This window comes from Dufourea novaeangliae, unplaced genomic scaffold (genome assembly GCF_001272555.1).
Source record: "Dufourea novaeangliae isolate 0120121106 unplaced genomic scaffold, ASM127255v1 scaffold89, whole genome shotgun sequence".
Lineage (NCBI taxonomy): Eukaryota > Metazoa > Arthropoda > Insecta > Hymenoptera > Halictidae > Dufourea > Dufourea novaeangliae.
Window position 1 is genome coordinate 4,176,483 of NW_015373988.1, and position 248,997 is coordinate 4,425,479.

Here is a 248,997-nt window from a genome sequence, read left to right on the forward strand (position 1 = left end):
GCCTTAATGTCATCGATGTACCTCATCTGACCTTTCAGCAGAATACTTCTAGCTCCCTGGCTCCCTCGTCTATCTAATCCCGAGCTTGTACTCGCGTTATTGTCTGAGCTCGATGATGCATTGTTATCGTTCGAACGGATCAGCTCTAGTTCAAACATCACCGAATGCAAGTACATTACCTGCACAGGAGTATGCAAATTATTACTCCGACGGGGGCTTTCATGAATACATCGATTGAGTAGATCATTAATTTATCGTGATGCTAGTTATAATTCAATTAACCGCGAGGATAATGTAAAATTAACGTCAGCATGATACGAACAATGAATATCGATATATTCAGAAAAGTAGGTACACAATCATTAATTTATCGAATCTAATTATCTTACTTGTAGCTGTAATGAAAAAATGAAACGTATTTTGTTACGTGTTTTTTTTTTAAATCGAAAATAATTGAGTATACAATATTTCACAGATTCCAATGTTTAATATTGCAAGAGAGAATATGAACATTATACAGATTGTCGTGTAATTACTCGTTTGAACCGGGTATGTGGTGATTCTACGTGAAAAAATAAATCGAAAATACAAAATAACATTTTTCTATTTAAGGCTTCGTTTTCGAGAAAATCGACTTTGAATATTAATCTGAAACGACTGTACTCGTTATGGTAGTAAGTAGAAACGGAATACAATGAACAGACGCGCTAGCCAAGTCCGATCATGTACAGGAGATCCTCAAAATCGATTTTCTCGAAAACAAAGTCTGGAACAAAAAAATGTTATTCTATATTTTTGACTTATTTTTTCACGTAGAATCACCCCTATCCATTTGTACCACTAATTTTCAAAACATTTTCTCGACTTTTTGGAAATTTTTACGAATACAAATAAAGTGATTTCGTGAAGAAATAGCGGATTACTTATTGATAGACCTAACAGAATGATTTGTTTTAAAATATTGAAGTAATTGACCATAACAACGGTAATTTTTTTGTATAAGATTCTGTGAAAACCTTTGCGATGTTTGATAATAATGTAAGAAAAATCGTGAAGTGCCAATGATTGAAGCAGAATAAGCTCCTGCTTATTTCGTGAACATTGATTAACGTGTACCAAAATCTGTGTGAAATAGTGAATTTTCCGTGTCTTTTATGAAACGTTCCCTTACATTTCCCCACGTGAAGGAAATCCCTTTAGGCCTGCGTAATTTAAAGACTTCCGTGATGTGCTTGTTCAGGATGGACGAGCTGCCGCCCCATGCTTGTAGCATCTTTTCACCGACTCCCAGTATTCGCATATCCTTGTTTATCACAACCCCGAACGGGAAAAGCCGCAACAGAAAGGTACACGAAACTGGTGCTAATTCTCGACCCAGAGGAGTTTTCATTCTGTTGGTTTTCGCGATCTAAAAATTTCGAATGTATCTTGCAATGATTATTTCTAATGAAATAGGAATTTCCAATGAAATAGAAATAAGAATTTATATTCACTTTCCTACATCTTGTAGAAAATAATAGTAGAATATTTTTCAATGGTAGTACAGTTAATCGATATCGTTAATTGTTCATTTTCTTTCGATGGTTTCGCTATAATAGTGTCTGTATGACTACTTACGTATTCATGATTGTCAAAATCAATTCGGAATTTAACCATCACACTCCTAGAGCCTGGGATATTGTTTGAACTCTCTAATACTCTAATGTTCAAATCGATTTTGTAAAGTTCTTTCGCTATTTGAAACAGTTGACCTGTCGAAGAATTTATTGTACGATCAGTTTTGCGTGGTCGAGAATGTTTATTAATTGAAAGAATACGAAATTTTGTGTATTTATTGTTATATTATAAAAGATGTTAAAATTACGAAATATTAATATTATGTAGTATGAAATTTGTATACGAAACGTTTCTTACCCATGAAATAATGTGTAAAACCTTTCCTAGTGCTTCGATATACTAATACCACGCCTTCCGTGTCGACGTGTGTCGTGTACATCGAAGGACTTTTCATTTTTGGGTACGTGAATCTCATTTGCATGTGAATATTGTCGACACTTTGCAGAAAGTCGCAGAAATAACGGCCAGTGGCCTTTACTGTACAGTCGTACCTACAAGAACGGAAATAATTCTGCATGTTTCAACGAAAAAGCTTTAATTTCCGTTTCTAATTTCCGTTTCTAATTGTATGCCTCGAAAAGTATGCACACGTTTGTGAGTTTACAAATTATTTCGAAAGATTCGTTATTAACATTTTGAATTCTATGTGAAGTTTTAACAGAATATTTTAAGAATGAAATGTTTAAGAATAGAATACTCTAAGAAACAAATATACTTCAGAATAGAATATTTTAAGAATTAAATATTTAAAAATAAAATATTTAAGAATGAAATATTTAAGAATAGAATATTTTAAGAATGAAATATTTAAGAATGAACTATTGAAGAATAGAATATTTTAAGAATAAAGTATTCCCTTACAGAAGTACAAAACTACAAAATTTTAATAGTATTTAACTCATCACATTCTCAACTATTTTATAATTTATCTTCAAATTTTACTAATAGATTCATTTTCTATAAACCAGATTGAGTAACGAAGCTTTTGTTTTTTACGCTAAAGAAATGTAATAAAATGTGAAAAATTATTGCGAATAATTTTATTATTGTAAAAAAGATTCAGTTGATTTCCTAAAGTTGTTACGAATTAATGAATCGCACGGACCCTGCTTAGCACTTTACGCTCGGATAATTGTCTCCCTCGAGGCAGTGGAAACTGATAAGATCGGATTACACCTGATCCTTATCGCTCCGCCTACACCAAGCACTAAGTAATTGAGATAATCGAACAAATCGGGTATAACAATCTGTCACACGCGAGGGAAATGAAAACGGGCCGTCACATTTAATCGTAACAATATGCATTGCTCGATAACCGAACAACTAGATAGAATATTTTAAGCGAATCTAGTGCAGTTAATAATTAATTAAAACGTTTAATATAACCATCGTCAATACTCTGTAAATAGTAATAATTAAACGATTTAATTAACAATTCAGAATGCACTCCCGTTCCACGAATTACGTTGAGTCATGTGTCCTCACGTATTCGAGAATGAAGAAATATTTTGCTCTCGTTTTTGCTACTTATTATTAGGTTGTTGCACATGAAATGATCGTGTTATTACGGGTACTTAATATTATATTCAACATTATATGAACTATATTAGACAAAATGTACATATATAATGTACAAATGTACATATATGACAGATTAAGTTAATTAATGTTGAAAAAAGATCAATATTAATGTTACATTTCTTACATATTTATTGTACTGAAGATAACTCATTAAATACACTTTTAACATCTTTATGGAGTTTATTCATGAATTTGGCATAAATTTCCATTTTTTAATGTACATTGAGGAAAGTCTTAATGGAACCTTAATTAACTTTAGTGTTTACCATAATTTATTTTATTATTATGTTAGATAGTACCTTGAAATGAGTAAAGTACACTGTAATTTTGCAATAAAGAAAGGACCTACGTCAATAATATTCATTTACAAAAGTAATATCAAATATACCTATCACGAGATCTCCCATTTCATCTGCAACGATCTAATATCATAAGATTCATTTAGACACTTTAATTAGTTCAGGTTATTAAAATTTAAGGTTATTAAGTTAACAGAGAGGTTTCAATGGCCAAGGGTGACTTACCCTAAGTTGCTAAAAAATCGAGCGAAACATCTCCCGAAGAATTCCATCACATTGTCCACCGAGTCACCGTTGACCGTGGCCAATGCAGCAGCCAAATTGGTCATAAGTTCGTCAGGGTATATTTGTCTGGTGTTGAAAACCATATGCCTGCAATCAGCTTTCTCTAGAAGCTGAACCCAAACGTCTTCGCCATACTCTAACTGCAAAGAGAAGTGTACTTTCAAGAGGAGAACCAAACCAAAATATATCATTCAGTTTTATTTATCTCGATTTTGCGAAATTTCGTAAACCAAAAGAGTAGTAAAGTTCGGGTTCATATGAACACGCAGACGTTATACGAGTAATATTGCGTTGCTCTGAAGAAGGCACTTTGAGGGGTGGATATAGCTACATTAAGGGAAGCAATCGAATCTACGTACTCATAAATCTTTTCTATAGGTATCATCTTCTCGTAGCGTGTATTTTTTACCTTCTACCAAATAGAGTTGATAAATATGTAGCAACGGGGAGATAGGTATACATAAAATGTCGTAAAATAAGTGCAAACTGAGAAATTCAATTTCGAAGTTGCAGAAGGCTCTTTGTACATTTATGAAGATACATAGTGTACTGAAGGTTTTTTCAATCATAGTTATGGAAAGTTCCTTTCTAATCAAATAGAATAATGAAAATTCAAATTTTATTTTGTCAATATAAAGTGTAAACAGTGACATTAGGTGCGGAATAAAATGGTCCCCGCAGTTTTTCGCAATCCCTATTGGAAGATTCCTTATAATTGGTATTAAATTTTCATATTTGTGCTTGGAGAAAAATTTAATGTTTTTATGAATGGAAAATTGCCCAAAAATAATAGTACGGCAGAGAAATGGTCTTCGGTATCGTTTTATTACGTTTCATTCAGATTTTCTCACCACAGAATCCGTCGATCGATTTCCAATAAAAGTAACTCAGAAACAGTGAGAAAAGAGGATATAAGGGGGATAGAAGATATAGCCGTTTCTATTGTACACGAGGGACTACTTTCTTCCTTCGTGCTTCCTATGCTTCCTGTTTTAAGAAAAACATGGGTGAGGTGTTATGCGTTATCCCGTAACACCGTTCGTACCAACCGTTAGTGAACTGAGTTTTGTATAACATTCAGCACTCTGAGAATTGCAAAATATATTTCATATAATAAAATTTATAGAATTCTTATTTCGGTTCTGATTTCTGAATACAATGTCAAAGTTTTGAGTCGAATTCAAATTAATTGGACTAGTTTCTTCGTTTTGTATCAACCTTAGTTAATTTATTTACGAGAGATAAAACAATGTGTTATACTTCTAACATTAATTATCGTGTTTACTTTTCTCAAATATTAAATTAATTAATTCTCATATACTAAATTAGCATTGACTTTTAATGACATGCAAAGTTTATAGCATTGTAATTTTATTTCTTGTTCTTCCGTAACTATGTTTATAAATGGATTGTAGTTTTTAAATGTATCTATAAATTCGGATATTGTTTATATACTGCGACTATAAAGACGCATATTCGCGCCTGGAAACGTGATTAATTAACATACTAGAACGTCGCAGCAGTAAGTATACGGAAAGCGATTTCTTCCACGTATTCACGAGAAATTGATTCCCACAATCAAGCCAGTTTCTGGCCCTCCGTAGGATAATCAATGCTTCGTCTGACATAATGACTTCGATCACGAAAATGAATACGATCTCTGTACTAATGTAGTCCCTTGAGATTCGATATACCAAATGGACACGCGAATTTCTCGAAGCAGATCGTTAATGTTTAATAACCGAATTTTGGTCGGCTTCCCAGACACGTGTGCGTGTCAGAGACCATACAGTGTGCTTGTTAACAAACGAGCCTTCCTCATTATTATGGTCATTTACGAGATGTCTTTCCTGAATGGACAATTTAGACGAGCTCAAATTATGTCTATTAAGTACTCACATTTCTGTTTTGTCATTCGAAGCCTATATTTCTTTTTAGTAATAAGCGTTCTGTCTCTGGGAAGTTCATTTCAAAGTAATGTTGAGTAATGTGGCCCACTAGTGAGCATTACTTGATTCAATCTTCTAAACAATTAGTCTGCTGGACGTTCATAATAATACCTGTGCGTCAGTAATGCATGAATACAGTATCGGAAAATAAAATCAACAGGTGTTTGTAAGTGCCGGAAGAACAATTCTATTTTTAAAACTTTGTACAATTAAGGCTGCGCCGAAAGGAAGTCTGTGTCCATCCATATTCAAATACCTCGATTATTGCGTACCTTCGAACCATATCCTTCGTGGGTTACGTGACAACTTTGTTAATCGATCGATTATTTGGAGACGTCATGATAAATCATGAGTCTGCGCGACGATTAATAAGCATTCTGTGTTGCCACACATTTAAACTATACAACCAGACTTTAACGCGTCTTCTCGACTTAATATGACAGCCATTTTACCAGCCACATAACTTTATGGTCGCTCGATTACTTTTCCGATGCGAGCTCAACGATTCGAGAAGAATTCGAGACATTTATTCCAGCCGACCGCGTTTAAATAATCTGAATTTATTATGGTGATCGAGAACTGATACGGAACTTCGACGTGAAACTCAAGTAGACAGGCTATTGGGGGGAAATTTTCACATCATGGTTTCAATGAGCTTCCCCTACGATTTTTGTTCATGATCCTTTCCAGTTGATTTCGTTTATCTACCTACCATTATGGATCGTTTTTTGTATGAATTCAATTTCACCAGGTTTGGAGTAAGATTTTCAAGATTAATTAATGGTTTCGTCGACGACAAATACCCTACAGTTTTTTGTCTTTGTATATATTTATTCGATGATAGAAAAGACGCGGATTTTTAGTATTTTCTTACGAGAAGAGACTTTTTGTTCTCCTTCCCAGGTTGTGTAATATATTGCAGAAATTAATAACCGTAGACATTATTCTTATCAGACAAGCTGACGTGAATTTAGTGTGACCATAAATCTTCTGAAACTTGAGTGAAATTGTCATTCGTTAAAAATTGTTTACTTGCAGCATAATAATTCGATTGTTTTTTTATAAACAGAATGAAACGGAAACCAATCGAATTTAACAAGAAAAAGAAAAGTGTCAATTGTATTCAAAGAAACTTTCATTACCAGTTTAATTGGCGCGAATTGGATTGATTAAGATTAACTACAGATATCGGTTGTGCACGTGCTTTCTATTTCGTCTATTCTCGTCGTCTTCTTTTTCTCTTGTTGCTGTTGTTAGGTTACTTCACTTGAGGTGAACGAAGTTTTTCATAAAATATTCAACTGTTTATCCCATCGAGCTGTAGGTAGTTGGTTAATAATTTTTACTTATCTCTTATGTTATTTGTTACAAATATTGACTCAAGAATTGCGTTCTGTAAAGTAGGTATAAGTGCCAATTTTCGTTACATGCCAGAAAGGTGAAAAAAGGATGTTATAATAAAACTTACTAGAAAATAAAATTTTGTGATTATAAGGGAGAATGTTAGGTTTTGGAGGATATTTTGAATCTAAGGATGTTCATGATTTTAGTACTTTCGGACAAACATTCTATTAAAAGTATGACTCTCCACTTTTATCCTTCGTATCAATCTCTCTACGGAAACTAAAAGTTACAATAGTACATTATATTAATAATATATCATCCGTAAATATTTATCAAACGGAGGGCAATATGAGCTACAGTCAGTCCGATTTATTATTTGTCAGATCTCTCCTCAAAGGTATGGATTACCTACATTAGCGCTCATAATTATTTATCTATCCAAATTAGGTTCACTGTATTAAAAAATGTGTCAAATTTCTCAAAAAATCTTGTTCCCTTCACAATAAAGCCCATAAGGCAGACATAATTCGTTATAATTTACTGAACATTTTCAAAGTAAAATGCAAACTGAATACGAAAAAACCTTTCTTCGATGGGAGGGCGAATAGTTATGATCGGTAGTGTGTGTCTTCACCCATATCAAACAACATATTATATTGTCCCATCAGTTATGCGATTCTTTCGTTACATACGTTAAAATAAACAGTTTTCCGTCAATAATTAATTAATTGTACACGTCCAACATTCGAGCCAAGTCTCCACTAGCACCATCGATTATCAGAAACACCAGAATACGGATTATTGGAGCACAGTACGAATGGAAAAAGATGATACTGTTTCATCTATTTTATTGACATATCAAATATTAGATCTCCCAAATCGAATTACCAGAAAAACCGTTTATCAGAATTGATTCTCTCCCTACCAGTTCAAACAATCCAAGTTCTATCATAATCCATAAAATATCCAACAACTTGTAGCTCCCCAGCGTTCGTCATCGAATCCCCTGGTTCCCAGTTCCAAATTTCCTGAATAATCTCCATGCTACGAGATGCATTTAAAACTCGGCTCTCGAAGGAGCCTCATAACTTATGGAACAATCAAACACAGTCAAACCAAACAACCGGTCAGACAGCAAAGAGGGGGGTCACAGGGGACACACGAAACGTTACCAAGGGAATCAGGCAAACAGTAAAAACATAATCACACACACACACAATTTCCTTCTGTTCCATTTACCTGCACGAAGTGCTGCACACTCTCCAACAGCATGCCGTACATTGTTCCTCTCTGTTTTCACGGTGTCGTTTCACCGAGTCAAGTGCGCATTCATCGAAACACGTACCGTGCCCGGAATCGGGAAAAATCGGTTCCTCGCGACGTTACCGACGCTGTTCGTACCAGGAATCGTATGAAATCGGTGTCCCGGCGACGTTACCGACACGGTCCGTCCCCGAAATCGAGAAAAATCGGTGTTTCGCGGGTGTTACTGCGGTGTTTCGTCGCGGGACGTATCGCATCGTCGCGTCGCGGCCGGCTGGTCGTGTCGCTTCGATGTTTTCGAGTCAAGTGTTTCGCGCCATTGTGCCGGCGTGCGTCGCGTGACGTCGTTTCGACGGCTTCTGCGTCCCTTCGCCGTGTTCAGAAGAGGAAGAGGACGGACACGCACGTGGCCACGTACACATACACCGTTCCAACTCGACGACCCGCTGAAGTTTGAGTTTCTCGGCTGCGTCGCGAGGGTTAACTCCCGTGGCTGGTGAAATAGGGTGGCTTTCGATGCCGCCCGCGGCGGACACACTCTGCGCAGGCCCCGGCCCGCTTGTCCGAGACTTTTTAACACCTAATTGGGTTCCGTGTACGTACACGGCGCGGCAAAACTGCCCGTTTACTCGGGGGAAACTTCGACGACGGTATTGTCGCCGGGTTTGATTAAAAGCGGGCGGGAGAACTCTGCGTCTTTTCTACACTTTGCGAGAGTGGGTGTATGTTTCAATGGGAACGCTTGTGTTCCGTGTTAGGTGGGTCGAAATTAGAGATTGTGGTTTCGAACGTGTGTTCACCCGTTAACTGCATTATAGTTACAGTTTATATGTAAACAGAATGAAACGGAAACTAATCAAATTTAACAAGAAAAAGAAAAGTGTGAATGGCATTCAAAGAAAGTTTCATTACAGGTTTAATTGGCGCGAATTCGATTGATTTACCGAAACTATAGTGGACGCCTATTTTAGTACTTTTGGAACAATATTCGGAATATTTACGTTCGGAAGTTTTACGTACACATACGTTTTCAGTACGTGTCGTTATTAGTACAGGGGTACATGTGTACTACTCCACGTACATTTAAATACACGTGTATGTAGTTACCGGTGCCTTAATGCATCCTTATTTTAATTCCTGTAATTTTTACAACATTGATATGAATTTATAGATCGATATTATTATTCGAAGAAAACTTTTTTCTTTTTCACACAATTTATATGATAGCTTATGAAAAAGAGGACTTAAAATTGATTAAATATAGTGATGTAAACCCTGCTTCTTGTGAAGAAATTTTGTTACCGCAGAGATATGCTATAAGTTCAAAATTACGCGTGATAATGTGTGTCACAAACAAGAGGTACAATTGGTCGTGGAAGATATACTGTTATCTCTGCTACATATACGTGCCAGCGTTCTTAACGTGTGTATGCGTATATTGCGTACACGTTCGTAGAAACACGCGAGGCATTATAATGCGTTGTCGAAGGATACAATTCATCAGGAGGGCTCTTTCTTCACTCTACTTCGCCTGGATAGTTAATTATTCACTAATTATCATTTAATTACTAATAATATATATACGAGAATATAATTCTTTCAGAACTAAGTATGATACCGAAATTATTTGATAAAAATTAGTGAAGACCCTTTAATTAGACTACGATGAATTGGTTCATGTGCTCGATATTGACGGATTACAGATAACAGGTGAAGGCCATTGCATTTATTATAAATTATGTTTGACGCGAGTCTTAATTTACATGCTACGTAATGGACCGCCATCGTCTTTGAAAGATGTTGAACGTGCGCTTGGGTATTTAACTGATATGACTGATATTTTTATCAAACCATGTTTGAATGTATAATATAGATTATTACTGGTATTAGTACGAATTCAAATAATTATATACTCCTTTCATGTTGTTTGGGTAGATTGTGTGTATTACGAAATAAGATTAGCGGATTAAGCACGGTCTGCAGATTGGTTTTTATTGTAGATAATAAGAGTTTTAAGGTTGATTCAAGACGATTGGGCAGGAAGCAAAAACGCATTTGTTTACTTCATGCAGGTGTGGTAATTTATTTTTTGGGACCATATAAATGGTTATTATAATGCACAGATGAGCACAGCTATTGTTTAGATAAACAATTTCGGATGGATAATGAAAGTTAAGGAACTACTGATTTGTTTTGAAAACCACTCTAAAATGTTCAATCCTTATGTGTTGTGGTTAAAATAAAACGAACTTTTTTCCATGGAATATAATCTATCCTTTTCTGAAGAAACATTTTTCAACACGATTTCAGACATAGCATACTTGGTTCGTTTTTATTTCAACCATAATACATAATAATTGAAAACTTTAGGGTGGTTTTATAGTTATGTCACTTAGTGTATGTCACTTAGTGTATATAAATGTATCGTATATTTAATAGTATTTGCCTCTTATGGAAAAAAAATATATAAAAGATTAGAACTTATCTAGATAACACATAACGCCTTGAAGACGCTCATATGACGGCTATTTTATGTCTGAGACGCGTTTAAGCCGTCTTCAAGGCGTCATGTGCTATCTGGGTAACAACTCCCATATCTAAACAAAGGATTTCAAGAACTTAGAAATTAGTAGTGTTCATCTCAAACAAAACACAAGGAACAATCAGGTTCCCATTTACAGACATTACATACCAGAGGGCAACGATGTCAAAGCACGAGCATCGTCTAACGGCCTCTAAAGGTGGAACATCCTATAACCCTTAAACCCATGAGTCTGCGTTTAAACGAAGTACGCCCTATATCTATTTCCCGTTTCATTCCCATTGTCTTCGACGTGCAACGTTCCACGAGCGTCTACTTCAGTAGCGCAACTCACAGACGCAAACGGCACGCATCTCTGACGCTTATAGAAAATTCCGTCTCAAAACCGCCTAGAAGAAACATAACACAACCGCCATACTCGTGTGTCGTTATGCAAATCAAATGACAGTCGGTATTTCCCATCTACACGAGAGAAATTCCGTGGGTCCGTTCAATGTTCCTTTCCATGGGATTTACAGGCGCACAATCGCCGCGGACGAGTCGTAATTTCCGTTACATAGCTATACATATAACGTCGGGCGTACGCGGCGATCACGCACGGCGTTGAACGCAGGCAGCACACTCCGGCGTCGGTAAGTGCGCGCGCGATACCGTGTATAGTGAAAACGTAAACATGGCCGCGGAGAGTAGCGAAGGTTTGCCGATATCTCCGTCCGAGAAATCGTTGTCAGGTAGCTTGGTGTCCGAGGAAAATGAGAAAACCGTGTCGCGATCGCCGTCGACGTACTCGATACGGGAGGACAAGTGGCCGGACCTGGTCGTCTCGAGGCCTAGGAAACTGGACGTCTGGTGGTTGCCGAGACGTGAGTACATAGGCCGATAGGTGCATGCCTACGAACCGTTTTCGGCGCGCTTTTCAAACGGGGTCCACGCGCGATTGTTTTTCGCGTTTATTAAGGCTACCCTGCGAATCGTGTATGCGCGCACAGTGTTGATTCTAGTTTTCGTTTTGTCGAGAAAACGCCTACGTGCCGTTCGTGTCATCGGTGGCAATGTTACGAACGGTTTTACGGCGACATCGTGCAGTCGGGTTGTTTACCTACGTTGCAGAAGATTATTGAACGATTACTGGGGGCTTCAGCCGGATATGAATTGAAATGATAAATGCCGTGTTCGATTTAATAAACCGTAATCGGTTCTGGAGAATTGTGCGATATTCGTAGATCGTTTAATACTAATTATGGAAATGGAAAGACGTTGCTTTTTGTGGAAGAACGATTGTTTAATACTTTGAGGACCGGCGCTCTCTGTGCGTGGCTTAAGGCTATGTCGCTCTGAGAATAAACGATTGAAGATTTAATGAAGTAACAGCAACAATATTTGGGAATTTTTGTAGATGAACATTTGGAGGAAAAGTGTACTAATTTCGTAATTCAATAGTTTTTTAAGGTGTTTCTTTTACGCTGAGATGCAAATTTGTGTTTCTAGTGTTTAAGGTATTAATTTAATTGTATTTCTAAAATTGCATTTGAATGCAAGTGATAAAACCAGAATTTTACAGAATGCAGCTATCACTTGTAATTTCGTAGGAAAAAATAATTCTATATTTTATATTTATATGAAATATTAACTGTATACTAAGACGATCATAATGAGTGCATAAAATTATGTACATAATATAAATTCGTTGTGCATGTACACTCCTGATCTATCGTTCTCTATATTACCGACATTGTTGGATCATCACAAGATGGCAGCACGCACCAGTCACCGCCTAGAGCGGGAATATTGATTAACGTAGGTGGAGGTATGGTCGACGGTTAGAGAATCAATATTACTTTTCGCCGGCGAGCTCGCCATTTTCGAGGTGATATTTTTCGTGAACGAACGACGCACAGAACCACGCGAGTTTTTTCGTCCGTGTGATCAAAGTCTGTAATGTCTCCGTGATTGGAATCCGAACGATGATACGTCGGGTAACGATGTAGTATCAGTCAATCGCGAAACGTTTTTCTCCGCTTAAGCCAGCCTTTCTTTTCGTCGCTTCTACCGCAGTGTCTATATTATCAATTCCTACGCACACGGATTAATGCTTCGACGGTTCACCAACGTCCGCATCGAGTAACACTCCACGATACCAACCGCTTGTGAAGGAATCATCATAAGTGCTTCGAAGCGATCTAATAACGGACAACAAGTAAAACGAGCCTGAAACATCAGTACACAATAGCTGAGTTATTGACGCGATCAACGTTCCATCAGCTGATCAACGTTGTTTAAAATAGACCGTAGGATATAAACGTTATCGTGACTTGGGGAAGAAAGGACAAAGAGCACTCGATAGAAGGCCAATTGACTTCCTGACCAGTAGTTCAGGAGAAAAAGGAGAAGGATAAACTATCCCATTATCAACAAAATATCAATTGTTCTTAAAAGAAAGGTTGAGATATCAAGGATTTTCTGCAAATATCACTGTATTATAGTGAGCTTATCGGTGTGGTCAATAGTACAGAATAAGCTTAGTAACCCCAGAGTAGAAGAGCTTCTGTGACGGATCAAGGGATTGTGATTATTACACACGGTCTTCTATGCGGCAAGAATCCCAAAACGGTTTCAGGATTAGGCCACCGGGCGACCACGGTGGTGTGCATCACGGCGGTATCATGCTTGAGGACGACATGGCTGGCGCTCAAGACACGATATACCTGTGCAATTTCCGGGTGTCGGTAGACGGCGAGTGGCTGTGCCTGAAAGAGCTTCAGGATGTCGAGTTCTCGTTGCAGGACTCGATGCAACGGTCACCGTCGCCCCCGCTCGCGCTCAGTGGTATAAATCATCATCATCATCATCACCATCATCATCATCATCACCACCGTCAGCAACAGCTTCCCGAACAGCGAGAGCTTCGCGATATAATGCCTCCAAGCCCGCCACCATTGCAGCACGTCTCCAGCTTGTGTCTGTACTCGATGTTCTTGCACTACTCGCTTCATTCTTACTTTCCACGACATCTCTCGCGGGACTTGGGCTGAAGCTTCGCACTAATCCGTTCGCGGTCTGATCGGCCTATTCTCGTTCTTGATTGTGTCATAGCTATCGATCCGATGCATCTCGAGGATTTCATTGACTTTTATTTTGTTGATAGTCGTCAGTTTTGGATAACAGTTGAATCTACGGGGAAAAGATAAAGATAATAGGTCAGTTTTGTTTGGACACTTTCAAGTTTAGAGATACCTTCTTTATTAAGGGTTCAATTGTACTTGGTTTATTTGGGTAACCCAGTTGGACTAACCTCGAATACCGAAAAGTCATTTCTATCAATGTAGATGAAGGATTGATAGTTTCTGTTGTTAATTGTTAATTGGCGAGCGTTATTTAATTATTTTTCTCCTAATTTCATTACTGTGATGACTCAGGTTACTTCATAAGCTACAGAAGTATTCTTCGTGAATTTACCATCTATCGAAATTACAATTTATTTCGCTCATTAACAGTGAAATTAATTTCCTCGTAGACAATTACTCTATACTCTGTTCGATGCTATTTTTCACTCTGAATCAATGTATCTTTCTAAAACTTCGTTCTCAAAATCTAAACACTCGAATCTGTCTTTTCTGTTTAATTATCGGACTGTTTCTGTTCCTTATTAGCACGGCCTTTCCGTTTCAATAATTTTACGTTGCGCTTCGTCAATATTCGCATTCACACGTGATCATCCTCATAATACCGGGAAGACCGATTTGTCCTGCAAATATTACCAACGAGGAATGAGAACGATAATAGGAAAAGAAAAAACACTACAGGTGTAACGCATAAAAAAGAAAAACAGACGTTTCATTTCTCTTGGTCCTCGAATGGGAAAAAGAACCTATTGTGTTTTGCAGCACGGGATCCGGTCATCATCGAGAGGAGTAATCTCGTTAATATCTCGAAGCTGATCGTCAAGGAGCTGATCGAAACGTCATTGAAATACAGTCGAATGCTCGACTCCGATCACATGCCCTTGCAACATTTCTTCATCGTCCTCGAGCACGTGCTTAGACACGGTTTGCGGCCAAAGAAGGTAAACCTTCAGACTATCCGCACGGTGATTTTCAATTGCTCAAGGGAACGGCACTAACCCGCCTTCGGTTTCAGGGTCTCCTCGGACCCAAGAAGGAGCTCTGGGATATACTTCAGCTAGTTGAGAAGTATTGTCCCGAAGCACAGGACATTACGTCCAGTATTCGTGATCTACCTACTGTTAGGTATAACATAATTTTATTCTTCCTCTCCAAATCCGATGTGTAGCATGATATGGAAGTTTTGAATGTTTCAATGTTACATGGTCTCTAATATGATCAGACGATGAATGGTGTGGATTTATAAATTTTTCATCAATTTTTGTAGATCGTTTCGAACAAGGTTGAATAGGAATATACTGGGTGTCTGGTTACGTATGCAAAAATTTTACGAACTACCAATTTTATTTTATAGACATGTAATCAAAATAAATTACCGGTAAACAAACAGCTCTTTTTTATACATTGAGACTGCTGTCTAAAATATACTGAATATATACAAAATTTATTCACAAAACAAAATTCTTTCTATTCAGGTCATTTGAAGGCCGAGTTTTAGTGCATTTCTGTGTCTTACTTGACGTGAATTGTGGCACAATATCAGGCAGAAAAATATATTTGATCGATTATCGTAAAAATAAAGGAATAATTCAAATAGTCACAGTAAATGGAACATTCTACACAGGATTGTAACTGAAGTAGATGGTGAAATTTTGAGAGTACACTCCATGTTCTTCCTATTTGAATTACGAAGATTTTACTTACAACAGACCTTGACGAGCCATCAGTAGAATTACGAGTCCCGAAAACAAAAGTCACTCATCGTTCGTAAAACCATAGCTTTCAAGATCCACTTTCGATCCATAAATCATCCACTGGTTGCAATAGAATGAGTGTCCCCAAGATTGTCGCGTTCCCATAACATTTTCAACGAAAAGTGTTCAGACGGTCGACAGGACGAAGTTACATGGTTGATCGCGTTGACATTTTCCAGGACCGCTATGGGTAGGGCGCGAGCGTGGTTACGCATGGCGTTGATGCAAAAAAAATTAGCGGATTATCTGAAAGTTCTGATCGATCACAAGGAGGATATATTGTCCGAGTACTTCGAGCCGGACGCATTGATGATGAGCGAAGAGGCGATCGTTATAATAGGTCTGCTGGTGGGTCTGAACGTGATCGACTGCAATTTCTGTGTGAAGGTCAGTTGGATCCTTCCAGTTTATCGCTAGGACGTCGATCCTCGAGCGAATCCGTTGGCTAAGAACCGATTGGAAACTTGTGTTGCGTACAGGAAGAAGATCTGGACTGCCAACAGGGCGTGATCGATTTCTCGCTGTATCTTCGCAACAGCAATCACATACCTGGCGAATCACCGGATGACGAGGTCGAGAACGACAACATGACCACGGTTCTCGACCAGAAGAACTACATCGAGGAATTGAACCGTCATCTAAAGTAATATTTTCTTTTCTGTCCACGGAGGACCACGGAAATAGTCGAATGGGTAGGGTCAGAACTACAGTTTACGTCGATTTCAGTGCAACCGTGACGAATCTACAAACAAAAGTGGAATCACTGACGACGACGAACGCTCTGATGAAGGAGGATCTTTCGATCGCTAAGAATAACATATTGTATCTTCACGAGGAGAACAAACAGCTGAAGAAAGAATTGGGCATCGAGGTGAAAGACACGAATGAGGTACGAGTTTCGGTGCTTAGGGGGATTCCGCGCGATGATCGAGATTCCCGACGTGTTTTTCGTTCCAGAACGGAAAAACGCCTATTAAGATCACCGAGACCACGCAGGAGATCGAGGAACTGAGAAGTCGACTGGAGAGTGAAAAGAAACAGCGACAGGACGTGGAAAAGGAATTGGAATTGCAGGTGGATAATCAACTTAATACGGTGCTCCGCGGATTAGTGGACATTTTATACATCGGATTACGAGTTTCTCTTCTTTATCCTATTTCAGAAATTGAATTATTGTATAGGTAATCCACGTATAACACAATTCCTCAAAATTCCCGTGTAATGCGAATTTGTGTTTTACGAAACGAAGACCTATCTACATATGTACATCCACGAGCAAACTCGGCTTCCACTAGGAGAAAAAGTGACGTAGGATAAGGGCCTCCTACCATTTGGTAAATTTATTTCAAGTACTGAAATAAATGTTAAAATGCATGGTAATTTGGCATAAATTTCAGAAACTTCCGAATTCAAATAGTAGAAGGCCTTTTCCCTCGTGGGTGTACATACAGAAAGTGGGGATTGTGTTCTAAAAATTAACAAAACTAAATTATTCCACACAATAATCGTGTTAGAGCGGAACCGTGTTATTCAAGGGTTTTCCCAATCCTCTAACAGTGTAAAGGTGCGTATCCACTTGTTGCGTATCCCTAATATCGTATCACCGTTGCGTATCATTGTATCGTATCGTTTTTTCATACGCAATGATGCAATACTTTCCCGTCCACATTGATACACAACGGTGATACGATACGAGGTACGCAACAGTGGATACGCACCTTTAGAGCGAAACCGTGTTATGGGAATGCCGTGTTATACGGGCTTTGCCAGTACAATTATTTGCCGAAATTTCGATCGTGTTTCAAAAAATTATTTTAATGTTCGATGGTAAATATCATCATTAAAAAAATCGAGTGTTTCCTGTACAACCAGTTAAATATCACGGATAAAATTATTAAGTTTTTTTTCTACAAATACCAGTGCAGATCTGCCTTCGAGTTAGAAATAGTGGAGCACCGTACAAAGTTGACAATATGTAACAACACAGTTCAGTGTCTGACGAACGAAATTTCCCCCCGAAACAGATCAGCATGAAATCGGAAATGGAAGTCGCCATGAAACTGCTGGAGAAAGACATCCACGAGAAACAGGACACGATCGTGTCGTTGCGGCAACAGCTCGACGATATTAAACTGATTAACTTGGAGATGTACAAAAAGCTACAGGTGATGTCTAATACTCCTATTCGTCAATTAATCGTAACGTGGTATGCTTCACTCTAAATCGATAACAATCGTTTCTCCGAACGTTCGGTATCAAAATCATTCCCCATGTTCGTAATTAAATAAACATTCAAAAACAAAATATGTTCCGAGCAAATCGATCGTCAATCATACCCTCGTTGCGATTAAAATCTCTTCATTGCACGATTCATACATTCTCACCCGTTGCACCACGAAGAAAACGTTTCCATATTCTCCCGTCTCCTACCAATTAACTTGGGCCCATATTCACAGATTTTACCCTCGATTAGCGAATCTTTTATTCCTTAGCGTTGTTCCCTACGACGCCAGGGGGCGCTCGCAGTAGGTTCTTGAAAAATTCCTTGTTTCTGGACGTGTTTCCGTTATAGGAGTGTGAGCACGAATTAACGCAGAAAGGGGAGATGGTGAGCCGTCTCCACGAGAGGACCAATCAGATCGGGAAGATTCTCCATAACCTCGAGAAGTACAACCACCTGAAGATGGACGGGGACTGTATTCGTAGCCCGACCACGCCCGGTGGTGTCGCTAAATCGTTTCTTAACCGAACCAGTCCCACGTCGCCGCGAGGCTGCCAGTCGGTAGTCCCCGATCAGCATCATTTGTCCTTTAGTCAGCAACGATTCGCTAATATCAAACCGAAATCCGTCGTCGGTCGACCCGCTAACAATCATCAGCCATCGAATAACAGTCAACAGGCCCCTAACAATCGACAGGATCCCCCTAACAATAGTGAACGAAAGAAAGCCGACGGCCAAGACGCTACTAACGATCACGGATCGTCGAAGCCCGACAAGAGTAAATGCAACGGCGAGGTTCCTGCGGCCGCGCAATCGTCGACCCAGGAACCGTCGAATGTGTAAAACAGTTTTTCTTTTTTCGCCTTTCGAGGACGGTTTTTATACTGTACACGTTGAAACCTTCGTTTAATAATCCTGACTAACGCCCTGTAAGCGACTGTTTTTTTTTTCCTTCTTTTATACATGGATGTGCTTCTGAAATGTCCAACGACATTCTTCGGCAGGTAGTTGACGATTCTGTATATAATTTTGTAAAATATCACTTTAGATTTTGCTCGATATTCCGCTTGGGTGTTCGTGGGTATCGTTTGTTAGCGCTTAGTCGTAGTCGAATGATTAACACGTTGAATATGCCGATTTTCGTACCGTGAAAGTGAAATCGCTTCGCCATGCACGGGGTGGATGAGAATAAAAGTGTTTGTATAGAATTACTGAATTTGAACTGTGTTGTCATACTTCGTGCAGTTACTTTACCTTTCTATATTAATAGTATCGAAAAGCATAGAAATATTAGAGGTTGCTTGATTGAAAGTGTTTTCATTAGTGTTGACAGTGTTGGTCATTGAAGGCCATCGACGGCAGTCAACGTGTTAATGAATTAATCTTCGTTGAATTGAGATACCGATGGAATTTATCGAAATTCAAATATAATGAGCCTAAAAAATGGTGGCAGTATCGACGATGCTCAGATATGGCGGTGTTCTTGGACCTTCCAGAAGCATCGTACGCCTGACACTAAACGAGTATATCAAGTAACTAAATTACATTTTAGAATTCTCTCATGGTACTTCGTATATCCGAAAACGTGTAGAAAATTTCCAGAAATCAATTTAAAATGTATATGACGGTTTGATTATTACGAACGATTCACGCATCAGTACGCTTCTAATAAAGTCTCCGTCGAGACGCTCTATATAAAATTAGCTGTGCTCTGTTATTGCATAATTGCGCTGTTAATGAAATTGCTATTATATATTAAACTATCGAAGACAATAACGTCAGTAGAAGTTTTTACTATATTACGCTCTTCGTAAGGTTCAGTTGCTAAGCATTTTGACCCTCATTAATATCTGATTACGTTCATTAATCCTGTATATACAGCTCTTTGAGTAATTTATTCTATTTACAAAGGTAATATTAATTACCGAGTCATTCCAGCGACAATCATTCTCTACTGTATTACGAAATTAAATGGATCATAGACATGCTGTTGAGTAGAGTGCGCAAGTTTGTTGTAAATTTGAATTTCTGTCGATTAATTTTTGTCCAACGAGAGTTAAAAATAATATAAATTCCAACGAGATTAAAAGTAACGTAAGATATTTAAGGAACACATTAAAGTCTCTATTTTACAGCATTTCATTGGTTCTTAGAAAATAAAATGGCCGATTTAACTTTATCTTCCGTGTTTTCTGTAACTCTTAAACCAATAAATGATATTTACAAATGAAACAGTGACGTTAAGAGCAGAACTCCTGATTTAGTGCTGCATCATGAAAAAGGTAGATCTATCCATTCGGTTGTCAAAGTTTTAATTAATTATTAGTCAATTAATTCTTTAAAGAAGGTATAAAAGATCATTGAACTTTATATACTTTGTAATTATAGTAATAGTAACAATACTTAATAGTGATAGAGGCACTAGAGTCCATAAGACAGGTTTAAATGGCCATTATTTCTCAATTTTCATCAAATCCGTAATCTGTTCACGAGAAATGCAAGAGAGAATGATGCTTGCTGATGTGTGATGTATTCTTCCTAAAGTTCAATTATATAAATTCATCTTGCACGCCTTTACGACTGATTTAACCCCCCGACACAATTTCTGACGTCGCTTCAAATCCTTTACATGGGCCGTTCTACACCGAACACCAAACTGAGTCGTATATCGTATGTACATGTATATGATATTTCTACGAATTGTGCGATTTCAGGGTTAGTTTGAGAAACGAAACGGTTCTTTTTCATTTTTCACTGAAACGGAATTTATTTCAGGAGTGCGAAGGCTCGCTTAAGCATAAGACAGAACTGATCACTAAATTGGAGGCTAAGACGCTATCGATGACTGAGACCATCCAAAAAATGGATGAGAAGTATGTTTATTTGTCTTTCATTAGTGTTAGTTATATCATAAGTACGACCGACACGTTGGTCCTTAGGTCATATTCGAAGCGATCGTTGCATTATTAATTGAATACTGCATCTTACATAATTATTCTGTACAGTTCTCGCTTGATTTCGTAACCGTATCATTTCATCATCGTTGTTAAACCTCTGATCGTTGCATCAGAATCATCACGCAAAGAACAAAAGGACTTCGGTGTACCCAAAAGCATCGATTCTGTCCAAATTTCATAGCCTCGAGGAATCAAAAGTAGCAAAGCAAAAATTGCGTTCATTTGTTAAGAATTTAACATTTAATGTTCCTTACTGAAGGGACAGCTCTATTTTCAAAAAAATTAACAACAAATACGTTTTTGGGTCGATGAAGTCCTCGGATCACCACTTCCTCAGAACCCAATCGAAAAGAAAGCAATCTTTCAATTTCTTCAGTTTCTGCCCCCCCAGGGAATATAGCCGCGCGTAAAACAGAAGAAAAAGAATTAACACCAAAAAATCTATTCGTTATCGTACTTTAGCATTTACGTACAAAACATAGTCGTTGTGATAAGAAAATTTTTCTATTAGCCCTCACCGACCGACGAACTTTTCCTGCGTCGACACCGAAAAAACGATAAGAAAAAAAAGACAAAAACAATTAACATACTCGCCAGACGGGGCCGTATCTAGCGGCGATTTATTTTTTAACGTAGGCGTCGCGAACGCGATTGGGTCCTTAGCGTAGTCGTAGCGACACAGTTCCGTGCTAGGAACACGCACTAAGAAACAGATCGAGTTATCGTTAACGGAGATGTTGGTAAACCTTCACTGAATCGCTACACACAGTTACGTCTATTTAGAAATATTAATGTTACCAGAGTTCTCCCACGCGGTTCACCGCGATAATTCGTAGATTTTTACCTCGTCGAACAAACTAGTCGGTGGAATGAAACGTGTATTCCGTGGCAAAACGCAGAAATCTTCGATCGGAATTTATTTTCGTTGCTCGGGCGTGAAATATATATATATATATATATATATATCTTCGCGTTAATTGTATATGTCAATTATGGGATGCCATTGGCGGCGTCTAAGCCGATCACGACGAGGATTCATGATCCACGTACACACACACAGTTACTGTATTTAAGGAGCTGACTTGCGATCATGTTCAACCATTCACGCCATTATGCCGAGATTTTTTTGTACGTTTCTTTCGACGTCGTTTTTACAAGTTATATACAATCGATGGTTGTCGTTTTCTTTTTTCTTTGTTGCTCCTAATTGTTATGTTTTAACGCTTGTACGGCACCGGCCATTCATGTTCACAACAGCAGACTTTACAGTGCCATACGAGTGTAATTTATATTCTCCCTTTATAAATATAAAATTATGTATAAGCATCGAGCAGTGGTCGTTATAATGCACCGATACACTACGTGTGCTTGTACCAATGCATCGGAAATAAATTTATGACAGAAGAATCGATTGCATTTGATTATCCCTTGGATCATCGTCGTTCGGCCCTATGGGTGGCGTTTTAGCTGCGTTCGGAGACTGAGCTGAGTCGCGTAAAAGTGGAATATTCTGTTAGCGTCAGACGCCTGTCTTTGCGTCTGAATTGCTACTGACGCAGACCTTACACGTTGAAAACAATGGAATGCGGAATTAGAAACAGATATACAGACTTTTCTTGATTATCGTCTGGCTTGTTCTACACGATTATTGTCCAGGCGTTAGCCCCACAACTGGGGAGGGGGTGGAACTTTTTAAGTGCATACTTTGTTGCACCTCTTCTTGCCGAGGCTCGGGTTTCAGGCCAAAAATAAATTTACGAGGGTCTGAAGCATTTCTCCCTATTCGATTATTGTCCTGGCGCGGACCCGAGTTTTGGACGATAATCGAGTGGAGTCTGTAGGCCAAACTTCGTTTAAATGGTTTTTCTGCTGTACAGAATTATACGTCTTTTGGAGGATTTATTTCTGTAGGAATCTGTAACAAGTTAAAGAAGTTATATTTATTAGATTTTTTTTGTATTTATCTATGATATATATTTTGTGTAGTACCTATAGAATCTTCAAATTGTCATTTGAACCCTTTTGGTACGACGGAGTCGGCCGCCAGTTTGCTTCCGCTGTGTACGGAACTGTCGAGTCGTGAGACTATACATATATTGCCGCGAACAGTGAAACGTCTGCTCAATTCATGCTTGTAATTAATTAAACTAACTAAGTGTAAGTAAATTCGGAACTAATGCGAAATTTTGACGGATGATTGTGGTTACCTTTAGTACACAGCGGGCGCTCAACGTGGGGTTAACAGTCACCCTCGGCGACGAAAGAGTTGAACACAGACGTGCGTCTGACGTTGAAAGGAAGTTCCACCGTTATGCCACATTTCCACTTGTGATATGGATAGATTTTGTCCTTTTTACCTGAGACATAACAAGTGACCAAGAAATTTTTTGTCGTTTCTAGATCTTGTCATTGTCAAACTCGAGTAATTGGCAGTAGGGAAATTAATTATTTAATATTTTGGAAAAGTGACCTCAGTATGATTGCTTATTTTATGAATTCAAATTGAGCATCAGCAACTAACTGAACCATCCCCAAAGATTCCTCAGATAATGGCACCTTCGGACTATAATCTTTTCTTGGCAATAGATAACCATTTACGAAATCGGCGATTCTAACATCGAAAAAACTTTGAAAGGGAGTTAAAGCAGTTTTTTATACCAGAGAGGAAAACTTTTATAAGAAAGGAATAGACAGGTTGTTAAATCGTTGGGAAAAGTTAATAGAAGTCAAAGGTGATTATTTTTTTAAAGTATTGTTTGATCCACCTTGTGTACCATTTTTATCTCTATTGATTAAAACAATAGTTTGTAAAAAAAGGAACTTTGATCAGATTAACGATACCTATATTTTATTTTTACTGAATTAATGATTATGTTTTACTCAACAATGAGTGCAAAAGATACTTCTAAAAGAATTACTAACTGGTACATCAATATTATAATTTGTAGATCTGCACAATTAGAAGCACAACAAATAAATTATTAAACTAAGAACAAATAAAATTCATGTATTACAATTCCTGGTTAACATACCTTTTTGCTTCTTAAAAGAACATTTTTGATTTTCTACGAGTTCTACCTGATGTAAGATAAAAAAACACAGAATAAACAACTTCGAAGGCTATATAAAAAGCACTAGTAATAAACGAAGTACAAATCATCATATTATTATTATTCTGTCCACCTTTCATAGAAAGACTAGCAAATCAAAGTGTGAACGTAGCTTTAGATAACTCAGCTCGGTTTCCGTCTGCAATCCTCACGCGACCCGAGACAAACACATTTTTTTCTCTCCCAATTCTCGTCGAATAACCGTACGAATCCCTTAATTTTTCGTGATCTTAATCCACATTGAAATTTTACCACGGAAATCGTGCTATTCCGTCGTCTCCCCGTCTCGTGGTGGTTCTCGTGAAATACCGAACTTATGATAATGCGCAAGGTAAGTCGGTGGGGTCTTCCGTCGCGTTAATCGTCGGGATTATGGGTTCAAGGAAAAATAAACGAGCGGCCGAAGATCGGGGGATCTCGTCCGAATTCACCGTAGGATATCCCGGGTAGCCGTCGGAGCCATTATAAAAACATCCCGGCCCGTTTCTTCGGCTGGATAATGATATTCGGTCATGAATAATCATGGGGAAAGACTTCCGGGCCGGGACTTCGTCCCGAGTTACAGATCTTCCCCTGTACCCCACGTAACTTCCTTCCGTTGCGAGAGGCTTAATATTTCTGCGAACTCAAGCAGAAAAACTGCAGCCACGGCGCGGGGGGTGTGGGAACCACCGAGGCGAATTTGTTTAAACGGATGACCCGCCACCGTCCGTTGAATTAGTTAAACGAATTTCGGCCGAACATCCGGTTTATGTTTGAATTGTTTACCATGATAGCGCCCGTTTCGTTCTTCGGCGACAGTAATTATAACGAGCTTCATTATGTTATCACGTATGAACGTTGCTATTAGAAGTTAATGGGGTCGTTCAATGGAATATATTGTCATCAAGTGATCGCAAGACAGTGCCTTAAGTATCATTTCGAAATTCGTGATTAATATTGAAACGCGATTAACGTTCGATGCAGGAGAAATGTCGCGTGTACCTATGTATACAGTAAATCCTCGATGAGTGTCCGAAAGCTCCTCGGTACTGGCAAGGAGGGCTGCCCAGGTCTAACGTTGATTTTTTAAGGAGGTTAGGAGAGCGATAGAGCTTGGAATTTCGAAGCCAATGATATTTGTTTCAACCGCATGTAGCTGTTAGTTTTTGAAATATTTAATATTCAATATCGGGGAGCATTCGAACACTCATCGAGGATTTACTGTAATTGATTGTACTCGATAATTCGTGTAAATTCAGCATCGTTACGGAAGGCAGAAACATTTCGTCGGGTTCTAATTCATAAATACTCTTCTCATCTATTCTTTTTCATTCTATTAGACTGCGGAGGTTTATGCAAATTCGCATTTTTATAGCGTACTTTATAAAAGCACGGATTAAACATTGACACTTACCGAACGAATTGATCTTTTACATGTTTATGTTTTGTTCCGTCGTTCAATCGTGCATCGTTTTAAATGCAGAAAGTCCGCAATCTATGAACTCTATAAATTCCTATTCGTTCTACTTTCTCAGCCTCCTGTGCTGAATTATTACGCAACGATCTCGTTATACCCGAACATTCATTTTTCATCTGCATTTTTCAATCAAGCGTCTGTCGTATGCGTTTCCCCCTTCTGTGAAATCGCCACGAAAAAGCAATTCGGTCACGGTTAAGGTGAGATCACGGTTACCGAATTATTTTTCGGGTGAACGCACCGAGAATCGTACACCGTGTACCATTGTTCACGAGGGTTAAGTACCAGCGATTTCGCTTAATCAGGTGCAAGGAAATGGACGGCGTGAGATCTGGAGCGGAGGAAAGGGTGAAGATTTTGGGAGCGGAGGCGGCCCAGAGGGAGGCGAAAGCGACCGGGGTCGAGAGGGAATTGCGACTCGAACGTGAATGGAGGACCTCCTTGCAGGAAGCATCGATTTCGAGCGCGGAGAAGATCTCTCAATTACATCAGGAGATTGATCAGTTGCGGCGGGTGTCCGAGGTAGGTCGAACCCCGGATAAATGTGCATACGAGATGCCTTCGGAGAGGAACGCCCGGATCCGATCTCGAAAACGGCTATTTCACCCATATTGAGGAGTTTATTCCTTTTTCCTTTATCCGTCGAACTGCGTATCGCCAGGCGGAGCTCAATCCTATCATTAAACTGAAGCAGTTTATGCAATCCGATTTAATTGAAATTTCGGATGTTTTGAAATTGCGGAATCATTTAGAGTGAAGGTACCTTATATCGTCTAGCAAAAGTTACATCGGTGTCAATGGAATAATAATTGATATTTTTGCAGGTGATATGTATAAAAACTATTAAAGTAAGTGAAGAATTGAAACCTACACATTTTTAATTGGTACTCAAACAATGTAAGACATGCGAAGTTTTACCTTTTTAGCCAATGGCCGATAAATTTTAGTGTCTGCTTTGCGATATATGTATAATGAGTGGCGATATTAGGTAGTTTCACCCTATATCACCTTCTTATCCTTGAGCCATTCGGAGACGCTAATCGGTTACAATTTGGAATTAATTAAAAAATTGTTGTTCATTCATAGATTCAGTCAACTACAAATAATACAAGTGATTGTATTAAATCTTCTTAGAGTCATATTTCATTGAATCTAATTTAGTCGCATAAAATCTACTTTCTACTATATGTTTGCCAATTTTTTATATGTGACATTAGAAGACTAAATTGAACTGTTTTTAGTACGCAGTAACTACAGTATTTCGTTTTGATCTTTCGATAACCAGACCTGGGAAAATTTGATTTGAAATAAAAATAAGAAATAACTAATAATAAATTATTTTTAATATTAATTTTTATTAATTTATTTGTGTATTTCCAATTTGGCAAAACAAATAATGCTCAAAATAATGTGCAACAAAAGGATTTTATTTTATGAAATCTTTACAGCAATTTGCTTTAAGCAGAACCCACTTTTTAAAAAGCTTTTTCCTCAGAGATTTTGTTTGGGTTCATCTAATATTATCGCTAAAGAAAATAATCGTTGCACTGGCACTGGTATAGAATGTCAATAAACCAAACTCAGACCTAGTGATCTGATATAATTTCGAAGAATAATTTCACAAACTATTTCTAAGAATTATTTCAAATGATGGGAAAATAAAATAACATGCTTTTTGAAATAATATTTCATATAATGTTATTTCAGACGTGATCACAGGCATGGAAATAATTATGAAATAAAATAACATGTTATTTAAAATAATATTTTAAACAACATCATTTCAGAACTGCCCAGGTCTGTCGATAACGAAGCAAGGAATGTTCTGTTCTGGAAAATAATGAAAACGTTAAATTATGTCTATAATACGTCAACGTATTTCTGGATTTAGACTCTCGCATCTGGTAGTCGAGCGCCATGTGGTCGAAATGGCAAGAATCATTGAAGCTCTGAATACAGTTCCCCTGACGTTATGCTTGGAATTCACAGTCTAATATCGTCTAATTAACCCTAGAATTTAGACACAGAATTACATGAACGTTTAGTGCACAACATCCAAGTAAAGCGTCACAATTCTATGAAGACAGGGTCGTAATCATGATCAATTGAATAGAGCGTCTGTTCCATAGTTTCCGAATTGAAATTAAAGCAGCAGGTTTCCGTGAAATGACGATGTTCTTCATCATCAAATATTAAAGATAGTTTTAAAAAGATATACCGTTCACAATAATTATAGGAATTCTGGAAATTGCTCTGATAATTCTTCTTTTACATGGCAGAAAGGTCGAAAATTTGAACATCACGAGTCATGAGTTTGACGCAACATTTTGATCCCAAAAGGTATTTCACAGTTTGATTATCCACCGTATTCGTTTAATTCGGCTACATCAAACGAAATCCTCTGATCCAAATTGGAAACGAAGACAAATAAACGACAATTTAAAATCATTTTGACATTCACAGGGTTTCGACGACTACTATCTCTGCCATCTTGAAAAAGAGTTACTAGAGCTATTTCCATTGTTTGTATAATTATTATAAACAATACATCATTTCAGAATGAAACTATTTTCAATAATTGCTGATAAAAAGCACAAATATCATACGAAAACTTACCGTTTGAACTTCATTTCGTAAACTCTCGGTACAAACCGCGTACAATTGCCAACTTTGTCGTGGCTCTAACAGAACAAGGACTACGTTAATTTCATGTCACATAACCAAACAACATGAATTCCCTACAAAATTACGAAGAACACTTGCAACAAGGAAATCGTTCCCACACAACACAATCCATTCGAACAAGTCTCTTCCTACAGCTCCAAAGAATCCCCAGTAGCAAGTTTGCACCGAGGGCAAAAGGTAACGCGTCTCCCTCAGCAACAAACATTCATCCCCCTTGAACATCGATTTTCCTCCACCGAAGAGGGACAGCCCTTTCACACCCACCACCCCACCCGCGAACTTTATCAATCTCGCCAAAGTTTCGTAGCAACTCGGAAAATCGGATCCGCTCGCTAATTGTCGCTGCATCGCGATTCGTAATCGTCCCTGGGGTCTAAGTACATATACTCCCGATAACAATTAGTATCGAAGTGCCAGCGGAAGAAGGGTCGGTTACTTCGGGACGCAAAGTTCCCAGGTGTGTAATTCCCTGGACCTGACACCCAGCCTCTATCCCCTATTGGTTTCTGCTCTCAGAAATACCTGGCGCTGCAGGAGGAACACTACGCGCTGAAGGAGATCTGCACCGAGCAGGAACGAACTCTGGAGGAACTTGGCGGACAATTGAGCACTGCGAAATTGGCGGCCGTCGAATTACGGGAGGCCGCTGACAACGCTCAGCAGCAGCAACGGCTAGAGGGTGCGGCAGCAACGACGACCTGGGCGAACGATCGGCTGGTCACCCATTGCAAAAGCTGCAACCGTGAGTTCAACATCACTCGTCGTAAGGTAATCAAACTTTTTAATTGCCCCCACGCTATGTCCGTCAGCCAACCAGCCATTCCCTCCACCCTCCACCCTTTCGTCCAGGTGCCCACGGTCCGGCGACTCGGCTGAAAGCCACGGCGTGGTGCGTTTAATCGTTCAATTATCCTTGCCGCCCTCGAAATTACTGGTTCCACGGTCCAGATTTCTCCTGTCCGGCCATATATGGAGGGTGGGATCTTGTACGGGAACTAGGCTGACCTGATGCGCCCATGGAACTACCGCCGACGGCGTTACCAAAGGTTTTATCGTGTCTGTGGGTTACGCCCGGTCTCGGACCCGTCCGACCAATCCGCCCTACGTAGATCGGAATCGCGTGCGCCTAGCACAGGGGCAGCTTTGATGCACGACAGTTCTGTTATTAGAGATAACCCGGTGTATCGCCCTGTTTAAGGCTTGCAATTACAACCGGCTAACCCCTGTTTCTCGTTTGTTCGTGAGGCCCTACTTGCCTGGCTAATTGAAAAGATCCATCGTGAAATGGGGGGATATGGTGGGGATTGTTGATTAGGCCTTATCGCGTACTTGAGACTTCCTGGGATACCTTAATGATGAGTCGGTGTGTTTACGTTTCTTGTGGATCTTGAGGGTACCTTACCCTCTGTAGTGGACTCTCGCGGCACTAGCGTAGCTTTGACGGTTGGCTGATGGTGCTTGAGTCCATTTTATCTGGGTTTTCAAAGAATTGTTAGCTCATGGGAAGTATTGGGTTGTTAAGTATCAAACTTGACAATTGTCAGAATGTAAGTTTTGACATTTATTACCTCTCTGTTGGCGCCAAATTTCAGTAGAAGGTTAGGTTAGTTTGAAAGATATCAAGTGTCTTTATTCTTACCATATCTGCGCTCTTTATAAGTCATTTGTTTGTTAAAATATACTTATTAGGTTTATCGTTGACCCAGTTTTGTAGAACTATGGAAAAGTCGAAAATTTCTGTTGTTTATGAGTATGAGTTTCGTCGTGGAATTACACCGTCATTATCAACGCTGTGGTTGATGAAGGATCCACTACTTAAACCACGGCGAGCAATTGGTACAGAAGATTCAGAAATGGGAATTTTGAACCTCATCAATGAGTCACGTGGGAGACGAGAGTCGAAGGTGGATAATGTTTACCTGGCAGCCGTAGTAGAGTCTGATTCATCTTAAAATATGTGTAAAGTGGTATCGATATTCAATATCTTCATACCCACCATATTGGCTCATTTGAGTAATAATTAAGAAACTACTCAATATTTAAAGTAGAATGTCTTTTACATTTTTATCCTTGTAGATAATTATCATCATTTCCATATGTAATAAAAAAACATTGTTTTATTCAATAAATTGGCTCATTTGGGTAATAATTAAAAAACTACTAAATATAAAGCAGTATTTTACAATTATATTCTTAAAGATAATTATCATCATTTCCATATATAATAAAAAAATATTGTTTTATTCAATATTCAACATTAAGAAACTATATTATTATTATTTTAGAGACGTATTATTCCAAAATATTCCAACAATTTGCCTTAGATTTAAAAACATTACCTTTGACCAGGATTTCGTTGAAACGGCGTGTTGATTTGTCAAGGGTTTATTTGAAACTAAGATTTACGGTTTTGTGTTCTGCGTATCGAACCAATGTAATCTCTATAATGATTACAAACCATAGATTCATAAAAAATTTCCTTAACAAAAACATTGAATATCCCCATTACTTATTTAACGTCGTTCATAAAACACTTTCAAGATTGTTCGTAAAACGATCGAACGATGTATTTTGAAAGTTTCGACGCCGCAATTACCAGGCACGGGATCCGCGTTATTTAAAAGTACACTCACGCGTGGCCACCGCGTCGAAGTAGCCAGGAAATTTAAGTGTCGAGAAGCAAAACGATGTCTTTACAGCACCAAGATCCATCGGTGTGTATGTATGTGCCTGATCGTGGGAGGGCAAGAAAAGTTGCGGAAAGCTTCGTTTTTTTTTCTTCTTCTTCTATTTCGTTCGCGCCCGTTGAACAACGCTCCGGCACGATATAAGCACTTAAAGTATTCAGCCAGATCAGATCGTTTCGAGGTGCAGTTGCGTGCATCGATAAGGAAAGGCGGCAAGACCGAGTGTATTCGTGCATTCGTCATACGGATATATTCCGCGGGGAAAATTTATGTTCACCGGGGCCTTATCGAAATTTCATGGACGTGCACGATAGACACGATTTACTGGAGCTTCTTGACGCCGCGCTAATGGCACTCCTAGGCCCTTCTCGCCTTCATAAACGTAGGAAAAGAGTCGATTTGTTACGCGCGATTCGTTGCTCACCCCCCCTAACCCCCACCCAACTTTACTCCATCATGGAACCGCGCGCGAGGAAAGTTGCAGGGGGTTGGGATCGATTCGATTACCATTTGAAAACGTTCAATCAGGCTGCTGATAATCACTTGAAGCTTTCCACGTAGAGAGGAAAAGTATTTTTCGACAGAGGGACAAACGAGCAATTTCCATTTAGTGTTAACCCTTCGGGGATGAGAATCTTTTTCTTTTTTTTCAATATCGTAGATATTTTTGATTACGTGTTGGGGACTAAAACAGTTACAATGGAGGAAAATGTGCATTGTTCTTTATTGCTTACTTCGCTTAATAAGGGAATTATATAATAATAATTGGAAAGGAATATGTTGTGCTGTTTAATTGGTGGTATTTACTCGCAGAGTTAATTTATAGGGGTTTGTTATGGATAATGGGTTGCACCGTGTGTTATTAAAATCAGTGGATAATGTTTTATTACTGCATATGGCGTCGCGGATATCATTATAGATTCATTGGTGATTTTGGAATTTTGTTACAAATTGGATGATTGATAGATTCGTGAAAAACGGTTTTTTTAATTTATGTTTGTGAACAGTTGTGTATTCCAAGAATGTGTAAACATTGTAATAAGCATTAATTTTTTTTTATGATTGTGAGTGTATTAAGTGATCAGTGATTCATAATGAAATTTGTTATTTCGGCTGCAAACGGGACAAAGCCGTGAAATTTCATTCTTCGAGGGGAATAAAAGCCAACGAATTCGTTCAAGTTTCGTTCATAATTGAGAAAATTAGTTGCAATATTATTTCCACGTTAATAACTTATTCATTCGATTTAATTTCAATTATTATTAAAATATTACCATGATATATCTGTCATTATTTCCTACCGTTCTGCACGAAATTACGTGTATGTTTTAAGCAGTTATATTTTATATACAATATAATTCAATATGGACCGTGAATTTGATACAGTTATCGCTGAAATTCTTTGAAAAGGTTCTATAAACTCCAATATGTATTATTAAGAGGAGAAATTTATTAAGAGAAAAAAAATACAAATTCGATATATGTTTTATACAAGCTTACGTACGATAAATTAATCGTAGAATGATTTTAGTGTAACTTTTAATCTGCCACAGATTAAACTAGTATTCCATGAAATTCGTTGCATGCATTCTTCTACCAATTCTAGAAGTACAATAATAACAATACTTTCTCAAATAAACTGTGAGAAGAGTGTCACAAGCTATAATTCTTTCATTTCCATTTGATTGCGTAAAATATTTCCCAACACGTAGTTCCACTGTCCAACTAAAAGTGTTATAAATTAAACTCCAATACTTCAAGCGTGATGGCACTAGTGTCACTTTGTATAATAAATGAAATACTATCTAATGAATCAGTTTCTTTTCGCTAACAATTACATGTTGTCGACTTGTGTCACTTTTTTTGCGGGGATGCGATATATTACTAGATTTATTCCCGTATAAATTAAAATTAACTCTTAGAATACATTCGAATCACACCTCACTGCAAGAAACTTACTTGAAAAACGGAAAAATGTACAGTTCTCATTGTCGAGGCTTTCGGGTGTAAGCTGTGTCCTTGTGGAATTATTTTACCAACGCTTCGCAAGCATTACAGCTAGTCTTCATCAGTTTTTTGTGCCTTGTAGTGCTCCACTAACCCATAAACAGTCGAATAAAATTATAACTTGTGGTAAAAAAATGTATATTTTAATATATAAAAATAAAATAGTATATAATATATATTTCTTTACTACAATAAAATCAAATTACTTCTATCTATAATAAAATATGTAAAAAAAACATGTCTTACACGTATCTTTTTAATAATTACGGCGTGTATAATAACTGTTAACGGGCTAATATACTAGAGCTTGTTTATGTTCCAGTTCATTGCTCACCAATAGAAAAAAATTTCTAACTAGTCAGCTGAACAATGAAAAAACAAGGATGAGGGAGTTTCTGATTAGGTTCAGATGATGGCCCGTACCCCTGTTGACGTTGTTAGGTTGTTTCATTATCTCCAATCATTATTGCACTTTTCTGGGAAAGTATCCTTTGGTCTTCGCTATAACATTAGCGGAAAAAACATACTAACCAATATCGTCCGTAAAACTTCGGAACTTCATTCGATCCCTGATTCACGCCCTATGGCCCATGAAAATCGTCCGTTCCGCCTCCGAAACATATTCCAATCGCATTATCGCGCCATCCGGCCGGTTCCGATGCAACGAATTATGTGCGGTGCATGCACGTCGGGCATGCATATTCAGCGTGGTGTCGTGATAGAGACGTTGCCCGGCCCATAAAACACATTCAGACCGTTGCGGTTCTCCTCGTTTTTTCGCCCCGTCGCCGGAGGTCCGAGGAAGACACGGGACATTACCGCGATGGCGGGCGCAGATCGGGGGTAGCAAGGCTGCGGCGGGGGTGGTAAGTTATTGCATAATAACAAGCCAGCCCAGGGCCGTTCTTGTCGCTCATTTTTCGCCGGTGTACGCGTATTACCATACTGTTTAATATAGAATAGGGCCGGGTTGGACGTGTGGCTGGAAATCGTGACGGTGGGCTAAGTCCCTGTCGGTCGATCGCTGATGCGCGTTCACCGTCACTGCGAAGGAAGTGCAAAGTCGACAGCAATCTGGTGAACCCCACGGGACTTCCTGGAAGAACCGAGGAGAATTCGAGCCTGCGTACACGCAAGGACATGCAGAACAAGAGCCCGATCTGTCCTGTACTGTTTAGGGTTTAGGGAGATGTCTAGTGGGGGATCCAATGGTAAAAGGACCTTTTTGATAGGTCCATCTTTTGACGTTCCTTATTTGTAGAATGGAAACGGTATTATCTGATAGAGAAAACTGTATAGACATGCAGAACAATACCCCTATTTGTTCTGCACTGTTCAGGGGCTAGGGAGATGTCTAGTAGGGGATCCATTGGTAAAAGGAGCTTTTTGATAGGTCCATATTTTGACGTTCCTTATTTGTAGAATGGAAACGATATTATCTGATAAAGAAAACAGTTTAGCCATGCAGAACAGTAACCTGTTCTGTACTGTTCAGGGGCTAGGTAGATGTCTAGCAGGGGATTCATGGATAAAGGGAGCATTTGGCTAGGTTCATCTTTCGACGTTCGTTCTTTGGCGTTAAGAAACGGTATTGTTTGATAGAGAAAGTTGCGTATACGCAAAGCCATTAAAGAACAGGAACCCTATCTGTTCTGCATTGTTGAGGGCTAGGAAGATGTCTAGCGTTGGATTCCTGAGCAAGAGGAGCATTTCCGTAAGTCTATCTTTCGACGTTCGGTATTTGTCGCTAGGAAACAGTATTATCCGACAGAGACAGTGAATGGAAGTATCAGAAGCGAAACATAGCAAATGGAGGTTTGTTGTCACTTGTCTTTGGTGTATTCTGTTTGCTATCTTCATCCAACGATGTTACCTGAAGTCTAAATTTGGGACGGCTAGAGTTGATATGCGTATTTGCTATCTCTCGACGGAGTCTAGCGCTGGGAATTGAACTACGCCTTCTGCTTCTCCTATAAATTAATAGAACCAAACGAAAACGCATTGCTTTGTAGGAGGAGTGACGTTTTCTCGATTAAGCAAAATATGATCGATCGAAGAAGGATGATGCCGTTACAGATAGCGATATATTTACTTTCCCTAGCGAATACAATGTTAGGGCATCGATGTGAATACTACGGGATGGAAGAGGGGCATGTGCGGTAGTTACTAAGGTGGAAGTAGAACAGATACTTATTATTCGAATATCCACTTTTTCTTCCTGAGTTTAGTCCTATTCGTGGATGTTCGTATTCCAGCTGTTAGTGGAAATACAGACGTCTTTGTTTTTGTAGTAGTGCGAAAAATAATGGGACTGATATTATGACTAGACAGCGGATTTTATGCATTTATAGCTTATGGAGTTCTGTGAAGTACAATAAACGACAAAAGTTTTAACAGATGCAACGAAGTTTCTATTTCATTCTGACCCCTGTAAGATGCTTTAGAGAAAAGAGATATTCCTACATTTGCTCTTGTTTTTATAACCACCTTATAAAATTCCATTTTGCATAAAAATCTGCAGTCTAATTATGACCATTCGAACCCGCATCGCTGCACTTGGCAACTTATTAGTTCTCAAGTATTGTATCTACTGGAAAGTTCTGTTCAGTCTCCGACGTAAACAGGAATTTCCAAACACAGAGGTATTAGAAGCAGGTAGCGAATGGGGTATTATGTTTTCGTCTACCTAACCTTTACTATATAAGATAACAGTTTTGCAAACTCAGTGATTAGTCTACCAGTAGCGACGGTACAGTGAACGTATCTGTGGGAAAAGTGTGTTTACAACATCGCGTCTTTTTCGAGTACCAACAAGGGAATAAAGCGGTTGTAGCCACTCAAACTTTGTGTCGTGTTTTCGGTGACCATGCTATATTAGAACATCCATGCTGGCTATGGGTGCCAAATGTTTCGTGATAGAGATTTAAATCTTCAATGTGGACGAACCTCCGTGTGTCCAACGTGCTTCGAAGGGTACTAGATGACGAGTCATTTCTAACCTGAAGAAACGATAGAAGAGAAGTTGGGTGTGTCGCAACAAACAATTTCGGAGCATATCCGTAGTTTAGAATTTGTATAATCGGACAGAACTCTCTGGTAGACTTAACAATTACTACCTGAAAGCGGCTAAAGGCACCAGCAGATGGTTTGGTGTCCACACGGTTGTTTTGCCGCACAACAGTTGCCATCCTTTTCACGCTACGTGTGGTTTACTGTGTTCCACTTATTGTCCTAGCGCTTGTTATACGTTCTTCACGCGGCAAAACGACCGCCAGTGTGAAATCGCTCTGTGATCCCGAATTTGGCCCTTTGTGCGTGGCCGTTGTTCCCGTGAATCCTGACGGATTTCACGTTGCACCGGGGGTCTTTTGGGTTCTGAGGTCGGAGACAATAATAGGCGACTGAATAGTGAATTGCCAGGTTATCGCGTTCGTCACCGGAGATTTGTCTTAATGACTTTGGTTTTTCATGCATTCAGGGCTGGAAACGTTGATTCGGTGTCTTTTGAATGTCTTTGTGCGGTGTTGTTGTCAAACTGAGGTTTGTGTGATGCGTCAACGAAGGACCAATTTAATAGTAAGTACTATGATCTTTACGAGGAAATATATTGCTTTGGTTCAACGAACATTTGTTGCTGATATTCTTAATATCCTAGATGGGTCGTTTTGTTGTTTCGATAAAGGGTTTTAATTGACAATTAGGGAACGCTGAAAATAAGCTGATTTTTAGGAATTTATAACAAACGACAGTATTAAATAAATCATTATGAAACTTTGAGTGCTCCATATTTATCGTTTGAATTTACAAAAAAATTTATTTTTATTGAAAATGTCGGCTGTAAGTGTAATAAATTTAAGGAAAATTCACCCGAAAAAACATACTTCCGTTTTATAAGCTCTGCAAGCTTCTAAAATTTCTACTTTTTATTACCATTTTTGGTTTATCGATGGTATATTTTCATAAATAATGAGAAATATTTTTGAGTTTTTCATTTGAGATAAATTTGAAAGGGCTAGAATGCTCACCAATTTATATTTCTGGCGGCGAGGCTGCAGCAACTTCCTTCAAAAATGACATTTACAGCCAACATTTTTAATAAAAAAATTGGTTTGTTACCTTCAACGATAAATATAGAGTACTAAAAGTATCATGATGATTTATTTAATAGTATTTTTGCAACAAATTCATAAAAATCTGGTTATTTTGAGCATTCTATTCGTAATTCCCCCCTTAATGGGATAATGAGTATTCTAACGAATCACTAAACACACAGGTGCTTTTTTTTAGGTCAGTTACGGTACTTTTAAGATCGTTAATTATGTCATTTGGTAATCGAATTCTATTGGATACGATTTCGGAGAAATTTCATTTCGTAAATGGACTTGACACGGAAGCACAATTTGTATAATTTCCTTGAACAATGGCTATTTCGCGTCGATTACACCGAACCGATTCATTGGCGAATGCACGATATCGCGTTTGTAATTAATTTCTTGATAATTTCATCCCCGATGAGTTCCCCGAAACCGGCATCGAATGTTTGTTTGTTTTGATATTTCGATTTCTCGAAAAATAGTGATTACGAAATCATCGAATCGATAATCGACTTTCCATGCCCTGTTGAATTTTGCATTTGGATGCGTCGAGATTATTCGAATCCGTCGATGTAATGGAATTCTTCGCGGGGACAGTAAATCAGCCCCATTGGAAATCGTTTCGGTCTAATAATCCATTTCGTGGAAAAAAATATCGTCGACGCACAACGGTGTCCGCCGCCAGATGCTGGAACGCATAAATTGCAAATCGGAATAAGGAGGCGGGCGCTATCGTTCGCGATGCCGAAGTGGCTTCATAACGTTGCGTTATGGTCGATATCGATTCCCGCGCAGATGTTAATAAGTGAAACGCCTCGGACGTCTTACATACCCGTCTGTAACAGAAAACGATATTACAAGGAACGCGTTCAAACGGATTTTCGATAATTACGTTCCGACCGTGTTGCCGTTCCCGGCCGATGTTTATGGCCTGGGCTGTTAAATTTGAGAAACAGCCCCCCGCGGAATCGCTCGACAGCGAAGGAATTGTCCTGGGAAGTGGTTGGCAGGAATATTTTCTTAAGGGGGTATTCTCATCCGGAAAGGGTCAAAAAGTCGTTTTTTTTAAATTTTATTTTCTTAAACTAAAGTAGTTAACTAAGTTAAATAACATATTGAAGATACGTTCCCAACGTGATATGCATTAATTCATTGAAACGATGAAATTATAATGATTTCAAGGGTAGCTCACGCGTACCATTTTACCAATTTAATTTGAATGATTAATATTTTATACTACTTCAAAATATTGAAATGGAAAAAAGAGATCTTCACTAGTATTTTGTTATCGTCTAAATTTAACGAATTTTACATGGCTGCCATTTTGTTAAAAATTTTTTCTATTTCATAGTAGTGTACATGATAGTCACTTTTATGTAGATTATCCTCGATTTTTTTTCCGATGAATACAACGAGAATCGTGGCAGTCATGCACAGCGATACGCTGCAAAAAACATGTAATAATTTTGTTAATATAAACGATAATTGTACAAAAATTTTACTGTGCTTTCTTGAAATGTGAACAAACATTTAGGGAAACCTACAAGTTCCTTAGTTCAATAATTCTTAGTTCTAAAAATCGCTTAAAAATGACGCCTCCGAGTGGGAATACCTCTTTAAGAGGTGGCCCCGCGATCAATCGAATTCAGAGCAGCGTTCTCCCTCCACTGAATAATACGTTCCATCTGTTTACTGTATTCGGGGAACACGGTTTCAAATGTTCAGAATTTAATCGAGATTTGATCGAGAGACACGTAGCAGCGACTGGAATAATTGCAGTAGCCTCTGATGATTAAAGTTATTTCGGGCCATTACGGTAGAGAGATTGGATTCCTAATATCTTGTCGGCGATGGTCCCAGTTCCATAAAGGGAACAGATTATATGCAATGAAATAGGAGTAATTAAGGTAACGATTCTTTTAGAAAAAAAAAGACAGAAAAAACGAACACTGGCTCACGCGATCGTGCAGAAAATGACTGAGATAATATTCATGGCGTGAAAGTGTTACAACAAACTGCATTGTTTGTGAAACTTCGCGGGGCAATCTGAGATCCGATTCAGAATTGTGCGTGATATGCACCCCCCGAAAGCTTTATTACACCTAATGATTACTGGGGTTTAATGAAATAGCGTAACTATAAATTAGGAATTAATGTTTCAAGGAAGTATCTATTAGAATCGAATTTTAAATGACAACAATATTAAATTAAATATTTTGCACATGAAAATCAGATTTGTTTATACCTATAACTTTTGCTAACAAATAGATTTCAATTTGAAAAATTGGAAAAATATATTGAATTAAAAAGAAAAAATACAGATTTCACCTATTATAAACAATATTACATAAATGAACATTTCTGAGCAATGGCGTGAAAGCTGTTTGAATATGAAACAAGGAATAGAAAGAAAATTAATATTTAATCATTTTCTTATTTTAATAACTTAATTTACTCTTCTTTATAACATCAGAATATGCTCCATTGATACTATTCAAGCCTTCGCTGAAACATTTTTTGCTACAAGTAACAATAGTGAGAAAATCAAGGTGTCAAAATCGGGTGAGACACCCTGTATACGTATAACTCTACACAATCAAACCATTGCTAAAAGTTTATCAGCTTATATCTTGAAAGCTATTTATTCGCGTCATATGGCTCCTTTTGAACTTTTCCTCCCCTTTACGAACAGAGTGTCGTTGCCCAAGTTCTTAACTGTTCTACCTCCATTTTTCAAACAAATTTAGTTAATCAATCTACGTGCGTCTCATTGGCCCAAAGAATACAAATTCACCATAATGAAAAGAAAATTCAACTTAGAAATTAACAAATATTCTTTTAAATCCTAACCACGAAACATTGCAAGTTTTCTTTTCTTAATGGTTGTATCTCCAAATACTAACAACAGTTAAAAATTGATATCGATGATAAGATAAAATTTTCTTAAATATTCTAAAACTATGTTTTACTATATCAGTACTTTCCTGCTTCTATAATAAACTCCGTGAACATTCAACTCAGTTTTCTCACTTCCGAAGCTAGTGGAGATAGACCACATACGAAGCAGAGCGACACGTTGACGTAAAATTTAACATTAATCTTCAATGTAATATACAATTTCACAGCAATTTTTCCTTTACAAATGTCCACCGATCCAGGTATCTAGATTCACCTCGCGAAGCCGTGACCATTAATTTTTGTACACCCTGTACATTGGGCACTCGAAACGTCGTAGATCGTGCACGTCAGGACAGTATCACTCTGGGATCGGGATCGTCGGGCTGCCTTATTCCGGGATCGAAAAGTATAAGTATCCATTTCCGTGAAGATAAGACGAGCTCGAGGCAGTAGCTCCCATTGGCGGGCGAAGTCCGGAGTCAACCGATTGTCCCCCCCCCCCGTCCTCCTCCGCGAACTCGGTCGTAAGTCATGTTGATGGGACGGTTCAATAATTAACTTCGCGCGGAAATCGGTTATCGGGATGATATTATTCGGGCTCTTTACCTTACCCGGTAATAACCGGCAACCACCCTCACCAATGACCGAAGGGTTCGCCATCTTACTTAGGGGGATTCAATTTAGATGTAAAATTTAGAGTGGTGGTCGTCGGCCCGGATCCCACGGCGTTGCGCGCGCGTCTCTCTTTTCCCCCTTTAGACGACGACGAATTCCGCATTATTATAATAGACCCGTCGGTAATGGCTCGAAAATAAAGACCGTCGGATAATGGAGAAATCGTGGATAGTCGAGGAGCTAGAGGAAACCAGAGGTGGGCCTGAGGGGACAGAGAGGAACCGGGACGTATAGACGCCGTAAAGTTCGTCGTAACCTCATCCCCTTCGTACACCCCATCTTTCGCAAGGTCCTTTTATCGCCTTTTATCCATGGCAGTTTGCAAATCTCCCAGTGTTTCTTTATTGTTCGAATTGTCCAGCAGCTTCTCGATCATGTTCGTTTCTCTTGTCTCCGGTGGGACGGAAGTTACTCGGAACAACTGTGTATGCAATGTATCCCTTTACTCGGAAACCCTTTTCTCAGGCGATACTGCGAGGCTTCCGCGTATCTGCATGCCTCGTGTGCCGAGCAGAAATGGTGGATTGAGCCGGATGTAGTTTTTTTGCTGGATATCTGCGGGCAGGTGATGTTTAGACCGTCGAAGTTTATGCGAATATGGAGTTGTTGTGGAAGTAATTTGTTGAAAACGAAGTCGAAGGGAATCACATTTATCTCATTAAGGATTCTATCAGGTTCAAAGTAATACAAAAATTTTGTTGAATTTATTGAACTTTTTAATGCATTGAGTTTCAAACAATTGTGTGTTTGTGTTAAGGTGGCAAGCATGGGCAAGGGTATGTAGAAAGTAACTTTTTACAGAAAGTCATTATTACCATATGAAAGTATATACATTTAACTAAAATTTCTTGCAGACATATTGTTCCTTTTTTTAGTTACATGGTCACAGCATGTGATGTCGTTAGGCGTCTCTACAACTTTTTTTTTAATGGGTTCGAATGAAATATGCATTGAAATGAAAAATTCGAATATTTTCTTAAAATATATCACACTAGCTTCAAAATGTTTGTCACAGTGGCTTCCACTTTTAATGGGTTTAGAGGGAAGACCTTTAGTGAAGCAAGTTTGGCGAGGATTTGTAAAATTAGACCAGGTTCAATTTTCTAGTACGATTTGTGAACTTTCATTCTGTGTCATTATTACCTACTCAATGTTTTTATATTGGACTGAAAACTAATTAAAGTTTTATTTTTGAGGATGCAGATTTCCTGTCGCAGAAGTTCATTAACATCGTGCTGTGATATGAAACAGAAGTTCGATTTGATGTTAGTATTTTTAGAAGAGGTGAACATTTGATACGTCCGGCGGAATGTTCTAAAAACGAAGCTAAAATTACATTTCAAATGGCGATGTCATATTGGACAGAGTAATTTCAGAAAGATTTTGTTCGGAAATACGTTCTCCAATGCATTATCATTGGAAAAACCCTATTTATTATCGTCGTCGAACCATATTTCCTCAAAATGCTTTATTGGCTTTTATACAATCTGAAAATTATTATTGAACGAAATATCGAATCGTATTATTAATAATATTTATACTCTCGAGCTGCGAATAACTACGACAGACAATTGTAGTTGCAATTTTAAATCTGTGGCGCGTAAAATCCGATACATCGTGTCAGGAAACGACATTTCAACTTTGGAATTTCATAAATTTACTTTATCCTCATTTTCCTGTTTAAGCTTAACATATTTAAAATCTACAAAGGCAGTTTACATTGACTTTATAATCCAAGAATTTCATTAAATAACGTTATGAATTTCTAATCTCTTCGATTACTGCTAATACTATTGTACAAAGACACGAATCGAGAAATACACAATAAATAGACAAAATGTATTAATTACGCATTGCAAAATCGTAATTAAACTATGAAAAATCGAGGAAATCCTTACATAGAGGTTAGGTTACCTATACGGAAAGCTTCAGCCATTTTCTTCACCCGTCACCAAGTCAAATTACATACAGGGTGCAGTCGAATAACATGTATAAGCGGGTACGAGGTGATTCCTTGTGGAAAAATGGGAACAAAATATGGAATAAAATTTGTTCATTCAAGGCTTAGTTTTCGGGAAAATCGACTTCGAAAATTAATCTGAAACACATTCACCACACTACTAAGTAGAAACAGAATGCAATGAACAGACGCGCCAGCCCAGTCTTATCCAATTGCCCCCGAATCTAACAGATTCTCAAAGTCGATTTTCTCGAAAACTAAGCCTTAAATGAAGAAATTTTATTCAACATTTTATTCTTATTTTTGCATAAACAATCACTTCGTACTCGCTTGTACATGTTATTCGGCCGCACCCTGTATAGTTCAATAAATATCGCAATATTCACGAACCCTAAAATATTCTAAAATATTCTAAACGGATGTTGCTCGATAAATTAAAAAGAAAATAACCTTTTCTCACAAGTAATCGTTCATTCGAATTCATTTTATATATTCAGATGTTTAGAAAACAATAGTTCCTCCGCTTGATATGTCCCAGTGTCCAACATGGCGGCTTAACCGGGCTGTTGAACTAATTCTTTGGACTTAATGGGCGGCGTCGGTCGGGGGTAAGGTCGAGGAAAAAGTGTATTAAACGCACTTTTACCTGAAGTTGACGCAGGAACAATGGAATCGCACGGCGTCGGCGGCGGCGAGCGAGAAAACCGTCGCGTCGTTGGACTGTTGTCCATGTGCCAGCTTCAGGTGCAGCGGCCTGGGTGAACACTTTTTTCCGCTTGCACGCCGCGAGCGTAATCCGTAACTGCCAGCCACGTTCCATACCGTTTCTCCTTCGCCGCGGAAGCACTCTATATACATGGTCGTTAAAAAAAGAACACAAAACAAAACAGAAGAGTCTCTTTTCTTTTTTTTTTTTTTTTTTTTTTTTTTTTTTTTCGTCGACTCCCCTGTCGATGGCCCCGACAAAATATTGCGATTGCCGGTGTGTAAATGAAAATGGGTTCGGACGACGACGCGATATATCACTTTGATCGAAAGCTTTATTCCCTGTCTGCGAGCAGACAGCCGCGAAACGATCGTTTTTGATGTCCCTGATAAAATTGAGGAACGCCGCCCGCTCGACCAAATCAACGGCGATAATGTGAATTGACAGTCCTTGAATTTTTGCCCGTACCCGCCCGTCGGCCGTTCTGATCGGCAATATCAACGTGTGCTATGCACGTACCTACAGTTCGGTCGAGTGTGTAATTTCAATTCGCGGCGTGTGGTTCGATGGAAATATTCATTTTGCGCTTAACCTATAAACAGTACCGTTGTGTTTGTTCGTTGCACATTGCGTGCCCCGAAAAAACTGCGGCAGCGTAATGAAACTCGGAAACATAGTTTTCTTCGGTATCGATGGAATATTGAGTGGATCTCGTGTAAACGAATCGACGTAACTTTTCGAAGTGATGAAAGTTGAAGTAATTGAATGGAGTGGGGCCGTTTTCATTTAACCGGACGGCGTGTGGAAGTGTTAAAAATGTTGGTTATTCGGGGGAAGCGATAATTGGAATGTTACACTGTTTTCTTATTTCTTCTTTTTTTTTTTTTGTATTCCGAGCATAATGTTCCGACCGGACGCGATTGTACCCCTCCACAACCGGCCTTTGCGTGTTGGATGTTCAACTTTCGTAATTACGCGCAATTAGAAAATAATTATTGTTTCCAGAAACTTGCTGAACACGAAACTTCCCCGGGCACACTCGTTTTAACGTATTTACCGCATCACCTCTGGTGCACTGTAACGCGAGGCAGAATTTTAATCGGAGTTTTGTAGACTTAAACGTCCGTTAGACAAAATGCACGGTGAATGAATTCAAGTCGCGGCAACGTTATGGTATATCTGTATTTTACACATCGAGAACATTTTCATTATACTGTCGACAGTTATAAAATGTTTGGTCTATATTTACGACGTGGGTATTGATTTTATGGGCAGTTCTGAATTTATGGATAGATGGATGATGGTGTGGTAGTTTATAAAAAAAAAAATAAGGCAGAGTACGATACCCAGATGGTATGAGAGAGAAACGAAGTGTACAGTGGGTGATCAAATTATTATGAACAGGTGGAGAAATTACAGATTTTATGAATTCGGTGTTATAGACTCCTTCCCATTATCGACTTATTCAATAATAATAGTTCGAAGATACCGATTGTTTTTCATTTAGTTCTTATCGAACGATTCCAAATTTATAAGGTTTTCGCATCTTTGATTTGCTCTCCTCTAAAGTTTGAAAAGTGTGATTTAATACAATCTGTCCCTGACGTTCAGATATATTTTTTGAGAGATTATAATCGTTGCTGTATGTCAATAAAAAGATAATATGTTTTGTAATGAAGAAGGTACCATTATGGGTATTTTCAATTTCGTTCTTGATAAAAATTAAAATGAGTGGTGCATCGAAATGGTCATAATAATTTGATCATCCACTGTAATTATTTCTTTGTATAATTAAATACAGATTGAGTCCAAGTTAGGCAGAGATAGGCGAGGTGAGTGCGCTAAGTAGGGTGTTTCTTTGAACCGGGGGTTACGGAGGATTTCTACAAAAATCTGGGTCAGAGTTGTCCGAAGTCAGCTTCGGGAGCCAAATCCTTTTCCCATTCTGTCTACGTTAGCATGATGTAGAAACTTTGGTCGATGCAACGCCGTTCCGCGTAAAAAGTGGCTAATGTTATTATTCTCGCGAAGATTTTAATAACTTTTTCATATTTCTCTTGTTTCACGAGGGAAGACCATTACGGTGTAAGAAGTTTCTCGTGTCCGCAGATCCGATCTGCATCGGATAACGACAATATTCGGTCATCGTTTTTTATTCAACGAGTTTTTTACACTTTACAGCGAACATAGTGTAAATACAAAATCGTGTCATACTATGTTACATTTACATGTCAACTTTATTAATATGGTTGAGCTGTTCGAAACATAAAAATATTTATAGTAAATAATGGTTAGTAGGCTAGATCCCACCAAAAATAAATAAAAGAGAAGAAAAATGGAAAGAATAGGTGTTTTCAATATCGATATTTCTGACTTCAAAATAACAAGACACAATATATGGGTCATTCCACGTCAACCAGGACAGAAACTTTTTGATCACCTCTCCGATTTTGTTGAAATTTTGTTACGTGTTCGGTATGTCGTAGAAACATGCCTGAGTTTTTTTAGATTTTTAAAATTGATATTTCAGAAAATATAAACAATTAAATATTGCACAAAATGCTGAAAACTGGAAATCCGCTTATATTCAAACATCAATATTTTCAGTTCCGTTCAGTTTACAGACTTTATCTTGAGCTCATTTGAAAGTTCTCGAAGCGCACTTTCATATGGTATACTCTATAACCGTTTATATTTTCTGAAATATTAATTTCAAAAATCTAAAAGAAAATCACGTCTATTTCTACGCCATATAGAATACGAAAAAGAAAAACTTCAATAAAATCGGAGAGATGATAAAAAATTTTCCCTTTAAATCGTCCCCGTTGAATGACCCATATACATCAGTCTCATAATTTTGAAATAACGATTCAAGGATTTGGGCGTCAACAGGTTAAAGGTCAAGACGACGATTTTAAATACTGCTACTTTTCGTTATGTATTTATTCGAATACAACTCTGCTATTTACATACAGTAGTGACCGCTTAGCTGCAACGATTTTTCCCCGTTTATCTGCAACTCCGTATCCCCACCAGTTCGTGTAGCTGACTTCACACTACGGTCTCTCACTCCGCGCCTCTGCGTTCTATTACTAAGGTAAATAACCCGAACCTAGGCCCTCTCACTCGCACCGAATGCTTCTCACTATTAACTCCCAACCCATTCAGAGTCGAGCGAGTCGGAGAAAGAAATTCTTAGAATACACCTCCCCGGATAGCTGCTACGATAAGGTCCCGAGCTGATGCAGCTAAGTGGGGACTACTGTACATACATTCTTCAGAAAATTCTTGAAAACTGTAGGTATAGTGGAAGAAAAATTCTAGTTCTGTAGTTGAACAGCACAAGAAAACAGAATGTGAATATAAAGTTTGATCAATAAGCCTGGGGAGTTTATGTATAAATCATTATATTAACAATAATTCCATAGGATTACCACGAAGGTAATTTCCTTCCTACTTTTGTCCTTGTACACCTTGGAAATCTTTTTTTCTCAATTTTCGAAAGTGAGAATGTGAAACCTGCTGGCACGATCGCTGTTTCGCCTCCACAATATATTCGTATAGTTAAGTTTCGTCCCCGGTTATGAATAATTTTAAGAAATTCACATCTTCCCCCGTTTTAAATATTAAGGGTGTTAAAAGGACGACGTTTCGGCACGTGAGAGACAATTCTTAAGGGCTTAGACCACCTTGGAGGTCCGAACATTATTTGTAAGTTTCAAAATTTTTTTCGCCGTAATTATAAAATAAATGGAAAAACTATTTAAAATTCTACATGCCTCAGGGTGTATAATAAAATTTTTTAACTATTTTTTTCTTGGTGCTCTTCCATTATTGTAATTTTTTAGAGGATTCTCTCCATGGTTTGTACCAGAAAGCCCGCACACTTTGACCTAGGACAAAAATCTGAAAATTTTCTGTATCTATACGTTGCTTACTACAGAAACATAGGGATTTGTCAAAATATTAATTTTTGTGAAAATGGTGGATATTTGAAAATGGAATATTAATTTCAGGCGAAACATTTTTCTCTAAAATTGTCTGTAGAAAAAAATTTTTCAATGAATCGTAAAATGTCTATATACTTCTGTAGTAAATATCACAAATAAAAAATCTTTTGGTTTCTTGTCCTAATTCAAAGCATACGGGACTCTTACTGCAAGTCGTGTAGAGGGTCCTTTCAAAAACTGCAAGAATGGAAGAGCACCAGCACCGTCATTTGTTAAAAAAAAATAGTCACAAAATTTATGTACACACTATAAGGCATCTAAAATAAAGCCCTTGAAACAGTTTTTTAATTAATTCCATAATATCGCCACCAAAATTCTACATATTAGTTTCAGGCCTCCAAGTAGCCAAACCCCTTAAGAAATCTCAGGAGGAGCTAGATTTACTTCCAGTGTCTGTTTACCACGCCTCTTTCGAAAACTGGAAGAAAAAATGTCATAGGTGTATAAGGGCAGAAGAAGATTATATTCACGATTATCCTATGGAATTATTCTTAAGATCGATAACAAATACATAAAGTCTTCGAACTTTCTCATCAGACCATGTATCTTCTGGTCACCCTTTCGAACGGCGCCTCGTTACTTCCAGTCTTTCACCGTCTGATCGCAATCGTCGATCAATTTCTGTTTCAGCACCACTGTCGGAACTGCGGTGAGATCTTCTGTCACGCGTGCAGCGACAACAACACGTCCCTGCCCACCTCGACGAAGCCTGTCCGCGTGTGCGACGAATGTTACGTATTCCTGCTTGGCCGATATTCGGCCGGTCGCTAACAACATCCCTTCGTCTCGATCGGTCCGACAGCGTGGAAAACGTTCCAGGCGGAAGCTACGACAAAAGGAGGAAAAAACAGAGATCTGATCCTCTTTCTCTATCACACGTACACACCGGGCATACACACACATACAGTGAGTGTCAAAAGTATTCGTACGCCCTTTAAAACGGAACAACTCTTTTAAAATTGGTCCAAATGACTTGAGTTTTTTTGTGAAGTTAAAGACATTAATTTATTAAATGATGTGAAAAAAAATTTGAAAAAGTTGCAATTGGTTCGAATCGCGAAGAAAATATTAAAAGTCGTGTTTTACAACTTTTTAATCTGAGGCTATAATTAAAATTTAATAAATACGTATCGAAGATTTATGTTAGTTGTGTACATACCGAAACTTTCATTGAAATCGGTTAATACAGAAACGAGCGACAGACATCAAAAGATGTGAGAATTGTTAGATTTAGTACAGTTGTAGATCGAAAGTCGGGAAAAACTGCGATTTTCAACATTTTTAATCGTTTGTATCTCGTAGCAACGTTAACCGATTTTGATGAAATTTTCAACATGTATATAACTAACATAAATCTTCGATACGTATTTATTAAATTTTCATTATATCCTCGGATTAAAAAGTTGTAAAACACGACCTTTAATATTTTCTTCGCGATTCGGACCAATTGCAACTTTTTCAAATTTTGTTTTCACATTATTTAGTAAATTAATGTCTCTAATTTCACAAAAAAACTCAAGTCATTTGGATCAATTTTAAAAGAGTTGTTCCGTTTTAAAGGGTGTACGAATACTTTTTACACCCACTGTATATACGGGAAAAATACCGATACACAAGGTCGTACCTTCAAGTGGACCGTGGCTGGAAGCCGTTCATTTTCAATTCGACGCACGCGGTTGTCTGAGAAAAGGTATCGACGGGAACGTGCATATGTAGCTACGTTCCACGTCGAATTCCCTTTTCATCGCAATATCATCGCGACCGTTCGGCGCGATTTACTTGACGCGCCGCTTGAAACACGGTTCGCCGATTCTCTGGTCCCACGCCGCCTTCCAAGTGAAAATGACCGTGGCATGGAGTTTCGCGGCTCGATGGGAAAATACGACGGCTGATAGCAATTCCGTGACATTTTCTCCGTTTTCGATGCACAATCTTTGGAATTCTTCAACGACGAAACTGCTCCGCGAGTACCGACGAGATAATCAAAAGCTGTATTCTACGTAGAGCAAATATAGCGACTGCGTGAAATGTGGGTAGAGAGATGTCGGGTGTCGAACGTAAACTGGACGAAGACGAATGTGAGTTGTGGATCTTCTTTGGGCTCTGTGCTTGGTGAACATGATACGGCGAGGTTGATACATTTTTTTGGGGTAATTTTGAGGGTTTTTTTGTACAACTACGGACACCTGTTTTTATAGAAATGTGGGATGGGAAAGAATTGGAGCTCAGTGATGGAACGGGATTAAGAAAGTGTTTCGATTCTGTTTCTGTAAACGTCAGTGTCTTTGTAATGGGTGTATGGGGCTGAGTTATGTCTAAGTCCAGAATGATATCTGCTTATGAATGCAGTACATCCTCGATGACTGTTCGAAGGCTCTTTGGTACTGAACATTAAATATTTCATAAACTATTGGCTTCAGAATTCCAAGCTCTATCACTGTGCTAAAGCTAATTGAAAAGTCCTTGTCAGTGCCGATGAGCCTTCGAACACTCATCCAGGATTTACTGTATGCATATGGTCTGAATGGGATAATTTTGTTGATTCGTTATATCTTCTCTGCCAACTCTGACAATTGGATTTGGGCAGTCGAGATTAATTGGTGACATGAATAGAGGATAGTCTTGGTGGAACTGATACGGTGCAACTGCAAAATCGACTGGGAACCAAAATACTCATTTTTAAGAATATGGGGTGCTAAAAGCTTGAACCTCACTTGGGGTACTGTAAATGTTACTATACCGTTTCTATTGGGGATATTATTGAGATGTCTGATTGAAATCCACTAATCACGGTTGTGTAAGATATAGAAGAGTCTTTGTTTGTGAGAAACATGTTTTCGCTGGTTATTATCTAACAGAAGTGTCGCTTGCTACATCATTTGAAGGAGCCTCGAGAAATGTGACTATATTTGTTCCATCCGGAATACAACGTCGTTATGTTTCGTATATTATTATCGTTAGGTTTTGCACGATTCTCTGAGAGTTTTTTTTAACAAATTGAGCGACGCGTTTCCGTACGTACCGCCTGTACTTACCTCGTACGAGTACGTGAATCCGGACGCGGATTGGAGTTGTGAAACGTGAAAGCTGCAGATACGCTTACGCTGTAGTTTTTCGAAATGCGTGCCTGTGAAATGGTATTTTTAAAAGATTCTGTAGCGTCGAAGAGAATTTTATGCGAATAAATGGCTGGTTTTATATATTCTTTGTGCCAGTGCTTTTGTTTTATCCCTGCAGTCAGGTGACTTTTTTTTCGATACGATATAATTGTCTTATGTGCCAGAGAATTGAAAGAATAATAGTTATGCGGTAGGATTTCGCTTTTAACCCTTACGCAATTCAAATGAAAAACTTGTTCGGTATGGATAAGGGTATTTTAATGTACAGTTAAATAAATAGGTCTCTTAGGATCACTGTTCGTTCCGGTGGAAAATGATCAGGTACGTAATTTTATAAAAGTATCTTATTGTTTGGTTTGACATCTTTGTAATCAGATGATTAACAAATGACTAATGGGATTGTCCCTTTTCTACTTACCTTAGAGAACAAGAGTAATGTTTGACGCTATTTTCTAGTAAAGTCTACGGAGTATTCCAACATATAAATGCTTTGGAAGAAACTATTGTGAAATCATCTTTGCTGAATTATTTTACATCAGCCATCAAAGTTTTAAGAAAAATAAAACATCTACCTATTGTAAGAGAAAATTCCTCGATCAGTCACGAACGAGAAAACAGCAACGACAAGAAGACAAACTTTTCCAGCACATCAAATGGCCCGAATTTCCAGTTGCATGCCGTACATTCCAAATAGATGTTCAATTATCCAAATTACACCGTACACCGTTGTGCCTGTTTCAAGCTCGTTAGATCCCGCTGAAAGAATGATTTTCAGCCACCTCCCACGCGACGCCTTGTTAAGGGACACCGACGTTAACGCGAAGAACCACGATCGACTATCGGGTACAATGGACAAAGTGGAATCAGAATGAATGTCTACAGAAGGATCGAAGTATACTCTGGAGTGAAAGTGGACAACGATCGTTCTAATCACGGCAATGTCACAATTTAGCCACATTAACCCTTTCGCAATTTACGATTTAATTAATGCGTAATAATTTAGGATTACTAAAACCTCCTTTGATAGCGTTAAATAGCGATAAGGAGATTAAAAAGGATTATTGGTCCCGTAAATACTTGCATCAAATGCAATATAAGCATTTAATGTATCCCCTAGTTTATCACAAATTGTATACCTATAATTAACGGGCTCGTAACAAAAACGACCCTTGTCAATTTTTGTTTCTTTTTTCAGGAGAGTAAAAAAGTACTCTCGCATCATTAACCCTCTAATGGCAAGGTCCGGGTCATATCCGACCTAAGTTATAGTTCCTTTTGTGCTGTCCCCATCTATTTCTTATTATTATTAATTATTATTCTCGTTTTAAAATATTTCTTATTATTTAGTGAACGTTTAATAGTTATATGTTATACAATTCAATTATTATTCCTTATTATATCAAAAATGAAAATACAAATTCAAGATAATAACTGTTTTTTACTTCTTTGAAAATAACTGAAAAGAGCTCAGGTCGGATCTGACTCCACCTTGCCAAGTACGTCCTTAAAATCTATCTTACGAGGATTAAGAATCTCAAGAATCGATCAATTTCCTTTTCAAAATAAATCAGGATATCCATTGTTTTTTTATAGTAATAGCTTCAACCATATTGAAAGACTCACTTCTGACTACTAAAACCAGGACTACAAAGCACATTTTTCTTACGAGCCCCTCAATTGTACAATACGTGGAAAGGGTTGCTAATAACCTATACAATTAATGCAACATAGATGAATGAACGTCGTATAAAATAAAAAGGAATTCCCGCAAGAACGACGAAACGTTTTCCACAAAATAATCAGCGCGTTATAGCGATCGTTCTCGAGACAGCAGCACCAATTGTGTCCGATGATTGAACCGTATGTGGGTATTGATCATCGCCAATTCCTGCAAAATGAGCGATTTTTCAGCGTCTATGGGCGCCGACAGCGATGAAATGGTTAACGGAAGGATTCGTTCGAAAGGATCGAGGGGATCAGGGTGTTCCAGTCACGCGGAAACCGTGCCCGTAGAAAATGCCGACCATAATGTGCAATCTACCTGCCGAACGTAAATTCGTTTCTCGCAGCTGCATACACGCTCCCTCTAATCTTCGAAAGGGAACCGCACGCCATTCCATCGACTCGCTGCCTTCGTCGCCGCCTCTGGAAAAGCAGTAAAACAGTCCCCTGGCCACCTTCCACCGGGGCTCTTATCCTTTCCAGACGTTAACAATGCCTGCCACCGCGAGATCTTACGATGTATCTATGTACACCGGGCGTTACATACATATGTACAGGGTGTCCCACTTTAATCAGCCCTGGGACTCGTGCATCTCTATAACTAGGTAAGCTACGCGAAATTCCATCGTTGGCTGGGCTGGCTCTTTCCCAGGGTGCTGCAACTGTTGTCTATAGGTTCATTTTGATAATGTTAGTAGACCATCTGTGAAATGAAAGAGTGGAATTCGTCATTTCTTGGCAAGTTGTAGCCCCAACTAGAGTATGATGCCTTGAAGACGGCTTAAAAGCGTCTTACAAGGGAAGGAACGGAAGTGTCCCCATCCGATTTTGATGAAACTTCGTACGTCTGTTAAGCAGTCAAAAATAAGGGATACGTATTTTTTTTTATCGGCTGAGACGCGACTTTAAGGGGTGAAACCACCCCTCGAAGTTTCAGCCCGAAAGTATTATCGCGAAAACCAGAGGAGATACATGAAAACTTCTAATGGACGAGGTTTTCGGTTTTTTATATAGAGTAATATGGTGCTAACGAATTGTCCAAAATATAATTTGTTTAGAACAAAATAATTTCGGATCGTAACTCGAGGGGTGGTTTCATCCCTTTAGTCGTAGGTTCTTAGGATCAAACAAAGAAGTTTCTGTGCGATTACTGCATATGATTTTATTCTTTAGTTTTTTGTTTCATTTTTACTCAATAAGAACATTATTTTTATATTTTCGCGAATTAAATTGAATAAAATTTATTTTAACCAACTAAAAGCTGTTTAAGCATTAAAACTAGGGGGGACGATATTAGGAACACATTTTTTTAAAAGTGAAAACTTCATCTCGTTGCATTTCTATTTTCGATTTTGTTTGTATGAACTTTTATGAAAAAGTGATAGTATTATTATTACTATTTCTTTTAGGAAAAACTTCTGATTAGCTTCCCGAATCTTTTTGTTTTCGAAGGTTTTAGAGAATTAGAATTGTTGATTAGGGATTCGGGCGCAAACCACTGAATTCTTTAACGAAACGATTAAGTTATTAAAATTGGGGAACTTTTCTCCGTTTCAATTCCGTTTGTATGTGTATGACTTTATCGCGAAGGGATGCGTCACTTTGAAGTTGAATAAGCCCATTGTGCTGAGTACTGCTGTGACTGCCTGAGCCCACTGATCTCCTTACCCCGACAAAGTCTTTGTTACCCGGCAGGCAGTGTACTTGTAAGTCACTTCAACGGGAATGTTCTTATTGTAGCTGCGTTGATCTAGAGAAAATTGCGTTACAAGCCGATAGTCAGAATCGCGCGTAGAATTTCTATTAATTCGTGTTACTCGGACTTTTTTCTGTTTTCACTTCTGTATTAACAAATTATATTGTATTTAGCTTACCAATGTTTTTTGTTCCATGATTTTATTGTTTAGTTTTTTGTTTCATTTTTACTCAATAAGAACATTATTTTTACATTTTCGTGAATTAAACATTTTGTAAACATATAAAAGTTAACTGTAACATTTATGTCAACCAACTAAAAGCTGTTTAAGCATTAAAACTAGGGGGGACGATATTGGGAACACAGTTTTTGAAAAGTGAACAATGCATCTCGTTACATTTCTATTTTCGATTTTGTTTGTATAAACGTTTATGAAAAAGTGATAGTATTATTATTACTATTCCTTTTAGGAAGAATTTGTGATTAGCTTCCCAGTAATCCCAAAAAGAAATTCACAATGACACCTATGATTTTCAAGCAGTGAGTGTGTGCTAACACGATCAACACCGACGAAGCTGATCGACGTCAACGACGGGGATCGTATGGCGTCGATTTCGCTATGTGTAGAAAGGGTCACGGGGTTGCAGACGATTCGTTTCTCTATTTCGGTGGATCAGACGAAACTCGGATGGCGCGAACACAGCAGTTACCAATCACAGTCACGTTTTGCTGATCTCTGACTTCCGACGTGTGCGTCAGACGTTCTCAGATAGGGGTATTGGGATCGCAGGCTCTGAGCTCGATGTTGAACAAGAAAAACATGGGGCTCAGGGGAATGGTTTATGTTGCGTCGCAAAGTCCTTAGTGCGATTGCCTTGGCGTTTTGGGGACCTCACACGTCGAATGAACTTTTTGTGAGTGGTTAGGTTGATAAAGAAAATAGTTGGCGTTAACAAATAAACGGTTTATTAAACGATAAAGAAGTAACAACGGAAAATGACACGGATCTACAGGGTGTTGATCAAAATCAAAGACACTTTTACAGAGTTGATACTACACGATATTAACACCCTGTGTATACAGATGTTAACTATATAACTATACTCATAAGTATTGGAACACTTAGCGAACATGCTATAAATGGTTGCAAGGCATTAGTATAATTGCTGAACGTCCGAAGAAAATATCTTCTACAGGGTATTAAAACTTGATGGACAACGTTTATGCTACTATGAAGTAATACACGTGGCCTTAAGTATAATTTTTATAAATCATCACAGTTTCTTTATATAGACCACGTGTCCTAATACTATCACGCTACACCGATAAAAATATGTAGTCCCATTTAAACAAACATTGATGATTTTGAAATTTCAAAAAATATTTTTTTGACGAATCACTGTACTATTGTCTTACAAAATCCCGTTAAAATCGAAATCGACCAGTTGGGGTCCTTCCCTTTTCTTGCACAACGCAACACCTACTTCTCTTCACTCGACTGGACCAACTTTTATGAAGCACCCTCTACGGACGTGCATTTATCTAGTTATATTCTATGTATAGGTATGTAAGAGAGAGGGGTCTATTTAGCTTCCATGTACTCCGTTCTGATTGATTCCAGAGGGAAACCCCCCAGTGGTGGGAATAACACCATAGATCATGTCGCATTCATCGAGGAATCACTGTACTATCGTCTTACAAAATCCCGTTAAAATCGAAATCGACCAGTTGGAGTCCTTCCCTTTTAAGGACCTTGCACAACGCAACACCTAGTTTTCTTCACTCGACTGGACCAACTTTTATGAAGCACCCTCTACGGACGTGCATTTATCTAGTTATATTCTATAGGTATGTAAGAGAAGGAGGGTCTGTTTAGCTTCCGTGTACTCTGTTTTGTTTTATTCCAGAGGGAGACCCACTGTACTATCGTCTTACAAAATCCCGTTAAAATTGAAATCGACCATTGGGAGTTCTTCCCTTTTAAGGACCTTGCACAACGCAACACCTACTTCTCTTCACTCGACTAGACCGACTTTTATGAAGCACCCTCTACGGACGTGCATGTATGTAGTTATATTCTATATGTATGTAAGGGAGTTATCGGTGTCGTGTTACACGTGTGCTCGCGGTGCTTGCCGGCTGACTGCGGTAAGTTCCGAAGGGTGGTTTCGAGCTACGGGCCGTCCGTGTAGGCCAACTTGTCGGCTATCTACGACTTTCGAAAGCTCGTTAGCCACGAGCGTGCACGCTTAAACGGCTGCTAAATTGAAATCGATCCCTTGCTGCTTTTGGCTTCGATCTCCCCTCCCTCCTCTCCACTCCTCCCTCGACGCGTCTCGAGAATTCAACCGCGAGAACACACTCGTACCGAGCCACGTGCCTTGCACCAATGTGCACGCGACAATCTTGTTAAACTGGAACGCGAGCCTCACGGTTGCTTTCAGGATTGGGGATCGTTCGAAACCCCGATGAACGGATATTTCTTTTTGTTGGAGGTGAATTCGTGTACTGCCCTGTACTCGATTCGTTTGGGGGAAATAAGGACTATTGGGAATATTAGGGTGCGTTGGCACTCGGACACTCTGCGAAGTGCTTAGAATATTAGGTACAAGGATAGGTAATACGCTATTTCTTGGCGAATTGGTACTCATTTTGTGTAGAAACAAACGGACTATATTGTTTCACTTATTGTCGCTTTAGTTCTTAAGTGTTCTATGTCCACTAGTTTCTAAACTGAGTTTAAAGTTTACGAAGTTTAATAGGTAATGCTTAGTTTTCGAGATAACTGAGCTTGAAAATTCGTTGGGGATAGAATGGTACTTCGTTGACGCGTCTGTTCATTGGAGACCGTTTTTACTTATTGCCTGCACGGATACGCGCGTATCAGATCATTGTTCAAACTCAATTTTCTCGAAAACGAACAAAATTTATTTTTTTTTTGACTTATTTTTTCGTATAGAACAGCTTTCTGCCCGATTACAGTGTCCGACTTGAGACACCCTGTCGATCTTTTCATAATTAAGGGACAATAGTGGATTACCTGTTAATGTACCTAATAGATTTTCAGCATCATTCAGAAGTTTCATATCACTTTCCTGGCGATAAGTGAATTTAGACTTTCTTAATACTGAAAGTATCAAAGCAATCGCACTAATTCGTAATTTCTTTTAAATGGTAGTTAAAAGTCCTGTGCATGTTCTGAGATCTTGCGTGACTTTTATCGCAGCGTGTAAGCAAACGAATTAACTGATTTATTAATTTGTACCTTTTCGGAAATGTATTATTGATACAAGTAGATAGTTATGGTGGTAATAAGGAATGTGTTTACGAATGGAATAGTTAAAGTTTTCTATACTTTACTTTAATACGTAGAAACTGTGTATGAGGAAATGGTAAGATTAAAATTTCAAGAATTTAAAGCATTCTTTCCCTGTAATTTATCTTTTGACGAATCATGGCTGCAAGTAGGATCGAGTGTCGTGACTAATAAAAATTGATCGCGTTACTCGTTACCGCTGATTAGGGTACATTCTAAGTAATTTAATTTTTTGGTAGATTTATATTCTAATGTGACCTAATTGGCTCACTTTTTTTTACATAAAATTTAACACCCAGAGCTTAATAACGATTCAGCACGAAATAAAAGTCGCGCAGTGATTTCTAATCAGGGTCATTTAGTGTGCCCAACAAATTTCGCGTATATTATAGAAAAGAATTATTCGTAGTTTCAGATTGTGATCAGAACTGAAACATAATCGACAGGTCAAAGAAACAGCCAATGGTAGTTTAGATACTATTACAACAGAATAAATACTTGTTTAATCCAGTTTTTTGTTCGTCTCGTTTAGATGTAACAATTCATTAAAAATTATATACCTACTTAACTTTCGAAGTTACAATTATTAGAAAAACGTGTTCTGACGTAACAAACGCGTGTTCAGGACTCCAAATTTCATTAGAAATGCACTAACACTCATATTTACACACCCCTATATTAAATTCACTTTACTAAAAAAAACATGCCGAAGAGAACCAGTTTCCTTCGCAATAAAGCCGGTAAAGCAAACACAAATCCACGATCATTTATGGAAAATTCCCCCAGTGAAATTGTAAAAGAGTAAAACTTTCTTCGACAAGAGGGCAAATATGTACTCACGAGCGGTGGGTAGTGTACGTATATAAAAATGATTTCATCTATGGCCGAACACATTTTCAATTCTGGCTCGACTGTTTTTTTTTTTTTCGTGCGGCAATTCAGTCAACCCGGGGTGGAGCGGGCGTTCGTTCCGTAGATAAGAAACGTAAGTGCTCGCGCCTCGGTAAAAAGCGCCTTGTACGATTTTGTTGCCACTAAAAGTGTACTCATTCGAGGGTCGTAACAAACCCCGCGCCGCTGTCCACGTCAGATAAGTGAAATGGTAAGAAACAGAAGGGTGCGAACGGTTCAGGAAATTATTTTCGTTGTCGAATGTACAGGGTGTTTCTTGGAACTGATGTTGGATGTGAGGGGGTGGGTGAGTATTCAGGGGAAAAAAAGGAACAGAAGTATAACATGTGCACTACCTACCAGTCCTAAGTATTATATCATCTGGTCTATATGAACACACACTGGCTACAAATCCTCATATTAGTTCGCGACAAATTGAACTCGAAGCTGGTAGTAGGAGGAGGAGCGTACTTCGCATTTTGCACCGCCACAAATTTCATTCGTATCATGTTAACCCCTTGCCCTATGATTTTCTTAATGTCTGCAGCCTCCAGACTTATTTTATCATCAATAATTCCCTAGAAACAAAACGAATTCGTGTACTTATAGCAATGGTAAATTTAAAAGTTAAATATTAATATCAGCAAACTAGTATTTCACTTAGACTCAAAGAAAACGAATAATATTTCATTGAATTTGTATTTCGTTATCGTCGTTTGTTATCGAAAACTGTCATTAATTGAAGTGCAATACTTTAAGTGTTGTGGTACCAATGTCATTTTGTTTAATGTATATAATGCTACGTAATGAGTTAGTTTCTTTTCGCTCTGCTGAAAAATTACGTGTTTTCGACTTGTGACATTTTTCTTGCGGGGATGAGATATGATCCTCTAATTGTTCTGAGCAACGCATACATGCGTTTTTATTATAATACATACAAGCGTTTATTATCTTCATAGTAATCGTATAGCACATATAATATCTAAGACCTTATCGTTAGACTGCGGATATTTATGCATTTATAGCATGCACGATTATTTGAAACTGAGTAATGTAAGATATATAAGAAAAATTAATGAGGTTTTTACTTTATTTAGAAGCTTATAAAACCCTTAACAATGAGAACAAATTTTTCTTCGATTCCAATTTGTGTAACCTAGTCTACGAGAATCTATTTTTTCGTAAATATCCGCAGTCTACTTATCTTAATCATTCTGGACAAAATATAGTATTATTTTTATCACTGTTGAAGCTTTCAGTCTTTTCCCTGTAACTTTTTCTGAAGAGTTGAATTGTTGATTTCGAAAATAGCGTAAGTTTATATTTTCTTGTTTCCATAGTAACTATATTATTGATTTTCTCGAGAACAGATTTGTATCACTTTTAAAATAAACGGTTCAGTGTCCCGATCTATATATGCACTAGACAGCCTTGTCTTATTTCTAAACGCAGAACACGCTAGAATTCTCTAACACAGTAAACTCCGTATACAGAGTTATGGAACACCCTAGAAATAAAGTATCTAAAGTAAGAAATCAGTATTCATTTCTATTAAAGTCAAATTTGATAATGTTTTATTTATGTTCGGAATAATTTTCGAATGTTCTGCAAGATTTTCCCCTAAGAAAATTGGGGAAGATATTTTTTAGTTTAAATTATGTTGCCTCGTAATTGATAGGTTACTTAGTGGTATACTTGATAAATTAACATGTTCAGGGCGGCATGACCCACTGGGTGGTCATTGGGTGGTGCTCTTATTTGTTTAGAATTCGATACTAACCGATGCAATGTAGCATCAGCACCATATGTAACATCACATTTTTTATCATTTTCCCTTAAAAAAATATGTATATCTAACAGGTAAAAATATTAGAAACTGGAAAATAAGTATTAACTCTCATCCGTTCCTTCTGTCAATTTGACACAATCTTTCGCCTAAGAAACAATGTTATTCTGTTATGTGTAGGTAAATTTAGCCAAGGTTCCGTGACTTCTTTTAAAGAATTTTGCAAATGTAATTATTTATTTCTTCATTATATTAATTTTCTACTACTTCCAAATTAAATTGGAGAAATGAGGGTACGGATAAGGGTTAATGAGTAGACTGCAGATGTTTATGCAATTTATAGGAAATTTTAACATGTAAAATGCAGTTTGATAAAGATTTTAATAAAACTTAACGATATTTATATATTACTGTCAATTTAGTACAAGACCTAAATTACTGTCTGATTTTTATGTTTACAAATTAATGTCTAAAAGTCTGAATTTCCATAAATATCCACAATCTAGTTATCATTAACATATTGAAGTTTCTATCGCAGACAATAAAATTCTGCATAATTTTCATCTTTATACATATTACCGTCTGAAACTATCAATTTGCATAAGCATCCGCAGTCTACTAACGAGAATAAAAGCTTCGGTAAAGTCGTGCCATTCGGTCATAATAAACGCCGACAATGGGGACCGTTTCGTGAATTTTGCTGCCATTCTGAACGTGTTAAAAAGGCAGTAAAACTCGTCGGTTGTTTGGTCTGGAAGAGGATGCTGCAAGAGTTTAGGAACCACCGATAAGAGTATTTCGGTCGATCCTGGGCGATTGGGATCGCTGTGTACAGAGTGTCCATGAGCGAAACGACGAGTCAGCGTAAATAAGATCATGGGAACAAAACAATGGGCCCATGCATTACAGCATTAACGACGGCATGGCGTGTTTTCGCAGTTGGTGGCGCGCACCGTGCCTAGATCACGAATGTAATGTCTTCACATTGACATGGTCAGACACGCGAAATGTTTAAAGCTCACGTTATTAAGTTATAAGCAGCTGGTGCCGTACAGATTGCGGGGACGTTTTCTGCACCGTGTGTTAACGTACCCTGTCGTCACCTGAACCCCGGCGCACAGTGCTGCGAAGATGAAAAAAAAAAACGGAAATATTGAAAGTATGATTTTAATGAATACATTGATATTTACTGGTATTCCAATCAACTAATGTATCTGTCTGTCTCTTTTTACACAAATTTGAAATAACACGGTCGAAGACAAAAACCGCCTTCTTTCTTTTTACTCGGTCTATTTCCCTTAACACGGTGCAAGCGAAAAAACGTCTATGTAAGCGTATTATTCCCTTTGACAGGCTTTAATAATTAACTGGGTACCGAGAATTTTACAAGGAATTTGCAAAACCAAAAAGCGAAAGAAGATAACAGATTTTTTGGCAAAAAGGTGAATCCGCAAGGACTTTCACAAAGCAGTCAATCTATTCATAATGTTATAACCGGATGAAAATCTTCAATGGATTCAAACTTCGCGGATGTGGTGGATCTTTCTATCGAGGATAGCGATTTTGGTCCACCTGGCCGTAAATATATACGATTACTATCAAGTTGCGACGAATAATAACTTATATTATTTGTAGTATTTTTTACTGAAAATCTTTAGTTTTTCCTTTTTGCAATATATAATTTTATTTTAGTTAGAATATAATTGGAATGTGTATGAAATTTATTGTGCTGTCGAATATGTACATGTATTTACATATCAATTTTCGTCACTTTTGTACACGGTTTTTCGAATGAAATATAGTTCTTCATTTCATCTTACATGGTTTTTTTTTAATAACTTGGAACCCATTTTACTATAGGAAACGTATTTCTTTGCACGATTTTTTGAGGAACGTATTTTCCGCGTAAAAAAAGAGTTGACCGTAGAATATTGTGAATGGTAAGGTGTAGAATATTTAATATAGAATCCAACTTTACAGCTTAAACATTCAGTTCCAGCCGCGTTTTTTCATCTTGGCTGCTGAAATCTAATACATCATTTTTCCCTGTAAATTTTATTTATATTCATAAATAATTGAATTTAGGAGCGTATATCCTAGCAGGCATTACGTAAGTTATCTTGCGACGTATTGTCCCGTCAATCTGGAATGGTTTAATTGGAGTTTAGATCGACATGAATGGATAGCTGCGCTAATTAACAATGCATACAGAGTGTTCCGGTCATTAGTGGTGCAACCGAGCAGGAAGAGATTCCACGGACAAAAACGAATCGATAGTGTAGGATAATATTTCTTCGTTTTCGGGTAAATTGAATGTGGAACATTTAAGTTCCATTAGTCTGTGATTGACTGATGCGTATGTTCATGATTGCCGTTTCCACTTGCAATGAACAGAGACGGTTGCGCGACGTGATCTGTTTTCCATTGATTTTATTATGTCTCGCGTGAAATCATTGCGGAATATCGACAGTATCATGCTATTGTTAACGTTTATAAATGGTACTGATTTATGAGCTGCTGAACGATTATTCAAATTGGAACTTGTCCGGTTGAATTAATATAACAGTGATTTTAGTAAATTAGGGCAGTGCTGTTAAGCAAAAGACAGGTGCAGAGAAGAGAAAGAATGGTAGAAAATAGTAATGGAATCAGAAGAAGAACGAGGATCTATCAAGAAATTCATTTGTCATGGGAAACAGTTCACTTTGTTACCTGTCGCAATTATTATACACACACGGTGATTATACTTAATAAAATATGATATTACTTTAATAAAACGGATAATTTCTTGAACGTGAGATTCTTCTTTTATAAAAATTCCATTTTTTCTATATCATATTGCCTTACTTCTTGTAAATTGTTATCCACTAGTATACGTATCAAACTCCCAAGAACAGTATTACCATTTCAAAGAATTCACACTAAAATAATTAATTCAGGTCACACGTAAGACTGTACCTTTTCATGACTGTATGAAGCACAGGTGGTATAAGAACGTCGTGATACTGTTACGTCTAGAAGACGATACGATATGGTTCACGAAGAAGTGGCACACGATTGTTGGATTCGTGGAAAGGAATCGATCCGGAGGTGAAACACGCTGAATGTACTGAATTCTTAATTCGACAGAAATCTGCCCACATTGATAGCCCCCCTGTCATTCGAGTGGCTGCAATTGATTGAAGACTTAAAAATGTTTGTTGTAAAATTGTAATCGAACCAGACTGGCACGTGCGCCGACAGCTCGTGAAAATTCGTGTTCGAAGGATTTTCGCGTTTAGCGGGGAACGTTGTGCCATCGGAACCGTGCACCTGCAATAAGTGAAAGCAATTGCACGTAATATCGTTGGGCTGTAGGTACGATTCCATCTAACAACACGCGGACCACCTCACGTAGGTACTATCCGTGCCTAACATGAATTATCGCGTGAATTTTGCTGTTCACAGGCAACATTTGAGGATTAATAGTATCGCGAATACAGCATTGATAATATTGTACAATGTACGCAGAAGTTTTATACGAATACGATAAAATAATTCTTATTCAACTTATTTTTACTATTGTAAGATAGCGGAGCTACCTACGTTTCCTTGTTTTCTTTTTACGACTGTAATCGTATATTTCCTTCCTTTTGCATAATATTCTTCTGGGTATTGCGTTGTTTTTTTAAAAATAGAAAAAAGTTACACATGTATGCATCACTCGTATGTAAATAGTGTGCTATTTCTGGTAAAATAAAAATAGGAAATACAATTTTGGTCATTTTATTTTACACAAAATTGGACACGTTGAGTGTGGCTATTTACCTTCGATTTAATTTTTATTTACCTTATATCTGTGGTTGTTAGGAAAATAGGCCGCATGTTACATGCTTTCACGTATGAAATATTGTTTAAAGTTCTGAATACCAATTCTTCTTTTTTGCAATATTTCCTTGTTTTATAGAAAATCTGATTTCTCGTACTTTTTTCTGTAGAGATGTAAATTCTATATTCTATAGCTCAACTACTGTATTCGAATTTTTAGAATTGTTACAATCGTGCTATCGTGACGCCTATTTCGTTTAGGTTCAGATATAATGTTATAGTTACTTTGAAGGGTATGAAAGGACAACGGAATGAGTGGGGAAGAACGCGTGGTTGATGAGCGAAAGGCAGTGTGTAAGCAAACGTCGAATGGAACAGACCCTTATTCAGTGCGGGTTAGTTGTATAATAGTGTGGAATTGGACGTCTGTGCAGAAATAACGCGTGTCATCTTTAGAGCAGTTATCTCCAATCTCAAGTATCATTTTATATTTAATTAGATCTGTACCATTTTATTTTTATGTTGCACTTCATCTCCTGATTCACAAAGCCCATCCAAATTCCACAAATATGTGTTTTAGTTCATTGTCCTAGTACATTTGTATTATGTAGTATTATGTAGTACAGTAATAGTATTATGTACTATTAATAAGGGTACAGTATATGATACGGTATACGGTAAATGTTGACGTGTTTAATATTTAAGTGTTGCTATAACTGTTTCCAGTACTATAGCTCGGAATCAGAGTAGCTCGATTGTATGTAATATGACTTTCTTTGTGAAAGATAATAAATGATTTCCAGTTATTAAAATCAATTTATAAAACGAAAATATGAAGAAACACGTTAATTTTGGTGTCAGGAGTAAATTTCCGCCTTTGAAATACAATGGCCTTTGTGTCGATGCATTATTGCGGACGAGTGGTCAATATGGCCGCCGTTGGTAACCATACACGACTCCATTTACCGTCGAATTCACCGATGATTTCGATCATTTTCGACTAGTTTCTGGAACATTTTGTTGACTATACTCTGTATAATTGTGTTGTGTATATTAACTTGAGCTGAGTGTACTCTGAATTTTCAACAATTCCGAGTTACAAATTGTCTTTAGCATCACCGTTTAGCAGCGTTTTCTTTAGTATTCGAAAATTTCTATTGAATCCTGAACGTTCAAAATTCTTCAACAGACGAAATGCAATTTCTATTAAATTTTAACGTTAGCAAAATAGAATGTAAGGATGTAAATTTACAAAGCTATTCGCAGCGTGTGAGCAATACATACATGGTATTCGACTCATTTTACGAAACAATGAAGTATGTTTTCGCCGCAATGGTTCGCGCGAATTTACTTCGACCATTGTTTTTTTTTCGGGCACGGGCCTGCATAATTGAAACGTCTGTGGAACAATCGCAACGACATTTTTTTTTCTTCTTTCCCCCCCCCCCCCCTCCCCCTCACCCCGCCGTCTCGGGAGAATTGAACGCTTCCAGCAGAAACAGAATTCATGGGAAATTTAGCTGAGTGATTCCCATTTCGCGTGTGCATCCTTCGAATCGCACGACCGACCGGTTTACGTCGGTCGAAACAAAACGGAGTAGCAGTATGCGTGTCGCGATACCGGGAATAGGCGCAAACGGCGGGGGCGAGGGAACGAAAAAAAAAAAAAACACTACAAAAACCAGAGAAGGTGGAAAATTCGGCGGTGCATCGGAGCGTGGCGAGCTACGCGGAGTAATGAAAACAAATAATTGTTTTCCGTAACAATGGACCCCCCGCAAGCTGCTTCGTGTTTCACCGTTGCGATTCGTGTATTTACCGCGTGACAATTCGGATTCATCGAATCAAATGGATTTATGACCGTCGACGATATTTCCAATCGGATGATACGAAATATTCATTCGACCCCTTTTTACGGTCATCCTGTTCAGCGACGAGACGAGAATCGGCGGCTGGCACGTCTACGATCGTAGCGTGGCGAAAAAAGAATTCTCGTGCAAACAGAAAAAATTGCCAACCATGCGTAACATTTAAACGAATTGACATTATTAAAATGTTTGTAAACGTCAGAGTCATGTTTTATTGAAATTCATTAAGCAATGGGGGTACCAATTAGTAATTTACTATTTTTTAGAATATTGTTTTTGTATTGCCTTTATAAATTCTGGACATTAGGATCTAATATTGTTGCACTGGACTATTATTGGATAAACAAAAGAATCACGTGTTTCTATATAACACGAAAACAGAATGCCTTTGCAAGTAGTAGGAAAGATCAGGCCAAGTGTTTTCTTAAGTTGAGATTATAACTTATATAGATACTTTGAATATAAACAAATTCTAAAATCTCTTGAAATAAAATATATTCTTGTTAACATTTAGCATATTAACGATGGGTCAGTACAAAATTCATCGGACCATTCAATTTTTGTAGAAATTAGCCAGTGAACCCGAACTATTGTTCAGTAGTGTAAGAAGAAAGTCAAGATCTCGTTTATTCTTGTATCAAATATTTCATCGTTTCGACGCAAATATTCCCGTCGTTTCGAAGCCCAACAGCCACCCAAGGAATAAAAAATAAAGTAATTTCACGTGTTCTAAGAGATCCTCACTCTTGCTCTCACCACGGTGCATAATTCAGCGAGTCTTCTCTCTCGGAATCGTATTAAGCTTCCGATTTTTCCCTCAAGTCACTCAAGACACCGAATGATCCTGGTGTTCTCACTTTGATCTACACTAAAAGAACCGCGAAAGAGTATTTTACGCGGCAGAAGTGGTTCAGTTATTCCGTTTATTTCCGCAAGTCCATCAAATGACTACCAATAATTCAACTTCTACATGCATCTTTATTCAGCACTCTGCTCACGACTGGCCATTTCCGTGGATTTTCCACAGTTTTACCATCACGCGAGCCTGAATATTCCGTTCACTTTTTGTTCTCCGGTGTCATTGCGTTTTTGAACGCTCCACACGAAATAGTAATCAAACATAATGTCGGGCCGCCTCGTGCCACTGATGTACAGTAGCCCAGAATCAAAATTTAGCAGCTGAAATGGTTGAAAAGAAATTTCTGTTATTTTACAAAACATTCCTTGGACCTTTTCGATCTATGAATTTCAGTGAAATATAGAAAAAAAAAAATTCCCTAATTCAGACTTTTACGAAGATGTTGAGAAAACACTGTTAGTGAATGATGACGTCATCGAAGAGGATCGCTAGAATTGATAAAAATCTGTTCCTTTATCTACTTCCATTTTCAATGAAATATACATATAGGGTAATTACACCGGATACGAGACCCCCTTCATATTTGATTATGTATCGTACAATAAAAAGGAAAAAAATTAAAAGTATTTATGCTACCATATTCGTCAGTCATTTCTACATATTTAGGAACAATATTAGTTTTATAATCTACTATTGTTTATTATCCAATTTGAAAAACACAGTTTCGAGGAAAACACATTTACTCGTGTAGCGGTACACTAAGGTGTTAAGTACTTTAAAAAAATACAATAAAAGAAAATTTATTTTTGAACCCTCCGAATGGGAATATCCCCCCAAAAAAAGGTTAGGCGTCTTACTGAACAATCGTATCCACGTGAATGGCAATATCATACGGACGATGTGGTCGTTTTTTTTATTGGTTGTAAATATTGCTGCAGTATTTCTGTACTTACTTGTGGAAATACTATAGGATTTCATATTCCGTGTCGTTACTCTAAGTTCCAAATTTTTGATTGTTCAAGCTGAACAATCGTACGAGCTGCTAAAATTTTCGATTCTGGACCTGTGACGTCGCGATTCCAGCGAGATGAAACAACGAAACGACGCGTGTACATATTATGGCATAAACAACGTCGTAAAAGCTTGCCGTATATTTTTCGGGGCTTCAGCGGGAACGAAGCAACAACGTTCTACGGACACCATTCTCGTAAACGGGACTGGTTCCTCGTTACAACCGGTGCGTTCGATGATTCCGGCCGGTTTACGATCGGTTAAACTTGGGGAAATCGCAGCGATAGAAGTATTCCGTGAGTAGGATCAAAACTTTCCTATGCGGCGGTCAATTTCCGTTCGTTAATGCGTAAGGAATACAACAAGTTCGTCGGGGAATAAAAATGAACGGAGGAAAGTTGAACGGCGGGAGGCCTCTGGTTTTTCTTTTGCGTCGATGATTAATGCGCCGAGGAAAACAACGGAACAAATTAAAGGAGAAATTCCGTTCTGTATGCATAGAGGGATAAACTAAAGGGAAAAAGATTTATAACTTCGGAGTTTAGCGTTTCCTTGCGAAATATAGAATGAGTTTGTTCGATCAGCGTTCCTTGAACGGCGAAAAAAAAAAAAAAATAATTGGAAAAAAATATCGAAACTGTCGGGGAGAACCGATCTTGTGGAAGCCTTTAATCAATGTTACTTTCAGGCGTGCACCTATTGCAATAACAATTTTTAGTTTTCCGCAAGCACAATTAGCTGCACGCGAAGAATTCCGTCGTATCATTGGTTAGACTTACGGCGAAGGCGAAACAACACGAAACGCGAAGTAACGGAAGCTTCAGACGTGTCTCTAAAGAGTTACAGAAGACTCCGAGAACTCTCGAGAATTTCAAGTGATGCGCCTCGGAACTTCCGAAACATCGGGGAACCCCGAAAATCTTGAAATAGATGAAACTTTCTACGCTTTCAGACCAGTCGATCTCTGGAAGCTTGAGAAGTTTTCATTTATTCGGCGCGTTAATAAAGTAATCCCCTATTTTTCCGATTGTGGAGTAATTAGTAACTTAAGGTGGTAGCTTCTTCGCGTATTCTTGGCGCAAAATAGCGAATAGTTCGAAGATTGCAATTAATTCCCAAAAGAATCGTCTGACACACGGCGGGACTGTTGCGTCGCGTCGTTCACGGATCGTCGCACGATCATAGAGACTCGGCGACGTTTCAATTAAACAATTCCGTTATTTATCCCCGATAAATCCGTCGTCTAGGCCTCTGATGCAATTAACCGTCTTTTAAGACTTCCAGTCAGCGAGGCCGCTGGGTGGTGCGTGGGGGGGGGGGGGGGGGGGGGGGGGACGGCACGAATGGGAAATCGTTAAAGTAATTAAGACTTTAATGTAATTAGCACGAAAGTAACTGGTGCGGGAGGCCTCAGAATTGTTGCCTCTCTTGGCGTCGAAGTAGGCACTTCTCTGTCCCCGCGTGTGCCATGTCGTCAGAGGGGGACAATTGTAAACAGATATTTCGCGATACATTTTCTTTCTCGGCAAGAGTGGGGAGTTGAACGTTAGGGCGCATGCGCCACCCGGTTGGCGGCAAAGCGCCCGAAGAGCACCGGCGGCGTATCGCCAGTCAGTTGACGTAGCCGCGTCGTCCACGTAGCAATATGCTGCCAGTTCTCGCGATTTCGGTGTTCTGCATCGTGACATGGACAGCCGCGCTGAACGACCCGTCGCCAGGTAAATCGAGCAATCATCTCCCGACCCCTAAACTGAGGGACCCTCCTTTGGACCATCGGTTGTTCAACAAGATTAGTCTAGAACGTGGTTTAGGTTAGGTTGAATGTCAACAATGGCCTGACAAATTTCTGGGTGGTAAGGGCCCGGAAGAAACATGTCCGTTGTATATTTACACCGAACGGGGTTAGGAATTGGCCAATATACGTCACGGGAAATGTTCACGGACCTGTGCTCTTCACGTACCCACGAACGCTGTTAGCCTTTATTGCCCGGTGTAATCGTGAGAGTATCCAAGCGGCCTGGCTGACTTTACGAGGACACGTGTACTTAGCTTTCGTGAGGGAGCAGGTGTGTCAAGTCGTTTTCCACCCACTGTCATTTCGGAGCTCGCCTTCCTCGGACGGAATCTCAATACGACGATCGTAAAATGACCGCTGACTAGGTCTCCGCGCTGAGTGTCGGGTGGAAGAGCATTGGGGGGGGGGGATGGTTGTAAAGTTCGTCACGAGTGGAGAGGTAAAGGCGGGAAGATAAGGCGCCCGGTAACTGTTATGGGAATTCATATAAGATTGTGTGCCAAGTTGCATGATCCTGCGACGTTCGGCTGCTTGTTGGACATCGGCTGACTTCTGGTTTTTATGGTGACCGCGTTTCTTCGCGCGAGAAATCAGTGGACAGTGGTGCTTATTGGATTTCGGCTGTCAGTTTCGGCTGCGCCTGGGTGAATCTTGTTTTATCATTTTTCGAACGATAGAAAATATCGCTAACGTCGACGCGTTTCATCGTTCCTTCGTGTAGTTGAGTGGTTAAATGTTCAACGGTATGGACTTTTTTCGTCGTTGCTCGACAATTTGGTGTATCCAGGTATACTTTTAATTTGCTACGTCCTAATCTTCAGTTTCACGCCGATGGGCTCATTCACACTAGGCATGCTGCCAACTTGTCCCCTGCTGTTTACTAATTCTCTAACTTCCGCGCCGTTATTGCTCCATTATTCACTGGCCTAACTCTTAGCAGTTATTACTTATTCACCTCGCTTCATCGAACCACTTGATATTGGGGAAACGTTCGGATATATTTGTAGGCGCGAGATCTACGATTGTCTTTTTCATGAAATTGTACACGGTTCGTATTAATCTCTTCTGTATTTCCCTTTTTTTTCTCGCGGTGGTGTATGTAGGTACAGAAATTTTTCACCGACCTACGGTGGTCTAGATTTTCTCTGCCTCTTTTTAACTGGCGCAGGTATCCCCTTGGTAATATACTGCTCCTTGTTCTGGAGGTCTGTATCTGATTTCGCTCTGCAATCTTCTTCTTTTCCTTCTGATACATATTCCATACTCTTTTCTGGTCTATTTCCTTTTCTCCGTTTTGTCAGTGTAGGCAAATACCTTTTAATAGCATACTGTTATTTGTTCCCGAGCTTCGTGCTTGATTTGAGCTAGATATCCCCTTTGATACATACATACGTATATTCCACATTACTTATCGTCGTTTATTTTATGTCTTCTTCCTTTTCGCTGCGCGTGGTTTAACCCCCACCAGCATTGTGTTTGTTTCTCGTTTTCGAGTTTCGTTTGTGACTTTAACGAGATTTCTTCTTGTCCAATATGTATTCTATCGGTCTTTTTATATTTTCTTTTATTTTGTGGCGACTGCCTCTCGTGACCATCTATTTATTCTTGTTTTCGACTTCAACGAGATTTCTTCTTTCCTCTCGATATCTTATTTCCTCCGTTTACTCGTAATTGTTTAAACAGCTCACAGTAACGCGAATTAATGCCACGTCTCGTTCTCGAGTCATGAACTTTTTGTGTTCGATTTCAGATCCCAATTTTCTTTTATTCTTAGCACATATGTACTTTACAACAGCCCCGGGCACTTCTATTTTTTTACTCCTAAAATCGGATCGAAATAATATGTACATCCTTAATTAAATACGTCTAGTAGATATTCATGCATCCACAGAATTCTTACTTACCGAATGTGATGTAACATTATCGCAGTTCAATGCATTTTTACACTGTTAAGATTCATTAAAATAGTTCCCTTTCTTTAATTGTTGATCACATGACGTTGCAATTACAGTATGGTTTCCTGCATATTGTTAGGTAATTCCTCATGACCAATAAATTTTAGTGTCTGTTTCACGAGATATAACGAGTGGCGATATAAGGAACATGGGTGGTATTAGGTATCTTTAGCCTACTACAGTAAATGATCGATGAGTGTTGGAAGGCTCCACGGAATTGATAAGAGGTCCTCAGGTGTAACACCAACTTTTTAATGGGTTTTACTACAGTAATAAAGCTTGGAATTGTGAACCCAATAATATTTGTTTCAGCCGCATATAGCCATTATAGTTTTCGAAGTATTTAACGTTCAGTGCCGAGGAGCCTTTAAGCACTCATCCAGGATTTACTGTATTTCTTCCATCTATGTAATTTCTCTTTCGTTCTCCTTTCTCTGATCGTTTCTCATATTTTTATTAACGTAAACAGTCCTTTCTTCCTTCTATCTCCGATGTATTCGGCATCATCGCGACTCACTTGACGCTATTTTTTCTAATCTTTTAATCCGCGCACCGTGTACCCGTTCCTCGCGTTCTCCGCCTCGTTCGAAGCATAATCAGCCCCCTCCTCAAAACGTCAACAAGAACTCAGACTCTTCCACGTCAAACTACGGACAAAATAAAAAACGGCGTGGGCAGCTTCGTTTTAGAGTGCACGTCACCGTTCCGCCATTTCTTCGTGGCGAACAAAAAAAAAAAAAAGAAATGCTCGTCCGCGGTACGCGTGATAGAGCCTCGAGTGCGGTGATCGAAATCTTATCGGTCCGCTCGATCACTTTAATCGCCGCCCCCCGCTTTACTGCTTCGTATATAGTTGCATAAAATCCGCGTTAGCCCGGGACTCGACGTCGGCGTCGCGGGATCGTGTTGTAAATTTAGTTTCCCCGAATCGATCGCTGGCCGATTTCGCGGTTCGCGAAACTACAATGTGTACACACACACGTACACCAGCGGCGAAAAGTACGGGACCAGGTCTCATAATTAAAGACAGTGGAAAATGTTATTTTACGAAGCTTTGATAAAAGTTTTGTGCTAAAACGTCACTTTTCCTTCAATCACTCATCGATGATATACTGTATTTCGTTACGATAGAATAAAAGTTATAGAATAAGTACCCTCACGAGCAAACTCGGCTTCCACTAGGGGAAAAAGTGACGTAGAGACCTCCTTCTATTTGGTATTGAGAATTATTGAAATATATGTTAAATTAACATTCGATTTAACATTTATTTTAGTACTTGAAATCAATTTACCAAGTGGTATGAGGCTCTTCTTTTACGCCACTTTTTCTCCTAGCGGAAGTTTTATTCTATCGTAACGAATACAGTATATCATCGATGAGTGTTTGAAGGTTTATCAGTACTGAGTGTTTAGACGTCATCTCCACCACTGGGCGCTTCAGTGGTTCCACTGGGCCCCCCACTGGTGGAAATGACGTCTGAACACTTACAAGGGAAGGCACGGAAGTGTCCCCCTCCGATTTTGATGAAACTTCGTATGTCTGTTAAGCAGTCAAAAATAAGGGATACGTATTTTTTTTATCGTCTGAGACGCGACTTTAAGGGGTGAAACCACCCCTCGAAGTTTCGATCCCAAATTTTTTTGTTATAAACAAATTATATTTTGGACAATTTTTTAACACCATATTATTCTACATAAAAAACTGCAAACCTCGTCCATTAGAAGTTTTCATATATCACCTCTGGTTTCCGAGATAGTACTTTCGGGTCGAAACTTCGAGAGGTGCTTTCATCCCTTAAAGTCGCATCTCAGCCGATAAAAAAAAATACGTATCCCTTATTTTCGACTGCTTAAAAGACATACGAAGTGTTATCAAAATCTGAGGGGGACACTTCCGTGCCTTCCCTTTTTAGTGATGAGGAGTCTTTGAACATTCATCGATGATTTAGTGTACTGAAGTCCTGAACTCTGATCCCATACTTTTGGCTGGTAGTGTAGGTACGTCCCATATTTACCATTTTTAGAGATCGATTTTTCGGTCGTACTGTTATTCGAAGCTGTGGAAATAGTTCCTGTATTGTCCATGTTCCATGGTTCCATGTATTGTCGTGGGAATCAAAGAAACTCGTCTAATCACGCACCTGGAGGGACTCGAGTTGTTTCTTGAAGAAAATGGAACCTGGGTTTTGTATCGTAGGGAGAAAATATCGATCTATCGGACTCGTGGGGTTTCTTTCTTGCGGTCGGCGCAACCGGATCGCTCGCTGCGGTGGCCCTTTAAACCCTCCAAGGGGGGATTGTTTTACCGTTTGCCACCGCGAACGCACACACCTGGCCTAACCCGAACCCATAGCGAATTTTCGTTTCTACGTCTTCCCGGATAAGAAACATATGTTGAAATTTTATGTCTTTATATTTTTAGACGGTTATTCCGAACTGGTGACACAACTCGAATGGATGTGATTATACACGCGAGAATGTTGAATAAAATTTATTTCATATGATGCTTCGTTTCGAAAATAACCAATTTTCGAAATTCATTCAATAAACGTACGTTGCAGAGCTAGCTTCGCGAGAGTTCATTCGAACACAGTTGTTTGTTTCTTTTGGCATAAATTTGACACGGAATAGACATGAATTCGAAGAAGGTTTCGACGATAATTTAATTAACATGAGAAATGGAAGCTGAGGATAGAAATAACTCTTCGATGATTTAATTTCATTTAGTCTAATCTTATGAATCTGATGCCATTCATAATAATGAACCAATTTCTTTTGCGTTTGTTTATTTAATTTGAGTACCGAATATCGATTTCTTCTACTCTACCTAGTTTTCAATATTTTTGAATCCTATGTATCATTTTACGTCGTTCAATTCCGCATCAATTTAGCCATTTCGAAAATGGGTGTAGTGGTATTAGAATTGAACGACCTCTCAAAGTCACTCAATGATTAGCTCCTCTAGGGTTACACGGATGCTCTACGTATTCCCTCAAAAATAGACATGATTCTATTTTTCTGTTTGAATAAGACAAATATTGTCACGGATTGCAAGTAGGAACTGTACCTAGTTGTTTTATCATCCAAGAAGTGGTCTTGAGCAGTCAATTGAGTTTGGTCCGTCTGACTGTACTTGATTCGCTGCCGCGAGGAGAAGAGGTTTCATTGGATTTATTTCGGTCGAATCACCTGAAATCCATATCACCTATTTTTCTACTTAAGTGTCACTAACTGCTTATACGTGGTCGTTTTTCTTTTTTGAGGAGTTTCTTTTTTATTTGCGTCTTCGATGTGTCTGTCAGTGAGACCATAATTGGCGATTGAAAGGGTCAATTGGGAGATTAATTGGACAAGAAGAAAAGGGAAAGAATTTTCAATATAGTCATTCGACTATTAACAACAGAACTATTTTTACTCGATTTAACAGTTTCGTAATAAAATTCATTATATAGATTAATCAATGATCATACGTTTTTTGTGCCGATCAGTCGTGTACTTTACAAAAGAAATTTTAACTACTTTAACCGGTAAGATGTTCTTTAAAGATTCAATCTTTGCTTAGAACTTACTGAAAGGTTCTTAATGACTACACTTGACCTATTCGCTTTTGACTTATCGAACCAAATTGGAACATTTCCGTTTTTCTTACAAAGAACAGTTCTCTTATCTTTTGTACAATTGACAGAGTAGGGCTCGATTGAACTCTACTTACAGTGTACATAGAACGTTTTTAACATCTCTAGTAACCGCGACTTTTCAATCAATAAAGTAAGGGTTTTACAGTGATACGATATTCTTCTAACAATAGTAGATATCTTCGTAGTATAATACGAATTCTATGTATTTAAAATATAATATATAATTTTGTAAAATATCCAATCGTCTAAAATTCAGTGCAGTAAAAAATTGCCGAAAGCTTATTCAGATTTCCAACAGGATACATAAATTTTTCTTTACGCCCAGTTTCGCGTAATTAGCCCATAAAATTCTATATTTGCACGGACATCTGGAGTCTACTAATTAGTCACGAAGGTGTAAGCCAGCACCTAACCCATTCACCGATCTCACTTTTATTATCCGGCGGAAAAAAACCCATCACATGTCGAAGCCGTATAATATCTTCACTCTTCAATTGAAATTTTCAAAGGACAAGACTTTTTTATCCTTTCCCTAACATTTTTCTATCCTTCGAAAAACAGATCAATTCACATTCATAGGATCATTCATACAAAAATCCTTCAATAACCATACCACGTGTCTTCCTGATATCTGAAAAATGAAAGTTCAATCAAACACAAATCGACAGGCATATTCTCTCCATTTCACCAAAAAGATTCTGAAGTCCGTTCAACCAGAGAGTGATAGAAAATTTCACGTGTCTTTGGTTCTTGACACAAAACTTTTCATCCGGCAAACAAATCCATTCATCCCAGATCCCCGTGTCCGCACACAGGCGAACGACACCGTTGCCCACGTGGTCCACGGTGGGACACGATGTCACCCATTGAAAATCGACGGTAACTTTCCCGACGACCCAGTACAAACCGCAACACCATCAGCTTCCGAGTGTCTCCCGTTGAACTACCCGGGAAACGTTAACCTCCAGCCAGGCAGAGTTCGATTTATTGTGTAATCGCCGTCTCCAGTTCATTACGTCGCTGTTGCAGAGAGTCAGAGACAGAGATAGAGCGAGGGACGAGCTTAGAATCGCGGGCAAGGTACATTCAAATGGAAACGCGCGATGTCGGCATTGTGCCACCTGCGCTCTTTCTTTCCACCTTACACACCCCCTTTTCTCTGTTTCTCTCTCTCTCTCTCTCTCTCTCTCTCTCTCTCTCTATCTCTATTGCTCTACCCTTGCCGCACGAACGGGGTGGCAAGTATAAATTATCACGGCGGAAGTTAGTCCAACGAACTCTCCTTATCCTTTCGCGTGATAATAATTACTCTCTCTTTCTCGGCCGGTCGGGTGGAAATAGGTTCTTTAGTCGTCTGACGGGACACTTCGTAGATCGTGCTAGAGATCCCTCGTTTATTCGTGCCGGAACGATTATTTTCCACGTCCGTTGGACGGAGGATGGGCTCCCCTCCGAGCGGTCGCGATTTAAATAGCAAATTCGATGCTGGTGATCTGATCGAACCCGGATCGGATCACACGGAATCTCGGTTTCGGGCCGGGTTTTCGCGGGGGATACCTCGGGCAGGACTTTTGAGAAGTGGACTCTTGTGAGTGTGGCTTATTTGACTTATTTGTTATTTACTTTATATTTATATTTTGTGTATTTAACGTGTTAACTTTAACACTAGAACTATCGATGATGAGCGTATATTTATTTCTATCCGATAGATAATCATGGTAAGATTTTGAAAATATTCAAATTTGTATATCAATTAATTTCTTTATTTTCATACTGCAGTAAACGTTCTGAAAGATCTGAGAAAATGCAGTGTTGTAACATTTTAATAATTATCATAGGAGGGCACTAACCAGTCGTTTTGACTGCTTTGGTAGTTCTAGTGTTAACTATGGCTGTCGTTGATAGATGACGGAATCTGAGGAACTAAAAACGGAGAGCAATTAGCTTCATGTTTTCACTGTATTACACTTACAGTGGCTGCTAAAAGTTTCCGGCCAAATTGTTATTTGAATGTCTTTTTAAAAATACAGAGAGTGAAACAGAAAATGGTTCGTCACTTCTGGGGTAGATAGTGCTTGCTAACTGATGATAGAAAGTCCGATCTTTATGGAAACAATGGATTACCTTATCATTTCTTCTTTTCCTGATTACAGAATATTTTCTACAATTTTTATCAGTTTATTTACAATTTTTTTCGTTTGTCACTACGCTTTACCTTATCATTTCTTCTTTTCCTGATTACAAAAGATTTTCCACAATTTCTATTAGTTTATTTACAATTTTCTACGTTTGTCACTCGCTTTAACCGTAACAAAAAATTGTTTACAATTTTAAAAAATATTAATTCTTCGACCCACGTTTATTAGGTCATCTTTTCATTATTTGGGGTGTACTATATTATCCCAGAAGTTATGAACCCTTTTTTTTGTTTCATCCTGTATAATATGAATAAACTCTTAATATACCCATATTAAGGATACATTGCTTCCTCAGATTTGACGATAGTAAAAACATGCTTGCATAAAAACAAATACGGGCCTGACGAAAGTTATGACAAAGATAAGGTGAAATTACAGTTTGGTTTGGAACTTTCGGTAACCACTGTATAGTGATATTTTTTCTGTAAAACATATATTTGCTTGTTTATATGCCTATTCATTATTTTTATTAGTATCACGTATTGATCAATTTTTTTGCGTTTGGATGGCCAGTTTTATGGATATGTACCCGTAGTTAAAGAGTTAAGCACCGCGTCGGTCACCAGTAAACGACAATAAACTTTCCATTCAGGTCACGTCGGTCATCGGTGATTGACGCCATGGAATGTAAGAAATACCTTGGTACTTAAATATGAAAATCGAAAAATGATAGAAAAAGTAACAATAAGTTTAATACTTTAGTACCATTAATTAATACAATACAATAATACAATAGTTATTTTAATGTCAAGTAGGAATGAGATTTTCCATCGGAATTGTTACCAAATTTTTTTGTAACAACTTTCGTAGTCCAATTTTTATAACTTTTCTTTCCAAATCGTTCCGTATTGTCGTTGGTATATTTCGTGTGAAATTTTTGACTTCAGACACTCCACTTTTTTCTGTAATTAGTGAAATAATGTTCGGTATTTACTTGTATTACCATTAACTAATGGTATTACCTGGCGCGAACGGAAAAGTCAACATAATCAGCTCGGCGCTTAACGCGGTGATTAATGCTAAAACCGAAATTGACAATTACAATTTGTAGTAGTATAAACCTGGATTAATGCAGCAGAAAATGTATACGGTGATTTTCACAAGAAATTAGTTTAATCGAAGGAAGGTACATATCGATTTTAGCGTTGAATCCAGTCGGAAACGAAATATTCTTATAACTCGACGAAATATTTTCCGATGCACGATCGAATGGTCTACCTATCATCGTCAGGATAAGTCAATCTTCCAAACCTCGGTCACTCCGTATGCAATCGAAGAAATAGCATCGAGCACCAAGTAGTAAAGTTGGAAAGAAGATGTACATATCGATTTTAGGATCGAATCGAGTCCCATAGATACCCAGGAAAATTGGACAGAAAGTTATTACGTTCGGAACGGAGCCAAGGTGGGAAACGCATAAGCATAAAATTGAAAGGATAATCGGAACAACGGCGAGCGGTTGGATGCTCGCGAATTAGGAGACGCCGAGATACCGCGCCGCCATTATGCACACCTTGCGGTGTAAACGGCCAGGCTAATGACTTAGCACCGAATTATCGCGCGTCGCTCGACGTCCCCGTAAATCTACCGTTCTGGCTTCTCCCTAATTGCACGAACCTTATTACCCAAATTAGTTACGAATTTCCCTAACGCCCGTAAGGGGAACCCGGTTCAATTAGAACGGACAACATCCAGAGGATCGGACGGTACGGAGTTCGTCATTTTTATCGAGTTATCCTTATCATTCGACGAGTAATGCTGTATCCTGTGTATTCAATTGAATTGAACATAGAAACAGTAATTCGTTAAAGAACAAAATAGTAAATTGTCTGATTTTTAAGGCGAGTAAACACGATTGTACAGGATAATGATTTATGCTCTTTTTTTTTTGTACGAGGGGTATTTCCAAGGTTCTGGGAATTGCGAACTGGCTGAATAATTCTGGGATAATGATGACTAATGCTTCGCTTTGGCGAACGCAGATGTCTTTTTAAGTGTTACTTTTGTAATTATGGAAGAAGTTGTAAATTCTCAGAGTCATTGTTTTGTGAAAAATTAATTTTAAACGAATTGCGCTGGGAATTACTTCCATATCTGCATTGATCTAACACCCAGCGATTATCGCATGTTTCCAAAATTAAAAAAGTGCATACAGTTAAACGGAAATTATATCGAAAAATTACAATATAAGATAAACGAAAATTAATGAAATAAAGAATTTATAACACAATTCCCAGAACTTTGGAAACACCCCTCGTATTTAGCTCTCGTACAGCGAATGCAGGGTCAGTTCGACTCATTTGTAGTTAAAACCATATTATTTGCAGTTATAATTTAATATACGAAGCAATCGAAAGTTGAAGCTTTTAAGAATATTCTGTTAAATTTTCAACTAACCTTATAATCCTTAAAAAAGCCACTTTAAATGGCTCATCCTGTATACCCTTATATATTTAATATAATAGGGTATCATAATATCCTTTTTACCTTCTTACCTTTTCACCATTTCTCCAGTTTATTTTTTTCCCTTTTTACCGTTTCTCCAGTTTATCTTTTTCCCTTTTCACCTTTTTATTTCTTTACCTTTTCGCCTCTTTAATTCATAAACCCTTTTCACAAACGACCTGCGTAAAAGAGCTCGGCCGAGCGTCGCATAATGCGACGGGCCTGTCCCCGAAAACTGGCACTGATACACTCGTCACGGTTTTCCAGTCGTTCGAGTGACACGGCCGACAGTCAAGGATGAGGCGTTTAAATTAATTGCGCCCATCGATTCGACGCCGCCGCCGGCCTGTGGACGATTTGATTCGTTGATTACACACCACCGACTGGTGCCGGTGTTTGATTTATCGCGTATTTCGCGTTATTAGACGGCAGTCATTCGTGATCGACGTCGGAGGGTGCATATTTCATTAGGTCACTCCGTGCCTGCGTGTCGCCTTTGTGTCGACCATCCCTCCTCGTCCCTAATACCCTATTTTCCACCCCGTCGACGATGTTCTTTCGCGAGAACATCACACATGCACGATAGGTGCTCCTCTTCGCCGCAGAACGACACTTTCAAACGAAGTAACTTAGTTTAGCCCGGAAATATGGGGCTACTTTGAAACGGTCGGCTCAATTTCTTTCGTGGTCGCGCCGCTGTAATGTCTTGAGGATATAATGGACATAGATTCTTTCTTTTTCACCCTTTTACGACGCGACACACCCGTTACTCAACGACTTTTATCTTTTGTTAGGCCTTTTCTTTCTCGCTGATGTATTACTGGCGACATACGGAGTATACAAGGGAGACTAGGGACAAATGTAACAACTGTTATAAAACAATTGTTAATTGACCAACAATTCTCTCCTCCCATCTTTATACACAAATTCCATCCGTCCTCCACCCAGGGAAATAAACCGGTATGATTTCGATACCGATATTATCACATCAAAGCTATACCGATACCGATATATTACCGAAAACCGAAATAAATACCGATATTTTTTCGGTTTCTAAAGGGCTTATATAGGGTTATATAGGGCGAAGGTATAACCGAAAATACCGGTATAATACCAGTAAGTTTGCATTATCTCTTTCAATTGTGTATCTTTTTGTTTCGAATAAAAAAATTGCGTTACGAGTTGGCAGTAAATTATGAAAAATCCATAGAAGGAACATTTCACTCGAAAACAATTAAAACATGGGAAAAATCGTTGTGGAATGGACGCGTTAACAGGTTAAACTGTAGGGACGAGGGCCGATCGGTGGGTTGCCTGTGTTAACGTATCGAAAAGCGACTACCATTCGTCTAACTGGATCAGAGGCGTTAAACCGTACGTTCGGTAACCGTCCTGTGTTTATCCTCTCGCGACTCCGCCAACCAGCCGCGTTACGAGCCGGAGGTTTTCGGGGGAGGGGGGATGGGACGCGAAGTGGCGAGTCGCCGGTTTAGCAGCGATCGCGTGTGCAAACAGGCGCCGGCGCCCCGGCCTGACAGTTGCTCCGTGTTTGCGAATTAGGCGCAATCAAACGCGAAATCGTCCTGGCAAATATCGCGATGTTTGCCAATCATAGACGTGCCGCGACTAATTACTCCTCCCGCGGTATGGACGAGCTGGGAAGAAGAAAGACGTCTAGCGATCGCAGAAAAAGTTTTGGGACTCTGCGTTTCTGGTCCGGCATCGATGAGCCTTGGAAGCTTGCGATACTCAAATTCACCGGCCGATGAACCTGTAGGATAAGTCCTGGACAGTTGCCACATCATAAATAAAATGGATATTAACCTTTTCGGTGCAACGTGTAGGGGAAATTCGGGAGGGACGTCAGTTTGGTTGGGAGCCAATAACTGTTTTGGTTTTGTATTAAGCATAACGATTTCTGTTTTATTACAATAACACAATTATATGCTACGGAAAATAGACAAACAATTGTAAACTTTTTTTCGGGAAAAGGTAACAGAAATTTTAGAAAACGAAAGATTGCCGAAGTGACGTCTTTCCTATATTGTGTAGGAGTGATGCTACATCCATGGGGTGAGATGTCACATGCACTAATTTCTTTTTGTTATATTTCTTTCCTGTTATGTTTTCTCTCGCAAAGTTTTTACACTGTGGGGCATATATTGTGCAAGACCGATGGAGCCATTTTTGGCATGAACAACATTTGATCCAGTCAATTATCTGTTCGGTAGTTAAATAGTTTTCTCAACACTCTACGCAATATTATAATTATAATATAATATTGTAATTATAATTTAATATTGTAATTACAATTTAATATTGTAATTGTAATTTAATATTGTAATTACAATTTAATATTGTAATTGTAATTTATTATTCTAAATGTAATTTATGATTGTAATTATAATTTGATCATTATAAGCCAATCGAAGCACTTATCACTTTATGGGGCGTCTCCCTTTATTTTGTGGGAAACATGCCACAGCTCCAAAAAACAAACTGAAAACACATAACATCAAAATCACTGTGTTTACTAATTAATAAGAATCCATATTAAATAATAAAATAGATACTTTGTCTTCTCTCCGTTACGCTTGTAATAGGTATTACTGTCTCACATACAGAAAATTCTAACGAAATTTTTGGAGAATCCGGAAATGGGAGACTCGTGAGGTGATTTAAAATATGTTTTTCCTTAGAAAAAATGTTATCCGGGGCTTTGTTAACAAAATATTAACGAAAAACCCCGACCAATCAGAGCGCGAGTCTGCCGGCCGAGTTCCCGGGGTAACGTCGGCTGTCAATCGCAGCGCGTAGGTTCAAGAAATTCATATGAATTCCATTGTTTTGAGATGAATGCAATTTTAGTGCACCCTTCATTATATTTATGACTGCGTTGATGGAATCCTTTGGACATTCACGTTACATCATGCTGAGCATATTTTCATTAACGTGTTCTGTAAAACACTGCATCAGCACAATCACGAAAAAGTTTTTCATCACTGAAGCTTATTATTATATATATCGGTAGAATTTTATTCAGAAAATTTACCTCTGAAATGTGTCCCCACGTTTTCATCACGAGGACCAGGTTTCCGTTCTTTTGTCATTGGTGACTCATAGAAAGACCAAAAATCTTTACCAGACATGAGCTACACCGACATTTGTCGAATTTTCAACTTACGATTTTTCGACTGATAAAACACTCATAAATGTCTCATAACGGAATTTCTCAATGCAGTTCTATCATTGCAGGCGAACCTAGTCCATTTCGGCTCCGTCCGCAAAGTGTTAGAGGCGGGATCGTGTATTTCATTAGCGACGCGCGCTTTCGAGAATGCCGGACGTGTTTTAATGAGTTTGGAGACCCTTTTCTCAGTTTTTCTTTTTCATTTTTTTCTTTGACGAATATATGAAGGCACGAATGTGTCTTTCATAAATGCAACTTAACATCAGCGGAGATGTCAGTCATGAGTGACAGTGGAACGTGTAATTTACGCGCGAAACATTGACCTGGCTTAGTTTTCAGACGTTCGTTTACTTTGCACGGGGATGGTTTCAATGGTGATCAATAGACTGCGGATGTTTATACAAACATGGTTTTTCACTGCTTGATTTATAAAGATTGGAGTCCAATAGAAATTTGTTTATCTTGGTAAGATTTCCTAAACAGATAGGAAGGTACACTAGGCATAAAAGACGTAAAACAAAGAAATGTATATTTTATAACATAAAACATAATACTATAGGCCTCTCAGACGTTCTATGCTTTGTAGGGTTAAGCTTTTTTTATATTGAAAATATTAGATATTATCTATTAGTAATCCACTATTCTTCTAACAAATACAACAACCATTCACAAGAAAATGAAATAATCGTAGCAACTTTATGATATTCAACATTATTGTCAATTTCATTGAAAGAAACAGTAAATTGTTAATTAGCGCACACGTGTTATCATTTCATTAAAAAAATCAATGGATTACTTATTGGTACACTGAGCTACATAAGTACAGTGCGTTCATAGGCAATTTCATGAACAGTTTCTTCATCATTTTGTTAAATAGTTTTGCATAATGAATAAAAAACGAAAAAAGTACTTCGCAATTTTCAATCGATTAAACACGGAAGTTTCAATTTTAATCAATCTTCCAGAACGGGTAGACATTTGACAAACAATCATTTAATCCCATTAACTATTTAAAGGTTCAGTATAAAGCTCTTAAATACCGTTGCTGTTCACTGTGTATTATTCCAATGAAATTATGCCCAACCATACTTCACCCCCATCATTTACAACCGAGCCCACCCAGTATACGGTGGCACAATTAAAATACAGCAAATATTTCAATTACCTTCTAGGTCGGCCCCGTCTGGAGGCACAAACTCCTCCCGATTAATTAAAATCCCCCGGAGCAGTTTTAACGCTTTCATTCCGAAGAGAGCTTAATAGAACGCGCGCAGGTGATGTCGTGTTACCCCGAATCGTGGCCCTTCATTTAACTTTCGAACTTCTCCCGCGGGAAAAATCAGATAAACTCCGACGCTGGGGCCAAGTCCACCACATCCAGGTCCCCGTAGACGGGTGGAGAGTGAGCTTTCGATATACGGTTTATCACGAGACATCGAAGCTAGCCTTGAAGCGCAATTAACAATTAGCCCGGGCCAGACTCACCTGAAATGAATTTCTCTAGCTAGGGCTCGTTACTTGGCACCCTAAACCCCGTCACGGCTCCTATACTTAAGCCTCCAAAGCTAATGAGTTAAACGTACCTGGGCCCGATAAAATCCCCAGCCTTCGTACACGGAGTCCCGCTCAAACATCGAGCTTATCCATCTCGGTGTTTACGTTCACGACGTTGAAATCGAGCGACGTCGAGAGTCCTACCTACGACGAGGAAGATCGATCTGGTTCATGTGAAAGACGTCGATCGATCAGTAATCGCTGCGACACAGTGACTCTTTTTCAAGCATTCAGTCCCACACGATCCGAGAGGAGATCGTGTATACACGACACGGCGTTCGCGTGTCAGTCGGAACAGACGATTCTAGGAGGATCGATCGCGTTTCGACGGGGGCGTGAGAGTTGTTGCGAGCGACGATCTGTCTGAAAGCAACAGTAGCCTCTCGTCCGATACTGATGTGTACTGGGTTACCCTTTTTTTCGTGGGGAGCTTCGAAAGCTGTCGCTTGTAACGAAATTCCTGCAAAGTCGGATGATCTGAGCCGTTCAGAGGGTAGAGTGAGTAAGTCTACTTTTTGAAATTTTTTCAAATTTTTGTACCGAAACACTTGATTAATATTTTGATCGCCTCAGTTTTTTTACCAATATGTCAAAGATGAAATAGATCTGTTTTTTGCTATTATGAGCGTAAATATTTACATGTTCAATAGTGCAGTCCTTGGATCTACTACTAATTATATTTGCAAGATTCTAAATGTTAAAACATTGAATAATTTTGCATGTAATGTAATTAATGGTGTTGGTCACAGATTAGTATCATGGCAGAAACCGTGTTAACGTTTACGTATAATATACAGTTTCATATCGTTCATCTTAATCCAGAATCATCAAAATGTGAAAATTTTCACTTTTTGAGCAAAGGTGTACCTGGAATGTCCTTTATTGTTCTTAAGTTTATGCAAAAACGACAAATGTGGAAAAGGACTCTGATTCTGATAATAACTCTGACTGACTCGTTACCTAAATATAGTGACACGTATATTACAAGAAAGCAGGATTATTTAAACATCGTTACAAAATTTTTGCGTAAAAGTAATAATCTCAGTGGAATTTCAAACAAGACTAATAGCCTCTATTAAGTAAACGCATATATTTTCGACGATTTGTGACTTAAAAACGAAATAAAGCGTGTCTGGCTACGTATGACTTTTTCCACTGTGGCCAATCAAGGTGATGATTGATTTCTCCAACTGTAACAATGTATTTATTCATTATGAACTTTTTATTTCCTTTTATTCACATATTAATGTTACATATATATTCACGTATTAAGTCTTTATCCTTAATCGATTTACCAAAGTGTCATTTCATTTTATCGTTGTTATACCACAATTCTAACCGAAGAACTAAACGAGGAAGGGATACTAAAAAGTTATTTTACAGTCGCACTTAAATTTGATGTGAAATCTGATATCTGTAAGAAAATTTCAAAAATTTCAATTTTCAAAATTATGTCATTACATTCTAGATTTAATTGTGAATTCCCAGAATTTATCGATTCGAACATTCATGGTCCTGACACAAGGGGGACTATATATTGCAAAGTGAATATAAATTAACAAGTATCGTTAATGTATTTTCAATTATTATACAATATCTTCTATACTCATAGTAATTATCGTCGTTTGAACTGCACCAGAAGCTTTCATGCCAGTTCTTAAAATGAACCAGAACTTTCCGTTACATCTGATTCGATTATCGTGGAATATTTCAACATTGCCATTCAGACGAACGCGGAAACTTCAGTTTTAATTAATTTAGTTGGACATTCGTTTTAATTAACGTACTAGAAGCTTTTATTCCAGTACGAGCCATTTATGTTAAAAGTATTTATCCTTCGCTGATTTAATTGAATCGAACGACGCTTTCGCTGACGAACGAGGACACGATTTCCAGATATGATCTTCTCCGTCGAGAACCAGGAACAACCAGAATTGGATGAAATTACTTGTCCTCTGTACGTGGATGTCCTGATTTTTTATTTTCCACCTGTCGCTGCCGAATCGTTGTTCCCTGCGTAATATATTGTCCCCGCAAAGCGTGCGCGCGTCCGGCAATCGTTAAGCTTTGACGTTTTACGGCGTACAATAAAACCAAGAACACATATTAGCTCTGCGAGACGGATCATTAAGCCTTTAAATATTGCATTCGTTCCGGGGGCAGAGACGAAAGGCGCGGGCGTGATTAAATCTCCGTTGACCGACGTGGTTCGTGATATTACGAAAACATCGCGCATCGACGGAACTCTCCGTCGTGAATTACAAACTCTATATCAGTGGCAATTAAAATTGTAAGCTTTGAGAAAAATCGGACCACAATTAAAGCGATATTACCCTGTGGATTGATATGTCATACCTTACCTTTTATTTAATTCGTGCATGTAACTAATCGTGAAAATTCTTAATCTGACTCGGAATTTTAAATGAATTCATAAATTTTGTGTTTATTAAAAAAATTATGTGATTATTTAAAGAGTTTCCATTAAAATTGAGTAGAATTTTGAACGTCTGGTGTATGTAGTTTCGATGTAATTTATTGAGAACCAGGGAACAGAAATTTAAAATACAAGATGTAATATTTCTTCGGGAGAGGTATATTTCTCGATGGAACTTCTTGATATAGGCTTTGCGACAGACTCGGGGACTATAAAGTATGTACTTTAGATTCCGTTTGTCCGTAAGGGATAATCCATTCTTCAGAATTCTGCCTCGTATGTGTGGATATAGCGTACCATAAATTTAATGTTCCGTGATGGAGTATATTGAAAATGTAGGACTACATTTCTTTGGCAATAAAAGTCAGCGCACAAATCCAACAGGTTTTAAGTACTAATTTTCTTGTCAACCCCCTCGGTTGAAGGGTTTTACTTCACAATAAACATTTTTTAGGACAACATCATCGTAATGAGACTGTATTTTGCAAGTTCTTCTTGAATATGTTACACTGATGCACGACACACTTTCTTGATTGATTTTAGATTACGATAAAATCTCCGATAACTCCAATAATAATTTATTCAGTTTCTTAAGTTAACGGACGATGTGTTGTATATCAAAGTAAAATATTTAAAGAGAAATGACGAAACATAGTCATGTAACAATGATGTCCTGGGACATATTTACTGTAATGTAAAATATTTACTTACGAAGCAACAGTAATTTATTTTATACTGTAAATTGATATCTTTAACTTTTTTTAAGTTTCTGAATCGCTATCAAAATTGTTTTCGTTTGTTTCCAGGTGTAGAGTATATCTACTTGTAAATTTTATGACCGTCATTTAGTAATCACCCTATACATTGTAACAGTTTCTGAACATTAACTCTTTGATACTTGCAAATTTTATGACGTTAATTTCGTGTCAACCTCTACATCATAATATTCCTCGAACATTAGCAAATTCCTGGCAAAATATGTCCGAACTTTTTAATGTTTCTCTATTCGCTACTTGCTCTACTCTAAGAAGTTTTTACTTTCTTCTGCTACATTTTGCGTTATAAACAGAACGCCCTTCTATGTACTTTGAATCTTCTTATATCAATTCATCGAAAAACCTCTTCAAACAAATCCAGGAATGATATTCATCATTACAATAAATCCTGGAAGAGTATTCGAAGGCCCCTCGGCACCGAACATTAAATATTTCATAAACTAATGGTCATATGCGGCTGAAACAAATATTATTGGCTTCAGAATTCCAAACTCTACTACTGTGCTAAACCTCATCAAAAAATCATCGTTACACCTAGGGACCTCTCTTTGTCAGTGATGACGAGCCTCGGGACAGTAATTGAGGATTTACTGTATTTAATGTCTAGAGACCCACAAGGAGGATCAAATAAACCACTTATCTTCGATAACTTGCAAACAAGCGACATTGAATCCGAACGCATTAAATAATTCCACGAAATTTCTCAAACTTCAATTGTTAATTTTTATTTTTCGTAAACAAATTCTACCATTCTGACATCTAAAATTCTATCATCCTATTAGTTCAACTGCGAAGAAGTGGATTGGTATTCTTGACAGAAACGACAAAAATATATTTCTAACGCGTAATTAAACCAGAAAATAATGCGACCAAAAGAAACGCGCATACAAACACGAGACATAACATATGCATGTACATATGTGTCGCGACGAACGCGACAAGGAAACACCCGTACGAATGTTCTCACGCCCCGTACGAAAATGAATTCGAAAATTTCGCTCGAACCGGGCGTACAGTTACGCCAGCCGTTTTCACGTGGCGGAAACGGGATTGTTAAGCTGCGTTTCCGGGTGTGGTGGGGTCGCGCACCCCCCGTCGGTGTGCACCCCCCGTCTCGGCGGCGGTGGGAGCGCTGCCAGACACCTTCGGATAGATACGATCTCGCGACGGGGTTGAATGGGACACACGGCACCACCGTGAATTATGGCAATGCTTCGACTTCACCGATGCGAATTCCACTGACGACCTTTTACCTCGTATCTGTGTTTCTTTCATCGTCCATCTTTCACGGGGAACGATAAATGACCCGACGGTTCGCGCCCCTTGAAGTTTCCTCCGCCGGTTCTCGGTGAACCCGACACCCCCCCTCCCCCCTCCTGATGTCAACTGTACCCGTAGATAAAGGATACGTGGCACAAAAATATCTACCTACGGTTTTGAGAAAGGAGAACTTACTCGAAATTGTTGGAGAAAAATTTACAGCTGGAAAAAGTGAGAGGCAAAATGAAGTACTTGATATCTGGACCCTAGAGTATACTGACGGGTCGTTCTACTTTGACGGCAGAAATGGTTAAGCTATGTTTAGGGATTTTCTCTTCAGTAAATACAGTATGTAATCAAACGCGTCTTCTTAGTATTTATTGAACTACTTATAAACAATATTAAAAGATTGAGAAAACTATTTTATTATATTTTGTTTGAAGTTTTTTCATTACAGTAAAGAGACATGTAGAAAAAAAGTATTTCGATGGCACAGGTGATTTCTTAGTTGACACTCAGGTGAAACAAAGAATTCAAGAAGATTCTGAATTAGTACACATAAATGTCGCTATTGCAGGAAGTACAATAAATACATAGCAGGCTGAACACCTTTAAACACCACTATGAATCTTAAGTTGACGTTAGACTATCAGGCAATAAGATTTTTTGTTTGAAAAAAATGGTTGGTTATCGAGGAAAATAGGATTCTCCAAAAGTGTCGGAATACCCCGTTTGGCCATGTGAATTTGGTGATATTGGGTGTCCATTTAACAGCATGCAAACATTTAATCTGATTACAGAAGTTGTATTTTTTTCACTGAAAGAGAAATTACTACATCTATTTTAGCTTATTCCAAGAATGAAAATCAGAAATAAATATATCGTTCCTCAACGTTATATCCTAAAAGCTAATGAAGATCATTGGGATGGTGAAGAGGTAGTTTCGAGGAAGAGGATTATCCTTCGTTCTCCTAATTCTCTGAATTTAACTGTGGATATTATATTGAAACTTATGTTTGCTAAAATAATGGAATTGAGTGGACGTTGTAAATTGGATAAAAAGTTAACGTGGTAGCCAGAGAAAGTTTTATAAAATCGGCTGGGAGGTGAATGTGTTAAGAGGGATGCCCTGTTAAGTATCCCTTTTAAATTTACAAGGTTTGTTTGTTAGAGCTGCTTAATCTTTTTTTTTTAACTTTGTCTTCTGCCAGATGAGTTATATCTAGGAACACTTCGTACTTCAGTCATCTTTATTTTTGTACTTTTTTCTACTTATGTTAGGATAGTATCATTTAATTATTTCATTGCTGTGAGGGTTTTACTCAAAACTGTAAATCATATATAAATAAATTCATTTGTCACGATGAATTTCTCTACATCCTATAGTCATTAAATAAAAGTGCAGACCTAAAAATAGTTGGAATGTACTACTTGACTGTACTTTACAATGGGGGACATTCTCTGATTATTAGTGAATTGTATCGTATCTAGTACTGGATAGCATTCGAAAAGAAAGTTCTTGAACAACCCTTATAGATTACGAATCGGCTCTCGTGAAAGTTCATCAACCTGTTCGGCGAGTTCCGAGCAAACTGTTATCGCGTGCAGACGCGACGATACAATTGAGTTAATACACCGGGTGTCCTAAAATTTTCTGACCATACCAAGTCTGTATATTGTTCAATGGAAAATATTAAGTGACATAAAACAGTATCATCATATTTGGAATCGTTCCAGACAAAGGTACACCATATCCTTCATTTCTTCGTATTATATACTTGATATCATTTGTATACATTTCATTATTCATATAATTAATATTATAAGCGTAAAGTAACCCTTCTACTAGTGACGTTTATTGATGGTTTAGTTACCCCTCAGACAGTCTTCAATAAACTATTGCAAGACTATTCTTTGAGCTAAATTTGGCCTGAATGAAACTCAAATTAAGTAAATATATTTGCCTACCGGTAGATTGTAAAAAATACGATTAAGAATCAAACATTGGCTTCCAGTGAAATTGAGTTGAACATTGTACGAGCGGTAATCTTTCCATCCTATTACAAGATCAATAGCAGCGTACGATTGACCGATCAGTCTTCCTTTACTTCTACTTGTTATCTGGTATTAACGTCGTGTTATTGCCGCAATCATCTGCAATCAAGGAAGATCGTATCATTGAAGTACATTTTTTTTACTGTAGCACACAATACACTTTTAGTTACACGTATTTTCTTATCTGCGAGGGTACTGTTCATTGAAGTTCGTGCGAGAACCGGTCGTCAAACGACGCGAATGGGTTAAACATGGTATTCTTCTGCTTGATTGATCAAACCTGAAATGTAACCTTCTATTAAACCTATTTAAATAGATACCAATGAAATATGGTATCCAACAAATCATTCTATTCAAACTATTAAACATTCTTCTCCCCATACCCCACGAAAAAAAAAGAAATAAATTAACAACCCTCGAATCCGTTTCAACGTTCTGTTTCGTCATTGTTGCACGACACAACGCACAATCTGTATCCCCGCAAGTTTTTTTTTTTTGTCACGCAAGACGAGCAGTCGATGCACGCGCCCGGGGAACACGTGCTTTTTGTCTCACGATCGTCCCGCCCCCATCCGAGGGGGTGGTGGTAGGGGAGCGAAATTGAATCGCGTCCCCTCCAGCGAATGGAACACTTATCCCCGCGTCGACGGCGCGTCCGTATTGCTGTGCATGCGCCGAAACAAATTACATTTTATTTCGACGTAAAGCTCGGCCGAACCTACCCCCTCCATACCCATTCGCCGTTCTTCGAACGTGAACTTTTCCCGTTTCAATTACGCGCGGGATTCGATAGCCTGCGCTCGGCGACTCGCTATCACTGGCGTGCAGTTTCTAACTACCGCTGAAACGAAAGTGATTCGATTAAAGTAAACAGAGGGGATTAATTGGTAAACGGTTCATCGGTATAGAATTTCTTCCGTCGGGTTTGTTCTGGTGTTTCGGCTTGTCGGCGAACGATCAGTAAAACGTATCGAAATGTAAATGTAACGAAAATGTAAATAAACGTATTGAAATCAACATTTCAATCGAGTCCGACAGTGTTTCTGGGCTGTTGTTAACGTATTGAATTCTTGTTTTTTTTTTTTATGCAGTAGATTGAATACTGTGGAATGTTTATGTTTATATAGGGTGGATCGCCGAAATTTTATCTCGAGATTATGTGATCGGAACGATATGGTTATGAATAGTTTTCTGGCGGGAGGGTTTAACCCTCATCCGTCACTCATTTTTCCAACCTTATTTGACCCTCGGTGTCAAATTGACACAGTGGTAAAAATGAATGTAATGGAGTTATAAATAGTTAAATTTGCAAATTCTTTAAAGTAACAGTCACCAAGCGTCCGCTAAATTTATCTACACATGAAAGAATAACGTCATTTCTTAGGAGAAAACTGTCAAATTGACACAAGTGACGGATAAGGGTTAACTTATGATCGTTCGCTCAGACCAAGCTGTATTTATAGCATGCACAAGACTAAAATTATTTAGAAATTACTACATAGCTTTTGTTTGTTAAACTTTGCACATAGGAAAAGCGATTTTTTCCTATTTTTGCTGCACTTGCAAAAAAATGTTGTCCTGAAATTGTAGTACTCTTTCAACCATTCATCTCTTCCACCTAACGTTTTTTTCTAATTGCAATCAGGATCTAATTAAATCACCCTTACATGTATTGTATATCTCTCTCTTCGTTTTTCTTCACCATCCACCAGTATTTGTAAGAAAAGAAAAATGTAGGAAGGTGTTTCCTGCTTAAATTACATTACCAATCAATCAAAGTTACATTCAAAATATTATTTCTATGGTATTTCCCCAGTACGTATACAAAAGCGCACGAAGTCGTTTTCTTAAGGTGCATCTCCACTGGTGTTCGTAAATAGTACACGTATTCTTCTTTCTAAGGATTCCCTGTTCGCGTACCATTTCTGACATCTTCGTAATACATATGTACAGTGGGTAACAAAAGTACTCGCATACCCTTTAAAACAGAACACGTTTTTTAAAATTGGTCCAAGTGACTTGATTTCTTTTGTGACCTTAGGAACACCAGTTTACTAAATGATGTGTAAATAAACCTGAAAAATGTGTCTTAAATGTCGCTTTTTACAACTTTTTAAGCTGAGGATATAATGCAAATTTAACAAATACATATTGAAGATTTATGTTCGTTATATACATACTGAAACTTTAATCGAAATCAGCTGATACAAAAAAAAGCGGAAGGCATCTAAAGATGTTAGAATTGTTAGATTTACCACAGTTGTAGGTCGAAAGTCGCGAAAAACTGTGATTTTCAACATTTTTAATTGTTTGTATTTCATAGCAACGTTGACTGATTTCGATGAATTTTTCATTACAGTCTCAAAGAAAAATGTTGTAAAAAGCAATCTTTACTATTTTCTTCGCGATTCCGACGAATTGCAACGTTTCGAAATTTGTTTTCCACATCATTTAGTAAACTAATATTCCTAACGTTACAAAAGAACTCAAGTGACTTGGAGCAATTTTAAAAAAGTATGTGCGACTACGTTTGTTACCCACTGTACATAGTTACGTTATTAAAACTTCTTGCGAGCATTGTTTGCAAACAGCGTTCACGATTGTTGTGCCGGTGAATACGCAGCTTTAGGAGTCAATGCCCTAGATTTCTTCGTTCTATGTCTTCCTAGCCGCTGTCTTTTCCTTGTCATTTCCTCTTTACCCCACACCCCTACCCTTCCACCTACCCCCTCCCGCCGCCACAGAAGCAATTGTGTCGTGCAATGCACGTGCGATTGGGCAACTTTTACGGTTAATTACCAGTGATGAATCGTACGGAAACGCTAACGGCGCGGGGCCGCCGACGCCGCGCCGTTACCGGAGAAAAAGTAACATTCATCATCGGCACATTTTCATCGCCGGGCGTACACACACGGTATCGTGACTCTCACATTGTGTTCCCCTCCTTTCGCTCGTCTTTTTACGATATCAATTCAGTTTTTATCCCACCGTCCAGCTGCTTACTTGCCGACGTAACATATTTGCATTCCTTGTGTTTTATTGTTTTCCGCCGACACACCGTTCGTGACACAGACGAAGAATTATGGATCAGTGATTGGCCCTTGTTACACATCGATGATTTTGAGTTATTGGCAAGAAGTGATGCCGTGTAGAATTCTGTTCGATTGAGTGCTGGAGATTCATCGCAAGTGAGTAGTCGATTTTTTTTTTTCATAGAGATTGCTTTGTTAACTGTTTCGTTATGGGTATAATGGATGTTGTGAATTATGGATCATTGATTAGTGGCACAGAAGAAATCGTTATTACTATACGTATGTGTGATTATACATATTGTTATGCCTAACAACTGGCGCTTGCGTTTTACATTTTATACGATACAAATTTCTCTGCAGTTATTCAGCGCGTATTTTTGGTACGTCATGAAACAATGGTGATAATTATACTACGAATATTTATACAAATTTACATTTCTATAGAAGTATTCAGAAGAACAGACATTTGGTTCTTCCATAAACCTCTTGGCTTACGATTTATTTTCCAGTAAAGGTGCTCATTCAGTACATAAGGGTCTTATTCAGGAAAGTACGCGTCACACTTTTTCATTCGCTTTAAATATGTCTACACAAACTACCATTAACTGTTTCAAACGATAACAAATTTTATAACTGTGTCATTGGAATACCGTGTGTTATTCTGAGGTTTCTCCAATTCTCTGATCGTGTCAGAGCGGAACCGTGTCATGTTAGTGTCGTATTATCCGGGGGTCGTCTGTATTAAATCTTTTGCACACTGAGGCTTTTATTCCTAACGACTAGTCGACTATAAAATCGATTAAGAAATGATTAGGTTGCGCTTCCCCAATAAAGATTTACAAGCAATTATAATTGAAATTTTATTCGTTAATTTAGTTTGCATCGAATCAGTAAGACCTCAATGTTTCGGCTGATGTACAGTAACGGACAAAGAAGTTACCATTTTTCTGATTCTTTATATTTCCGTTATTTCTCAACATCAACTTAAAACCTTGATATACTAGATTTCATACAGCTTTTAATTCTCCATTGTAATATACCTATATCAAACAAATACTAAAGTTTTAAGTTGACGTTAAAAAATAATAAAAATAAAACAAATCGAAAAAATGGTAACTATTTCGTCCGCTACTCTATGTCGCTATAATACAACCAATGGAGAGTACAAAGGGTTAAATTTAAACGAGACTCATTACTTCCATTCAAGGAATTGAAGATTCAACGTAAGATTCATCCAATCGGTTCGTTTCTTCCCAATAGTAACCACCGATCATTTCTACAAATCGCTTGTACAGTTAATACTTCCAGAACAATTAAAACATCCCGAAACGCCGCTATAAATCATCGCTTCCGGTTGTCAGACCGGGTGACAATTTATCCGAGGAGAGAGCGTCGACCGTCAGTAAATACGTAATTTTCGCGTGTTGAATCGACGGCGGCCCGTCTTTCATTGACACGCCGGCCACTCGTAATAAATAAAATTCATCCTCTCTCTTTCGGGCAGGGGCGCTTCTTCGCGGACGCAATCAATCACTTCATTTTCGTAGCTGCTCCGATGAAAAATCACCGGCCACGCAATAAATCACCACCATCCCCCCTTCCCCCTTCTCTTTTCTCGCGGGAAAGTTATGGAATATCCGCGCAGACAGCAGGGGGGCACACGATGCGTGACCGCGATCGTTTTCGAATACGTGTGGCCGGCCCGTAATTCCCGAATATGTAGCTTGTATCGTCGGTTTTTTAACGGATAGGAAAGAAGGTACCTACCCCATCCCCCTCCCCCCCTTCCCTTCCCCCATGGATCGTTCGTAACAGTGACAGATGTTGATCGTAACGGCAACAAGATCGGGGGGCTCTACGCGCGATCGAGCGGGAACGGTGGTAACTCACCCGCTGACGGCTAGTTTGATGGAAACGCTTGGCGGGATTAATAGACACTGGACGGACGACTGTAACGGGTTACAGGTCCTGGAATCGGTATGCAGCGAGATCGTAAATTAAAGCTTTAAGTGGGGACACACTGATAGATGTAGTCGCATTCAAGTCAGTAGGGGAGACCGGGGACAAACGTAACAATTTTTCTCTTTTGAGTCTGTAAGTTTTGAATAGAGTGGAGTTTTTAAAAAAATTTTTATACAAGGGAAAACCTTGATTATCTAAAATATCGATATTAAATCGAACTATTACAGAAGGTTTTTTATTTCAGTTTAACATTTTAATGTCCAACCACCTTTTTTGGGGAAGAAATTATTTCTCGCGATTAGTTAACTCGAAAATGGTCTCGATACGTTCGCCTTATCTGTATTTTCACGATGAAAACTGTGGAAATGTGATTTTCTAGTTGTGATACGTTGCACTGGATGTTAATAGGATTGAGAGAGAATAAAAGCAATTTAAACTCTCATGTAGATACTTTTTTATGGTAAAATCTCTTCAGATGGTGATAATTACAGAATTCAGAAATAATTTTTCATTATGAAAATTTGAAACCGTTATGCTAGCCAGATAGAATGTTCCGAACGAAACAACGTTTCCCTGGTGCAAATTCGCACTAGTGCGCTGTCTGAGGACTAAAGCTTCAAACTTATTTATGCGCTTGTTGGATAACTGGCGTATCCGTGTAGCCATACAAGACAGCTTGTAGTTGGATAAATTACAGACGGAAGTTTCACGCAGCAATCGTACAGAATACAAAATTTTTAATTATTACTGTTTATTTGTTAATATAAATAATGTAAAGTTGTGAACTATCAGGATAATTTTTGCGCATCGTGGTTTTTGGTGGATAAAATTATTGCAAAGTGATTTTAAATTAATTTACAAAGTGTCTTCTCCCCTGAGAAATTAAATTTTCGCAATTTCACAACTTTATCGTTGGAACGACGACACATGACGCACAGCTACGAAGATAATATTTAGATCGACAGGCTCTATAACGTAACGCAGGGAGAGAATGACGAAGAGGGAGTTTTGTAAATAATTCCATTCCGTATAAACAACGCACATTAAGCCTGAGTGCAACGTGGTGATTTTTTTACACTTATTTCTACATCTACGGTGCACTTTACTTCGCCACAGTTCGTCGGAGCATTCACCGTCCATAAATTACTTCAAATTTGTTTTTCGTTTATTTGCTTTAGAATCGGTGAAACAGAGAGAGATACATTAAAAGAGGAATGAATGTGAGGTAATTGTCTGTAAGTACAAATGCTCTTCTGTTTCTATTTGAAGACTGTACTTCGCGAAGGCCACGTATTCTACAATATCTATTTATTCGTGCTCGTGTCTGTTTACTATGGTAATTAAATCGCGACAAGAAATTGTTTCGAAGGTAATAGAAAATGGAAAATTAAATTTTCGAATTATAATTGTCAAATTATGAAAGTTGTATGATATTGAAACGTTTTACTGTCGACGTCGACGAAAAGGGTCTACAGCAAGCACCGTGTTAGACTTGATATCGCCGGAACGCTTAACCGGGGGATTTTCCCAACGCTTTCACCCACTTTGATGGAATGAATGAGAAGTAAACAATGCCTCTAGTACTTAGTCCCCCTTCCTTTCCTTCTCTGGCATCGTTGTTACTTACCTGGGTTGAATTTGACTTCATTCTGCAACGCATTTGTTTTTATACTATGTATTCTTATGCTCTACAAATTGCTTTTGTAATTTAAAGTCAGATTCTAAAGAGTTTCTATTTTTCAAATCAGCGATACTAATCGATATGAAACCCGACTTTTTTTAATCAATTATTCATTTGACCATAAATATCTACGATAATTCTTAACTCATTTCTGTTTATTCTTAAAAAGAACTGTCAAGTAAATTTTATCCAATCCACACGATCAAAAAGTGTAAATAACAGAAAATTTTCACTTGTTCCATCATTTTTTTTTAAATTGAGATCTACGGTAATTAATAGTTCACAGTAATTTCTGTAAATGATCTAAACAGTGATCACTGATACTGTTCGTAAATTCTTCAAATTTTGGTACCTACGCGGTATGCTCGGTCATCAGACGATTTATCGTGATTTCCGGACCGAAACTACATGAATAATCACCGCCAGGCCACTTTCTATTCAAACTTCATTCGCCTTGTACATTCCCTTGACGTTCAATAATGAATATTAACAATTATTGCACCGAGCTGAACACACCATTCCATCCCCTCGTGCATACCCTCCTCATCCATCATTCCGTCGAAATGGGTCGAAATTCATCACGGCCATTTAAAAAGCCTACAGTCCGCCACTTTTCGATCGAACATTCGATCTAGCAATAAATTCTGTCACATTGTTGCGACACTCGACATAGGTAATTAAGGGTTCTAAGCATCGTCACGTCTTGGGCTCGTTAATATGGTCAGAAAACCATCATAAATACGGCATTATTTATTTAATCTTGACGCTGATTTCCATGAATTTCAGAAAAAAGTACATACGCTAAACCTCCTACACCGTCCACCTTATAATACCACACTCATACAACATGCAGTGAGTGATCGAAAAATTAGAATGCAACGTGCATGAAATGACAACAATTTGCGCCGTATGATAGACAATATATTTATGATAGTGGTGATTACATTAACTAACTTACAAATAATATGCAACATATATTGTCTATCATATGGCACACATTGTTCAGACATGATAAGTTATTTAGGAACCAAAGGGTTAAAGTTTACGTTGAGTTATTAAATTCGTGTTCACTCGCGAAAAGTGAGATTTTCCCAAAACTAGGTCCGTGACATTAATTTATCAAGTAGTAGTGGAAAATCGACGTGTTTATCGTGACCATCGACAACACAAACATACACCATTGTAACTCCCAACACGGAATCCGTCCTATAAATCCAACAAGCAGATTGCATTTGCTCTTCCGCGGTGCACCGAGAATCCTCATAAAAACCAGCACCGAAATTAGCTCCAACCAACCGAAACTGAAATCAAAAGCAACAATTCTAACGCGGTCCAAATTCTCCGACGTCGTATAACGACAGTGTCTCTCGCACCGGTCCGGACGCTTCGAAACGACGATTGAACGTGTCGCTCGACGCGTACAGAAAAAACCCGCGGAGGAAGCAGCCAGATTTTCCGAGCTACTATACGACCCAGTTTCGTTATTCGACCAGGGTGGAGGCTGGCTTTTGTCCGAACTTGGATGAGAAATAAACTTAGGTCGTCTGGTGGCACAACACAAAACGAATTTTATATACGGACCCGCGAAATTAATAAGTAGAGGGAGGGGGTTACCTTTACCTTACCGACAATAATTTCACCGACACGATTTTATCGACTCCGAATTTTTCCGACAATCTTTATTCGTCGACACGTTTAGATCACCGATAATGTTTATTTACCGATGTCGATTTTTAGTGCATATTATGATTGTTATTTTTACTCAATTACTGAGAATATGTGTGTATACATTACTAGTTATCGCTGACGAGGTATCATTATTTCCATATTCACTTCTTTGTGCGAAAAGATGGCGATGCAATATATACTTACAGTGTTAACCACACACCCAATATTCTGAAATAAATTTACAAAATAGTAGAAGGCCCTTTTCCTATGTCACTTCTTCCTCTAACGGAAGCTGAGTTTGCTCGTGTACAACGGCTGGTTTGGTTTCGCCCGGGCGAACGCGCGATGGCGCTGCGAGCGGTCCATAGCAATGGCGGATCGGCGTTCGAACCGGAACCGAATCGAACCTCGGACGGCCAATTAACCGGCTTTCCCCAGCAAGTGTTTAAACTTAAGTGCCAGAGAGATATTTCGGGGAGGGGGAGGAGCAGCAGCAAGCGCTACCGCTGAAGTACCGAATTCGCACAACCCGATTAACCTCGCCGTGAAATCAATGAGCGGGCGCGGAAAATGGTGAACGGGCCAAGAGGTCGCGGGAGGCGGAGACGGTGGTCTATCGGGTCGGAACCAGAGGACTATATAACCGCCCCATTATCAACCTCATTAAAGGTACCTACTCCTTGGCCACCCTCTGCCCCTTTTCTCGACTCAGCTGAACTCTTAACCGCCACCGGGGCTGACTTGTTCCCGATTTCCAGAGGCGGCCGGTCTGCCCGCGGTAACTCGACACGCCAACTATTTTATAGTACGTTATTTAAGCCCAATTAATTAGCTCAGACCCGTTTCATTGGCCCCTCGCCTTCCACTCGATAATCGCCTCTAAGTTTTCATCCGCCACTCTCGCCCCCAATCCTCTCTGCACAGAGTCTCGAGAGTGGATGGCCAAGGTTTGAGAAACTGAGGCTGAAGATTCCTTGTAATGTGGCGTGCCGGTTAGGGTAGTGGTGGGGAAATATCGATAGTTGGCATCATCGATAGTTTTTGGTTGTCGGACCACCAGCCATCGATTGTTGTCGATAGTTATAGGTAGATATTACTAGATACAACATACATGAAGATATGTATGTACTTACGTTTGTTTGCTCAAGATAAAATTGTAGAAGGATTTGACATCTTCTATGATTATTAGTTTTTATGCTAGATTTATTTACTAACAGACTGACAATCAGTTGTCTCTCTAATACTTGTCTTATCTTCCTTGTCACAAATATTACATTTAGCTAGTTTTTGATCATTTCATCTTTTAAAATACTTCCAAACAAAAGAGATATGTTTTTTTTTTAAAAAAAAAAGAATCAATATTCGTTTTACTCAAGTCATTATCTTCACTTTCATTTACCTGTACATGTTGTTTTCGCTTTTTTAATCCAAGATTTTCTGAGCTATCTTTCTCTACAAAACGTTTATAATATTTTTAAAAATAAAAATACATATAGGAATAATATAGTAAAATAATGATAAAAAGTTAGATATAATTAATTCGTCGAAAGAACTGATTCTGTAGCGGTCGAGGGCACGGCGAATACAAAATCAGCTCGGATCCACAACATTAATCTCTTATTTATGTAATTGAAGAATATTATACGGTTACATTTATATTTTAATGTACATGGTAACAGTAAACCATACTATTATTGTTATAAAAATATAGTATATTTATATACACGCAATGGAGCCTGCACTCACTGAACGAAGGTTAAAACATAATACAGAATAATACGGGTTTTCTTATCGGATGAATGTGTTTCATGAAAATCTGAAATATCGAATTATAAAATACGCACTGGAACAGAATAATAAATTTAATCCGATATTTTATTTATTATTTGAAGACTGAGTATAGTACAATCGGAACATTCACTAATTGAACCGTTGATAAATGAATTTATTTATGTAAGAATTTAGTTCAGAAAACGATACGTGTTCATTAAATATACGTATATTGGAAGTTCTGTATTTAATAAAAAGTACGATGAAATTTTATCGAAACTAGTGAGTCTCGTGGAATGTTCAATAAGGTTCTCAATTACAAACAGTGCTATAATTCATGGAAATTAATCCGAGGGGTCGAAATTATCTGGAGATAGTTCACGATTTGTCAGAAATTTATGATCCTATTGGATTAAGAGATGCGTATGAATAATCGAAATCTCGGACAGTATATCAGGTATAGTACCGCTCAAATGAATTCGGACACAGACATTTTCCTTTCTGTTTGTTATTATGATTATGTTACCAAAAGTTCTGCCCTGTGGAGTGTTTAATATTTAGTCCGACGCCAGCTTTCATAAAAGTTACACGTAGGTACCTAAGTACTACAAAATATAAAATACCTAAATTCAATTTATATTTAACTGAACAAAAGTATTCAAATATTTCATTTACATGAAAATTCATTTTTCATTAAAAACTGACTGTCCTTGAGCAACGAATGAAATAAAAATTGGTTAATACACATCCTGTATAACCACATATTATAAACTCGAACCAAAAACATATAGTACAATTATATTTTACCTAAAAATATAAATGTTATGACGCAAACAAAGAAAAGCATTCGTTAAGGAAAGGTATAAAAATATTTTGTCCGACATAATTACTTCACACACTATATGTATTGTTCAACTTTCTTGGTTCCTCAGAGTTTCACTTGTAGTTTCGTGTTTGTTAAACGGGAGACGTAATAATTTTTGTAAAGTCCTGGTACGGTATTAGTGTGTTTCGTGTTGTCGCGACAGTTTGCTCGCCCTTCTACGGCGCAATAACGCGGCACGGAATCATGGACAACAGCAATGCATCGTAATTTCTGTCCCATGAATGCCAAATCACCGGCGTGACGGATCGCTGTGTTTCCCTCATTTTTCACCACCGTGGGTAAAATTGCCCGGTGGGTTTTTGCCGTCTTGATTAAATCGTCTTTCGCCCCCTCACCCCTTCCTCGGGCAGTTTTTGAAAACTGCCGACAATAATTCTTAATATCCGCAATGGTTCGTCGCCGATTATTAATCCCTGCAAAAATCGACTGACGTTAGTCGATGCTGCTACCGGTTTTTTACGATGCTCGCGTTGCCAGGATTTCTTCGCGCGGAAACATTGTTTGTCGGTGGGCATTGTTTTTCCCCCGTTGGTGAATCGCGCCTCGCGTATAAATTGACGATGCCACCGTTTTTATCGACAGGATATAATGTATTTTATACACGGTGTCAACGACCGAAAGGCTGTCAACTTGTATCTGGGAGAAATTTGAAAACTATGGAAAACATATGTACGTACAGTTCTGTCCATAAGTCAGCGGACGGTTTATTATTTGGAGAAATAGGGAAATCGGGTGTGAAAAGAATCGAATGCAATTACTTGACACAATTTCATTAACATATACTATTTTTAGGTAAGATAGTGATATTGAAGGTACCTCAAACGTCTTTGAGAATCAGTTTAAAAAGTACAAAATAGAGTAAGGGGTTCAAATTTCGCCTCCTAGGTTTTTTTGGTTCTTGTTCGAAAACTAATGTACATTATAGTCTTACGAAGATTATACATATAGTCACTACGAAACCCTACTATCACTTTTTCATAAAGGTTCATACAAACAAAATCCAAAAGTAGAAATGAAACGAGACGCATTTTCCACTTTTCAAAAATTGTTCCCAAATTCTACCCCCCTAGTTTTAATTCTTAAACAGCTTTTAGTTGATTGAAATAAACGTTATAGCTGACTTTTATATGTTTATAAAATGTTTTATTTATAAAAATATAAAAATAATGTTTTGATTGAGTAAAAATAAAACACAAACTAAAGTGCTATTAATTATTTTCTTGCAGAAAATTGTTGTTCACACCTTTATGTTGTACCTCGTTAATGAGTTATTTATAAATGTGTTACATACATGAAAATGTAATAGCTGCTGAATTTGAATTGGTATTACGGTTTCATTTAATTTATTCTACAGGGAATTCAATTTTGTCCAGAAAAACTGCGAAATGTTATAGAAAATGTGGGGTATTGTAACGAGTAACAGATACAGTAGCAATTGCTCGATACTGTAGAACGTCAATTATCTCTAAATGTCGATTATCGGAAGTACTGATCATTGTGAGTACCGATTATCGGAACGCAGAACAATCACGAATGTTTTACGATTGCTTCATTTCAGGATTGCTTTATTTCCAATCGTTTTATGACATACACGAATCATTCAGAAGCGAAAATGATTAGCTACGTGGTACAGACAGTAGGGAAAATTGATGGTATCATAGACGTCACTTTTTTCTGTTATATTTAACTCAACAACCCAGCAAATAATGTATAGTGTATTATTTAAAATGTAAGTTTGATATTACGAAATACAATATGGTTAAAAATATAAAAAATATTAAAATTGATCCGTTTACAAGAAGTGGAGTCGATCAGTTATATTTTTCTCCTAATATTAGTTCGAATAATCGACGCTCTATTATATTAATAAAGATCTTCGAGACTTATTAGAAATAACAAAAGATTCGTTTTGAAACTGTGATGTGAATATTTCTATTTACTATAATCTGAAATATTGAAAATACTTGTTGCACTGATAATAATGATTTACCTGTAATTTTCACCGTAATCGATTACATACAGTTTTCACGGATCATGGAGACTCCATGACAATATTCCGTATTCCGTGTCGCACGCAATTAATGTACGTGGTGCGTATCGGGGACGAAGTGTATCATACATATTGATGTGTTTTATTACTAAATGAAATAACAATCTCATCAAATACCGCGATACGCGTGACGTGGAAAATAAAATGTGTCGTTAAAACATTCCGCACGATGCAAATGAAAAAGTTTATTCCTTTCGTTAATTCGATTATCTTGATTTATTTTTTTGTGCGGAGATCGAAGTAGAAAAGAAATAGGATAGCAATTTTTTGAATAAAAGTTATTCACACGTAAAATCAAATGCAGAAAAGGAAGGTTTTCTTTAAAAAATTTATCCCTTACTCTTCGGTAATTTTTCTTGATCTCATTTGTATATGATTACGATTATATCTTTACTTACTACAGAACGAAATTGAAATATTTCTAAAATTTGTAAATCTATAAAAACTTATTCTATACTCAATTTCTTTTTTTCATGATAATTTCACTGGTCACTTGTTGTTCCTTAATTCAGTGATCGGTAATATCCAGAGCCGCTTAGACAGATTTCCATCTTTTAACGCGCTAAGTCAAGAACTAGGTATTCTCTCGTAGAAGAATTTGTCTGAATAATGCCGGAGTTTCCTCAAATCTTCTTTTCGTATTACTTGATCATTAGGGAGGATAAGTTACCCCCGTTTCCGGCACTTTTCTTCCGAACGTGGCTCACTTAACTTTCATCCCCCCAGCTTTCCTTCTACGGGGTTTTTGTCCCTAACCAACGCTAACTTCTAACGTATCGTTTGATTACAGTCACGAAACTTGCGGAGCTATATACATTATAGGATTTGCACCCTCTATGTTCCCTTTACGAACACTCATTCGGAATTTAATCTTTTAACCGTTATTCACAACAATCATGTAATCCTCTGTGATCTGTATTCCATGCTACTACGCCTGGCGAATGGTATTTTTGATCGAACAGACTGAACGTCTGTTGTAGATATTTTTCACGTGTACTGGAATGTACAGAAATGTTCTTTCACCAACAGTGAAAGGGATAGTCGGCTTTATTCAGGTTATTTTCAAATCACATAATATTTCACATAATAATGTTTTACGTAATAAAAAATATTAATATTTCACCTAATATTAAACCGAAATTGTCGCGCATCATAAACTTAAGACTGTTGCAAAAATATTTCTTCATGTCTCTACTCGACATCACGTGGTTCTCGAGAACATTAATTTCGCCGTGTAACCTGATTTATTTCAGGGATAACGCGAGTGCCAGGAATTTCAGACATTTTACCATTCCACACTTGGCAAATGGAAGGAATTTCAGAAATTTTATTACTCTACATTTGATAAATGCATAAAAATATATACTTCTGTTCTAATATATCCTTCGAATAATATCAACTCTTCTAATCTATTTCATTTTTTTGTCAGATTCTCATATATTGTTTTTTTTTGTTTTCAGTATGTTGCGTAAATAATCGCTGCATCCTCTCTGTTTAGAATATTTAACTACTCTCTACAATTACTTACACGACTTTTTTAAAAGATTGTTAAAAATATTACTCTATACCGAGTAACTAGACAAGAAGATTTAATTCTCTTTGATATATTTATAGTATTACTCTAAAATTTTCATAGTACGCACAATTGTCACAGCAATCTCACTGGTAAAATGATTCGAACCTATCCCAACTTCTTCAATTTCCTTACTATATACTATACTACAATTTTTCATAATCAAATAATACTTTTTTTTTAATGATTAGACATTTGGCAAATGAGTATTTAATTGCGCAAATTGTTTGAAAGTCAGGATGATCCACGAATGAAATCCACGCTTGGATGAATATAAAAAGTTTTAATTAACGTTTATGGCTTACATGTGTTCTGGCATGACCAGATTTTTTTGGAAAAACTCATTTCCGCTAGAGAACCGACGTGTTCCCCACTGGTTTTAGACTCGAATTTTGGGTATACATGTAAAAGGACGCGTACGCTTGCATCGTAGGTTCTCACTCTTACATTCACACAAGTCTAGCTAGTGCATTATGTCTCTTTCGAGCATTTCAAACAGTAAGCTATACTTTGTGCGACAGGCCTCCGAATTTCTCAGTGTGTGAAAACCGAGAACGCTGGAATTAGTTTCCGCGAACTGCCACTTACATTAACATTTGTATAAGCCTTTAGTAAAAACGGTGAATACTTGAAATAAAAAAGTCAATGTTGGCCAACAAGTTTTACCCAAAAACGTCTGTAAAAGAGAATATTTACAAGATATCAGAAAAATCTAACGTACTTCCCTAGTAAATTTCATTGAGAAAATCCTTGTTCTTTGCTTTAGTTCCAAGCGACCAGGGTTGGCTAACCCCTTAACTCTATTACAATCCCTACCCTTTAGTAATTCTCTGCACGTATCACGTCAACACGTTCGATCGAATCCTCTTCACCAGGTGTGTACACACTACACTACTCCCACTGTACACCTTTCGTATATCCTAGTTCGTGCAGCATTCGATAAATATATCAGAGCTCGTGATTATCGCTAACCGCGGCCAGTACATGCTACTTTTGTCCTCTTTCTGGACCGTCGTCGGTTCTGGAAATCGTTCCAAGAACCGCGATCGTTAGCGGCGGGGAACAGCGACGAGTTTATACCACGAGATTTCGTCCGTTTCGCCGTTCCCGAGTAATAAGCACACGGAACATGCGGACCTGGCGTTCGAGTGGCGCGTTACTTTTTATAGAAACGATCGTTCCCAGAGTTGACACGAGTCGAGGCTGGGTCCACACACCGCGGTCCCGTTGGAACGTAATCGCGCGTTTACAGAAGTTATTTCGCGACCGTTGCGCGCGTTTATGACGAAAGAAGAAATCGTAAACCGTGTCCGGAGCAGTTGTCCAACCTATGGAATCGTTCCAGGACCGTGGAAGATTGGAAATTCGGATGAGAATCCATCAAGAGAAGACAGAGTTTTCTTTCGTTGCCCGTTTCCCTGAACCGTAAAATCCAAAGAACCATTTCGAGTCCTCGAAGAAACGATGTAACGTTTTCGCGCCCTTCCTCTAACTCCTCTCCCTTTTCCTCCAATAAAGAGAGAGAGAGTAAAATGAGAGGACAGAGAGGGACCATGCCGGCGGTTTTGCTAACAATCGGCTTCAACCGTTGCGGACGTTTAATATCCTGGCTTAATAATACAGAAGGTCTTTGTTCTTCTTTCGTTCTGATTGGTCCACCCACTTCCCACCACCCCTCCCCCCCCCCCCCCCTTTCCCACCCCCCGCCGCCGCCCCACCCCCCCCCCTTCTTCGCCACACTCCGCCAACCAACCCCACGTCTGAACGATCGAAATCCCATTTTCCACTGTCACAGACCGTCCGCTTTTTCTCCGTGTAAGATTTCCACGGGAAACGCGACGGTCCTCGTCGTCGTCGTGTCTTGATCGTTCTCCGTCGTCTAATTTCCTCTATTCTCAAACAGACCGTCATAAATTACGGTTGCATCGCGAGATAGGCGTCCCTCTGCCTTCCCCTTCGCCTACAGGGGGTTGGTCTCTAATTTTCCGAGAACCGAGTAGAGCTGAAGAGACGTGTGCCCGTTGGAACGGTCGACGTCGTCAAAACTTTGACGAACCCGGTGATTAATTCGGGTAATTAGCGAAGCTGCTTGGGACCAGAAGTTCTGTGGGCGCTAGGACGTTTAAATAACGGAGGGGCGGGGGGGGGGGGGGGATCTGTGTGTTGGAAACGAATCACGGTGAAGAATTTCTTTACGAGCCTGTATACAGTGATCCTTCGATGAATGCGACACGAGCAATATTGTATAATAATGAGCGCTATTTTCATCATTGGGGTGGTCCCATGTGCTCGGCTTCGAATAAAAAACAAATTTATGAGGGGCTCAAAACATTTCCGCCTTGCCATGAATGCACCATAGTGCGGTCGAGTACGTTGCACTCATCGAAACCTTGTTGTATATCCTAAATAGCATAAAAACGTCATACGGACATCTGGAAAACGAACGTTTCGGACGTTCGGTACATTCAGAGGATTTATCGAAAAGGTTCATATGTCCTCTCTAAGGTCGTATTTACAAAGTGGAACATCCTGAGGACGTCCTGTGTCAACATTCTCAGAAGAATTTCCGAATGTGTAAAAGTAACATTGTCTGTACTTTTTGTGAACGTTTGAAGAATTTTTAAAAACGCTATGGTAATGTCTTAAGAGGCTATAGAGACGTTTCCCAAATGTTTAAAATTACGGTTAGATTTCATTCTGTGCAAGGTAATAGAAATTAGGTTATGTTTGTTTGTGTTTAATAAATAAAAAATTAGTAGAAATTATGTTAGACTAGCAAAAAAATTTTCGAACGAACAGCTAGCAGTAGAATAATTTAACCTGATTAAGTTTCGTGGTCCACCCTGTATATGCAATTAGTTAATAGAGGCTGTTGGTCTGGTTTTGCAATTTATACTGCGATATTAATTTTACGCAAAATTTAATGACAGTATTTAAATAATCCAGCCTCTTTGCAATGTACGTGTCACCTATATTTGGATGACGTGGCAGTCAAACTGGTAACATGGAAAGGGGGTGGGGGTCTCTGTCAGCTTCGAAAAGTTTCGTCAGGGTATTTCAGTTCTGTGACTGTTTCAGCCCGATGATTTTAAAATTCATCGGAAGGGCAACTTGTTGGCTTCGTGGCGGAGGAAGTTCATTAAATAGTCATGAACTTCGAATGGTTTCAGATGGCATGAGTTTCATAGGTAAACGAACTGGCATATAAATGTACAATGTAAGATACGGAGCAATGAACCGATACAATTAGATATCGGAATAATATCTAATCCTTTAATACTCCGGTGGGGAGAAGGATTTAGCGTTACACTACCTGGTGTATTTCGTTCACGCAGCGTGATCATGTTGTAATGGCAATTCGAATTTTAACACGTTAAGCCTCTAACTCTACAGTACACGGCTATTTTATCACTCTACATAGTAACAATATTTGGAACATTTTCTGACTGTCGACAGTATGAACCTTCTTTAAATGGCACCTAAACATTAAAAGAAACGGTGTTAGTGTGACTATTAGTTCGTCATTTGTCGTAAGCAACCACAGTGTATATAAAAAAAATATCTTATAGTACTGTATATAAAAATTGCAAATACGTCCGTTATCCTTAGTAGGGCAGCATATTCTTCGCGATAAGAAAAAAAAAAATAGATTGGAAAACACACGTTAACCTTTAAGTGTTATTCTCACCTTAAAAAACCAAACAGCAACAAAAAAGAAAAACAGCCTGATACCTCTATCGACGTCCCCTACAAATCAGATATGTTAAAAAAAATGTTGAAATTTTCAGGTTACCAAACTTTATTTATTATAAATTTTTATTACTTTTTAAAGCAAATGTGTGATGGTCTGGAGTGGTATTTCCTGCGTTAAGGGTTGTATTCGTGAATCGGTATTATTTCTCGACGTTCCGTGACGTTTCTCCCCTTCTGTTTACCTTATTCATATCAAAAAGCTTATTTCCCCCGTCCACGGACCATCCGTTTTCCCCGAAGGGCGAGACGACGAGCGCCGAGGAACAGGCGTCGCGAACGCCTTCGTGTTCTCTCGTAACGTCCAGCCGAGGCACGACATGACGCGTGTACGGGGACCTGTCGTTGATTCGTGTGCGTTCAAAGGGGCTGGAGGCTGCGTGCCCCTCTAATGGGATCCTTTGTGCGGCGCCACGCGACTGTCGGCCGCAATACGCGTTCACTCGTACCGCGTATCCTCTCGTCGACACACCAACTGCCCTGATGTTTCTCGAATATTCTGAACTTTAAGAATTTCGAACACGAAACTAACAACCAGTACCAATACAGTAAATAAACGTTAATTGTCTATATTTTTAGCGTTAACCCGTTGGGTGTCGATTCAACGTGAAGAAATTTTCACTTGGAATTTTAATTTGAAAAAATCCACACGAATCCAGTTCAGTTATTTTCTGCACGTTCTAATATATCGTGTTCAAAAATAAATCAACAGATTTTATCTAAGTATTCATTCATTTCCGTAAAATCAGTTGTATAGTATAGAAGATGAATTCAGGTTATTAAAATACAAGCTGTTTCTGAAATGGTGGTAGAACACGAAGGGAGATGATTATATACGGAAAAATAAGTTAAAAATGTAGCATAACATTTTCTAGTGTAATGTTTCGTTCTCTAGGTAACCCAATTTGGAAACTTGACACGCGTGCAATTGAATAGGACTATGTTAACGCGTCTGTTCGTTACATTCCATATTTACTTGCTGTCAGCATGAATATCCTACATGTTAGATTAATGGTAGAGTAAAACTGTGTGTACGATATTTCGTTTCCCAAATAATTAATTTTGGAAATTTATTAAACACGTGTGTATTCGTGCTGATAATAAGTACAAACGGAATGCAATGAACAGACATACTAGCCAAGCTCTGTTCAATTGTATGCGTACCCATTAGTTTTTTAAATTTGATTTTCTCGAAAACGAAGCCTCAAAAGGAAAAATTTTATTCCATATCCTTTTCTTATTTCTTTTTATGAGGAATCACCACGTGCCCACTTGTACACAATTTGTTCTTAGGGAAGCGAAGTTCGCCAGATACTCCAATTAATGATACTCTGGAATGTATCACCGCAACACAATGTGTTTTTTTCGTGGTAATATAGAAAATTGCTTCGCTTATTTTACCATTTATTCAACAAGATATTTTCATTATTTCCTTTGTTAATTTTCGAAGGGTCTGGGGGCTGCGTGCTTCTATCTGAATGGGATTCTTTCTGTGTTGCCACGCCGATTGTCTGCGGCAATACGCGTTCCACCGTTGATTATTTTTTCGAAAAGATCGTATCAAACAGCCGTATTTGTTCTGTTGCAACCTCAAAGGCCCGCTTGTTATTCGTTGGATACGATTTATTCCGTTTTAAGTGTTTCCCTGCCATTCGGACGTCGAAAATCCGAGTGCATTTTGTATCACCTTTTTCACAGTTTAGTGGTTTGAAATTGAAAGGTTTTTTTTGCACCGGTTATGGAGACCTGAAAAGGATGAGTAGAAAAAAAGTTCAATCGTTTTTTTTTTCAAAGCTGTATTTTTACATGATCAGGGCATTGGAGCAATCAGCGACTTTTTCAAGTTATTAACTTATTTAAAAGAGTATTTTGCTGTTCTTTAACAGCTCGTGTTTACGGCCTTTATTTCTGGAATGCATTTAATTTTCATATACCCCTCATACCCAGTGGACATTGCAATGTACAATAATTTTAACGTTTTTTCTGAAACTATTTTACGTTTTTCCAGATCTTATTTTTAGAAACTGCTGCATGTACATTGCAGTGTAAAAACAGACTAAAAAACGTAAAATAGCGCCAGAACAAACGTTAAAATTATTATACATTGCAATGTGCACTGGGTGTGAGGAGGATATACAGGGTGGGGTAGGATGGATGAACCAACCGGACGGCAGACGATTCTACATGCAAAAATTGGTGGAAAATATAGAAGAACATTTTTTCGTATAATGCTTCGTTTTCCAGATAATCGAATGCCAAAGTCAGCTGGATACGCGTGCAATTGAATTGGACTTGGCTAACGCGTCTGTTCATTAACTTCCGTTTCTACTTACTTTTAGCACGAACGAACATTCCTGTCCATAAGTCTCTGAAGTAGAATTAAAAGGTTACTTAACCTTTTAATTAAAGGGTTACTTAACCCTTTAATTAATAGGTTACTTAACCCTTTAATTAAAAGGTTATTTAAGCCTTTAATTAACGCCTAGACCCTTAAATTGTTATTTCAAAATTATGAGACTGATATGTATGTTGTATCTTGTTATTTTGAAGTCAAAAATATCGATATTAAACGATATATGTTTGCTGTTTCGTGAAATTACATTTTCTTATCTTGTTTAAATTAAACGAAGTGTACTTATAATGTCGCTTGTATTTTTATTAAAATTATGCTTGAAGTAACACTTGTTTCGACTTTTAATGAAACAAATTTAAACGAGAGCAGTTTCAAATGAAGAAATAGTACTTTTGAAATTACTGGAGGTCCTTACAAAAAAGTGAACACAGATATAGGAAGAGAATTTTTCATTCATTATCTCTTGATTTTTCAGTAATTTAATTTGCAAGACTTGTACAAAAAACGATACTCCAAATGAAAATCCTCGTTCGCGTGTCACCGTTAATCGTGATTAATATTCGTTGAACAGTAAATTTCGATCGAAATTAATTCAATGTTTCCGCGTGAATTTAAAGGTGCCCGCGTTGCTTGATAAGCTTTTACGCTTTGTTCTGTCCGAATTTCGTGTAAAATCTCGGCAAATGGATTTCGAGATTGCAAAGAAGAGTTGCTTTTTGTTCCCGATCGTTGCGATGCGTTCCGAATGTCGAAAAAAAAAAAACAACAAAGGAAGTTATACACCGCGGCTGGTCTACTAACTCGTCGTAAAAAAAAAAACAAAAAAATTACTCTACGAGTATTCCCCTTCAAAAAGGTTTGCTCGATACGGAAAAAGAGATTTAAAAAAATAACACGGACCGGAGTGTTTTCTGTACGGTACCGCAATGGAGTCAGTTTTCTTCTGTGTACGTTATTCTTCCGTTGTAAATATGAAATTTTTATTCCTGACTGACGTAAAAGTGCACAAAAGCACGCGCGCGCCGGCTTTAATTTCTTCGTATACCTTCAGGTTTTGGGTCAACAAACTCTCTCCTCAGTTGAAGCGTACTAAAACAATTTTCCTTTTAAGCTCTTTCCGCCCCGGTTAACGAGTGAAACGACTTCATTATAAAAAAAAACGAAATAATTCTGATAATTGGGTTGGACTGTTATCGAACGTGACGACGATGAATTTCGTTTCCTCTGACGTAAATTTCTACATATTGGTCACCAGTGTCTTGTGGGAAGTTATGTCTTAGGTAACATCTATCTCTATCTTCCTCTCTGCAGGATTCATATTTAGGGCACGGTCGCATCTGGCTTAACAACTCCTACTTCCGTTACCACTGAGTATCGTAAATAACGTGTTCCAGAAGGCAACAGTAGCACCGTCAAATATTCCACGGTTATTTCTGAGTGACAAATCACTCGGTAACTGAAATTTCGTACCTGAGAAATCTGTTCGTCGGATTTGTAACTTGATTTCTAAAAGGGAGTGTATTCATAGCCTTTTGAACTGTGACTTCTGTTGGCGTTTATTATTTAAACTTTTGTTGATTAGAAAATAATTGTAGTGGAAAACTCTGTCGGATGCAATATCTTCTCTTTAGGTGCAGTATGGAGAATAATGTCAAATCGTATGGAAAATTGTGGTCCCCAAGTGTGCAAGGAATTTTGTATAACACAATTCCTGGTGAAAAAGTAGGTCGAAAATGTAGAATGGAATTGTTATTTTAGGATACTTAGATTTTTGGGAAATCAAATTCGAATATTTCTTTGGCACATGTTCTACTGGAATGGTACTTGGATGACATGTCTGGCCATTGCTTGATATTTCTACTGAATTTCCTCTCAAAGTACCTGATAAAATTATAACAATTTTGTTTGAATATTTAAAAGTGTATGTCGATCTATGATCCACAGATATAAGTTTTGTATTGCATGAAGATATATCCATCTGTAAGAAATGTGAAAACGAACTTTTGTATTTTTTTTTGAACGGATTGATTTTAGGACCAATATTGAATATAGTCGTCACCATAACTGCGAAATTATGACTTTCGTACTTATTTGCGCATTTACTTCTCTTATCTTTTTTACCAACGTCCGTAAACAATTAAGAATCTACTATGCCTCGTGTAGTATCATACATCGAGTGATTGTTAAGTACCAACGTGCCAATTAGATAAGTATACATTACATGTATCTTGATATTTTATAATTATTACCTCAAGTGGTATTTGACAAGAAAATAATAATATAATTGTATATAATTTTCTTTAATTCTTACGTAATGATTTAATAATTCCTGATATCTTTCTACGAAAATAATAATTTGAAAAGTGATTATTAATAATAAATTATACCATTATTAATAACTTATTTGTATATTTAATAATTTCTGTATAATGATTTATATGTCTATACGTTATGCGATAGTTAAACAATTTCTTGAGCAATACTTCATTCTATCACCCGGTGTATAAAAAATTCTATCTCCCACGTTACAAAAATCAACAAAGTGGGGGGAATCATGGTTCGAGAGACCTCTCCTGCTAACTCGAGATGCGCAAAACAGTTATGGTCTTATTTGGCCACGACTATATACATTTTTCACTCTTCTCAATGAGTACCATAAACCCCTAAGGTCTTCGCCCATTTCATTCACCCTGTATATTCAGTCGTATTCAAGCTCCACCAACGAATCGAACACATCGACAACGTTCCCTCCATTATATCTCGCAACAATTCCAAAACGTCACTGGTCTATCTGCCGTTCAGCCCGCGCCATTAAATTTCTCAGTCCGACAATTCAGATCGCGCAAAGGGGATGGATTCAATCGTGGTAATTACTACTTCCGCGGCTTTATTGAACGTCATTGTTCCATCGACGGGGAAAGGAAATTCAATCCAGATCGATGCCATTTAAAAACGGAATCGACACTTGCGATTCCTATTTCGAAGGAACAGTAGCTTGGTAGAGGGAGGAGGTGGGGGGTGGCAGGAAGTGGATGGTCGCGTACAGAAAGGCCAGGGCGGCTCGATAAAATGGCCGTGAGTGCCTCGTGCACTGGCGTCAAGTCGACCCAACGGCGCGACGGTGGCATCAAGCTTTCGTTCGGTTGGATCGCGTGTCACAAATTACCGGTATCCTAAGCCTCTCCTCTCTCACCGTCGACTCGTCCGATCGATTCACGTTCGACGTGCTCGGGATTCTCTCTGTGCCCGCGACCGTGTAATTGTCGACGGTGCTCGTCCGCGAACCCCCGTCGTCTATAATTGCAAATCAAACAGAGGCCGCGTGACTCGTCGAGTGCGTCGCGACAGGAATTTCAGTGGTACCGGAGAACGACCAAAAGTTTTCCAGTTCCGTCGACGGAATACGAATCGTCTGCGGTGTGTCGTGACCAGTGACCGATCGACGGTTGTACGCGGGCCATTCTACGAGCTGCGAGACTGTTTTTGCGAAAGCTTTTTATCGTATTGCTGTTTTACATAGCAATCACGATGATCTTCGGAATAGTTCGCTTTCGCGAGAATTTGAGCGAAGAATAGGGTGAGAAGTAATTTGGTCGTTAGTGTCAATTTTCGTAGGTGTTGTAACGTTCTTAAACCTTTCGTTTTCAAATTGTTTAACAATTACGAAACAATCTTTGTTTTTTGTATTTTTGTCTGTAGACATAAATGATCGACAGGAATATCGTATCATTTTGAAAGCGTTTAATGCCATTTTTCATTCATTGCTATTTGGCTGTTTTTTTTTTATTTATTTATACTTTATAGTCTCAGCAACCTCTAACAGTAAGATTAGTAGCGACTGCGATTGCATTCAAATTGTGATACTATATGTTTGGTAACGTTTTGTTTGGTTTCGGAAAAGCTAATAACTGTAGCATTTTCTTGGGATTGTTCAAACTGTCTTTACGGATGATGGATCAATGTCAAAGTGTCGTTTGTCCGATGAAAATTCGTTGCAGTACAAAATAAGATGGTGTGTAGTACTTCTAATGTTGCAGGCGTCACACATTGGGAATTCTCTTTTATTTAGGAGGTGTGAATGTGTAAATTTTGTATGGCCGATTCTTATTCTTGATAAAATGGTTTCATCAACTGGTTCATTCAAGTCTTTTATGCCATTTATACAGGATTAGAAGAAACTATTGGATTGTTCGAAAAGTTCGTAGCCTTCTTAAGGACAGTGTTATAATCTATATATTTTAATTTACATCATATTTACAATTTCTTTCCATTTTTCAATTAATTTCATTGTACCAGCTATATGAAACTTCGATTGTGTTGGCTGAAGCAATTTTTCAACCTGTTTCTCAATGGATTTCTTTCATAAAGTTTTTCCTTGATACAGAATATCCCAGCGATTTAAAGGAATAATCGTGTAAAAGGTCAAAGTCTAATTAATTAGGAGAACGCTAAAAAATTTTCCAGTCGAAGTTGTGTTTACAAGTTTGATAGAACGAAATGAAAATGGACTTTGCTGTTATTCGTACGTTTAATCGATATTTCTCACAGAAAAGAACAAAAAACCGACGGATAACTTGTACAGCAAATACATTCAATACACACCTGGAAAGTAATATCTGTTCACCAGATTAAACGATTTTTCTGTTGTCCGGTAAAAAGGTAACGCAGACACTGTGCTTGAAATACTTCGAACTTTCCAAACGACCCAATATTGTATACTCACAGATATGAAAAAAAAAATGTATGATATTAATATCTTATTTCGTAATTTAAAATACATAACTGTATAGTTACAGTAGGAGCGAAATGCTTAACAGTCGTCAAGCTACTCGATTATAGGCTTGCAGGAATTGGCTGGTTTCGAATTGCAAAATTCGAGCCGGTGAACCCACCGAGTAGTCGAATCAATTTAACAGCTGGGTACCGTTTCGTCCGGATCTAGTTGTACTGTTAGTGGCTGTTACATAAAAGACGTAATTGAAATTGTAAGTTTTGTGTGACGATTAGTCGAGCGTTTGAAATCAGACGATCTATTCGTTGATACGGAATTGTTTCGAAAAGAGCTTGAAAATTTTGATATTTAATCCTTCGTAGGGAAATATATTTTTTCACAACTCTGTAGTCAAACTAGGCCGTTTTCGTCCGAGCCTAATTTTCTTTACTGTTTTAGGCTTTCAAAAACTTTAAAAAAATTCTGGGGCACATATCGAAATTTTTATTACATAATACGTTCGTTAAGTCAGAGAGTTAAAACTTTTTTTAGTAAAAATAAAAATTCGCAGAAAAGTGCGGGAGTAAAGGGAATTCTCTTGGGTTGTCAACGACCCACACTGCATATGAATCTCTATCTGCTTAAAAGCACTTATTTGGTCACTTTAACATATATGTTCATCTGTTATCTTCAAAAATGTTCTTATGTCTACTGTTATTGCTTGTCTCTGTCTATATGCATTCTGAACGTTTAGAACTTCAAAAACAGCAAAAATAACCGGTACACAGCAAATAAATATTAACAATAATTTCGATTCGGCTGGTCATTCTAACGTTAACATTATTTTGTTCGACATTCGGGTATTCAATTTAGTAAAAGGTAGGTACTTCTCCCACCTTAATGTTTAAAATAATTTCATTTAACGTAAAATTATTTTACTTCCTTATTAGTCTCTGTAAATGGTACATTTTTCACGAATATTCGCAAAAAAATATATTTTCAATGATGATATAGTATCTTGGTAAACTGAAACTTTACTCAATGTACACAAATGTATTCGGAAAAAATATAAACCAATGTAAACTCCCGGTCATGATAAAAAGAGAAAATAGTACCAATGTAACAGAAAAATTCTTTTTAACCGTGCACGGGTTTTTGTATACGAACGGTAACGCGAATCTCTGCGTTTGAGGATTAGCGGCGGTGCAACAGAATAAAAAAATAAAATTGTCCCTCGTTAACGCTAGACCAAAGAGTATTTGCTTTTAATGTTTCGTGGAAAATAAAAGTAAAAATCGTTGCAGATGTCCGAAACAGGCTTGAATTAACCTAACTCCGGAATAAATGATTTTTTTATGGAAGCACACCATTGCTCATTCATTCTTAATCAAAGTTTCATGCATGTGCATCGATTCTGGTCACTTCCGATACATTGCGCGTTCCCAGCTTTTGTCCATACTTCGTTAAATACTGCATGGTGCGCGTCAGATATAGATGACCCTTTTACGCGGTCCACAACAAAAAAACGACGCCCTCGAAACCGATAGTTTTCGAGAATTTTCGAATCGTATTAAATACCGCACGGCGAATATGTTTCACTTCATTCGAACAGTTAATACGTTTCACTTCAATTACGTTGGAAACGAAAATACAAAAAACTTGCGAGTCACTTTTGGAGAGGGTGGAGCAAATTGTATGATACAGACTGCTCTCGATTATCGTTCCGAACTCGGGTCTGCGCTGGGACGATAATCGTATAGGGAGAACTGCTTCAGATCCTCGTAAATTTGTTTTTACCCGAAGCTAGAATATTTTTGTAACGTTACAATCGCTTAATCTTTAGTATTGTATAATTATTTAAAATTAGTTAAAGATTTTATATATGTACGTAAATTACAATAAATAATCTATCGAAAGGAACATTTTCGAGTACATTCCCTGCATAATTCACAAAGCTATATACAACCTCCAAGTTAAACTTATCTTACTGTTCGAATATTTTCGTTACTCCCTGTATATATAAACTACCGATCACAAGTGTTAATTTGTTTCATCACTTCGATTTGCCTGAACTTTTTCTGATTCGAGGCTGATATTTATGGCGAAAATGGTTGAAACTTCTTACCGCCGATTCCTTTTCGGTGAGGATGGTTATTTACGATTGCTTGGAATTGTTAATCAATTGGCTTCGTTCGTAAAGTGCTTTTAGGATATTGATTAACCCCTGCTTAACGACTACCTGGTCATTTAGACCCCACTGCTGCAACAGTGGCCTGACCGTAACAGATCTTCTTCTTACTGCTCTAACATAAACAATATCTAGTATTGATTCAGCCATGGTGGGGATAGAGTAGGTTGCGGAAGTATATCTGCAATAGTATCCACTGCAACGGCTAAGAAGTATGATGAAATGTTTCTATTGAATCTCTGGAAGATTATACGATTCTATATTTGTTTCAGAAATGTGCAGTATAAGCTGCTATATCTGCGTTGGAAACAAAAATAAATGTTATTTAAAATGTCAAATTTGTAATAGACATATTTGAGGTTAAAAAAGGAGGGTTATATATAGAAATTGCAGGAAAGCATAGTCAGTGTTGCATATACAAATAGGGCAATCGTACCTGATATCTTCTACCTAAATTCAAATTGTTCTCAATTTAAGGGTAATTAATACTTTTGTATCTAATAAGAAACAAATTGTTTGTGTTTCATGCACGGCAGGTTAGAACTGTTAAAATCTAAAGATTTTCAATCGTAATTGGTAAGGAAAACAAGGGGAATAAAAATTAGGATTGTGACAAAGTGCACATAATATCTCCAACCTGAGAAATATTGATAATTCATGTATACATATATAAGTTCTAAAATTATATTTATATGTGTTTTTACTATTTTCAATCGAATTTTGGAGATTACTTGTCAAACTTTTCTTTATGGCAGCATGTTTAAAAAATATATATTCGATGTAAAAGTATAGAAATACAATTTCAGATTATTTATATTAATATATATTATTTCTTTGAGACGATCGCGTTTACATGCTGAGCAAACAAAATGCAGGCTCTCTAGCTTTGCAAATTTCGTGGCTCCAGCTATAGCAAATACTTCATTGAAAGCTAGACGATATTGAATGCACCCCTCTGGTAGGTGGTATAGAGTGCACGTTGGCCAAACCACAAAAAAAGCTGTTTCCGTTATCGAAAATGTTGGAACCGATTAAATTGCTGAAACATGCCATTAATTAGACACTCCTAGTAAATATTTATACATTCATTGAACGTCTAAATTTGCTTTCTCATAATGTGACGTAAAATTGTCATGGTTCACTAAATTTTTACACTAAGAAGATTCGCTGAAAAACTTCTCATTTGCTACACGTTGCTCATATGACGTTGCAACCGTAAGTATGTCTTCCAAGACAAGCTTCACCACCAGTTTAGTTCATTAAGAGTTTTGCGTTTGTTTCAGTTTATATTCGATGGAAGTACTGGAAGCGTTTTCCATTCAGACAAATAATTCTGTAAGGGGTATGTTGTATCACATTTTATAAAATAGTCTGAAGTATTGTATTTTCAATGTCGATACATAAAAAGGAATCTAACAGCGTTTCGATCCAGCTTGTTGGCTAAATATGAATTCTGTTAATAATAATCTCAACGGAGAATAATTAATAATAAAGATAGTTACGTAATTGCAACTTACATATTTATAGTAGAGTATACACAGTGATTTTCCTTGAAAGTTAATATTCATTTAAAGTTACGCGAAGCATAAATAGCGGAGTATTATTAAAATGCATTGTAAAGATGACCCTATTCTATGGCGGATAACATAGAAAGAATACGGAACAATATTAAAAAAGGGAGCAATGTCTCAAAAATTCCGTTTGAACCAGACTTTTCCATTTTCCGCGAGATTCTGTCGTGTATCCCGCTGAGTCTGAGATTTAAAGCGAGACGTCGCGTCTCGCGGAAAAACGACGACTGGTTTACTAACAATTCCAGAACGCTTTGTCGTGTAACATAAATGTAATTTTTATTCGATGCTTGGATGCAACGTCGACTACCAAATATTCGAAATGCAGAACTGTGTAATTAACCAATTTTAGAATAACAAGACCTGAGAAATTATAAACTAAGAATTATATAACAATGACGTAACACATTACAACACAATTATACTTGGCGTTACTAATATCTACTGCGCACTAATGGATCATTAATTTAAATGATTTTGTTCCACTCCACCGGCGGACGATTTCCAACATTCATTAATAAGGACGGTTTTACGTTACGGAAATCGTAATGATATTATTGTTCACTGCAAGGTGTTCCCTTAATTACAAAACATCGAAAACAGACTAGTTCACCAGTTCGCGAGCTACGGAAGCAGAATGGTACCAGAGAGGATTTAGATCATCTCCCACGCAATCGACGTTGCTCGCGGAACGTTTTGTATTCTAAGGTTAAATGTGGCTCAGTAAATGATGCAGAATATAAATATTAACGAGCTGCCAGGGTGGGACGAAGGGAACTACCTCGAACGAGTGAATTCTCTTCTCTCTTTGCTCGAGAAAAACCGGGGCCGTAAGAACGATTTCCCTTCGAACGAGTTGTTGCCCCGTCCCACTTGTTTCCACTGGGCTATCTTACCTGTTCCGTGGCGGATATAGAAGACACGCTGTTGCTAAATTGTGTTTTAAGCTGAAACTTTACGTCGCTCCCTACCTCTCGGATCTCGTGGCGCCGTTATCCTCGCTAAGTGTCTCGGCAGGATGTTCCGCTTTGCAAATCTGGAACAAGCGGCGACGCGTTTGGAACTTTCGTGGTTTATCCTCTGTAAAAAAGAAATATATAAATGCCTTTTAGTTCGAACGATTTATCAAGTATGTTGATGGATAATCCACTGTTTTCTTACGAAGATGACAATGTTTTTTTATATTCTAATTTAAATTTCCCGCTCTTTGCTGAACAAAAATGTATAATTGGACGAAAATTGTTGAGTATAGGTTTTACATTCATTTGGAAGTAAATATTGAATTTAGAGAGGAATATTTAAGGATTACTCAAAAACTTTCCAGGTTCACCAAAAAAAAATTTGTTTCGGTTTGAAGAAATTATCAAGTATGTTGACGAGTAATTTATTGCTTTTTTACGAAGATGACAATGTTATTTAGATTCCAATTTAAATTTCCCACCCATTCCTGGATGAAAATGAACTTCCACTATTTGTAACGGGAATCAATTTTCTATGTGTTGACAATTACGCTACTTCCGGTGTGGAACTAAAAGTCAGTTTTTTAAATAAAAATCTGAAAACGCATCGATATGCAAAACGTTGGTGTAATTAATAATTTGAGTATGATCAAATGAAAAGTTGTTTGATTTACATTCAATAAAATATAAACGTGTGCTGTTGGAAACTGTGCGATGACAATGGGAATACAAATTGAGCGCCGCAAAATTACATGATCCCGAATGCATTCAATATTTAAATTTTAGGTTCGAGTATTCTATGCGGCTCCCGAGAAATAAACGTTTCGAAGTACTGAATGTACACTTTGACATTTTAATCATAAACTATTGAAATTATTAAATACTTTATTTATTAAATTCTCATATTTATGTTTTTATAGCGATTTTCGTGCTTCTTATATTCTTTGAATTATTACAAAAATACGGGAAGGGGTGGTTTAGTAATCTGGGAAAGGGATGAAAAAATAATAATTGCTTGTAATTTCTGTTGCGACGTCGCGTATAAAGGTTATAGAACGTCGGTACGATTCTAATCACCAAAGTTCTCTCATTAGACTCACAGGGATATTTCTTTGCTAAGACAAACCTGGACGGTTCTCGCGATAATCAGATGCATTAAATTTCCGTGTAGTTCTCTACTACCGTCGATTAATTATTATTCATGCTCAGCCTCGCTGCCGTGAAAGCTCTCAACCGTTCGCGAATTATAATATTTAGATGCGAACACGCTGGTGGTCCTCGTGTCTTTTGTAACCCGTGATCGAGATGATTTTGATTCAGGATTCATTTTATTCGAGGACAAATTCGCTCGATCTCCATAACACGTAACAGAAGAACTTTGAACACGTTTTATAAAACCCGAAATTCGCATGTAACAATGGTCGCTGATTACCGATGACTTTACAGTTAATAGGACCACGCCAAATAAACCATGAATAAATAAATAAATAAAATTTACGTTTATTTACTGGTGATATAAAATATGACATGAAAACAGATCATCTGAATAATGGAAAGTCTCCGGTAGACGTTTATTCGTGTCTGCGTCGCGACTTGATTAATCAGTTCGTGATTCGGGTGAGTTCAGCTTACGTTTCGTCACGAAATCCGACGTTTCAGTTTCTTCCGCCTTCAATCGCACTTTTACGTGTCGCCCGGCGCAGTGTAGACCTGATTTTTCATTATAAATTCAACGATGGTGGGTAGAATACACGCAAGAAAAATAAAATGGAAAAAGATTGTCCTAGGTAAAAGTTGTACAGTAATTTGTAAATCTATTTAAAGATTGCTATTACATTTATTTATCTATACAGTACACATGTATACCTATTCAATAGGTCCGAATATTTGTTAGTGAAACAGATAATGAAAGAATGGTATACGAAAAGTTCCAGGACAGTCTCGTTTACAAGAAACAGTAGAATGCTATGTCACTTATTTCGATTCTATGTAATTACTACGTTGATTTCAATTGATTGAGGCGATAAAACAAAATTCGCTGCAAAATTTAACTGCCATCACAGAAATTGAATTTTTAGAGTGGAAAAAACGTTGGTAAAAATGTATTGTGAGCAATGGGGATTACTCTGAAGGTTACAAAATAGAAATTGATAAATAAATGAATATTATAAAAAAAAATAAATGAATATTATTTGACTTGTCCTGGAACTTTTTGAACAGGGTAGTAGATACCAATGGTGCAGATCGGGAAGTTTTATTATTATCCTGAATATGGAAATCTGTAAATTCTGTATTAGACAAGATGGCGTCATTTGGGTCATACATTTCATAAATATCGCGATCTACGCAAATAATTGCATCTCCTTTCCTCGACGTTTCTTTAAAAATAAAACTTGCGTTTATTTGAGCGAGATCCTGCTTAATATTTTCATTAAAAATCCGCAATTTACCTGTTTAATCATTATTCAGTTCTGTGAATTATTTAAAGCCCTCTGAGGTCTGCTAAAGGCAAGGATTACGTTTACCGAGCCAATGCCTTCCCTACCTCACATATTCAAGCTCGTACAACCCCGTCCATACCTCATAGGGCACTTATGCTACTAAACGCAGAATTAAGGAAGGTTGAAAAACGTATAGCAATTTATCCTAAAATCTGAATCTATCCGTACGAAGTTCGGAAGTATGTGCATGGGAAGTATTTGTCGTATTTCGGCATGTAAAAAAACGCGAATAATATAAATACACCAAGTTTGTATTTCTAATGTAGTGTGGTATACAAAAAAAAATCATTCAGAGGTGATTAGAGGTAGCTCAAGAAAAAAAGTCATTAAGAGTTGCTTAGAGTACCGTTCAACGGTTACAGGTGCATACCGGAAGTTTATCCAGTATTTCTCAACAGATCTCCACTGATATAAAGGTGTAGCATCCATCTATGATAATCACGACAAAACCTTTTTTTTGCACCCTGTGCACAATTCCACGATACGCAATCCAACGCGCGTGTCGACTTATGGACGGGAGTGTATCGTCAGGCTTTGCCAGGCAAGGATTCGTAAACACGCTACTGGATGAAAGTGGTATTACTCCGGGGATGATCCGGTAGATAACGAGTATCTTCCGCGGAAATTACGTCGGGGGCAGTTCGACGTCCTTAAAACTATCGTTTAATACGTCGAAACAGCGCGGCGCGCTCGGTCCGCGGGGACCGTTCGCAGGAGGTGCGGGCCGCGAATTAATAGAATTTTTAATTAAAATTCCCCGTAATTGTTCCGGGGAAAGGGTAAAGTGCGCGACAGGGGGATGGCGTACAACAAAATTGCCAGCGCGAAAAGATGAGTCGCCGCAGGAGGAACGAACGGAACCGTGTGGGACCCGGGACAGCACCGGCCCGCGAGCAGAACACCCGGAAACAGAGTTTATAGATAGAGCGAGTTTATTACCTGAATCTGATTACGCCAGTCGTAGGGGATTTAATCTCGCGACAATTCCGACCGTTGCGGGATGCACGGCTTAAATTTGAATACGTCGTTATCGCTGTTGACGTTGCCCGGTCACCACTGTTTCGTCATATCGTTCCTGCTGCGCTCTCGGAAAGTGTAAATTTTTCATGTGTGGCGTTCGTCGTCGCGGACCACGGAGTTCCGTTTCCTGGCATTTTAGTACCCGGTTGATCCCTTTTCGTTTGAGCTGCTCGGGTTGTTATTGAATTATTCAGTTCGGATCAATGAATGACCATTTATTGATAGTATTTGTCTCGTTGTATTACGTGTTATTTATTGATAACGATTGGAAAATATCTCTGTTTGAATCTTCGAATCCTTCACCTTTAGTCTGAATTTCTAGAGTGTGTGTAAGAAAATTGAAACCAGGAGGAAGAGAATTATCGTGTGATTGGTAACGAACATAATTGTAATTAGTGGTGGGTAATCAAATCGTTCAAACGTGTTCAAACATCTGACGAGGGGTTTGAAGAGGCTAAGCCAAGTTTGATTATGTCGAGATGTTCAAATTGAAAGCCATGTTCAAACTGAGGGTCATGTTCAAACTTTTCAAACAGTTTGATGAACTTTCAATCTTTTCAACTAGTTTCATGAACCTTCAAACTTTTAAAACAGTTTGATGAGGTCTCAAACTTTTCAAACAGTCTGATGAGGTTTCAAACATTTCGAACAGTCTGATGAGGTTTCAAACTTTGCAAACAGTTTCATGAGGCTTCGAATTTTTCAAAAAGTTTGATGACACGTTGCAAACATCAAACCCGAGCCGCTGCAAACCTTTCAAGCCGCGAACTTCAGCCAAGTGACTCGAGGTAGTAGGGTATCGGAAGCTTTGGAGTCAGTTATTTATGAATACCATCCTTGACTGTATTAAAGTTCGAAACATTTAATCGAACTGTTTGAAAAGTTTACAGCAGTTCTAGTTTGAGGTTTGGAACGCCATATAGTATAACTTTGGAGTCCACAAATGAAGAAGATATGAAGTGAATACTCTAGTGTCGACTGTGTCATTAAAATAAGGTCGGAATACTTCTTGCTTCAGTGAACGTTCTTTATTATTGTATTGTTTTGTTTTTTTGGTTGTTCGTAGAAATGACATTTATAGTAAATGTTTTCCTTAAAAGATTAAGTGTGAATGTAAAATTATTGTAGATGTTATAGACATCAGAAGATGTTGCTTCTTAGTTTATCAAGTCATCCTTTTAAACTTTTCGTGTATTTACTTTAAACAAATTTCTTTCCTGATTAATGTTTCTAACTAATTAGTAAACATACATTCGCGGAATTAATAAAAATTGATGCACGATCAATTTCAACCCCCGACTCAAACTTTATGGCGACAGGAGCTACGGTTGCAGAATTTCTTTGAAGTTTTAAAAAGTAATTTCATATTTCGAAGAGTTACAGAGCCAATTACGCGGAGGTTCTTTATTTTCTTACATTTTAATTTCAGCTTCACTTATCGAGCTAATATCAGGAAAGTTCCCCTTTTTCCTTGTAATTGCCTTTCCGTAGTTTGACTTGAACAGTTTAGAAATTAACGACAATGCACACGGTACTTCGATATGTAAATGCAATCGCCCAGAAATCTAGCTTTAGCTTTTGCTTCGAAATTGATTAAAGAAGCGACGATATTTTCTATTGAACGTCTAGTAGACTGTTAATATATTTTCAATGAAAGTACAGGAATCTATACAACCTTTGAAGTGGAAATAAACTACGTCAGTTGTTCCGTTTAAGTTATCTTTTTGTTTATGAAAATTACCATGTAATTTAATTTCAAAAGCTGATTGCTAAATGTTTTCCAAGTAATACCAAAGAATGAGGTCGTCAGAAAAATCGTGAGGCAATTTACGTTAGTTAACAATTCATCAATTTCATGTAATCCAGCATGTTATCGAAAATCAAACAGTAATATGCACACGGTGGCTGCGAGGCAGACGATCTCGTTCCCGAATAGCTCCCGGCAAGTGAACGAAAGAAACGCAGCGGGAGCCATATTGCCAGGATTTTTCGACGCACCGAGATCAACGGGATAAGCCGAACGCCCGGGATTGACCCATCACCCGATTCCAAGCCCCCTTAATTGTTCGTGAAATGAATTAACGGCTCGCATGCGATGCACTTTAACTTATTCCCCGTCAGCGTTTACCTATCTAGCCGTTGCAGCCGGTGTAAAATATGTTGCTTCAGCATGAACAACTTCTCATCAATGCGGGGCCTGGCAGAGCGCGTTGGGTGGCCTCGCCTTGCTCTAGACTTGCTCTACCGACCCCGCCCGTTCTTGCAATTTACTAATGAATATCGAGGTCCGTGTTGTGTTCATTGGCAAATCCGATTTTGCGTCAAGGAACTCGTGGCGGGGCAGAACGAGCAAGGGGGGAGGGGACTCCGTAATGGTAACAGGAATATTCAAGGGGAAAAGTTTCGTCGTATCGCGACCAAAACTCTCTTACTGCATCGCGCCACACCGACACTACCGCCCGTTTGTTTCTCGACGATTGCAAAACGTTAAAACTTGATTATGCAACAGCATCGATAATCGGTCCCGGTTCCATAGGGGTCAGCCAGTGGCGACCAGCCACGCCAAATGGCGATTACATCGTGCTCGAAATATTAATTCGCGATCGCGGGGGAAACGTTGCCAACTCGGAAGGATCGCGGATTCGAGATAGGTCGTTCTACTGTAGCGTTTTCATGCGTCCGGTTCTTGTAGGTGGTTTACGGGAACATTATGAAACGAGGAAAGTACCAGGAGATTCGGGATCGTCGTTATATAAAAACCTGAATTTGTCGAAGATGCTTCTGTGAACTGTGTACCGAGAGTTCTTGGAAACGGTTATCTCTTTGCTGGCAATAAACAGCCTTTATTGGAGTTTAATTTTCAGTTCGAGTACAAAGTTTTCGATTCTTTTCCGGTGTCTTGTTTAGGACAGAGATTCGTATGGATGATATTTATTATTATTTTGGATTCTCGAGTTCATAGAATAACGTCAAACCGTCGCAAGAAAAATCTCAGGAATCGAAAACATGTGATTTTTCAGGTCAGAGAAAAGAAATTAATTTATTACGTAGCATTTCGTATATTTTGTTTGTTTTGGTGATACACCAAAAGTCTATAAAAATAAGAGATTTAATGTATAGTATTCTGCTACTTAATGTCCTGTGCTCGTCACATATTGCAGGTATACTTTTCTTTTTATAATATTAGTGGCTTTTCTAGCAGGCCTGAGTTTCAATTCACTCCACCTGAAAACTTATACGTTTAATCTACTTAAAAAACTGCTAATTAATAATTTAATAATGCCCTAATAAATCCCTAAACATTCCAAAAATTCGCTTGTTCAAATTTCCCACAAGCAATTCGCAAAAAACTCGTTCCTCTTCAGACCGTTACACTGGTCCAATATCTCAAGGCACCAGACAGCATTTCGATTCCCGTAGATCGATGCCTTTCACGCCGCGCTGACCCCAGGTATTTCCACGAAAATGGAGAGCTCCGCGATGCTATCCAACTTTATTCGAAGTGTTTATTAAACCCGTCGTAAGCACTCGCTCGTTGTTCGTCCAACTTCAATATTCCTTCTAACTCGACTATAATACACTCCACGTGTCCGGAGATCGTTTGCGAGCCGGGCACCGTATAACAGCGTGAACACGCGTGCCGGTTTCACCGAGTCCCCCATCAAGCCGTGGTAATTATCCATTTCCCTAAAACGACGTGTCCGGCCAGTCGACACGTGAACTGTGTCAACGTCGTCACGTCGTTCTCCATTGTCCTCGCTCGAAACTCCTTCGGTCATGCTGATAGACGTCGGTGTCTATATCTGTATAAGCTCCTAAGAATATGCCTGAACGTGGCTGGAGGAGGTGGACTCTAATTAACATCGGAATGGGCAGGGAAGAGCGCGGACGACGGGCGCGTTTTCATTGGCCTGGCAATAAATTCAGGAAGCAGATAAGCGCTTATCGTGGTCTTTCGTCGGGGGCACCTATCTGCTAGAGGAACGCTTTCCCTATCCTCGAGCTGACACGGTGGACAACACCGGCCTCCACCACGCCCGTGATAAATGACTGATCGATCAGCACGTTCCGTGCTCGGGGATCGAAACCGGTCGGGTGAAAAAAAAAAAAAGAAGAAAAAAAAAATACAGGAACACGTCAATTTGCAACGAAACGTCAATGCTCGGTGGCCGGCCCATGACTGCTAACGGATTACCGACTGTCAAGTTTATTTAAAAGATGATTGATTCAATGGATCTCACGGGGTTAGCCTCGACGCGAACGTACGAGCCAACCTCTCGTGGTTATTACCACCATCCTCCAGCTCCTTTGTCCGTCGATGAAGCGTCTTGAAGTGGTGGAAGATGCCTGTTCCATTCTGTGTCGAGCTTGATGAACGTGATCTTGTTCGGTGTATCTTGCGCTGGGATACAAGTTGACGCGTTCGCTGTCGATAAAGGTTCGCGGAAATTTACTGTGGTTACTTTTCTACTGAACTGAAGGTAGCATTTGTAACGAAACCTGGGAGAGGTGGACCACGTTTTTAAAAATGGCCGAACATCGAATGTCTTATATCTTGAAGCTAACTGGAGTGTTAGTACTCTGAACTGAACTCATAACGCTTTGCTGCCAGGCGTCGACAGTTTGTCGATGGGTGATTTTGGTAGGAGTAGTCACTATTTATTTTTAAGCAAATGCTTAAGAATAAGTAGCGACTATGAATCCCGGCCTTTGTAGTGTTCAGCAGCAGCTACAAGGGTTAGGCGACATCAAAATTGAATGTTGAGTATTGTTGAAATATTGAGAGCCTAATGACTAAACTGTGGATTTTTATAAAGACAGGAGCAATCGTAGAAATTTATTTTCCCTCTTAAGTATCTTATTGGGTTCGGAATAAAATAGAGACCTCGTTCGATCCGATGAAAGTTTAATTTTTTATTGTATTTCATAGAGCCCTATAGGCTATAAATGCTTAAATTGTACAGTCTACTAATGACTTTCTTGACTATGAAGAAGGTGTGCGTGTGTGAATGAGAATACGATTTGGCGACACAACACACGTCCCTCACGATTTTCTGGTGGCAGCGGACGTGTTAATCGGACACGTGGCGTCTGAGAGACAAAGCAGCGTACACAATTTCCTTAGCTTCACGTAGTAATAGAAGTACTTGTAATTTGGTACTACCTATATATTACACGAATTTTATAAAAATTTAATATCGTTTCGTCATTCCTCAAAAAAAGTAGCTACTACACTGCGGCTAGTTCTAGTTAGTGTCCTGTTAAAGATTAATGTGGACAATAGAAAGGACATCAACAAATTTGGAAGTCTAGATCAGTGTTAAATATTTTCATAAGTAATTGTAAATAGTTTTGAAATCTACGTTTACTGAATAGAACTCTATTGCTAGCTTTGGAGGTACAGAATCTGTTTACAATGTCTGAGGGTGTAGTTAAGCATCGTCGTTCAGAAACAGAGCACCATTGGGACCAGAAAGATTAAACTTGGAAGGTATTTCTAGTAAGAATATTACCTGGGAGGTTAAAGTATCAGTCAGAAAAGACAAGTATACTCAGCATCAACAGTTTTCTTCTCTGGTTCATCAGACTTCTCAGGTCACATCCTTTTAGCTTCTATGAGTAGTTTCAGTAATGAATATACACAGATCATGAATATACTAGGTTGTAATATATGAAATGTTCGGTTTTTTCAGTTTACGAGGAATCGATTTTTGAAGTTTTTTCCACTTTGCTGATTTCTTCACTTTTATTAATTTATATTGCACGCTCTGAAAGTTGCATGGATCTGCTTGAAAGAAGATCCCGAAATCTTCATTTCTCATCTTCTCCGCCGGTTTATTTCGCTTTTCGTTTTCAAAGCTGGTATTGCCAGAAGAAAATTCAGCAAACCAACGATAAATAATACGTTTGTTAGCAGTACCCTCTCCACAAGCTATTATATATTAATATTACGCGTAGCTTTGGCTGCAGAATGACCGAGTTTAAATTCATAAAGGAAAATCACTTGAATTTCCTGCGTACGCGTTTTACCGTTCCAAAGAGAATACTGAAGAACTACTAACGTTATTTCAAACAAATGGTATACGAAACAAAAGACCATAAATCGACGTTAAATTTTGTATAGAGTCCTGATCATAAGCAGAACACTTATCAAATATGCAGTAAATGTTTCAAGCCATTACCAAATTGTTAAAAGTCTGAAATAAATATGAAATCTCGATAGACATATAAATATGAAGTAATAGAAGTGGTCTAAAATATGTATACATATACATATGTAGAGTGAGTCACTTAACTGTACCACCTAAATTTACCCATAAATTTCTTGTTGTATAAAAAAATGTTTCAAACGAAAAGTCTTTGATATCGAGCGGGGAATTCAATGTGATAATTAATTTCTTGGTATTTCGCTTTTTTATCGAGATATGAAGGTAACCTTGAGTTTTTTTATCATATTTTATAATATTTGACCTTATGATTCGAAAGAGTATTGAATGCTGAGTAAAAAACTACTAGGTATATTGGTTCAAAAACTAATAATTACCGAGATATTATTTAATTAATCTTTAATGTAGCTGGAACTCCTGTATCAAGCCAATAAATGCTCTATGGACTTTTCATGCATAGAAGTTCCATCATCCTTGACTCAATAATATTTCGGTAATTATTAGTTTTTGACTGTATCTACCTTAGTAGCTTCTTATTCAGCATTCAATATTCTTCTGAATCGGAGGATCAAATATTACACATTATGATACAAAAACTCAAGGTAACCTTCAGATCTCGATAAAAAAGCGAAACATCAGAAAACTAATTATTGTATGCCTCGCTCGATATTAAACAATTTTCATTTGACACATTCTTTTATACAAGTAGTTTGAGTAAATTTAGGTGGTACAGTTAATTGACTCACCCTGTATAATTTCTACCGAGACATCACATCTTCATACAGACAAAATGTCCTAACACATTTTCGACACAATCTAAGTGAAGAATCTAAAAAATCTAATTCATATATTACATCCTAACACCTTCTTCAGGAATTAATTGTGTCACCAATAAGTTTCAAGTAGAAGCAAGAGTAGTAAGGAATTCAACCCAGCCCGACATCGATTTCTCTAGATCCTGTTCAAGTTTCCGTAATCGTTCCGTATATTCCTGCAGCCTTCCAGTTTCTCCTAAAAAGGTGTAGGCACATACTTTTTACCCTGCAGCCATCAAACTTTGTTTCCATCCATCTTGTAGCGAAATTTCGGCCCTCGACGAGTGGGTACGTTTGCTCCTTTATCGAAACTCCGACGATTGGGACAGCATATTGACACTGCACCGTCATAAATAGAATATCGATTCGAGTTTTCACGGCGGCCAGTGCGAAGGAATCCAACGGTATGAATTGTAAAGGACGAAATAAAAATTTGTAACGTGACGTTCCGTTGCGTGTAATAAAATCGTATGAATTGTGGGACGCTCGAACGCGATCCTTTGAACGTTTATTCGATGCCCACCGTGTGTGTGCGTCTCTGTGTAACTTTATTCTCGAGCGACATAAACTTGAATTGCCTTCATGAAATAGTCGAAAGTGTAAACAGAAGGAAGGATCTTGGAATCCAACACACATTGCTACGTTTTCTTTTTACGTTTTGTACATACATTGTCAACAGAATCGAATTGATCGTTTTAGTTTTATCGTGCATTCTTTGCGTTCTTCTTCTTCTTCTTTGTTTTATTCTTTACGGTGTATACAGTGTCGGAACAAGAATCAATTCCCTTTTCTTATCATCCTCGATACTGCTACCGGAGGTGACGTTGCTCTTAAATTCTTCAAGCTTACCGTCGAAGCTGTTTAAAAACTTCCGTTTACCAGTCACCGTAGATATTCGAGGATTAAAGGTTCTACATGAATTCGTGCTAACAGAAACTGTCAGTGGGATTTAATACCAGAGGAACTTTGCCTTCGACGTCTGCGAACTATCGTGAAATATTGACACGAATTCGTGGACCTAACAGCTTTATCCTCCTTAGTAATTATTCCTTGAAATAATCAATTCTTGTGTTTCACTTCTTCTGAGATATCAAGGTTAGCTTAATTTTTTTGAACGAAATACTATACTTTTTGGTTCATAATACGATATAATTTGTTCAGACGAATTCACCTGTCTGCAATATAAGATAAAGATGTACAGCATACTATTTAAAAAAAATTAAGTTAATCTTGAAAACTCCACAATTTTACCTACAAAACGTTTGGATTTAATACCAAAAGAACGTTGCCTTCGACATCGGCGACCTATCGTGAAATGCATTTGGAACGAAAAGTAACATTAACAAGAATTCTCTTCTCTTCGATCTTTCATTTTAGCAGCTTCTTTGCGGTGGAGGATTTCATGTAACCTAAATGCGTGCCAAATACTTGTTGATTATTCAATATTCCCAATCATCCGTCGAGATGTACGCGAAATGCTCGATATCCCTGGCAAAAATAGATTCGTGTTACACACGGTTTCAGATATTCGTTTAATTATGCACGGTTCGTTCTGACGTAAACGATCGCTTGACAGCCGATGTTATTTACACCTTACGTCACATGTCGGAAATTGTTTAATTATAGTGGAAAATGGTTCCGTCAGAAATTAATGACGTAACGTGAAACCGTGCTTCGCGTCGCGTTTCGATATTTTGGCCGAAAATTTTCCAGCTCGTGTTATTATAATCATTGTTAATAAATAACACGTTGGCATAAACCGCTCGGTCCAGAACGAGGAGGATTACGCTGTGTATGTGTTTTTAATGAAAAACATTGAAATTTCGCCGGAACGGTATTCCACGCATACGCTAATACGAAAGTTCCAGTTAGTATATAATACTGTAAGAACTCCAACAGATCTGGCACGGACGGATTTTTCATCGGTGCAAATCACAGCGAAACTTTCTGAACGGACGAATTTTTTCCCGAACTTAATTGATGCAAATATTATTTTTTATTATGCTTAAAAACATAGTTAAAACGGTAAGAAGACATTACATAATGAGGCTACGTATTATTTATGTCAATTTTATTTAGAATAACTTCAGGATCTTCATTCTCCTTGTTAGTTTTAGTTCCTTCATTCAGCCGCAATTTTGTCGTTTAAATGCAATACATGTAATGGCGGAGTGTGTCTTGCGAGCAGCACTTATTTGTGCAGAAAACTTGGATCAATATTTGAAAATTCAGGTGATTTCATCTTGCAGACGTTTGAGTATTTATTTAGCAATAGTTATTGTCGAGATTTTTTGTTATGTAGTATTGCAATATTGGGAAACAAAGTTCCTATATCTTTCGCAAACGATTAAAAATATGAGATTACTCATTCAAAAATTGAACTTTAGTATATAAGTATTGTAACTTTAGTATACACGTAGTGTATAAGTAATTAGAGATGTCCTAGATATGACCGATTGTACCAAGAACGAAATAGAACATTACGCCTCCTATTGTAAACTTTATTAAGTGAAAAATATAATGAAACCGTTAATTAAGTATCACTCACATATGGCGTCGCTGCAAGGAAAGTGTCACAAGTAAAAAAATTTCATTTATCATTCTATCGCGTAAAATATCTTCTAACGCCGGTAGATCCACCACTCAGAAAAATGTCACAATTTAAAATCCAATACTTCAAGCGAGATAGCAGTAGCGTCACTTTGTTTAATCCTATATGAAATGCTACGTAAACGAATCAGTTTCTTTTCGCACTCCTGAAAAATTACATCTCTCTGAATTGCGACACTTTTCCTGCAGGGGGTGTGACGTGTCTGCCAAACTGGACTCGCGTCGAAATTACAAAAAAATCTGCAATCTGATTGCAAGTATGAACTCCCAAATTGCGAACTGTAGAATTCAAACGAGACTGTATTTTCTACATACAAAATACAGTTTCTTTAGAATGTTTCTACGCAGTGTTAACTTCAATTAAGTTTCATACGGGCAATTTCGAAGTGTCTATGTTTTTTTAAATATGTCGTGACTATAACGTCATTTATTTTAAATCATTCAATAGTGCCTCAGTCTTAAAAAATTGCATTTTTTTAAAACAATTGCAAAATAAGTAGTTAAAAGTATATTTTCTTAACCGAACAAATTTTGATTAGGTACTCCTATGTCTCCACTCGAAGAACCCACAAAGCTCATTTCGATCAGTATGCTAATTCAACACAGATGATTTATCGAAGAAACGCTCTGAAATTGATAAATGTAAAAATTTTCAAAACTCCTTCGAGGTACGTCGATACATAACTAAAGACTGCAACATAACCAAGTTCCAACAAAATCCGAAATGTTACTCCAAAAATTGACATCGCGCGGAATGACCCTAGGACAGATGACTCCCCTCGGAAAACATTGTTTTTCCATCAGGCCTGCTGCGGTGTAAGCATTTCCGGTCAGGAAACTACCAGATCCTCCGTGTCTATCTGACCGAGTAACTATCCGATATGAATTTCCAGTTATTGAATACGCGCTGGATCCCGAACCTGCCGAACGCAATTAGATCGTCGACAGCTTAGAACCTTCATCGGATTAGGATCAAAGACCCTCGAAGCTTGTTTAGTGGGCAGTGGGAGAGACGTGGGAGGGGACGAGTTAGCCTAGGGGCCAGGAGCTCCCTTTAAGCGTCATCAGATTCACGAATTGTTCCCGTTCTGTCGATAGTAGCCTTTCCTCCCGTTCTCGTATCACGGTCATTCAAGAGGCGACTCTCGATCTCACTCGTGCTAGGGGACCTTATCAAAGCGGGTACTTCGTGCCTGGCTCCGTTAGTCAATGTATTCGCTAATTAATCTGATTTGCCTCGCCGATACACTGCTCCGCCGCGGATCTCTGTCAACGGGCGGGTGGGCGAGCGAGCTAACACGCACCCCCCAAACACACACATACACCCACGCACTTCCAGCCTTCTGTCGTCACGAACTTATGCTTAATCAATTCCCGTGCTGCCGTGCCACGCTATCCGTCAGCGTCTGGGTTAATGCACGGTGAACAGCGATGGGGCACGGTTCAAACTGGCGCACTATAACAGGATGGCGTTTCTGAATAGCCTCGGCGGGAGGATCTCTCGCGGAAATTGAATATATTAACCGTGACTCTGTAGGTAATTGGCGATGTTTGCTTTCTATAAATTTGCCAGAATCTGATTACACTGGAACAATAAGGCCTGTATCTCGTGACATATACTGGCGGAGCTAGACTTTCTACGCTAGTGCTCGAAAGAATTAGGGGATGGTTATTGTGGACGGGCCTGTTGCTTTTATCGAGTGGAACAAGGAAAATGGGTGCTATAGGTTTGATATATTGATATCTTTTATGGATGATACTGACACTAGTAAAATCTGGTTATAGAGGGTGGACCACGAAATGTTTAGAGTATTCTATTGCTAGCTGTTTGATCGAAAAATTGTTTACATGCTTAATGCCTTGTCTTCTAACATTGAGTCAGACTCGTGGTGACGATATCAAAATGTTAGTCGTTTTCTTTGAGTCTAAGTGAAATACTAGTTTGCTGATATTAATATTTACTTTTTGCTTTGGTTTCCGGGGAATTATTGATGATAAAGTAATTCTGGAGACTGCAGATATCAAGGAAATCATAGGGCAAGGGGTTAATCATCAGTGCAGATTTCATAAATGGAAGTAAGCAGTTGTTTCTTAACCGTTTACACGAGTGCATTGCAGTTGATGGACACGATTTTAACATAAGTGTAGAAATGTATATTATGTGATCAATTAATAATGTATAATTTTGCACTCGGAATTTCCGAATTCCCTATATATTTTGTCACGTGAAAGATGACCTCAAGGGACTAACGGTTAAAGCAGAAGCGCTTAGTTTTCATATCGTCAAATAATTGGGTAGGTATCATAGGCGTTTCGGTGAATCGCAGAACTTAACATTTTCGACCGATAATTCATTAATTTCGTTTCTAATCATCTGAATCCGGTAAATAATAATATTACCTGATAATTTACTTAATATTCCCATATGTATCGGCAATTTAAATCATCGGAGTCAATTATCGATTATCGAATCAATGTATCCTCGCATCGAGGCACAAATACTGTAATATTGGAAAGTAATTTGTACACACCTGTGTTTTACTACGTTCAACGGTTACCGTTTGAATTCAAAAGAAATTCCAGAATTTATTGTATCAGCGATTAAATCACGCTTTTTAGATAGAAGTTCTGCCAAACATACCGAAATAAACAGTATCACTAACAACAATAAATTTCTTGTTAAATCATTAATCTGACAACGCCCTCATTAGTCAAACTAATTTTTTCCATCAATCTGGTTTCCATAATATTGTTCATAAAACTGGAAAATTTGCGTAATAATCCGTAGTCTAGTCGTGCCGATAAACGACCGTGATCGAATCTGCTCACATTGCTCATTATTCTCCACTTGCTAACCATCTAATTATTATTAATTGGATCGTGACGACCATCCATTATTCATCATAATCCCCGAAATATGTCATTTATCCGCGGAGCACGACTCACAAAGAAAATGCCGTCGAATAATTCCCGAACGCGTAGCCGAACTTAATTTTCACCCCATAGTTTAACGACGCGGGGAAGGGGTGCGATGGTGACTATCATGATCGAGATATCACGAGCTCTATCCCCAGGTCCGTCGTCGTTCACGACTCTCAACTAAATTTCGCGTTTCTCGAGGGGACAATTTTTTGGCGAAAGGGTAACGCTGAAATCGAGTCTCGAAGTAATTGAACCGCTAAACGTGTGGCCCTGCTTGAATTTCGAGAGAGGCGTCCCGGCTATTGTTATTCCGTGAACGAACCGGGATGACTCCTTTCGTTATCGAGGAATTAAACGGCCGCCACGCGGAGTCGAACAACAGGATTCTTCGGGAGAAACGGCGATAAAATAATCTTCGAAAGATCAGGCTCGCAGGGGATCGTAGGGCTACGGTGCACCGATATTGTGGTTCAGAGGATTTCGGGTTAACTTTCCGCAAATTTTAAATAATTATAAATTTAGTTGACGATTTAACAGAACATTCTTAAAAGCTTCAACTTTCGATTGCTACCAAAAACTGGCAAGGTCAACGATAAAATTATTGAAATAGAAACGTTGTAAAAATTTCTTTTTAACACGAGCCTTATGGAATTGTAGTTGATACAAAAAATGACAGTTTCATGAAAAATTAGCTGATTACAGATTTTTTTTACGGAGATTAGGATGATACGGAAAAAGGTATGTTAACGATCAAATAAAACTAAAAATTGAGATCAAAGTATGCAAACTTAGGTTTCAATGCGTTTGGTAGTATGTTCTACGCATGTCTGATATGAGCGGCGACGGCGCTTATTTTCCCTTGATTTGTTCGGCGAACCTTCTAATATTTCTTAAAAATTAAAAAAAAATAACGTTTCTACAATGAGTACAGTTTTTTATGGACACTTTTCTGCGAAATGGAACCCATTTGTCGGGACCCTTTTGTTTAAACCTTTTAGTATCTACAACAGGAAATATAAATTATAAATTCCGATACCGGAAATAACAAAAATATAATACTTCCAATATTTTTTATGTAATACAAAATGCAAATCACCATAAAATACAAAGACAGTGCAAAAATGTCTATTTTTAGAAAAAAAAACGTGTCAATTTTAATAAATATCTTTAAGAATGCATATTTTCAAGCTTCAAACTAAACTTGTTTTGCGAATATCTTGAAAACTGAAAGAGACCGACTATTATACGTATAGCAAAATGTTGTCTAAAATGATGAGTTTGACAACATGTTTTAAGGTCATTGAAATCAGAGGTGGCTCCCGTATTTTGTATAAATCCAACTTTACCCACAGAACAATTATTTACACCACACAATGCCCCCCCCCCGCATACAATTTTCATGAGAACAATTCTTTTTTCATATCTACGAGATATCCCCGCGTTTCCAGCCGAACAAAGCGCACCGTATGTAAATTTTTCATTATAAACCGTGCCAGGTTTCCCGGACCCACACAACTTGCGCATATTTCTCGCCGGTGTCCAACGGCCAACGAAACATTCAACGGTTACGCGCGACATTAACGTAATTATTTGCATGCAAGTTCGTCGTCGGTCGTTCCGTTTGGGGTCTAATTATCAGGCATCCAGCTATCGCTACTCGGCCACCTTTCCTCCCCTCTAGTGGCAACGTGAGTGGGAGACCGGAGGGTGGCGGTGGCGTTTAAGCCCGACCGGAGACACGGTATTTGTTCGACAACGACATAATTATTGTCCCCTTAAAATTCTGCCCGTAGCACGCGTCTGTCGGCGGTCGCGAATTCTTCGGATATTTCCCTGGACGCCGACACTGGCGATGCGACACACGTAGCCAGCTGTCCACCGTCTCGTGGCACCCGCCTAGCCATTTCCCGAGGACGCGGTTTTTCCCGTCCAGGCGAAGAAATCACGCCGGTTGAGATTGTTTTCCAATTTAGCCGGATACTATTTATATAACTGCCGGCGATCGTGATACTTCTGGACGGTACGGGAGGGATGGGGGGGGGGGGGGACCCCTAGGACGCCGGATGATATGTTGTGCTCGATCCGATAAACTCGAGGGGATGATGATCTTCGGTGAAGTTTATTACAAGCATTTGTGTTTCTTTGCTTGTTTCGTTCTTATACCGGGGACGACAACGGAAAGTTTCGAAGGAATTGCTCGTGACGGTCAATTCAGAGGGGCATACACATACAGACCCGTTCGGAAAGTATTAGATTGTTGACTAAGCTCTGCGGACCTCTCGTAAGTGGTGCTAGGGTATAGTGAGTATATTTCACGACGACTTTCTGTTTTTTCCTCGAAAATTGGCCATTCTGTTGTGAAAACATAGATTGACCAGTTCCATTCTGTAGGTGAGATATGTCTGTTTATTCTTATTTTAAGTGGTGCCTAAGAAAGAGTATACATAAAGGGTGAACCATGAATCGTGATCAGTAGAGATTACTCTGGTATTAGCAGTCCGATCGAAAATGTTTTTATCAGGTATAGCATGGTTTTAAGAGAGCGGACATTACAGCAAATTTTTTGGAAATTTTATTAATTTATTATTATTTTATATTAGTAAAAGTTATGTTATGATACTTACCGAATTCGTCTTGAAATCCTCTAACAGATAGGTGTAAAAAAATTATAAGTGTATTTGCAAAAAATTGAAGGTGACCTTGAAAAATCATGAAATAAAAGAGTTGACAAAAAATTTCCTATAATCACGTTATACGTAAAACATTTTGGTTGAAGCAGAAATGACCAGTAGAAATGGACGATTTGGAAGTGTTGTTGAAAAGACCCAATCGATTAATGAACTAACTAGGCAGCTCAGAATTGTAAAGATAAAGTTAAAATTTTTTAAATTGTAACAGTATTATTTTAACATTTTAAGGTAAAAATTTCGCAGAATTTACTTGACATTTCGATGCTAATACAAAATTTTCAATGTTTATGTATGTTGAGTGCCTCCGTCATCAAATTTTCGATTAACATTTAGTCGATTTTCTAAAAATTTCGGACGAAGATGTCAACGAAGATTGATGATAGGTGAGTTCCGGAAGGAACTCTACAGGCAAATACACGGCGAAGAAAGTACGCGAATATATTTCAAGGATAAATGGATTACAGGGCGTCGTACGTCTACTCTCTCCAAATAAAATTGAATAACTGATAGTCGAAGCGCTACACGGACGTAATATTTCTGCGATTCATTCATTATTGACGACTGTCGCGACCGTACACCAGAATATTACTTTTATCTATATACACAGAGCACCTTCAATATCTCACTTGTTTTTGAAGATACAAAAATTGTGAGACGAAAGTATTATTTAGTTTGAAGAAGGAAATACTATGATAGGCAATCATTTTTCTGAAGGTCATATTTCTTGAAATTTTAAGGTTATCGATGTTTTTTTTTAAATGGGACTACATATTTTTATTAGCGTGGCGTAATAGTTGAGATCAAGACCAATCCAATGACCTATAACAGTGTGACCTTCGTGTGACCTTGAGTACGAAAAACCCACAAATCTATGAGAGTATAATTTAAATAATAAAATAATTACGATAAGGGGATTAGTGCAAAAATCTATCGAGGTTGATGGACATCACATTGAGCATTTATTAAAATAAATTTTCTGCAATTTAAAAACAAATGAGAGGGTAAGAAAAATGAGGTTTTATTATGTATAATAACATTATAATGGAACAAAAAAAGTTGTCAAATTTCAACGGATGAAAAATGACATTAGACATTTATATGTTATATAATGTACACAAAAAAAAACAAAAAAATATTTCTTTGGTAATTTTTAAATCATTTGGGAATGAAAGGGTTAGCTTAAATACATAAGAATGGCAAATTTTAGGGTGGTTGAATAATCATGCCACGTAGTGTACGGTGATTCCTTAAAATTCACCTCCAAAAGACATAAAAATAATATTAAAATCTAACGAGAGCACAGTTACGGGAAACAGCTAGTCGTTCATAAGTACTTTATTTCCGAATATCCGAACAAAGATTTTCGTTACTTTCAGATCACTCTGTACGACAGCGCTACAGATGGCCAGTTTCATCGACCGAAGTACGACTATCGTGTCGCTAAACGGTCCTGAATGCGTCCTTCTGACGCAGTCAGGTGTTTCGAGCGTCGATTCACCGTGAACCGGTTCTTAAAGGCAACATCCGGATCTCGGGGCGTTGGCAATTACGATTTTCTCGCAGCGGTTTCTCGTAAAGCCGCAATTGTTAACGGTACAAAGGGACCGGGGGCAGGCGAGATCGAAGCGAGGGTCTCGTTAATTCCGATGCTAATGCGTGGCGAACAGATTAGATTCCGCAGGCGAACGCCCGGAAGCGGCATCCTTTTTACGGGAGAACGTAGGTGGCGACAGATAATATCAGCCGGGCGAGCAGTTATCGTAGACCGGGTTTCTATCACGCTACAATAATTCGTGGCGTTGGACGGCACGCGAAATTAACGACGACGGGTCATCTTCGAGCGGTTCGCGGGCCTTGAACCTGGAGAAATGATAAACCTGTTTGTTTATTTGCAGTGTTGTGTCTATCGAAAAATTCACTTCACTCTGGAAGATATGGTCCTCGACGAGATAAAGCGTGGTCGTAAATTTTCAGCGATCTACACTAATTAACCCTCCGTGACTTTCGCTATTTTGTCTGCTTTCATCACTCTCGTAGGTATTTTATGTTTAGACCTACTTTTTTTTTATCTTATTGGATTCTGAAGAAACTGAGAAAATTTAGGGATACTTCCTAGGACCTTTACTAGGTGATCTAATATTTTTTTAAGTTGATTATTAAATGGATTTTGTATTCTTTGTGACATGTACTTTCGAACTACGTGTAAAAATATGCGATTTTGTCATTAATTCATAATCAATCGATTTTGTTATCGGATATATTATCTAGATAAAGAGTTTCGAATAACGAGTAAAAGATAAACAAGTATTTCGCCATTTTTAATTGAATGAACGTAGAAATTCCAATTTTTATAATTAAATAATATTTCATTATGATTTGGGTATACATTTGGCAAACAATTATTTAATCTTATTAATTGTTTCAAGGACAGAATGACGATCTTCGATACTGTTGCTATTGATTAGGTATTATTCGAATAAAATTGTGTGCAACCTCTGTTCAGTAATTCCTTTGCTGACAGGGTAACTGTATATTCTGTTAAAAATTGGCAATATTTGAAAGAACTTGAAATTCTCGTAGACTGTTATCGACAATAAAAAGGTCAAAAGTATTTTGAATGTGAATTGACATTGTACGACTTTGATCGTAGCTAGAGCTCTTTATCTTGCTTTTTATCTCTTAAGTAGCTGCTTCGACGCTCGGAACATGTTTACTTTTACATTGGAATTTTCAAACGTACAATTAAGGGTATTAAAAGCAGGTAGCGAATGACTATAGAATTTTTCCATTTTTGTCTACCTGACAGGGACTGTATAAGAAGGCAGCTCCGTAAATTCAGAGATTAGTGTATCAGCAGTGACAATACATGAAACATGTCTGTCGGAAAAGTGCATTTACGATATCGCGTCCTTTTTCGAGTTCCAACAAAAGGGAATAACAAGGTTGTAGCCACTCAATGTTTGTGTCATGTTTTTGGTGGGGATGGTATGTCAGAACGTATTTGCCGACGTTCCTGAATTTTATAAAAGGTGATTTCAGTGTTGAAAACGAACTTCATTCAAGAAGACCTTCGCAAGTGTACCGTCATATGCATTGGGGAAGACTAGAGAACGAGCCATTTCTAAGCATAAGAACGATAGAGAACTTGGGTATGGAACCACAAACAATTCCAAATTATATATATTATCGTATAGAATTCGTACTTTAGAACAGAAAACGTGGCTTGTGATCTGTGATAATTATCATATATTCATTTGTTCGACATAATGAAACAAATTAAGTTACATATATCTCGCGTTCATAAATTTCCGTGATGTTTGTTAATTGATGTCCGTTGAGCTTTAATATTCTGTAGACAATATGTATTCAATATCGTCAATATTTTTCTAATGATTCTTCGAGTTCTGCTTCGCATTTAATAAGTGTCCTAATGCTTAAAATATTAATTATTTCAAGAAAATTACTGAAATAGTAAATTTTTCTATTAATGGGGGGAAAAGTAGAAATGTTTTTCTGAACAATTTACAAGCTACCGGTTCCAATCAGTTTTCACAAGTAAAATATACAATGTCTAAAGCTCACAATATAAAATATAAGATGTAGATGTTCGAATATCACTATTTCAAAAAGATTAGTAAGTAAAATAGTACATTTTTCTACTGATAGAAAAGAAAAATAGCCAATCAGATTCCACCAACCCATTAACAGTTTATCTCGAGTGTCACTCTGGCACGACGCACTTATCATACACGACATAATTATTAAAAAGATACGTGTAAAACATGTTTTTTACATTTCTTATTATGGATAGTAGTACTTTACTTTTATATTAGTAAAAAAGATATATATTATACATTAAATTACTGAAATACATAATTTTTTTACCATATGTAGTAATTTTATTCGACTGTTAATGGGTTCAAAAAATAGTGTGAACAAGGCTCACAATACAAAAGACAATCTGTAAATGTTCGAAAGTCACTATCTCAACAAGATTGCAGAAGTAATAAACTTTTCCACTGATTAGAGGGAAACATAAAATTTTTCGCGAACGGGCTACCCGTTCCAATCAGATTCCATAAGAAAACTTCCACCGAGGTGGCGCGCCATTGCTCGTACCAAAGTATCGGTCGCTACGGGGAACGACCGAGAGGACCGTGTGGAACGGGAAGCTGACTATGAGTTTCTCCGAAACAGGATACACTTTCAAGAGCATCATCTTTATTTCCGGTGGCCGTCGAACGTAGAAAACTTTCCGGGCGTAACGTGTGTCGCTATCGGTGCAACTTTTCCCGTTCAATCTTCGGCCGCGCCCCGTCGTTCATTTTTCGAAAATTCGGGTCGTGGCCAGATTAAGGCAACGGACGCGTTGCATTGTTCATGGGCATAATTCCAGGAATGGTTCGGTCGCGCATCGGGAATATCGCCGTTTTACGGGTCATCGAGGCGGCTATTGATCCCTCGATCTTGGATAGAATCGTTACGTTTATTTCCAAAGGAGTGCCCCGAGCCTCCATCAATGGTAATACGCGGACGTGACGGGATTTGAAACTCGTTTCCTTCCTCCCCTTGCCTTTCCGCTCTTGTATCTTTCTTCGTTCTCCGTTCCTCCACACCATGGATTTACATAGAGCCTCTCCCGGGTCAAGCGGCGGATTAGAAATCCAGAACGTCTTCGCGCGGAACAGTTTTGGCTCACCTATGCAAACTGTCGAAATGGTCCATGACTCGTTCCGATGAAGGATCGAATGGCCATCGTCGATATTGATCCCTCGAATTCTGTTGGCTTGTGCGTAGAAATAGGCGTTTATTCACACGACGTACGCTTGCGGAAACGGTAATGCATGGGTGGGAAAAGGAGACGGCTGGTCAGGGCAGCTTTTCGTAATGGGGTGTATCCTGTGACTGGACTGCGGATGTTTGTGGGTTTGGAGGATCCTCTAACTTGCAGAACGCATTTGGATAAAGGTTTTGATAATACTATTTGCATATTATTATGTTACGAATTTAAGAATTTAAAGTAATTACTGAATTTTCTGTAGTTACGGAACTTACGGAATTTGCGGAATTTACAATAATCAGAAAATTTACAGAATTTACAGAATTTACAGAATTTACAGAATTTACAGAATTTACAGAATTTACAGAATTTACAGAATTTACAGAATTTACAGAATTTACAGAATTTACAGAATTTACAGAATTTATAGAATTTACAGAATCACAAGTATCAGAAGAATTACAGTAAAGTTACAGGATATAAAGCTCTGCCTAATTTTAATGTGCATATGTTATTATTTAAAGTTGTGAATTTTCATAAACTTCCGTAGCCTACTTATGATCTACACGTAGTGACTCACATGTTCGTTCGCATGGTTCTGAACGAACAATAGAGTGTAAAAATTATGATTGCACTTGATTCTTTAGTTTCGTTATCCTTTTACGATGTATTTTTTTATTATTTTGAATTAAAATTCTTCTATCTCCGAATATTATAGTTTTCAAAAATATTTCCCACAGTAATAAAATTGTTGCTCAAAATTTTTGTATAGCTTTATTATTTATTATTGGGTAAACCTGAAGGTTTAAGGAAAGAGTCATCGGAGGGTGATGGAACTTACATACATATCAAGTTGATGTATACAGAATCAACCGTTTGAATTAAGCTATTTTGGCGTTGAGAGATTCGAGGATTTCATGGACCGACCTCATACTGGTATTGCCGTTGAGGCTTTCTGGTGAAAGCTCTCTGCTTTTAGGAAATTATTCCAACGTTTCTCGAACATTGTAGCCAGTTTCATCAGGGGTCAAATGACATACCCAAAAGCTTCCACAGTAATATTTAGTATTTTTTTGCTGTACAGTGTATTAATAGAAGTTCTATGATTTCAAAGAGAGCATAGTGTAGTGTAATGTTCATTTAAGCATTTCTTTTTCAAAGATTTGAGTTGTTTCATACAATTGTATGTTTGTACAATGCATTGGTAGCTAGTCCATGTGTTATCTAATTATTCTATATAAAAAAACTAAAATGTATCTGATACTAATAATTTTATTTTTTGCACAAACTAAACTTAATTAAATATTACAGGGTCTCTATGTCCGATGGATCAGTTTATATAGGTTTATATCACTTTATATTAAGAATATAAAGAAGTAAGCATCATTATAATTAATTTTCCTCTTTTTTTTATTAACCATGAAAGAAATCTCAACTCTTTGAGCAAGAGTGCGAACATATACATTCGTATAATTGATGTAACGTAAAATTCGGTCACTTAACACAATGATTTTTCGTTACCAAGAATTTATTATTCCTTTTACATTATTCATGAAGCCATGCATGATAATTACACTTCATATGAATTCCATGCTGCATCATGTATTTGATAAAATTGCACAACATTTAAATTATAATTTACTAAAAGCATTTCGGTTAATTACATTATGTAATTAATAGAGTGTTCTCGTAATAGAATTAGAGGTTTTAATATTTTATAATTCGATACGCTAACAGCTATTTATGACGAAGTGTACTCCGTTTGATACTTTAAAGTGGCTCGAGTTTGTGGATAGTTCCATCCGAAGACATCTCGTTAGCGTTACTTTAAAGAAGGATTAACTTCTGCCCGATGAATATCCTATGACACGAAACTAACGTGTGAGAAACGAAAGCTGCATACAGTCGAAGAAAATTTCGTAAAGATATTACATTTTTCTATAAAGATTCTGTAATATTAAATTCGAACGGTAAAAACATCGTGAAAGGAATACACAGAGCTTAAGGCGCTCTCTAATCAAGGTGTCGTCTCGCTGATGCAAATTATAGATATTATACACGGTACTCTGCACACAGAAATCCTAAACTAGCGTTTACCATCGTGTGCACAGGCTGGAATCTCATGAAATCGGATACTTCAGAGTGCAAATAAACTGAAACATCAATTAACATTGCCTATGCCGAATGTTTGAGGAAGGTACATCAAAACGGAAGTCGCTAATGACGTGAAAACTCGTTCAAGTTACATTTCGATGCATTTACGTCACATTTCTCCGTGTTCGTTCGAACGGAATAATGATTTTCGTTTATTCTTCTGTGAACACGTATTGTTTCGAATGGAGCATAGCAATTTAAGATTTTTTCCATACAATTAACCTCCGTGTTGCGTTGATAGTCACGCGAATCGTTTAGTTGAATCGTTTAACCGAAGGGCAAATTCATATTGCTGAGACAATTGAAAAGAAGAATAGCAAGGAAACTGTTGTCTATTTTATCGACTGTATTTGAGACTTGTGATGAATGTCTGAGATTTCACATGATTGTCAAAATGGAATAACACGGTTTCGCTTTAACATGATTAAATAATTATGTAGTTTTTGGAACCTAACCCCATTTTCCAAATATACAAGCTGTTCACGAAAAGGGTTTAAGATTTTTGGTGTTAATATAGTAATCATTGAACGAAGTAAGAAAAGTCTAATGAATGTAAGACCTAAAATTAATCCTTTCGATGAAAAATATTGAAGTTTCTTTTCATATTTCTTACAGATTTTCCATACGCTTTTCTTCCATTTAAATACAAAACTCACATCTACGGACCAGAGGTCGACGGTAGACTTTGAAATATTATTCATGAAATGCATATTCGCCATTTCCATGTTAGAATAATAGGCGGATATTGTTAACTACGCGATGGTATCACTAACCGTATTATGGATAAATACAGAATACTAGAATACATTCATCAAATAATCTTTGTTGATATTGTAATATGTGTTGTCATACTACCTAAATCTAATGTACCTTCAAACTAATTTTTCTGTTTACATTCAACTGTATTGTGAAGTGACTTATTTACAAAATCGAACGTTAGTAAATATAAAAGTTGATTTTACATCGAAAGGATTGATTTTATGGTCTATGTTGATTAGAGATTTTTCACTCCATTCGGTGAGTACTATAAACTCCTAAAGCCTGTAGGCCCTTATTTTCAAACACTCTGTACATACATATTGATTCTTACAAGGGAACATACCGTCCCGCACACGTCGATTTTAATGAAACTTATATAGGAGATAGTACTTCAAAAATATTTGAAAGAAGATCTACGAAAAATAAACGAACAATTTAAATTATCAATATATTATTTCAACAAATAGTTTTTTCTTACATTCTCGTATGTGATTGAATTCCCCATTCAAAGACACACAATTTAAAATAAACCATTTTTTCCTACTCCCTTTAGATTCCAAGATATTCAAAAAAATATATTTTCATCCCTCAACTTTGAGGACTGCTACCACCCCCTTAACACAGACGATGGCCGATATAAAGAAATACGTGTCAAACATTTTTTGGAGAATTATCTCCCATATAAGTTTCACTAAAATCGTTTTACGCTGGTTCGGAATGTTCCCTCCTTAGTTTCATACAACACGAATTCGCATAAGACAGCAGTTCTTCGGAACCTGATCACCGTGTTATACGAGGCAGTTACCTGTACCATGAATTTCGCTTTAATATCAAGAGGTTAGAGTACCAGCCACTCGAGGTATATCGAAATATATTCGGTTACCTCTTTTCCCGGCTGTTTTTTTTTTCTTTATATAGATATTCTCCAAAGTGTATACATCAATAAGTGATTTGCCTTTCTTTTTCGCTGGAAGACCGGCAAAGGGTTAAGTGGGTTATCCTGCGAAAAAAAGAATTGAATATCGCGGTGAAGGTAGGAGTTTAAGGCATCCAATTAAAAACGAATCGTACGCCGAGGGTCTATTCCAACCGCCACCGGTGAATGAATTTCGCGTTCATTCCCCGGCTGGAATAATTAGCGTCGTTTTGAATAACTCCCCCCCCCCACCCTTCCCAAGCTGGCGGTATCGATTTCGTTTCATCTTCGCGTGCTAATTTTTGTTTCCGCTGTACGGTTCGCTTAACAGACACCGGATTAGACGATACTTTAAGGAGCTCGCCGGAAATGAGCCTCTAATTTTTCATGTTATCCTCGTCGTGAATCCCGTGGTATTAATAGGATCCAGCCTCGACGACCCAGAGAACTCTTTCACTTAACCTCGCGTACTGTTCGAGTAATTGTTACGTTGGTATTCATCAGGTAACACCGGGCTGAAATTAAAATTGAATTACGGTACTGTATTACCTTATCCACGGGATTCATCTGTACGTTAGTGCCCTCCTTAGCTGAATTGTCCTAATTAACATTTTCAAACTGAGGTCTCCTAATTTCCTTTGTACGTCTTTTTCCTTACTTATCGTAGGACATTTTAATGTAGGATACTGTTTAAATCATGTTTATTTTATTTATTAAATTAAAAATTAAAAGAACACGTGGACTTCCAAATATTTGGAAAAAATCTTGAAAGAGGATAATTTGTTATATACCTCATTTTGCCTAACCAGGGTAGATTGTTGAAACGCAAAAAAATTACTGAAATTGAACGACTAGTGCCGAATCGGACTGACGCCCAGCGTAGAACGGCCGATGCAGAAATTAACGTACTCAATTAATTACTTTCTGTATTGAAAGTCGTCCATCGTTTGGTGAAATTCGATGCGTCTCGTGAAAATCAATCATTTCTGTTTTCCAACGTAACAACTGCCTAAAAGCACATAGGCTATATCGTATACTACGGCCGAGGGTTTGCGCAAACAACAGCGACACGACCGCTGACCAAATACACCGCGATGGATTGTTTCCGCGTTCTATTTCATAAATGGACGTTACGTGAGCACTGCGTGGCCCCCCTCCGTTAATAAACAACGAGCCGTTATCATTTTCGTATTTTCGACTCGTTCAGATCACGGCGCCACTCGCCATTTGGCTAGTAGTCGATTCCCTCTGCGGGGGGTGGTCTTGTTTACAACGTAGTAAATTTTTGGCACATTCCAACGACAGTGTTTTTTTTTCTTTTTTTTTTTCGAGTATTGAGAGATTCGTGTCGATAAATCGACGCTGTCGCGGATGGAATATAAACTCCCCGGGGCTGTTGAAGAAGGCGCGATTTACGGCGACGAATCGACGCGCTGAAATTAATGGACCCGGAGGATTCTTCGACGAAGGAGCTGCTTTTCCCGTGTTCGGTTAGAGAAAATATATTTCAGGCTGATTGCTTAGTTTAAAGTCTATATAATTGTATAATATAATCGCGGTATCGGCAGTTGTAAGGCTGAAACGAAAAAGTTGAACAAGGCGATAAGATGGCCGCCGGATTTGAAGGAAGATGTTAGGTTAGGTTGCATTTAGCATTATGAAATCTTAGTTGCATTATAATTTATTTAGTTTTAGAAGTATTTGTATTGGTCACGAGTACAGGGATAGTGTAAATATTTCATTTAACTGAAACTATCTTGAATATCCACCCTAGTTATACCAATAGGAAAATGACTTTCTTAACCCTTCAGTTTCTCTAGGCACCTGCAGGTGTCGTCTTTTACTTGGCCTGTGACATGAAGAAATTAAAAGTTTATAGGATCTAGTGAACTCTAATGAAGAGTTTAGTACTTATTTCAACATTATAGGTAATAAAATAGCTGGTAGGAGTTTTGGTCTGGTCCATCTTTCACGATATACTCACAATAAACAGTTTTCACAAAATCTCTTCAAACTGTTTGTTTAAATCAAGAAAGATAGGAATTAATAGAATTGTCTATATTCAGTTGCACTTTGAGCTTTGAGAATTCGAGGGATAAACGTAGAATAAGTAGAAAATATAGAAATATAGAAATATGGAAAAATAGAGAATAGGAACCTGGATGTAATGTAAATTGTAAGTACTTCTTGAACTTTCTGCTTGGTAATGACTTCTATAGCTTAATAGAGAATGATGGTAACTATTATTAAACAGGTTGGACAAAATAGTGAATTATCCATCGATAGACTTAATATGTTTAACGAAAGTAATTTATATGCTACCATATACATGACTTTCAACAATATATTAGTGTGTTATTGAACACAAGTATTTCGGAAAGAATTTTTTCACCCAACTTTTCCCCAGCAGTAGTTTAATTTGTAACGAAAAAATTCATGAAACAAGTAATGAAAGTAAAAAAAAGTATAGAGAATATGAAATATCTGTCAAAAGGAAACTAACGATACTTGGCTGGCGTACCTTCCAGTATTTTAATTCAAATATCACCAAAACCTTCCGAAGTGCAGCTTTTCAGGAATTCCATCCATTCATTGTGTCGATTGAAAAAGCGCCACACTCGAAATATTTTTCAAATCCATCTCCATTCGTTTCTATATTCACGATAAAAATCAGTTCTACCCGACAGAGAAGTTCATGTGTGCATAATTATCCGCGAATTTCAAAATCGTTCGACTAGCATAATCATCAGACCTCAGATTTTATGCACCTATTTTTTTCGTGCAACGCTCCAATGAATGGACACTTAACAGGTTTTGTGATTATTGAAGTCGAGTTTTAAATAATAATAGTATTAATAAACATTCGGCACATGATAATTACATTTTCTAATATCTATACTAATTTGAAAAATTGGAAAAGTGTAATCAATTAAATTAAAAGGGAAAAATACATTTTATCAGCAAATGAACATTAATACGAAGCAAGGAACTGAAAAAATCAATATTTAATCGTGTGTTTATATTAATAACGTAATTTCTTTTGGTAGTGTTCAATTATTGGTGCATCTAACCGAACTAGTGGAAAGGATAAAATTTAATTTCCCTAATTCTCTATTTAAGTCCCACTGTTCGTGATCAATCTCTAAAACTTTGAATTTGTATAATAATCCTCGATCTAACTGTCGAATTACTCGTTTCAGAAATCGTGCAATAACTTTCACCTCGGGAACGAGCCTATTGAAGCACACAATTAAAAATATCTCGAACGTCTTATGAATTTCCGTGCGGGACCGGAAGTGTGTTAAAGAATCGGCTCGAACGTTCCGTGTAACAGGAAAATCCGATTTCACCGCAATTAAATGCCGCTCGGTATTAAATAAGTAGCCCGAGCTTACCAGCAGCGACGCGCAATTCAATTTCTACAGCCGTGGGATTTCTCTTGATACTACGCTCAAGGATTCTCGGATGCACATCCCGGGGATATTTCGCTGTTTGCCCCTTTTCATTCGATGAATCGCCAACCTCTGCGGCGGCGACATTAATGCCATCTCGTCGAGTACCTTTTACTTTAGGTGAAGCCCCGCAGCTGCGTCGAAGCTCGATTCTGCGAAAAAAGAAGGAAAAGTATGTAAAACGACGGGACGTTTATGCGTGATTCTACCGATCCGGGCGAGCACTTTTCACGAGTGCGTCTTATTGTCGATGGAGGGGATCGGTAATTGATTCTTTTGATGGGTCGTTTGTGTGGTAGCGAGGCAACTGTTGCTCCAGTTCCATGGATACCCTTGCAGCGATGCTATTGGTAGACTATGGAAGTCCAGGCAAACGCAGATTTTTATGAAGATAGGCGTACCTAATATGGCGTATGCAGGTTTTCAGTTGAAGGGTAAATGATATTTTTTGTATCCAGTTAGTCTGAGATAAACAAGAAAATTTTTTGCTTTCTGTACTGTAGGTTAGAATTGTTAAAATCCAAAGATTTTCGATCGTTCAAATGATAGAAAAAAGAGACAAGCAAAAATCAGGATCGTGAAAAGGTGCCCATAATATTGTTTACCTGAGAAATATTAATTAATTCGTGTACTCATGAAATTTTAAAGTTATATTTATATGTGTGTTTGTTATTTTGAAACGTATGAATATTTTGGAGGATTTTCGTCAAACTTCTTTTTTAATGGGATTATGTTCAAAAAAATATCTTTATTGTAAAAATAAAGAAATACAATTTCAAAATGTCTATATTATTATAGTACGAAGATATATTATTTTTTGGGACGATCACGTATACATCCTGGGCAAACAAATTTCAGGTCTGTACCTTTGCACATTTCGTGGTCCCATCTGTAGCAAATACGGCACTAAAAGGTAAGCGATATTGAGTGCACCTCTGGTAGGCGATATTCAGTGCACGTTGGTCAAGACACAAAAAGAAGCTGTTTCCGTTAACAGAAACGTTTGAACCGATGAAATTGCTGAAGCGTGTCATTAATTACCTAGGTACACCCAGTAAATATTCATGCATTCATAGAATTTTTAAACTTGCCTTCTCCCAATTTCACGTAAAATTGTCAAAGGGTCAATAAATGTTGACGCTATCAAGATTCACCGAAACACATTTTATTTACTACACGTTGCTCATATGACGTTGTAATCTTAGTATGTCTTCGTATACATGTTTGTTTTTTAACTATCGAATTTACCTAAGATAACGTTAAAGATTTGGTGTACTGTTTATATCGTTCTTTTACATATCATGATAGTCTGAGGGAACTCTGCTTGGGGAGTGTATACACAGAGTTCCACGTAAGCTCTTTTACACTGTTTATGAAATAAAGTTTATTCGACGGTTTCTCGATCTTTCTTAACGAAATGTGTAATATCTTTGAGGTTTATACTGTCACTCTAGTTAGCTGGAATTATATTCATAAGCTTCCCGCTTTTGAGGAATTATGAGTTTCCTTAAAGCGGTGAGCTCTGGTATTACAACCCCCAAATAAAAAGGTCAATCATTTTCATCGCTTTTCTGCTCTATAAATTGTTGCTTTAATATTTTCTATATTAAATTTAGTCTAAGCGAAAAGTGAATTAAAGAAATATACTTAAATATCGCTTGATCGTTATATAGGGTGAGTCAATAAGGACTAGTATTTAAAATAATTCGTCACCTATTGGCTGTATCAAAAAACATTTTAACGAAACATTGAGCATTTTACGGGACGCATCAGACGGATATAATTTCATTTTTCTATACATATTTTACTTTTTTGAGATATCAAGGTAACCTTCAATTTTTTCCAGGTCAATGCATCTTTTTTTTAATACCATCCTGTATATCTAAATTGCTAGTGCCAAATTAATTTACACGTTCCTCTGGTAAAGAATATTTACCACGAGGGTTAAACAGCAAATAAAAAAATTAATCATTTTCAAAAATTAACATTTCATTTTGCGTACGATTCTCCCGTGCATTATACTGAACGGTAACAAGTTTTGCTACTTCCATTAGAGCAACATGATGCATACTGTGACAACTTAACAGCAATCGACGTGTAACGTTGAAAGCGGTATAATTATATGTTAAAACTGTTGGCATGTGATCCAATTACCGGGAAGTATTTCGAACCGTACTGTCGGAATCCAGAAGACTTGGCTGACAATGCACGAGTACGCTCATTGTATAATTATCGCGTGTATATTATACGTTGTCCGGGGAATGAACGTATGGCGCTTCGCGTACCGTCGTCCTTAATCCACAAATCTGAGATAATTGGCTGATCTGTATCGCCCGAGCGCGCTGCCCTTCAGGTGGTGCTTTCGTAACGGTTGCGTTGATACAAGAGGGGGAACTGTGGCACTGTAACGAGTGCCACTACGATTATCGTATTTTCCCCGGAGCGACGATAAAAAAAAAGAAGGAGCGGCTGAAAATGAGGCAATAGCTGTTCCCGGGAGTGCTCGTAATTACACATAAATTCGAGAACAGCTGCCCGGAATTGACAGAATATCAATTTGTAACTGGGACTGTACCTATTTCTGTTCTTCCAACGACATACTGGGGCTACTTCCGGTCCCTGTAATGGCGTCGCTGTCATCGTAATCCGAAAAATATACTCGTTCGACGCTTTCTCCCATACTATTTCCTGTTTTAACGTCACTCCAAGTGGTCGTGAGGCATGCAGTTAAATAAACAATCGAAAGACTTCGAACTTTCGGAATTTCCCCGTTGTTTTTCTAGCACGACGATCAGTTTTATACGTGATTCTGTTACGGTGCTCCGAGACTATTTCGATCCAATCGCGGTTCCGTTTCCCGAAAAATGTTTTTATCTCCGAGAGAAGTATGAGAAAGATGATGTTCATATGGGTGTTTAACTATTGTTGTCGTTATTTCTAATTTATAACTGAGCTGAGGACTGTAGCGCGGGTCAATTACTGGAAACCTTTCGGATTGGTGCAAGGGTATCCTCAGTTTATCACATACGCTGCCGTTCAAAAGTTTGGAAGCAGTTAAATAAAATTTGGAAAAAACAAGTTGCAAATCTTTTACTACGATTAGAGGCTTAAAGTAAGAAAAAACTTGTGTTTATCAAATTTTTGTTTCGTAGAAATGATCACTTTCATTTTTAAGATAAAGAATTTTAAAGAAATTGTGGTTAGCAAAAGAGACTTTATGCTAAGTAGTGAAAATATACTATACAATTTTTTCACTGGCTGTTACTTTCAATGTATTAATAAAGGATTATTTAACTAAAAAATATAGGGTGCTTCTAAATTTTTGAACGGTAGTATACATGTATATGAGCATGTAGCCACAGCTTTAAGAAATCATAATTTCCAAAGGAATGAAATACACTCGATGAGTGTTTGAAGACTCTTCTCCACTGAATATTAAATATTTTCTAAACTAATGGCCATATGGAGTTAAAACAAATATCATTGGCTTCAGAATGACAAGCTCTATCGATGTGCTCATTATTAGAAAGGGGACCTCGCCCTGTAAGTGCCGAGGATCCTTCGACCCCTCATCGAGCATTTACTGTATTTCTTTTTCGGGGCATCAAGATGCAAAACAGTTTTATATTAAAACGCGACTTTTTGTAAAATTTGTATATGCACAAAATTGATGTTGTCGACTTATTCCAGCAATTTTCCGAACAAACCTTGTACTCGACCGAATGTTTGAAGGAACCAGTATAGTTAGAACGTAATTTGTGCGACGCATACATACGTAAAGAAGGATTTAATGTATCTCTTAATTGAACATTGGAAATCAATCCTGTTGGCTCGATATCTGATCTACGATTATGGAAACAAACGTGCGTCAATATCGGTCGGTCGGACCACAGTTACCTGGGGCATCCGCGGAAACGTAGGGACGCTGGGAAACGCGTGTAATTGACGTCTACGCGTAATAATAACAAATCGTGTTGACAACAGGACAGTGAAAAATAGATGTTTGCCGGTCGATAAATCATTTCGTGCCTAATTGATTCGCACGTCCCAGAATATTCTATTAAGATACCGAAGCTGTTGTTTCCACGATAATAGACGAACGCGCAGTTACAAGGTGATTAATTAATTTTTAACAGAACGAATTTAGGAAATAATATTCGTCCACGTTCAGACTGCATAATTATTATAATTACAACGAACCAACTCTTCATTTGCTTGTTCCTGTAATTGCAATAATTTATACGCGCAAGAAACATTTTTAATTACCTTTGTTAAATTTGTTTCCATTGCGGTTACAAGGGTCTCTTATTTATTCCCAATTCAATGGTAACAACAAATCTGTTTTTAAGAATACATACTATCGGTTCGTGAACTTCATCGAAGTACGACCAATATCCCGTACTAGAACGGAAAACTTCCGAACAAATATTTTCGACGATAATCGAGAGCCGGTTGCCCGAAACTGCAAGAACCAATTTCATTCTACGAAAGCCCACGATAAACTGCTGGAACCGAAAAGAAATTCCTTTGATATATATTATACATCTGTCTGTGGAAATATCTCTGGAGAATATCAGCTAAGATTGAGCAACCGTGATCTAAACTTTAAACGAATTTGAGCTTAAATGAATTTACTATCGTCGAATAATCAATAACCAATAAATCTACTTCTTGAGATTGGTACGTAGCATTGCACTTAAGAAACTTCGATTTTCTTCAACTTTCTAAATTGTTCAGGTCATTCCCAAATGAAACGATCAATTTTGCTGTGTATGCTCTATGAATAGAAGTAAACAAAAATTTGACGCAATGGTAGGTTTTGAAACAATTTATTTAGAAGATACAAAAAGAAATTGAATATGAAGAAACTAGCTTTTGCAGGTTTCATCAAAATTTTGATTTTTTCGTTCCACCCTAATAATTGCACTCCTCCTGAAATTTGTTGTGCTCCAAATGTTAGCCCCCGTACATCGGTGAATTTCGTTCCACACAGGACTTGGAAACTGGAAATAGATCAGTCGAGCAAACAACAGGGACACTTCGTGACCACTCGCACTTAATACTCCGTTCCCGTAGGTTTCGGTAAATGGGGCGAAACTTTTCGGTGTTCTTACGGGACGTAAAGCCACCGCGACGTTTAATTACCGTTAACGATATCGAAACGTGGATATTGTCGGACGCGCACCACGAATGTAAACCAGTTAAACTCTCTGCAGAGGATCCCGGAAATTAATGTTTATAGGCGGCAGCTTGCGTCTGAGATTGTGTCTTGCCTCGTTGCGAGGATCAATATTTCCTTAGAAGACGATCAACGTCTAATTACCGTTTACCGGCTTAACAGCGGTGTCGTTACTTGTTACGATTTAGGGAAGCCCGGTCTAATATCGGAGGAATTTACTACCATGCAGGTTCGTTGTGTTATCGGAGATGATCTCGTTGCCGGCTCCACCACGGGCCTTCTTGACGTTGTATTACACAGGGTACAGGTGTGTATTTGTAACTGGAATTTACGCGGGAGCCGGGCACTTCGTTGAACTATAGCCATTTTAGATAGGAGATAATCATTCATCGTCCGCATAGCTTCTGCGTTTAGGTTTGCAGAATTTATCTCGAGATCGAATCAGAGCACGATGTAATTTATACAAGGTGTCCCACGTAAAGTGTTACAAGCTGTCTTCGTTTTAAATTATTACAGGTCTCGAAGCAGACCTGGGCACTTCTGTAATGATATTATTTAAACTATGATTTCAAATAACATGTTATTTTATTTCGTAATTCTTTCCATTGCTGTGATCACGTCTGAAATAACATTATTTGAAATATTATTTCGAATAATATGTTACTTTATTTTCTAATCATTCGAAATGATTCTTCGAAATAATCGTGAAATTGTTCTTCGAAATTATATCCGCTAGGTCTGAGTTTGCTTTATTGACATTTTTTCTGAAGAGTAAAAACTAGTAATAAGAATTTCAAAAACTTCCATAATAATTATAGATTATTTCAACGAGTTCTAGTACATAAACCGGAATTCCTAAGTTCTCCGAAAATTCGGTCGATGAACTTTCTCGATCTCCCAAATGGGTCTGCTTAAGTCGCTGGGAGTTCCATATTTGTTCCCACGGAACACGGCGGTGCGATGGTCGTGCGGCTAACTTCTAAGATGATCGAACCGCGTTGTTCCCCGGTGGTCCATGGGACAAGGATCTCAACATAAAGAGGTTAGGCTTAGTCGCTGCTTGACCCGCTTACGTTAACTCGGCCCATTCACACAGACGCCGAGCTGCTCGAGTACTTTGCCAAGTTTTGCACGGCCCCGTTGGTCTCTGAGCTATATAAGTATAAGTAGCAGTAAGTAAGCAAACGAGTGGGGACGAGTAGTGTGTATGTACCGCGGGTTATGTGAAGTGGCTGCCTGTGAGAGAGAGACGGGACACTCAAGTCGAGGGCCTTTCGTGTTGCAGATTTACCCAGGTTCGGCAGACCGTTGAACAACCTGACGGTCTCGGTGGGTCGCGTGGCCATTTTCACCTGCATCGTGGAAAACCTTGGCCCGTACAAGGTAAGACCGCGTTCACCACACCAACCCCCGAGGATCAACCCCGTTATCACGCGTCGCTGCGACCGTTTCGCGATTACGGCCGTGGATATAACACGCGTAGATAGCATTGAATAAAATAGCACCGTCCTACCATGTGTGAAACAACAATTCCTTATTCCTATTCTAGGATAAAAGACCCATTTACTGCCACCTATCGAGGTACTGTTATCTTAGACTGGTTTACTTAAAATGACAGAGAAACGTTGTGAAGTTATACGTAAAGAAAATTCTGCATGCAATTAACACTAGAACTACCAAGCAAGTCAAAATGACTTGTCAATACACTCTTACAACGATGAATACATTTTCTCAGATCTTTTGCACCTTTTATTACGATATAAAAGTGAAGAAATTAGTCAATTTCTTAATATCTTAATTTTCAAAAGTTTTTCACGTTTATTCAGAAACACTAGAACTACCAAGCAAGTTAAAATGATTTGTCTATTCACTTTTACAACGACGATTAAAATGTTGTGACAATACATTTTCTCAGATCTTTTGCACCGTTTATTACGACATGAAAGTGAAGAAATTAGTCAATTTCTTAATATCTTAATTTTCAAAAGTTTTTCACGTTTATTCAGCGATCGAAGCAAATATGCGTTTATCGTCGGTAGTTCTAGTGTGAAAATTGTAACTCGTAGGATAGAAAGAACTGGACTTAATTTCCTTTTTTCATTCATTTTTGTGAAATGGTAAACAAATTTTAGTTGATCGGAAGAAGCGAAAGGGAAAACAAGGTACTAACGAAAAGACTATATTTGTAATGTTGGAGCTAGTAATGTAATAAAATGTAATGTTTTAGGTAATATAAAGATCGTAGAAAGTAATATTGATCATAGTTCAACGATGGGTTAGGTTTTTCACTTCAGTTTTTGGGTGAGAGTGATTAATTTTCTATTACTGTGAAATAATTTTTTACTATTAGTGTCTATTAATGTCACTAATATTAGGTATTTAGGTATATGAGGTGACAGTATTTGGTTAGGTGGTAGTAATTGGGATGCCAGTAATTCGATCGAACACGTTTTACGGGCGTCAGTAATAGCTTTCGAGATATATTTTTGAAACTAATGAATTTATAAACTAAAGTAGAGGTTCAGAACGAACAACAACGTTTTCCTTGAATTAAACATATTAAATAATAATAAATACAATTAAAACTTATGTTTTTGGTCAGCTAATACAAAAATTATGCAATAATGTCAGTGTTATTTCTTACAGTGTCAGTAATTGGGTTTTTTACCCTATGATTATACTGGCTCGTGGCAAACTGCCAATTCGTCGCCCAAGTTCGTAACTGTTCTAACTCTATTTTAACGAAAAATTCAGTTAATCAATCTACGTGAGTCTCATTGGTCCAACGAATACAAATTCACCATAATATAAAAAAAATTAAACCTAGAAAACAACAAATGTTTTTTTAAGTCCAAACTTCAAAATTTTGAAAGTTTTTGTTTCTTAATGGTTATATCTATAAATACTAACAACAATTAAAAATTTATGTTCACAATAAGATAAAACTTTGTTAAATATTTTAATAAATAACTATTCAGTAGATGATATTATAATATTTATTTCAATTAAAGTGAAGCAATATACAATCATAGTTGTCATAATTTGTCTGTTTGTATATAAATGTTGAATTCAATGCTAATTTGTTATCAGCCCGCGAATACACCGTGTTCACGATTCCAATAAATTGGACTCCGTAAGAGGAATCGTGCCTCATCGTTTTGACATACACTGAAATATATTATTTCTTCTTTCCGTTTCTCTTCCAAGCACCTCGCTGTCTCGTGTATTCTCAGCGTCGTCCCATGAATAAGTAATACCGCTCCAGATGTTAATTCTAAAAGCAGGAAAAAAGTGTTCAATACTAGAACCACCAAAGCCATCGAAATAAGCGGTTCGTAAATTCTCATAAAAATGATTAAAACGTGATAGCAGTGTGTTTCCTGAGATTCTTCGCAATGTACAAGCGAAGAAGTTTGTTAACTTATTGATTTGTATATTTTCAACAAGTTGCCCTTTTATAAAAGTGAAAAAAGTAGAAACATATTCTTTTGTACACCTGTTTTTACATTCTTTGTGTTTTCTTTTATAACATATTTATAATTGTTGGATTTTTCCCGATACGTTTAATGAAAAATATTTTAAAAATGCTGTTGTTCCGTTTGAAAAACAAAAGGTAACATTCATTTCGCAGCAAAAATGCAGATAAAGATGATTTAAACAAGTTATGCACACTTAAATATAGTTCAACTCTTGTTTAACAAAATTTTTTGTAAAGTTCAAGGAAAGTCCTGAAATTTCGTAGCAACACTTACGTGAGACAGTCTGCGTACTTTTAGCAATTGTCACATTAAAATTTATAGGGGGAGATCCCTTAGCCTGGAACAGCATCTAGTATCGGACATTAGCTACATGTTCAACACTCGAAATGCGAAACAGTTAAGGAACAGGAGAGAAACTTGGGAAATACGTCTGAAAAGACAAATAGACCCAAGCAGATAAAGCAACCATCGACACCGAAAACCACAAACAAAGAAACTGTCTGTGTAGTTCGCCCAGAGTATAATGATAAAGACTGGATTCAATGTTCAAGCTGCCAAGAATAAGCTCACGAGGTTTGCCCCAATATTCCCGACTGCTCTGATGCAGACCTGGGCACTTCTGAAATGATATTACTTGAAATATTATTTCAAATAACATGTTATTTTATTTCATTATTATTTCCACGCCTGTGGTCATTTCTGAAATAATATTATTTAAATAATGTTACTTTATTTTCCAATCATTTGAAAGCATTCTTAAAAGTAATTGTGAAATTGTGCTTCGAAATTATGTCAGGTGACTCGGTCTGAATTTTGGTTTATTTACATTTTTCTTAAGAGTGACACCCCTCTTCCATCTTCTACAACAGTGGAACGATTATTTTCTTTTGCAACAGTATTAGATGAACCCAAGCAATAATCTCTGACGGATGAGCTTTCTGAAGAACAGGTTCTGCTTAAAGCAAAGTGCTGTAAATTTCTTAAAAGAAAATCTTTTTGTTGCCTATTATTTTGGGTATTATTTCTTTTGCTAAATTTAAAATACATAAGTAGCAAAATAAGTCATTATTTGAAATTGCTATTATTTCAAATGAATCGGTAATATTTCCATTTTCAAATAACAGTATTGAAAATAAAGTTCCGAAAGAAATTACTTCAAATAGTTATTTCTTATTTTCATTTCAAATAAAATTTGCCCAGCTCTGTTCTGATAATTACATGAAATATATAATATCAATATATCACAAATTTTGTGATTGTTTTAAACTATTTTGAATCTGTCCTGCGTTAGGCTACTTATTGTATAGGTGCCATTCAATGTTCTTTTAAAACCATATACCAAAGTTTAAAGTTAATTTAATTTAAATATTATCATACAGTTACTTTGCTTACATTGATTTCTATTTTTGTTAACCTGTAATCAATGCAGAATAAAAAAAAACGATATTAAAACTTTATTTATCAAAGGAAAATCTCAAGTCTCCTCCACTAGAGGAACTCCTCCTACTTGTTGCCATCATCGGACCATACAAGACATCTCCCACGCTTCCGAGCGAATACGTCTTTATTCTGCAAGATACAGACTGAATACCATCAAACAATCTATTCCTAAAACACACCCAAATCGTCCCACAAGCTCTAATCTAAACAATCGGCGGCCCAAGACAGTCATCGTAAACCGAACAGTTCTACTAAGCTCTCAAAAACGTGAGGTCAAAACATACCCATCACAGGCGTCCGAGGGTTAAAGCACGGTAACGTCGGGCGGGGATAATCGTGTATAATCCCCAAAGATTGCAAGGCGTGCGTCCACACAGAGAAAATTCAGTCCCGTTTCCCGGAATTTTCCCAAAAGTCTCGAGTGGCGGAAAAGGGGAACGGTGCGAAACGAAGATCGAGCGGGTCTAACAAACGGTACAAATAAACCCGGGGGCCAGAGATTCGGGGGTAAGAATATCCGTATCCAATGCGTATCTAGGCGACTCCATTTAAGTAGAAATAAAATCCCGCGGGGTGTGAGTTCAGCAGTTTGTTAAGCGGTTCCCTCGGCCCCTTTCTACCTCCCCCTTTTCTCCCCACATTCTCCTCCCTCCACCACACCACCAAACCAATACTTTTTATCCGTCCATTCTTTTTTCGCCTCCGGTTCGTTCACTCCTTCCTCCGGAGGTCGAGAGAGAACATCCCCTTCGGAAGGCGAGTTCCCCCCTCCCCCATTTCGATTCGCTAACCCTCTTAGCCCAGGTCCTTCGTCGCCCGCCAGCCGCAAGGGTACGAGTTATAGTCTCCCAGATAGAACAGTTTCGGGGGAGGGGACTATGTTTCGCCAATAAAAATGCGCGCCGGATTTGTTTTATGGGGTCGAGGCACAATAGCACGCCAGACGTGTGTGTGTGTGTTTGTGTGTTTTTTGTGTGTTTGTGCGCGGGCGGTCATAGTCGAAATCGAATCGATGCATTATCTTTTACGCAGGTAGCCGAGGACACTGTTCATTCTTTCGCTTTCTCCGGAAATGAAACTACCTAGACCCGGTCGAGGGGGGTCTTTGAGAAAAAAAATTGGGAAAATGAAAACTATGCTTATCCAACGAGTCGAGTCAGGAATTGTAAACAAAGGAAGGTGATGACCATTCAGGTGGGACAGAAATTGCGAATGTTTTCGTTATTTTTAGTGACTCGTCTCGTTGGACGGATCGTTGTACCATTTTAGCGGGACAAAGAGGCCTTCCCTCCCACTCTACTCTTGGGATAAGGGAACAAATGCCAGTGGTCGGATTGATGCGCTTCAGTGGAGTCGATGTCTTCGGTGCGTTAATTTCGGAATCGTGGGGATGAGTCTCGTGGATCTTGTGTTCGGAGTGGTAGTGGTTGTGGTTGGTTAATTTCGTTGCAAAAGTGTAATGGGTAAGTTTATTTTTTACGTACTGAATCAGGGTCCGATGCTTACATTTGAGTAGATTAAACGTGATAAGGATGTTTCGTTTTAGAAATAATATCTAAAATTGCTCGTTATTTATAGGTTTTATATAAGAAAACATTTTAATAAATTATGTAGCATTTTGTGGAAGGCTTGGGATGGATACATTTTGACTTTTTTTTAATCTTTTCTTTTGAGATATCAAGGTGGTCTTGAGCTTTTTCCAAGCACATTTCATTTTTTTTTAATAAGTTGATCCTGTCGGTGGAGAGATGAATTCAGCAAACTATAGCATGATGGTATGAAGAAAAGGTGCATTGACCTTGAAAAAACTCAATGCTACCTTGATACCTAACAAAAGAATAAGATATAAAAATATCAAATTGTATCCATTTGATGCGTTCCTTTCAAATGCTGCATAATTCGTTAAAACGTTCTTTGATACAACCCAATAGGTAACTAGATAGTTTATGTAGATTGTTCTCATTGATTCACCCTGTATATAGGGGCGCAACCAAGCGTGTGGATTCATTCAGTATTGAGTGCCCGATCAGTGAACAGTGTTAATCTGTTGTAATGTTAAGTATCATTTCATCTGGATTATTATGTTGTGTTAAATACTAACGTGTAGTTTGAGGAAGTGAAAAAAGTTGTTTTATTTGCAAAACTTTTTAATTGGTTAACTCTCGTGACAATACTTTTAGTGATTGTTTGGTAGTCTATTGTACAAGTGTGAGTGCTAGGACTCCCACAGACAATATACGGTTTGTTGTATGACCAGTATGACATACATCGCCTCGACGGCTGGAATTGCCGTTTGGACAGTCGAAGCGACATATATTGTACGAGCAGTCGTACGACAAATCGTATCGTCTGTGGGCTGCTTTAGACACGTTTCTTTTTGTGAAGTATGTGGTGGAAGTGTCGAAGATAAGTGATACAGTAAATGGTATTGTATTGGGCTGAAAGGAAAATTTTTGCGTTTTCTTTGAGATGTCGCTGTAACAACTTATGTCAATAATTAATTCGTAGTTACCCTTTTGCTTTCACAATTCTATCATGTACTTTTTGTACAATCGTATATTGAGATTCTCGGTTCTTTTATTGCTGTAAAAATGATTCAAAATTGTCAGGTAGTAAAAGTGCATATTCGTCATGTATGACGTTATGAGTCACGAAAATGACTGTTAATCCACATTGTTGTCACAGAATCAGTAGGAAACATTTACGAAATGTATGGAGAAGGCGTCAGTATGGTTTGACTGTGTTTGAGGTGTTTGTATGGATTTTGGTATAGATGCTGCACGAGTACGTTTTGCGCAGCCAAAGGCAATAGACGTAGATGATTTATAGCGATAAGTGCCATAATTCATCGCCTTATTATCAGAGTACTCACCACGGTTTAATGTGTTTCAATTAGGTACGGTTGAAACACTCCATCGTATCTACCGACAAACACAGGAAAAAACATTCCGTTCAACTCAATATACAATGATTAAGAATAATATAATAGGTATTCGGTATATATTAAATTATTTTAACAGAATTGTTCGAGTTTAATAAAGTAGATTTGAAGAAGAAAGAACTATAATTGAATTTTTAATAGAATATTCGTCATTACTAGACTGCAGATTTTTATGCAAATTTAGATTCCATAAAATAATTTACTGAAATTATATGAAGGATTTGTTTTCTTTTTTAACGATTTCGTTAGAACCAAGGTGAAGCAGAAATCATACTTCCTTTTCCGAATATTTCTTTCCATATAATTTTTTCGTTAATATATCGTTAACAAAGCCTCGGAGAACAATTTTGCTAAGGAAAAACTTGTTCCAAATCACCCCACGAGTGACCTATTTCAGGAACCTACCACACTTTTGTTACACCTTGCATACATACTGGAAAAGTTAAATATTGAAATCAACCAATAAGTATTTTACTTCGATTTAAGGGAAATTAATAATACTCATGTTTATTAATCACAGTTTAAAATCACCAGGACGAGTCTGTGAAAAGTGTGTAAACATTATAGACTACTTGACGTTAGTTTTTTAATTAACAGTGACAGCGATGTTGATGTGTTGAATCCCACGGCACTGGAAGTATTAATAAATTATGTTTATACGTTAAAAAAAACAGTGGTTAACTCGTAGGCATAACTTAATAATTATCAAAGTTAATATCGATTCATTTACACCAGAACTACGAAAGCAGTCAAAATAACTGTTTCGTAAACTCTCATAAAACTGATTAAAATGTCATAACTAAACTACGGATTTTATGCATTTATAGCCTATAGGGGTCTGCAAAATACAGTAACATACAAAACTTTCATCAGAACAAATCAGTTTTCTATTTTATTCCGGACCTAGAAAGAAATTCCTACACTTGCTCTTCTCTGTATAAATTGCTTTAGAAACAATGTATTTCCTTCGCTCTATTTTCAACTTTTGTTGCAATACATAATTGAAGAAATTCGTTAATTTATCGATTTCTCTATAATCTGCAAAATGTCCCGTGTCTACCAACGTGACAGAACTAGAAACACTTTCATCGTCGGTGGTTCCAGTGGTTAAGAAACCGAATTCGAAGCGACTGTCACCGGAAATACGGTGACGGGAACTGAAATCGCGTAAACTTCACGCGACAAGTGAATATTAACCAAGGGTGGGTCGGTCCCGGGGTTTCGCGAAGTTAATCCCCATTCCCGCGCGATAATTAGTACACTTACAAACGGGCTCGGCAACTTTGATGACTTTATCGGCGGTTCGACGCGTTAATGTCACCGTTAACTTCTTTGGGAACGACCGGTGGGGGTCAGGCGGCGTGGACCGTTTATAACAATTTCTGGGGCTTGATTATTTCGGGGCTGAAATTTCTGGCGGGATCACGAGCGACTTATATTCAAGGCACGAAGCATTTAAACAGCGAGAGGTAACTTTCTCCATTAATAAACAATTTTGTGCTTAAATTCGTCGAGGCGGACGGGAAATATATTACGCAAGCAAGTGTATCCCGTCAGAGCGTATTTAGAGGGAATTTAACTATTCCCTTATGCAGACTTTGTTAGTATAATAAATAATTACTATTCATTACTGCCTTCTTTTTCTTTAGTCAATGTATATGTGTAAAGAAACAGGAAAATATTTTATATAGGAGACGTGGTTTTCGAAATTGTTGTTCATCGATAATTAACGTGTATTTACCATGAAAATTCTGTAGTTGGTACGTTCGTTTATTAGAATATAAATTGAATGAATTGAAATTTTCACTTCCCAAATTGAATTCTGTGAACGGTAGTCGAATTTATTTGTTTAATACGTACAGTCGTGGTGCAATTGTTTTTCTGTTTTAATATGCAGAGTGTTAATAAAAATGTGGGACACTGTCACAAGGTATATTCTGCATGCCAAATTTGGATGAAAATCAAGAATGAAAGAAAAAGTGAATTAAAAAATAGGAGGGGCGTTCTTCAACTGTTTCACGCGATGGTTTCATTCATTTTATTTTATTTCATTCATTAGTTTCACTACGCTGTTTGTATCGTATAACGCACTAAATGTACTTCACGCATATATTGTCTATATTTCCAATAATTAATAATTTGCAAACGAAGTCTCGAACGCAATTTCATCATTTTTAATTTTTGTTTTAGTTGGGCATGTTGAATTCACCCTGTTAAAGTGTTCCAAATGTTTATTAACACCCTGTATTAAGTAGTTGACTGTATTAGAAGCAACCGCTAATTCTACTTCCTTTAATATTTTATATTCGAGACGTCTCGGCCATACATTATAATATCGTCAGAGCAAATAATAGATTTTTATGGTGCCATAACTATACGTTTAGAAGTATTAGATCCGTGACACCGAGTCGAGCGCACGTGCTCTCAATAAACTTTCCGAGCAATTCTTCCGAAAATAATATCTCGACTGAGGATGCATTATTCTATATTTTCTCCGTATTTTTTCGTGAAAAATCACCGTATCCTCGATCGTACGTAAATCGCAGGTACGCTTATTCGAATCTTTCTTTTCCTCTATTTCCATTAACCCTCGTGTATTGTTCAGGTCAGTTTGACCCGAAGCCAATGTGTGATTTTTAATTATATTTTTTATTACAGAAATTTGTAAATCAATTCGAAACCAATATCTTCCAATCTAGCGATAGGTAAATATATTTCCTTCATTCGATTTTAATTCAGTCCCAATTTAATTCAATGAAGAGTAATTCAACAGTTTACCGAACAGTGTTACTTTAACAGTAATACTTTTTTTAAATGACAAGAAACTGTAATTTAAATTCAAAACATTTCTTTCATTACTGGTTTATGGGAAATAGAAAGAGCACCATTGGAATGATGTAGTATCGTTAAAATATCGTCGGTTTTGTAAGAAATAAATACTAATTTGATGAAATGTATTTAAAATTTAGATTCAGTATTTTGCAGTTTCGGACGCGGGCTAAAGTATGGACTCCGTTTTTGTACTCACAGGTTTAGTGTAGAGCTCAGGCTAGCTTGCTGGCTTAGTTTCCGGCTTGAGATTAGGCTTACCGTTAGCTTCTACGTGTTTTCTTGAACACGTTGGAACTGACGAAAAGTACAGAATGAAGATAACGAGAACGAACAAATAAACGTCACAAATATAGTTCCATAGTTAAACCTTAACTGATGAGGTAAGGTCTGAGGAACCAGAAGAATTTTTTTAGAATATTTTAGTAAACATAAATGTGCAAATGACAACACAGTACCTATAAATATTTGAAAGGTAACTATAAATATTACTTTGCTCTGAATAAAGTAAGAAAATCTCTGACATAATATCAATTTAATATTTTAATCCATAAAAACCTAAACTTTCATAAAAATCCGCAGTCTACTAATAAGATTTCCACCTCATCAGTTAATACTTATACGAGCAAGTAAACGAGTCCTTAATAAATGCATCGAAACATACCTTCTATACGATGCTTAATAAAATATTATTTAAGTATAACATATATACAGCTTTTTAACGTTCTAAAACGGTCTATAAGAATCTTTTTCAGCCACCCAGCAATTTCAAATTAATTCCAAGGCTAACAGGCAACGTAAACGGGGCATGTCCTGATTTCGTCGCGGGAAAGATGCAAGCCTAGGGCATTGATACGGAAATTCGCGAGAATTAAACAACGTGGCCATGAAGCGAAACAGTTTTGCACGTTATCCGAAGTCGGCGGGAAATTTTAAAATTTCATTAGACCGTCGAAATTACTTCCCGCGGAAGCGGCGGGGAGCGACCCCCCCCGAAGCGACGCCCTCTGTATTTTTACGGCTCTAAACCTAATTGAAGTTGGAACCCTCGAATTTCGCCGGAGTTCGGGGAGATTAGCGGTCGAGAAAATTTTTCACCACGTTGAAATAATCATACCTAGTATTCGAGACCTTCGATAATTCTGTCTGAATAGTTTTTCTGTTAGTGACAAAAAAAAAAAAACGTGCCGAACTTGGAGATGATAGAATTATAGAAATATTTATCTGAAATTCAAATTAACATAAATTACTTTGGTATTATACAGTTAGAGAAGGCTATACCATAGAATTCTATCGTAGTCGTAAAATTTTAGCTTTAATATCCCTAATAAAAGAATTTCTTCATATAATCCCTACTTGTTTTATGGAAATAGTACCCGGGGGAATAATCTTTTACGATCTGCATGGGTATTAAGTGCGTGTTTTTTTTTTTTTGGAACTTTTGGATGCATAAAATCGTATGAAATTATTCTTTACGAACTGAGACGATATATGCAGGTTGTAATACGCATAAAAATGATATTTGGAGTACAAATATTGTCACGGTATAAAATTTTTTACTACTTGACACGCGTTATGCAGAATTTTTCAGTGACAATTTATAGGGCATTTTAAAGTCCGTGATTTTTACCGAAAATATTTTTCCGTATGACGTATCGCCTTTGTTTGTGGAGAATCTATTTCGTTCGACGAACGTGTAATAGGGCTGTTTACGCTCCCCTAAATCATTTAGTATTAAACCGGAAAAAACATGCGACTAATTTTTTTTAACGTCGTGTTTTATCGTAAAATCCTTGCTAACCAAAACGCAAATCAGAGCTTACACTCGTGACATTTTTCCCGTGTCGTAACAATGAAAAAGAATTATTTAAATTAATTTCAGATTTTCATTCCTCCATGTTAACGGAAATAAATGAACTCTTCGTGGACGTGAAGAAGAAAATGATTACCAATTTCCTTGCAAAATCTGTTTTATTTAGATTAAGGGCGGACTTTAAATGACTCTCAGATTATTTATTACTCGGCCGAGTCTCGCTTCCCTTAATTTGGAATAAATCCACCTTTAATAGAAACGGAATTTTATTCCCTTCTCTGTTTAACGGGGCGAAGCTGAAAGTCTATTTCCGCGAGAAGGTGATAGTCCTATAGAAATATAAAAGATATCGTCGTGGACATGTCTTAACTAACCAAGAACTACAATAATTTGTAGGAATTGCAACGTATATGTGCATCTGCTTCGAAGAAATTTAGTGGCCGAGTCTAATAAGTGAATCCAATTGCAAATAGCCCGATGAATGAAATATCTTTCGTGGGTCTGAATGAAATATCTTAAATAGGTTTGTTTATTCGACTTGGATTACCCGTACCAATAAATAATCCGTCATTTTGTTTAAATAATTTTTCAAAGAATTCAGGACATATTCCAGCCGTTTTTTCGTAGGAATGACGGAAGATGATTGAGAAAGAGATAAAAAATAAGTATCAAGTTTGGAAAAATGTAGTGCATTATTTATCGGTAGACCTAATCGTAACATGTGTTTATCGTAACACTTATACAGACCACAACAGGTCCGTCAAAGAAATCAACTAATATGGATTTTTATTATCTGCTGAGCGCCATACGTCGCATAGAAACGGTTTCTCTTGGAAAATGCAGTTCCCTCAAGTGGATTTATTTCACATTTTCGACCCAACCGCGCACGAAGAGTCACGGGCCTTATTGTATCGCACATAATCTTCCGTCCCGCGTATATGTTCGTCCGAGGTTCCCACTTTATTTGCACCATCCACAAAGAAGAAGTAAGCTTTTCCGTCATTCAAGCACGAAAAAGCGTCGCGGTTCTCTCCGTTTTACGCTCATCGACGCGTAATACTGAATTTCGAATTTCGTTTCTTGCCCACAATTCGTTGGATGGAAAGCACCAGCTGCGTTTTCGTCGCATTTTTTAACGCAGATTTACTAATTTTAGGTGAAATGCAGATTGCACAATTGTTACGTACGAAGATACCCTTATGAAGTGCCCACAATTCGTTGGATGGAAAGCACCAGCTGCGTTTTCGTCGCATTTTTTAACGGAGATTTACTAATTTTAGGTGAAATGCAGATTGCACAATTGTTACGTACGAAGATACCCTTATGACCTTTTAACCCTATCGGAAATAATAATGCATTACGTAGTTATCCACAGGGTGTTATGGCATGGCCAGATTTTTTTGGGAAACTGATTTCCGTTGAAGAACAAGCGTGTCCCTCACTACTTTTACACTGGTCCGTGACCTTGAATGACCCTGAATAATTATAGTCACTGAATTCCTAATGAAATGGACTATCATTGTAGTTGTTAAAAAAAGGGTCATTCTATTTAAAAAAATGAAGGTAACCTTGATATCTCTAAAAACATTAGATAAACAGAAAAATTGTTTGGTATCGTGGGAGTCCTAGTGAAGCATTCAACTTTGTCATACAGACATTTGACGTATCTTTAACAACAACAAAGATGTTTATCCAGTCTTGTTCATTTCAACTCTAGAATAATATCTACATTCTCAGCTAGAAGCGAACCTACAATGGCATACCTTTACCGCTTGAAGTGTACCGAATTCTTAAAGTTACGAGTCCCATACTAACAATTCTGGTGATTCCCTGAGATGAAACAGACTCAGGTCCGTCCACGAAAATGTATCCTAGTGGGTCCCTGTAATGAAATAAGCACAGGTTCGTCCATATAACAAACTCAAATATAAACTCGCCATTTCTCGGGTTTCGCAGCCGCTCAGCCTTTACTCGCAACACAGTAAATCCTCGATTAGTGTCCGTAAGCTCCTCAGGACAGACAAGGAGAGGTGTAATGCTGACTTTTTACTAAGATTTAGCACAGTAATGGAACTTGAAATTCTGAAGCCATATTTGTGACAATCGCCTATGGATAGTAGTTTATAAAATATTTAATGTTTAGCGCCAAGGAGCCTTCGAACATTCATCGAGGATTTACTGTATCCCAGCGATATCGAACGCCGGTTTATCGATGCTCGCGATCGCACGATCCTAAAAGTTTCGTGCCCGTGCGCGGGACGTTTATATCCGTTGACAAAACGTCCATACGTTCCGTCTGAACTGCCCCATCAGATTACCAGGTTGATCTCGCAAGAGCCAGCCGAGTCTGCCAAATGGTTCCACACCGTTCCTTGGCCTCTTCTATGTCCTCTCTCTGTGTGTGTATGTGCGTGTTTAGAGCGAGAAATGTAATCCAGTTTTCGTGGATGTAACTTTATCGACCTGAAATCGAGTGCCAAGTGCGCGATGGGAGGAATTCGTTCCATTGGAAGGGGAGGACAAACGGTCCCGCGAACGCTCCGAGGTATAGGGTAAGAGTCACCGGGGCTAGAGAACGCCGAAGCCAAACACGACGGAGCAATGTCGACGTGTACCACCCAAAAATACAATTCTGAAGCATACTGTCGCCGGGTAATATATGTTAGCGTCAACGTGTTTAGTATGGAATCGAAGACGGTTTGCCTAGCGTTATTTTGCCATCGAAGGATTTAAGATAGGGACTTACAAGGGAAGGTACGGAAGTGTCCCCCTTCGATTTTGATGAAACTTCGTATGTCTGTTAAGCAGTCAAAAATAAGGGATACGTATTTTTTTTTTATCGGCTGAGACGCGACTTTAAGGGGTAAAACCACCCCACGAAGTTTCGATCCGAAATTTTTTTTTGTTATAAATAAATTATATGATGGGGAATTTGTTAGTACCATATTATTCTACGTAAAAAACTGTAAACCTGGGCCATTAGAAGTTTTCATGTATCTCCTCTGGTTTTCGAGAGAGTACTTTCGGGTCGAAACTTCGAGGGGTGGTTTCACCCCTTAAAGTCGCGTTTCAGCCGATCAAAAAAAATACGTATCCCCTATTTTGCACTGCTTAACAGACATACGAAGTTTCATCAAAATCGGAGGGGGACACTTCCGTTCCTTCCCTTGTTAAACTGCGTGCGGTACTGGAAGGGTGGGCGTGAAACTAACTGCCCTGATGTCACGCGATGGCAGAGGACTGTGTTGGGTCCTTCAGTTATCAGGCGTCGTAGATTTGTTTATGACAAAAAAAGATGAGGAAAAGTTAGAGATGGCAAACAGCTTGACGTTGCGTTGCCTTAAGAATAAGGATATTTTTCCTGGAGAATTTGACCACGGAGTGGGGAAGGCAGGGATGTTTTCTGGTAAGGGGACTCTGTTGGATCGGCCAGTAGTTATCCCAGAAGCTCTGAGGAATACAGTTCTTATTAAAAATCGAAGCATCGGTAGAGAGTTTCCGACAAACACGTAATATTACGTCGTGATGTTGTCGCACGGACATGAACGGGACCGCGCTACATATTCAATGAGCAGCCAATAATACATCGAGGATAGAATGAACGTCGCGTCACGAACAGGAACCGAAACGGGAATACATTAATCCCCGTCGTATAAACGGATAAACAGGACCGGTTTGTAATACGAGGAAGGAGGCAATTCTCTGGAAAAAAATGAGACGGGAACGTGCAAAGAATCGTTGCACGAGGATTCCTTCTACGGAAAATTTGGTTGTGAGTGATTTAGGGATTGGGTCTGGTGTCTGACTATTGCTGGATGATTCTACTTGTACCGGGGAATGGGAGTGTAGGAGATATACGGTAAAAATGAACGGTTCTTTTTACCAGGCCTTTCTAAAGGAAAATTTGGTTGCAATTGATTTGGGTTAGGATTATATGTCTGGTTGTTGCTTACTGTTTCTACTGGCGATGCGGATTGGGAATGTAGAAGGTAGGAGTGATTGTTTGTGGAAACATGAACCGAAAACTGTGCAATACATATCTTTGTAGGAGGTCTCCCTTTAGGGAAAACTTTTGACGGTTTCGATATTGTGTCTGACTATTGTTTACTGTTTCTACTTTCGGCCGTGGTTTGGGAATGTAGAGATACATTGGTTTCTTGGTTAAAAAACGATGCGAAAACATGGAATACATTTCTTGGTACAAAACTTCCGTCTCGAGTAAAATGACGTTTATAATGTATTCAGAGTTTGGATATTCTGTCCGACTATTGCTTGCTGTTTCTACTAGTTTACTAAAAAATTTAGTATTTGAATAATTTACCTGGCTATTGCTTATTGTTCCACTTGTGTATACTATACCTGATGTTTTCCAATGTCTAGAATAAACCTACAACAATTTTAAATAAAGTTTGAAACTTACAATCCTATCATTTTTCAACAGTCTACACTACATTATTCAAAAACTCTACGTACAAAATACACAAAATACGAATTGTGTTCTTCCCCACTATACACGTAAGACTAAAATAAAAAAAATCGGGAATAACACTAAATTAATAATACTTCTGTCATCTAAAATTGTCGAACACCTAAAATAATTCCAGAACAATATTTTTCACGAAAGTTCGACCTATTAACCCCTTGCCTTACGATTTTCTTGACGACTGTATTTTCAAGCATTACTTTATCGTTAATAATTTCCCAGATACAAAAGGAATTTTATCTTTAGGGCAAGTGTAACATTTACTCTAAATCTTAAATATTAATACCAATGAAACAAAATTTCACTTCGACTCAAAGAAAATGAATAGTATACATATTTATTAAATCCATTTTAAAATCGTCATCGCGTGTCTGACTCGTTGTTATAAGGCAAGGGGTTAAGAGCATAATTTTTTTATAATTTACACTGTATTAATCCTGTAAAGAAGCACCAGGTGGTCCAAATTAATCCGATCCGAATTCTCAAACGGCTTTTCGATCCTCGCCCCATGTGTAATTCATCTTCATTCACGTGCTCGAGGCTCGTCCATTTGAGCGTATCCTCGGCTAAATGCCCGGTCCCTATTAAGAATCCGTAATTACCCGAAGATCCCGTGCCCCAGCCCAGACGCACGATTCCAGCCGCGTATCCGCCGTGAGGCTTCTAATACTGGGTTACTCGGTGTAAGGAGGTTAACCCTGGAGAATGCGGGGCGAATCCTCGCGTCTCGAAGTCAATAGCCGTGGAGTGGAGAAGCAAGAGAGAGGAGGGTTGGTCGGGGCTCTCGAGAAGAGCCTCGAGAACTTGTGTGCGCCGGCTGCCCTGTGATTGCTCGTGCAAACAAACCGCCGTATTAATTATTCGCAATACCGATGGTTACGACGGCGCTTTGGTATTCGGAGTGAACCCCAACGGGCGTCTTGGAACTTCTTATGCACCGACGATGACTCGTCGGATTCCTGATTAAAGGCCCTAAACCCCCTGTGTGTGGCTGTGTTCTTTCGAAAAAGACCGTTGAACTGGAACGAACGGACGTTTCGGTGTTACGAATTTCAGCTGTTCGATTTGGAAATTTTGTAAAATCCAGTTTCTAGGAAATTGATCATTTCGGTGATACTGTTACAAAGATATTGTGGATAAATGAGAAACTGGATTTACACCAGTTTCGAAATGAACGGCTGATTTATTGGTCGAAAGGCGCGAACCTTTTTTGATTTAGTAATATTTATTAGGGGCACCGGGAAGTAATGGTCTGTGGTTTCATTTCATTTCATCGACAGGGAATTGAACTTCCGCAAGAGAAATGCGAGAAAGATATGGAACATGAAAAGAAGTAGTTCGAGCAATAGTCGCTGTAGAGTTTGTTCAATATTGATAATGATTTTCAACGGAAAAACAGCCCTTATTTATTCTACACTTAATTAATTAAATTTGTTAGAAAATGATGTTGAGGTTTTTTCAGTTGAACGAAATATAATTTTTTTTGTGAAACCAGTTATACCTGAAATTATTTTTTGTTTATTTTTATTGTGAAATATGTTTCGTTTTTGATACATTCATTTTGAACGGGTAGAAATCAAATAATTTATAATGAGTTATTATTTTGGTTCTGTGCACTTGGAAAAGCTGACAGTGATTTTGGCGATTGAAAAGTAATTGAGAACAATATATAGCAGAAAAGAATATTTAAATGAATATTCAAAAATTGTTATTTTAGCTTCACTTTTCGAGAAAACGTTAATGGTAAATAAATTGCTCGATCGAAAAATTTAAATAAATAAATTCAAATTGGGCGTTGTAAATTGCAGAAATTTTCGTGTAATTAAACGTAGTGCGTCTAGTTACAGAATGAGCGATGCTCTGATTTGTTTTAATAATGTAGAAACTGACGTAGCCGTTCTATTTTTCGATATTGATTTTCGCACTCTCTGTTATAGTTGACGAGAATTTGGCCGTAAAGTGCCATTTTGTGGGTTGCTGTGTCCAACCTAATGAAGGTACAATGACTCCCATAGCTTCAGAGATTCAGGGTCTTAACTCAGACTTGAATGAATTATTCTCGACCTTTGCTCCCTACTTAGTGGGTCTACAAAGGGGACAGCTAGACATAGCGGGTTACAAATTATCAATCAATTCACGGTGAACGAGGGTCCGTGGAAACTGAAACAAGTAGCGATGGGTTCGAACCGAGTCGTATTAATTTTCTTTAGACTAATTGCGGGGAAGAATTGTTTACATCGTCGAACAAAACGTAGTTGTGTATAAGAACTTAAACAATTCAGTTTCAATCTAAAGGAACTTCGAAACAATAAGAATTATTCAAATAGCGATAGTAGTTATGAATATTCATAGCTGTGAATGGTATATGGAATAGGGGATACGGTCTGAAATTGGAATTCTGAAACTGTTTCTATAAAATTTTTAAAGTCTCCAAAAACTTCCGAAACGTGCAAGATGTTTCAAACTTTCCACGCCTTCAAGCCCTTTGAGCCTATCGAGACTTGTAGAGCTTACCAAACTTTCGAAGTTATCAATGCATTCCGAGCTTCCAACACTTCTACAATAGTACGAATCGACATAATTTTCGTACTGTAAAGATTTCTGTACCGTTGCGGTATTCAGAAACTCCAACATTTTATCCGGAAATCCACAGAAATTTTGGCAACCTAAACATTTCTCTACATAATTATACTTCGATCATCAGTTTTAAGACTATCAAGCCTTTTCGACAAATTTCTATGACATTGAGATCATTAAGATTTCCTACAAATTTTATCATTATTAAAAATTCTGTAGATAAGAAAGAATTCGCAACGAAAAAACCAGACCAATTAGAGCGCGAGTCTGCCGGCCGAGTTTTTTGTTAATATCTCGTTAACAAAGCCTCGGATAACAATTTTACTAAGGAAAAACTTGTACCAAATCGCCTTACGAGTGTCCCATTTCAGGAACCTGCAACATTTTTGTTAGAAATGATATTCGAAATGTCCGTTTGAATGCGTGTGTGAGAGTTGGGTTGAGTGTGCGCATCTGCGATCCCTTTTAGTTATTTTATCTTATTTGAAAATTAACCAGTGCTAACCAGTTAAAAAATAATTTTTGTTACACCCTGTACATTATTCGAATAAAATCGTAACAAAGCGTCGAGCCGATGTAATTCAATGCAGCGTTCACTTCAATTAATTTTCATACGGCAAATTTTAAAGTGTCCATATTTTCAAAGACATGTCCATACAGGGGACAAATATGGCTGTATCCTCATTTTTTTTCAAAAGTTTAAATAGTTCCCCGGTATAAAAACAGGGCCATTATTTAAAACAATTGCAAAATAGATGGTTAAAATATATTTCTGTTAACTGAAATAATTTTTATTTGTTACTCTTATGTCTCCACTGTAAGTATCCACAAAGTTCCGTTTCATCAGTTTGTTAGTTCAATAGTTATGACTTATTGAAAAAAGCTTGACCCTAAATTTCAAACAGCTATAAAATCAACAATATAAAAAATTTTCAAAAATCCTTCGAGATACGTTTACATATCGCTAAAGACTACAACATATCCAAATTTGAACAAAATCCGAGATAGTGCTCTAAAAAGTGTCCGATTTCGCGTGGAATGACATGTCCCGCAATCGGTGTCGCCCACAAACCTTTAACAATCTAGTAAATGCAACATCCTGAGTGTAATAGGGCGAGTGTTACAACGTCGAAGGGCAGCTAACAAGATACTCGGGCGGTCCACAAAAGTAAAGCACAGTAGCAAAGTGTGTGAAGGGAAACCAAGAATTGAACACCGCCAGCGTCTGTGTACGCGTGGTGCTTCCTGTGTTTCACAGAATTCGCCCTCATCGCGCTGAGCCTCTGGTCTGGCTGATATTAATATCGTGATAACGCTAATTGCCTCGGCTGGGTAGGAACAATTCACTTGGTAGAGAGGGCACGAAATAGAAGCCTGAGATGCAGCCCCCCGAGCCTTTACGTCGAAGCAACGGCCATTGGCGGATGAAGCAATTATTAGCGCGGGGGAGGGGGCAAAGGATAGAAGAGGCATTCTAAGTAGGATGAGACGCGGTATGTCGTCGTGTCGGTGAATACGATTCCGTCGTTGAATTTGCATAGTTGCTCCGCCTCGGCGCCACTGTTCCACCTCTCGGTTCGTTCTCTCCCTCTGCCATCGTATGGAGTTCGCAATTGTATCATGATTATTAAATTTACGTTAGCGATAGCACGATTAGCAGCATTGAAGAACGAAAGTCTGATGTTCGCGGGGCGTGTGTGTGTGTGTGTGTGTATGGCGGGGAGGGTGAGCGAATTGCTGGTACGATAGAAGTAATGACTTCGTGAAAACGCGCAATTTATGCGGGCGTATACGGTAGATCCCGGTGATTAATTCTGTACGGAATGTGAGCAGAATTAGCGGTTAAGCTGGTCTGCAACGGGGGTCTTTGTGGGTTACAGAAAGAATTATCAAATGAACTGTACGTTTTTAAATTGTGGCGGAAATTCGGTATTTACTTGTGACGTGACGTTTTAAGGGTTTGCAGTTGCTGAATATTGAGGAGTGCTTGTGGGTTGTGTCCTTGTTTTTGCGGGAATTGAATCTATGTACATCCATTCCCAGATAGCACATGACGCCTTGAAGACGACCGTTTTACGGCTATTTTAGGTCTAAGACGCCTTTAAGCCGCCTTCGAGGCGTCATTGGGCGTCATGTGTTATCTGGGTTGTGCAATGATTTTAATGAAGAAGAAGTCTTGTTAGGAAAACGGTTTGAAATTTTTCGTAACAGAAAATGATTAATTACTCAATTATTTACCAATGAAAAAACTTTTTTCTTTTAAAATTGAACTACTTATTTTTATGTGGGTTTCTAATATAATATTGATTACTCCTTACTATTAAAAAAGGATTAAAACAACTCTATTTTGAATCGTGACACTGTTCCTGTTGAATAGCAAATTTTAGGATAAATATATCTTTTTATACATATTATCGATTCCCCAGAAGAGTGACTCATCTTAAAAATGCACAATTTTGTGATATCTGAATAAATTAACTCTAAAACTGAATTATCTTTGTCTACCAGATATACTAACATTATTCTCCAGATAAAAGTAGCTCACATTTAGAGTTAATTTCGGCAGACATTTTAAAATAAACGATTTCCAAGATGTGTCGTTCTTCCAGCAAATCGACGATACGTACCTCGTGTAACCAACTAAAATCATACAGATTTAATTTCCCTATACGAACGAAAATCCCACGCACCTACTCGAACTATCGGTATCAAAAAGGAGAAATATGGCAATATTTCCGCTCGATAAAAATATTCAGTGTTCGATAACCGTTTCCGCGTGCGCGTTCGACGGAACTAATTTGCTTGGCTGTGACAATTCACCGGAAAACTAGAAACGCGCGTTGGTTCTCTACACGCCACTTATTTTACCGTCGATAGCGCGACGACAAGTACTTACGGGCACGGCAGAAAATTGTATTTCGAAACGGGGATTTATCATCGATACATACTCACTCCCCACCCCCTTTCCAAACCCCATCCCCTACCACCAGGAGATGGGGGTGGAGTGTATTGCGTTAGGGGTAAAAGCGTCAGTCGCGTTGGTTGCAGTTCCACTTCCACTTATCGAACGCAAAATATTTGTCAGAAGTCTGACGGTGTCCCACCTACCATTTCCGTGGATATATACCCTCTGTATATACGACTCTTGCTCCGGCATTTCCGCTTGAACTTCATTCGCTCTCTCTGGCGGAGCTCTCTCACGTGTATTACGATGGAGAGGGAGAGCTAGCCGGAGTAGAGAGGCTGGGCGTTGCAACAGTGGCGAACGAGGAAACGGGACCTTGTAATCTAGCAGCCCTCGAGAACCGTGTGAATCGAAAGGTGAAGATGAAGCCGGGAAGTAGCGACGGACGGTGCGGTGAAGGGGGAGGGTGGTGGTAACGTTTCCTACGATGCATATCTATGTAATACATACGGATAGTGGAGGCAGGGGAAAAATGATGCGCCCTAAACTCGCCGGGGATGAACCTTCCCTCCCTCTGGTTCTGTAACAGGACGTACACGAGGGTTCGCGTGAACGTGTCTCTGGGCGAATTGGATGCAATTTCGGGCAGTTTCTGTAGGTCCGTGTACTCCATCAGCATCCGTGCTCGAGTTCCTTTGCAACGACGATTCCGACTGAATCAACGATTTTATCCAGGTGTACAAGGTGTACTCCGGTAGTATGATTGGCTTGCTGATTGTAGAAGAAACAATGAGTCGAAGGGAAGGGATCGAATTTTTTTGGTTGATGCTTCGTTTTCGAGATAATCGAACTTGAAAATTTGCTAGATACACAGGCAGTAGAATGGGACTTTGTGGAGGTGTCTGTTCGTTGCTGGCTGTTTCTACGTATTGCACAGCGTGGATAAATGTGATTTATATTAACCCCTTGCCTTACGATTTTCTTGACGATTGTAGACTCCAGGATTACATTGTTCTCGATAGTGTCCCAGAAACGAAAAGAATTCTGTACTTATCAGAACTGTATTTTTACTGTAAAAGTTCAATATTATTGCCAGCAACGTGGCATTTCACTTCGACTAAAAAAAAAACCAAATAATATTTTTCTTTTTTGAATCGATTTTGAAATCGTCAACACGAGTCTGACTCGGTGTTATAGGGCAAGGGGTTATATGAATTTTCAGAGGTGTCTCGGGTTGGGTAGTACATTCGGGTAGGGGGTGATTCCATGAAGAAAAATAAGTCGAAAAAGAAGAATAAATTTTTTCCGTCTGAGGTTTCGTTTTCAAGGAAACCGAATTTGAAAATTAATGTGGTAGTAAGTAGAAATGGGATGCATTGAACAGACGTGCTAGCCAAGTCCTATTCAATTGCACGCGTATCCAGGAGATTTTCAAATTCAATTTTCTCGAAAACGAAACGTCAAACGGATAAAATTTATTCATCCTTATCGACTTACATTGTCTCGTAGAAACAGTCTGGTTGTGCTACCCGACCAGGGACATCCTGTATGAGATTGTCTTATGGTGACTATACGCGTGAACGATAAATTTTTGTGAACTACCCCTATGAACTCAACGCACATATTTTCGACGATTTTGACTTAAAAATCGAAATAAATTGTGTCTGGCCACGAACGGCGTATTTCCCTGTGGCATTCGACGTGTTAAACTCCTTTAAACTTTCTTCAGCTATTGATATTTATACCACAGAATGGAATACTATTCCCAAATATAAATAAGAACACCGATTCAATCGTACTCAACGAAACTACTTTTCTTCCACTACATATAAATTTCAGGTGGGATATTATCAAATATTTAGAATAAAGAATTTGAATAGCTATCCCAAATATAGCGAGGAAACTTTACATACACACTTGATTCTAAATGTTCACAAAACAACCCCACCTAAAGGATTGTCGAATTCAAAAGTTGACGTCCAATAATCCATTGACCACCACTTCCGTCCATTACCAACCGTCATGTCGAACTAACCTCAACCCAGCATACGAAAAACACATTGAACATTTCTAATTATATTCCGTAATTGCCTTGAACCATGCACCGAATGTAAACCCAGCCTAAGGAGTCCATTCGTCGCGTAAATACCTGAATAAGTCGTGGTCGCATAATGAGCTCAATCTACGTTGGTTAATTACTCCAAAGCGCCCCTTTAAGGTAAACGCGTTTCTTTTCGCCGTGTCCCTGCATTTTTTTCCCCATTCTCTCCTCCCCCCCCTGCGGGCGTGCACCGATTCGATGTTACGACGATATCGCGTTCCCGGCAATTGCCGGGAATTAATTGGACTTTATCACGTCAAACGATTCAGTTCGACCAAATTACTTCACGGTTGTTTAGTTTCGAATCGCGTGAATAGCAGCGTACAGGGGTCTGAATGAGCGGCGGCGCCACTATCGGGCATCGATGTATTCGTGCCACGGCGACCACGTTTTTCCTCTATTTTCCCGCAAGCGTATAGAAGGGAAAACGCGAGAACCCATTCGTCGACCATAAAACACCGACCTCTCGATTCTCTCCTTTATGATGGAGGAAATATTCTGTTGATTGGCGATTCCGTTTCTCAATTTGTCATTGATCGAGGTCGTCGAGCTTGGACTGATATAATTTCGTGGAGGATTGTAGTCCTCCTGTAACTGAATCGTCAGAAATATATACAGTGTCTCAGGTCTAGGTTAGATGATTCTATAAGAAAAACGAAATCGAAAAAAAGAATATCTTTCCAGTCTTCTGTTTAATCATAACCTCAAAGGATGAAAAAATATTCTTAAAACATGTCCGGTATTTGAATTACGAAACGAATACGGAGATATTTGAATTATTTCGAAACGAATACATAGGTATTTGAATTACTTCAAAACGAATACATAGGTATTTGAATTACTTCGAAACGGATACATAGGTATTTGAATTACTTCGAGACGAATACACAGGTATTTGAATTACTTCGAAACGAATACATAGGTATTTGAATTACTTCGAAACGAATACACAGGTATTTGAATTACTTCGAAACGAATACATAGGCATTGGAATAACTTCGAAACGAATACATACGCATTGGAATAACTTCGATACGAATACAGTTCCGCAAAAAATAGTGGACTACTTACAGGTACACCGAATATATCCACTCCATATTTCCATTTCTACTCGTGTTTATCCACAAACTAATCGGAAAGCTTCTTCCCCGTCCCCATTATTACTTTTTCATCCAGTTTCACGTGCTCCACGTACGAACCGCTCCGGAAAATCCGATGCTAATCCATTCACTTAGAGAGCCGGTGGCTGAAAAAAGATTTTTTTTTCGTGCGGGGGACGGAACCGACGGACTTAGAAATCGAAAACTGATAACGGGAATGACATTGATCGCGTGCCTCTGCCAGCGGCACTTTGTCTCGCGAAATTGAAAATTTTTTCACGGCCCGGCCGAATACAAACGAAAGTCGGCCGGATACCGACCGGGAATATAATATGTATCGAGTTCCCGTCGTGTGCCGAAGCTTTTCTTGCAAACTCTGATGCGAGCCGGGTTTAGGTAAGCATGTTACGTGTGCGGAATGGTGATTCGTATGGGGCCGAAGTCTAATGAAATTCCTTTCAGATATGCCATTTGCGAATGTTCACTGCCACCAGGGAACGTAAATTAGTATCGAGAGCTCGGTAGCTTGCGCGTTATATTAGCGATACGTGATCGGATCGTGTTGTACCCAGAATGTAAACAAAGTTCTTTGGTTTGGGGAAACGAAGCGAGAATCGGTTTGTCAATCGAAAGAACCGAGCGCATTGAAGATTCATGTTACAAGCGCTTTACCAGGCTGCGTAAACCTTACAAAACAGTTTGAATATTTTTTATCTACTTTATAATCTTAGATACTTCCTACAATACAATTTGTAAGGATCCACAGAAGTTTAACGTATTGTTGGAAGCAGGGCGAGTGAAGTACGGACCGATTGTAATATAATAAATATACAAACTGGTCGGTAACTGTTGGTACAACTAGAAAGACAGTGATTCTACACAAAACCCAATCGAAAATGTACAAAATTTTGTCATATAAGGTTTTGTGTTCCAGAAACTTTGGTGTAAAAATTCATTTACTGTATGTAAGTCACGTGTATTCGCCCCGGACAATTAGTGGAAACTGCTTGCAATGATCAGACGCCTCAGCCGAAGCTTATTCTACTGCCCGTGTATCCGACAAATTTTCCAAGTTGATTTTCTCGAAAATGGAATCTCAAATGAAAAAATGTTATTCTTAATACAGTGATTATTTTTTAAATATTTCGTTAACTATTAGGTTTAGGACGTATCGATCTATGGTAAAAAAAATAGGTCATTCCGTTAAAAACAATCAAGCTGACCTTGAAATCTCTGAAATGCCTCCACCCAAAAAAAAGCACGTACCTTATGAAATGTTCCCCTTAATGCCATTCAAATTTCACGCATCAAATTTTTCATAACCGTTAAGTCATTAGTCGAGGTGATCAAGTTAGCTGAGACACCCTGTATAACGTGATACTGACCCGACAATCAAATCCGTCTCCACCATTATTTTCTCAAAGACTCACGCGAGTAACGATGACGGTTAATGGAACAGAAATGGGAAGTAAGAGCTACAGAGGGGTAAGAAATGATCGCCCGGTTATTTCTACGGGAAATGACGTTAGTCGAGTGAAGAGAAAGAAAATGGGTTGCGTGTTCCAGCATCCTTACCCGCCTTCTCGGGATACAATCATTCATTGTGGGTGACACTTGTTACACTGTTGGATATCACGTCTCGTCGAACACGGGCAAGCAATCGGGGAAAAGTTTTCCGGGGGAATAGAACCGAGCTGAAGCTTTTATTAGAACCTTCGGAAGTGTATCAAAAATCGATCCCAGCTTAACGAAGTCCGTGTACCAAGTTCTTAATATGTTTGCTTCTTTGGTAGTTACGCTGGAAATTAAATTGGAACAAGGACATCGCAATTAAGTGTTCTTAGTACACGAAAGCACCAATAAATGGAATCGTACGATGACACATTATGGTGTAAATGAATGTTATAATCAAATCGTGATTGTCTGAATATTAATGAAAAATTTAAGATTGAACGTGAAGATTGTAGATTGCCCTGATTAAATTTTCTTTAATGAGGAGCTACTTTAAATGCATTACGGACGTCTAATAGGAGTATACACGTGTGACTGTTATCTAATTGTAAAGTTTCCGTGTTCAAATTTACTTATTGCACTTTATTTATATAAAAATATCAGTCAATACTTATTTCGTTTAAAGAAATCATATTCATAATCACGTATTATATTTCCCTTCAATGAGTTTATTTCATAATATCGATGGAATATCGAAATTAAAGTCCTCGCAATTGTTTTAGACAGGGTGTTTCCAAAATCATGATAGAAGCCGAGAGGAACTGATTTTTCATGTAAAACTACGTCGAAAATACACAATACAATTTTTCCTGTGACATTTCGTTTCCAAGATACGTAGTCGAATTTGAAAATCTGCGGATACGCGTCCGATCGAATAGAACTTGACTAGCCTGTCTGTTCATTAGATTCCGTTTCTACTTATTGCCAGTACCAATACACGCGTTTCACACGAATCTTCAAACTTCATTTTCACATACGAAAAAATAATATTCCATATTTTTTATTTACTTTTGCGTAAGAAGTCACCTCCGTTCCAGTTGTACCGCGATTTTGGAAACACCCTGTATGCACAAATATGTACAACCTAACCCGATGAATATTAAGAAACGTAGAATCCACACTAGCGGTTAGTGTGACAATTAAGATACTTTTACGCGTTCCGCATTTCAATTGACTATTATTTCCACAAACGGCGGATTGTTCCTCATGCAAGACGTGACCGCGTGAATATTATTACCGGCACGTGACTGCGAACCGTTTTCCTAGCCGTAAAGCCTTGTAATTTTCCCCCGACGTTTCCCAAGGAATGCACTCCCCCGATTTCATTTTAAGGAGGATTAACGGCGCACCGTTCGGTACCACCGTCGCCGCCACCGTCGCGATAATTTATTCCTATAACGAAGGACGACGACTTGTTGGAGCCGATCGATCGCGGCATAAAATGACAGGACCGTTCTATTTACGATTAAACACGGAAATTGGAATGAAATAAAATTCCACCGGAGGGGTTCGATCCCATTTACAGACTCCGAGGCAGGGATGCATGCAACGGCTTTTCTGATTCTCCGTTCGAGGAACAATTTACTTCGACTTAGGAGGAGCGAAGCGCTTCCGAACGATGGAATTATGCATATTGGTAGCAAGGCCTCGAGAAATGAATCTCAGAAAAATTCCATGACAAAATGTCATGCTTCAGCATACGTTGCTATGGTGGAATTTGTGCATATACTTGATGTTTTTCTGTTTTCTCGTTTATTAATTTATACATTGATCATTTCGTTCAGACATCTTCTGCCATTTTGTAAGTAGCTGTACTATTATTGTGCACTTAACCCCCTTAGTATCCCAAAAACCTAAATATTGACTTTTCATACGTAATGAAAATTATGAAGTTTGATATAGAATATGACAAAAATATAATACTTGTAACTTTCTTTATGTAGAACAAAATAAACTTTACAATGGAATACAGAAAATTTTGTAAAGTTATATTTATTTTCAGGCAAAATGTGTTAATTTGGGTAAACATCTTCAAGAATGCATATTTTTCAGGGTATTTCTAAATGGTACATAAAACATTTGTAAAGTGGGTCAAGTTAACCATACTACGAGGGTCATTCATTAAGTAATGAGATAAATGGCTGTTGGTTTAATATTGTTTATTCAATAATAAGTTGAATAAGCGATAGGGTTAAGGTATACTGAAATAGTTGTTAAATAACTGTTTTTAATTATTGACAGGTATACTAATAATATTTTGGAAATATTGTACCTTACTTAGATATTCTTTGAACTAGAGTTCTCTATCTCATTAATCGTTTAGCTGCCTGTGCTGCACTGGTGCAATACTCATTTAAAAAGTGCGTCAATCTGTCGTCGTTTAATATTTAACTTTTGTCAACAAGGATTCGTAGTTTCACTGATGTGAAGTAGATCTCAACGTTTTCGGTTGAAAAGTTCAAGCATTCCCAGCAGAAATAAAGAATCATAAGAAAGAAATAGGTCGATTTAATACCGATATTTTCAACTTCAAAATAACAAGGTACAATATATTATATCAGTCTCATAATTTCGAAATAACGATTTAAAGGTCTGGGCGTTAAAGGGTTAAATTTTGAATTACCTACGCAATTACTGGTATACTGATTACTCTATATATTTATTTGTTGTAAATAGTTAAAGAATTTCTTACACTGTGACGTTTTCCTCTTTTGTTAACTAAATTTCTATTACTAGCTGTTATAAAATAAAGCATGGAAATTATATTTGTGTACTTTAAAGTTTCCAACTTGATCTGATATTTTCGTTCACCTGTTTTTCTTATCGAACAGTGGAATGTAGCAGGTGTGATAGAAACACCTGACAGAGAGAAACGAAAGAAAGGACGCATTAGGTCGCAAAGTGCACTTGTTTCGTGATTAATGAACCCGAAAGAATTTGACATCGATAACAATGCCGGTGTCACGGCGATTCCCGAAAGAAACGACATTTTCCTGTATTCTTCGCCCGGTCGCGAACGTGACGGTCCCGTGAATGACATTTCGCGAGCGAAATGGCAAGACAGCAACGGTTGCGTTGGGTAACGCAAAATGTCATTCTTGGCCAAGACACGCCGCCGCAACACGTATCAACGTTTCAAAAATATAGAACTGGAGCGTGTCCTCTCGGCGAACGATTCGTAATACATTTCACTACTGACAACGACAGCACTTTTCACTTTCGCGTCGATACAGAAATACATTCACGAACACAGATTTCCTTTTTTTCTTTAATCATGAAATTTGTCGGTTTCGTATTTATCTATCTAGATTGAACGTAATAAACGACGAAATAATTACTGAAGTGAAAATAACAAATAACAGGCTTTATTAATTTACGGTCTTAATGAACATGGGAATGATTCTGGTGGAATTAATTAAATTTAGAGTAAGCAAGTGTTGCACTGTAAATTAATATATGATAACATGAAATATTTACTTTAATTACTAGAATACGGAAGTTTATGTAAACTCACAAATTTGGGTACAAATATCGAAATATTGAAATGGAGAAAATTTTTGATTATGTACTAGATGCTTTGGTACGTTCGTGATAAAACATAAATTGTATGAAATTTTATTAAAATACTGGTTTTATTGCATTTTCCAATTCAACGGATGCTATAAATGCATAAACACCCGCGCAGTGTCTAATGATCAGAATGGGGAGAGAAGTGCCGTTTGGAACGAATTACACAAATGGTATAGTATTCTCTTTCGAAGAGGCAGGAACTCAGTCTCGTTTAATGCTAACTTCCTCGTATGTATGCAGCGTAACTGCTTCTCCAGTGAAATTCATTAAATTATATGACGCTCTGAATTATTACTTACATAACTAATCCAGTCCATTAAACATTTCGTGTCACATCGGCTTATTTGAAAATCCCGACGTTTACTCATTTCTTGTATTTGCAATACGTCCGTTTTGTTAAGACAACGAAAACCTGCGGTGTTATTTAGTGAAATATAGTAGAACCTCGATTATAGGAACACCCATTGTCGGAACGTTCTGTTAAACGAACATTCTTTAATCTGAACATTCTGTTATCCGAACGCTCTGTAAACCGAATCTTCTTTAATCTGAACATTCTGTTATCCGAACATTCTTTAATCTCAATGTTCTGCTATCCGAACGCTCTGTTATCCGAACGCTCTGTTAACCGAACATACTTTAATCTGAAAGTTCTGTTATCCGAACGCTTTGTTAACCGAACATTCTTTAATCTGACCGTTCTGTTATCAGAATATTTTTTAATCTGAACGTTCTGTTATCCGAACAATATGTTTCAAACATTAGGTGCAATTCACACAATATTCGAGTCACGGGAAAATTCTGTTATCCGAACGTTTGTGTCTTCTCCTTATTAGTACCGATAATCGAGTTCTACTGTACACAGAGTGATATGTTTAAACTTTGTATCCACCTAAAACAGATTCATATACTTGTGTAAACAGGCGCCGATCGACATTCATTTGAATAAAATCTGGTTTCTTATTCCCCCCCAAAAAATTAACAAATAAATGAACACGTTCCATTTACTAAAATGTGAAAAATTGTTTCGTAAATTCAGACAGATATAGTAACAATACGAATAATTCTGACGAGCTTGTTACACCGTAATGTACACAGATGGTGATGTAATCTGCAACGTACGAAAGAGGAATAATTAAACGAAGTCTGTACTTTGATTAAATTTTATTCAGTGACTGTAACATGTTACTGAAGTGACTCAACCACTGTAGATTGTAAATCCTGGAATACTTGCTTGCTTAATAAACGTAACTGGAAGACTCTGGTCCGAGCGTTTTAATCGTTTAATGTCTATGAAAATCTCTCTTGAATTACAAATCGACTGGTATTTCAATATCGGCCGGTAGTTTCGAACGGAACTCGAATCAGCCTGACATTTTTTAATTAAAAAAGAATCACCCTTACAGCCGTTCAAAGTGCCCTCCCCCTTGCCCGCCATCCGGAACTCCCTGTATAAATTTTCACATTTAATTTCGCGTTATAACATTCAAAAAAGCTTCCGTTACAACAAAATTCCATTAGCGCTGCTCGCCCGGTGCTTTAACTATTTCCTTTGAATCCCACCACGCAAATTGTTCGCCTGCAGTCGTTGCCGCCCGAGTTTATGTTCAAAGGAACGCCGGGATAAGTACTGACAGGCCTTTATGTATATCCTATCTTTCGCTAGAGATTGCAGTATTCCCGCCCCCGTCTCCCGTATCTTTATGACCAATCCTAGACACAGCCGGTTTTTATTGTTTCTCGCGTGAAATGGAGCGTGCCACGGGATGGTCGACGTGTCTGAAGTGTCACCTGAAGCGACGCGTCTTATCCGGTCGTTGATAAAATCGTGGATGGAAAACTCGAACCATCCTGAGACGTTGGGCATAATTGTTCCATTAACGATTTCACTTCGTCGCGCTTTTGATCGTTCCGCGTGACTGAATACAGCGATTTTAATTACCGTTGGTTCGTTTTCTCAGAAATGCGACGAAACGGGAGAAAGGATAGTGAAGAAAGAATTATTGAAAATTGGGCCATTCAGTTGAGTTCAATTTCGAGAGAGAACCCATAATATGGTTGCTATGGATATGAAGAAATTGCAAGCGAACGAGTGAGAAAGAGTGGACTTACCGTTACGGACCCAGTTCCCGATTATAATTCCTGATCAGTTTAGTAGATAAATACTATATAATAAGTTTAGTATGATAAAAGTTTTTTCCAGAAAATTACTGAATAATTATCAACTATTTTGAAATTTATACGTAAAATTTGTTAGCTCAGAGTGAGATATAGATATATGATTCAGGTGATCAGTAATTCATCTCTTTGCATTCCTTCACTTAAAAGGTAATTTACAATTTAATTATTATCATTCTTTCATTTTTGTTACTATCAAATTAAAGATAAAACAGATTCACCCAAATAACAATAAGTCTTAAAATACCGCTATAAATACTCTTAAGTGATCAAGAATTGGGTCCGTAACGCAATATCACTGTGGAAATAGGCAATTCAATTAATGAATTTGCGACGAGTACGGCCATGAAGAGAAAAGTACTAACACCTATGTCACAAAAAGAAATATTAATAATAATGGTAGTTAATTAGTAATTTTAGTTATTTAATTATTTAATTACTATTACAAAAATGAAACAGTAATAGTGTAACAATCAATTTTAAATAACATCAGTCGACTATGAAAAATATTCTTCATGGAGTAATTAATACAGGAATGGTACATAATTGGTATTGTAATAATAACAATAATATCTGTAGATTACTTAGGAATGGTATGCGTCGAAAACGATATCGCAACGAAAGGGTTACGCGTCATTAAGGTTTGAATGATTATGTAATAATTGTCCTGGACAACGTTGCTAAATAATTCAGACTGCCGGAAAGCCTGAAATCATTGCTTTTCGAGGACGTCGTGCGTCCCTCAATTAAAACATCACGACCTAAATAAACCGAACAAGATGTGCTATCACAAAAAACATGCCAGTCACCGTATCAGGCTGCAATTACCGTCAACGTCAATTTACCAACAAAGTGTGAACGCACACACCGCCGGGGCTTGATTATAGTACCAGAAAATATATCATCGTAGACGTCCACTGACTCATATCCCGAGGCACTCTGTCCCCGTTAACGTCGAACGCGTAAATCGAAAACGTTTTTTGCCAGTCGGGCTGCTCTGAACGACAGTCCAGCAGTAATAACATGATAATATTAACGGACAGAGGTAGAATATTGTTTATCTTTCTTTTACACGGTTAGGTTATTTTATTGTTTACACGAGTTTCAATTAACTCGTTGAATTATTCCGCCGTCGTTGTTTTCCGAGTGTATAACGTGGACGTTTCAGTTGTACTACTTGTTACTTTCGAATATTATACACTCTTAACAAACAAAAATTTTCAGTATAAATTGAAATATAAATTTCAGTTGGAGGTTAATTTATAGGAAACATAATATCACTGGTTTTTATCATCTTATGGTTCCCTAGGTATTTCGAAATTTCAACATCACACGTGATAAATTCTGTTCAGATGGACGAGATATTCAGAAATTTACGAGGTCAAGCAATAAATAATCCATTGTGGTTTCAAGATAATGATAGTGTAGTTTAAATTCAAAATGGCTTTCTGGATCTTCTATCTAGTCATAAGTGGCTGGGAATGATGGAAACGAGTAACGAATATTATTCATATAGCAAAAGGGTTCTACATTATTTCAAAATAAATATAGAATTTCAGAAGAAAATAGTGGACTACTCATTATTCTGTGTTTATTTTCCATCTGATCGCTTCGTTCTTGTTGATAAAGTCATTACTGAATTTTTCAGTATCCCCTAAAATATTATTTTCAGTTCAAATTTACGTAGCCTGCAACATAGAGAAGCTTTTATTAAATGGATTCCATTCTGTTTTTCTGTATTTTTTTTTTACGTTAGTAGAAGACGACACGATATGTCAGACTATATTTAGTTAATCATCGAAACCAGACCTATTTTGTGGCTATTACAATAGGTCCATGATAAACACACCTGTTAATTGATTCCCCATTGGTAGGTATTTGTATACACGTACAATTGAGATTTGCATCATGTATCAATTAGTTAGATTACGCCTATGCATGCTTGACTTGGGGTGGTAAGGTCTGCTTATGTCAGGTTTAAATAGGTTTGGTCTATCTGCGCCTGGCTCACGTAGATTAGGCGTTTATGTCCGACTGATTACGTTATTCAGGATAAGCCAGAGAATTGTTTGATCGTCAAATTCAGTTTATCCACATTGAAATAGATAACGTATGACTTTGCATTAATAGAACACTATAATTACAATTATTTAAACGTTTACAATTATTTAAATATAGTTCTCTATTGCAAATACATATTAATTATTAAATTCCAGTCCGTAATAGAACACACATTTAAGATGAAGCACACCTGAAAAAAGCATTATAAATTATAATGAAGGCACGAAATTATCGCTAAAACCACCGAACTCGCTAAAATGACAGATTTCAGATTTCACGTTTCATAATTACTGACATAACAAGAACTTATAATTTATTACATACTTTCTATTAGACTATATTATATTATTATATTACGTCCTACATATAAATTTATATATTACGCAATTCAATTTAGAATACACTTAACCTCTGACAGTAAATCTTCCATTAATATTATCATAAATAAATGAAACCCCATTAGAAAATTTAAAGTCACAAGGAAAACGCCAGGACTAAAAAGTAAACCAATACTTTTTCTACCTTCGATATAACAAGCATAAGACATCGTACATTCGATTCTATATTCGCCACTACTAGATTCTATAACATCACATCTTCCAAGCCACCAGATCAATTCTCCCAATACAAAAAAAAAAAAAATAAAAGCGCACGTCCAATTACATCCCTGCTCCCTCGATCGAGACCTCGCAACGATCCCGTCGCTCCACGGAAGAGAGGATATCAGACGTAGAATTTCATAAACAATTATAGGAATTTCGTTAACGATCGAACGTCCCGTTGGATCTCGACGAGGGAACGGCAGTGGCTCGGAAAGACGACGGGAAACGGGCAGAGAAAGAAAGAGGGCGACGGCGTCAGGAAGGGGACTCTGGGAGGAAAAGGTGAGGGGGAGGGGTACCTTGACGTTCGACGATTCAATCAACGCGGCACATTGTCGACGTCAGACGGTGGGGAGGAAAATGTCAGACGTCGCGGCGTCGGATATTCCTGGGGTCGGGATATGAAAAATGACGTCTGACAGCGACGCGAGTCGATGCCGTACACCCGCGCCAAGGTACACCCGGGGAGAATGCTTTTTACCCGGCTCTGTCCCGGGTCAGGCATGATGGGGAAGGGGTGGCTGCTTGACAGATATCCTCGCCAGTATCCGTAGTGCGTGTCGGGACCCCGCGATCTCGTGTAAAAGCGCGTATAAGCAACTCTGTATTGGCTGGGGTGTCGCCCCATCCAGATAGCTCCTATAACACCGTTCGGAATCGAGCCTGTTCCTTCTTCCGTCTGGATGGAGACCTCCCTAGAAAATCGGGAATAATACATTTCTGATATCGCTGTCGTCCCATGGGACGAGGAAAATTCATCCTCAGACGGAGCCTCGCAAATGACGCGGAGTTTCGATGTGGATTAGGGCGATCACAAAGGGGAACCTGGTGTAAACAGGCTAAAAATGGATGAATCTTTGGGAATTTCTTGTGAAGAAGTTATTAAATCGATCTCTTTCAAAATTTGAGAATATCTTATTGTGTAATTCAACTGATAGAAGAATTTTTATTTTCACGTGAAATTTATGAATATTGTTGTTATAAGGATTTATGTGCGAACGAAGTATTGTTTATAATATGACATTTTATGAGAAGACCTGTTTATTTTGAAAAAATTCGGTCCAAAATACAGTCAAAGATAGAACTGTCTGGACACCAGGTACCACTGTCCATTCGATCATCAGAAACGTCCAGTTTCCGATAGTTAACATTGACATGTCGGTATATTATCGCTTGTTGTTAGTTTTATAGACGATGTGGATATTTTACCTTCGTTCACGGTGTAAACTACCTTAAACTTTACCGTAAACTTTATCTTAAATTGTACTCCTTAGAGTACGAGATTTAATGTGAAATGTACGGACAACTTCAGCTTAAACTTTCATGGAACTAATTACGCGCGTTTATGTAAGTGTATGTCTGACTTAATCTTCCACATTGTGTACTGATTATATTTACGTTCATTCTAATGTCAGACATTCATGTTGAACTACGAGTGGATTAATTCTATTTGTCTGACAACTCGTTGATCTGTTCTACTGGTCCCATTGTACGCTCACATAGGTCTCGTTCTATACCCGAGACTAGATTCAGTTGTAATTGTTTGATCACTCATTCACCCCGTTCTACTTATGTGATTCTATATAACAGTGATGGACAACTCAGCGCCCGCCGAACTCACTAGCGGGCAACAACTTAAAAGTTTAAAAATTAATTATTTTGTTATTATTTAAAATTTCTTATTACTTTTTTGGTTAATTGATATTAGGAATAGGAGTGAAGATAGTGCGAGATTAATGAATAACACATATGTATGGTTTGACTGTTTTTTTATTGAAAAATCGTAAGAAAATATACAATTTACAATGGTATTTGTATAAATTTAATAACAATTGCTTTAAATACTACTTAATATAAAGGCATCATTTTTGCGTGGCAAACACAAGATCAGGTTGCATCTATCTGTTTTGAATAAAAATAAACATAAATGATTATTAATCATAGATTGAAATGTTTAGATTAAAATGTGCGAGAAGGGTCAAGGAATCCCAATACGCAAATATGTCGTTACGTTTCCTGCCTCGCGTCGCCTTCACAGGAGCCCGCGGCGAGCGGGCTCGGTTGCCCATCACTGCTGTATAGGTTCGATTTTATCTACATATCTGTGAGTGGATGTGATTAATTATCTTCGAACAAACCCGCATCGTATTTGTCTGATTGCATGCAAATCCAGTTCTGTATGTTTGACTACGTATAAATTCATTTTCCACTTCCTACTTGTATGACCATATGATTTCTGGAAAACACATAATTGTCTGTCCTGGTTTTTTCCATGAATTTATAACAAGTCATCTACGTCTCTCAGTTTACTTCTACAATTTGTAACTGTTGTTCCTACGATATTTATCGTAGTGCAGTCGGTTTCAGTCTCTTACATGCCCAGAAACACCTTACATCTTTTTTTAAAAATAGAACCGCATCTTATGTGCTTCCTTACCAAACCAGTTTCTTCGTCTGACCAATGACATGTTTATACTACTTACCAGAGACCAGGCTTCAATTTTCCGTCTACAAGTCAGATGTATATTTCCTTAATTAAAAATCAACAGATAGAATTCTTCGAATCGTTACAATTTACAATACTTCCACTCGCGAATTTTCATAATAACAAACGAAAAAACAATTTTTAAACATATACAGGGTGGTCGATAACTGGTGGTACACCCGGACAAGGGGTGCTTCTTCATAAAAAAATAAGTAAAAAATATAGAATATAATTTTTTCGTAGAAGGCTTTGTTTTCGAAAATATCGACCTTGAAAATTTGAATGTTTTTTTTTAATGCAATGAACAGACGCGCTAACCAAGTCCAATTCAACTGCACGCACAGGCAACAGATTCTCAAAGTCGATTTTCTCGAAAACGGAGTTTCAAATAAAAAAATGTTATTCAACATTTTCCACTTATTTTGTTTACCTAGAATCACCCCCTTTCCAGTCGTACCACTAATTACCGACACACCCTATATAATCGAAGCAACATATTCAGCTGTATGATTTCTCCACCGAATTTTCTCTCTGAAATTACGAATCGCGTCAAAGTGCCTCCTCGTCGACGTTTCAGTCCGCGAGCCGTCAACCGTTAATGCATTCGGTAATCCAGCCACGGAAAATATTCGAAAGGTGGTCCTCGCAGACGTACGCCGGAAGATTCCCCTTCAGGGGGCAACCGCAGAGCAGCCGCACTTAGACCAGCCATTACGTCGAAAATTTGAAAGCAGAACCACCCTGCTGCCTACGTGCGCCCGTTCTGGCCGGTATCCACGAAAGGATTATATCTGTACGTGACATTCGTTACGATGATTACCTTTGTAATTAGCTCGGCCGCGGTTCACGGCCGATTACAATTAACAGTGTATACCCTGTTTAGGTAAAAGCGGTTCATTGGGTTGTTGCCTGGTATCATCGACGTGATACCGTGTTTCGATCGCGACAGAAATGTTTGCTGGCCGATGTAAAACGTTCGACCCGTTTCCAATGGGGTGGAGGAGGATTGGAGGGAACGGGGAAGGGGGTGGAACGTGGTTCGACCAGGTCGGCGAGCCGAAAAGCGTTCGACAGGGACAAACGTACCGGTGGACAATAATTATGCGGATTGCTCCACCGAGGCTAATTATCCCTCTGTACTTGCATCGAATTCACCGGGTCTCTCACTCTGCCCGTCCCCAGTTTCACTGTGCCGAGAGCGGTCTGGCCTCTGGCAAACTTTGACGTTGCGGACAGATGCTTATCTTGCTGCCCTCTGATAACCTATCGAATTAAATCGTAACCCGACCGTCGACCTTTGCGACCGAATACACCTTCCGGGTTCTTTGATGTCCGCCGGTTGAATGACAGTGACAGGGAACTTTTCCATCCGGAATTCTCTGGTTCCGCGATACAGAGGGTACGTGATTATCGTAAAAGCGACAGATTTAGCTTAGCCGAGCACCACTTTTTTCGGGGACACTCGCGCCGGTGTCTCTTTACGGGTTGTTTCTAGAAGTCGAGAGACCAATCAGAGATTCTCTGTATCCGATGGTTCACGGTATATGGGTGGTATTTTGAGCATAGTATACGAATTCTGAAGCGAAGGAACGGGCTTTATTGATTTTTAGTTATTGAGTTATCCACCCGTTTCAATTATTCATGTCGTTGGGTATTGTATTAAAATCTATTCAGCTAAATGCACCTTTTAGCTCGTATAGAATGTGTTCTCTTTTTCGGGTGACTATTGAGACTAATAATTTCGAAACTTAATTATAAAACAGACCATTCTAATCATTAAACAGAGGTCCAAAATTAATAATAACTTGAAAAGACAGTCTCTGATCATACATTAGTGAGTTAAATTGTTTATATATTTTGTTTTATACATTTCATCCTAATATTCGAATGTTCCACTGTCTAAATATTCCGTTATACGAACACAAAGGCTTGCATCAACAGATACCTTCTCCGGTCGAGAGCTTCGAATTCTGAAGTCAATGATATTTGTTTCACCTTCATACGGCCATGAGTTAATGAAATATTTAATGTTCAGTGCTGTGGACCCTGCGAACACTCATCAAGGATTTACTGTATGTATCGTTTACACAGGTACAATGTCCAGTTTCTTCGATTCGATCGAATTCTACGCGGTCACTTAAGTAGAAAAATGCCTGTAATTCAACATCCAAAAAAGACACATCCATGAACATTAAAAAAATCCGTCTATTTTCTTCATCTCGATTTAAATAAACGGGGTTCAGCATCACAGAAGCGATTGTTCGACAATTCGAAAACTTCTTTACCCAAACACATATGTACCCTTATTAATTCGGATACAGAAGGTTCTACTGTATTCCACTGGTTTTATTTAACCGTCGCTCAGCAATTATAGTCTATTAGGACCGACGCGCCTAAACAAACACATCGCATAATCACAACAAGTACACTATGACTTACCATTACCGTGTAAATTAACAAATATAAATTCAACCGTAAAGCAAATACCGTTCGTATAAACAACATCTCGATAACGGGGGACCAGAAAAAACCCATGCATAGGAATAAAATCTCTCTTCCCGCCCACAACATTCGTGTTTATTAATTGCTCTACACTTTCGAGCCGTTCTACCGTGGCTCGCGTGAGAAATAAAAACGAGAAACGAAAATATCGGAATAATTTGCGCGACATCCACGACAGAAATATCGTCGACCCCCCCCCCCCCCACCCTTCATCCACCCCTGCGTTTCATGCTTCGTCGCCCGGACAGTCTGAGTCCCCGCGCCATCTTTTCGCTCTCAATACCGTTGGAGATAGGAATTGTGGAGGGGTGAGGAGGGGTGTCGAGGATGAAGAGGGGTTGAATGACGTGCGTGGACATGGTTTACTCGTAAACGTTCCGCGGCTGCGATTACCGGCACCGTCGTCGAAGCAGAGACCCGTCCGCGTTCGGAATTTTCCAATATTTACACGCGAGAATATTCAATATTTTCCGACGGCGTGGCACGCCGCGAGAAAATTTGAATAACCCAATATGCCTGTTTCGTTGTTGGCTATACATACCTTGCCACGCCGCTCGATGATTCTTTCACAGCGGCCACGGAACAACCCGCGGTGACAATTCTTTGATGCCCGAAACGAACTAGGGAAGATGGTACTGTGAATATCCATTCTATTTGACTTCGTTATGTATTAAACATTTCATAGTTGTTTGTATCTGCATGATCTTCCACAGTCTATAGATAACTGATTGTTGTTTCTTTTTCGATATGGATCAGTACTGGTGTGTAATTTTGTATCTCACTTATGAGTACAATTTAAATAAATTGAGAGATCTTCAGGTACATGAAAATTAGTCTTTTATATTTTGTCTTTTTCTCTCTGATCAGAATTCTGTAGTAGCATAGGAAATTGTTATTTTCATTATCTATTTTAAATGTTTGTATTTCCTTTTATGTGAGGTTGTCCATTAAAAAAGAACAAAGATTCTACTAACTGTTCTTGATGATTATTTTTCTCTGTGTTTTATGGCGTCGTGTTTCTTATGAACGCATAAAATCCTCAATTTAATTATACAGGCTGTTAACCCTCTATAGCCTCGTGTGTCTCTGAAGTTACATACCGATACAGCGATATTTTTTTTGTCTAATTTCATTTTTTGTCGCTACGTGACGTACACATCGTGTTCAATAACCTCCCTTTGGTAACGGATAAGATTTTCTATAGCAATTAATAACTCTAGCTTAAGATATCAGAGTAATAATGAAATCTTAGAAAATTTTAAATTGATTGTTAATTTGTATTTACAAGTTCATATTTGTTGATTTCTCGTTCCATGAATTCGTCTATAGTAATGAACAAAATGTGGTCTCTAGAGGGTTAAAATTATTCTTAAAACAGAGTGCATGGAATTCATCGAATTTAGCAAATAATATCTGATCGATTTAAGTAAAAAAATTGGACTTGGCGAGATTGTAATTATAACGAGAAGGGTGTTAAGCTACAAAATGAAAGAATATAGCGGGTTAGTTAACTATAGGAAACGTCGAAGAATTAAACATTGCAATACGTGAACACAGTAAAACGGCGGGGCACGCAGAAGAGCTGATATAAAAATAAAGGTATCTTTCATTAAGAAATACAATAATTGAGGACGAAAAGCCAATAAACAGTGCGGCCGGTGCAGTTAAATGTAAATGAATAAATAGGCTAGATTAATCTGCGTGCCGCGTTAAACTCGATACAATTTTATACAATATCGATATCGGGACGTTAATGCTTTCAACCACTCATTTCACTTTATCGTTTAATAAAATAAATGGCCACGATGCCATCAACGAAGTCACGACGCGAAAATTGCAAACGGCGTATCGACAGTTACTCGATCGTCCCGATAGAATTGGTTGGTATTTAATACTTTCCTGAATTCCTATAAAATGTCCTGGATAATCATTCTGTTGGCGTTTCGATGCAAGAAATTTAAGGACGATAAATTGTATAGTAATCTCTACATTTTCTTAGATTTTTATTATACTTCATTATTATCTTATAATGTTTATATCTTGTCGACATTCAATTGTTTCATCGGACACATAAGAACATAAAATTTGAAATTCATATTTACTTTGATATTAACAGCACGTAACTAAGCAAGAAGAATTCAGAACTCAATTTATTCTTTGTTAAATAATGCTCGGTATTCTTGTTATTTTTCTCATACCGGAACGCAACTTCGGATGAAATTCCGGTTACTTACTTCGTTAGAAGGAAATCTACGCGGTCAGTTTATAAAACATAGACTTTCAAGTTCCAGTGACGTTTCCTTCGCTGGCAAGGAAGAAGCGAATTAAAGAAAAATATTAGGTCAAAGTTTTACTCATTGACTTGCACAATTTTTTAATTAATGCTCCGAGCTGTGACAGCTTTTTGTTATTACTTTCTTCGAATATAGTATTCACACGTTTAAATAATCGCAAAACTCAAATAATAATTAACGTGCCTTACTTACCAAACAAAGTTTTACATACGTTAAAAAGACAAGGTAATTGAATTACTTTATAGTCGTACAAGATGTCTCAGGTCGGGTGATACAACTGGGCAGAAGGTGATTTTATAAGAAAAAACAAGTTGAAATGGAAAAATACTTCTTTTCATACCAGGTTTCGTTCTCGAGAAAAACCACTCCGAAGTTTCATCGATTTATGTGTATTCGTAGTGCCGATAAGTAGAAACGGAATGTAATGATCAGACGCGCTAGCCAAGTCCTATTCAATTGCACGCGTAACCAGCAGATTTTCGAATTCAATTATCTCGGAAGCAAAGCATCATAGGAAATAATTTTATTTCACATTTTCGGTTTGCTTTTGCATGTAAAATAATCCCTTGCCCGGTTGTACTTCTCGAACTGAGACACAAAAGTCCAGACTTTTGTTTTTATTTTATAGGTTTCTAAAACATTTGAAAAAATTCAGTTGTACTTCCCAGGGTCTGTGCTATAATAGTCTTTAAAATTGAAAGGCCCATATAAGGCCCATGAAAAATAAAGAACTTGTCAAATGGCAACGAATGAGAAATGGCATCAGACGGTTTAAAAAAGTTAAAATGTTTTAGTGAATCATTTACAAGTCGTCGAATGTACACAAAAATGCAACAGAACATTTCTAAAGTAATTTTTAAATAATTCGAGAATGAAAGGGTTAATTCCACATTAAGTATTGTAGAATAAATTCGGCCATCTTGGAGACGTGGATTAACTCGTTATCAACGAATGAATCTTACCTACATAGAAAGATAATTTAACAGACTCCTTAAATTCCAATGCCCAAAATATTGAAATTACGCGAACTTGCGTCCAAGCTCGCATCAAACGACATACAAATCGCAGTTACATTCGATCTCTCTAGATGGAATTTCACACGTTCACCATTCTCGCCTCCCGATAAGGATAAATGTTCGCCGGTGCGCAGCCCCGACAAGGAAATTACGATCGTAACACACCGACAGCTGCTCGATCATTCCCGATCGCTTAGAAACTCAGCGCGCGGCCAATATTCGTTCTTTCGTTGATTATCGGCTACCCTCGATTACCGTGCACGCGAGCGCGGAAAGATAGAAGCTGGGATCGAACCGGAAAGGATGAGGGATCGTCGCGGGCTATTCTTCCGGGGCTGAAACTTTTCTCGGGTCATTTTTCACGGAGTTCGAGGGAAGTCGGTCTTGGTCGTGTATCCCGCGGAATTAAAGGAGAAGGAAATAAAACCGACAATAGAGAGGGACAGGTGTACATGACTACCGCGGCGTCCAGGTTGCCGCTGTCGTAAACGAAAATAAAGAGACGTCATGGACGATTCTCGGGGTTGGTCTGGTTCCTTGGGTTGCGACCGCGAACGGTAGGGAAGGAACGCGAGACAAACGAAATGAATGGGACGAGGAGATGAGGGATAGCACACATACACGTAGAGAAAAAGGGGGAGAAGAAGGGAGAAAGAGGGACAAAGAGGGACAAAGAGGGAGAAAGACTATGAAGATGGGTGAAGGAGGGAGAAGGAGGGAGAAGGAGAGGCGACTGTCAACGAAAGCGGGTAGCCGAGGGAAATTCAAAAACACAGATAGGGAGAGAGATGGAGATTTCTCTATTGTTTATTTAAGCGAGCGCCCCCAACCGCGAACGTGCCACTGTGAGATTACAGTGACGAGCAATTATATCGTCACCGCGAAACGAATCATTTGCAAACCGAAGTCTATTCCGGGTAACCGGTGTTCTCTGGCCTCGATGTGTTTCGGTATGTACGGTCTTGAATAATTGCTCGGACTGGTTACTCCAAACACAGGGCTGTATATGTGTGTACACCTGGCGAAAGAAGAGGAACGACAGGGACGGTTGGGGCGTGTCTTGCGGGTGAATGTGAATAAACACGCGGATGATATTGTGTACATAAATTTGTAATGGACTGACATAGTGGAATATTGAAACGACGGTCAATATTTGGTTTTCACTGACAAAAATTGTTGAAATTGAAAATTTACGGGATGATTTGTTTTTGTTCGTGATGTGTAATTCATTGATTTATCGAGGGCTTAGAGACTAGTTTTATTGCCTCGTCCACGTTTTAATCTTCATTATAGCCTAACTTTACGTTTCGATCTCGTGACATGTGTTTTTAACAAGACGTCTAACAAACACGCTCTGATTATTACATTGTACACAAACATCCCCCTCGCGTCAAATTAAACCAAAGACAATAGGCCCGTCAGTTAAATTCACGCCAGAGCCATTCTCCACATATCCAAAAGCTGAAGTCCCGATCGTAAACTCTCACCACACCTTCGGAACATTTAACTAGGTATATTCAATCGTACAAAACCCTTCACAAAAATCTTGTACGCCCGGCAGTACGTATGAAATACATATCGTTCGTGTCCCCTTTATCACGCTCGAGAGATCTGCATTCTCATTTCACGCTTACAATCCGTAAGTCCCCCTTCAACCCCCCCCCCCCCCCCCATAAGGAACGCATCCACTTCGCGCCTCCTTCCCCCCCCTTCCTAGTATCATAGGACCTTTCCGAAACTTTCGAAGACACAATCCCTTTTCCTGCACTCGAAGATTTACACGTTGTGCACACGGCCGAATTGCGCACAGAGGCACACGACGGAAGTGTGCACGAACGTGCATCGTCCATAGGCCAAATGTATGGCAGTTGGATGAAGTGGATGGTCGGGATAGAAGAGGAAATCAGGCGGGAAACGCTGGGAGTGGGGGAGAAGCTAGTGCTCGTTGAACGGAACGGCCGTTGGATGAGTGGGGGTGAAGGGGAGTGTCGGTGGGAATAGCGGGACGCTTTTAAACGGCGTCGAGTGTATTACGACTTTTAATTACGAAGTGTTTCCTTTTTATGTAACGGGCACGGTTGGTAACGTCGAGCACATTGTCGCGGCACTCGGACAATGAGTCTCATTGAAAGACACACCGGCAGCAGCACTGCGCTCGCGACGACTGTGTAGGAGGGGAAAGATGGCGGCGCATTCGGTCGGATCACGCGGGAAGGAAATGTTCCAGAAGGGATAACGAAAAGAAAGGTGGACGGCGAAGGGGGTGGCGGGGGAGGAGCTCGCGTATAAGAGACGTTTGTAAATGCTGCGGCCGCGTGCGGATTTGTTTCGGTGAAATTTCTTTTTAGAGGCGACGAGACACAGGGGTTGGGAGGTGGGTGTACAGTTTTAACGGAATACCTTGCCCGTCCTTAGACGGGCGACAATGCGTGGTGGGTTATATCCAAAGTAATATCGCGCTGGGTAGTATAATCGAAAGTGGTGGGGATTGAATAAAACGTCGGAAGAGAGAGAACGTCGGTCGTGGTCTCTATGATGCTCGGGTTACGTGTTGTGCGGTATCTGGGTCGGACGGATTGTTATGCCTTTTGATCCAGTAGTAGACAATTGAAACTGCTCTGGGAGTCCTTGTTGAGTCGATTGCTGACCCGGAGGAACGGTCTCGAGCTCCTCCACGCGCTGGCTCGCGGATTTTTTTCTTCGTTGGAACACGGATCTCGTTCTGGGGAATTCAATTGTTGGCGAACAACGAAATGTATACCTGTTTTGATTCGTTCCCCAGGGGGGGGGGGCGGCAGGTGAACCACACCGAGGGAGTGAGTTGTAATGTTCTGATGTTTGTAGAACACGATTGTTCGTTTGGCTGTTGGATCTCGTAATGGGCGTGCAATTCACGTTGCTGTAAATTTTCAATCAATTCGCGCCGCTGTTCTGTTCGGATGGTGTTTGGATTATTATTGGAAGTTATGCAGTCGTTACTTCGATATGAAATTCTGCGGTATAAAATAGCGTAAATATGTTTCACGAGGCATTTGTGATTTGGAAACGTGGAATTATTTATTGTTGGTTTATGTTATTCTGTAGTTTAGAACGTCTCTATTAGCCTCTCGTTTTTCTGATGTTTTTTAACAATCACTTTGTATAACATTGAAATAAACGATGAATTTATGATAAGTTTTGGTGTTTAAACAAGTAACGTTTGGGTTAGTGTTCGATCTGTTTTCGTCTTTGGAATTTAATGTACCGAAGTATTCCTTTTGTGCCATAAAGGAAGATATTTCGCGTCGTATAGACACAGTCTTGAGGAAATTCAAATTCTTGTGAATTATAATGCACCGTCGATAACAGACGGGAAACTCAATTTTACGAGTTCCAGAGCGAGCGCACTTTACTTACCTACGTTCACAGAATTCGTTACTATTTTGGAAGTACCATGCATTTTTCATTATATGTATTTCACATTATATTTCAATCTTACAAATATATTATGAACGTTTATGCAAATGCACATTTTTATACACTTTAAAGAAGCTCGAATTATTTATAATAATTGTTCGTGACTTTTCGAAGCAGACGAAATGAAAAGTAATATAACGTAATATTGTTTATCTTTAGTGTTACTGTTATCACTTAACACTTTGACTGCCTCGTTACCCAAATATGAAATTAATATTGCAGTATAATTAGAAAGAAAATCAGCAGTTCCTATTAATTAAACGCATAGATATTTGACGATTTATGACTTAAAACACGAAATACAGTATGTCTGACTACGCACGGAATTTTTCACTACGACAGTCAACATGTTAAGGGTTCAATAAAGTTAACCATAAAATATGAATCGCATAAAATTTAAAGAAATTATTATTCTGACTTAATAAATCGAAATGTACATAGAAGTGTTATATTTATATTTCTAGGTGGCGTGGTTACGCGTGGATACACAGACGATCCTCACGATCGCCACTCACGTGATCACGAAGAATGATCGAATCGCCGTGACACATAGCGGTCATCGTACATGGTCCCTTCACATCAAAGACACCAAAGAGTCAGACGGGGGATGGTACATGTGCCAAGTGAACACCGACCCAATGTCCAGCAACACTGGCTACCTCGAAGTAGTTGGTAATGTCTCATTCGAATATTTATAATAACTATGAATATTATATAACACAATAATTTTTTCATAGGAATTCTGCCGTAGTAAAATCCTATAATATAAAATCGTTTGAAACTACAGGGAAACAAATTTGAAAAAAAAAAAAAAAAAAGAATTCTCTCGAGAGAAGCGCCTGATGGTCGAGTGATAACGGGAACGGAAAAAGCGGCGTCCTTTTATGTTGTTAAATTTATACCATCTCACAATGACACTGAAAAACTGCAATCTCGATGATATATTGGGCGACCAGCTAAAGAGTGCTCAAGATATTAAATGTTAAAGTTTTGACCTGAATCAGTATAGCCGCCTGATGGGAGAAAGGGCTGAAACACACTTTTCCCAAGTCAGACTTTCTTTTTAAACTTCTCGCGTTATATTTGTACAGCTCGGCGAGTTTGAAAAGACCGCTAAGATAGTGGTTACAGCGTCGTGGGGGAGAAAGCTGAGCTCGACAGCCGTAACTTTAAATTCTTCCGTTTTTAATTTCTCTCCTCTTTTTACCGTGTCACATAGTAACGATGTAATATTGATTTTTATGCCACAGTTGACCTTTCAGCATCCTCGTTGATAGTTTAAAATTTCATAATTAAGAATACACGATAAGAATACATGAGAAAAAATCGGGAAAGCTTTAGGTATAGTTTTTCAATTAACCAGTCAATGTAAATCTCTATTACAAATAGAATGTTTAAATATTCCGCGAGTTTTCTTTTCGAGACTATTTAACGCAACATTAAGAAATCGTGCAAGAAACAGCTGGAAAGTGTTAAAGTTGTTAAGTATCGGCCTTTAGGTCGCAAACCATTTGAAAAAGTAGGGCTACGCCCATTAGTATACAGCAACAAGTGATTCCTAGCGTCAGTCTGCATATTGCGCGCACAGGAGTACTTCCATTATCAGAGATGTTAGCGTGACAGATGATTAATTACCCATTTCTTATTCATGACCGTATTAGATTGAGGTCGCTCTTCATTCAATCACAGATTTTCTCGAGCCACTTTGCATACGAAGCTTCGCTTCAAACAAAGCTACCGATTTCAATTTGATAAAAACGGACGACACGTCGTTTCTGCATGAAAGATTCATTAGATATCATTTATTCAGTCGGCAGCATCAACATCTATGAAGTTGTAGCTTTTCAAAGAGAGTGCTAATAGTAGTGGTGTGTTATTACCGAAATGAAGATTTCTCTGAGACATAAAAATTTTGTATATTCTAGGTTTCTGTGACTTTAGAACTGTACAGAGTGGTTTTAATTTGATGTTAAAAAGTTTATACGCGTGTACCTCTTGAAATTTCAAAAAAAGATCTGGTGAAAATTAATCGTATGAATACTTATATTTGAAATGTATTCGTTTTCCCTTAGGGCACTACACAGTTGTGGTTCATATTTCACATTTAATGTAGGAAGTAGGGCAAATATAACCTGCAAGCAGTAGTAGTTGCACAACAGTGCAAAATATTCGAAATCGTATTAAAGTGGAAAAAAGGTTGTAATATTGCAATAGGTCAACAAGACACTGTTCCACTGTTTGAACAAAACCCCGATGCATTATATCCAAACGTGTATGTATAGTTACAAGTGACGGCCATATTGATAATTCGCTGCGAAGAAAACATATTGTGTTCGAAAAACCGATAGTATTGAACTCTCTTTGGAATTTCTTATAAATTTTGACTCGTAGAATATGAACAAATCGTATTTTAAAATTACCTTGAATGAATTTCCCGAAGAAAAAAACAGAAAACTCGATTCTTCAAGTTATTCGCAAGGATAGGAAATTATGTTCAATACTTCGCACCTTTTATTTCACAAAAATTGCATTACATTTTCTGTTTGAAAACTACAGACACATGTACGTGACAGCAATCCCTATTGAATTTATTTTTCACTATTATATTCTCCTCTTCAATAATAACATTTCCATAGATTGTCGAGACAAATCGATTATTGTATTGGAAACTATGATTCCATTTAAAAAAAAACACACATTTCACCTTCAAATGATCATCTACAAACAAAAACTAATTACACCAAATTATGTCTCATCTAAACCATTTTTTCATACAATGGATAGCTCTCGTAATTTGCATATTTTTTTAACCAGACACCCTGTATATTCGGTGTCCAATAACAAACCTCCCGTAACTATAAAAGAATTCTCCACGAATTGAAGTCTCGACGTAGCACGAATCGTGGCATCCCTGGCCGCTCGGTCATCATTCGAGGAGACGACGACGGTGAATTCCGGAGGGAGCGGAACGGAACGGTGTGTCCACAGCGGCGACTATTTGCCAGTAAATCGCGCGTCTCGAATTGCGAAGTGAGTTTGCATCGCCCGCGTGCGACTCTTTCGCGAAACTCCGAGAGGATCCCTGGACCGGTATTACCCACCCGGTGAAACTCCGCTTAAGAACAGGCAGATTCAGCGTTTTCCCGTGTGTACGTACCGTACGCTTCTGCCCGCGGAACACGTTCTCTCTTGGCGAACTATGGGAAAAAGGGGTAGGGGGCGGTGGATCCTTCTTCCGCGGCCCATGCATCAACCCATCCTTCCACGGAACTTTCTTGGCACTTGGTACCGGCGTTCCTGTTACCGCCAACTTGTCAAACTTCACCAACTACGGTTGCCGTCGCGCCCGAGCATCCAGCGCGTGGACTGTCGCTGGAGAGAGAGACCGTGATTGCGACACCGATATTTAATCCTTGACTATTTCCCAGGTAGTTTCACGGGGCGGTATCGTTGCCCCTCACATGTCGTCTGGAACTGTTCACCCGACCTGTACGGATATTAAAGATGCTCGTTTAGCACCGTCCGGACGGTTTGTTAAGCTCACCCCCTGGGCTCGTGTCCAAGGCTTGTTAAGCCACTCTCTCGTCGTGGATTAGGGTGATCATCGGTGTCGCGGACCACTAATTGCAACCGTCGACCTGAAACAGTTACAGCCTCCTGGTTTACATTTCAGACGAAATTCTCGGACAGTAATCGTAGAGGTGAACCGATCGATACGTTAGACGTCGATCGACGTCTAAAGCTAGGACGGGGAAAGGTCTTTTTTTACCGATATGGTACTTTTGTCGAATCGGTAACAGTCGAAAGCAGTATGCAGACGTAAAGTTGGCTCCCCATTATGGCGATCGGCAATATCGAACATATGGGGATATGTCATCGGTATGTGCCAACAGGTCGCAGGGCATAGTGGAAACACAAAATAGGCCGATCGGTTTTGTCGATCGGTTTTGCTGGTCAGCGTAATGGGGACGCAGCTTAACAATAAAGGAAGTACTCATCGCGTCAGAGTTGGATTTTTGATGAAGATTCAAAGTCGTATGAACGCTGCTTTATTTTGTCGATTCGGTACCTCTTGCCGAATTAGTAATTCTTCATCCCTTACAGCGCAAAATCAGACCACATGCATCTGTAATGATTATTTCGTTCAATCTCACGGCACCGTGTAGACAAAAGGGACAGGGGATCCGCAGGAAACGTTTCAACTCCGAAATCAGTGTAATCATGGCCGGTGAAAGAGTCCCATCCGCAGAGATAGAGACACTTAGACTCTGTGCGGCTCTTTCTGGGTGGTCTCGGATTTGTGGCGGTTGGATGCAAATATATGTAAAGTGTACACCACGTACGAAAACCATAGAGTGGGCGATTGTACTCTTGGCGGGGCTATTAAACACCTTCCTGGCGACTCGCGGCTCCTCGCCCTAATAACCGGCCCTCGGCTACTACGGCCACCCGAGGAGCCCATTTGCCAGTCGCTGACCACGGCAGAACGCGTGCTGGGAACGTATGGTTTAGCCTGGTCGTAACCCTTCGTTAAATTTCTTCTTTATCGGTCGGAACGATCACTGGCCGTGCTGTCGAGGCGTGAGAATGGAAGGGTTGAGGGGTGGTCTACGTTACCGCTCGAATTGGTCTGTCCTTGTTCGTCGTTTATCGACGAATCACGTGTCGGTTTTTCTTCCTAATTTCTCACAAATTTTCCTCCTTTATCGTTTTTCTTTTTCGTCCCCTGGCAATCCAGCCGTGGTATTTCGCGTCCACTGCTTGTATAATTCGATGATTCGGAGCAGCCGAACTCCCTGCACAGAGGAAGCACGATGAATTGGTAAACGTGTGACAAGGTTATGTTTGCGCGAGCCTTGCACGAGTGTTGTTCTTGCCTTTGCAGCGCGGTCCGTCCCACGTAAATAAGTTAGCTTGTTGTTTCTACGGTTAATTAAATATCTTCCGTGGGAATGTGCAACGGGGACAAAACACGGCGATTAACTCTCGAATGAAATTCCGGACATTCCATTAGCCAATGGACAAACTGCAGCTTTTGGCCCTTAAGCGTGTCGCGAAGCATAACTTCCCGGGGCACGACATCCGCGCGTATAAACGTAAAGCTTAAGCTTATCGCAAATAACCCTCGTTAAATTCCTTGTTTATCGCGGTACTGTGCCCCCTATCCAACCCCCCCCCTTCACCTTGCGATTTCTACCTGCCACCAGTACACTGTGAAATAGCCCGTTTTCACTTTCTGCGATTCGATTGGTTAATCGTCTGCGTGGATAAAGGTGAATTTTACGATTGAGCGTGAGAGGTCGCGCAGTCTGTTCCAGGCATTGTGCTGGTCAACCTCGAACTATAATAGTTCGCATAATAGGCGAGTGTTACGGTTAGATACCGAGTCTTAGGAAAATTACTCTGAAGTCTTTCGGGTGATTGTGAAATGTAATATACGTAATAGAGGCCAGTTACTCTTTACTCGTCGTTTCCTGGTAGCTCTTAATTAACGGATTGTTAATTACACTAGCTTCCTGTAGTGAGAAGCCTACAACTGGTTTTAATTAATCATGCTCCGAGAGAGGATTGAACGTGAGTACGCTGCGACTTGAAAAGTTTCGGATCGTTTATAATATTCGTGAATTTTCGAAGCAGGCGAAGTGATAAGTAATGTAACGTGATATTGTTTGTGCTTTGTGTTACTGTTATCCTTTAACACGTTAACTGTCCAAATATGGGTGACACGTACATTGCAAAGAGGGTGGATTATTTAAATAATGTTACAAAATTTGGAGGAAAATTAATGTGCCAGTGTAATTTGAAACAAGACCAACGACCTGTATTAATTATACGCATGTATTTTGTCGACGATTTTTTACTTACAAGACGAAGTAAAGTGTGTCTGACTATGTTCGACCTTTTTCACTGTGACAGTTCATCTGTAAATCAAACGCATTCATTTGTAATTATACAGGGTGTCTCGGTTGATTCTGTAAGAAGAAATAAGGCGACAAAGGAGAATAATTTTCTTTTGCGTTTGAGGTTTCGGTTTCCAGAAAATCGAATTAGAAAGTTAATCTGAAACGCGTGTGTATTCGTCATGGTAGCAAGTAGAAACGGAATGCAATGAGCAGACGTGCTAGTCAAGTCCTATTCAATTGCACGCGTGTCCAGCAGATTTTCAAATTCGATAACCTCGAAAATGAAACGACAAATGAAAAAGATTTATTCTTCTTTTCGATTTATTTTCAATTATAGAATCATCTTTTGCCCGGTTGTACTATCCGACTGGGGACACCCTGTATACGCGTTAAAATACTCCATCTTTTGAAAGGTACATCGTTAGTAATTTAATTTCATATTTAATTCCGAATATGTGGATTATCGTTATGTTAAAATTATACAATATTCAGGGAATCAAATATTTGAAATTCATTATACGAAAATTTCAAGATTCTTTAGTACATTTTGCACCCAGATTCACTTTACTAAAAATACAAAATTAGAATAAATGTAATTAAATTTCTGTTACGCTATTAACTTTAATAGTATTTGAAAATATTAATTAACTGTTATAGAAGAATGAAGGAGTAACAGAATGCATAATATCAATAATCATTTATGTATTTATTTATTTATTATTGTATAGAAATACGTAAGATGAATATCCCGTGAATCGCAAACAGCGTAAATCAATGATCTTGAATGATAAATAATCACGATTCCACGTTGATACAGTGCATCGCATTCGGAGCTGGTAGCTTCACTGGTTAAAAATGGATCCGTCAATTGGCAACATGATCGACGCAGTCCACAGCGAGTTTTTCAATTTACCGAAATGGGTCCGAAAAAAACGAGTACCCCGCGCTATTTGCGAAATATCAAAGTTAATAATGTCACCGTTTTAATTCAATATTTTCGAAACCAGTGCGAAACAAATTTCATACTACTTCACGTGATTATAAAGCTCTATTCAAAGTTACATTTCCTCTTTAAATAATTAATAGTACTATCTATAAATATACATATATCTCTCTAATCTCCGTGTCAAATATTCCATTCATTCCAACTTTTTTGATCTTCCGTCAATCTTTAATTAACCTAATTTCATCTTCCAAAATGTTACCCGCCAGTTCTGCTGTCAATCTTCGTGTTCCATTACCTGTACATTGAAAAGATAAAAGTAACTACCTATTCCCACAGATTTGTTTCTTCTGCAAGCCGCAACCTCGTTTCTTTCCATTAGAATTGCGTTTTCCTCCCCCTTGTCGGTATGTCCGAGATGGTAAAATCGAATAAAAAAAGTCTCGGGCGGAATGGTACCCGACGAAATTCGCAATTTCCCCAACACCATCACTGCTCTCGAACTGTCCGTGGGACGAAGGTGCGTTCCGCGCAATCTACTGTCCCCGAGAAAATGGGTCGCCGATAAAAAACGCTATCGCAAAATGAGAACAACAGCACACGTTGTGTCGGAACGGACACACACGGGCGAAATAATAAATTCTACGCAATTGTTCGCCCGTATCAATAAATATACTATCTGCGAATACGAAGGTTCTTTTTTTAGTCGTACCCGTTTTGCGCTCTCCGCGTGCATACACGCCAGCGCGCGAAATGAATTGTACCACGTGTCGCCTGATATTTCTGTCTGTGATCTCTGACGGCCGGCTGGCATTGCTTTATGCCTGGAAACTTCGTGTTTACCACCCAGTCTTTTCGAAGAATTCGTTGGCTTATTTAACTGTTTTATCGTAGCGTCATTCGTGCTGAAAATTGCTGTACATTTCATATCGAGCAACAAGAATATTTTGCGCATGTAACCCACCGAAACGTTTCCAAGTATGCAACGGATGTTCCGACTGTTAACGGAGAAAATTAAACAATTTGTCCCCTTTTAAGATCACAAGCTACCCATAAAATCTTAGTGCTTCTGTTTTAATAGTATCATTCGATGAAGTTGCTCGAGCTACTGCTGATCGATAGACTAATCGTTATTTTAGAATTATGAGACTGATATACGGGGTGAGTTAATAAAAACTACTAGCTAAATTAACTCGTTACCCGGTGGTTATATCGGAAAAAATTTCATGTATTTCGTATGTATAGTTAGATTTCTTTATGTGTTATTTTTTTTTACATATCAAGGTGATATCAGGTTTTTTCAAGGTTAGTGCATCTTTCTTTTAATGCCGCGTTTATTCGATGGAAGGACAAATTCAGCGAGCTATATCACGATGGTACTAAAAAAGAGACGCATTGACCTTGAAACAACACAAGGTCACATTGATATCTCAAAAGAATAAGATATATAAAAATCCAATTCTATCCATCGCGTTCATTAAAATGCTAGATAATTCATTAAAACGTTTTTTGATATAACCAATAGGTAACGAGTTAGTTTAGATAGAATTTCTTATTGCCTCATCCTGTATGTAGAATCTTGTTATTTTGAAATCGAAAATATCAACATTAAGCAAACCTGTTTCATCTCATTTTTCTTTTTCTTTTTTATTTCTTTTTGGAGGGAATAATTGAATTTCTCAATTGCAAACGTGGAGATCTAATTAACATCAGAGATCCTACGGATCCTTGCTGATAAAATTTCGATATTAATCGGTGACAGAATTTGACGCAATTTTAAAATGACTGGGCGTTAAAGGGTTAATGATATTCCATTCTCCGAATAAAGAAGCGATGGTTATTCAAATTTCACAAGAGAATTTATTTCGAGTACAAAGTGTTTCTAATTTGTAATAAAAGTTTTTCTTCTTTTTAGAGGATCTACCTCATAAGGCCCGCCATCTAGTGGCTGACAATATGGCGGATGCAATTTTACATTTCGGTAACATACTGTGCTCTGGTTAAAGTTTCATCACGTTTTCGTTATACAGATCGTGTGTTTCTCTGTGTTCCTGTTAGTTTACAGAAATTTCGAATTAAACGTTAGAAAAGTTCCGTTCAACATTCTCTATGCCTAGGACCATCTATCACCGTAATCAGGGTAACAAGTTCAGGAAGCGTGCAAAACCTGGCTGAAAAGTTCGCGCCACGCTTGGAGACCTTTTCTTGTGTAGACTTCGTTATACAGGTACTTTACCTTCCGAACACGTATTTTGAAACTCGCGGGATGGAACAGGATACCGAGGATTCTTCGGAAGCACACGAAAATGGCCATCTTGATGGCCAAATCGCTTAGAAATCTCTTCGATCTGGTAAAAATGGGACAAAAAAAACTCGGTATCAATAACGAAGGCATCGACAATGATGAATATCAATAGTTATTTATGACTTATTAATAGACTGTTTTATTTTCACGCAAATATAGATTTTTATAGATTATTTTACTGAATTGAAATTATGTCCTTTTTTGTAATTTTACAGATGAGTAGGGGGCCCCGAATTACTAACTGTGTTGCATTAAGTTTCGGCGGGAATTCATTTTTAGAGAAGGAAAACATCCCTTGTGTTATTACCAGTATAAACAACATTATTTAAAGATTTTGTTTGCTTCTAAAAATTTCCTACCCTTTTACTTTTGTTTAAATACTATTAATAAACTCGGTAGCAGAAATATTTACGGAAATTATCCTACCTATCCCCTAAAAATCGTTACAAGAAATTTAAAAAGTTAGAAATCCAGTTTATTTCTCTCAAAGTATATGTGGTGGTATTTTTTCACGATTTTTAGGGGATAGGTAGGACAATTTTCGTAAATATTTCTTCCATCGAGTTTATTAATAGTATTTAGATAAAAGTAAAAAGGTAGAAAATTTGTAAAAGCAATCTATACAAGGGATGTTTTGCTACCCTAAATATGAGTTTCTTCCAAAACTTGATGCAACACAGTAACTCGACGCCCCCTGCTCGTCTGCAAAATTACAAAAAAAAAATCAGGCTCTGACACCAACATAATCCCCTTGTTAGTCTTTCATCATCCGTTGCCACCTTCGAACCAAAAAATACCATAAAAATTTATTTCAAGCTGCATGACCATTTTATTATAAAAAATAGTGGACTTCCTATTGATTAGAAAAATATAGTCTTCACGGTGACGGATGCACAACATTTTCGTGGTCTGGTCTGACACGAAATGCAATCTTACGATCGCGCGTACGATTAAATTGCTTGTAAACCCGCAGTTAGGGGAATCTGGCGTCCATTATTACGCGATGGCTGCGTGCGAGGCAGCAATATTCGACTCTATTCTATTTCCCGGCCGCGCAAGATGAGAGAGTGCAGCGAAACCCGACAACGAAATTCCACGGAACCCGCAAAGTTCCCGCGAAGAATGCGTCCGACGGTCGTTTTCCGTTTCCACGCGTTGCCAGACCCACTTTTGAAAGCGTCGAGTGTCGATTAATGAAACGCCGAAGGAACCACGAACCGCGTGCTACGAACGAGCAAGCACGTGCCCGCGAGCGCACGACGCTTTGCCGCCGGGGCGAAAATTTAATTTCGGTTCATTGTTAGCGAGGATTGAGTCACAGGTGGGGGAAACCTTTGATCGGCGGCGTGCCTTGCTTTTACCTTTTTAATAATAACATGTGAACCTCCCTTATCCGCGCGATGGAATTACAGTTTTTTTCCGGGACGCGTGAAACGCTCGAGTTTTCTGTATTTTAAAGCGGCGCGAAATTACGTTCCGCTTCGATAAATCCCTTTGACGTCGAACAAAAAGCGAGCGTTTTAATGTGATTATTAAGATTCTCCATACACAGTCGCCACCCACTCTCTACCCCTCACTCGATTTTAATTATTTCCTTTGTGTACGACGATTGCTAAATCTGTTTCCGATATTTCGGAATAATTTATTGCTTACCGGTGAATTGCTTTCTAGAGTGGGATATCGGGGAGGAAACAGACAAACGGTTTGAATTGGTTGGAATATTAAATGGGATTTATGAATAGAATGAATGGACGCTTGATAGCGTTAGTTGTAAGACGGTAAATATGTTTTTTGGTATACAGGGTGTCCCAACGAATGCGAGCACTTTCAATGTCTCACTTGTTTTTGAAGAGACAGAAAAATTTGAGGGGAAAGTATTATTTGGTTAGAATAAATACCTACTATGGTAAACAAAAATTTTTCTCGAGATTATATTTTTTGTGAAATTTCATGGTCATCAATGTTTTTTCAAATGGAACTACGTATTTTGATCAGCGTTATCGTTGAGATCAAGACCAATCTAATGACCTATAATGGTGTGACCATGTGACCTTGAATACGAAATAGATTTGCATAATAAAATAATAAGATGGATATCGTTTTGAGCATTTATAAAAATTAATTTTCTGCAAATCAAAAGCAAGTCAGATACTAAAGGTGTTTACATTAGGTGGGACACCCTGTATTTAGAGATTCGGTAAAGGTCTGGTAAAAGCCTCCCTGAATTGATATAATCATGTGAGTATATGCGGATCTACATACTGATTATATTGAATATGATCATTATGTGCATGATGATATCATAATTGAGATATAAGTCAATATCAATTTACATTGAGATAATGTACTCAACACCCCCTGTTGAGTTATTAGTGAAGCTAAGCGTACACGATTTGTGCATTTGATAGAATGAAGTTAGGGCTACCTTCCTACGATGTTAACTACTGTTAACTTGACTTACACAATTAATGCTTTCAAGGACTCAAATATTGGATACAATTGTTGTTTTTATAACCGAAATAACCCTTATCATAAAGAAGAAAAATTGGTTAAACATTTTTGTTGTGATTACTATAAATAAATTGGTTCGTAAGTCTTTATTTTTCTTTATTTTACAAATAATTGTAATTTTTTCCATATAACACAAAGTATTCATCTGAACCTGAAATATTTTCACTTTTGGATATTTTGTGATTCGAATATTGTTGGAGTGAAATTGCAGAAAACCTTACAATAGGGAAAATTAAATGGTTATCAGTACCCTCCTGCATTCTCGGCGCCCCTCGTCTTAACCGTGCGCCGCCGCAACGAAGGGGTTGCGATGATCTTTTGTTCCCCGGCACTGGCTTGCAATAATTGGCCACGCTTGGGGACTTTAATCGGCATTTTAATCCTGGAGGGGAAAGTGTTTTGTTTTACGCCACGCGGAAATTTAATGCTTTCACCGTGGAGTGTGAAAGTAATCCTCTATTGGGTATTTCACTCCAGCAAAGCTTTCGATTCCAGTGAGACGAAAAAATATTGCGTACTAACACAACACGTCTTTTATTCATTTCATTAGAATTCAGTAAAATAGGGATGAAATGAAAGAGAATGGTTACAACTTTTTATATTCGTTACTTTATACGCAGTGTTCACTCCTCTGAGGCTCTAGTCTGGTAAAAGTAATCACCATTTTGCAGTCTTTATTCTATTATTATCATTTTATGTAAGACATTAATTTCGATATTTATTATTTCCCAAATAATTTCTATATTTATTGAATTACTTTTCCTCCTTGACCAATTATACATTACTTACTTCCCGTTTGTACGACTACACGCTTTTCAGAAGTAATTGTCGCATATCAATTAATTATTATATTGCGGAAATTTATGCAAATTCAAACTTTCAGACGCTGACATGTGACAATTGAAATTCAACATTAAATTCATTATTTAAATACCTTTCGAACGTTATAAGATTTCATAAATGAATAAAAAACATTTGTAGCCTCTCAAATTAATATTTCTCATCAGTTCCCTTCTAATTAGATCCGCCCCAATAAATCAAGCATCCATCAAGCCATTCGCTTTTACGAAAACAGATACTATATAAAAATAAAAAGCCTACAAGAACATAGAAATTTCATTAAATTATTTATTTTAATATATTTTGCAAGTCCAAAGGTTTCATAAATGTATAAACATCCTCAACTTACCAAATTAATATTTTTCATTAGGTCCCATCTAATTAAACACGCCCCAATAAATCAAGCCATTTAAATTTCTTGAAACAGATATCATTCTCAACAAATATATCAACGTTCATAATTGATTCAACAAGACAACGAAACTTCTCAATATCATCTAGCACTCGCTTCTCTGGTCGAACAATATACTGTAATGTCTCGATGAGTGCGACATCCCCGGTCCACTTCGAAACATTCGTGACAAAGCGAAAAAGTTTTCAGCCCCTCATAAATTTGTTTTTTCTGCATGAAGCCAATCCTCTACTTAGCTTCTGCTTACTTTGTTTCGATTGATTCCACAGAGGGATTCCCCCAGTGGCGAGAATAACGCCGTTTCTGGCGCCGCATTCATCGAGAAATCACTGTAGTATAATCTTTGAGGGCTAAGACTACCAATAAATAATATGCATATGCACAAATTCCCCGAACCTTTCGATCAGACCCAGTCCTCAATCCCATCTCTACACAAAATCCACGGATCCCATTCCAATATCCGTCTAACGATCATCATCATTCGAATCGTCCATCCAAGTATCCGTTCCACGACTTACCACTCGACCGCTCAAAGACCCCTCGTTTAATAATTCGCTTGACATCGCCCCGCGTATCGAAGTATGGTATCGAGTTATCAATCGGCCCAAAAGATAGACAGGTGAGCTAGAGCCAGAGGGGGGGTTAGCAGGAAGTTCAGCTGCGTCCGGACGCGGGCGCTCGGCACGGCAGCCAGAGATCCGAGATTTTACGATCGGATTCCCGCCGTGCACGGGACGCTCGAGCGCGTACTCCCCATTCGTCGAACGGCCAACGGACCAGCATGCCGTCGGCTGTGTGCAGGCGTGCAATATTTGCGAATGTGCAACCAAAGAGAGAGAGAGAGAAATCGTCCTTTCCACCCGTGTATGTGTGTATGTCCCGGTCAGATAGCCATCTATCCGTGCGAATGGGTGTCGCGTTTTAGCGTGTGGTACCTACCCGGGTAGGTACTGTACACGATGGAGGCGGGTTTACCAGAGGAATTGCAACGTGGTGGTCATTGTTTCAGTACCCCCGGATATCCTGGACTACCCTACCAGCACGGACATGGTGGTGCGAGAGGGGAGCAACGTGACGTTACGGTGCGCAGCGACCGGTACCCCGGAACCGACAGTCACGTGGCGCCGTGAAGCCGGAGGCACAATCACCCTGTCGAACTGGCACGAGGGTACGTACCACCCATCGTCAGGGAATCGTCCCTGGAGCACACCTTTTTTCGATGGACCTTCCATTCCCTATTCGCCAGCTAGCCCATTCAGCCTCCCTCCATAGATGGAGACGGCACAGAGAGCATTTCCTTTCCTTTCCGTCCTATATCCGTTTCTGCTCCTTTTTCTCAGGCTAGCACATTGTTACCCTCGCCAGTCGTCGTCAGCTTCGCCCCTCTGCTAGCTTCCACGTATATTGCCACTTTCCTTGGTAGCGAGGCGCATACCTTACCCGGCCTTACCGTCGTCGAATAAAGGCGTGTGACGGTCGGTTCGGCCCGTCTTTCCTATCTTCTTTGATTGCTGCGACATCTTTATTGTCGGGGCTGAGAGACACACCTTCTTCCCAGGGGGGAGTTTTGAAAACCGGAGGTTTGTTCTTTGTTTGGATCTACGCTTGTTCACCTGCTGCCAAGTTGTCTTTGATCCGCGGGCGCGGGAGGAAGAGTGAATATTGCGATTTGAGCGAGGGATTTGTGGAGGATGAAGTATATGCTCCCTGTTTCAGCTGTGGATTTGGCGGAGGTATGAACGGTTTAGTCCGAAGGCGGTGTAAGTTCAGTTTTGCCTGTTTCTTTGATAGTTCAGTCGGATTTATTTGCTCACTGTGGCGACCGTATTGTCGATTTTCTCGAAATTGAAGTTATTGTTGGAATACCTTCGAAAGCAATTGCTCATATCATACCGCCACGAGAATAGTGTCGCAAGTCGAATAACGTGATTTTTTAAGAGAGGGAAAAGAAACTGATTCATTACGTAGCATTTCATCTGCGAAACAAAGTGGCACTAGCGCCATTTTGCTTGAAGTATTGGATTTCAACTAATGATATTTTTCTGAACGACGAGATATTCGACGCAATAAAATGAAACTTGCAAATTTTTAGTCTGTGACACTGTCCCGTGGGCGTATACCATGAACGTTTTTGCGTGTCTAAAATATACATATAAGATCGTAAAATCTCAAATCGTAAAATATTAAACGAAATGAATTTTGATATGTTCCATAAGCTTAGGAAACGTTCGACGGAGTAAGAACCGTCACAAATGTTACTTCAGTACAGTTTTCATTTTCTCGCAAAGAGAAAGTTCTAGTCGATGTTCTGGCAGTCAAAATGTTAAGGCTACCTGGCAACACGAATTCAGTTTTATAGCCTTTTCGTATCTGTGAAAAATATAAGTTATACTCCTCACCGAGGAAAAACCAATTAATTACCAACTAGAAATCGAATTACCATGATCTGATATAAGACGGAGAATTATGTAAGTCAATACCAATAATCGAACCATGATAAACGACAAAACGCTTCTTCATCATTCCCGTCAACCCTTCCAAGTAACAAGCTAACTACCTTCACAAGAGGCCAGGGCTCTCGTGTTCCTCTCCCGGAACGTATTAATCTCCCGTAGAAGCCAGCCTGCCAATTAAGCTTCGTTACTTAGATCCTCAATTAATGCCTCGATACTTCAATTATATAAACGAACCGTTCCAGTCGGCGGCGAAAACCGCACGAAGTTGGTCTCTTCGTGAATTCGGAAATCGATAGTTAACGTGACGGAGGAAGGGTGGATAACATGACCTTATCTAGCCGGAAGGAGGGGGGCTGGGAGGGGGTGGTCCGACGGAACCGTCGCGAAGAGCGGGTTCTGTTTTTGAGGCGTCAAAGCGTCCTTCGTTTTCTCCGTCCTTTTACCCCTTAATTACCATTCCCCCGGCACTTGGTACGAATTACTCGGTCGCCTCACTCTCCTTCGCCCGCGCCTTCGCCCGATTCCTCCGATCCTCTCGTCCTTTCTCGCCCACCGTGCCGTCGCGCGTCTGTTCAACCCGCTCCGTGACTAATTGCAAGCGGAAGTGCTGGGGACGTTTCGAATTGTACCGTGTGCAGGTGCGTGAGCAGGAGGGTTGGACTCGCCCGTCTTCCCATCCCCTTTCGCGCCTCTACTCTTCCCTGTTTCTCCCGTCCTTTCTGGCCTCGGGCTTAATGCTAAGGGGATAGAGGACTATTAGCCAGGCAAAATCGAAGGTTTTTATTTTGTGTTGGATTGCTTCGATACTAAATAATCATTATAACCGTACTTTTCACAGTCTATTGTGGAGGTGTTTGCGAGTAATTACAAGGGAAAACATTGTCGGTACAATCATAATTGTTTAAATTATTGAGAGCTAAAGGTGATCCTGGCGTAGAGTGTAGCTATAATTTGTGTATACATAGTTTCGGGTGAACTAGTACCTTAAAAGCAAAATACAGTAAATCCTCGATGAGTGTTCGATGACTTCTTGGCACTGGCAGGGTGACGTCCCTAGGTGTAAGGCTGACTTTTTGAAGTGGTTGAGCATAGTGATAAAGCTTAGAAAAGCTGGGATTAAAGATTGTTATGATATGATTGTCATTTCCGTACCCTTATTGAGTGTTGGAAATCTTAACATGTTCACTGTCATGGTGGTCATTGGTGACCGGCGCCATTAAATTACACGAAGAAACATTAAATTTCTAAACAGTAACATTTATGATCTTGTAAATATAATTAGTAACAGAGTAATAGCAAAAGTAACGAGTGTACCAAGTAAATACGTAAACAATTACATCATTAATAGTAATGACCTAAAGAAACGTATCTTACCATAATATATTACCTCAGGATTAAAAACATTGACAGTCAACGGGTTAACGTATTCCCCAAAAGTATTAAATGCGAAAAATTCGGTTACGACTCCACGTTACCAAGTACAACTTTAAAACCCACATTACCATTCGAGGGTTAACAGTATAAATTTACTGATGTTACAATTATTAGAGCACATAAATCAATCGATTGAAAAAATTAAAGGTAATAATTAACAAATCCTACTTCTCTACGGTAGAATTTACATTGAGATTTCCGTTCCACAAATATTTGTGGACCTAAAGCCCCAGGAGGATTTTTAAATACATCACGAGCATATTTCGAACGCTTGAAAAATCCCATTATCATCGCCGGAATTTCATTTTCCGGCCTGTCAAATATTTCGAAAAATGTTGTAACAGGAAATTACGAGGTTATCGAACCAGGGGTGGGCTAGAATATTTTCGTATCCCTCCTCCCTTGTCGACGCGGCGCGGATGTAAAGGCGAGGACGAAAGGATTTTCCCGCGACGGCCGTAAGATAGAAATGAATTTCCGGTGATTTATTCACCGGATGAATCTTTTATCGTTCGTGCTCAGTTTTGGGGGAATCGTTTTAAGCATTTGTCGTAACTCCTTTTTACTACCCTTCATTCGCTTCCTTCGTGAACCCACGGCGGCCATTCGATCACCGATTCCATTAGGCGATAAGTAGAGCGAAAATAAAATATTCCGTCCGGTACATCGTTTCCACCTTTCTTGTTCGCTTCCCACACCACCGTTCCTGTCATCTCGCAGCTCGACACGCACGGACCGAAGCGGTCTGTCGATCGGGAAAAATGAAAACTGGAGACTCCCCCCTCCCCGACAAATCCCGACAAAAGTTCCTGCTCGGTAATTTCGAAACGGCTAGAGACAATGGTTCTAGTAATTGCATAAGGGTGAGCAGCCCGACACGTGGTTCGAATTCAAACCGGTTAAATATTCTGTTCAACAAGTGTTTAAAGAGACGTGCTCCTCTTGATCGCGCGCAGCTGAGAATCTCGACGATCCCGAGTGTTCTACGGTATTCGTTTCATTACATGCTTCGCAATATCTGGAACAGATTTTTGAAATATTTTGTATAATATTCTTTGCAATATCTGGAACAGATTTTTGAGATATTTTGTATAATATTCTGTGCAATATCTGGAACAGATTTTTGAAATATTTTGTATAATATTCTTTGCAATATTCAAAACAGGTTTTTGAAATATTTTGTATAATATTCTTTGCAATGTCTGGAACAGATTTTAGAAATACATTCTATAATATTCTTTGCAATGTCTAAAACAGATTTTTGAAATATCTTGTTTGCATACTATTCTTTGCAACACCTTGAACAGATGTTTGAAATATTCTGTGCACTAATTGTTATTTACAAATACTATGTGATTGATATAGTATTTGAAGGATTGGTTTCTGAACGTTTTTAGAAGTGAATCGTCGCTGCTCCGAAAAGATATCCTTGTGTTTTATATTCATATTATGAGAGAAACTAAATTTCTTATATGAAATTAAATTAAATTAATTACAGGAAATATGAATGAAGTATTATATTACCATATAAGTAGTTCACTTCTAAAATTAAGTTTAAATTAAAAAAGAAGGACTTCTGGCCTGTTTTAATTGCCGACGCGTTAACCAGATTTTCTTACGAACATATGTATGTCATACTCAGTATGATACTGCATTCTTTTTTAAATACTCTTGTAGATGAAAAATTACCGTTACTCTGTTCCTTCGAAATAAAATGAGAAACGACATTATTCATGCTCCTTTTATTTCGTCCATTAGATTTTTAGCAGATGTACAGGTGTGCGCCACTCAACCATGTAACCCTAGTTGAACGTGAATATAGCACAGCTGTTCCAAACAATTTCGAAGTCGAAGACAATTAATCGAGTTACACCGAACTATAGTTATCGATTAAACTCTGTAGTGAAATGCGTTCGCTGCGCAGTCGGAGTGTAATAAAATTTACGTGATCAATTGTATTGTCGATGAAACCACATTGATGTGCGTTGAAATAAAATTCGTATTTCTCTGACAACTAGAATCATTGGAAACAAAAAGAGTATTTAATGGATAGATTGGATATTTTATTAAAGCAATGGTGAAATTTATTACCGCCTTCGGGTATCTGAACTTTCATTTAAAAAGTTGAAACAGGAAAGTCGATATTTCAGGTATCGAAGAAATATTAATATAATTTGCAACGAATAACGTGATATGAGATCGAAGCTTTATCGATTTCAATCTGGAATATTTCTTCTACAAATCTTCCTGGATTCGATCGATACTGGATGTTTTTAGTGTGATTCCCTAATTCCAAAGGGACTTAAAACCGGATGTCGTAATCTGTTGGAAAGTTCCTCCGTAAAAACTTCGGGATTATTTCGTTTAATTTATGGACTGTTCCCGTGCCAAAGATTTTGATTTTAACCACGTGAAATCTTTCTCGCGAAGTCTCCTCTGAAAATTTTACTGCAAATTGGATCGTCACACATTTTACAGTTTTCAAATGTTTTTCCTTAACTATCTTACGAATGTTGATAATTAATTGACATTCTAAATGGACGAAACTTACATCTGTAGTAACGGTTTCGAATCAAATAGTATGTGTTTAAAGTTAGCACAGATGTTACTTGAAACTGTTATTAATTTACATTGGCACATATATTTATGCAAACTTTAATACCGGACATTAAATACTACTACTAACTCTAAACAGTGCTACACTTCATAATTTTTATAACATCGTTAATTATAATTATAAAGTACTAATGTATACATATAAGAAAGAATATTATTCGTCAGGGACCAAACATAATATAATTTTTTATTGTAATGTGATCTAGCCTCGACATTTATATTGATTAGGCACCGGAAGTTTCTGCAATTTTATAATTTTTCGAAATTAATGCATAAAAATTACATTTCGACAGAGTTTTATTTCCAGTATTAGGGGTTCTAATACATTAACAATAATACACGAATGGTATTAAATTTTATTATATTCTATATTTCACTGTACTTTCAATATAGAAGATGCTACAAATGTATAAACGTCGATATTCTAATAATGATTGTACCATTTATTCCAATATGAACTGTCGGAATAGTCGTTCGGCCATTCGCATAATTTATGCCATAATATCTCATAACAGTACCATGGTCATACCTGCAATTTGCGAGTCTACCCTAGCTATCGATCCTCGAATAACTTCCAATGAATTTAGCTTCGCTTTATGATGCGAATCCAGGGTAAAAAAAATATGTTTATCGATAGACAAGAAAGATCGTTCAGGTGGGAAACGGTCACTTGCTTGCATTACAAACAAAATACAGTATTCTTTAGAGAATAACGTCAGCATTAACGCGTTTTGTTACAGTGGCGAGCATTCAGGGCCCGGAGTTAGAAATAACACGTGTCACGCGCGTCCACATGGGACCGTACCTTTGCATAGCTTCGAATGGAGTGCCGCCAACAGTCAGCAAGCGGATCGTTCTCATTGTTCACTGTAAGTAACGAGAATGAACTAATTAATACCTTGATATTATATTAAATTGGTGTACATATGCAATGTTCATTTTAGTATTGGCGTTATTATATTGAACATTGTACGAATTTTGTTCGACAATTAAGATTAAATGGACTCTATACACGTTTTTAATTGAAATAGATGTGTTGCATTCATGTTATATTAATTACGTAATTATTATACTGAATTTGGAGATGACTCTTCGAAGACACTTTTAGTTGCCGTTTTTAGGCCAAATGTCGTCGTTGTTAAATAGTATTTTTTAACAGAGCCATCTTTATAATATTTATTTATAAATTTGACTTAAATGTATATCTGCTAATGGACATAGAGATAATGACCGAATTTAATTCATATTGAGTTTCTACCTTAACTAACTTAAGTATTTAACGTAATTGATTTTATTCTACCCTGGAACGGGTAGAGTACACTGTGAAATTTTTTAGTAAAGAATGGAACTTATGTTAATAATTTTCATTCATGTGCAACGATCTACACCTGAGCTGATTAATAATGAAAAAGCTGCACCCGTCTTAGGTGTAGCGTTATTAAATTGCTTGAAGTGTTGTTCTTTTTGATTTTGTGGAATAAATAAGTAACGAAATGTTTCAATAAACCTTAATTTGCTAATAATATGTTACTGGTCGCTAGTTTATTAATAGGCTTTTTGACCATAGTGCTTGTTGATAACGAGGCCACTAATTTACTTTCAAATCAGGATTAATAAAGAAATCATTATGTCATTAGAACTGTCGGTATATTTCAAACTTGTAATTTCTTACTGCAATTTCTACTATGATTAATAAGCTTCTTGACCACAGTGCTTATCGATAAGGAAACCATTAATTCACTTTTAAATCGCGATTACAAAAGAAATCCTTATGCTCTTAAAACTCTTACTCTGTTTTATACGTGCAATTCATCACTGCGATCAAACTATCCTATAAACAAATTCTTGATTGTTGATCGTGAACTCGAAAAAAATCTGTCCAATAGCTGCTAAAAATATAAGAAAAAAGTTGCTCAAATTCTAGATCAGAGGCTACAATTTCTTTCCTACAATCTGTTATTTCATTTCGTTTTGTTTTTATTTAAATCGACATTTCTCAGCGTGAAAATATCAGGTGTAACTCGCGTGTAACGAAAGTAACGGGTTACGAGTGCTAACGATGTAGGCTGCTGAAGAATTTCTTGTTAGAGGGGGGGTTCATAACGCACGCATGCTCGAAAATGCAATTTGTGGTCTCGCAACGCGGCCCTCTCGCGGATCTCCTCGCGAACGCACTGCATAATGACGCCACTTGGGACATCGTGAATGACAGATGCAGAGGGAGAGCATTGTCTCCGGGAGCTGAAGCGACGCCTTAAATATTTTCTGCCTGCGGCAGCGTCGAGGCCACCCGCTATCACGGGCCGACCTGTCGAGACTGTCACGGATTGATTAAAATAAGGGCCCTAGAAACGCCCGCGCGAGCTTTGTCGTGTGATTCCGTGTCGGGCTGATTCATTCCCGCGAACTAGTTATTCCTCGCTACTAACACAAACCACGAAAATAGTCATCGTACGAGTATCCTTCCAGTTGTCAGCGAGCGGATTAGAGTTTGACAATAGATTGAAGTAAATTGAAAGGGAATTGTGATATCTCGGGTCTCACGTTTGTAAATTGGACTGAATTACAATGTGTGGCAGTTTGTTTTGAAATTGCTGGAAGTTCAATTTCGAGGAAATCGATAATACCGTTGCTAGGGTTGCAAATGGTGGAAAAAGTGGACTTACAGGATTTTCGAGAAAATCAAACGGTTCACGTAATTCTGTTCTTTGAATATCTTATTTTGTTCGAATATTAGTAATACGAATTGAATGGTTTATGTGGTGGTGGTGGTGAGTTTTTTTGTGGTATTAGGTTCGTTTAATTTGGCGCAGTCATTTCGATGGGACTTTATTAACCCTTAAAGACACGGACCGTGAATATGCCATTCTTTTTCATTAGTTTGACAGGCAGTAGCAAGATTTTTGTTTATTTTTTTATTTAATGATTTTATATTTATAATGGCAGATAATTAGGTTAAAAGAAAATATTTTCTGTGTAAAAGGAATTTAAGGAAATAGAAAATTTCTCCGTACCAATCGTGTTTTTGAGGGGTAATACTGGGATTACCAAAGCATTCAAAATGATAGGTTTGCAAACTCTTACAAAAGTTATTAAAATACCTCATAACAGTGTATTTCCTATAATTCTTGGCAACTTTTGTTGCAATATATAAATTGAAGAAGTTCATTAATTTATCTATTTGCATATTTTCAACAAGCTGTGCCTAGTATCAGTGTGATAGAAATAGAAACATTTGTACCAGTATTGTTTTTCATCTTTTACAAATTGATCTCATGTATTTAATCGTTGAGAGTGATGGTATTGCTATAGTGTATAAATATATGAGGTAATACGGGACACCAATGTATTATTAGAACTTTTTTTGACAGTTCAACCGATGGTTTGGGTTGAAAACCAGTTAGTGGGCGCTTATGAGGGCCAGGCACTTACATTGGAGTGTCGCAGTGAAGCTTACCCAAGACCGATCACTTATTGGACGAGGCCATCGAACGAGACGATCACAAACGGTTCGTATGACTTCATTTTTCTTTTAAAAAAGAAGAAAATAGTGCAATAAGTAAGAAGCGTATAGAATCACAACAACAAACATGTATTTTGAATTTTATGTGTATCCATATGAAGAACCCGCGATGGAAAAATATTTTCCAGAATTTTATTCGTTTCAAGAAAAAGGAAAACCTATGTGACATATCGACATGTTATAATATACACATAGGAAAAGGTAGGTATACAGAGTGTCCTCAAAATTGTAGTGCAACTGGCCGGGTCGTGATTCTACATGGAAAAATAAGTTCGAAAAACGGAATAACATTTTTTCATTTAAGACTTCATTTTCGAGATCGAATCGAATTTGAATACCTGCTGGATACGCGTGCATTTACTAAATAGGACGTGGTTAGCGTGTCTGTGCAATGCATTCCGTTTCTACTTACTACCATGACGAATACACGCGTTTCAGATAATTTTCGAAATTCGATATTCTCGAAAACGAAACCTCAAACGAACAGAATTTAATCAATTTTTTCGACTTATTTTTTTCTGTACAATCACTACCGGACTGTATCACGACTTAGTAAAATATTCCATATCCTCTGTATTCATAGAAAAATGTAGAAAGTTAAACAATCGATACTCAATATTCCAATATTCCAATTATAACACCCAGTTCCGTTTTTGACTACTGTTAACGAAGTGGCGATCGATAACGAAAAACTTCGTTTTCATAGCAAATACGTTGGCGACCGGAACCGCGAGATCTCGTTTTGGACGGGAGCATGATTTATTTATTACTTCCTGGATAACTGAATTTTCTTTATATTCGGTTACTGTCGGATTCGTCGCTGAAGATATTTTCAGTTTGGCGTCCTGAGTTCGGCGAGCAAACAAGTATGTACATCAAATTTCAACGAAACTTTGTCGGTCGCCAGTGTCTAAAGTGCTCGATACAGTCGGTTCGGGAAGTAAGTTAACGCTCCCTCTAAACTGTTTAAATTTACGAAAAATTTTGTACGTTATATTACCATGGGATACAACGTTCTACTGTTTCTTTCACCACTTATCGAAGATTCACTAGACTATTGAGTATTTACTTTAGGAGCACTTTGACGAATCACAGGGTATTTCCGAAATGGCGGTACAACCCAAAAGGATGTGATTCTAAATTGAAAAATAAATCAAGAATGTAGAACAACATTTTTTCGTGAACCACCATTTCAAAAACATATATTAAATACGATTTCTCGTTAACTAACTTTCGGAGGTGATTGTACGTATTCAGTTAAACGTACTTACCTCTGAACGTCGAAGAATAAAACGTAGGAAAATCGAGCACAATCACTCACACGATTTAAAATCGCAGGTCTAACCAGTTCACCCGATTATTCTGTCAAACAAAAGAAATTGTCGCATTTACCACTTGAATATCCAGTTCATTCAGCTCAAATCCCTGAACCATTGAAACCATTCAAGCATGATAAACCGCAACGGACATAAAGGTAGATTTAAGCGTTTCCAGTTTAATTCGCCGTTAAAAAAAATCTCCAGACGATCTATATTCGTATGTGTACGCGTGATAATTTCTTCCGAGCCCTAAACCTGTACGGGTTTTTTTATTCGTTTCACTTCATTACCCCTAGACACGACGATTTCGCTCTAACATCGTTGCTTCGCTTCAAATGCCAGGTCTAGACCCCCTTGACGATAATTAATAACGCTTTGACTGCCAAGTCACCCAAATATTAATGCCACGTAGATTGCAAGAAGGGCAGAATTATTGAAATACCGTGACGAAATCTTGCGTAAAATTATTATCGCAGTATAATTTGAAACAAGACCAACACCCTCTATTAACTACACGCATATACAGTGTGATCCAATAAGAATTTTTTTCGAGGTGGTCGACTTTCATGGGCTGCAGCGCCATTTTTATTTCATACTTCAAATCAAACGAAATTTGTGTTTATAGTTTAAGAAGTGATAAACATATAAGAGAAACGTTTGGCATAAATATCTTTCACCAACAAAATTCTTGACAAATTTTAACAAAATCGCATGTCAGAGTAGAATGCCCCTTTAAGTCATACATCGTCGAAAATACAGGGTGGCTTAATAAGAATTGGTATTTGAATATCTCCATTGTTTTTGGAGATATGGGAAAAATTTATTAACAACAATTCGTCAATATAGAGGACAAAGGGCAACGAATGAAAAACGGTATTAAACAATGTCGAATGTTGAAATGTTATTGTCAATCATTTATATGTCATGTAATATACCCAAAAATACAACAAAATATTTCTTTGGTAATTTTTAAATAATTTGCGAATGAAAGGGTTAAAGGGCGACCCGAGCTTCAACGCCTGAGAGGTTGTGTTCGTCGCGCGTGCCTGCATGCACGGGTTTAATTGATAACCAAGCCGCCCTCCGCTATCCCTGGCCAGCACGAAATTAATAATAAACGCGTGATATTCCGTACATATCTTAATTCACATTCGGAACGTGAATTATTGTCCCTCCGCTGGCCGTTAATTGCCGCGGCGAGTGTGTGGAAACATTTATTTCTGAATTAATTGATACGTCGACCGGCCGTCGAGTGTTTCAGCGTAGGGAAAAAAAAAACTTTCGGCCGTGGCGTGACAGGAACTCGTTAAACTTACAGATTGAACCGAACGAAATGGACGACAAGAAAGACACGGACAAAAGTGGGGGGGGGGGGGGGGCGCCGGGCCAGGTGTTGAAAAAGTGATACGAAACAGAGCGCAAAATTGTTTCTCGGCCAGGCGATGGCCACGTGATAGAATTTCCTCTAGTTTCTTCTTCGATGGTCGACGCGCGACGTTTCATCCCCCCCTCCCCCTCCCTACCCCCCACGGGTATAAACGTTTCGCGAAATGAAATGTGTGTTTGATCGACAGTCGATTTTTTTCGAGGATGGAAAAGAAACGCAGAATCTTGTGTACACACGTCACACGCACGCACGTGTACAATACAAGGTTTTCATTGAAAAATATAAATCACGGGTTTCTCGAATGTTGTCGCTGCGTGAGAGAAAAATGTTGTATATCGGCGTGATACCGTAAACGTTGGAATGTGATTAATATTGCTTTTATAACTGGGCGTTTGCGAACGTGACAGAATTACTCTGCGTTTTGCACGCTGTCGAAATGTTAATATTGTATAGTGGACGGGGAGAGACCAAATTTTCCCATTCTGGAAATTGCTGTGTGATCTGTTTTTCTCGGTGCTTGATACGTTTCAGAAGTACGGATTGGAAGGGAATATAAAAGTGAAGAATGTTAATAGAAAAATTAGATTGACGGGTTAAGAAACGATATTTTGAAATGGTTTGTAGAATGTTTGAATGGTAAAAAATGAAGGGAAAAATATTGAAAATTAACAGAAATTGTTACTAAATATTTGTTACATTGTTGACGATGTTAACTCTATTAGTTGTTTGCATAAGCCACGAACGTCGCATTCGAGTTAGTGTAGGTACTATGATTTGTTTTTTTTTTTATCGATAGGAACTTTGAACCTTTTTTACCAGAGAAATGTCAAGAATTGTAAAATATAATTGCAATGTATTTCGAGTGACAGACGTTGAAACACCTTAATAACGATTTGAAACTAGATTATTTAAATATCGTTCCAAAATTTTTGCGCAAACATAATATCGCAGTATCATTTAAAACAAGACCAACAGCCTATATTAACTAAACGCATATATTTTCGACGACTTATGACTTAAAAAACGAAATAAAGTGTGTTGGGATATACGCGGCTTTTTTCACTGTGGCAACCAACGTGATAAAGTTTGTCGACAGAAAAACGGCCATTAATTTTGCATACGCCTGATATTAGGTTTACAAATTAATTCAGCTCTTTTTTTCACCATTTTGAATGCTGATTTACGAAAATTCATATACAATTAAAGACCATACGAAAAAAAAACATGGTAAGTTCATGATTGTTGATTTTCTGATTTTTATGTTATCTCGTAATTCAGCCTTTTACTAAATTTTGACAAAGACTGATTCAAGGAATCCAGGTATAATGGATTAGGACAAGGAAGGAAGCTTCCTTGGACGTTTACCGTTTCGCGTGGATGTGACCCACCGAATCGACCAATCAGCCTTACGGGAAACCTCGACAGTTTTTAGCCAATAGCAAAGATTCTCCTTTTCTCGTAGTTTGTCTTACTATTTAATCAGTCAACGTCTCTGTACATAGACCACATCACCTCCGTAACTCTCAGTTATTTAATCTATCTTGTTAAGAAATAGTGATTGTTGTGCTCAAGTGTTTGTTCTCTTCGTATGAAACAGTCACATAAAGTTAATTCTGCCCGTGAAGTGAGGAAGTACGAAAACTAGTCGCGCTAAAAACTTTGTGACGCAATAAGACGTCCAAGTGGAACGTGGGAATCATATAATAAATCTACGAAAAACACAATATTAAAAACTCACCTTAAAAAGTGAAATAACAATTTACGGATTACCTAATCAGTGGTTCTTTTAAAAAAAAACTATTAAAAACTACTAAAGATATTTAAAAACTACTACTTAACTGTTATTTGTCACACTCTACATATAGGAAAAGCGATTTTTCCTATTTTTTACTATTCTAGTTCTTATTTAAGAAACACGTACTACTACGTTTTCGTTTTTGAAAACACGTACTACATACTACGTCATCCGACATGAAAGTGTTTACAGAATGAAAAAGCTGACAAGTCCACGAAACTTGATAAAAAGCCAAGGGCATATTTGCAGTGTTCAAAAGACCGATTAATCTCGAAACCAAATAAAAACACAGTTTTCGTAATATAGGATTGTTTGACAGCGTTTCGAACGTAAAAAGTGCACCCCCTGCAAATAACGGAAAATCTGTCTCATGTTTTCCGCCCGTGATATTCTATCGAAAAAAAGTAACCCTCGTTATTTCCACGAATGTTAAAGCACCATAAAACCGCGAAAGGGCGGGCGAACACCGAAATTTAAAACGGAAATATAATCGGTTCAATGTAATGGGTCCGCCGAATTAATTTGTACGCCTAATATATCATCCCGTTTCGGTGTGTCGTGCATAATTTATGGGTCCAGTGTACACGTTTCCTCGGTTTAATCATGATAAGTCACGAGTAAATACCTGGGGTGCCGCCGCCACCCCGTATCACCGGTTTGTCGGGGCGCCCAAAACATCATGGTCCACCGGCCATTGGACGTCGCCGTAAAATGACACACGGGGCGAATTACGCGTGGCCTCTCTGGCGTGCATCCACTTTACAAGGTTTCATAACATTTACCGGACCCCTGGCACATAAACAGGCTGCAAGTTTACCCCGTCCGTCCGTGTGCCTTCTTCAGCGGGCGAGGCGGGTCGCCGGGTTCTCGGTAATAAAACAAGCGAACTTTTTAACGAACGACAACTGTAATTACACGGTAACGAAATTAGAGGCGTAACTTGGCCGTGACCAGACCACCCCCTACCCCATTTCTACACGGCGGATAATTCGCGCGTGTGTTTTGCGAACATCGGGACGAAAGGGGTGAAACGTTGGCACCGTATTTTTTCCATTATGAGAGTTGGTTACTTTTTGTTTTTGAGAGAGAGATTATGATCCTGTTACGGGATCCAGAAATTATTTTGACTGACGAATAGGTGGAAAGTATTGGGTTGTAGAATCAATTTTGTTTTTCAGTGCGATTTGTTTTAGGTATTTTAGAATCGTTAAATGTGGGATAGAAAAGATTGTAACTCGTTGGCGAGAGTGTTCGTATTTACGAAATGAAATGCCTATGTTGAAAGACCTTTATTTCATCGAGTATAAATTGGAATAAGGACACAATAGAAGGGAACAATGAGGAGTACAGTGAAATTCAAAAGGACAGGTATATTTTATTCTTTCTTTCATAGATAACAACTATAAGGTCGAGACAATACCGAGTGGATACGAGATAATGATGAGGCTCACCATAAAGTCCGTACGACCTCAGGACTTTGGATCATTCCGATGCCTGGCGACCAATTCACTGGGCGAAACTGACGGGAAAATAAAACTTTATAGTAAGTACAATTTTCACTGATCGTCAGGTACTGGTATTTTAATTTGACAATTACTTAACGGGCAGATAACGTAACAGTGTAAAAGAATAATATTTAAGTCTTGTTTAATTTCGTTTCAAACAGAGTTGACCTAATTTAAATTCATAAAGAATTACAATGCATGCAGCATCTACGTATTGTATTTCTATTTTACAACCATTAGTTAATACAATATTGGTATCAAGCCACTATAAAAAGTGTTCAATTAAACTTGATAGCAAAGTATTTCTAGTCTCTCTAAAAACGTAACTTTATAATATTTTACAAAGATGGCGGTAAATTACAAAAGCTCAACAAAATTCCACTGTTCGAACGGACGTTCTATTTTCATTGTTATCGCGTGCAACGATAAGCGTGTTGAAATGAGAGATCACCAAGTTGTCCAATCAAAACGAATTTTTGTTTCTGCTATGATTTATTCAGGTCCCGCAGCTGCACAGCAATTTCATAACTGGTAAACTTTTCTACTTATCAGTTGGCGAAATCCTCTCGTTATCGTAACTTCTGTTAATTACACGGGTCTCTGCAACCACTCGATAATATCGGATCGAGAGAAAGAGAGTGGCCCCACTTGAATATTGTTGATGGACCTACCGGAGTCGCTTAGCTCAGCCTTTTCGAGCCACTCTATCGCAGTCAATTAATTCAACTTAATAAATGCCGTTCTACTTTGGCCATTGTTTCGAATCAAAGACGGACTTCCGCCGTGGGGCTTAAGCGTTCCGCGAAGTTAAACGACCGAAAGGGAACTCGGACCCCGCGTTTCATTCCGATCGGCTGACTCCGCGGCTTAACATCGCGGGAATTATGCTATAGACAGTAATAAAATCGTATACATTTGCATTTATTTCTCTGTGATCGACAATTCCATAGTACGTTGCTATATTTAAATTGTCATTCTTTTCAAACTTCACGCGACTGTAGTAACTTCAATGCGACCCTTCATTCTTCTCTAAACAATTAGATCCCCCCCTAATTTAATGGAACAATATTTTTTTACATTGATTTCGTAGCTTCTTTCGTTTACAATAATTTCGTTAAATATTACTATAAAATTTGTTGAAACATATCCGTTCCAATTAGAATATATTAATTGCACCAATAAGTAATCCATTGTTTTTTAATCCTTTCGAGACTGACTGGGAAATACGTCCCAAGGTAACTTTTACAATATGAGCTAGGATAAATGATTCCAAATTCAATTATTTACTTTTATGAATACAATTTATAAAGAGAAAGATATATTACATATTCAGCACCCAAGGTGAACACGTTACCATACACGTTACCATTCACAATATTGTAATTAATTACCTTATTTTATCAACCATTTGTCTTTGTTAACTATTTGTTGAGACATTTCAATGAGTAAACTTATTTTTCAGTTATCATTTTTTCTGTCACTATTGAGACCGACTGGGACATATGATCCGATTGCAAAGGACTAATAAGGTCTAGATGTCCCATTTTGAAAACTAGTATTGACCTATATTTTTTCATTTTTTAGTGCATTATAGCCAATATTATTATATAATTCAGTTCATCGTTAAAAAATGATCCCTCTCGAAAATTACGAGGCGGGCTACTTTAAATTCAAAGTACCTTTTCGATCTTGAATTAAGTAATAATCACTGTGAATATAAATTAAACACCCTTGACTACTATGGAAACGAATACCAAATTTGTGAAGAAATAGCAGATTACTTATTTATTGTCTTACTTATTGTCGCACCTAATAGTTTCACTCTAGGAACATAAATGACGTAATTGCAAAATGTAAACGCCTCCAGGCTTTTTACTACTATGAAGGATCTGTAAATTCATTTTTCAAAAATGCACATAATTTGAAGCAGGAAATCCTCTCCTTCGCAAAGGTTTCATAAACCAACCGAGCGTTCCTTAATTACGAAACGGTTAAATTCTGCGCGATGACGTTACATTAATTAATCCCGTCGAGTTAATTCCCTTATCCTCGAGATACATTAACCGAGGATCTCTTGTCCCTTCAACACTTTGCCCATTCAACTTTTACTAACAATTATGAAACCCTTGTATCTCTTCTTCGTGTTTCATTTCCATAAAAACACGTCGGTGATTTCAATGCCTATCACTCTACGGGAATGACTTAGCCATTGAATGTAAAGTTAATTGAATAAACAAACGCCTCTCCACCAACAAACAACGATGTAAATGTTGGAAAGTTACTTATTATCGTGACAGTGCATCTGGCTTTGTGCAGGAAAGTATATTAATAATCTGGTAATTAAAATATTTTAAAAGTTCAAAAGAAATTGAAAATTTTGATTAATTTATATTTCACTTTGACATTACACAACAAACAAACTTTTGATCACATCAGTTCCCATTTTTATATTTTTCGCGTAATTTCAATACATGTTACACTTTTCATGGTTACTTTAAAAATGCATAAGACGTGAAATTTCGTACACCGATACGGTTTAATGGCAGCCTCTTTGCTCGTATTAACGGCGAAATTATATCAAACATTTTTTCCCACTGTGTTAAGGCTGAGGTTCGTTTCAAAAGATGTTTAAGAACTTGAAGTGACGTTTCTCGTTAGCTAACAACGTTAGTAGCGTAATTTATCCTAGAATGAAGGAGAGCATAGGGCTGAATATCGTGGGAACCGTATTTTGGATCACGTTGGATAATGATGGACAAATACAGCGTCACATCACGTGAAAAGTCTCGAATAAATGTCCCGAATTAAGTTTAAATATCGATTTTCGGAAAAAAATAGCGCAGGAATATCTACAATGCATCCAAAGAGTAATTTTCCAGTAATTAAAGTATCTATCCAGCAGCCAACCGAGTTGCCACTACTAATAAGAATTTCATACACTGTGTGGCATAACTATAACACTACTCTAAAATTTTCAATCGTTACGTATTGTATTTAAAATAAAAACGAACTACTCTTTTCTAGGGAATATAATATATCCTTTTCTGGGGAAATATTATGTTGCAATACGATTTCAGACATTGCATACTTGGTTCAGTTTTATTTTAACCACAATATGTAAGAATTGAAAGTATTATAGTGGTCTTATAGTTATGCCACACAGTGTACTTCTATAATAAAACCGAATTTTTTCATTAAATTTTCTTCGACCTACCAAGTACAGTAATTCCTATGCAGAAAGATCTGCAAAGAATATCAGCAAAAAGTGATGCGTTTTCGGTGTCCTTTTCACTTTAAACATTATTTAAACATATTTAGATATCTATAATATAATAATAATGTATATCATTTTGTTCGGAAGTGTCCAGAGAATTATTTCGTGTCGAAAGAAATTGCATAACTATTACTGTAAAATCACAACACAGTTCTAAACTTGAAAATTTGCAATTTTCCTTAAAATTGGTTTTTTCAAAAACTGGACATGCTAGAAAGATACGGTTTGCAAATTCGTATTCATCTCATGAAGATCTATAAGAAACGCTTATTGAAAAGTCAAAAAATTTGTAGGTATTGAACAGTGTAGGTAATTAATCACCTATCGACTTATAGTATCGACAAGCTTTCCGCGATGGGAACAAGCGTGCATATCGAAAGGGTGCAAAAAGAAAGCGTCGGGAGGAAGAAATTTGACGAATGGCGAGAAGAAGGGAACGCTCGGTCGGGTACTTAATTATCGATAATTGTAAATCAAGCGCGCGACAAGCGTCACCGCGGAGCTCCTCGAGTAATTTGCCCCCGCCATCTAATTGAACAGACCCCGCGTACCCCCGAGCCACTTTCGAGTTTCCTCAGATTCTTTTTCCTTTTTCTTTTCTTCTTCATCTTTTTCTTCCCCGCGGCGTTGTCCACGTTTAACTACGTTAGCAATAATTAGCGGCGGAGAACGAGCTGCGGCTTACATGCTTCATTAAAGTCGATTAACTTCGACGGAGATCTCGTTCGATGTTGAGGAGAAGCAAATTTAGCGGACAATCAGGCTGAGTGGGCCTATGAGGGGCGAGTCGTGAAGGGGATACTTTGAGGTGGACTCCAAGCTCCTGAGCAAATTAACGTGACGGTAATGGAAGGCATGGTTTTAGTTGCGTTTCCGTCGTCTTAACGGTCAGAATTGTAATTTTCTCTTTTGGCGAATTGTTTTCGTAAATTTAATAATTTTGTAATAATTTCGGCATAGTAATATTGTAATAATTGCCATTTTGGGGAGTTTAACGTTTCTGATTTTGTGTTTCGTATGTAATTCTTGGGAGATGCTGGAGAGAGAGATAGATCCATCTACTGAATTATATATGGCAGAATGGTACTAGGAAATGTTTATTTTAACGTCGTCTGTGACGCAGGACGTTTATGGTCGTTCGTAGACATTGGTGCTCAGTTATGGGCTCCAGTAAATAGTTAAAGTTACACGCTATTAGGTCGCGAAAAAGTGGAACGTTTCAAAAATTACATTTGGAGAAGCTTTAGTCAATTGTTAAAAATACTTCAGATTACTTTATACAAAATTTTTTCGGTTTCTGAGTCTTAGGAGGTTCAAATTTTAAATAGAATTTTTCCGAGGAGTTATTATTTTTTCTGAAATTAGTTACGTAAATAGTAGACACAATTTTTAAAATTATCCTTTTGCGTTGCTTCTTTATGGAAATCTGTTCAACTTCTAAAAGGATCAATAATTCTTTTATGTAGTATATTTTCTAGAAATTAAAATCAGATAAAGTTTAGTTACCATTGATTTAACAATAATACAATGCAAATGGAATAACTGTTATAGTTGAGGTAAAATCGATTTCGGCTTTTTCGTGTTATTACCCTGCCGCCATTTTACTGTTCCCTGCCTTTTTGATGAAATCTGAATGCGAACGCCCTCTCTACCTGACACAGCGAAGCAACACGCTACAGCGTAAACGTAATGACCGCGGTGTGAATGATTCATAATAGAAGGTAATGCCCTCAAAACATTGTACTCGTGTATCGAATAATTTCTGTCCGAAAAAAAAGCAACTACAAAACGATTCGAATAATACTAGATCAATTTTAGGAATTTCATGTAAACTATGCAGTATATCGAAGTTTCTTTTTCCAATTAAATCATGGAATATTAACACTGGAACTACCGACGATATCTGTGATCATGCGAGAAATATTCTATACGTAGTTTAAATGGTTTCAAGAGACGAATCAGGTGGTGGAAAAAATTATACAAGTGGATTGAACATTTTTAGAGTAAATTTTTTATAAGTAAATTTCAAATTCTAGAGTTCAAGGTCATTTCAAGTTCATATTGTTATACTTGGATAAATGCATATTATCCTCTTGCCTTGCGATTTTCTTGACGTCTACAGTCTTCGGAAATACTTTATTATTACTAGCTTCCTAGAAACAAAATGAATTATGTACTAATTGCAAGTGTACATTTACTCTAATATCTTAAATATTAATACCAGCAGAACAGTATGTCACTTCGACTCAAAGAAAATGAATAATATTTATGTCTATGAAACCCATATTGAATATCGCCACCACGAGTTCAACTCGATGTCATAAGGAAAGGGGTTAATGTTGGCTATAACATACAACAGGAAAAATTATGTACATATACGTAAAGAAAAATGGGTCACCTTGAAAAACCATTAAAAAATGACACTTATAAAAAATGTTTGATCCCATCCGATTCGTCTCTTGAATCCATTTAAACTACGTACAAAATATTTCTCGTATGATGACAGATAGAGAAAATATTTAGGTGGCCTGTTTTAAGTGGAACACCCTGTATATGGTTATAAATTGTTAGTCATCGTTGCAAGAGTATACTGACAGGTTATTTTCATTTGCTTAATAGTTCCAGCTTTAATCTCACTCGTTTCACTTTTCCGACATGGAGACCTTCTAAACATACAATACATTTGCACTTTCGTTCGCGCATCCATTGTCTATGTTGTAACAACTCTGCAGGGTTATTTAAACACGGGGGCAGGTAGAATGCTGCGTGACGAATCGTAATCGTGGCTGCACAGACCGCGCAGAAACAATTGTAATTACAGCATCGAAATGGAATTCAACAATGCAAACCGGCATAAACAAAGGGCAAGTTTGATTACCTAACCACGGACGGTATAATATTTGCTCGAACTGTTCTCCTATTGCCGTAGGTATTTTAACTACGAAGAATAAGATTATTCTTCCATTTAAAAATTTCCATCGGTAATATTCGAAACGCAAATCTAATTAAGTCTATAAAAAAGACTTTAGTTATAAAGTTTCATTAATACACAATGCAAATTCAATATACGATCCATCGGCGGTGAACAGCAATCGAGTAATTACTCTTCAAAAAGTTTCTCAACTAAAACTTTCTCCCTTCAAATACCCCCCCCAAAAAAACACGAATGTAATTCCGTCACTGCAATTCCTTTACAATGAATCCTCCAAGAATTCTCTTCCGAGCAATTAAAGGCGGACGAACGTTCGATAAATTAAAATCCTCGCCGTTTGAAACCATAAAAGAACCCGCTACAATTACACCCACGTCTGGTCCGTTAAACGGCTCCATTAGTTTTCTTTTTTTTTTCCTTTACAAACCGTTCGCGAACAAAACTTTCACGAACGGAATCCTCCGATATGAAACGAAGTAGTCCTATCGATACGCTCGGGTTAGGGGTAGCCTATCGATGGCTCCTCGAATGATCGACCACGTCCGCCACCGCAATGGACAGCGCGTTTTGTCATCTTGTCTTTTTAGACGAGTAATTAAGGCCGAGCTTACTACTTTCGTACCGGGTCCGATCGAGCCGGCGGGAATTGGAGAATGAATATCATCGGCGGACACTCGACGGGTTCGACGTAGCGTGCAAGTGACAAGAGGCTCTCCGGGTTTTGCGGGACGCCACGCCGGCTGGTGGACGACATTCCAATACGTCAAAGCCCGATGGCGTAGCCGCGATCGGTCCCCGATCGGTTGGCCGATTATTTTTCCGGTGATTACTCGTCGTTGGTTGGTGATCGAGGGGGGGGGGGCAAAGGGTAGAAAGGTGAGGGTTTCAGGGGTGGTTCGAGGGTGGCACAATCGGGTCGAGATATCGCAACGCGTCATTTTCGCTGCCGAGCCCAGGTTGGTACATACCACGTGATCCGACATAAAGCGGCTTTTCACCGTGGTGTATAACAGTTTGACGGCCGTTAAATCCTCGCCTAGACTTGACGGCGTGATGAGATCCCACCAGCGCTCTGTTCATCTTTATTAATGAACAGATCGCCGATAATGTGCGTTATCGTCATCGTGAACGCCAAACTAGCCCGGTTACATTGACGGGCGTCGATATCCTGGACGCGTTTGCGGCCCTATTCTCGTTTCAACACCCGACCACCATCACCATCTGGCCGTTCTCTATTGATTCCGGGACAAATTTCGAGATGCACACACGCGGATCGAACTCGATGTTCGAGGCGGAATACGATCCCTGGGTGGATTTTATGCGGTTACTGTGTGTATGAATAGACCGAATTCGATAGGATTGATAGATCCCTGACGGAGGCTCAACCGCGGGTTTAGCCTTCGCTTATACTCGCGAACTTTTAGTTAACCAATTGCGACTACTGTTGGGGAGGTTTTGGTCTAGAGCCCACACAAGAGTAGGTGATTTTTCAATATCGAGGTGTATATGGGAAAGTACGACAAAGAGTTTTATCGGTTTAGAATATTTTTGGAGATGTTTTAAATTATGGAAATTAATTTTTTTTTTTTTAATGCAGTGTTTTGTCATTATTTTCGACGACTGGTCTCTCTCGAGAATTACTTTATCGGGAATCATTTTCTAGATACGAAGGAATTCTATTTTTAGGGCAAGTATAACATTTACTCTGAATCTTGAATGTTGACACCAGTGAAATAGTATTTCACTAAGATTCAGTGTGACCCCCTGAATATCTTTTTTTAATTGTGAAAACGCGAAAAATGTTTTAGACGTTATTTGAATGGTATTTAGGGGTGAGTACCCTGCAGACGTTGTTTTTTTCTCGAAGTTTTCTAGGACATCGACGTTTCTTTTCAAATAATTATATATTTTTCAAGGTTCTATCACAGGACATATCAGAATGTATTTTTTTTATTAGCTACGCGACGCAATAGGAAAAAATATGTAGTTATTTGAAAACAGACATCGATGATCTTCAAGAAAAATGCAATTTGCTTGATACCTATAATTAGGTTCAATAACAAAATAAAATCGAAGCAAATAAAGAAATTATATCTTTTTTTCTAGTTTCTTTCTGTACGATAACGATGGTGTCTTTATTTTCTGTTTAGTTCTATCAAGGTGTCCCTTCCGTTTTACGCGTACTTATTCATTAATCAGGCTACAGTTCCACCTTTCATCACGAGCAACGGCGGTGAACTAATGGCCTCCCCCTAAGCTAACATTGATGAAGTAACAGCACGGGGCATGTAATACTCGGATTTATGGGAAACTGATAAGCCCATAGAGTCATCGATCTGTATTCAGAGTTCTCGCGTAAATAGCGCGACAATTATTTTTCACTCGAACCACTCGAAATACACGGTGAAAATTTCATATCGATAGAAGTAACTCCCTTATAACACGGTGGTTAGATTCCTAAAAATGGCTATTTTATGCAAATTCGTATAATACAAAACTATGGTACAAACTAATGCTAAAAAAAAGTCACTCATTAATTCTCCACGTTGTACAGAAAATGTAAATTACATTCAGTGTTATGAACAATCTTCATCAAAATGAATCATGGCACTGTAATAATGAATTTTTAAAAATAATTCTCCTCTGGTTCCACTCAAATCAATCAGTAATTGATCAACAATCCATTAGTTCTTCGTTAATTTTGTCGTGTGTTGATTTTTTATGGGTGAAAGAAAATTGTGGTACAAACCGAAAGGATGTGATTGTACAATAATAAAAAATAAGTTTTCACGGTTCTTCAAATCGTTCGTCAATTGAATAGGATTTTCACTTTCTACTTATTATCACTATAAACATGTACACTTTAGATGAATCTAAAAAATTGATTGTCTTGGAAACAAAACATCATACCCAAAAATATTATTCCACATTATCGACTTTTTTTGCATAGAAAATCACATCCTCTCGGCTTATACCACCATTTCAGAGGCAGGTTTCCAAAACTAAGCAGAACCACACTATTCCACAGAAACTTCATCCATGCTACAAGAATACCATATTATTCGACGATTCGAACTCCCGAACCGCGTCAAAGCGAAACCGTGCTATAGGATTCCCACGTTGTACGCGGGGTTGCCTGTACTCGAGGTTTCCAATTCTAAAATATTCATTTCTTCCGCAACAACGGATACTCCACGATACTCCCGTGTCTAACACGCGAAACCCGTCGTGTTTCAGAGATCGATCGTCCGCCGACGACGCGTAGGCCCGGCACGCGGCGTGAATCGAAGAAAGCCTGGAAGATCGATCACAGCCACGAAAGGAAGACAGCTGGTATGAAGGACGAGCCGATGCCGAAGAGTCTGGACACCGAGGACGAGCAGATCGATTTCCAGTCGGCGACAGCCTCGTCGCTATTCGATCGTCATTTGCTCGCTAATCTGGGCATCACCGCGGTCACCGTTATCCTTGCCGGTCTGTCGACGTAGGTGGGTCTTTCTGTGGGATCAATCACATCAGAAACTGTTCGAACCGGGTCTCGACGGGTCGTAATGGGTCACGGGCACGAATTCGCCGGGTCGAATACGCTGGAACGCACGGATTAGACTGATCTTGGCGGAGGATTCAAATGAAAGTCTCTTCCTGTCTGCACACGGAACTCGTGGCAACGACGAAGAAATTATGGATTCTGTGGTGTTTCGTGGAATTAGGGCTAGGTCTGCCCGACCGTGATGTGTGACCAGTGGGACAAGTAGTGGTGGGTAATCAAACATGTTTGACCCTTTAGCTACGTTACTGCAATGTAGGCTGGCAGGAATCACGATATGCTCTTCGGTTACTTGACTATTTTCAATCATTTCGTGGAGGATTTTTCATACAGGAAAACGAAATAGAATTGTTAAGAAAACGATGCTTATCTAAAGTCATATTTTGTCATTGTTTGATAAGTTTTATTTAGTAGTTCATGGATAAGGGACATTAGTCTCGGTGGTTCACCTTGTGGATACAGGCTATAGCTGGCGTTAGGAACGAAATGATTGAACATTTGACGAGGAGTTTAAGAAGTTCCAAGCTGAGTTTGATTATGGGGAAGGGTTCGAATTGAAGTCTGATGACGTTTGAAAATCCAAACAGTCTGATGACTAGACTGCGGATTTTTCTGCAAAATAAAAGTTTCTAAAGTAATTTATAAAGACAGGAGCAATTGTGGAAATTTATTGTCCTTCTTAAGCATCTTATTGGGTTCAGAATAAAATAAAAAGCTCGTTGGATCCGATGAAAGTTTTGTTTTTCATTGTATATCACAGAGCTCTATAGGCTATAAATGCATAAAATCCGCAGTCTACTCATGACGTTTCAAACACCAAAGAGTTTGAGGACGTTTCCAACTCCAAACAGTCTGATGACGTTTCAAACACCAAAAAGTCTGAGGAAGTTTACAACTCCAAACTTTCGATCGGCTGTAATTTACGGGACAAGGGTATCGATGAATAACTGACTGTGAAACCTCCGATACCCTACCATCTCGAATCGCTCGAGCGACGATCGCGAATCTTGCAGCTTAAGGTTTTGAAGGTTTTATCAAACTATCTAGAATGTTTGCAGAGTCTCGAGAGTTCGAAGTTTAAAACGCCATCGGACTGTTCGAAAGTGATCTTCGGTTTAAATACCTCGCCATCATCAAACTCGGCTGTAACAGCTTAAACGCCTCGTCAGACGTTTAGGTCGAACATGTTTGAAACAGTTTATTTGCGAACTCCCTTCTAGGGACAGGGTTGTTTGCGTGCTGGCTACCCCCGAAGAACGATGAGTTTTTTGGGAGTAGTTTGTTTTGAAAGGATCGAATCTTCGCAGGGATCGTAACCCTTGATTGAACTCTTTCTTGTGACGGGGCTGCCAATGTTTCGGCAGGATTGGAATTTCTATTGGACACGGAGAGCGGGATTCAAATGGAAATGATGATGGTTTTCTTTTTGGGTGAAAATGAAAGCAAATGTCGAGTTTAACGTTATTAGAGCTCTTGTGTTATTGCGTTTTACAGGTTTACACTTATTGTAAATAATGTAGATCGGTGGTATTTGAGTCAAGTGGGATTTTCTGTGTGAACCTCTTACAGGTTGAAAGTGTACGATTTTATTTAAACGCTGCTTGGAAGCTAAATTGATCGATTCTGGAAGTTGTATCGTGATGATAATAATTCGTTATTACCCATGGTAACATAAACAGGTATAGAAATTTATGTGAAATGGAAATGAAAGTAAATATGTACTAAATATTGTACACTAAAATATTTTAGTATTACTAAATATTATTTTCTGTTGAAATTTAGTGTGAAATGTAAGAAAGAGACAGATTCCATGGAATATTGTTTGGGGTGTATGCTTTAATTTGCGAGATATGAAACATAGCAGGAAATATATTATAAATATCGAAATTGTAAAGATTTCAGAAATTGGAGTTGATCGGTTTCGCTTCTGAGGATTTGTTTGTTTCTTTTTTTATGCTTGTATATTGTATCGATAGATCAATAGGCGATTTGCCATACTTGTGTACTAGATTTTCTTCCTGAAAAATAAGTTTGTTAGAAAACTTTGATTTCTTTTTTAAGGTGTTTGCAATGTATTTTATTCTTCTTGTGTTATAAAGTCAATATATTTGAAACATGTATAAAAATGGATCTTCCTATTAACTTTATGGTACAAGAACTTCATTGAACAAGGTGATGGAATTAAATATTGAGTTAACGTTTCTTAAAGAACTATGACAACAAATTTATAAGGAATAAGTTAACGGCAATATTATAAATTACACATGATACTTCTAATTCTAATTTTTGCTAGTCATAGCTTTAGGTTTGAAATATTCGTAAGTCCTGTCTATGTACACATATTCAGTATCATTCGTTAATAATTTCGATGATTACAGTCCATCAAAAAATGTTTCCAAATGATTTACGAATTAATTTTCGACAACATTGTTTGACATTTAATACCGTTTACATGTTTCAAATCGAGTAAAATTTGTATGGTGGATAATAGGTGCGAAAAATAAGTATTTTCCCTTGTAAATATAACTCATACATAAGCTACATACATCGTAACTTTGCTTTAAATACTATTTTTTATATCATTGACTTACCGACAAAAAGTACTGATTAGTTCATTCATTTTACAACAATAATGATATATTAAAATTAATGTATAATTCTTTCCTATGGAATATGAATGTATATGTATTTTCAGTCTTTTACTTTCAATTAAATTCTATAAACATTCGAAAGGTACACGAAAAAATTTAATATATTGATTTTTATACTATTTTTCTTTTTTTGATTTTTTAATCATTCACATGACAAGCCTAAACAAGACATTCATAGTTCATTGTAACTATAATTCATGAAACATTGTAATGTCCAAGAATTTGTTAAGAAAGTATGTCGTATATCGAGCTTTTGGTATGATAATTATTAATGTTTACAAAAGCGTAATTAACCGGAACAATTGTTAGTAGCGTCATAAAATTTGGACTGTCTGGAAAAGTAAATTTTTAGTTGCACGAGTACCCATGTAATGCAGTAGATCGAAAGTACATAGGTGGCTGACCGATGACGGCATATACTACTTACCGAGAAGCGAGATGAATTCCTACGGAATATGTAAATATTGTACAGACATAAAACCGTTAACTTGTTTAAATTACAGTCACATATTGTTCGAAACAAAGTTTTGATGAAACTCTTAATAACATAGTACTTATCATGTGTTAATTAACAACATGGCAGTACGACAATATTTACGACATGTTAATTTCTTGAACCCAAACAGAAATTTCGAGTATCTGATCACACGTCTCTGTAACGTGTGGAAATACTATACAACATAAAAGCATTCCTAACGAATTTCCGTTTCGAAATTTGTTGTTTCATCTTCGATAGCCTAGTGCAATTAGTTTTCATGGCATTTAGTATTTCTCGAAATCTGTCCCTCAAACATTTCACGTTCTTATTCGAAGATATTGAAATTGAGAATAATAGACACGTTTATTCTGTATAACTCAAACGAGTTCGAAAGTTCGTGCAAAATTTTGCGACGAACAACAGGTGACTATAATTTTACGAAATCAGTTATCATCTTACAGAATATTTATTCAACTCCAGGGTATATGAAGATTCACAGAGTTTCTCCATAAGTTATTTATCGTGGATTTATTTCCAATGTTTACACACGCGTGCTGTACACAAGAAACGCGACGAATGATTTCGTGAGAGAATCTGTGATCTCATACGGCTTCAAAGACTCTTCGTGAAAATATTCGTGAACCCTCCATCCTTCGGTATTGACACAGTAACCAAGGTAGCGAATACGAACTAATGTATAGGGATGTGTACAACAACGATCCGGGTAATATTTTAATGTACCCCAAAACAGCGGATGCCATCGTGTATAATCGACTCCGGAAAAGTACTGAATATACGAATTCTGTACAACGTCAGATACGATCAGGTCCTAACTATTCCGTTCAATAGGCGTATCAAAATGTAATATTGTCTCTGAAATGTCTTGCGTGTTTAACCCTTAACTACAAACAACTACAATGATTAATCCGCAATTCTTGTAACAACCAATTGAACGTTATTTTCCACGATCGTTGTGGAAATAGTTCACTTTACTGTCAACTGAAGGTACATAAACGCTAGAGCTTCCAAAATTCTCCACCAGGTAGCGATAGTGAAATAAAAATTCAGTTATCTGTAGTTAAGGGTTGAAGAACCAGAATTAATCTGAAGGGTCGTTAATCGATTAGAAATGATTTATATTAATTAACCCTAATAATAAAAGTACATTAGATTAATAGAAAATGAAAAGGATTTAAAGCGTGTTCAGGTTATCCATATGTCCATGTCGATATAGAAATGTTTCTTTAATTATTTTTATATTGCGATACCCTGACCCAATAAAATATAATATCGTTGTAACACTCGAAAAATGTAAATGACAGCCCGTCCTCTATTTCCTACTAATCGATTTGTTTCGGTTTGTTGCCTCTTTCACGATTTTCCTATATTTCTCCTCGTTCTTCGAATCGTCGTTCGGAACAAGGTAGATCAGTACAAGTGTAGCGAAGCAACCCTATAGACCATTTGTACAGTGTACGACGTGAAATCGACTCTAAAGAAGAAAGCATGCTTCGTTTTATATTTTTTATTTTGCTCCTCATTGATTTTGTTAGATTCCAATGGCGGAGATGTTGACACCCAACGCCGCCTGGGTCAAGCTAACAAAGATAATGTTACTTACAATTAGTCATTACTAGACTGCGGATGTTTATGCATTTATAGGATTTCAGAACATGGAAAACTCAATAAAATAATGGTTCTAATACAGTTTAATACTATTTATGTATAACTGTTAATGCAATAAAGTTTTTAGTACGGAGTTCAAAATTTTATTCCATTTAAATTTTTATATATTGCTATCTGAAACTGTGAATTGCGTAAATTTTCGCAGTCTAGTCATTACTCTCCCCAATATGAATAAAAGAGATTATCAAAGTGCGTATGAACACTTCTAATGCTTCAATGTCTAGCCGTATTTACTGCAATCTAATCGTCTCTCAGATGTAATTACAAGAAAAAGACAATGTCGGAAATACAGGTCCCGACAAAAATAAGATGTGACTAAATAGGAAAAAAAGGAACATGAAATTAGCTACCTTTTTCGTACTGAGTCTGATTTGTTGATGCATTATCTTGTCTTTCTTGAGGGAAAATATCGCATGTTTGGCCTAGTGACTATACTGAAACTTCCGTAGGCTATGAGGAACTGATATCGCGCAGTTAACAGGATCTCTGCGTTGTCTGGTCGATCATGATGGTTCCCCTTTAGTACAGCTAAGATTCGCCTACGACGATTCCTGGTGTGTCGTGTACATATACACAAACCCTTCCATGAAAGCGTGATATTCAACCTTGTACGACGTAGATGACTGCTTTCGACGCATAGGACAAATTGTACTGTACAATAATAACGGGTGTATGATAACTGTAGAGTAAGCCTCAGGGACATGTAAATACGTTAAGCTGTAAGACGATGTTGTATTAGTTTTTGCATTTGTGATCACACAACGTCCCCATCCAGTGTAAATACAATGTACTTTATCGTATACTTGGGCAATAAATGTTAGACAATCGTATATACGAATACGTTATTGAAATGTGTTCAAGCCCTAATTATTCTACCGGTCGAATGAGGTAAGGTTGTTCGAAATTCCGTCAGAATGATATGCGTAATAGCATCGACTAGGTATAGGATAGACCTATCATCTTATGGGACTTCGTGTTTCATGTTTTGAAATACCGATAGTGTAAAAAGTCAGGAATTTCCTGTGCCCTCTACGTTATGAGAACGGTGAATTTGTGAACTACGTTAAATCCATTCGAGCTTAACTAGTCTAACTTCTACAGTGTTGTCGAGTGTAAAGTACGCAATGTTGTTAGATCATGAGTGTTCGGTACGTCGGAAAATCATCAAAGGGACCGTGGTCGTGAACGGATTCTCTTCCGTCCGTTCGCTGTAAAGTAGACGTATTATGTAGGAAGGAGTCTTGGGTTCGAATCCCGACGGACCTATTGGTTTTTTTTCGCGTACAAAAAAGTTATTGCATTTAATATTGTTTTTATGAATATGTATATGTATTATTATGTACATTTGAGTATATTATTTTATTATTCCATTGTTATTACAACAGTTTAACAGTGACAACGAAGGCATGTATATTTT

The 248,997-nt window shown here is 38.1% G+C and overlaps 3 protein-coding genes across 3 annotated transcripts in view; 2 read left to right on the plus strand and 1 right to left on the minus strand.

Moving 5' to 3' along the window:
- LOC107187465 overlaps positions 1-8,356 on the minus strand; it is a 39,804-nt gene extending 31,448 nt beyond the window's left edge. The window contains exons 1-6 of the mRNA XM_015575569.1: positions 8,315-8,356; positions 3,723-3,922; positions 1,915-2,108; positions 1,618-1,751; positions 1,172-1,408; positions 1-179 (exon numbers count right to left, since the gene is read on the minus strand). The exon at positions 1-179 is cut by the window's left edge and continues 24 nt beyond it. Coding sequence (XP_015431055.1) covers positions 1-179; positions 1,172-1,408; positions 1,618-1,751; positions 1,915-2,108; positions 3,723-3,922; positions 8,315-8,356 — 986 coding nt within the window. The remainder of the gene's footprint in view (positions 180-1,171; positions 1,409-1,617; positions 1,752-1,914; positions 2,109-3,722; positions 3,923-8,314) is intronic.
- Positions 8,357-13,298: 4,942 nt separating this feature from the next.
- LOC107187500 (RUN and FYVE domain-containing protein 2-like) lies at positions 13,299-48,110 on the plus strand. The gene is made up of 12 exons (XM_015575616.1): positions 13,299-13,838; positions 14,765-14,943; positions 15,018-15,127; positions 15,936-16,143; positions 16,236-16,399; positions 16,483-16,645; positions 16,714-16,830; positions 17,781-17,921; positions 20,753-20,850; positions 25,809-26,025; positions 28,705-28,956; positions 47,856-48,110. The coding sequence occupies exons 1-12, from the start codon at positions 13,469-13,471 to the stop codon at positions 47,994-47,996; spliced, it is 2,160 nt and encodes a 719-aa protein (XP_015431102.1). The 5' UTR covers positions 13,299-13,468; the 3' UTR covers positions 47,997-48,110.
- Positions 48,111-68,945: 20,835 nt separating this feature from the next.
- Positions 68,946-242,706, plus strand: LOC107187502 (neurotrimin-like). The gene is made up of 8 exons (XM_015575621.1): positions 68,946-69,018; positions 158,005-158,102; positions 204,528-204,735; positions 217,987-218,145; positions 224,224-224,352; positions 226,855-226,992; positions 232,901-233,050; positions 242,456-242,706. Exons 1-8 carry the CDS (start codon positions 68,946-68,948, stop codon positions 242,704-242,706), a joined length of 1,206 nt encoding a protein of 401 aa, XP_015431107.1.
- The last annotated feature ends 6,291 nt before the right edge of the window (positions 242,707-248,997 follow it).

What these genes read in the sequence shown, in the direction of transcription:
- LOC107187502 (XM_015575621.1), top strand. Translation starts at nt 68,946, where the DNA reads ATGCTGCCAGTTCTCGCGATTTCGGTGTTCTGCATCGTGACATGGACA. An exon ending in GAACGAGACGATCACAAACG is followed by an intron (nt 226,993 to 232,900) that starts GTTCGTATGACT and finishes TTTCTTTCATAG; the next exon opens with ATAACAACTATAAGGTCGAG. An exon ending in CGGGAAAATAAAACTTTATA is followed by an intron (nt 233,051 to 242,455) that starts GTAAGTACAATT and finishes GTCGTGTTTCAG; the next exon opens with AGATCGATCGTCCGCCGACG.
- LOC107187500 (XM_015575616.1), top strand. Translation starts at nt 13,469, where the DNA reads ATGCGGCAAGAATCCCAAAACGGTTTCAGGATTAGGCCACCGGGCGAC. An exon ending in CGTGATCTACCTACTGTTAG is followed by an intron (nt 15,128 to 15,935) that starts GTATAACATAAT and finishes GACATTTTCCAG; the next exon opens with GACCGCTATGGGTAGGGCGC. An exon ending in ATCCAAAAAATGGATGAGAA is followed by an intron (nt 20,851 to 25,808) that starts GTATGTTTATTT and finishes TCGCTTAATCAG; the next exon opens with GTGCAAGGAAATGGACGGCG.